Source organism: Cryptomeria japonica, chromosome 9 (assembly GCF_030272615.1).
Source record: "Cryptomeria japonica chromosome 9, Sugi_1.0, whole genome shotgun sequence".
Classification (NCBI taxonomy): Eukaryota; Viridiplantae; Streptophyta; class Pinopsida; order Cupressales; family Cupressaceae; genus Cryptomeria; species Cryptomeria japonica.
In genome coordinates, this window is record NC_081413.1 from 108,485,637 (window position 1) to 108,773,994 (window position 288,358).

A 288,358-nucleotide genomic window follows, 5' to 3' on the forward strand; every position below is an offset into this window, starting at 1 on the left:
GGCAAAGTAAATGATGGCAATCAAACTCAAATTTTGATGGCATGAAAAGCAAAAGACTAGGCTAGTTCACACCTCCTAGTCCCAAGAATTTCTTACAACTTTTTGATAGTAGATTTTGTGTACCATCCTAATCCAAAAAGTATTCATTTTGTCTACATCTAATAGATGGAGGATGTGGCTGATCCGCACCTCCTTGTCCCAACAATTCTACTTGAACACCCTATGAAAGGAGAAGAGATATGACTTCTAGGTCTACTAAGGAGATGCTTACTATTAGTCATATGATAAGAGAAAAGAGAAGAAAAATGAATACTACTAGCTAACAAGTTGTGTAATGTTGGGTGATTCATGCTACATCATGGATTTCATTGGCTAGCAATTTGTGTTATGCTAGGTGATCCATGATAGAGAAGATTAACAAACAAAACCATTTGTTTGCAAGGTAATCCAAAAACTCTACTACAAAATGGTTGTTGTAGTGACACAAAACACAAACAACAATAGTAACCAACACTTGCAAAGGTGTAAACAACAACAATTATCACACTAGAAATCCATGCTATTCCAAGTAACCTTTAAAGAATCTCAAAAAAGTGATAACCATTCCCTAGGGCGCGCTATGTAACACAACACTTCTAGTTTGAGGATACATAAATGAATTAACATGAGGAAAAAGGAGAGCTCATATGCTTCACCTTAAGATGTCAACATACCTATAGGTTTATATCTTAAGGTAGATAGTGATCAAGGTTAAGAACCTTCAACACCAAGAAGATACCCTTAATAAACATACATGCATTCCAAGCTAGGAAGAAAGATCCTTGTACATGCCTCATTGCTATAAGAAAGGAAGAGATAGTTGTAAAAGAGATATTTTTTAACAACTGTAAAGGGATCATTTTAAAGAGGGAGGAAGAGATCCTTTCTTAAAGATGTCTACCTCCAAAAATGGAGGAGATATTTAATAAAGCCATGATTCTGAGTAGAGTAAAGCTAGCATCTTTTAAATTAAGAAATGGGCAGGAGATTAAGAATACAAACCTTCCATATTGCTAGGAAATGGTATCCTTGATGAAGGATTGCACACTTTCTATTATTAAGGATAGATTGTTCATAAAATACATACCATTTCAAGAAAGAAAGAGGTCCTAATCAAGGAACACACACGTCCAAGAAAGGAGAGAATTTGGATTGAGGATAATTGTATGCAAGAAAGGATACCAAGTTATAAAAGATAAAAATCAACAAAGGTAAAGTGGATCCTTAAAAAGGAGGAACAATTGACTACTATTATTCTTGCTCCACAATGTAGAGACAAGAATAACTAGGCTATTACATTTCCTCCCAAGTATGATTGCACATTAAATCGTAGTACCATGAATGACAATGAGCCCCTAATAGGTAATTAAGCTACCATTGTCATATAGCAAGATAAAAACATAATAGGTTATAAATGTCATTTAGAAGGGATATGATGAGTGTATAACTCATTGTTACCTATTATTTAAATGTTACTAGAACAACAATAAGTTGTTGAATTTTAATCTCCAAATCATGACATTCATTAGTGGAATAGTTGATGATGCTTGAAAAAAGGATTGTCCTAATTTTGTTTATGGTTTTTTCTTCAGTTTTTCAAGGGGAGAGTAATAAAGTTGGCTTTAAGAAACTCATACAAAATTATCTCTTGTTGTGATTAAAAGTTGCTGGAAAAGTCATAGATATATTTGAAAATGGGGGAGGGGATATCAACAAAGGAGGAGGATAGAAACCTAAATCTTCTTCAGAAAAATGTAATGTATATTTCTCATGAACCTCCACACTTCATTGCACACATCCTAAATCATGTCCATTGCATCCATGTTGATAATTAAATGTGGTATTTAAATCATGTCTAGAGGAGTGTGTTCATTCATATTTTCAAAGTTTAAAGATCCTCGACCATCATCAAGACATGTGTTGGAAGAAGAGGTTGGAATAGATTTAGAAGAAGCTTGAATAATTGACACATACAAGTCCCTTGAGACTTCATATTTGGTTAGAGGGACCTTATATCAAATTAAGGAAGGCGTGAGAGTGATATATGTATTAGTGTAATTATTATACTTTTTGAATATTTATCCTTAGTATAATATTAGAAATAGTATCTTATACTAATTAGGGAGCCATAATTAGGATATTATTTTCCCATTTTTAGTTGTTGATCTCATTATTTAAGACACAAATGATTTTCATCATTTCTTTTCTTTATGTGGAATATATATCTAATGTAATTATTTATATTTTCAATAAGAAAATAAATTTATTGTAGTAATCATGGGGTTTTTTAATTTTATCTCTTGTCTAAGAGAAAGTATTGAAGATCATAACTCTAACATGGCATCAAAATTCTAGTTCTACAAATGTTTTGTTTAATTTTTCCGGGTTTTACACATAAGGGTATAATCAATGCATACTAGTATAAAAAAGAGCTCACAATCATACTAAATAGATTTCAAACCCCATAATTTTTATAGAGAACAACAAATTTGGACTCAAGAGCTTCTAGAGTAATTTTTGAGGTTAAATGAATCTATGAACATTAGTTTAAACATGAATAGTGTTTATTTACACTATTAATATTATTTGATGTTGTGATTAATGTCTTAGGCATGGACAATGTTTTAGGTGCGAATAATGTTTTCAAGTATGAATAGGTTTTTTTGGTAATGAAGATATTTTCTAGGGGCTATGAATAATAGTTTAAGCCTTGTGTAGTTTTTTTAGGCTTTTTTTGCTTGCCTAAAGGAATAGTTTCATGAAAATAGACATCAGTTGGGAATAGGATATCCAAATTTTAAAAAATAAATAGACATTGGAGTGTTTTTTATTAAGGAAAAAAAAGTTTTTAAGGGACCAGAAACCCTATACAAGATAGGTTTTAGAAGGACCTGCAACCCGAACTGAAAGATAAACTTGAAAGCCCACTCAAAGAAACAGAACACAAAAGAGACTCGACACAACCAATCAAAAGAAGGGGAACAACATTACCCCCACCAAAAACCAATAGGCTACAAAACCAGTAGCCCTTACCCAACCAGGAAGGATCAATAATTTGTCTTACCCTTGTGGGATCGAAGGGTCATATCAAAAGAGGACTGGGACAATTTAAATTTTTTACTTTTAATAGTAATCCATCCCTCCTGAACCCTAGTAGCAGCCTTTTTCCAAGAGAATGGGTCTAGAATAGTGGACCTCCCATCATCAGGAGGAATAGAGCCAGCATCCAGAGAGGCAGGGATAGTAGAAGATCCAGCAACAATCTGGGATGAGGGAGGGTCATCCATCGAAGAAGAAGATCCAACATTTTTCAAATGATCAGTCCAGATGCCACCGCAAGCATCCACACATTTCTGAGGCAAGGCAACAACAGAAACAGAGAGAGGTGCAATACCATCGGCCTAAGGAACATGTGCCACCACTTGGGAGAAGCTTTTCTTTTTAACAAAATAGTGTTCAGAGGATGCACCCTTCCACCAAGAAGCAGATATTTTTTTCTTTTTATCTATTTCACATCGTGCAGCAACATGTCCAGTCTGGAAGCACTTTTAACATCTAAAGGGGATACCTTCAAAGTTGAGTGGTTGGAACCAAGATCCCAAGGAAGATTCAATCTCTAACTCAATTGGAAGCCCTTTAGAGACATCAATGTTAACCAAAATCCGAGCATAAGTAGAATGATAAATTTGGAAAGAATCATTATCAATCATTAGGAATTCGCCTAAAGTCTCCCCCACTTCCTCTAGCAAAGAGTCCATCTATAGATGAAGGGAAAGGTTAGGGAGCCTAACCCAAATAGGAATCTCATTGAATGAATTAGTAGATGGGTTAAAACCTGAGAACCACGGTTTAACCTTCAAAAAAAATTTGTCCTCCCAACTGAAAGGATTAACACCTAGGATTTTCGATCTATCCTCTACATATTCAAATTTAGCAATGAAAAAACCCTTGGCTGAAGGAAAAATATTAACTGAACCTTTTATGATCAGTTCCTAGCTTTGGGAAATCCAAGTGTGCAGCTGAGGAAGGCTTGGCCCAAAACCCCGAAACCTGTGAATTAGACCATGAGCTTCAAACACCAAGGAAGTGTGGATGATCTCCATATCAGTATCAATAGACACCTTGAAAACTAAAGGTTTGCACATAGTAACAGCCACAGGCCCCAAGCCACGGGCATCCTGATCAACAATAGAGGGCACTGAATGCACCATATCACCATCCTTAGAATAAACCCCCGTAGAGCCCCCATTCATAGCACTAGGAAAAGCAGTCTCACTAGCCGCACCAGGGGGAATAGGAGGTTGGACGACATCACGAACCGACCTTAGGGAGGATAGCTTCATAGTAGCAGATGACCTTAGGGCAGTGGTAGTGGTAGACGTAGATGACCTTAGGGCAACGATGATGACACACGCAGACGGAATCGTGCAGTACTTAGGAGGTTCAATATTGTATTTAATAGACATTGGAATGTTGATTCTATGATATAAAACATATTTAAAACATGTACCCTGGCAATTGTAGCTGCAACATATGACAAAATTCCTCTATTATTTATCCTATGATAGATGTTCATACCTTGTTCCAAAACTTCCAATTTCTCTGAGGCAGTCTGTGAAACAGTCGGTGTGACTTATCTCATCTCACACATTTTGCATACATGACTGCCAGGGCAATTGTAGCTACACCAACTAATACAATTCATGAATGTCCACACCCTATTCCAAAGCTCCCATTTTCGCACAGGCTAGGGGATGTTGACAAAGCTTTACACTTGCCCTATTCCATGAGCCGACATTGCTTGGAGGAATTAATTGGTTAAATGGTTCACGTGCCTCATCCAAAAGCTGGAGTATGCTAGAAATAAACATGACTATGTTGATGGAAACCTATTTGTTCCATGGGGTTTGATTCTGGGCAGGAATGTATGTTTAAGCCAAACCCGCCCATTATTACACTGCTGGGGGCGGCAACGTGAGAATGGGAAGAGGCCACGAGAATAATGTTTGAAATGTCTTGGTCTTTCTTTTTTTTTTTAGTAATGCCTGTGGTTGTCGGAATTTCAATGAACGTAGGCACTTTTTGTAAAAGAGCACAAATTTCATTGCCAATTCCTTCTATGTCAAAACCAAATATTGAATTATCATCAGAATTCTGATGAATGCTGGCAATTTAAAAAAAAAAAAAATTTGGTCACAATATACCTTCTCCATTGGAAACCTCTATCAGAATTTTAGGCCAAATGTATTAGTGAGAGATGCTATTGTAGACATTGCATGAAACCCATTCTGGATAGGCAACAGGTCTTATGAAACCCACATCTAATAGTTTCTTTAGCTCGACTTTTACAAGAAGAGAGATGTGTGGATGCATTTTCCTTAGCTTTTTCTTAATTGGTTTTGCTTTTAAATCTACATTGAGATGATGCATTATAAGATCTAGATTAATTCCTAGCATGTGTGCATAGGACCAAGCAAAATTTATTTGTCTTTGTTTGAAGAATTCTATGTATTCTTTCCTCTCTTTATTTGATAATGAGGTAGTAGAATGAAGTATCTTGGGATCCTTTGACATGCCAATGTTTATTGCTTATGTTGGTTCTATTAGAATAGCATATATCTCCTAAAAATATGCAGGGAGAATGTCAAAATTTCCATCTTCTGGCACCTCCAAGAGGTTTTTACCATCAGATACGTCCTTTATTTTCCCTTTTGATTGATCTAGTGTTGCCATGAAATGGTTTTCAACAGTAGGCCTCTTTCCTTGGTTTATTTCAATTTTGTGATTGGAAAGTTTGGCATTCTCTTGACTGTAAGAAACGTTATTTGATTCTGCAATGGAAGATATCTTAGGTGTTAGGGGTTCGACAACATTAAGATATACAACTAAGTCATGATTATTGGAAAAGATATCTAATTCAGGGTTTTCTAGATTATCCCAATCAATTAGTTCAGGATGAAGAAGGGGAAAGTCATAATCATTGTCACCATTAGATGCTTCAAATTTCATGACATAATGGTCATAATTTAGCGTAGAGTAGGTAATGTCATAGATAGAGTGATCTTGAGGATAGTGTCTCCCAAGTATTCTCCAATTAGTTCTAACAAAATTAGTATTAGTATTTTGTAGTTCACACTCAAATGGTTCTTCATCTGACATTTGTCCCTTAAACAAATGGATTATATCAACACACACATCTTTAGTACTACAAGTTCCTTCTTGATTATTTTCAATAAATTCATTTGCATTTTGAAGTTGATATACTTGTATACATGATATAGATAATTCTTTTGCTAGATTTTGCCTTCTTTTGGACTAATAGTCAATCCTACTTGACTATATATTAGTTCTGTTGGCATTATGTGAACCGGTATGAGGACATAATGAAATTGTATGTTGTCATTGATGTCAATATGTGATATGATGTTAATCGGCATATGTGATATGTGAGAAGAGAGAACCGGCATATGTGTGAACCGGTATATATGTGATATGTGAGAAGAGAGAACTGGCATATGTGTGAACTGGTATATATGCCAAAGTGAAGCGGTATATTTGTCAAGGTGAACCAGCATGTAGTTATGGGAACTGGCACATGGAAGCATTGTATGACTACCGGTTGGTAGGTAGTTTCCACTTCAGGATTTCCAGTTGGATTACCTTAAGCCTATGTGACTCAATCGGTGATCTTTGTGTGATGTGTTAGCAGTATAACGGAGAATAGATCATGTTGCCACATAAGCCCTATGCATGTGAAGGATCTTCCATGAAGAAGACTATCCCTATCCACCTTGGGAATGTGTGAAGTTTGTCAAATAGTGATAATGCGTGATGGGTTATCAGCCACCATGAAATCGATGGATAATGGATGATGGAGAATGTCTTGAGATCGATTCAAGATTGTTGCATTTAATGTAGTATGATTCAACGGTCAGGATTGAGCCGTTTGAATTGCTTAACCTAACAGGTTTAGGGTTTAGGGTTTTTTCTATCAACCTGTCTATTTCCTATAAGGTCGATGTTGTGTTTCTTTCTAAAGTTGTTGGAAAACGTTGTATGTGTGTATCCAAGGGAAGTGATTAGTGATTCTTGCCAGACCAAAAGAGAGAAGAGATATCTACCAAGTGAATGTGCAAAAGGTGAAGAGGAGCCAAAATGGATCTGCATTAGCATTGAGTACTATTACTAGATCATTGTAATTCCTATTGATCTTTAACCACTTCAACAGTTGTGAAATCCCTTAATAGGGTAGCCTTAATCGACTTGATACAAATCCTTTAACAGGGTAACTCTAAGTTATTAAGTTTTGGGAAGCTATAGAGCTCTGTAGATCCTTTAGCTATTGAGTTCTTGAAATCCTCTAACAAGGTAACCCTAACTGGGTTTAACCCTTAACCGGGTATTATAGCCATCCCTTAACTGGGTGATCCCTAACAAGATCGGTTCCTAACAGAACCTATTGTAATGTCTTTAACCGGACAAGGCTCCTAACAGAGCGGACTTCTAAAGAGTTCAAAAAGTAGCTTGTGCGTATTCATCCCCACTGTGGTTTTTCCTAGTTGGCCTTCCACGTGAAAAATATGTGTGTCATGTGTGATGCTTTTATCTTGTGATGCTTTGTTATTACCTGTTAAGCATATGATGGTTCTGTGTTTTATGCCTGTCTATAAAACATAGTGAACTAACTATTGTGAAGATCTGATGATAGCTTACCTGTTCATGCATGAGGGTATAATGATACTATAGTATTGAGCTAAGAGGAAAGCTAAGTGAGTAACTGGTTTATGATTGTTTTAGTTGTTCTGGGTCTTACCGATTGCACTCTATTTCAACAAGTGTCACTGCTTGCCATTTATTTAGAGTATTTGTTGTCAAACCAGTTTTGGACTGTATTTTGTCTGTATTGATTCACCCCCCCCCTCTCAGTATCGGTTTCATACTATTCGTTCATCATTGAGTTATCAATTGGTATCAGAGCACTCTAGGTCCTCTATGTTGTAAGATTAACCATTTGAAGTAAAGATCACAGTCAAATGATGAGGAGGGAAGGTCCAAAGTTTAACAGGGAGAATTTTGGTATATGGAAACATAGGATGAGGATATTCATCAGAAGCATGGGTGCTCAACATTGGATTTATGTTGAGAATGTCTATGTTGTCCCTACCGGTGCTCTCACCGATGACCAAAAGAGAGAGACAAGAAAATGGGCAAGTCATGGAAGCCCTTATTAGTAGTCTATCTAACATTGAGTTTATTGATGTTCTGGAAAAGGTAAATCCCAAAGAGGTATGGGATGCTCTTGAAAATATCTATGGTGGTGATGAACATGTAAAATAGGCTAAGGAAGAAAGCTTGAGAGGGAAGTTTGAAGATATGTGGATGGTTGAAGGTGAGACCATCCAACAGTATGGAATAAGAATCAAAATAGTTGTTGGAGAGATCAAGAGTGCAGATGGTAAAATAGAAGATTACACTGTGGTAAGCAAAGTCCTGAGATCCCTATTGTCGGTCTATGCAGTAAAGGTTGCTGCTATTCAGGAGCTGAGATCAATAGACAAGACTAATGTATCCTTGGATTCCATCATAGCTAAGTTGACAGCCTATGAGCTATATAGTTTTGATGGAAGTTTTCAAAAGACTGAATAAGCCTTTAAAGCCTCTGCTATACCATCCAGAAAAGGAAAAGAAGCTAGCACCAGTGGTGAACCTAGACAAAGCAGAGAAATGGATGATGAGGAGATTCTGATGGCATTTGAAGCTCTCCTTGCCAGGAAACTTCCTAAAGGAATCGGTAAATACAAAGGTAAGCTACCTTTGAAATGCATCACTTGTAACTGGATAGGACATATTGCTATAAACTATCCTAATGGCGATAAAAAGGACAAACCAGAAAGGTTCAAGAAATTCAAAGGACGAAACCGAAGAAACTATTTTGTGGCAGTTGATGAAGGTGTCACAAATGAAGAATCAGAGGATGAAGAAAATGAAGATATTGTGTTTGTTACTCTCAAAGAAGATATGTCAAACAAGAAGGCTCTTGTCTCCTGGTTTGATAATTCCAATGAGTGGATCATTGATAGTGGCTACTCTCACCATATCATTGGTGACCGGAGAAAGTTTCTATCCTTGGAGGAGTATGATGGAGGTGTGGTTCACTTTGGCAATGATGCACCATGCATGGTCAAAGGTAGAGGGTCCATCTCTCTAAATGGAAAGAGCAGTGCTAACAATGTGTACCAGGTTGATGGTCTCAGACACAACCTTCTAAGTGTTGCCCAGCTGAATGACAGTGGCCTCACTCTGGAATTCAAGAATGGAGTCTACAGAATCAAAGGAAAAGATGGTGAATTGGTGGCCACTGGCATGCAGACCAAAGGTAACCTATTTCATTTGAATTCAAATATAAGTACATGTCTTATGACTAAGTTTGATGATAGCTAGATATGGCATAGGAGACTCTGCCATGTAAACTTTGATAACATTGTGAAGGCTAGTAAGATCAAGGCAGTTAGAGGGTTGTCGATGCTAAGCAAGCTGGATAATACCTTGTGCAGAGAGTGTCAATTGGGTAAAATGTCTTCCTCAACCTTTAAAGGTAAATCTTTCACTGCTGACAACTTTCTTGATCTTGTGCATACTGATTTGTGTGGTCCTATAAAAACTAGAAGTGTGCAGGGTGATAGGTACTTCATGATTATCACTAATGACTGCTCAAGAATGATGTGGGTCACATTATTGAAAGACAAGTCTAAAGCCTTTGTGAAGTTCAAAGTTTTTAGAGCATTAGTGGAGAAGGAAAGCGATAAAAGGATCAAGTGTCTCAAAACTGATCAAGGAGGGGAATTCACTTCCGGTGAATTCAACAAGTATTATGAAGAATTTGGCATCAAGAGGCAACTATCTGCCCCCCAGACTCCACAACAGAATGGCCTAGCAGAGAGGAATAACCAAACTGTGGTTGAAGTAGCTAGAACCATGTTGATTCAAGGAAAGGTAGCTCACACCTTTTGGAGAGAAGCGGTGAGCACTGCAGTCTACACAATGAACTGGGTACTCATTAAGAAAGGTAAGGACAAAAACTCCTTATGAGCATTGGACTGGTAAGACACCTGTGGTTAGCTACTTTAGGGTATTTGGTAGCAAATGTTACATCAAGAGGAGTGAACATTAGGGTAAATTTGAAGCTAAATGCGATGAGGGAATATTCCTAGGATATTCCACCAAGAGTCAAGCGCTCAAGTGTTACAACAATAGGTCTAAGAGAATTACGGAAAGTATCAATGTAAGAGTTGATGAATCCTCTGAGAAAACTGAAGAAACTGATAGTGAGCAAACTGTAAATGAACCGGTTGCAACCTTCTAGGAACCAGTTGTTAGTCAACCAAGTACCAATAATAGTGTTCCCAAACTAGTGAATGCTGATACTGATGAAGATGAGGATGAAGAGGAAAAGCAAGATGAACTAGTCAAGACCATTCCTCGGTATGTCAAGCTGAATCATGATCCTAAGCAGATCATAGGAGATAAGGATGCAAGAATCCTTACAAGAAGAACGATCAGAGAAAACTCATATATGATCTCTGAATTTGAGCCTAAATCATTCAAAGAGGCTCATAAAGATGAAAACTGGATCAAGGCAATGGAAGAGGAACTTGGCCAAATAGAGAAAAATGGTACATGGTCCTTGGTACCCAGACCAGAGCATAAAAATGTCATTGGCACCAAATGGGTGTTCAGAAACAAGCTGAATGAGGATTGCACAGTGAGTAGGAATAAAGCCAGATTGGTGTGCAAAGGATATGCTCAAGAAGAAGGAGAAGACTATGGAGAAACCTTTGCTCTTGTAGAAAGATTGGAAGGAGTTCATATGCTTCTTGCATATGCATCTTTTAAAGGGTTCAAAGTATATCAAATGGATGTAAAATCTGCATTCCTAAATGGTGTACTTGAAGAGGAGGTGTATATTGAGCAACTAGATGGGTTTGCCCTATCTGAAGACATTGACATGGTATGTAGGCTACATAAAGCCTTATATGGTCTAAAGCAAGCACCTAGGACATGGTATGAGCACCTACATTCCCATCTTGTGAAGATTGGATTTGAGAGAACAAGTGAAGATAGCAATATCTACTTGAAGTCTGAAGGAGATCAAATCCTGATCTGTGAGGTTTTTGTTGATGACATTATCTTTGGTGGAGATGACAAGATGAGTCATGAGTTTGCTGATGAGATGAAGAAAGAGTTTGAGATGTCACTCATAGGGGAGATTAAGTTCTTCATTAGACTACAGATCCAGTAGATGAAAGATGGAATCTTTATCACTTAGTCCAAATATGTCAAAGAGGTGTTGAAGACCTTTGGCATGGAAGATAGCAAACTGGTTGGTACACCGATGGTGACCAGTTGTAAATTGTAAAAAGAGGATGATTCCGCACTGGTTGATGAGAAGGAATACTAATCAATGATTGGTAAGTTGCATTATGTAGTGCATAGTAGACCAGATATTGCACATGTAGTTGGCATTACTGCAAGGTTCCAAAAAAGTCCAAGAGAATCCCACTTGGTTGCAGTTAAGCGGATTCTTAGGTATCTGAAGGGAATAGTTGATTATGGATTGTGGTACCCATATAGCAATGATTTCATTCTAAAAGTATTCACAAATGCTAATTGGGCAGGTAATGTGGATGACTGGAAAAGCACAACCGGTGGTGCATTCTTTCTCAGTGGTAGACTAGTCTCATGGATGAGTAAAAAGCAGAGTTGTATCTATAGATAGGAATTTGGAATTCATCAAAGCAAATATTAAACTAGCTCAACCATAAAAACTAGATTGCAATGATAAGAAATCCTAAAAAACATTCAATAAAGGCATGAAGATGAAATACTAAAATAAAATGCAAACCAAAGCATGTATATCCTTCATTGTTCCTCCATTGTCCTTCTTTCTCCTTCAAATTAGTGTGTTTGTGGATCTCACCTACAAGTGCAAAAGCATAGTATGAAAGCAAGATGACTAGAAAAATGGCAGCATAAGGATACTAGAAGCATGGTTTTCTCTCCTTTGATTGAAGAAACTCATACAATTTATAGACAAATTGGAGAGAGAACAAGATTAGCATGAAATTGATTCGAATGGAAATTCAAATCATGAATGGAAAAATTATGACAAATTATGACAAGATTGACATGCAAGATTGATTGATTGACAAAATTATGACAAGATTAAAATGCCATTCACATGACAAAAGGGAAGAGAGAAAATAGCCTCCATGATTGCAACAAATGGAAGCATAAACATAGGAGAAAATGAGGGAATGAAATTAGGGGGAAAAATTAGAGAAATTGAAGAAAATAGGAGAAATAGAAATTAGGTGAACTAATTAATAGGTTTTCATCCATTAATTAATTCATGAAAGAGACCTAGGACTAAATAAATAGATTTATTTAACCCACCAAGAAGAAGAAAAGGATTTAATGATCAAATCATAAAACCCTAGAAATAAGAGAACAAGGAATTAGGTCAAGACAACAAGAAATTAATGTCGATTCGATCATGATTTTGATTGACAAAGGGCTAATGCTGATAAATGATTGAGATTTATTGACAAATTGACCAAGATTGACAAGGAGATCAAATTGATAGGTGCCAATTGATGAGGAACAATGACTAATCGATCCAAATTGACATGATTGAAAAGGACAAGGATCGATGACGAATCGATCGCAAAATGACAAGATTGACAAGGATGAGGATCGATGACGAATCGATCACAAAATGATGAGATTGACAAGTTGATAATCACAAATGATTACTAACAAACTAAAGATGAATGAAAGATTGAAAAGAGGACAAAACCCTAATTCTATCATCGATTAGGATTGACGATGTCCAAAATGATGATAAATGAGCACGCACCATGATGCGACAGGATAAGATCAACCAAAATCATGACTGAAGATTGCTATCGACAAGACCTAATTCGAAAGCAAGAAAAATGAGGAATGTAGAAGAAGGACTCAATTCTCGCAAACGATAAAGAACAAGTGCGCAACATAGAAGAAATGTTAATGCAACGCAAAAACCTTAAAATAAGGCAATGCGCAAATGTTAAAGTATGACTCCACAAGCATTGACCATTTTTAGATGTCTACATTTTGCCCCTCTTTGAGACAATGCGATTCTAAGTGTTGTTTCAAAGAACAATAATGAAAATGCCCCAGACAATAACAATGACATATGCATGCCCCCTCGAGGAATTGGTCAGAAAAATCTAGAAAAGAGGCCAAGTGATCGATAAGAATGACAGAAGATGATAGGTTCGAATGGATCAAATGGACTGCCAAGACTGACAGAACAAATGTTAGTAAGAAGAAATTAGACAAAGGATAGTTAGAGATGAAGGAAAATTTGCTTTTACAAATGCACATAAGTAGGTGAGAACTTTTATTTATTGTAGCAAAGCGGATGCAGAGCATCATGGCATTGAAGGCCAGAGCTGGAACGTAACCCCTTTTGCAAAAGATAGACACATCGCACACAAGGAATGAGTGAAGCATCCTAGCGTGCATACATCAAGGGTTGAGGTATGTGCAGCGTTCACAAAGCGAACGTACTTATCACAGACAACCAATGATATAGTTGCCCCAGTTTGTGACAAACATTCCACAAACAACAAACAAGGAAAGGGACCATGAACCATCCCAGTCACTCTAAATCACTCAGTGACATCATCGAGCAACATAGGAACATGATCGAAGCCAAAGATAAATCAGTAAAAAGATAAGATGCACAAATTCAACCAAGTCAAACAAACATTTTGATCGTCATTGTCAAAAGTGGAGAACAAGAAGGATCATGCTATCTGGTTTCAAGGAATGTGGTACCCCGTCTAAGACAGGACACAGTCTAGTTTGGAGTATACCACACCCTGTATAAGACCCATGATAATAGTGGCAAGGACAAATGATATTGATGTTGATTGATTGACATGACAATTTTGATTAGTGTGAATGTCTGGTTTGATTGAAAAGTTCATCTGTTAATGCATGATTTCATTAAAGCACAATGTTTGATTGATTGTCATTGGATGTATGCTCAACAATCTGTCTATGCACAAAGGGGACCATTTATTGACAAAATGCAAAATGCCAAAGGAATTGTTTTTGGATTTTGATGCTTTTCACTTTGTAGGAATTTCGAGTTTTTTTAATTTTTTTGTTCATTTTTCAGGACTTTATTTGACTTTTTAGGGATTTTTTCAGGACATTATTTGATTTTTAGGGATTTTTTCAGGACATTATATGATTTTTAGGGATTTTTTCAGGACATTATATGATTTTTAAGGATTTTTCCAGGACATTATATGATTTTTAGGGATTTTTTCTAGGATATTATTGATTTTTAAGGATTATTTCAGGTCATTATTTGATATTTTTGGATTATTTGAGGACATTATTTGATTTTTTTGGATTATTTTAGGACATTATTTGATTTTTTTGGATTATTTCAGGACATTATTTGATTTTTAGAGATTTTGCCCCCAGTGTCTAGCAAGGCAAGGAATATGACAAGTGAATAAATAGGCTTGTTGAAATGATGGTGGATAGAGGGAAGAGAAAGGCCTTTTATTATGGAGACAATGCAGATGCAATTTTCAAGGGCTATTGTGTGATGGGACAAGAGACTGGATATGACAATGTAAAGCAAGAACATGGCATGAGGGACATGTCAAGAGGTTTTTGAAACTATGTTTAAATTTTGCATCCTTATGTCAGATCAAGATCAAGGAATGAAAAAGAGTGTATTGATAGTGATAAGATATGGATAGGATAAGCAAGACCAAGAATGGATAAGGGACATGGAATGAAGGTCGGGGTAGGCTAAGGGATAGTGGCAAAAAGTTGCAATAAGCTAGGGAATATGGATGAAAGGTTATAATAAGCAAATGGATAAAGGCCAAAAGCTATGATGGACTAAAAGCTGTAAACAAGATGCATGATGCTCATAACGATCCTCAGCCTTGTCAAGATCAAAGATGGAAAGGGAAACTGGACATGAGGGACAATAGGATATGAAGGGTATGACATGGTATGATAAGATAATGAAGGGCAATAGGATATGAAGGAGGAAACCTGCCCCCAAGTGTGGTGTGCAAGAAGTTCATAGATTATGCATGATGCCTATTTGCCAGGTTTTCATCATGGTACTTGCCCAAGGCACCTGCTTTCCAGGTTTTCACCAGTGGACGAATTATTTTTGCTTTACTTTTTTTTTTTCTTTTTCTTTTTTTTTTCACTTTTTTTTTTATTTTGACTTTTTCAATAGAAGATGGACACATGATAGGGGATGGAAGAAGGACTCAAACATCTTTTTGTTTGGATAGTAGCCTTGAAAAAAATGGACCATGACCTTTAAAAGTATGCTCAAAGATGTTGGTAGGATAAGGACATGGAAAAAGAGATGAATTTAAGGCAAGGATTTATGCAAAGAATGGGATCAAAGGGATCGAAGGATGGAAAATATGCATTGGATAATGGATAGGGTATTGGAAGAATTGGACTTCAATGGATGGAAATGAAGGCAAGATTAGCATTGGCACACACCTTGAGGGGTGATGGACTAATGGAGGAAAAATATATTTTGGATATTGAGATTTGGATGGAGGAATAGCTTGGGATTTTGGGACATAAGGGCCCAAAATGGATGAAGAAGGTGATGGAGGAACAAATTTGAGAGGGTTGGATGGAGGAATAGAAACTTTGGATGCCAATTTGGATGTTTCTTTAGGCTTTTGTGCTTCAAGGAGCCACTTAGGGATCCACATGGTTTTTGATTTTTCATTCTTTTGTGGTTCCTTGGAGTGCATTGCCAACACAAGGGATTTAGGAACCCATATAGATTTTAACTTTTGTTTTTGAGCAATGGGCCTTTATGACCTTTTGGATTTTTCCTTTTCTTTATAGATCATGTTTTTCTTTTCTTCGACATGTTGATTAGATTGGACATGTTGATCCTTGAATACATGTGGATTTTTAGACTTATGACTTTTATGCTTGACATCCAAATTGCTTCGAGGGGGAAAGGAATGCATGGATGGATATGAATGAAATGGAGTTCTTTTGGATGGATGAAGTTTACTCAAGGATTTGTGCCTTTGCTGACCTTGCATAGAGGATGAAGGGATATAAGGACCTAAGATGGATGGAAAGTATGATGGGGAAGGGATATGTTTTGATTTTGATGGAGGGATACCAACGTCTTGAGAGTGAGTTGTGTAGAAATGACCCTTAAGATCTTCTTTGATGTGCAGGGGTTCTTTCTCATGAAGGTTTACCCCTTGGCCTTTATGAATATCTTGACTTTTAGGATACTCTTTTCTTTGGGAAGAAGACACGAGTCCATTATGAGGTGGATATGAAATGAGAGAAATAATGAGATCTTGAAGTGGATCAGATTGCACCAAAGTGGAAGGACCAATTATGCATGTCGAGGGTTCATGTGTTGGCATATGGACACTCCAATGAGACATTGTGTGTGATTGAAGGTTTTGTCATTGATGGCAACCTTGCAATCCTATGGCACTGGCAAGACATTATACCGGCAAAGCATTACATAGGCAACCTTGCAATCCTATGGCACTGGCAAGACATTATACCGGCAAAGCATTATTCAAGCAAGACAGTTCACCGACATCATCAAAGATCAATCTACACCGGCACCGGCATAGAAGATGTACACCAGCACATAAGAGAACATGTATACCGACACAGAGGCCGACAGGATTTTTGATATGTAATATTTTGTTTATTTTTGTAAGCCGACTTGGCAAATTGTAAAATGACTCTTGTATATAAAAGAGATCATTGTAGACATTTGTAGGATATGGATAGGAAGAAAAAAGAAAATTATAAGGCAGACCTAATGTGTGAATTGTAGGTCAAGGGTATATGTAAAGAACAGAACAAGAACTGGTACTGAATCTGGCATTGAAGATGCTATTGTAAAGCAGTACAGATCATTGGATTTGCATAATCCTCATTGTAAGTCAGTGTGACTTCTTATTGAGCAGTGTGCTCTAGGCAGTTGGCCTTCCTGCATGTGTAGGCCCCTATTGTAAGTAATATTCTCTTATTGGCCAGTAAGTGAATATTGTGGGTCACAAATCCCACTGAACTTTTTCCCACACCGGGTTTCCTCGTTAAACATCTTGTGTTATGGTGTTCTTTTCATGTGGATGTTTTTGATTTTTCTATTTACATTAATTCTTGCATACCGGTATACTATTACTTTATGTTCTGCATATTCAGTTTTAAGAAAATTTAATTACCGGTTAGATACTGATTCACCCCCCCTCTCAGTATCTATGGGAACCATAACATCATGAACATCTTGTACTGACACGTTAGAATCATGAGGGGGATTAGGATCATGAGGGGGACTAGGATTTTGTAGTGGACATGGTTCAATGACAGGCTCTTCAAGAGATGGAATGGGAGAAATAATGGGATTATCAAAAGAAATGCAATCTTGGAGTGTATATGGAGCATTAAGACAAGGAGATGGAGGAACAAAAGGATCTTGTGGAGGATTTAAAGGAGTAATTTGATCTTGACAAGGAGGAAGATCATTGGAATCCTCTTCAAAGGTGCTTTGCTTTGGGCTTTTAATGGGATCATCGGAAAGGATGGAAGGGATATCTTGATCTTTCTTAGGAAGTGGAATGTCAATGGTATTTGAAAGGACATTTTTTTCATGAAATGGAAGGGGATCGTTTGGGATTGGATGGACTGGGATATCTTGATCTTGCTCGGGGAATGGAGTGTCAATAGGACTTTGGATAGGATAGACAAGAATAGGGGAATCATTGTGAGTGTCTGGGAACATGGGGTCCTGGTCAACAATTGGATGGGATGATAAGGTTTCGAGATTGTGATCTTGATCTATTTTAAGACATGTTTCTTCGTGCTCTAAATTTTCCTCTTGACATGGGGTTGGACTTTGGATATGCATGGAGGATTCTGACAAGGGCTCAATGTTTTGGGATGAAGGAAATTCACTTTGAACATTTGTGATGGATTCTGACAAGGAATCAATGCTTGAACATGAGGAAGAGGGACTTCGAATGGGGTCCTCTAAAATAGGTAATGGCAATAAAGTGCATGGTGGCATTGGGTCTAGTATTTCTGAAACATGACAAGGATGTGCATCATGAATTGGATTATATTGGCAATCAATTATGGATAGGCCTTGGATAATTTCATCTTTGGGTGTATTGTTTGATGAGGACAATATGGAAGGTTCTTGTGAAACTTCTAAAGGTGTAGGGATAGATGCCACTGGAGAGTCAATTTGTTTATGGGGGGATGAGGCATTGCTAGACATAAGTGTATTATCTTGATCTTCCTCAAAGAACTCACTTGGTAGTTTCCTTAAGATCCTTGCAATAAAGCCACCTTTCTTTTGAGGTTTTGACATAGTTATATCTGGAATTTGAACTTGTTTGGAAAGGAGTTGTTTCTTGTCTGATGTCATGTTTTGATTTCGAACTAGATGTTGATCAAACTGGTTTGACATGTTCAAAATTTGGCTTGGTGCATGTTGCAAGTTTTGTTTTTGAATGTTTGGTTGTGGTTGTTGACATTGATACGTTGATTGAACTTGTTGATATTCCACCATTGGTTGAACTATTTGTGGATATTGTATAGTTGGTTGGACATATTGTTGAAATTGGACAATTGGTTGTATATGTTGGACCATTGGTTGTGTCTATTGGATATGTTGTTGATTCGAGATTTGATTGAATGAAATTTGACCAAATGAATTTTGATTTGGGACTTGATTGAAATTTGTGCTTGTTTTTTGAAATTGTTTCATCATCTCTATTTGAGAGATGAGAGCTAGTATGCCTGATCGTTCAATGAGAGCTTTTATATCAATTGGCTCAAACTTTGGGTTTGGACCTTGAAATTTTTTAAATGTTTTGGACATTTGTGATCTATTCTTCTCAATGTTTTTCACTTTTTGTTCCAAAATCTCCTTTTCTTGAGCTAGTTTCTCCTCTAGTTTTTGTATTTGGACATTTACATCATCATGATAAGTTTGATCCAAGTTCTGAGACATGTAGAGATTGGATTGACATGATTTATTTCTCAATTGTGATGACATGGCTTCACAAGAAGGTTGAGACCTCATTTCAACAAACATGTCACTATGCAATGCAACTAATGGGATTGACAAATGCAACCTATGTTTTTGTTGTTTTTCAAGGTTTGGACAAAACAATTTTTTTGGAATGCAAACCTAAAGAATCAACCTTGGGAAGTTGAAATGAAGCCAAGACCTTAAAGGACAAAGGACCAAATGACAATAGGACAAATTGACAATGTCTCACCTATATGCTTGGATACTAAGCTAGGTTTGACAAAAAAGATATTAATGAAAGGACAAATTTAAGACAAGGTCAAGACTCCTTAACAACAACTTAGGGTATCATCCAAAGTTTTGATTTTTCAAGTTTGAAAAACCAAATTTTGAGACTAAATGCAAGAAGGCAATGATTATCAAAACAAAATGGAAATCTAGCTTGGGTATGACAATGAAATGCAAACCTAGGGAAATGATTTGTGAACCTAAGTGCAAAATGAGGACACTTGCAATGAAAAGGACTAAAATGAAGGGAGATGACAATATGTCCTAGTACCCAAGTTAGACTATGCAAAAACCTAGCCTAAAGTGACATGAATTTTAAAACAAAGATATTCAATGTTTTGACAAGCCATGTTCACTAGAAAATGTAGATAGGAATTTTGAATTCATCAAAGCAAATATTAAACTAGCTCAACCACAAAAACTAGATTGCAATGATAAAAAATCCTAAAAAACATTCAATAAAGGCATGAAGATGAAATACTAAAATAAAACGCAAACCAAAGCATGTATCTCCTTCATTGTTCCTCCATTGTCCTTCTTTCTCCTTCAAATTAGTGTGTTTGTGGATCTCACCTACAAGTGCAAAAGCATAGTATGAAAGCAAGATGACTAGAAAAATGGCAGCATAAGGATACTAGAAGCGTGGTTTTCTCTCCTTTGATTGAAGAAACTCATCCAATTTATAGACAAATTGGAGAGAGGACAAGATTGGCATGAAATTGATTAGAATGGAAATTCAAATCATGAATGGCAAAATTATGAAAAATTATGACAAGATTGACATGCAAGATTGATTGATTGACACAATTATGACAAATTATGACAAGATTAAAATGCCATTCACATGACAAAAGGGAAGAGAGAAAATAGCCTCCATGATTGCAACAAATGGAAGCATAAACATAGGAGAAAATGAGGGAATGAAATTAGGGGGAAAAATTAGAGAAATTGAAGAAAATAGGAGAAATAGAAATTAGGTGAATTAATTAATAGGTTTTTATCCATTAATTAATTCATGAAAGAGACCTAGGACTAAATAAATAGATTTATTTAACCCACCAAGAAGAAGAAAAGGATTTAATGATCAAATCATAAAACCCTAGGAATAAGAGAACAAGGAATTAGGTCAAGACAACAAGAAATTAATGTCGATTCGATCATGATTTTGATTGACAAAGGACCAATGCTGATAAATGATTGAGATTGATTGACAAATTGACCAAGATTGAAAAGGAGATCAAATTGATAGGTGCCAATTGACGAGGAACAATGACTAATTGATCCAAATTGACATGATTGAAAAGGACAAGGATTGATGACAAATCGATCGCAAAATGACAAGATTGACAAGGACAAGGATCAATGACGAATTGATCACAAAATGACAAGATTGACAAGGACGAGGATCGATGACGAATCGATCGCAAAATGATGAGATTGAAAAGTTGATAATCGCAAATGATTACTAACAAGCTAAAGATGATTAAAAGATTGATAAGAGGACAAAACCCTAATTCTATCATCGATTAGGATTGACGATGTCCAAAATGATGATAAATGAGCACGCACCATGATTCGACAGGATAAGATCAACCAAAATCATGACTGAAGATTCCTATCGACAAGACCTAATTCGAAAGTGAGAAAAATGAGGAATGTAGAAGAAGGACTCGATGCTCGCAAATGATAAAGACCAAGTGCGCAACATAGAAGAAATGTTAATGCAACGTAAAAACTCTAAAATAAGGCAATGCGCAAATGTTAAAGTATTACTCCACAAGCATTGACCATTTTTAGATGTCTACAGTATCTCTCGGTCTACAGTGGAAGCAGAGTATGTTGCAGCTTTCATGAACTGCACTCAAACAATCTGGATGAAGCATGTTTTAAATGGCTTCAAAATCCCTGTATCTGAACCAGTAAGTATATTCTGTGATAACACAAGTGCTATCAATATTTCAAAGAATCCGGTTTTACATTCTAGAACCAAGCATTTTGAGCTTAAGTATCATTTCTTGACGGAAAAGGTTCAGAATAAAGAGATTGCATTGGAACATGTTTCTAGTAAGGAGCAGTTAGCAGACATATTCAACAAGCCTCTCCCAAAGACTACATTTGTGCATTTAAGAGGTGAATTGGGGGTACTGCCCCTTCAGGAGGTGAACTAAAAGTATTTGTTCCACATCAATTAGGTATTGTATAGTCAAATTTTTATTGATTGATGTGTTGAAGGATGCTACTCCTCAGGGGGAGCAGCACAATGGAACAGGGATCCTTGTGCCTCCACTTTGTTATTGTTGTCAAAGGGGGACAAGGAGTGAAGCTAAAAAGATATCTGCAGAAAATGGGGGAGAAAGTGTGAAGAAAAGGAATATCTTTGTATATTGCCATCAATGCCAAAGGGGGAGATTGTTGGCATTATGTGAACTGGTATGAGGACATAATGATATTGTATGTTGTCATTGATGTCAATATGTGAAATGATGTGAACCGGCATATGTGATATGTGAGAAGAGAGAACCGGCATATGTGTGAACCAGTATATATGTGATATGTGAGAAGAGAGAACCAACATATGTGTGAACTGGTATATATGCCAAAGTGAAGTGGTATATTTGTCAAGGTGAATCGGCATGTAGCAATGGGAACCAGCACATGGAAGCATTGTATGACTACCGGTTGGTAGGTAGTTTCCACTTCAGGATTTTCGGTTGGAGTACCTTAAGCCTGTGTGACTCAATCAGTTATCTTTGTGTGATGTGTTAGCAGTATAACGGAGAATAGATCATGTTGCCACGTAAGCCTTGTGCATGTGAAGGATCTTGCATGAAGAAGACACCTTGGGAATGTGAAAAGTTTGTCAAACGGTGATAACGCGTGATGGGTTATCAGCCACCATGGAATCGGTGGATAATGGATGATGGAGAATGTCTTGAGATCGATTCAAGATTGTTGCATTTAATGTAGTATGATTCAACGGTAAGGATTGAACCGTTTGAATTTCTTAACCTAACAGGTTTATGGTTTAGGGTTTTTGCTACCGACCTATCTGTTTCCTATAAGGTCAATGTTGTGTTTCTTTCTAAAGTTGTTGGCAAAATTTGTATGTGTGTATCTGTAAAGCGGAAAATCGCGGTCGAACCCTAGTTGTTCTCCCCTCTTCTGACTCCGAGGAGAGAGAAGGGAGGTTCGCTAGGATTCGATGGGTTTTCACTTAGGGGGAAGACTTTACATTCAAAAGAGGGGTTGAAACTCATAAGATTCAATCCTACACAATGTAAGATTGGATGCTAAATGAATTTCAAGGGTTAGGAAAGCAAGGCTACCCTCTTTTGTAAAGAATGTGCATAGAAGAATTAAGCTAAGCATGCATAGAAAGTGACAAAGACTCGCTTATAAACTGAGTTTAGGTTATAGGATGAAGCTGCGGACCTGGAATTAGCAGTAGAATGTCGATATGGCGCTGTCCTGCAAATTTGAGCAAAAGTTGTCGGGACGATGGCGCCCGGCGCCACAGTCCTCCAAAAAATCCGTCAAACGAAGGGGGATCGGTTCATCTCTGCACAAGGATTCCAGATCTTCAATTTCAGCCACGTACCTACAACCTACACACACAAAAGTGAAGAGGATGGGGGGTTAGGGATTAGGGGTTTGCCTTTAGGTCAAACCCCGGTTTTGGAATTAACCAAGAAATGAGCAAGTGCTGTAAATGTAAATGACTGTAATGTAAAACAAGTACTAATACCTTGTTCTAAGGATGTTGGTATCCTTATGTGCGGAGGTTTAGATGTTGTATGTTGTAGTATGTAGTATGTTGTATGTAGCATGTAGTAAGTGATCTCCTCTTCAATGGTTGAATCCTTGTCTTGAATGCAACACTTAGCCTTGAATGGAGACTTAGAAGGAATGCTTGAATGGTTGAATGCTTGGATGTTTGAATCTTGCTTTCTGCCTTTTTTCCATCTACCCAAATGAGAGAGGAAAATGTAGTTTATATACTTGTCAATTAGGGCTGATAGACTGATTTTCCCGACCTTAGGCCGACCAGGGAAGTATATTCCCAAATTGCAATCAAAAAGACCCGATATCACTTAGGAGACCGGGCCCAAAATAGGACCCAGGGACCAGGGCGCTGGGCGCCATGGTCCTGGAGGACCAGGGCGCTAGGCGCTCTGGTCCCACCTCCGGGACAGCGGGGTGCAAGGAGGTTCAGGCCAATGGTGCTTGAAAAATGCAGTTTTTGGTGTCGTGAGCAAGTTTTGGGGTCTCCATTCAGGTTGCGTGTTGCGTCGCCATCGTGAAGACCAAAATGCAGTTGAAATTGCAAGTGTCGCAATTTTAGGATGCTACATTTAGCCCCCACTTTAGCGGGAGTATGTATGCTCATACTTCCGGTAAAGTACAAGGAAACAACATTAAAAGACTTTCACCACGTCAAGGAGGCAAGATACACCAAGCCCCTAGTGGACTAAGGATCTTACGACTTCGATTGACAAAGTAAAAGGGAAGATCACGAGGGAGAACCATGACTGTCAGTAGTAAGGTTCCCTCACTATGAGTCATGTAAGAGAAATACCGAAAATTTTCAAGGCAAAGCTAAGTTCTCCAAGAAATTTTCAAGTATCGTGAAGGGATAGTCAGGGTGTATGCCCCCCTACGTTAAAGCGATCACACGCGCCTCAACGGGGGTGATTGTTTTAACGTAGTGATACACATAAGAAATGAGAAAGGAAAGGAGCGTGTTATCGCAAGGATTTAGCCCCCAAGTGTGAGATAAACCCAAGGATAATAGACACAAAACACAAAGCACAAGGTGACTTCGCTTTCCTCGGGGTCAGTATGCTGTATGATAAGTCATGTATATATCATATGTATGTATGCATAATTGTTCTTCATTCCCCAATCAAGGAAGGTCACCTAGAAGAAGGGAACACGTGTGTCTTTTGAGTCAACATGAGAGAGACCAAAGAGATCTCAATGCTTTGCATCGTCCTCAAGTAGACAACACTAAGGACGACAAATAGAAGAATGAGAATAACATATAGAAGAAGTAACAAAAGGGAGGGGGAGAGAATCTGCCATGCTAATGTAACTAGTCTAGCATGTCATCTACCCCTCGATCTTGCTGATCAATGTTTTGGGAAGGCAGGGAACACGCTAGAGGAGGAACATCCAACACAGCAGATGGAGCTATCACAAGTTCCAAACAAGGGCTATGTTCATGTTCCAAGCCACGTTGTTCTTGTCTAGGAGCTAGGATAAGTGCTTTAGAAAATTCATTAGATAAATGGTTATCAACATCAACAGGTTCATATTCACTATCAGAAGCAAGAGGAGTAACATTTTCATCATGAATAACATTTTCATCTATATCATCATCAAGATTTATAAAAATAGGATCTTTAACTCGCACAGGATCAAGACCATCATGCATCTTATGTTTAGGAGATTTAGGCTCAATATCCGGCTGAGGAGAAAATGGAATAATGCTTATTGAAGGTGTTTTTGGAGATTGTAAATTTTGAGAAGCGGCTGCTTGAGCCCTAAGATGACATTTTCGTCGGCGTTCACATGCAGAATGATTACGTCTAGTCTTAGTAGGAAGTGGAGAAGATTGAGGAGGAGGAATGTTCTCATCCTTAGCACTTAGGTGTTTAGGTTGTGGTCTCTTAGGCTAGGTAATAGGAGAAGAAGAAGGTCTCTTTTCTCTATAAAAGGCAGGAGGAGGAACTGCTCCATATAAAGGAGGAATTTTTGGTTTAGGGAGAAGACCAAGTCCATCATGATGAGGAGGTATAGGTCTACTCTTAGAAGGTTTATCAGGCATAGACATAGTCACATCCATGGGGACGGGTTGGGAATCTTCTTGAGGAAAGACATTAGTTTTATCTTTCAAAGGAAGAATTTCCTTCTCAAGAATGATAGGAATATCAAGTTTAGGTGTTCTAGGTTCACTTAAAGATAGGATCATATCTGTTTTCCACTTTTGATAAGATTTGAAAAGATGATCACTTCACGGGGGAAGAGATTGGAATTGTTTAGGCCAAAAGTAATCAATAGGAATACTAGAGGTTCTTTCAGCTAGTTTAAAGAGACTATGATTGACAGTAACAACTTCACCATTATGGGGAAATTTCAAACACTTATGTATAGGAGAAGCAATAGCCTTCATGGAAGATAGCCAAGGATAGCCAAGCTTCACACGAAATTGTTCGGAAGAAGGAATAATAGCAAAGTTCACATCAAGAGATTTATTATGGACCTCAATAGGCAATGTAATAGAACCAATTGCAGGAGAAGAAAATGCATCAAATAGTTTCACAATCACATCTGTTTTGTCATAGATCACTTGATTCAATTGCAAAGTAAAAAGAAATTCTTCAGTAATAACATTAATCATGCACGAAGGATCAATAAGCACTCCACGGCAAGGTGTATTTTTGACTTTTGCAACTATGTATAAAGGACCATCAGGTGCTCTAATGGTTTCACTAGAATCAAATGTGATGGAAGGTTCTTTAGGGATTTCTTGCTGCTCTACAAAGTTAATCACATTCGGAGTCATAGACACAAGACCATCAGATGAAAGAGAGGAATCATTAGCCTCAATTGCATTAGAGGTATGAGAGGTATGAGAAGGTAATGGATCAGTGAAAATCTGAAGATTTTGGTTAGGAGGAGCTACAGATGTGTTGCCTTTATCATTCACTCCAGAAACAGAAATAGTATTATTATCAATCAAATCCTGAATTTTACCCTTTAAAGAAAAACATTTTTCAGTATCATGACCAGGCTGACGATGAAAATGACAAAAAGCTTTGTGATCAAAATAAGGTGAAGTAATCTTTGCAGGATCAATTTGTCGTACAGGAGGAAGAGTAAGCACATTTTGTCCCAATAACTTATTCATAATATCATGCAATGATTCATTCAAAGGAGTATACTTTCTTTCTTTCCTGAAAAATTTAGAAATAGGAGGCACACCTGATGCTGCATTCACATTGTTGTTGATGATGTTTTCATTGAATTTGATGGAATCTCTGTTCGGTTTAATCTTCCCAAATGGTTGTTGACTGCTATCACCCTTATCACTCGGAGCCATAGGATGTGATTGTTCCATTTGACTCACAGTCAGTTGATAATTGTGAAGAGTGGCACACAACTGTTGGAAAGAAGTAAACTCAGAAAATAGAAGTTTGTCTCGAATATCTTTTTGTAAATTAGAAATAAAGATTCTTTGAATATCATTATCAGGCACTGGAAAAGAAATTTGAGCATACAAATGCTTATATCTACCAATAAAATCAGTCACTTTTTCTTTAACACCTTGTTTACAATGCATTAAATCAATCAAAGTAACTTTAGGACTTATATTGTTTTGAAATTGTTGAATGAAAGCATTTGCAAGTTGTTCGAAAGAATTAATAGAATAAGAAGGCAACGAGCAATACCATTGTAGGGCTTTGTCTCTTAATGTTCTAGTGAACAGTTTTGCAAGCAACCTTTGATCATAAGCAAAATCGGTACATATTGTTTGAAAAGTCTTAACATGTGTTAGAGGATCTCCTTTACCATTATAAAGCTCCAAATGTGGAATTTCAACATGTTTAGGGGGAATAACTCGAACAATATCAAGAGAAAGTGGGCTCGCAACGTCAAATGTGGGCACACTAAACTTAGATTGATTCATAGAGGCAATTTGTTGCTGTAAAGAAGAGACAGTTTGTGCAAGATTGTTAATGGTCGCTTCAGTCGAAGAGTTCATATTAGGTGTGTTAGACTGAGATGGAAGTGTGATGTTATTGAAAGAAGGTAAAGAGTAAGGTGGTGGGACCCTATGATAGTCAACCATAGGGGATGATTGGATAGGAGGAACACTACAAGGAGGAATGGAATGGTTAAATGAATTGCCCCCTTGCGTCATGTTCATTTGTGAAGATGTAATAGGAACATTCATTGAAGGAATGTACGAAGAAGTTGGATTGAATGAAGGAAGAGGATTAATTGAAGAAGAGGGAGGATTGCCCCCATGATTAGTGATCACAGGAGGAATGTCTTGTATAGAGGTAGCCATGATGTTTGATGTAAAGGTAGGTATACTAGCAATAGGAGTAGTCAAAGGAATAGAATGATTGACTTGTGTAGGAGGTTGTGTATAACCTAAAGATTCAGCACAACTCTTCATAGGCATCATATTCGAATCCACAATATGTGCGATACCACGTAAAACATCAATTCCATTCTTATCACTTTGAAGCATGCGTTTTAGACCCTCAATTAAAGGAAGAGCTTGACTATCGGGATACTCATGAGACATCCATTGGTGAAAATTGTCAAATTGGTTATCCAATTGGGAAAGTTGTTCAACGGAAACTTCATGGGGAGCTTCTTCATCATTAGGAGGATTAGAGGAATTACCCATATCTTCGTTAAAAAGGCTACTCAAATTAGGTTCCATCTCCTCGGTAGTTAAACCTCGGAAGGACTTAATTCTACGGCTTTGTCTAACGGGAATAGTGTAAGTAGGGCTTACTGTTGTAAAACTCATGCACTAGAGAGAGAGAAAAGATTTTGATCTTAGAGGTAGCAATTTTTAGTAAAACTAGCCAATCTTCCAGATTTAAGCTGTTAAATACAATCACAACAGTCTCTCGAAATTTCAGAAAAAATGTCCGGGACCGTGGCCCTCAAAGTGCAACACGGTCCTTGCAACTTTTTTCAAAATTTGCAGGGATGAAAGGTATGATGATTTTAGAGTTAATCTGAAAAAATTGAGGGATTTTACGATCTGTAGATAGGCCAAATTAAAGTTGCAATCTCAAAATTGAACCCTATCAAGATTGTCAAAAAATGCAAAATTTGAATTTTTGAAAAAGAGAGGGAAACTGAAATTTTGAATTTTATGATTTTAGAGGGAATGTCAAAAGCAATGCAAATTTTGAAAATTAAAAATTGACTCAATTTCACGCAAAATTCAATTTTGAAAGCGGAAATCAAAGTTGTTGTAATTAAGCACTTAATTTCAAAAGTCATAAATTGCAAGAATTTGAATAAAGCACTGAAATTTCGAATGAATGTAGACACACTTTTCAGATTTATGATAATAAAAACGCAATTTTGACACAAAATTTTAATTTCGACAATTTTTGAATGATTAGGAGCCTTAGACCAAGCAATCACAAGACCAACTTTGACTGTAATTTTGAAGGTGTTATAATTGATAAAATCAGCCAAAATTCTGGATTTTAACAGAAAAACACAGTAAGATGTCGCTCCCGAAATTTCAGAAAAAATGTCGGGGACGATGGCACTCGGAGTGCAACACGGTCCTCGCAACTTTTTTCCAAATTTTCAGGGATGAAGGATGTTGTGATTTTATTGCGGAATCCAAAGTTACAGCTGATTTGGAGATGTTTTGATCAGTGAAATTGTCGGACAAAGGTTGAATCAAGAAGGTTTCAAAAATTAGGGTTTTGACTTTTAACCACTTAATTTTCAAAATTAAAGTATAGACATGAATTGATAATTTGTAATAGAAAAGCAGATCTGAAGCAAGCATTAACAATTAAACATTTCGCAAGTTCAATGTTCAAAAAGAAAATTTAAGGTTTTTATGCAATCACCTCTAAAATTTTGCAAAAGATCAAACATGGAAATGTAATCAACTTTTCAGATCTAAGCATGAAAAATCAGAAAGGATGTTCACGTCGGGTTCACCAAAATGTAAAGCGGAAAATCGCGGTCGAACCCTAGTTGTTCTCCCCTCTTCTGACTCCGAGGAGAGAGAAGGGAGGTTCGCTAGGATTCGATGGGTTTTCACTTAGGGGGAAGACTTTACATTCAAAAGAGGGGTTGAAACTCATAAGATTCAATCCTACACAATGTAAGATTGGATGCTAAATGAATTTCAAGGGTTAGGAAAGCAAGGCTACCCTCTTTTGTAAAGAATGTGCATAGAAGAATTAAGCTAAGCATGCATAGAAAGTGACAAAGACTCGCTTATAAACTGAGTTTAGGTTATAGGATGAAGCTGCGGACCTGGAATTAGTAGTAGAATGTCGATACGGTGCTGTCCTGCAAATTTGAGCAAAAGTTGTCGGGACGATGGCGCCCGGCGCCACGGTCCTCCGAAAAATCCATCAAACGAAGGGCGATCGGTTCGTCTCTGCACAAGGATTCCAGATCTTCAATTTCAGTCGCGTACCTGCAACCTACACACAGAAAAGCAAAGACGATGGGGGGTTAGGGATTAGGGGTTTGCCTTTAGGTCAAACCCCAGTTTTGGAATTAACCAAGAAATGAGCAAGTGCTGTAAATGTAAATGACTGTAATGTAAAACAAGTACTAATACCTTGTTCTAAGGATGTTGGTATCCTTATGTGCGAAGGTTTAGATGTTGTATGTTGTAGTATGTAGTATGTTGTATGTAGCATGTAGTAAGTGATCTCCTCTTCAATGGTTGAATCCTTGTGTTGAATGCAACACTTAGCCTTGAATGGAGACTTAGAAGGAATGCTTGAATGCTTGAATGCTTGAATGCTTAGATGTTTGAATCTTGCTTTCTGCCTTTTTTCCATCTACCCAAATGAGAGAGGAAAATGTAGTTTATATACTTGTCAATTAGGGCTGATAGACTGATTTTCCCGACCTTAGGCCGACCAGGGAAGTATATTCCCAAATTGCAATCAAAAAGACCCGATATCACTTAGGAGACTGGGCCCAAAATAGGACCCAGGGACCAGGGCGCTGGGCGCCATGGTCCTGGAGGACTAGGGCGCTGGGCGCTCTGGTCCTGAGGGACCAGGGCGCTGGGCGCTCTGGCTCCCACCTCCGGGACAGCGGGGTGCAAAAAGGTTCAGGCCAATGGTGCTTGAAAAATGCAGTTTTTGGTGTCGTGAGCAAGTTTTGGGGTCTCCATTCAGGTTGCGTGTTGCGTCGCCATCGTGAAGACCGAAATGCAGTCGAAATTGCAAGTGTCACAATTTTAGGACGCTACAGTATCCAAGGGAAGTGATACATGATTCTTGCTAGACCAAAAGAGAGAAGAGATACCTACCAAGTAAATGTGCAGAAGGTGAAGAGGAGCCAAAACGGATCTGCATTATCATTGAGTGTTGTTACCAGATCATTGTAATTCCTATTGATCTTTAACCACTTCAACAGTTGTGAAATCCCTTAACAGGGTAACCTTAACCAGCTTGATACAAATCCTTTAATAGGGTAACTCAAAGTTATTGAGTTCTGGGAAGCTATAGAGCTCTAGAGATCCTTTAGCTATTAAGTTCTTGAAATCCTCTAACAAGGTAACCCTAACTGGGTTTAACCCTTAACCGGGTATTATAGCCATCCCTTAACTGGGTGATCCCTAACAGGATCAGTTCCTAGCAGAACCTATTGTAATGTCTTTAACCAGACAAGGCTCCTAACAAAGCAGACTTCTAAAGAGTTCAAAAAGCAGCTTGTGGGTATTCATCCCCACCGTGGTTTTTCCTAGTTGGGTTTCCACATGAAAAATATGTGTGTCATGTGTGATGCTTTTATCTTGTGATGCTTTGTTATTACCTATTAAGCATATGATGGTTTTGCATTTTATGCCTATCTTTAAAACAAAGTGAACTAACTATTGTGAAGATCTGATAATAGTTTACCTGTTCATGCATGAGGGTGTAATGATACTATAGTATTGAGCTAAGAGGAAAGCTAAGTGAGTAACTGATTTATGATTGTTTTAGTTGTTTTGGGTCTTACTGGTTGCACTCTATTTCAACCAGTGTCACTGCTTGCCAGTCATTTGGAGTATTTGTTGTCAAACTAGTTTTGGACTATATTTTGTCTGTACTGATTCAACCCCCCCCCTCTCAGTACCAGTTTGGTACTATTCGTTCATCATTGAGTTATCAAGTTCTTCTATGGTTCTGCCATACCTTGATACATCTTACTCTTTATTTGATAGAAATATGATATTTCCAGATGCTTGATTCATAACTATTTTTACTTCTTGTGGTGTTACTTCTTTGTCTTTGTCATCCCCTTTCTTTTTTTGTCTTGTATATGCCTCTTTTCTCTAGATTCTGAGTTCTTCTTGTCTTCTTTCTAACTCCATCTTTTATTTTGTAATAGACAAGTCTTCCTTTGTGATAGCTTCTTGCTCTTCATTTTTTTCTTCACTTGATATACTAGATGAGACATCTAGATCCCATTCATATTCATTTGAATCTGTCTCTGAACCATTGTCTAGGAGTATACCACTATACCACATAGGAATAATGTATGGTGCAAAAAGTTCCCTAATTTCTCCCATCTCAATTTTCACTGCTTCTGGAATATCTTGTTCAGATTTTGCATTTGCTCGTATTCCTTGAACCCGTTGACAAGATTCTTCTTTTCTTTTGATTGCAATCTCCTCTTCTTGTTTCTCATGTTCTTCTTGTTTCTGTTTATTGGCTACTATTTATGCTGCTTGATGTAGCTTTTCTTGCCATTTTTCTTCTTTAGAGACTGATTTCTTTCTCCACTTTGGTTGTTGATGATTATGTTGCTTTTGATTTGATTTTAGATATCCAAGTCCTAATTTATCTTCTTTATATTGTGAGTGAGGACAAATAGGTTCTGAAATACCTTGATATTTCTTACCAATTGGTCCTTTTCCTTCATATCCCATTTTTTGCAACTATTGCTATAGTTTTATTTTCATCTTTTTACAACCAACCAAGAATGTCCTTATATTCGGTTTCTTCTTCAAGTGTTACATCTCTAACAAATGCTCCATTAAACATGTCTTTTGATTTCTCTAAGGTCTTTGATTGGATATTTGTAGGCTTTCCATATGACTTAGGTGAAAGTGGAAAATTATGCAAAGAATATTTTCCCATTTCTTCATCATTCAATTTGAGCTTTTTCTCAAAGGTTTCCCATAACTTTCCTTGAATCTCTTTGGTAGGATATATTGATTCTCTATTATGTGGAACTTTTGCATCTTGTGTTGGCCTCAGATTATTGCAATTTTGGCTAGAGTCTGCAATTATAGTGACCTCTTGTCCTTCATGAGGAAATTTTACATATTGATGATATGTAGAAGGAACTAGTTGCATGGTGTGAATCCATGGCCTTCCTAGAAGAATGTTGTAAGAGAGGTTCAAATCTAAAACCTGAAATAATGTATTATTTTCCACAGGTCCTATTTTGATTGGTAACACCCTAGTTCCTTTAGAAGAACACTTTGCTTCATCATAAGCCTTAATAGTTATTTTCTTCTTTGGATCTACTGCATTTTTTGAATATCCCACAGCTTTTATTAAACTTAATGCACAAATGTTTAAGCCTGCTCCACCATCTATGAGTACGCATTTGACACAAGTTTTATTATTGGTGACTTCAACATGTAAAGGAGCATTGTGAGGATGTTGCAAGGATGCATCATCATTTTCAGAAAATGATAAGCAATGAGGGGCTATAAGGTGTCCCACCATGTTTTGGAATTGATCCACATCCAACTCTTTTCAAACTATTTTTTCTGCTAAAGCTTTTTCCAAAATTTCTTTATGCATAGGTGAAACTTTTTGAAGTTCCAAAATTGATATTTGAGTGGGTATTCTTTGTAATTTCTCTACTAAATTGTATTGTTGTGAAGTGGATGTTGAGTCTTTTGTTATACCCAAAAAGGTGACCTTCACTTTGCTTCTCGTAATGACATTGATTGGCTCTGAAGGTGGATTATCTTTAACAATGATGACATTTACCATATAATCATATATATAAGTGTAGTTCACTTTGGCTTTTCCTTTGTCATCTTTTAATTGGGATTATTCACCTTTCTCATAATTTGAAAGTGGAGTTTTGAAAGTTAGGTGTGATTCGTTTGTCTTATGGCTATCCATTGTGATAGTTCCATTGTCGATTAGATCTTGGATAAGGTGTTTCAATCTCTGACAATCATTTTTTTGGTGTCCTTTATTTCGATGGTAATTACAAAAATGATTGTCATTCCACCAATTAGGGTTGACTTGTGGTTCATAACTTCTTGCTTCTGGTAAAACAATCAGTTTGTTTGCAAGAAGAGTTTTTAAAGTTGATTCCAATTGTTCTCCAATGTTTGTGAGTTTCCCGTGAGGATTGGAGAAGAAAGACTTGGTTTTATTTCTTTCTTGATTGTTAATGTTTGGGATTTGACTTGATAGATTAAAAATTGGTTGTTGTTTGGTAGCACTATTGTCGTCATTTCCTTCGTTGATGACATTGCTATTCTTTGACCAGAACTTGGGTTTGTCATTGTTTCTATTGTTGTTGTTGTAAGAATTATTGTAAAGTTTTAGCTCTCCTTTCTTTACCATCTCATTTTCTATTTTCAGACCATTCTCAATCATCTTGGTGAAGGAGGGAGGACATTGCATTTTTTTTCGATAATCATTTCACTGATAAGATTATCAATGAATATGTCCATCTTTTCTTGATCACGTACATCTCTTGGATACCTATTAAACATCCATTTCCATCGCTGCAAGAAGATCATAAAAGATTCACCATTCTTTTGTTTAACATTGCATAAATCCAGCATTGTTATCTCATTCCTTACATTGTAAGAGTATTGTAAAATAAATCTATTCACGAGTTATTCAAAAGATTTGATTCCGGATGGTAATCTTGAAAACCATTCCATTGATTGTCTATTTAAAATCCTAGGGAAAAGATGGATCAGGTAAGTTTCATTATGTGCAAATTCCATATTCATAGTACAAAACTCCCTAATGTGATCCTGAGGATCAAATTTTCCATCGTATTTGTCATATTTAGGGATCTTGCAATGCTATGGAAATGGTACCATATTCAATTTTTTATTGAAATGATATGGGTAGATATCTTTCAATGAATAATTCTTGGAGCTTGTTCCATTTTGCATATCTTGTATCTATTGTTGTAGAGTTTTCATTTGTTGAGTAAGGTTTAACAATAGATTATACATATAATTTCTCCTTATTTCTTTGTAAGTTCTTTTATCACCACGCTCTCTTCTTGTGTCATCGTGTTCTTTTCTTGTCTCTTCATGACTTTGTTTGTTTGCATCTTCTTTATTTGGATCATTTGTGTTTTGGGTGTTACTTGCCTCCGTATCTTGTTTCAAGCTTTGTATGTTAAAGTCTTGTGGCAATTTAGCTCTTGATTTTGCCAACATCAAAATATATTTCTCTTTTTGTTTTGCCAATAATTTTTCCATTAGTCTATCAAATTTGAAATCTTTCTCAAGGTCTCTAATGGCATTATTGACCACTTCTTCGTCAACACCGGTATACCCAAAAGTTTGGAATATCGGATTATCTTCTTCCTCCATTTTTTTTTGTTGTTTTCTAAGTTGTTCCTATTGAGCTCTAGTCCAAACTGGCATGTGATTGTTTAAAAAAAAATTAAGTTTCCAAAGGACAACTCAATAAGTGATTATTGGTTTAGGAAGATATGCTTTGTTGATTTTACCATTATTGTTTGTTCGTTGTGATAAACCATCTCTTTGTTGAAAACCACGTCCTTGCAAAATTTCTCCGTCAAACTCTATCTCGCAACCACGTAAATAGTGATGAAAATGGTGTAGGAATGTCCTATGTTTTAATAAGATCTTACAATTGATATACAAGAATATTATTCTTTTCTGAGTAGATTTATAACTGGGTTTTCTTTTCTTAAGGCGATACTTAAAAGTCATATAAGCATTTGATAGTTTACAAGTTTTTTTGATTCCAAAGTTGGTACAATTCTGATTTTGATATGAACTAGGTTCAAAAATAGGAAAGATATATCCAAGATAATGAACACAAGATGAATTGATCAAGCTTTGTGATACAGGATTTGATATATCCTAATGAGAAACTTGACAATGATGTTGATTTTTGCACTTAAAATGTTTGAATCAATAGCTTGTTGAATGTTTATGCTTATGGAAACCTTTCAGAAATCGCCTATTGGATTAGTGACCTAGATATTGAACTAGTTTGAAAATGTGTAATAGTTTAGAGACAAATCTACTCAAGAAGTGTTTTGATACTAATGTTGAAATTTTGGTTCGATATGATTTTTAGATGTGAAAAAGCCTTTGTGCTAACTCTTGTGGCAAAGAGTGTTAACTTATGGGATAAAAGCACTATTTTGTTGCTTGAAAGCACTATTCTGATTATGTTTCAAGGATTTTTCTCAAATCCTTCAGCAAGTTGTTGGATTTTCGCTCATTTTTAGATGATGATTTTCTTCAATTTTTGACAATTTTTAACATGTCATAGACATAGAAGACACAATGTTTTTGAAAAACAAAATGCATGAGAAAGTACAAATCCTATGGCAGGCTGAGACAATAATTGTTGAATTTCACATGGCGTTTCTCTTGAGGCTACGCTATTCAAAGTGGATATTTATATGCTTGACCCCACTAGCTCCACCCTCAACACTCACTTCTCCGAGGCAGCCAAGCACCAGTTTACATAAAAACTCCCCATGGCAAACTTTATATCTTTACTAGGAACCATATGTGTGTGAGCCTCTTCAGAGGTCTGACCTCTCGTGCCAACAATTAGAAGGATTTTGGCAACTAGTACAAGTGGTTTTTAGTAAAGGCTTTCAGTCATGTGGCCATACATGCAACACTTTCAGCTCTGTAAATATAGAAGGTTCCAAGCCTATAGAGGTTACGCTCCATAGGGTTTATGGGGAAACATAGTGTCGGTATGAACTTATCAGCACATGTTGCTTGTGACTTTTGTCACAAACATGATTTATTTAGAGTGGATTGGAAGGACTCGATATTAGCCCGTTTCCACTTTGGGTCATTCCCCTCTCACTCGCCCCCTCAAGGCAGCTCGAGAAGGCTGGCCCTCTAAAGGTTATACATATACGAAAGTAGGTCTGATTTTCTGATCACCGTATGATGGTGAAAGCATACTTACCTACTACTTCAACAAGCATGGAAAAAACAAGTTCATTTTAGCCTTCTAAAATCTATGTGCAACTATTTTAAAGAAGTCACTCAAACTGAAAGTTGCATGTTGTTAATTTATCCCCATTAGTTCAGCTAAATGAGCATGACAAGATGTATTACTTTCCAAAATAGAACTCTTAATTAACTAGGTGAGGAAATGTATGAAATTTGCTTTAAAAATAATCTTGCACATGCATGTCAATAGTTTGAAAAATAATTTAAGTTCTTGGACATTTGGACCTGCAAGAAAATTTTGTCAGTTTCAAATAAAAGCGCTAACCTAAAGAACAAAAGCACTAACCTGAAATAGAAAAATGCTGCTCTACGGATTAAGAAGCAATAATTCTTTGACAAAAGTGTTAACCAAACTAGCAAATGCGCTAACCTGAAGGACAAAAATGCTATTCTGGAGATTAAATGCGTTGATTTACAAACAAAAGTGCTAACCTAAATGACAAATGCCCTAACCTGTAGGACAAAAGTGCTAACCTAACAAATAAAGGTGCTGTCAAAACTCACACAGGCGTGAATCTGTATTACAAATATGTTAAATATTCTTTTTGTGAGAAACAGACAAGATATTAGAAAGAATATGCGAGGCTTTGAGCCCCACGGTTGGTGCCAAAATGTGTCAACTTGAATTTCATCATCAGAATACTACCTGCAACATATTCGTTTTACAAAATACAAAGGAAATGTTATAAGAAATCCAAACTCAACCAATGAAACTACATGAAATTGATATAAAATAAAAACACTATTATTACCTTCATGATTTGTGTCTCATTGTGTCCTAACTCTACTATTCCTGGTTGTAGATGGTTTTCTCTCAAACAAGCACTGATAGCTTCCAAGATGACATATGAAGAATGGACTGATAACTAATAGTTAACTGATACTATGATATGCAATGCTAAATGACTATGCTAAATGATTATGCTATTTTCTTCAAGATTAAAACTCATAGATGCATAAGTTTTCACAAATGATTAGCTTGAAAACTCACTTGAAGACTAACTCTTTCTCAACTCAAACTCTTGATTTTATAGACTTTGAGAGGATAAGTTTTCACAGATGATTGGCCTAGATCAACAATCATAGACTAGGTTGCTAACTGAGGGAATATAGGGATGGTTGGAGAAGATTTAGGCATGAGAGGACAAGTGGACTCAAGTCCTTCCTAAGATGTAGGGGTGTTGCAGAGAATATAGAAGAAAATTTAAGAAATATGTGTACATACAAAATATTTCATTAAATTTGGAGGTTGAAGATAAATGATGAATTAATATTTAATAAATAATAATATCTTTAGCCACATGATTGATGAGTTGGCAAATGAAAGATGAAGTGGAGATGGAGGTGAGTTGGATAAGGGATTAAATAATTTAAATTTTTTTTAATATTTGAGACTATAGGATAGAAGAATAATCATTAAATATTAGATATTTAAATGATTGAAGGAAATAATTAAATATTTAGATATTCAATTAATTGATCACAAGAATAATTAAATATTAGATATTTAATTAATTAGAGGAATAGAATAGATGAATTAATTAATAAAATATTTCAATTAAATTAATTTTTTTTTTTTTTTTTTAATAAAAGTGGTAAACCACTAAATTTTATTAATATTATTAATATTTCAATTAAATTAATTAATAGAGAGACATGAAATGAATTAAATAAATTAATCTTTTTAAATTAACTATTTAATAGAAGAATAAACATTAAAGAAATATTAAATATTTACTTAATCGCTCATAGCCATTTTTATGTGTATATAAGTGGTGATCTAAGTAGTTGCACTTACGTAAGTCTTTGGGCTTACAAGGTTATCTAAATATTGAGGATCTTTGTATCTTTGTCAAGAAGTTCAATTTAGTGGTTAAGTTTATTTAATTGTAAGAAATATCACCAAGTGAAGGTGATAGGGAGAATGAGTGAGAAGTTGCCAATAGCCTAAAACTTGCTAAAATCAACCAATTGGTTAGTTTTTGTGTTCAATGTGTGTTTGCTATATCAATTTTGAGTGTTAACTATTCATCACTTTACTTCTCTTCTTAGACAATCAACCTATCATTTTTAGTTCACTTCCTTTACTCAAGCATTCTCCACCTTGCTCAAATAGGTGCTTTTCCCAATCTTTGACTTCTACTCACTTTGCATATGGATTTACCATTCCTTGGGAGTTTTAAAACTTTCAAACATTTTTTGAGGAAGAATTGCAAGTTTTACCATTTTGTCTTGATTTTAAACCCCTTGTTTGGAGTTAGCTTGTCAATGTTGCTCACATCCCCATACTAGGTCCAAACCTCCAAAGGTCTAAAATAGAGTTCTAAGGGCTTCACAAGGTTTCCAAAGTTGTTTTGCATTGATTTCTAATGGTTTTGCAAGATTCATAATCCTTCCTTCAATCAGGTTCTTAGTTTTCTTCAAAACAGGACTACAAGGAAGGAGCCCTTTTTAGCCCTTCTGAAACACTATTTTTCTCATTACTCACTCCCATCTTGGAATCTCTGAAAAAGGTGAATATTTTTTAGTACCCTTTTGGCCAAATCCATGAATTGGTGCTAAGAGAGGTCTTGGGAAGGTCAATTTATGACTGTCCTATTTTGTAGCCTCAAAACAAGGATTTTTGTGAGGCTTTGGTAACTTAGAGTTAGGTAAATCACTCCATGGCCTTGTACCTTGTCTCCTTGCTCAACACACACCTTTGCAAGAACATTTTAACCTATTCTTCAACCCTTCCCTACAAGAATAATGCCAAATAGATGGCATACAAACTGAAAAATCCAAAATTATGACTATCAAAACCCTTGTGACAGCAGTACACTATGATTTTCAGAATTTTAAGTGCTTGGAACTTCACACAACTTTCAACCTTGCTTCCTAGTCATCAAAACACATTGTCAATACTGAGAAAAAACACTTATATCAGTCCCATTGAACATTAATTCAACCACAATGTGTCTTTGCCTCAAAACCATTAAAAAACCCAAAATAGGGTACTCGCTGCCATGAACAAGAAATTGTTTTCTTAAAGAACTTTGCCACTATTTTGGAACACCAAACATCTTCAAACCATCACAAGGAAGTTTCCATGCATCCTATATTTGTTTGGCATCACCCAAAATGTGTTTTGAGTCCAAACCATGAGCTTTAAGAGCATACTAGCCAAGTTAGGAAAACTTGCCTAGTAAAAGCTTTCAACTACTTTCCAAACAACACCCCTAGAAAAAGTAGAACATATATACACTATACATATATAAATCAACTTGACTAAGTCCATTTTGAGAGCTCAGACCTAGAACTAGTCAAGTGAATGCATTGTTTTATCCCAAAACCCTTGACAGGACAACAGATTCACAAAACTGAAAGGATTGTTTACAAACAACTTCCAAATATCAAATTGTCAAACCAATTACATGGAGAGAATGAAATATGAAAGAAGATCTCTTTTCAAAAATAACAGTACGGAAATGGCAAGATTTTGTATGGACTACTATTGCCAAGGAGGAAAAGCCATGATAAAAACCATAAAAGTTGCTCTTTCAATTGGATTTATTTTGAAAGTACAAAAGCCAACCATTTCAAAGAAGAGGAAGGAATTTAAATAGTATTTAGAAGTAGTTAATAAGTCTTGTATGGACACATAGCAATTTTGTCTTGTTTTTACAAGAAAATGTCCAAAATGACAATTTTGCACAAGCAAACATGACAACTTTTGTTGCTCCAAGTAGCAAAGTGAGAAACCAAACATATGCAGCCTTCCTAAAACATTTAGACATGATAAAAAACACTTCCTAAACATGATCCAACACTTTCCAAATCATAACTAGGCTTATAAGTCAAATTTCCATTTTTTAGCCTTATTGGGCCTAGGAGCACAAAACTGACAACTCAAAAGTTACAAGGAAAAAATTGATCTCTTAAACACAAAATGAGATCAAAAACTCATAAAAACTTAAGACAACATTAGAAACCTATGACAATAGTTAATCAAGAAAAAACTCAAAAAATGGAGAGCATGAGCAAGACTAGGTGCTCCTGCGCCATACTCCCCCAAAGACAAAGAAGTCAATGAATGCTTGAGGTAGAAAAGAAGAAGAAATTCCATCTTTAGAAAACTTAGACTCAGGTATCCAAGTAGCTTCTGAAAGTGGTTTGTCTTTCCACTTGATGAGATTTTTCATATACACTTGATGGCGAGTCTTCTTGTAAACTCTGGAGTCCAACACCTATTCAGCTTGAGGGATGGATAGAGGAGGTAAAGGCAAGTCTAAAAGTGATTGGTACACATCTAAAAATCATTCATTCTCTTGAGGAAGTGGACCCTTGAATGCTACTAAATCTGAAACATTAAAAATAGGAGACAAAGAAAGACTAGTAGGTAAATAAAGTTTGTAAGCATTAGAACCATACTTAGCCAATATTTTGCAAGGACCTATCCTCCTCATTTGGAGTTTTCTAGCAACTCCTTTTTGCAATCTAGACTTGTTCAAATGAACCATGACATAATCACCAACTAAAAACTGAATGTCCCTCTTTGTTGCATCCACTTTTTCCTTAACCTTTTGAGTGGCTTCTTGTAGAGACTTCCTTACTTGGTCATGAACTTCTTTCATGGAATGTGCCATGTCATCTATTGTTCCACTCTTCTGCTGAAAATCACCAAGATCTCTCAACTCTATAACACCCCTTGGGTGCATACCATAAACCACCTGAAAAGGACTCTTGCCAGTTGACCTATTCACACTATCATTGTAAGGAAATTCTACCTATGGAAGGAGCTGATCCCAACTCTGTCCATACTCCTTTGTCAAGCACCTTAAAAGATTTCCAAGAGTCCTATTTACCACCTTAGTTTTACCATCAGTCTAAGGATGATAAGCTAAACCAAATGGAAGATTATTACCCAATCTCTTCCACAATGTTTTCCAGAAATGACCAAGAAATTTGGCATCCCTATCTAAAACAATGCTTGTAGGTAAGCCATGGATTCTAACTACCTCCTTAAAGAAAATTTAAGCAATATGGCTTGAATCATGTGTAGTCTTACAAGGAACAAAGTGTGCCATTTTACTAAATCTATCAACAATAACAAAGATGCTATCAAAACGTGCTTTATTTCTAGGCAATCCTACTACAAAATCCATACTGATGTAATCCCAAGGTCTAGTAGGAATAGGAAGAGGCTGATATAAACTAGCATTGGAAGAGGTACCATTGGCTTTTTGACAAATTATAGACTGCTCCACATACCTCCTGATATCACGCTGCATTTTAGGCCAATAGTAGAAATGTTGCAGCAACTCTAAGGTCTCGATGAGACCAAAATGTCTGATGAATACTAAGAGGGGGGGGTGAATTAGTATACCAATAAAAACTGCACTTAAACACTTAAACAGTCTAAAGATAAACCGATAAAATAGTTTAACAGACAAACCAGTTATCACACATGCAAACAAAAATGCAAATAATGCATTCACCCACAAAAGCAATACAACCATAACACAAGATATTTGACGTGGAAACCCAAATGGGAAAAACCATGGTGAGATGGAACTCACAAGTCACTATCTGCAGAATAGAAACCGGACCAGTTAAGGTTAGATCGGTTAAGGCCTTACAATGTTCTTCACCAGAATAGATCCTGTTAGGAATCTCAATCTCTGTTAGGAGATAAGTCCGATCAAGGACTACCTTGATAGAGGATTTTAGATTCACAGAGGTGAACCACCTTGTTAAAGGATTTTACAAAAGGCTTTTGGGCCTACCCGGTTAAGGGCTATAGACTTGTCAAAGATGTGAGTAATCAACAAGTGTTTGATCTATCTAATAGCACATACTGCTTAGTTAGATCCTTGATAGCTCGTTCTTAATGCACTCATGCATTACTTCAGTCTTCTACACATTCATATTCTTTTCAACTCCTCAACCATCTTAAACCCTAGTCACAACATAAACCCTTTCAGCAACAACCTAAAACCCTAGACATGATGTCCTTTTAAAGGAATTTGATTTCATGTCGGTCCAATAGGATTACATTTAAATTTCCTAGGTTCAATGAATCTAGACATACTCAGTAACACGACACAAGAAGCACCACCAGTGTGTCGGCACCGTCAAACAATCGATGGATTGATAACTCATCACAGAGTATTACCGGTTCATGCAAAATACCGGTTGTCGGTTTGTCAAAAATGAAGACTGGTAAAAATGTGTTATGTCACTTTAATCCCTCATACTGCTTGTGGTCAACATGTCACTTTAGACCAATAAACACATTCTACAAAACATCAATAGTCTAATGACTATAATACAACATACTTGCAACATACCGATTGAAACAAATACCGGTTGTGCTCTAACTCATACATATAAAGAGGATCTTAATGGAAGTGTGTGTCCATCAATGAAAATCACAAAATAAACATAAAAAATGCCAACAATCTCCCCCTTTGGCATTGATGGCAACACTTAGGAAATAAAATTTTGACATCTAAGTGTTTTACAATAAAATCATGCCATTAGCAAAATTGTTCACCCTAAGCATATACACTATCCCTTTAACAATACAATGAATAGAAATTTTGCATACAGAGCATAAACATTGAGATATCAGAGCATATATCAAAGCATATAGTAAAATTTTAAAACCAGATACTTCTCCCCTATACTTCTCCAAAATAGAGTACTTCTCCCCCTTTGCCAACAATGATAAAGTACTGCTGAACAACCCTGTTTCCATTTGATATTAAAATAATAAAAGTTTATGACAATAAGGAGTAGTACTTGTCAAAAATAGATTTATAGTCCTGCAAGAATTGCTTCATTGATAGAGACCAGGACTCAATTAGGGAGATGGCCACTTCTTTCTCTGTTTGCATCTGGGAGACTTGTTCTTCCATGGCATCAACTATGCTCATCTCCTATGTAACTGTCAAGGCATCCAGGTTCAGATAACACTTATGAATAATTTGCAGACGTGGAAGTAAAACCAGATGAAGTTCCTACAAATCTCTAGACCGTGTGTTGATTTCTTGCTCCATTTTGGCTAACTAGATATGAAATCGGTGAACGGTTTTCCCATAAGTTGTGAACAAATCATAGGGCAGCTTGAATGTGCTCAAGTAGGATTGCAAGTACTATTTAATTTTTTTCTTCTGAGCTAGCACATCATCATAGAACAGATGGGGTTGACAGATTTTGCCGAGTAGCATATTCCCCTCATCTAGAGTATCCCTTATATCCTTTTGTTCTTTCTTCAGTTCAAACCAAAGCTCATTCAACTTTTTCACTAGAGCTATTTTAAGAGCCTTTTGATGCTCCTTCTTGACATTAGCCTCTACTACCTCTTCAAGACTCTGCACTTGATCATCTACTATTGTGCATAGGAGCTTTAGTCTAGCTAATGAAGAATTAATGTTTGGAAGATTTGTACAGGGTATCAAACCGGTAAGCATATCCACAGTAGCTTGGATTACATCCTGCTCCTTCTCCCATTGAATGTTTTCAAGGCGCTCTTGAGCTACCTTGATGCTCTACATTAGATCCGATTCACTTGCAGACTGGAGATCGATAGGACTGGTGATATCAACCAGTTTGGCTTGACTCCTGGTTGCCTTCGGAGTCTCCATCTGTGTGCTCTTCTCCGCTTCTCCTGTCTTGTCCTTTTCCGCTTTCTTTTTCTCCGCTTCTCTTCTTTTTTTCCACTTCCTTATCTTCTTCTTTCTTCTACTTTTTCTCTGCTTCCTTCTTCTTTTCCTGTTCCTTGTCTTCCTCTTCCTTCTTCTTCCTCTCAGCTTCCTTCCTCTTCTCCTCTTCTTTCTCTTCCTCTTCCTTCTTTTTCTTTTCTTCTTCCTTCCGCTTTTCCTCTTCTTTATCTTCCTCTTCATTCTTCTTCTTTTCCTCTTCCTTCCACTTCTTCTTTTCCTCTTCCTTCCACTTCTTCTCTTCTTTATCCTCTTCTTCTTTCTTTTTCCTCTCATCTTCTTGCCTCTTCTTCTCTTCACCTTTTCTTTTCTCCTCTTCCTCTTTTCTCTTCTCTTCCTCTTTTCGCTTTTCCTCATCTTCATCCCTCTTCTTCTTCTCTGCCTATTCCCTAGCCGCTTCCTATCTGTCCTCGGCTTGCTCATTGCCCTATTCGGCCTAATGCTCCTATCATGTTCCCTTAGAAGGTATGTCATGAGTGACATCTTCTATGTCCAGGGCATCGACATCAATAGTGTCAATTGGTTCTACAACTAGATTTCCTTCATCATCAAATGCTTCATCTAGTTTGGATATAATTGGTTCTTCTTCTGCTTGTCGGTTGGCCAAACATACTTTGTAAGTCTGGACAACAATTTGCATAAATAGATGGGTGTCCTTTTTGACATCAGCAACTCTACCTTCTAACAGCCAGAGTTTTCTTTTTCTAGTGAAGAAGAGTCCTTTATTTAGATCAATAACATCATATAATTCAGAATTTGACAGGTTGGGAAAGTATTGTGCAAAAACCTTCTCTCTAATTTCCTGTTCTTTCTCTATGGCAATGTGCCATCTATTATCTAATGACATGTATAAAGAATCCGGTGTTTGAGACTTAATCTCTGAGGGTGACTGGTCATTACTACATAGATACTGAATTATTTCCTTCTCAACCGCTTCCTTTTCATCCTCATTGAAGTCATCGAAACACTCAAGTAAATCATTTAACACTTTTCTCCTAATATTCTTTATTGTTCTTTGACAATGTGTCAAAGGTTTATAGGAGGAGATATCTATATTTACCGGTGCTGAAGATGTCGGTTCACTCTGTGTCTTCTTTCTTTTCTATCTTGCCTTTTTGGGCTGCTCCTCAGACACAGTTTCTTCTGAGTCTAGAGAGTTGCTTCTTGTCTTCCTCTTTCTCTAGAACACTTTAGCCGGTACAAATTCTGGTTTCTTCTTAGCTGGTGAACGCTTGGTCACTTTTGGAGTTGTAGTAGTAACTAGTGCTGATGCTACAGGCACTGCCTTTGCCTTCTTCATTGTCGGTCCTTTCTCTTTCACTGCTAGTGGTTCCTCAGCCGGTGCTATCCTCTCTAGGTAGGTGCAGGTTCTCTTTCACCTTAGGATCAAGCGGTGAGGCAATAAGGGTAGAGGCATACCTTTTGAGCATGTCGTACATCACCTCATAGCCCATTGGCTCCACTTCTTCCATTCTAGGCTCAACAGCCTCCATTATACATTTGTCTACTTGGATGGTGAAGTAGATATCATCTTCATATTTCTTAATGATGTCTCTTGATATCCTTACTCTTTGTCTCATCTTCCTTATGAACTCATCAAAATACTTGTTCAGAATATCAGGGTAACCGGTTCCAAGTGCTTCAATGCTTTCCTTGATTTGCTTGGTTACCGGTTGGTCACTAGACCACTGAATGTCTCCTACTCCTGGGAAGTATCCTTGAAAGTAAAAGAACAACCCAACCAATAGTTGTCCAAACTTGAACCTCAGTGCATTATCTTGTTTGATTAATTTCAAGTTCAATAGGAGTTGCCTCTGCATACCGGTGCATAGGTCAAATGATGCATCCTCCTTTATCATTTGGTAAGTGGAATTTACCACTGCAGTAGATACAAAGTTGATTATGCTGGCTGAGAACATCCGGTAGCCTATCACCATGCAGGCATACTTAACTAGATCATCCTTGATTGAATTTACAGTCATTCCCCGTGAGTCACTCACTAAACCGGTGAGCTTGGACATCTTAGTTTTGCTAACTGTCCTTAGGGCTGGTACTTCTCCTGTATTGCAGAAACCGGTGATTGCATGAATTGCCTGTGGCGTGATATCATGTGTCCTCTCCAAGTACATTTTGTCACCATGGACCCTACTCAGAATAATCCTTATATGATCTTCTATGAAATCCTCTAGGAAGTAAACAACATTGTGGAGTTTCTTCTTCTCCAGAATATTATACTCCAGTTTGATCATCTTATCTTGTCCACAAAACAGACCTAGTTGGGTATGAATAGCTAGAGACCCTAGGTCTTCAAGTTTACAATCAATATAATCTAAGATTCCCTCTTCTACTATCACTCCAGCTGGAACTTGTGATAGGGAATTATACTTTGACTTCTATTGAATAAAACTTATAGACTCAATAGATGCACTAGAACTGGTATGAGATGCGGAAGCCATTGTAGAAATTTTAAGAACTCGAGAAATACCTTTCAAAACACGCGAATTTAGGGCTTTCTGATTCTCCTTTACTCCTCACTTTGTCGGTAGCTGAATCACCACTTTGTGTTCTCCACTTGACCATTTTCTATTTGAATTTGAATCTCCTTTGCAGTTTCTCAATTTCTCCAAATCTCTACTCAAATCACCTTTTCGTCGCTTTGCTCTTTGAAAAACATTTCTTCGCTTGAAAACTGATAGTGAGAAATGATTTCAAAAATGCTTTTAAACATAGTCCTCACCTACTGTCATTAATGCTCCTCCATTAGGGCATAAACCCTAATTTGCCTTTTTACCATTTCCGATCTTCTACCAAGCGACAAGTATCATATATCGGTTAAGGTCTTTTGCCAGTATAAACCAGGGGTTCGAAAACATTTTATCATTTTCTCCCCCTAAGCCTTTTGAAGCTTAGTTTGTCGGTTCTGATATTTCCACACTAGGTGCAGAAACTGGTTCCTCTTCCAGGTTTTGTTCATGTCCACTTGAACTATTTCAACATCAATTCCTCCTTCCTGAGTGACCGGTATATCATCAGATATACTCTTTCTGCTTTTGTAGAATCTTGCAATGTGACCCGGTTTGTTGCAGTGATAGCAAACCAATCTAGGTGCTCTCCAAGGTCCATTGTTCATGTTTCCATTCTTCCTTCTATGTGTTGCAGCAGTGTGACCATGACCATGATAGATCATACAATTTTCTCTCTATCCGGTTACCACTTGATAGTCACCACTTCTTGGCTGATGATTGAAGACATTAAACTGGTTGTGATTCTGGTTCACAAAAGGTTCAGGACCAACTCCTTGGGTCCTCTGAGGATATCTTCCAGTGTCATTCATGACACACCTACATTCAAATGCTCGATGCCCATACTTGTTGCATGCATAACAATGACCATTGAACTTATTGAATAAAGTAAGGAAAATTATTGTAGGCTTTGCTCCTACATACATTGGCAGTGTGTCCTTCTTTAAGACAGTTAAAGCAAATAGGTTTGAATTTTTGCTTACCTTTACCTTTGAATGCTGGTTGCTTCTTTGATGCTTCAACATTTGTTCCTGAGGATTCTCCTTCCTTATGTCTAGAGAAACCAAGTCCATTGGTATTCTTTACCAGTCTAGCCGACTCAAGCTTTTGCTCTAGCTTGACAGTACTTTTGCTGAACTTAGCAAGTATTTCCTTTGACTCAGAAAGTTCTTTGGAAATAGCAACATTTGTTTCCAACTAATTTTCATTCTTAGAGATGACAGTGTTCAGTTCTCCTTGCATGTCTTCCTTTTCCACCTTGCTTACATGGAGTTGAGCATTTAGGGCACTCATCTCTTGTTTCAACTTGGAGATCTCACAATCTCTTTCTTTCACTAGGTCTTCAGTTTTTCTTCGGTTCTCAAGCTCTTGACACATCCGGATAGTTAGTCCTTCCAACTCCTTTCTCAGGTTGGAGTTTGATTCATTCAACTTATTTACTTCTGCAATTAAGGCTTCCATGTCTGCTTCATCTGTAGAACTATTTTCAGATAGCTACATCAACTTTTCTGCATGTTCTCTCCTTTTTGCTTGAGATGCCTTGTATTTGACCATAAGATCATCATAGACTTTCTCAGACAGAGTGAGCCATTGAGTAAGTTCCCTCAAGGAGTATTCCTCCATATCTCTTTCCAAGTGGTTAAACTTATAGAAAGGTAGGCTCTAATACCAATTGATGAATGCTATGAGGGGGGGCTGAATTAGTATACCAATAAACACTACACTTAAACACTTAAACAGTCTAAAGATAAACCAGTAAAATAGTTTAACAGACAAACCGGTTATCACACATGCAAACCAAAATGCAAATAATGCATTCACCCACAAAAGAAATACAACCATAACACAAGATATTTGATGTGGAAACCCAAATGGGAAAAACCACGGTGAGATGGAACTCACAAGTCACTATCTATAGAATAGAAACTAGACCGGTTAAGGTCAGACCGATTAAGGTCTTACAATGTTCTTTACCAGAAAAGATCATGTTAGGAATCTCAATCTCTATTAGGAGATAAGTTCGATCAAGGACTACCTTGCTAGAGGATTTTAGATTCACAGAGGTGAACCACCTTGTTAGAGGATTTTACAAAAGGCTTTTGGGCCTACTCGGTTAAGGGCTACAGACTTGTCAAAGATTTGAGTAATCAACAAGTGTTTGATCTATCTAATAGCACGGACTCCTCAGTTAGATCCTTGATAGCTCATTCTTAATGCACTCCTTCATTACTTCAGTCTTCTACACATTCGTATTCTTTTCAACTCCTCAACAACCTTAAACCCTAGTCACAACATAAACCCTTTCAGCAACAACCTAAAACTCTAGACATGATGTCCTTTTACAAGAATCTAATTTCATGTCGGTCCAATAGGATTACATTTCAATTTCCTAGGTTCAATGAATCTAGACATACTCAGTAACATGACACAAGAAGCACCGCCAGTGTGTCGACATTGTCAAACAATTGGTGGATTGATAACTCATCACAAAATGCCAGTTGGTAACTCATCACAGAGTATTACCAGTTCATGCAAAATACCGGTTGTCGGTTCGTAAAAAATGAAGACTGGTAAAAATGTGTTATTCCGCTTTAACCCCTCGTACCGCTTGAGGTCAACATGTTGCTTTAGACGGGTAAACACATTCTGCAAAACATTAATAGTCTAATGACTATAATACAACATACTTGCAAAATACTGGTTGAAACAAATACCGGTTGTGCTCTAACTCATATATATAAATGGGATCTTAATGCAAGTGTGTGTCCATCAATGACAATCACAACATAAACATCAAAAATGCCAACAATGTCCACTCAAACACCCATTGTGTTTTCTTGAATCAATTCTCCCTCATGGAGCTCCTGCGCACACACAACTGTCCACCTTTAAACAACAAACCATTATGCAAAGTATAATTAGTATACTCATGATGGAAATGGTTCTCAAAATCTGAACAAACTTTATATATATCAACAAAGTCATCATCATCAGAATACATAGTCTTAAAGCAATCAATACCAATACTTTGTACCTATACCTCTTGTACTATGAGAATCCTTCTACTCAAAGCATCTTCTACCTTGTTACATTGTCCTTTCTTATTCTTAAGAGTAAAAGTATAAGAATGTAAGTATTCAACCCACTTAACATGCCTATGACTGAGCTTATCCTATGAATTGAAGAAACTTAATACCTGATTGTCTATGTAAACAACAAATTATTTAGGAAGGAGATAGTGTCTCCATTTCCTAAGTGCTTGTACTAATGCATAAAGCTCCAAATCATAAGATGAATACTTTTTCTTAGCTTCATTTAATTTTTCACTAAAGAATGCAACTGGTCTATTTTCTTGACTCAAAACTGCACCTACAACAATATGAGTAGAATCACATTCAATAGTAAAAAGCTTATCAAAACTAGGAAGTATGAGTACTAGTTGTGAAGCAACCTTAGTTTTCAGCATTTCAAACCCCTTATGAGCTGCATCTATCCACTAAAATTTCACCTTAACACCCTCTTTTATGGTATCCAACATTGGAGCACAAATCTCATTGAACCCCTTGATGAACTTTCTATAAAACTGTGCTAGGCCATGGAAGCTTCTGACATCACTTGTTGTTCTTGGAGTTGGCCAGCTTGTTATGGCTGCATCCTTAGATTGATCCATTTCTAGATCTCCATGTGATACAACAAAACCGAGATAGACCAATTCTTTCTTCATAAAATCACACTTTTAAAGATCTATGGTTAGCTACTCATCATATAACTTTTTTAATACAATAGATAAATTATTCAAGTGCACTTCGTTAGTCCTACTAAAAATGAGAATATCATCTAAGTAGACTACAACAAACTTGCCAAGAAATTCATGCAAAAATTCATTCATTAATCTCATGAATGTGCTGGGAGAATTAGAAAGACCAAATGGCATAACTAGCCACTCATAGAGACCCTCATTTGTCTTGAAGATGATTTTCCACTCATCAACCTCCTTTATTTTGATCTGTTGGTAACCACTCTTTAGGTCTATTTTTGTGAAATACTATGCACCCCCTAAATAATCCATCAATTCTTCTATTCGAGGAATGAGAAACCTGTATCTTATAGTGATTATATTTATAGCTCTGGAATCACTACATAGTCTCCATGTACCCCCTTTCTTTGGTGCCAACACTATAGGTACTGCACAAGGACTTATACTCTTTCTTATCAACCCTTGGTCTAACAGTTCTTGAATTTGTCTTGCTACTTCTTTGTTTTGTTCAGGAGTCATCTTATAGGCTGCCTTGTTTGGAAAAAAAGCTCCTGGTATGAAGTCAATTTGATGACTTATGGCTTTAGGAGGTGGTAAAGTTGCTGGTGTACCATCACTTATGATGTCTGTAAAATTGTCAAGAAGTTGTTACACTTCTTGTGGGATTTGAATTTGTTTGTCCTTCTTTTCCTCTCTAGGTGTCACTATGAGTGCATAGACAATTCCTTCACCCTCTTCTAGTGTTTTTTATGAATTCTTTCTCATCCACTAACAAGATGTTAGGCACTTTGTTGCTGATGCTTTCTCCTTCTTCATTAAGGGATTGAATCTGATAAGTTACTCCATCTTTCTGAAATGAGTAGGAGTTTATTTCCCCACCATGTTGTGCTTTCCTGTCAAATTTCCATGGTCTACTCAATAGTAGATGGCAAGCATCCATAGGAAGGATGTCACATAGAATCCTATCCATGTATTTACCTATGTTGAAACCTACCCAGGCTTGCTCATTTACTAACACATGTTGTCCCTTGTTTAACCATGTTACTTTGTATGGTTCCTTGTATTGTATCCTAGGTAGTTTCAATTTGCTTACTACTTATTCTGATATGATGTTATCCATGGATCCTAATCTATGATCACCTTACACACCTTTCCCATGATTTTACACTTAATCCTGAACAATGCTTTTCTCTGTGAGACCTCATTACTATGTGGCTTCTTCATTAACACTCTCACCATCTTCAGAAGCTAGGTTCAATGCTGAAGTTTTGGTATTACTTCCATCTTCTTGAATATAGTTTACCCTCTTTTCGCCACCATAGGATGTATTAGGCTTGTCTGAGAATCTATAGGCAGGGTGGCCCAACTTTTGATAGTTATAACACTTCATGGTTGAGAAGTAGGACCCTCTCCCTGGTCCATTATATCAACCCCCACTTGGGTTTCTTGATCCCCTACCCCTATAGTTGGGTTTTCTCTAAGAATCCCCACTTTGCTCTAAGAGTTTAGACTCTCCTTGGGATCATTTATCTATGCTTCTTCCCCCAAAACTGCCTCTATGGCCTCTACCATCTCTTCCCCTACCTCTAACTCTATTGTTTTTTTCTTGTTTCTTCTTAATCTTCTCTTCCACTATAAGTGCTAGTTGATAACACTTGTGTACTATTTGTGGACATAACAAACTCATCTATTCCTATATGTTCCATCTCAACCCATTCAAATACCTTGCTACTTTTATACTCTCATCTTCTACAACCTTGGACCTATGCATAGTTTTTGAAACTCCTCAGTGTAGCTACTGACATCTAAGTCTTTTTGTCTTAAATTTTGTCTTTTCCTGTGTAGTTGGATCTCATAGTCTTCTAGAAGATAAGTTTCTCTAATTTTTGCTACCATTACTTTCCAGGTGGCTATTGGTTGCTTACCTTCTTTCACCCTTTCCTCTTGGATGAACTTCCACCAATTTTAGGTTGCCTTTCTCAACCTTGATTTTGCTACTTTGACCATTTGTGCTTAAGTTATTCCATCACATTCAAAATGGTTTTCTAGGCCTTCAATCCATTCTATAAGAGCATCTGGATCCATCTTTCCACTAAAAAGAGCCACTTCCTCTAAGGTTTTACCACTCATAGCTCTCAAAGCCTTCAAGAATGGTTCATGCTCAATAATAGGGTCAGGTATGGGAACCTCATCTTCTATTGCCACCATTTTTCCCTTATCTCCAACCTTATCATTGACTTCTTCAGTTTTGACTTCTACTTTAGCTAGTTTCATTGAAACATCTCTCTAAGCACTCTATTTTCTTCTTCTTGGTCTTCTAACTTCTTAGCTAACTCAGCATTAGTCACCATGTTATCTTCTAAGGATTCTACTGATCCTAAGTTAATTTGTTTTCTCTCTTCACTTGAATCTTACTTTGCTCTGATACCACTATGATAGGGAGAATGGGTGAGAAGTTGCCAATATGCCTAAAACTTGCTAAAATCAACCAATTGGTTAGTTTTTGTGTTGAATGTGTGTTTTCTATATCAATTTTGAGTGTTCATTATTCATCACTTCACTTCTCTTCTCAGGAAATCAACCTATCATTTTTAGTTCACTTCCTTTACTCAAGCTTTCTCCACCTTGCTCAAATAGGTGCTTTTCCCAATCTTTGACTTCTACTCACTTTGCATATGGATTTACCATTCCTTGGGATTTTTCAAACTTTCGAACATGTTTTGAGGAAGAATTGCAAGTTTTACCCTTTTGTCTTGATTTTAAACCCCTTGTTTGGAGGTTGCTTGTCAACGTTGCTCACATCCCCATACTAGGTCCAAACCTTTGAAGGTCTAAATTGGAGATCTAAGGGCTTCACAAGGTTTCCAAAGTTGTTTTGAATTGATTTCTAAGGGTTTTGAAAGATCCATAATCCTTCCTTCAATCAGGTTCTTATTTTTCTTCAAAATAGGGCTACAAGGAAGGAGCCCTTTTTAGCCCACCTGGAACACTATTTTGCTCATTACTCACTCCCATCTTGGAATCTCTGAAAAAGGTGAATTGTTTTGAGTACCCTTTTGGCCAAATCCATGAATTAGTGCTAAGAGAGGTCTTGGGAAGGTCAATTTATGAATTTCCTATTTTGTAGCCTCAAAACAAGGATTTGTGTGAGGGTTTGGTAACTTAGAGTTAGGTAAATCACTCCATGGCCTTGTACCTTGTCTCCTTGCTCAACACACACCTCTGCAACAACATTTTTACCTATTCTTCAACCCTACCCTAGAGGCATAATGTCAAATAGATGGAATACAAACTGAAAAACCCAAAATTATGACTTTCAAAACCCTTGTGACAACAGTACACTATGATTTTCAGAATTTTAAGTGCTTGGAACTTCACACAAATTTCAACCTTGCTTCCTAGCCATCCAAACACATTTTCAATACTGAAAAACAAACACTTTTAGTAGTCTCATTGAACATTAATTCAACCACAAGGTGTCTTTGCCTCAAAACCATTAAAAATCCCAAAATAGGGTACTTGTTGTCATGAACAAGAAATTGTTTTCTTAAAGAACTTTGCCACTATTTTGGAACACAAAACATCTTCAAACCATCACAAGGAAGTGTGTAGACATCCTATCTTTTTTTGGCATCACCCAAATTGTGTTTTGAGTCCAAACCATGAGCTTTAAGAGCATACTAGCCAAGTTAGGAAAACTTGCCTAGTAAAAGCTTTCAACTACTTTCCAAACAACGCCCCTGGAAAAAGTGGAACATATATACACTGTACATATGAAAATAAAATTGACTAAGTCCATTTTGAGAGCCCAGACCTGGAACTAGTCAAGTGAATGCATTTTTTTATCCCAAAACCCTTGATAGGGCAACAGATTCACAAAACTGAAAGGATTGTTTACAAACAACTTCCAACTATCAAATTGTCAAACCAATTACATGGAGAGCATGAAATATGAAAGAAGATCTCTTTTGAACAATAACAGTACGGAAATGGCAAGATTATGTACAGACTGCTATTGCCAAGGAGGAAAAGTCATGATAAAAGCCAAAAAAGCTGCTCTTTCAATTGGATTTTTTTTTGAAAGTACAAAAGCCAACCATTTTAAAGAAGAGGAAGGAATTTAAATAGTATTTAGAAGTAGTTACTAAGTCCTATATTGACACATAGCAAGTTTGTCTTATTTTTACAAGAAACTTTCCAAAATGACAATTTTGCCAAACATGACAACTTTTGTTGCTCCAAGTAGCAAAGTGAGCAACCAAACATATGCAACCTTCCTAAAACATTTAGACATGATCAAAAACACTTCCTAAACATGATTCAACACTTTCCAAAGCATAACTAGGCTTATAAGGAAAATTTCCATTTTTTAGCCTTATTGGGCCTAGGAGCACAAAACTGACAACTCAAACCTTACAAGGCAAAACTTGATCTCTCAAACACAAAATGAGATCAAACACTTGTGAAAAGACTCATAACAGCCTAAGACAACATTAGAAACCTATGAAAAGACTTAATCAAGAAAAAACTCAAAAAATGGAGAGCATGAGCAAGACTAGGTGCTCCTGCACCAGAAGGGAGAATACATTAATTCTGGAACTTTTGTTTTGCATAAGTTGTTGTAATACCCAAAATTATAATAGGGAACCTCCCATTGATGGGAGGAAAGACATTGTCTTATCATAGATGTGTGTGAAACACATATTTTATCATTGGTACGCTAATGACAAAATATTCACCTAGCAATTTTTTGGCAAATCCATTGGGGATTCAACGTCCAACCAGTATTTTATCTTTTGGGTTGCAGTGTGATTTTCCATTGTAATATTTTTATTTCTGATTTTCTCAAAATATTAACCTGGCTGAGCCAAGTTATACTCATGGTTGAAAAGCACGAAGAATTTTTGATCCTATGTTTGAGTTTTTGCAGCAACATAGTTTTCCTTTTGTGACTCCTCCACGGATGTGATCTCCTTTGCAGTGGACACAAAGTTTTCCTCCTACTACAGAACGATCTCCTATACTAAATGAGGCATCAAGTTTGCAAGTTGCAATTGTTCCACTTGTAAATCATTTTGTAATACCACCATATAATATGTTAAGGATAGCTGCTCTGAGTCCTTGGGGTACTGCTTTTGGTCCTTTGAGCCTAACAACACCTTTACATGAACTTCCAAAAAGAACAGGAAATAATTTTCCTAAGTTTTTGGGAGATAATGCTCAACATCCTGATGGGCACATCATTGCTTTTTATATTGCATGTGGTTTTCTTGTTGTTGAACATGAATATATTTCTATGAGATTATTTATTGAAATCTTGCAAGGTGTAGCTACTAATTGGTTCTATCATCTTACAAATAATTGTATCACAGATTGGGCAAGTCTTGGTATAAGGTTTGAGGGAAGGTTCAAGCCTGCTGAAGATGATCATGTGCTATTATCATAGTTGACTCAAATGAAGAAATATCCACAAGAGCCTATGCGCAAATTTGTGGCAAAATATAATAAGTCATCCTATCATATTTCAACTATATCTCAACCTACTCCCAGAAATTTAAAATGTTTCTTTATTAATGCTCAATTGCCAGAAGTAAGTTTTGTTTTGTGTAGGGATAATCATATAGATTTAGCTATCACACAATGAATGGCTATATTGGTTGAAGATTATATTATCCTTGCTGGTAAGATAAAAAAGGATCCTAACAAGGTTAGGAATAATCAAATTATTGATTCATCATCTTCCTCAACAAATTTTGTTGATCCTATGATTCAAAAGCTAGCAAATGAGTTGTTAGCACTTAAGAAGAAAATTTCCTCCCAAGGAAATACTTATTATCATGATGTTCCATGAATAACTTATTTGAACAATGCTTGCAATTATGTTGCACACAATCAAAACAAGTTAGCTCCTTCTTCAGAGAGACTTGCATTGGAAGCACCACCTCAAAATTCAGCTATAGGTTATTATGAATCTAAACAAAATGATCTTTCTCCATTTGGTAATGAAGATGTCAATTTGCTTCAAGGAGATGATGCAGAATTGGCTGGTGACTCTAACATCATACATATGTTGTATGAAGAAGATGATGTGTCAGATGCGCATGATGGAGATGTCTTTGCAATTTTCACTCATTTGCAAGAACAAGCAACACAATCACTTGTCAATGCAAAGAGTGATGATTCTACACAAGTCAAGGATTCTCAATGCTTGCTAGTTACTATTGATAAGCGTGGAACTCCTTTACCAAATCCTCCAAAGGACAACTCCATTCCAAAAGACAATGCGAAGGATAAAAATGCAAGTTCTCCTTTGACTGCTACAAATTTTTTGGTACCTATTAATTCTTCTGCACTTGCATCAAAGACCAGTGCACCTAATGTTTCAAGTTTTGAAAATGAGAACCTTAACCAATCTTTGATGAATTATTTTCAGTCATTTGATATTATAGATCATGCTAGGAAAACTAAAGTACAAATGCCTGAGGTAGAATATTTGAGATCTAATCCAGATCAATTTAATCGTTTGGTCAAACTTGTTAAAGAAGAAGATACTTCCCCAAGTAATCCTCCCAAATCCACGACATCTCAAAATAAATTAGTGACTTCTCCTTCTCCTACAGAAAAGATAGAACCATTTTATATCTCCTTGTTGATAAATGGTCCTAAGATAAGTAATTGTGTAATTGATTCTGGAGCATCTGACAATGTTATGCTAGAAAAAGTTGCCAACGCTCTTCATTTGACCTTGACTAAGACGTTTGGTAGATGATTTTCCATGGATAATAAGAAAGTCCCACTTATAGGTCAAATTAAGGATGCACAATTTACTTTTGCCACATTTCTAGACAAGAAGATCAAAATGATAGTATTGGTAGCCGATGTGTCGACTTCCTATGGCATACTATTGGGAAGGAAATTTTGTAGAGATGTTGGAAGAGAATTAAACATGGAAATGATTGAAGCATGTATTCATGTCAAGGGAAAGATATGTTAGGATTAAGGATAGTCCCAAAGATATTGAGAGGGGGGGTGAATCAGTATCTAACCAGTTAGCAGAATATTTAACCTTATTAAGAACTTTGTATTCCAAAACAATGTACTGGTAAATAATAATTAATGCAATAAATATGAACAATAAAGAAAACATAGAAAACACACCATAACACAAGATGTTTAACGAGAAAACCCAGTGTGGAAAAAACCTCAGTGGGATTTGTGACCCAAAATATTCACTCACTGGCCAATGAATAAATATTACTTACAATGAGGGGCCTTCACATGCAGGAAGGCCAACTGCCTAGAGCTCACTGCTCAATAAGAGTCTCACTGACTACAAAAGTGGATTGTGAAATCCAATAAAATGTACTACTTCAAATCAGCATCAACTATGCCAGGTTCAATACCATTTTAAGCTCATTCTATAACCAAAACCTTCGCTGTCAACTTATATCTCCTTATACAAAAGTATCATCCATTCATGCTATCCTTCTACCATACTTCTTTTTCACAAAATGACCTATAAGATCTAATACATATATATGAGTCTTTTACAATATGCCTTGTCAGCTTTACAAAAGATAATTACATTAAATACAATAAACAAAAGTTTATTCCTTGTCGGCTAGAGTGTCAGTGTGCATTGTAGTTACTGCCAATGAAGTGTCTGCCAGTGTATGTAGATGTCTATGCTGGTGTCGATGCCTACTGGTGGCTTTACCAGATGAATTCCAGAAGGTTGCCATCAATGACAACACCATCATTTCTCATTAGAGTGTAGAATGCCAACAAGATCAAAAAGTTGTGTCCAGAAAAGGAATCACAATACATCGTTGTAAAATCTGATGATTAACGGGCTCAAATTATTTTTGAGTCATCAGGTATGGGAAATTATTTCTTATATGCTGATGACGAGTTTGAAATTGTTCTTGAAATTGAGGATGTCATTTCACTTGATGAAATTTCTAGTGATTGTGAAAGTATTTGTGTTGAATCTATGTGATCCTCAAATCCACAAGAGCAATCACTTAATTTTGATACTATCAGTGTTGGTGGTCAAAATGATGTTTGGACATTAGAGTTTGATGTCAGTTGTTCTTTGATGGGATCAAGAGCCAATATTGTTTTGGTGTCTCCTATTGTCTCTTTCAAGTTACAATTTAAAAATACTAATAATACTATTGAGTATGAGTCTCTTCTTTTGGGAATCAATGTTGCTCAAAAGAAAGGAATTAAGAAATTGCATGCTTAGGAAGATGCTGAATTGATTGTTCGTCAAGTCATAAATATCTATTAGACAAGAAGTGATAAGTTAAGGCATTATCAAAATCTTGTGTGGGATTCAATTGAGGAATTTGATGCCTTTGATCTATCTGCCATTTCCCATGAATTTAATGAGAGAGAAAATTCCTTGGCAATCTCTGCAACCTTGTTGGTTCCACACAAGTTTTTTCGGGACCTATTTATACTATTGAAATGATCTTTCGACCAAGTGTTCTGGATAATTCTAACAATTGGCAATTGTTCAATGATGATCAGGATATAATCAATTTTTTGCAGATTGCTCATAATTTTGATGATTTGTATTTTGATGGTAGTCAATATCCTTCAAAAGATGTCATTGAAAGTGTTGATGCAGAAACTGGTGACAAGTTTCTACAACTGAAAGGTAATAAGATTCCTAAGGGTCTTGTTTCTCTTGAAAAATTATTTGACAAGCATGATCGCTATGTCAAAAGAAACAAAAATCAACTACTAGTACAATGGAGTATGAGCAAGTGAATATTGGAACAGATGAGAATCCTAAGATGATCAACATTGGAAAATATTGTTCACATGAAGAAAGGCAGAACTTTGTCGCATTATTGCAGCAATATATTGATGTTTTTGACTACTCTTATGATGACTTGAAGTCTTTTCATCTTGAAGAACTTTGTGATGACATTCCATTGAAGCTAGGTTTTGCTCCTTTCAGTCAAAAGCAAAGGTGGTACAATCCTAAAATTTCTGATACCATTTTTGCTTCAATCCATAAAATGCTAAAGGCAGGGATAATTTTTCCTATTCATCACTCCACATGCATAGCTAATATTGTGCCTGTGCATAAGAAGAATGGTGAGATCCGAATATGTGTTGATAATGAAAATTTAATCAAGCATCTTTGAAAGATAATTACCCATTGCCGGTCATGGATCATGTCTTATAAGCTATCATAGGATCTAAGATGATGTCCATGTTGGATGGATTTTTGGGTTATAATCAAGTGGAGGTTCTTGAGCAAGATCAACACAAGATTGTGTTTACCATGCCTTTGTTAGATGCAATGACAATCCCAAAGACACTGAGAGGGGGAGGTGAATAAGTGTCTAATCGGTTGATGGAATATTTGAACTTATTTATTAATTTGCAACCAAAATTAATGTACAGGTAAACAAGAAATAGTGCTGTAAAGAGAAATAACAGAGACAACATAAATGTACACCATAACACCCAATGTTCTGGTGAGGAAACCCGATAAGGGAAAAACCTCGGTGGGATTTGTGACCCACAATATTTACTCATTGTCCAATATGAATAAATATTACTTACAATAGGGGCCTGCACATGTAGGAAGGCCAACAACCTAGAGCTCACTACTCAATGAAAGAGTCTCACTGACTACAAAATGGATAATTAAATCCAAGACAATGTACTGCTCAAAATAGCATCTGCAATGCTTGATTCAATACCGGTTTAAGCTCAGTTAGAAACCATAACTAAAAACCTTGTCAGTGAATGATATTCACTCACATAACCTATCTTCTATGATCTATTATATAATTGCCTTTCTTCCATTCTATATGTTGTCTCATATCAAAATAACCTATAAGATCTCATACATATGAGTCTTTACAATACATCATGTTGGCTTATAGATAATTAATTACATAAACAAAATTTTGTCTCATGTCGACTTGAGTGCCGGTTTGCTTCATTGTCGATGCTAGTTGGATGTTGATGAATGAACTTTGTTGTGCCTACCGATGCCAGTAGATGATGTCTATGTTGCCAGTGAACCTATAAAATCGTGTTACCAGTTGGTTGCTATCAGTGAAAACATCAACCATTCTCATGTGCATTTAGAATACCAACAATCTCCCCCTTTGGCATCAATGTCAACACTAATGAGAAAAATCCAAAAACTATTGTCCAAAAATGAAGTCCAAAACTAATCCCCAAAAAAAGTGTGCTCCCCTTGAGCAAGTGATTTCTTCTGTGCATTTTTATATACTACTCCCTCTTTGGCATCAATGACAAAGGATGTCAAAAAGAATCAAATAGTACAAAATTCTACCTTATAGCCTATAATTGGTTGTGTACAATTTGAAAGATATCTGCCAAAATTAGATTCAGAGACTACATGAATTTATTACTATCAGAAATAATGGTTTTGGTCTGCTGGATCATGCCTATTAGATAATGCATATGTTACTCTGGTGATCATTCTCCTTGAATTGTTGCTTTAGGTAGCTCAACCCACTAAGTTGTAAGGTTGTCCAATCTAGGACCAAGTTTTTTTTCATCTCCCGGGCCTTCAACCTTATCCATGCTTTTTCTTGCTCCAGTTTCTCTATCTTTTCCTTAAAAACTGCCATCTCTTGATAAAAAATTGAGGTAAGTTCCAAAGAACCTATCATATTATCTATTATATCATCTATCTCCTTTTGTATTTTCTTTATTTCCTCATCAATGTCTCTAGTCAAGTGGTGAGGATTGAAAGCTTCTTTATACAAATCCTTATATTCCAAAATTGTTGAATTAAGTACCGGTAATAAGGAATCAATATGCTTGGTACAATCCTTGATAGTTTTCTCAAAGAATTCACCTTTTCCTTAATGGTTTCTTCATTAACCTTATCTACAATTAGAATATTTGAAGCAATAAATTTGGACAATGCATCCAATTTACCCAAAGAACCATCAATATGATCTATCTTACATGCCAGTGCAATCATTTTCAAAATAGGAAATGTATCATCAATGGCCTTAAATGCTAAGACATTGCAATCTATGATCCTATTAATTGAATCCGAAAGAACATCTGTCACATTTGTAGGTCTGAAATTTGTAGTGTATGTGCTTGGTTCTGCAATAACTTTCTTTTCATCAGAAACTTGACCAATTACCTTAATAATTTCTTCCTTGTTTCCATCATTTGTTACCTCTTTATTCACAGTTGCTATTGGTTTCTCACTCTGTTTTATTACCTCTGCTTTTGTTGGTTTCTTAGTGTTAGGCTTCTTATCTTCTGTCGATATTTCAATGTTGTGAGAGTCAGTAGTGTTAACTGGTGACTCAGAGATTTCAACATTCATAGCATCAGCTGTCTTAACCTCTGCAATCTCTTTATCCATAACAATGTTAAATTCCTGTGTATCTACATTCATAGTAAAAAGAATTTCCAATTCTAGATTAGTATCATCATGAGTTGTTTCTTCAGCCTTCTTATCCGGTTGACTGTCTGTATGTATCGGTGTCCCTAAACTTATTGGTGGGGTGTCCTGTGCCGGTGGAGAAAGGTTATCTATGACCTTTATAATAGGTACACTACCAATTTTGCCTTTACCTTTATCCTTTTGATATACCTTTGTAAAAGACTTATCCATTTTTTGTCTATCCTTTTCTTCTTTCTTTTCCTTTTCAACAAAAAATATGTCCCATTTGTCAACAGTTTCATCAACTATTTCTTTCACTCTCCTAGCCATTAGACTAACCTGTCGGTGACCACTCATAAAAACTGACCGGTTGGCTTCAACAACCAATTCATCAATCTCCTCCCTAGAATTAATAGGGTGAACAACCAATAATGCTTCAACCTTTAACTTTTTATCCAATTCCATTACTGACATTCTTTTAGCCTCTAATCTTATGTATAAGTCATTTGGTAGATCATCTACAACCTCAATCAAAACTTTCTTGTAGATGTCGAGATGCAAAATAATGCTTTCCTCTATTGTCTCCTTGTCAGAATCCTTGAAAGAATGATATGATTTATCCACATTACTAAGATTACCTTCTTGTGTAATTTCATTGATCAATTCCTCTAGTGTAAGGGTATCTAGTACCTTAGGTTGTTGTTTCTTCTTTGCAGTTAATTTCTTCTTAGGCTCTCTTACATCCTGCTGCTTCTTCCTTAATGTTCTTGTCCTTTTAGGAGAAGGAGAAGGTACTGATGAAGTTTTCCTCTTCTTCCTTTCAACTCTTTTGAACTTTGTTTCCTTACCATTGTCTGTATCAGAAGAAGTGACAACTAGTGAAACTTGAGCTACCAGTTCCAGTCCTTCCAGTTCACTAGCAGAAATACCACTTAAGTTCATTACATTTTCCTTAATTTCTTTAGCCATTTTGGATGCATCTCTGATGACTTTTTCTCTTCATTTTCTCTTCTTCTGCATCAAAACAACACTCTCAATAGTGTTAGCACTTCTAAAGATTTCTTCAAAAGGTTCCCTTGGTGCATCAAGAAGTGTCTTTGCATAAGCTTCAAGAATATTCAGATCTACTTCATATCCCATCTCTATTATCCAAATACCATTATCACATATTTCACATTTGCATTAGTTATATCACTAACCCTAAGAGATCTGTTGTCAAATGCAGCTCCTGTTAGGTCCATAACACCCTTGTTTGGTATCTTCTTCCTTTTGTCGGGCCTAGTATCGGTTAATGGTAAAACCATAACTACCTTGATTGCTTCCTTAGTGATTTTAAAAATAGAATCTAGCCACATAAACTCCCCATGAAATCTGCTCAATACAAGACAAACTATTTCATCCAGAAATTTGGGAATGTTCAGAATTTCAACAAATCTTAAATCCTCAACAATCTTATGCTCTAACTTGACTAAACCTTGTTCATCAGTTATAACATCTTTGTACATGTTTTTTAAATCACCAGACCCTAAATTCTCTATGTTGCAGTGAATGTAAATCCTTGGGTCTTCAACAAAAGCAACTCCCTTCAGAATCTTAGAAAAGGCTCCAATGGAATCATCTTGCTTAGCAATCTCAGGAATGATTTTAAACACGGGTCTAGGGTGCTTAATGTTTTCTACCATAGTAGGGTTTGTAATAAATTCAGGTGCAAAAGATGAAGATGTCATTGCGAAAGATAAATACCTTTTAACTTGAAATCCTTGAATGCTTGAAAACACCTTGCCACTTTGCCTTAAAATGCCTTTGCTCTCTCTCTTTGTGCTCTCTGAATGCTTGGATGCTTGGTGGATTGAAATGAGGGTTATCGGGTGCTTTATAGTAAAATGTGTTCTCCAACAACCACATTAAATGCTTGTCGGTTAAGTGAAGTCTTAACATATCTGTCGGTAAAGAAGAAATATAACTTCTCACCATCAACCGAGGGTAGAATGCATGATTTTCAATTTGTTTCCATACCCCCTAAGGATTATTCCTTAGTCAGATGAATAATCTCCTACTAGTGGAGGATTACTCTGTTCTACTGGTGCAGAGACAGATTCATCAATTCTTTGATCTCTCTTCTTGATCCATTGTTTTGAAAATTCTTGCTTTATTTTGTTTACATTTTCCTTTTCCTTCTCATTAGATCCTTTATTATTCTTTGGTATAGTCTTTCTTCTACAAAATTTTGCAATATGTCCAATCATGTTACATGCATAACAAGTTACATTATTTCTTTGAATAGCTTTTCCATATCCTTGACCGGTTTGTGTTTTGCATTGATTAGATAAATGTCCAAATCTACCACAAACATAGCATTTCACATTCATTCTGCAATAATCTTAGTTATGACCAACTTTATTGCATTTGGAGCACTGACTGGTGGGTAAATTTGTATTCTTATTATTTCTAAATCTGCATTGATTTGCTCTATGACCAAATTTGTTGCAATTAAAACATTTCCCATTAAATTTATAAGCATTAGGTTGTCTTATCCGTTTACTAGTGATCTTGATTATTTGCAGTCCTGAAACTTTCTCCATGTTCAAATCCAAGTCCAATTGTATCTCCATTAGGTTTTTGTCTTTTCAGCATGTCATCAAGTCTTTCTGAACTTTTCTTAAATTTGTCTTTGTGTTCATTTGCAATGATCAATTCATTTTCTAGGATCCCAACTTGTCTCCTAAGCTCCTCTTTATCATGTTGCATGTGAATCAGATCTGTCTTTAGCATATCATTTTCATGACAAAGTCTCAGATTTTCATTACCTCCATCATTAAGTCTCCTAGTCAAGTCTTCTTCATTCTTCTTCCTATCTTCAATATCCTTACATAGCCTCATATTTAAATATTGCATTTCATTCCTCATGTTACTGTTCTCTTATCTCAGCTTCTCTACAATATCCCTAAGAGTTTCCTTTTCATCATCATGTTTCTACATTTTCTCATGAAGTTCCTTCCTCTTGTTGTGTGCTATAACCAGGTTCTCCTGAATTCCTTTGATGAATTCCTAGGAAATCCTTAGATCATATTCAAGTTTGATATTCTTCAATTTTCTTGCATCAAAATCTTCAAGAGCTCCTTCCAATTATTTTCTCAAACTCTCCATCGGTATCGGTTTCAGAATTTTCCTCAAGCTGTTAGGCTTTTACAAATAGAAGACCAGGCTTTGATACCAATTGTTAGATGTAATTACAATCTCAAAGACACTGAGAGGGGGGGGGGGGTGTGAATTAGTGTCTAATCGATTGATGGAATATTTGAACTTATTTATAACTTTGCAACCCAAATTAATGTATCGGTAAACAAGAAATAGTGCAATAAAGAGAAATAATAGAGATAGCATAAATGCACACCATAACACAAGATGTTTTGGTGAGGAAACCCGATAAGAGAAAAACCTTTGTGGGATTTGTGACCGATAATATTTACTCACTGGCCAATATGAATAAATATTACTCACAATAGGGGCTTGCACATGCAGGAAGGCCAACAGCCTAGAGCTCACTGCTCAATGAAAGCATCTCACTAACTACAAAATGGATAATTAAATCCAAGACAATGTACTGCTCAAAATAGCATCTGCAATGCTTGATTCAGTATGGGTTTAAGCTCAGTTAAAAACCAAAACCAAAAACCTTTCCGATGAATGATATTCACCCACATAACTTATCTTCTATGATCTATTATATAATCACCTTTCTTCTATTATGTATGTTGTCTCATATCAAAATGACCTATAAGATCTCATACATATATGAGTCTTTACAATACATCATGTCAGCTTATAGATAATTAATTACATAAACAAAAATTTGTCTCATGTCGGTCTGAGTGTCAGTATGCTTCCTTGTCGATGCTAGTTGGATGCCAATGAATGAACTTTGTTGTTCCTGCCAGTGCCAATGGACTTGGATTTCCAATATTTTCTTTGTAAGTTCATTGTAGTCTATTTGGATGATCTGACAGTTTATTCTAAGAAGCGTCAAAGATCATTTCTATCATTTGCAACAAGTGTTGGAGAAATATTGCCAACATGGAATTTCCCTTAATCCCAAGAAATCTATTTTTCGGGTTACTGAAGTAAGTTGCTTGGGCATATTGTCTCAAGAGAAGGTATCAAGATTGATGCCGAAAGGGTAAAGGCCATCCGTAATCTTTCCTTGCTAGCAAGTAAGATTGATGTGCATTATTTTTTTGGTGAAGTAAACTTCTTACAAAGGTTTATTCCAGACTTTGCCTAACAGACTCATCATATAGTTGACATGATAAAAGACAAATCTCTTTTCAAGTGGACTCATGAAGGAAAGAAATATTTTCATGAAATTAAGGAAGCCATGGAAAATGCCCCGGTTTTGGTGTGTCTTGATTACACCAAAGAGTTTATTATGTATAGTTATGTATTTGATCATACCTATTTGACTATATTGATGCAGAAGAACAATGAGGGCGTTGAATCACCCATTGCGTTCATGAGTTACTAATTAAAAGTTCATGAATTGAAATACTTAGAAAGGGAGAAGAATGCCTTTGTCGTGGTTAAAGCGGTAAAATATTTTAGATTTTATATTCTAAATTCACATGTCATTGCACTTGTTCCTGATGTTGTTGTCAAGTGAATTATAACACAATAGGAATTTGAAACTAAAAGGGGCAACTGGTTTGCAAAAATTTAGGAATATGACATGGAAATTAAGCCTACTAAGTTGGTTTGTGGAAAAGGTTTATGTCAATTGATCACCGATAATAAATCGAGTGATGAAGTAGTGCTTAAAAATGAAGGCATGAGTGAAGATCTTTCCAAGGTTCTGTTTGTTAGTACTACTAATGAGTGGAATTTTGACTCAGCATATCTTTTAACATATGGTGAGTGTCCTACACACCTGTCATGTAATGAAAGGCATAATTTGAAGCTCAAATGAACTTTGTCTTATGGCATAATGGTTTGTATAAGAAGTGTTTGGATGGAAATTTCCTGTGTTGCGTTGACAAGCAACAACAAGTAAGGTTACTTAAAGCTTTTCATGATCTTGCTTGTGGTGGACACTTTTATGCTCCTATCACTGCACACAAAATTTTATGTGCAAGATATTATTGACCAACATTGTTTAATGATGCATACCGTTGGGTTCGCAAATGTGATCAATGTCAATAATTTGTTGGTAAGCCTAAGATGGTTGCACTTCCTCTTAAGCCAGTGGTAATTGAAGAGTCGTTTCAACAGTGGGGATTGGATTTTGTTGGACCTGTCAATCCATCATCTAGTGTGGGTCACATGTATATTCTCACTATGACAGATTACTTCACCAAGTGAGTGGAGGCAATTCCAACAAGGTAAGCTACTTTAGCATTGGTTTGTCAATTTTTGAAAGAAAACATAATTTCAAGGTTTGGTGTTCCTCATAAGATAGTAACTAATAATGCTCCTTGTTTTTCATCTTATGAGATCATTGAATTCTATTTAGATTATGGTATTACCCTTTTGCACTCATCCGACTATTATCCACAAGGAAATAGTCAGGCTGAGTCAAGCAATAAGAACCTAGTTACAATTATCAAGAAGCATGTTGATGAGAAACAACGGACTTGGAACAGGGCTCTCTATGATGCGTTGTGGGCAGATTGTATAAATCCTAAGAGAGAAATTGGCATGTTAGTTTTCCAATTGTTGTATGGATTGAATGTCAAGATTCATATCACTTTGGAACTTCTAGCATAGAAGCTTTCCAAGGCCATTGAAGATTAAAATTACCAAGGTTCACTTGATAAGAGAAATATGTTTCTTTCTCAGTTGGATGAAACAAGGGAAGAGGTGGTGGATAGAATTGTTGCACACCAAATCCTAGTGAAGGTGTTATTTGACAAGAAGGCAACATCTTGTGAGTTCACAGTTGGTGATCAAGTCTTGTTATGGGACAAGAGGAGAGAACCAAAGGGTATGCACGAGAAATTTGATTCCTTATGGAGAGGCCCCTTCACTATTCATGAAGTATATGGCGAGCATAGTTACCTACTTGCATATGTTGATGGTACCCCATTCTCATTGCCTCATAGTGGAGAACATTTGAAGCTCTTTACTCAATAAAGAGAAGTGCAAAAATGAAGATGTACATATTGTAAAATATTTGTATAGTGTTTCTTTTATGTCTTTTTGTCGCCTGACTCTATGGCCCAATGGATATAGGCACTTGGAGTTCTGGATTCTACAATCTTCAAGTGGTGAAGGTTGTTCCCTAGTCAGAGCCAATTGTTGTCCTCGCTTTCAACACAGTTCAAATCATGAGGCAACCCTACAAAACTGGTCCATTTCGTACCTCACGTCCTCCGAGAAATGTTAATCGACTTTGTCGGTTACTCACTTTTTAAATTTTGTCGCTTGTTTTTGTCATTTTTTAAGTTGTTAGATTTTGCAATTTTATCTGCAGGTCGGACTTTAAAGTCTGACCTGCAGGTGTTTTTTGGTTTAAACTACACATTGGACATTAAAGTCTGATGTGCAGTGAATTGAAGTCTTGAAACTACAGGTCAGACTTTAAAGTCTGACCTGTAGTTCGTTTGTTTCTTGCACATTGGATTTTAAAGTCCAATGTGCAGTCTTGTCGAGTTGAAGATGCATGTTAGACTTTAAAGTCGGACCTACAAGGGTTTCTTCATGTATGTCAGTCTTTAAAGTCTCACATACATGGTGCAGATTGTAATTAATGCCATCATTAATAACTCTCTTTAAGGGTTATTTAATTGAGTTTAGGTATTTTCTAATTTATTTGTTGATTGATTGCTTCCTTGTGCATTCTCTATGGCTCCCATTTTGTGTTTTTCTCATGATCATGCTTCCATGTGTTTCCTTTCTGTCAATCTGCATTTGTGAGGTTAGTTTTTGTTCTTTTTTTGGGGGGTTTCATTGTTTTTCTTCTTTGTTGCATTGTGCTTGTACATGTCAGTGGTTTAGGGTTTGTGTTTTTGTGTTTTCGGGTTTGTTTTTAGTTTCTGTTTGTTTTATTTCTTTTTTGGATTAGCGAATGTTGAATTTTAAAATATGAATTCCCTAATCCTCTTCCCTGTATTTTTGTCTACGCATGTCGGATCTTAAAGTGCTACATGCTCAGATTGTTCTTCCCCTTACCTTCAAATCAGATTTTAAAGTTTGATATGAAGGGAGATTTTTTCTTTCTTGTTACCTTCACATCTAATGTGAAGGGATTTTCTTTCTCTCCTTCCTAACAGGTCGGACTTTAAAGTCCAACTTGCTAGGATTTAAGATTTTCCTCGGGTTGCAGGTCAAACATTAAAGTTTGACTTGTCAATTGATTAGTCTATTTGATTGCACATTAGACTTTAAAATCCAAAGTGCAGTCACTTTTTTTACCCATGTAAGTCACAGGTCGGACTTTAAAGTTTGACATGCATTTACCTCGCAAGTTTCTAACTCACAGGCTGGACTTTAAAGTTCGACTTGCGAAGATTGTTCTTCCCACTTGCACATCAGACTTTAAAATCCGATATACAATCTATGATGGTTTTTCCTTGCACATCGGACTTTAAAGTTTGATGTGCGAATTTTGGTTTCTAATTAGTAGGTCGGACTTGCAAGTTTTTGTACAGTTTTTCCCTAAGTCCAGTTTAGCTCCGGATTCTTGTTCCAATTGATAAAATTTGCTCTTTTGATGGTGATGATTTTCAAGACACTAATCCTTGGTGTTGAATGCATTACTTTGCAAATGTCAAAGCCTGATCAAGGTAAATCAGAGCTTTCCTCAATTCAGTTAGAGTCCTCACCAAGAAAGCCATTTGTGAAAAAGATGAAGTACAAGTATGATAAATACTTGAACATGTTTCTAGAAATCTCAATTGACTCTAATGTTAAAGAGATAAGGGATACATAAATTGGTCATGTGGACATGCAGGAGTTCATTGACCGAGTTGAGAAATCTCCCTCACATATGTAAAACCTAATTAGGTCAGAGTTGCACAAGTATGCTTCTTTCCCAATAGCAGCCAATGATCTGGATTTTGTACTTACAGTAGCAGATCATTTTGATCCATATACCAAGCAGGTGAAGGATAGTAATTACAATGTCATCATGACTTTAGACAATGTTTTATTCAACAGTGTGTTTAAAGGTTCACTAGTGGAAGAAGTAGTAGATATAACCAAAGATAATGCTCAAGAGTATTACAAGAAGAATGAAGGAAAGTGTAAGAAAATGATCAATACAGTTTTCCTATCTTTAGCTAGAGGTTCCATTCTACAAGATGGCCAACATACTTCATAGAAGTGATTTCAATGAAGAGTACAATGATATGGTTACTATGTTGGCATGAGTGAAAGGTCTGAAAGATTCTCATTACTTTTAGAACTAGTTGTGCTATTACATGAACATGATTAGGAAAGGGAATACCAAGATAGATTGGGGTGAGCAGATTAGTGATGCACTTTGTGCATAATTGAAGGAGGTCAAAACAATGTTGAAGTTCTATATGACCTCATACCTTGTGTATGTAGTCGCCTCTATGTGGCAATATCTAGGTTTGTCTACAAAAGGTGATAGGACGTTAGTTATTGTTTGGAACAATTATGATCAGCTCACAATCAAGAATCAGGGAAGTCATTTCAGATAGGGTCAATGATGCATTCTTTTTTGTATGGAAATGTATGTTTGATAAGGACTTACAAAAGAATATATTTTAAGAAGTAGCATACAATAGGGTTTCTTATTTTGGTTGTGTCTTTCTCCAATATCCTAAATTCACCTACATCCACATAGGATGTTTCACAAGTGAACCTTTCATTTTGCCAAGATATCCAACTGATAAGATTGTATTCATGGAGTTATGTCAAAAATTAATCCATGTGGATGAAAAGTAGTCAGAGGATCATAAGACTGGCTTAAAATTTGCAGAAGCCATTGGCCAATATTCAGTAATGACCAACCCAAAGGACAAAAATATGGAATAAGAAATACAATGGAACATCATGAGGAGGTTCAAGGCTCATAATAATTTTGATTTTCGTAGAATGAAGAAAAAAATTAAGAGGAGCTATACCCATGTATATCGGCTCAAAGATGTTTGGGCAGACTGTGAAAATGATGAAGATGTGAGGATAATGGATTTTAGTCGTCTCACCCTGGAACAAATTCAAAATCTTAATTTGGCTAAAATCTTGATGATAATGGATGATACTAATGATATAGTGGATCTAGTCTATTTTGAAAAGAAAACTGTTGATTCTCCATTGTTTCCCATCCAATGATCAAAAAGGAAAATAAGTCCATTACTCAAAGAATTGCCCCTATTTTGGCCAATACTAATGCATGGTTATTGAAGAATAAGATCATAATGAAGCAAATTCCTACCAGTTCTGGGGATGATGATAACAGTGATGGTTTGATTGGTAAAATAGTAGAATTGAGGACCAAAAGTAAAGAAGATGTGGAAGAACCTCCATCAATCCATTCAACACAATCTAAGAGAAAAGGACTTAAAATCAAATTCACTATCAAAGGGTCTAACAAAGGTGAATCTTCCTCAGTTGTACAAGTGACACAAACAGAGAAGCCTAAGCACCAAGCTATTGAAGAGGTTGAGAAGGAAAAAGAACAAGAAGGAGAAATTTCTCATGAAGAGGAAATGTAGATTGAAGAACCAACTCATCAAGGTGAGAGTGATACCCCCACCACTTCACAAGTATCAACTCTTACATAGGTTATTATTCGTTCTATTGAATCATATTCAGATCAAGAGAAAGAAGAATATGATGATGAAGGGTTGATTACAAAATTACCACACTGGGAGGGTGATCAATAATATGTCACATTGTCTAGTTTTTCAAGTTTTCATGATTTTCCCACATCCTTTATTGAGTCTTCAATTTTGGACTGTACTGAATCTATGGAAGAAGTAATTGCAGAGCAATAGTTGGTAACCCTACCTTCCATAACAATCAAGGTTGAAGCTCCACCTAGTGTGAGTACCATTGTTGCCACTAATGCACCATCCATAATTCCAACCATAGTTGTTTCCAAGGAGGCATCAATAACGGCTACTGCGGCTCCATTAACCGAAACACCATTGGTTACTGCAACCCTAGTACCTATAATTTCATCTTCTGCTTCTGCAAATTCAAGTCAAAATATTCCTCTGATATCGATTGGCATTCAAAAGGATGCCAAAAATCCATCTACTAAAATAGATTTACCACCATGGATGGATATAGTAGCACCTAAAAGGAGAAAACAAGTAATTTCATTAGATGAATTTGATTTCAAACCATTGGCTCCTCCCAAATCCAAAAGCACTAAAATGCCAAACACTATTTCTTGGGTGTTGGTGGATCCTACTACAAAAAGGAAATATGATGAGGTTATGGTGCCATCTTTAGATAAAAACAAGGATAATATTTAGCGTGGGGATTATACTATGTAAACTATAGAACTTGGAGTGGAGACACATGAGAGTGTCAAGTTAGACTCTCAAACTGATTTGAATTCTCTTATGAGAGGGTTTGATCAAGAAAGAGATGAAAAGAATGAATTGAAGTAGAAATGCGAGAAGTTTGTTGTTCATCAAAACTGATTAACCCAAGTACACCTGCAATTGACCTATGAAGTAGCCAATTCAATCTATGAAGTAGCCAATTCAATCTATGAAGAACCTCAAGGCTTGGAAAATATGACAAGGATATGAATCCTTCTACTCTTCAAGCTCTACAAAACCTAGGTAGGTATACCTTTGATGCTTAAAATTAAACCTATTACACACATAGGAAAGCATCAATAAAAGCAGATAGATCTCATGAAAGATTTAGCAACAAGGAGGGTACTGTAGATAGGCTAAATCTACATTGACAACTCAATAATATTTTGAATCATGAGATGGATGGACACTACCATAGAATAGAAAACAAAAGATATTCTGATTTTGGATTTTTAAATGATGTTCTGACAACCCTTCAATGTTACAGAAGACCAGTTCCTTATCCAGACCACAGAGTCATGCATAAAACTAGAAGAGAAATCTCAGATGCAATTTCCTTTCAACATTAAATTTTCATGTATCAATGCCTTACATTATTACAATTTTGTGCTCTATCATAAAATCATGCTTACACATCCAATATATATATTCAACATCATTAATGCTGGGTTTCAGGATTTAAATTCTTCCTTGAAGAATACCCAAAAGACAAACATTACACTCTTAGAGAAGGATAAAAGAGACAAATTCAAATTATCTTTGACAATATGAAATTGTATGAATCTGAATACATTTTGGAGACAATTTCATGGAAAATCACACATGCCTTTCATATGTGTGAACCTGCAAACTGAAACAAGACCTACAACAAAGACAACAATGAAAACCTTGAAGAACACATTGTCATTTACAAAAATAAAAAGATGCCATCACTGGAACCTGCAATTTCGGATTTCTCCCTTGGAGAATATCTCTCAAAAAAACTGGAACCCATACAATTGAGAAGAATTGGGAATAAGAAGGAGAGGGAAAAAGATCAAAATCCATTAGAACATGCCAAGTGTCCCTTTTTCATAACTACAAGAATATCTCCTTGTCTTCCCATGGAAACTTCTCTCAAAATATCTGAGATCTATTAAAACAAACTTTATAACTAGATTCCTTTTTTTGAGGGCTTTCCAACCGTATATAATACTTGCCATTTCGGGCAAAAAACAACCCCTTGGTGAATTAATCCTTTCTAGCAGGCCATCATTTAAATTTTTCAAATTTCTTATATAGTTGAAACTATCTATTTAATTTTGATTTTTCAATCCATTTTTTGGCCTAACGCCTTGCCATGTGGCAGCCTCTGATTCATTGATGGGGTCCACTGGGCACCACCTGGGATGACATCTCATCAATCCACCATGTGTCTGCCTTGTCACTGCCACTTCATTGCCACTGGACTGCTTGCTTGTCGGCCACATCGTCGCCACCTCAGTGACATGTTAGCAGGACCCATGAGTTGGACCTCCACTTGGACCTGCCAGCTATGCACCATGTCATCTTTTGTTGTTTCACAATGGGTAACATGCGTGCATGTTTCCTTTGCGAATCCACGTGCACCGTCGGATCTCACTGAATATGCTCGATCTTTAACCTCCATTTTTCCGCCTGAGCTTTTCACCATTTCGCGAAGGGTAAGCTTCGATCATCTTCCCTTCACAAATCAATGTGCACCATAGATCTTCGAGGAACTTGCTCACCAGTTAAGTCTACCTTTCTTTGCAAAAATCACCTTGGGATCCGTGCTTGTGTAGGGTCCACTTGGTCACCACTTGTTGGCCTCTTTGGTCACCTCAGGAAGTGCGCTTGCATGCATGGGGTCTACCTAGGTGCCCAACCAACACCATCTGTCAAAGGCCTTTTGAGGCTTTGACATTATAAATGGGTGGAGTTTTACTTATAAATACCAAAAAGTCCCCACACCCAACTAATGTGGGATAATGCATTTAGCTTGGCAATGTGCATTTTGAAATTTTCTGTGTTTTTAATGGCTGCCAATGGTTTTGTTAATGCATCCACAGAGAAATGTTGGCAATGCACCTACCAATTTTATTGAACTTTTTGCTTTTTCACATGTTACGTGGGAGGAAGCTTGCCATGTAAACTGACAATGGCATTTGCTACGTTTCAACGCTGCCCTCCAAACACCTACCACAAACAAGATGATATTGCTAATTTCATTAATTTGAGAGTTTCATTGTCTTTTACCTCAAGCCCACATAGGGAGGAGGATTAGTCTTGGCAATACAATCTGCCACTGGCATTCATTTACCAAAAAGTTTCTAAATGCTGCTCTTTGGCCATCCACGTAGAGGGGAATTTACTAAGTTTCATGGGTTTCAACTTTACACCACACAATACACCTTGCATCTTCCTTCAAATTGCCCTCCACCAATGCCACACATAGAGAGAAAGATTTGCACCTACGCAGGGGGACTTTGCTTATTTCATTTGCCAAGTGCACTTGCTGAAAGAACTTGCTTTCTTTAAAAACCCCTTCCAAAGCTACTGCCTATGCAGAAGTAGGATACTGTCTGGGCTTGCTGAAAGAACTTGCTGAAAGTTTTAAATTGTTGAAGGTTTTAATTTGCACTCCCCAGCCATTGTTGAAATCTTTTGAGGGCTGCCAACACATGGGAGAAGGAAAGAGGCTTTGCACCTGTCAATGGCATTGCTAGAGTTTTATTTCCCTTCTCCAAACATTGCACATAAGACTGTGATTTCATTTTGCTAGAAAGCTTTTAAGCTTCCTGTTCAACTGCCACATTGGGGGAAGATGTTGATTCTAAATTCCCAACATACACTTGCTTGGGGTTTAAATGCATTTCCTTCATAGTTAAATCATATAAACATATGATTGCAAAATAACAATTTAAACTTTGCCTGAAAAGATGCCTGAAGCTACAAGTCAGGTCGGGCCCCAAAGTAGGTCCGACTAAAAAAAAAATTGTTTTCATGAAAATGACCTTTGAAATGCCTCATGAACCTTAAACATACCTCTGGAATCGATCGACACTATTTTCGGATCATCAAACTAAGTTTTGCAACTTTCAGGCACTTGTGCCACATTTTCGCATTTAATCGCGAAGACGTAATTTTGAAACAGGTCAGAACACCTTTCTGGACCTTGCCATTTGACAGACGTGTACTTTGATATACAAGCATGAACTCTACCAAGCGTTTTTTCAAGAAGAATCCTGAGTAATGGTAAAAAATTACCAACTGGCTTTGTCGGCACTGCGGACCTGATGAAGTCAATGCACAAGCAACTCATGATGCCTTTCTTAAAAATATCAAACGATCTCTGTAGATCCTCTAATATGAGGCATAGGTAGCTTGTAGTACATATCAAATCTTATAATACTCAGTTTGACCGGGAAGCTAACTGGGTACGAATGGTATGCTCATGAAAATAGCTACTTTAACTGATACGGCAATGAAAGTATGGAACACTGAAACAGATGGCTCAAGAAATCCTTTTGAAAACCGATCAAACGGATTGGCAGGAGCTTGAAATTTGAAACATAGCTTGCCATTTTTACCAAAAATATCCTAGAACAAACATTCTGACATAACACCCACCGAGGCAACTTTTACACTTATGCAAAAACAGGGCTCCAACTAGCTGCTGAAACGCGGACTTGTCAAACAACACAAACTGCAAACGGATTGAACTTGCAAACTGAGCAAATGGATTCACAAAGACTTGAAATTTTGCATGGAGGCTCACATTTATGCATAGATTAAATCCATTTTGAATTTCAATATGACAATCAACAGGGAAAAAGATATAGGAGCTCAAAGCAGGCTACTTAATAAAATCTGCATATGTGCCTAAAATGCACTTTCAGCGCACCCCTTGAAATGGGTACTTGGTAAACTGATCCAAACTAAAAACTAAAAGTTGTAACACACTTTATAGGCCAAATGAAAGGTGTAGGACAAATTTCCTAGGCCTTACCCTTTGAAAATCAACTGGCTCCATTTTACCCTCTCTCTAACTAGGCCATTCAAACTGACTCATTTTATGATCATTTGAAAATGCAGAGCAAAATTTTGAAATGGGCCTCTAAACTTGACTTAAATTTAATGAGTCCCAACAAAGTTGACTAGTGTTCTTCTCAAGGTTACACAAACTTCTTAGGAAATGTAACCAATTGTTTCCTCAATTGATATTGACGCTCTCAAGAAAGTGGAACAAGTGGGCGTCAAGGGCCGAGTAGTGGATGAATGGATTTATCGTTTGAAATCATAAGGTTCCCATCTTCTAGATTCAATAATTAAGCTATGAACTGAATTTGAAGTTGTTCACAGTCAAATGCAAGGTGTAAAAAATCCCTTATCTCAAGAGGTGGAAGATATTGAAAAGATCATAACTCTTTGGGGTAAAATGGAGGATTTCAGTATTGACATCCTTGTGGAAAATAAAGTAATTTCAACAAGAGAGAAATACATCCAGATTCTATCATTATTGTCTCATAAGAGGGAAATAATAAGGTCAATGATTATGGAGCTAGATCGGGAGAAGAAAGAAGGTGACGATGAGATTGATCATATTTCATAAAGGGTAGCTGAAATTCCTTGTTATTTATATGATGATAATCAAAATCTTATGACCAGTGATGCCATTATACAAGAATTTCTTTCCCTGATAGATCACTGTCTAGAACAAGATTTCACATTGAATGCATTTTATAAGTTGCTAGAAATAAAAGTCAGTTTTGAATTTCTTGCATCAATGTTGAAAGATGGAAGGAAGAAATACATGAAAATTAAAGATGCAGTTTCTTATGTTTGCACCATCACCAGTTCTACCAAAATGCTGGACGGAGCCGAGATGGAATCTGTTTTGGTCAAGTTCGAGGAATTCCAAAAATCCAATGAGGAGGAGAAAGATGAATAAAGTGACCCCTTTGTTTACAATTTGGAGGAATTGATTATGTGTTGCATTGATGTTTTGTCATTGATGTCAACACTAGCTGCTTTGGTTGTTTACGGTATTTGGTTGGTCCCGGTAGGATGATTGGTTTCTGGTTGATAAGATCATGTTGATCCGGTATGCTCTGGTATGATTTGGTCTATGGAATTGGTTTGGATTGGTTACTCATGTGTTCTTGATGTGTATCACATTCAGTTGGTTCAGGATTTGATGATCTAGAAGCTATCATTTGTTCTAGTAAGCCTTTTGGTTACTGGTAAGGGTTTTACTGGAAAAGGTTTGTTGAAAATCTTTTGATATTATGCATAAGTGGTGTTGGTGTGGCTTTTAGACAGTTATCCAAATGCTAATGGTTATCATGTTCATGTTCCAGTTATTTGTGGTATTTCAATTGGCTTATGGTGACCTATTATAGGTCCAGTGGTTATTCTGCTATGTTATGGACCAGTTTATGTAACGTGTGGGTTGATGCATTACCGATTGGATTCATTGATTGGACTATGTTGTATTGGTCTTAGGCCGACTTGGTTGATCATTAAATTATGGGTTTGTTATGAAATTATTGTATTATCTTTTAGGTGGCCGACTTAATTGTTTAGGTCTCGGGTTGGTATAAATATGATGTAAGAGCTCTTTGTAGATCATAGGAGATCATGGTATGCAAGCAAATAATGTAATAATCATTCATGTATAGATTTGGTCAGTCATAGGTGATTGAATTGTGCTTTTGGAAAAGGTTTAAGGCCTCCAATATTGACCTTAACCAGAACTGTACTCAGGCATGGGAGATTCTATACTTTTAGTTCAATCTTCACGCCAAATTGTTGTCTGATGTTTTATGTAGTCAGTGAGACCTTTTGTGATGAGCAGTGTGCTCTAGGCTGTTGGCCTTCTTGCATGTGGAGGCCCCTTATTGTAATATTTATTCATCTGATTAGTGAATAGATATTGTGGGTCTCCAATAATCTCTTGAATATTAATGATTCTCCCCTTGTGAATAATATATTTGTAAAGTTCTGAATTTGTTTTTCACATCACTATCATTCCCCCTTTGACATCAATGCTAGAAATTTGACAAATATATCAAAGCAATGATATAAGATTTTGAATCTCAAAGATGACTACTCCCCTTGAGTAGTAGCACCACTCATCAGTGCCATAATGAATAGTATCTCTGATAATGCATGTCGGACTGATGCCAAACTGCATCAATCAAATCTCTATCAGAGGGTCAGAAACCCCTAACCTATCTCTCAAATACTCAAATGATTCCTTAGACAATGATTTAGTGAATATATCTGCAATTTTCTCTTTAGTGTTCACATAAACCAATTTGACTTCCTTTTCTTCTACCTTGTCCTTCAGAAAGTTATATTTTATTGATATATGCTTAGTCTTAGATTGAAATACTAGATTTTTTCTAAGAAAATGATGAACAGTTAGTACCAAGCTGATACTGAGAGGGGGGGTGAATCAGTATAGGCAAAAACACTTTTCCTGAACCAGTTTGATTGGAAATAGTGCACTTTGACTGGCAAGCACTAACACTGGTCTAAACCAGATTATTACCGGTAAAACATAGTAAGAATGTCAAAGACATAAACTGGTAACCCTTAGCTTTCCATATAATCTAATACCTCATTTCCACTTCACCCTTATGCATAAATAGGTAATCTATCATCAAAATATAATGACTGCTAGTTCAACATATTTTACCAGTTTGACATAAAACACTAAACCATCACATGAATGTCATCACACGACACATTGATTTTTCATGTGGAAACCCAACTGGGAAAAACCACAGTGGGAATGAATACCCACAGGTTGTTCTTGAACTCTTTTGAAGTCTGCTCTATTAGGAACCTAGTCCGGTTAGAGACTTTTACAATAGGTTCTACTAGGAACCGATCCTGCTAGGGATCACCTAGTTAAGGGATGGCTAAATACCCGGTTAGAACCTTGTTAAAGGTTACCTTGCAAGAGGATTTGAAGAACTCATTGAATTGAGTCACCCTATTAAAGGATTTACACAAAAGCCTATTAAAGCTACCTGGTTAAGGGATTTTCCAACTGTTGAAATGGTTAGAAGTCAACAGGTAATACACTGATCTGATAAAAGCACTCAAGCCAAGGCAGATCCTCATAAGCTCCTTCTCTTCTGTAATCACACTCTGCAGGTATCAACGCACTTCTCTAGTCTGGAAAGAATCAAGTATCACTCACTGGGATACACACATACCATTTGCCAACAACATCAAAATGAAAAACACCATCAATCTTATAGGAAACAGATAGGTCGATAGCATAAACCCTAAACCCTAAACATTTAGGTTTTACAATCCAGTCGATTCAATCCTGACCGTTAATCACACTGCATCAAATACAATAGCCTTGAGAAGATCTCAAGACATTCTCCAACATTCATTATTTGTTGCTTCAGGAAGCTGATAACTCATCATGCACTCTCCACCGTTTACAGAGACTTCGCACATTCCCGAGGTAGATAGGATCAATCTCCATGCAAGATCCTCAAGGAAATCCTTCACATGCACAAGACTAACATGACAACACTTATCTGGTCTTCATACAATGCTAACTCATCACAAGATGTCATTGGTTGAATCACACAAGCTTGGAATGTATCAATCAAAAACCCTGAAGCTGAGACTACCAACCGGTAATCATGCCAAATGAAACCCCAATACTAACCTTCCATTTACCGGTTCTCATACCAACATGTCAGTTCACCTTGAAAAAACATACCGCTTCACTTTTTCACAAATACCGGTTTACATCATTATACCGGTTCTCTTGCCAATTTGCTTACTACAACATATTGATTCATACTTCAGCATATTGACATCAATGGAAACATATAATATCATCATGTCATCATGCTCTACACATATGCCAACAATCTCCCCCTTTGGCATTGATGGAAATATACAAAGATATCTTTCTTCTTCTACTTCACATCTTCTCCCCAAAACTATAGATATCTTCTCTACTTCACATCTTCTCCCCCTTTGACAACAATGCCAAAGTGGAGGCATACACATCTATGTTCCACTATGCTTCTCCCCCTAAGGAGTAGCATCCTTCAACACACCAATCCTGAAAAAGATATATCAATGTAAGTCCTAACTGATGTGGAGCACATACCTTTAGTTCACCTTTTTAAGGGGAAGCACCCCTAATTCACCTCTCAAATAGGTAAAGGTGGCCTTCGGTAGAGGCTTGGTGAATATGTCTGCTAACTGCTCCTTACTAGAAACATGTTCCAGTACAACCTCTTTGTTTTGAACCTTCTCCCTTAAGAAATAATGGTTGAGCTCGAAGTGCTTGGTTCTAGCATGTAAAACCAGATTCTTGGAGATGTTAGTTGCACTTGTGTTGTCACAAAATATACTTACCGGTTCAAATAAAGGAAGTTTGAAGCCATTTAATACATACTTCATCCAAATTGTTTGGGTGTAGTTCATGAATGCTGCAACATACTCTGCTTTTGCTATAGACTAAGAGATACAACTTTGCTTCTTACTCATCCATGAGACTAGTCTACCACCAAGAAAGAATGCACCACCGGTTGTGCTCTTCCAGTCATCCACATTACCAGCCCAATTAGCATCTGTAAACACTTTCAGGTTTAAATCATTACTGTATGGATACCATAATCCATAGTCAATAGTTCCCTTTAGATATCTAAGAATCTTCTTGATTTCTACCAAGTGGGATTCTCTTGGGCTTTTCTAGAACTGTGCAGTAATGCCCACTGCATGTGCAATGTCTAGTCTGCTATGTACTACACAGTGCAATTTACCCATCATTGATCGATATTCCTTCTCATTTACCAACTCTGAGTTATCCTCTTTTGATAATTTACATCTGGTTACCATCGATGTACGAACTGGTTTACTGTCTTCCATGCCAAACGTATTCAACACCTCTTTGACATACTTGGACTGAGTGATAAAGATTCCATCTTTCATATGTTGAATCTATAGTCCAATGAAGAACTTAAACTCCCCTATAAGTGACATCTCAAATTCCTTTTTCATCTCATCTACAAAATCATGACTCGTCTTGTCATCGCCTCCAAAAATTATGTCATCAACAAATATCTCACAAACTAGAATCTAATCTCCTTTTGATTTCAAGTAGATATTGCTATCTTCACTTATTCTTTCAAATCCAATCTTCACAAGATGGGAGTGCAAGTGTTCATACCATGCTCTAGGTGCCTGCTTTAGTCCATACAAGGCTTTATGTAGCCTACACACCATGTCATTGTTTTCTGATAGGGAAAACCCATTTGGTTGCTCTATATACACCTCCTCTTCTAGTATTCCATTTAGGAATGCATATTTTACATCCATTTGATATACTTTGAATCCCTTGAAGGCTGGATATGCAAGAAGCATACAAACTCCTTCCAATCTGGCTACTGGAGCAAAGGTTTCTCCATAGTCTTCTCCTTCTTCTTGAGCATATGCTTTACACACCATCCTGGCTTTGTTTCTAACCACTGAGCCATCTTCATTTAGCTTATTTCTGTAAACCCATTTGGTGCCTATGACATTTTTATGCTTAGGTCTGGGTACTAAAGACCATGTACCATTCTTTTCTATCTGCTCAAGTTCCTCTTCCATTGCCTTGATCCAGTCTTCATCTTTTATCTACCTCTTTAAATGTTTTAGACTCAAATTCCTTGTCTCCTATGATCTACTTTGGATCATGATTCAGCTTTACATACCTAGGAATGGTCCTAGTTGTTTCCTCTTGCTTTTCTTCTTCATCCTCATCTTCAACAGCATCAACATCTACTAGTGTAGGAGCACTGTTACTAGTGCCAGGTTGTTTTGCAACTAGTTCCTAGAAGGTTACTACCGATTCATCTCCTACTTCCTCACTGTCTGTTTCCTCGAGTTTCTTAGAGGTTTCATGAACTCTAACATTGATGATTTCAACAATTCTCTAAGTCCTGTTGTTGAAATATTTGAGAGCTTTACTCTTGGTGGAATATCTTAGGAATATTCCCTCATCACATTTTGCATCAAACTTGCTCTGATGTTCACTCCTCTTGATATAATATTTGCTACCAAACACTCTAAAGTAGCTTACCACTAGTGTCTTATCGGTCCAATACTCATAAGGTGTTTCATCCTTACCCTTTTTGATGAGTACCCAGTTCATTGTGTAGACTGCAATTCCCACCGCTTCTCTCCAAAAGGTGTGACCAACTTTTCCTTGGATCGGCATTGTTTTGGCTGCTTCAACTATAGTCTAGTTGTTTCTCTCTACTAGACCATTTTGCTATGGAGTTTGGGGGGCAGATAGTTGCCTCTTGATGCCATTCTCTTAATAGTACTTGTTGAATTCACCGGAAGTGAATTCTCCTCCTTGATCAGTTCTCAGGCACTTAATCCTCTTACTGCTTTCTTTTTCAACCAGTGCTCTGAAGGCTTTGAACTTTCCAAAGGCTTCAGACTTGTCCTTCAAGAATGTGACCCACATCATTCTTGAGAAATCATTAGTAAGAATCATAAAATACCTATCTCCCTGCACACTCATAGTTTTCATAGGACCACACAAATCAGTATGCACAAGATCAAGTAAATTGTCTGCAGTGAAAGACTTACCTTTGAAGGTTGAGGAAGACATTTTCCCCAGTTGACACTCTTTGCACAAAGGATTCTCCAGTTTGCTCAGTATAGGCAATCCTCTAACTGCCTTGATCTTACTGGCCTTCACAATACTATCAAAGTTTACATGGCAGAGTCTCCTATGCCATATCCAACTATCATCGAACTTAGTCATTAGACATGTACTAACATTAGCATTCAGCTAAAATAGGTTAGCTTTGGTCTACATACTGGTAGCCATTAGTTCACCACTCTTACCTTTTATTTTACACACTCCATCTCTAAATTCTAGAGTGAGTCCATTATCATTCAGCTGGGCAACACTCAAAAGGTTGGGTCTAAGACCTTCTACCCAAGACACATTATCAGCACTACTTTTTCCATTCAGAGAGATAGACCCTCTGCCTTTTACTATACATGGTGCATCATTACCAAAACTAACCACACCACCATCATACTCTTCCAGAAATAGAAACTTACTCCAGTCATGAGTCATATGGTGAGAGTAGCCACTGTCAATAATCCACTCATTGGAATTATCAAAGTGGGAGACAAGAGCCTTCTTGTCTGACACATCTTCCTTAATGGCTACAAACACAATGTCTTCACTATCTTCATCTTTTGATTCCTCATCAGTGAGACCTTCATCAATTGCTACAAAACAATTTCTCCTGTTTCCTCCTTTGAACTTCTTGAACTTCTCTGGTTTGTCCTTGTTATCACCATTAGGATAGTTTACAGCAATGTGTCCTATCCTATTGCAAGAAAAGTGTTTCAAAGGGAGCTTACCTCTGTATTTACTAGCTCCCTTAGGAAGTCTCTTGGCAAGAAGATCTTCAAATTCTATCAGGATCTCCTCATCATCCATTTCTCTACTTTGTCTTGGTTCACCACTAGTACTGGCTTCTTTTCCCTTTCTAGATGGTGCAGCAGATGCTCTAAAGGTTGATTCAGTCTTCTGAATACTGCCATCATAATTATTTAGCTCATAAGCTGTCAACTTAGCAATGATGGAGTCTAGGGATAACTTTGTCTTGTCTATAGATATTAACTCCTGAATAGCAGCAACCCTTATTGCATAGACCAGTTATAAGGATCTCAAGACTTTGCTAACGACAGTGGAATCATCTATTATACCACCTGCACTCTTTATGTCTCCAACAATAGTTTTGATTCTTATTCCATATTTTTGAATGGTGTGAGGCCCTACCTGACTCGGTCTAGTATTTCAGTGATTTTTATGATGTGACTATTATGGATGCTTTATTTTTTTATGCATTATGGATTTAGAACTTATATGATTCCATGATTTGCATAACATTGCTACATGTTGATGCTTCATTTATATGCTTTATGATATAGAACTCTATATGATTCTAGAATAGGATGAATTTGAGATGATATATGTCATTATTGGATTTGCAGGACTTTACTATGATGATAGAAATAAGATGCATGTTTTATGTGTGGATCAAAATTATGAGAATTATGATAATTGCTTATGTGGATTTATTTTGATATAAGATGTATTGATTTGTTTAAGTGCATATTGTATGCAGAGTGTTTGATGTGTATTCTTATTCATGTGTTTTATATTATATGAGGTTATTTGGAATTACTAATGTTTAATTGAGATGCATAGGAAAATTGTCCATGTGACCATGGAAATATTATGGAGAACCAAACCTAGACCTATGTACATTCGTACAACCAGGGTTTGTCTATTTAGAGAGACAACACCCCATTTGTATAGTATTTTATTTGTGAAAGTGGATGTTGCATGTGTGTTAGATTGAATTTATGTATTTGTATAAATCCAACAAGAGACAAAATTTCATGTATAATTTTGTAAAAGTATTTTTATTGTGTCACTTGACACACGTGTTGATTTATGTTTTGATTTTTGAATTGTCTCTTGGAGGGAGTTGTTTAACCATAGCTTTTTCAAATTAATTAATGTGGTTCTATATTTTTCTAGGGTAGAGAATCTTTTGGGGTGGTCAACTTAGGTTTGACCCAAAAATTAACTTCAGAGGGGTTTAAAAAGGGTTAAATGGACACCTAGGGGTAGTTTTAAAGTGTTTCCTAAAGCCCATAAGGTATACCTAAGGGTTAGGAGTAAATTTAGGCATGTGACAACTCCCATGTGACTGTTTAGTCACTCTAAAAAGTGAGTTTTCTAAGATGTGCAAAAATTGAATTTAGAGGGCTTCATCTAAGTTGTTAACTTTCCTTTTTGATGAGAGATCCCTTCTAATTTTTTTCTAACTTTCCTTTTTTCAATTTTAGAAAACTATGATAACTCTCACTGAGGTCTTCTTAGGCAAGAATGAGAGATTTTTTGGGTAATCACCCACTCTCCATTTTTGGAGACAAAGAATTTTGAAAGAAAAGATAGATTTGGTTTTAGGAAATTGGCTAAGTGTAGAGAAGCAAGAAATTGTGGAATTGGGCTGCTCATCCTCAACTAATTCTAGAATACCTTTGGGCAGTTGAAGGTTGGTTAAATTTCTCTTTATATTGGTTTTATATTGCATGTTATGTTGAAAAGATTTGCTTGTGTGAAAAGGCTAGTTTCTTGTATTTTTCCCTTGTGAAATTTATTCTGTGTGCTACATTTTACTCTTGTGTACATTCTCTGTTTGGGGAGTAACCAAGGCCTCCTACTCTTGGGAGAGAGGATGGTCTTGTGGGTGGTACAAGTTTGACAACCCTCGAGTGAGAGGCTCTCGTTAAGAGAGTGATCTCAAGGGATTCCTATGTGACCCTTGCTGCATGGCTTGTTTATGTATTTGGGGGTCATAAGAAGGGAAATAAGGCATGAATGCCTTGGGGGGCATAAGGATGTGGGGTTGTTATACTTATGATGTATTTGGTTTGCAATGAGGTGGCTTTGTGTTTTACCATACTTGCAGTCTCCTCAGGGTACTTGGTCCACTACCACCCTTGAAAAGACATCACAATGTGTGGTGCAGTGTAGCCTGGGTTGGGAATGTGTATGTGATTGTTTTTCTTGTGTTTTATTGTGTTTGCATGTGTGTAACCTGTCTAGGGCTTGGTTCTACAAGCTCGGGGGTGGTTACTAGTTAGCCTAGGCTGGGAGGTGAGCACTCCATGGTCATAGCTTTGATTATATTGCAGGTTGTTGGAAGAAAAGAATAGGACTAGTGGAAGTTTGGAGTTATGTGATGTAGAAAAATATTTGTAAATGTACTTATTATTCTTTGAAAGTCCTCATTTATTAGAAATGAGAGACCTATTTGTAAAGTGACGATAGTGTCTTTTAAATGTACTTAAAAGAAATGAAATATTTTATTATGCTTTACTATAAAAATGAAATGAATATTTTTGGATTAGTTCCTAAAGTTTTGAAAAAAATAATATCTGATGTGTATATGATAATTCAAAAAGCAAGAAATTTACTTTATTCCTTATGCATTTAAAATGAAATAAAATAGGAAAGGAATGAAATAGCTTTGCATGCATGTAGTAGGCTGGAAATAAAATCTAAAATTTAGATCTGTTTATGGAAGTGCATATTTAGTTTTATTTAAATCTATCATTTGCTTATTTGCAGAAAATAAAAATCTAGAAGTTAAATAGACTATTTGTTTTAAATAATTTCATAATCTATAGTCGCTAATTAAATTTTTTTGGATTTCAGTCCATCATTTATTACAAAAAATATGCATACCTCTATGATTAAATTTCAATACCAACTCATTTACCTAGTTGCTGTTAAATTTATTAAATTTTGTCATTTATATAGTTGCTGTTAGAATTATTAAATTCTGTCATTTGTTTATGTGTGGAAAATAAAAGCTATAGTTGAATAGATTAATTGAAATAAATAATTTCTAGAGTTGTTGTTCTAAGTATATTTAATTCTATTATTTATTTTATTTTTGCAGAAAATAAATCTATATTTAAATATTCTATCTATTTTTTTTAGCAACTAGGTTTTTCATAAAAGGAAATAAATACAATGATTTAAATCTAAAGAATTTATCCAATCTGTTAAATATGTTTCAGAATATATATTTACATACAAAGCCTATGCCCTAGATACAACATATACTTATATATAAACACACACACACACACACACACACACACACACACACACACACACACACAGATACACATAAACAGATTTACATGCCTATATAAATGTTTAAATGAATTCACTTCTTAAAAATAAACAAAATAAACTTAAACTTATTTGTTATATATATATATATATATATATATATATATATATATATATATATATATATATATATATATATATATATATATATATATAACAAATAAGTTTATTTTGTTTATTTTTAAGAAATGAATTCATTTAAACATTTATATATATATATAAATTTAAACCAAAATATATATATATATATATATATATATATATCTTTTGCACCTATTTAATAACAAAACAAAAAAAAAATTAAAACCTTTATTTTTTTATTTTTTAAAAAAATGGTGGTGTAAGGTTCGGGCCGAACCACTGTGAGTAGCACAGTGGACGGCACAACCGGGAGGGAGCTGCCACTATGGGTGCCCATAGTGGTCGGTGCCACTATGGCTTCCGACAGTGGACGACCCAAGGACCGCCACTGTGGGCGGCCACAATGGTCGCCGCCACTATGGAAACCCACAGTGAGCGGCGCCCCCTGGGACGCCTGCCGCCACCGCTGCCCTTGGCACTTCCCCTTCTCCAAACCCCCACCATATTGCCATGGCCGCCACTCCACCATGGTTTCATTCGGCCCCCCTCCATAACACAAAAAAACAAGAAAAGAATAAAACCCTAGCCCAGGTAGGGTTAGGGAAAATAAAAGAAAAGAAGAGTTTTAAAAAAAAAAAAATAGGGTATTTTTAAAGATATATTCTTAATTAGGGTTTGCATGGGTATATTATAAATATGAGAAATTTATTATAATATTTCAATATATATAATTATATATAGAGATTGAAAATATGAATAGATAGGGAAAAATTTAGATTAAATATTTATTTAAGTGTTTATAATTATATATGTTTAAAAACAAATATATGGCAGATATTTGGTTGATAAACATAAGGATATTTAAAAATAAATAAATAAATAAATATATATATATATATATACATATATATATACATATATATATATATATATATATATATATATATATATATATATATATATATATATATATATATATATATGTTTAAATTTAAAATACTTTTGAAATCTAATCTTTTAGAAACTTTATAATAAATTCGGTAAGATTATTTTGGCTATGGGGAGATATTTAAACTTTTAGGAAAATATTCATTTATGAAATTAATTAGCCCTTTAGTCGATTTAATTTAAGCACATTTTAATTATTGATTGGAATGAATTTTAGACATTATATACTTATTGGAGATTAATTATATCTACATCAATTAATTTATTGATTAAAATCAACAAGATGATAAATATATCATTTAAGTGTTCCACATTTGATCTAGATTAAATTCACTTAATTGAGTTAGTGATTTAAGTAACTCAAACGTAGTTAAGACGAAAACTTACTAGACCATTTCATATTTGCAAAATTTAAATGTTTTAAGTTGCGAATTTCAAAAAAAAAATTATCCCGTTCTTGCCCTAAAGTTTGGGCATGACATTTTGGTATCAGAGCAAGGTTTCCAAGACTAGGAACCTTTCTCCATTACGTTTCACTTTAATTGTTTAATTAATTTTATTATATTAATTTTCTAAGATATTTAAATTTAATTAATTAAATATTTTTCCAAAGAAATTAGGTATTTAATTTATTTTATTTTATTTTATCTTAAGGATGCCTCCGACTACGTGACAAGCTCGCAAGCACGGAAGGGGTTCTAGGCATGAACGCATAGCACACAAAGAGGTAGATAGGGAGGATTTGGTTCCGAAAGTGAACCTAGAGGCTCCTCCCGAACAACCAGTTGACCCAAACCGAAACATATTAGAAGCACTCCAGAACCTAATTGGTATAGTCCAGAATAGGTTTCTAGCAGAGGATCATCATGTTGAAAATTAGAACTCAGGGAGTCATAGATCGGTAGATAGGGAATGAAGCAGGAGTCCACCACCTATTCACTTAGAGAGTCAGGGTGGGAATGAGCCAGATTTTGTGCACCTACCAGGATCACCTCTAATGGCAGAGCCAGTATATTATGAGAGATCATGTCGGGATCTAGGAGATCTTATCAGGGAGGTTATGCGCCTCCAACCACCATCTTTTGGGGGATCTACTGACAGGGTAGAAGCTGAGGCTTGGCTTTTGAGCATTGAGAGGAGCTTTGCATTGCGCTCTTAGGAGAGCAATCTAAAGGCACATGTAGCAGTCCATCTGTTGAGAGGAACGGCCTCCACGTGGTGGAGACAGGAGGAATAAAAGTATGGTTTAGTTCCTGATACTCTTACATGGGAGATTTTTACAAAGAGGTTTAGGGAGAGGTACTTGTCAGAACATTGTAGATAGCGTAGGATAGATGAGTTTTATGACCTCCAGCAAAAAGGTCTCTCAGTGACCTAGTACGAGAGAAAATTCTTTGAGCTCTTGCCATACATGGACTATCTAAAGGACAAGAAACTTCTCATTAACCGTTTTATCAGAGGGCTGAATGTCGGCATAGCAGGACCAGTGAGAATGTCCGCTCCAGGGAGCCTTCGGGTTGCCATGGAGAAGGCACTGATAGTAGAGGAGATTCAAGTCAGACCACAGGATACTAGGGATCGGTTCTGTTGTTCACCAAAAGTGATAACCCAAGTATACCTGCAAATCTATCTATGAGATAGCCAATCTCAATCAATGGAACATCTTAGGGCTTGGACAACATGACAAGGATATGAATCCTTCTACTCTTTAGGCTCTGCAAAACTTAGGCGGGTATACCTTTGATGCATTTAATCAGACCAATTACACACAAGACTGCATCAATCAAAAGCAGATGGATCTCAAAAGGTTCAAAACTAAGAGGTAACTGCAGATGGGCTAGATCCACACTTGCAACTCAACATTTTTGAATCATGAGATGGAGGGACACTTCCACATAACATAAAATATAAAAGATATTCTGATTTTGGATTTTTAAATGGTGTTCTGACAACCTTTCAATATTACAAGAGACTAGTGCCTTATCCAGGCCACAGAGTCATACATAAAACTGGATGAGAAATCTCAGATGCAAGTTCTTTTCAACATTAAATTTTCATGTATCAATGCCTTACATTAATACAATGCTCTGCTCTGTCACAAAACCATACTTATATGTAGATATCCAATATGCATTCAAAATCATTAATGCTGGGTTTTAGGATTTAAATTCTTCCTTGAAGAATACCCAAAAGACAACATTACACTCTTAGAGAAATCTAAAAGAGACAACTCAAATTATCCTTGATAATATGAAATTATATGAATCTGAGTACATTTTGGAAACAATTTCATGGAAACTCACACATGCCTTGCATATGTGTGAACCTGCAAACTGAAACTAAACCTATAGTAAAGACAACACTGAAAACATAGACGAACACACTGTCATTTGCATTGATAAAAGGATGTTATCACTGGAACCTGCAATTTCAGATTTCTCCCTTGGATCAAATCTCTCAAAAACTGGAAGCCCTACAACTGAGAAGAATTGGGAATAAAAAGGAGAGGGAACCAAATCAAATCTGCAACTAAATTGCCAAGTGTCTCCTCTCTAACTGAATTTGGTTCCCATGGAAACTGCTTCCAAAATATCCAACATTTGTCAAAATTAACCCCAAAATCAGATTCCTCACTCCGAGAGCTTTCTGAAAACATATAACACTTTATATTTTGGCCAAAATTTGGACCCTGGGCAAATTAAATCCCCAATGTGCTCAATCATTTAAATTTTTCGAATTTTAATATAGTCAGAACTATATCATTTATTCATTTTAAATTTGATTTTTGCCTCCATTTGGTCCTGATGCTTTTGCCACGTGGCAGGGTCTAATTAGCCGATGGGGTCTACAAGGCGCCACTTGGGATGACACCTCATCACTACCATGTCATCTGCTTTGTCACTGCCACTTGGCTGCCACGTGTACACCACCTCAATGCCACGTCATTGGCACTGGACTACCACCTGTGTGCCATGTCACTGCCACCTCACTGGGACCCACTTGCTAGACCATTGACTGTACCCACCACCTCGCTTTCGCAACTTCGCAGGGTGTAACTCGCGTACATCTTCCTTTCGCGAAATAGCGCGCACCGTTGATCCATCTCAAACTTGCTCACTCGTTAAGCCAGTCTTCCTCTACAAAATTTTGCCTGTCTGCCTCGGGAACTGTTCCTGTGTGGGGTCCACCTGGTTGTCGCTCAATCATCTCCTCCATCGCCACGGGATGCATGCCCGCACGTGGGCCCACCTTGGGCGCCCATAGGCATCGTCTGTCAAAAGCCTTTATGGCTTAGACATATTACTACTATAAGGATTTACATTTGAACATTTAAAAATGCTCTCGCCCAACCAATGTGGGACAAAACGTTTTTCCTGGGAATGCATTTTTGAAGCTTTTCCTTAGTTTTTAATGGCGCCTGATTGAATTTGCTTTAAAATTTCAATGTCTCTTTTCACCACCACAGAGAGGAAGCTAGCAATGAACGGTGGGGAGTGGGCTTTACAACAGCCAAGTGCATTTGCTTCAAGTTTTTGCTGCTGCCAAACATCAACATGAGCATTTGCTTTGCTCTTGACTGACATTTATTTGTTTTTGGCAGCCTTCCTCATCTCCACGTCCAGCAGGGAGGTCTTTTGCAGTTAAAGTCTACAACCACACAATGGTCCACCTTCTAGCTCACACGCAACAAAGGAATTTGGCACATACACCTGCCATTGTGCATTCACTAGAGTTTATAAAGTCTTCTCTTTGTCAAACTTCAAGCATGGAGGATGTTGGCAAAGTCATGAAATTTGGCTTACACCTTCCACATTGCATTTATTTGGGAATTCCTTTACCCACGTGACCTACCAATTTGCATTGGACTGTTTGATTTCACACCATTTCCATGCTGAAGGAGGCTGCAGGAGGGAAGTCTTTTACCAGCAGATTGCATTTCACTAAGTTTAAGGTTTATCAAACCTTTCCCAACCATACATTTCTCATTTACCATATGCACTTCAAGAAACAACTCATGTGCAGCAAGGGAGATGATAGCTCTGAGCCTGCCAATGTGCATTTTACAAAATTTAATGTGCCCAATCTGCCATTTCTGTTTGCATTTGTTTGAAAGCTTTTGCCAAAGCCACACACAGCAAGAGAGGATTCATAGCTGCACACTTGCTATTTAAAATTGCCTGAAGTTCATAATAATATCTTGAACTCTTATGACATGCGTCATGATTATAATCCATATTTAGATATTCTGAAAATCTCTTAGTGAACAAAGTCGCCAATAAACTAATACGGCACAAGCATGAGCCAGGTCGGGCCCCAAAGTGGGTCCGACTAAAAAAAATTTCGTTTTCATGCAACTGACCCCTGGAATGCTTCACGGACCTCAAACATACCTCCGGAAATGATCGGCATCACTTTTGGATCATTAATCCGCATTTTACAACCTTCAGGCAATTACGCCACAATTTTCGCATTTAATCGCGAAGATGTAATTTTCAAACCTGTCAAAACATCTTTCTGGAGCTCACCATCTGACAGGCGTGTACTCTGATATACAAGGATGACTTCTACCAAACGGTTTCTCAAGATGAGTCCCGAGAAAAGAGATATTAATTTTTGAAAATACCCAACTGGCTTTGTCGACACTGCGGACCTGATGAAGTCAATGTCGTGGCAACATATGATGCCTTTCTCAAAAATATTAAACGACCTCCGAGGCCCTCAAATTTGAAACATAGGTACCTTAAAGTACATATTAAATCTTTGAATTCTCAGTTCGATCACCAGACTGATAGGATGCAAATGGTACGCTCACCAAAATGGCTACATTAACTGATATAACACTGGAGTGCGGATAACTGAATTTGATGGTAAAATGAGCTCTTTTGAAAACCGATCAAATGGATTGATAAAGGCTTGAAATTTGAAACGTAGCTCATCGTTTATACCAAGATTATCCCGGAACAAACATTATGGCATGACGCTTAGTGACGCAACTTTTACACTTGTGCGAAACAGGGCTCCGACTAGCTGTCGAAACAGGGACTTGCCGAAACATAGAAACTGCAAATGGATTTGGCTTCAAAAACTGAGCAAATGGATTCATTAAGACTTGACAATTTGCGAGCTCACTCAAATTTATGCATAGAATTGAATCCACTTTGAATTTCTTCATGACGATCAACACGGCAAAAGATGTAATCGCCCAAAGTAGGCTACTCAATAAGAACTGCATTTGTGCCTAAAATGCACTTCCAGCTCACCCCTCAAACTGGGTACCTGATAAGCTTATCCAAATTGGATTCTGAAAGTTGCACATTACTTAATAAGTCAAATGAAAGGTGTGGGACATGAATCCCAAGCCTTACCCTCTGAAAAATCAACTGGATCCATTTTACCCCCTTGCAAACTAGGCCATTCAAAATGACTCATTCGGGTACTTTTCTGACATGCAGAGCAAAATTTTGAAATGGGCCTCTAAACTTGATTCAATTTTAATTAGTCCCAATAGTGGCTCTGACTGGGGATGGTTGATTGCGAGATCAACACAAGAATCCAGATATCTTTGGTTAAGCAGACCACCCAAAAATGGATTATTCTTCTCTTCTCATCTCATTTTAAAAAATAGGGCATCCTTATTCTACCCAAACAACAAGGCACTTTATTGAAAACCACACAACTGAAAGCAAAGCAACTATACAAAATATACAACTTATAAATGGCCTCGGGCCATCAAAAATGAAATCAATTCTTACCTCTGTCAAACACTTGATTTTCGTTTCCACTAATTGGAGGTAAGTTGAGATCATCATTCCAATTTGCCTGATCAAAAATACTTCCACTTCTAATTAGTTGGTCATATAAAACATAATCATCAACATGTTTATAATCATGATATCTCTAAAAATCAAACACACGCTGAGAGGGTTGGTCACTAGGTGAGCAAAGAGTGCCATATTTTTTACCATTACTTCTCTGCTGAAATGAGAAGTAATCCAACTCCCTCTGAAAGTTGGGAATATCAGATAGATCCTTATTGCTAGTTTGCTGAAATAATAAACACTCTTTCACAATAATATCCTGCAAACTAGAGAGGAAAACTTCCTCATAACATGATTGCACTTCAACTTGCTGATCACAATTTCTATCAACATTTTGCACACATGAAAATACATGATTTTTACTTGCCAATGGTTCATTTCCTCCTTGCAAATCTGAGAAAAACACCTCAGATCTGTCATGTCTTCTAAAAGGTAGATCCTCATAATGCATATCAAAGCCAGAATTCATATCAACATATGAACCTTCATTATCATACCTATCAACCATATATGCATTATCATTTTTTCTATCAAACATAGGAAGAGAATCAACATCATATGTATCATTTTTTACACCCTCAAAAACATCATCAGAATCAAAACATATACTGAGTGGGTATGAAATATTGGGCACATTTTTGAATCCACATCTCTGAAAATTAGTAGCTAAGAGTTCTGAAATTTGCTCACTACTTAGTGAACCTCCTTCATTTTCATTTTCCTTGGCTTCATCCTCTGAGTTGTAAACATTGTCCCAATCTGATAAAGGTATTGGATCTGCAGTGCTCATGTCCCTATGCACATTTATTTCATCATCACAACAACTTGCATCTGCATCATATCCTTTATCATGCTGCTCATAATGTGTAGCTACATGTTACAACATAGTTTCATAACTGGGGTTGCAAACATCTTGTGGAATGAAATCAACAACAAGGTGATCTACATCATTAGCATCTGAAACCTCAATGGGCTCATGATTAGTTGAACAATCACTGTTCTCACAAATTTCTTCTCGCTCTGAATACACATCTAAACTATCACACTGAGAATAATCACATTCAGCATCATAGGAGGTACATCCACTCAGGGGCTCATCTCCTTCATTATTTTTAATCTTGTGTATACTTTCAGATTGGTTACTTTCAATCATATCTATCCATTCTTTAACAGATTCAACACATTCTTCTCTGAAGGCAGTAGACCAATTAACTGAGTTAGGCTCATAAAGCTCTAAAAATATCTCAATTAAAACAGACTCAGGGGGTCTATTATCAGTTGAAAGCTCGTTCAATGCAGCTAAAAATCTTTCATAGAAGACATATGATGACTCTCCTTTACTTCTTAGCCCTACTTTCCCTTTTAACAACCAAACAAATCTCTCTTGGATCATTTGAAGACATTTTTCAATTTCTCTATTGATCTCTTTCAAATTCGACAAAGGATTCTCGGATCTAGGAACTACATCTGGATCCATCAGGTTTATAGCATTCACTGAAACATTGTCATGCATCTTACTATTTTAAAAAAATCTTTTAAAACCTTGCAGTCATTAACTTTAGAACTACATACTTCTTTGATCATTTAACTGAAATTTATTTCAAAAACATGAAGTATGCATACTGTAAATTTCTTTTCCTTTTAATGATGACTTTTTCACCTCATAAGGAACATGAATTGTCTCATTAATACTTTGAGGAATACCTGGAGTAAATTTGTTGCTGCTCTTCACTGCACTTCTGACTGGAAATTTGAAGAACTCCTCCAAATCTCAGGTTCGTTCTTACAGAGTCGCCACCTCCCTGAAGAGGAATAAAATCTAAACACTAATCTTCACTATGAAACACTTTCAGATTTCTAGATCTCACACACACAGCAGAGTCACATAATATTTTTCAAATGTCTTAGCAACAAGAATTTCCAGGGTAAACACTTCCAAATATGAAAATGACTTTCAGATTTGTACACTTCTAAGACTCTTCCCCAAATGAATTTTAGCTAGACTCATGGGTTTGACTGCAATCAACAAGGTTACTAGAACTTTTCTCAACCTTACTGAATAATGCAATTATAAAACACTATTACATCCCCAGCAGAGTCGCCATTTTTGTTGTTCACCAAAAGTGATAACCCAAGTATACCTGCAAATCTATCTATGAGATAGCCAATCTCAATCAATGAAACACCTCAAGGCTTGGACAACATGACAAGGATATGAATCCTTCTACTCTTCAGGCTCTGCAAAACTTAGGCGAGTATACCTTTGATGCATTTAATCAGACCAATTACACACAAGACTGCATCAATCAAAAGCAGATGGATCTCAAAAGGTTCAAAACTAAGAGGTAACTGCAAATGGGCTAGATCCGCACTTGCAACTCAACATTTTTGAATCATGAGATGGAGGGACACTTCCACATAACATAAAATATAAAAGATATTCTGATTTTGGATTTTTAATTGGTGTTCTGACAACCTTTCAATATTACAAGAGACCAGTGCCTTATCCAGGCTACAAAGTCATGCATAAAACTGGATGAGAAATCTGAGATGTAAGTTCTTTTCAACATTAAATTTTCATGTATCAATGCCTTACATTAATACAATCCTCTGCTCTATCACAAAACCATACTTATATGTAGATATCCAATATGCATTCAAAATCATTAATGCTGGGTTTTAGGATTTAAATCCTTCCTTGAAGAATACCCAAAAGACAACATTACACTCTTAGAGGAATCTAAAAGAGACAACTCAAATTATCCTTGATAATATGAAATTATATGAATCTGAGTACATTTTGGAGACAATTTCATGGAAACTCACACATGCCTTGCATATGTGTGAACCTGCAAATTGAAACTAAACCTATAGTAAAGACAACACTAAAAACATAGACGAACACACTATCATTTGCATTGATAAAAGGATGTCATCACTAGAACCTACAATTTCAGATTTCTCCCTTGGATCAAATCTCTCAAAAACTAGAACTCCTACAACTAAGAAGAATTGGGAATAAAAAGGAGAGGGAACCAAATCAAATCTGCAACTGAATTGCCAAGTGTCTCCTCTCTAACTGAATTTTGTTCCCATGAAAATTGCTTCCAAAATATCCCACATTTGTCAAAATTAACCCCATAATCAGTTTCCTCACTCCGAGAGCTTTCTGAAAACATATAACACTTTATATTTTGGCCAAAATTTGGACCCTGGGCGAATTAATTCCCCAATGTGCTCAATCATTTAAATTTTTTGAATTTTAATATAGTCAGAACTATATCATTTATTCATTTTAAATTTGATTTTTGCCTCCATTTGGTCTTGATGCTTTTGCCATGTGGCAGGGTCTGATTGGCTGATGGGGTCTACTGGGTGCCACTTGGGATGACACCTCATCACTACCACGTCATCTGCTTTGTCACTACCACTTGGCCGCCACGTGTACACCACCTTAGTGCCACGTCATCGCCACTGGACTACCACCTATGTGCCAACTATGTGCTACGTCACTGCCACCTCACCGGGACTAGCCTACTGGACCATTGACTGTACCCACCACCTCGCTTTCGCAACTTCGCAGGGTGTAACTCGCGTGCATCTTCCTTTCACGAAATAGTGCGCACCGTTGATCCATCTCGAACTTGCTCACTCGTTAAGCCGGTCTTCCTCTGCAAAATTTTGCCTGTCTGCCTCAGGAACCATTCCTGTGTGGGGTCCACCTGGTTGTCGCTATGTCATCTCCTCCATCGCCTCGGGATGCATGCTCGCGCGTGGGCCCAGCTTGGGCGCCCATAGGCACCGTCCGACAAAAGCCTTTATGGCTTAGACATATTACTACTATAAGGATTTACAATTAAACATTTAAAAATGCTCTCGCCCAACCAATGTGGGACAAAACGTTTTGCCTAGGAATGCCTTTTTGAAGCTTTTCCTTAGTTTTTAACGGCGCCTGATTGCATTTGCTTTAAAATTTCAATGTCTCTTTTCACCACCACAGAGAGGAAGCTAGCAAAGAACGGTGGGGAGTGGGCTTTACAATAGCCAAGTGCATTTGCTTCAAGTTTTTGCTGCTGCCAAACATCAACATGAGCATTTGCTTTGCTCTTGACTGGCATTTATTTGTTTTTGGTAGCCTTCCTCATCTCCACGTCCACCAGAGAGGTCTTTTGCAATTAAAGTCTACAACCACACAATGGTCCACCTTCTAGCTCACACACAACAGAGGAATTTGGCACATACACCTGCCATTGTGCATTCACTGGAGTTTATAAAGTCTTCTCTTTGTCAAACTTCAAGCATGGAGGATGTTGGCAAAGTCATGAAATTTGGCTTACACCTTCCACATTGCATTTATTTGGGAATTCCTTTACCCATGTGACCTACCAATTTGCATTGGACTGTTTGATTTCACACCATTTCCATGCTGAAGGAGGCTGCAGGAGGGAAGTCTTTTACCAGCAGATTGCATTTCACTAAGTTTAAGGTTTATCAAACCTTTCCCAGCCATACATTTCTCATTTACCATATGCACTTCAAGAAACAACTCATGTACAGCAAGGGAGATGATAGCTCTGAGCCTGCCAATGTGCATTTTACAAAATTTAATGTGCCCAATCTGCCATTTTTGTTTGCATTTGTTTGAAAGCTTTTGCCAAAGCCACACACAGCAAGGGAGGATTCATAGCTGCACACTTGCTATTTAAAATTGCCTGGAGTTCATAATAATAGCTTGAACTCTTATGACATGCCTCGTGATTATAATCCATATTTAGATATTCTGAAAATCTCTTAGTGAACAAAGTCACCAATAAACTAATACGACACAAGCATGAGCCAGGTCGGGCCCCAAAGTGGGTCCGACTAAAAAATTTTTCGTTTTCATGCAACTGACCCCTGGAATGCTTCACGGACCTCAAACATACCTCCGGAAATGATCGGCATCATTTTCGGATCATTTATCCGCATTTTACAACCTTCAGGCAATTACGCCACAATTTTCGCATTTAATCGCGAAGACGTAATTTTCAAACCTGTCAAAACATCTTTCTGGAACTCGCCATCCGACAGGCGTGTACTCTGATATACAAGGATGAATTCTACCAAACGGTTTCTCAAGACGATTCCCGAGAAAAGAGATATTAATTTTTGAAAATGCCCAACTGGCTTTATCGACACTGCGGACCTGATGAAGTCAATGTCCTGGTAACACATGATGCATTTCGCAAAAATATTAAACGACCTCCGTAGGCCCTCAAATTTGAAACATAGGTACCTTAAAGTACATATTAAATCTTTGAATTCTTAGTTCGATCACCATACTGATAGGATGCAAATGGCGCGCTCACCAAAATGGCTACATTAACTGATATAACACTGGAGTGCGGATAACTGAATTTGATGGTAAAATGAGCTCTTTTGAAAACCGATCAAACGGATTGATAAAGGCTTGAAATTTGAAACGTAGCTCATCATTTATACCAACATTATCCCAGAACAAACATTATGGCATGATGCTTACTGAGGCAAATTTTACACTTGTGCGAAACAGGGCTCCAACTAGCTGTCGAAACAGGGACTTGCCGAAACATAGAAACTGCAAATGGATTTGGCTTCAAAAAATGAGCAAATGGATTCATTAAGACTTTAAAATTTGTGAGCTCACTCAAATTTATGCATAGAATTGAATCCACTTTGAATTTCTTCATGACGATCAACTGGGCAAAAGATGTAATCGCCCAAAGTAGGCTACTCAATAAAAACTGCATTTGTGCCTAAAATGCACTTCCAGCTCACCCCTCAAACTGGGTACCTCATAAGCTTATCCAAATTGGATTCTGAAAGTTGCACATCACTTAATAAGTCAAATGAAAGGTGTGGGACATGAATCTCGAGCCTTACCCTCTGGAAATCAACTGGATCCATTTTACCCCCTTGCAAACTAGGCCATTCAAACTGACTCATTCGGGTACTTTTCTGACATGCAGGGCAAAATTTTGAAATGGGCCTCTAAACTTGATTCAATTTTAATCAGTCCCAACAGGTTCCAGAACCAAAACCCTACACCCCAGAAATACGGATTTAAGAAACCCCATTGGAAGGGAAATACCAGAAACTCATAGGGGTTCTCGAAACCCCCTCCTCCGGAATAGTCACAACAAAAATAGAGGCAGAAGCCTCCATAGTATCAGCAAGGCGCAAAGCCCAAGCAGTGGTAGTCTCAAGGTCAGAGGCGAGATCAGAGAGCTCAGGTTCCATACACACCTCTGGCGAGGACTCAGTAGTCCTCCAGGGGTGGGTACAATGGATCTAGCAGGATAGGGGGACAGGCTTTCTCTAGGCCTTAGGGTGCCCAGTTTCAGGCACGCGGTGCTTGCTTTACATGTGGAGCCATGGGGCATATGGAGAGGGATTGTCCTCAAGGTCAGATGGCAGGGAATCAGCGGATGGCTGCATCAAAGCCTACAGTTGGAGATATGGGTAGGTCCCATAGAGTCTTCGCAGTGGTGGACAATCACCCGGCTGAGCACCAGGCCACGGTCATTGAGGCTGCATGTATGATCAAAGGTAACAATGTATCTATATTATTTGATTCAAGAGCTATTGACTCCTTTATATCTCCATTGGTTGTGGAGCATTGCGGGCTAGTGGCAACTAGACAGGGTGTCAGTTGGGAAGTGGAATTAGCTTCAGGGGCTAGAGTGTCAGTGGAATTAGAGGTTAGGGCATGTCAGCTGTAGATTGGCAATACCACCACCTTAGTAGACCTTAGAGTTACACAACTTGGATCTTATGGTATCATACTTGGCATGGATTGGCTTTATGCCCATAGGGCCAAGATGGATTGCCACCGGAAAGAAATTGAGTGTGAGGATGATCATGGTTTGCCCATAGTAATCACTAGGATTCAGAGACCCGTGTCTATTTGTATGATCTCTGCAATGCAACTTAAGTGGAGCATGTGAAAGGGATGTCAGTTTTTTGCCATCACCATCAGTGACAGGGAGGAAGAGGATGAAAAGGAAATATCAATTGATGACCATCCTATCCTTAAGGGATATTCAGACGCGTTTCCCTCAGAGATACCTGGAATGCCACCTCGTAGAGAGATTGACTTTCATATAGACCTTGTACCAGGATTTGAGCTAGTTTCCAGAGCACCTTATAGGATGATCACAAATGAGCTTAATGAGCTCAAGATGCAGCTCGAGGAACTCCTAGAGAAGGGTCACATTCATCCTAGCGTATCCCCTTGGGGTGCACCAATCATCTTCATGAAGAAAAAGGATGGATCTCTCTGATTATGCATTGATTATCATCAATTGAACAAAGTAACCATCAAGAACTGATATTCTTTGCCCAGAATTGATGATTTATTCGACCAACTTCAGGGTGCCAAAGTATTTTCCAAAATTGATCTGAAGTCAGGATACCATCAGTTGAGGATAGTGGAAAGCGATATCCACAAGACCATATTTCACACTAGATATGGCCACTATGAGTTCACCGTGGTCCCATTTGGTCTTACGAATGCTCCAACTATTTTCATGAGCCTCATGAATGGGGTATTCCACACATTTCTGGACCGCTTTGTGATTGTGTTCCTCGATGATATATTGATATATTCTTGGAATGAGAAAGAACATGAGGAGCACCTGAGACAGGCTTTGCAGTGTTTGAGGGACAATTAGTTGTTTGGCAATTTGTCAAAGTGTGCTTTCTTTTGATCACAGGTCAAGTACCTTGGGCACATTATTTTTGGGGATGGGATCTCAGTAGACCCATCCAAGTGTTGGCATATGGACACTCCAATGAGACATTGTGTGTGATTGAAGGTTTTGTCATTGATGGCAACCTTGCAATCCTATGGCACCAGCAAAGCATTACTCAGGCAACCTTGCAATCCTATGGCACCGGCAAGACATTATACTGGCAAAGCATTACTCAAACAAAACAGTGCACCGACATCAACAAAATCAATCTAGACCGGCACGGGCACAGAAGATGTACACTGGCATAGAAGGAAATATGTATACTGGCACATAGGCCGACAGGATTTTTGATATGTAATATTTTGTTTATCATTGTAAGCCAACTTGGCAAATTGTAAAATGACTCTTGTATATAAAAGAGATCATTGTAGGCATTTGTAGGATATGGATAGGAAGCAAAAAATAAATTATAAGGTAGACCTAATGTGCGAATTGTAGGTCAAGGGTATATGTAAAGAATAGAGCAAAAACCGGTACTGAATCTGGCATTGAAGATGTTATTGTAAAGTAGTACAGAATATTGGATTCGTGTAAATCCTCATTGTAAGTCAGTGTGACTTCTTATTGAGCAGTGAGCTCTAGGCAGTTGGCCTTCCTGCATGTGCAGGCCCCTATTGTAAGTAATAATCTCTTATTGGCCAGTAAGTGAATATTGTGGGTCACAAATCCCACCAAGGTTTTTCACACACCGGGTTTCCTCATTAAACATCTTGTGTTATGGTGTTCTTTTCATATGGATGCTTTTGATTATGTTATTTGCATTAATTCTTGCATACCGGTATACTGTTACTTTATATTCTGCATATTCAATTTTAAGAAAATTTCATTACCGGTCAGATACTGAATCACGCCCCCCTCTCAGTATCTATGGGAACCCTAACAATTGGTATCAGAGCTTGGTCCTCTATTTTCAGAAGCCTAACAGCTTGAGGAAGATCTTGACACTGGTAAAGATGGAAAATCTGATGAAGCAACTTGAAGGAGCTCTTACTAACTATGATGCAGAGAAGTTGAAAAATATCAAATTTGAAGATGATTTAAAAGGAGCTCAGGACATTATTCGGGCACTTCAAGAAAATCTTACTGTTACAAGAAACAAGAGAAGAGAACTTTGTGAAAAATTGCAAAATGAAAATGATGAAAAGGAATCACTAAATGATATGATAAGCAAATTGAAACAAGAGATCATGACAACAAAAAATGAAATGCAGGATATGACTATGAGATTCTGCAAAGAGATTGAGGATAGAAAGAAGAATGAAGAAGAATTGACCAGAAGACTAAGTGATGCAGCAAATGAGAACACAAGACTTAGCTATGAAAATGACATGTTGAAGATAGATCTGATGCATACTCAAAATGACTCGAATGAACTAATGAGACAAAAAGAGATCTTGGAAAGGGAATTGGAAACTGCAAATCAACACAAAGAAAAATTCAAGAAAAGCTCAGAAGAACTTGGTACCTTATTGAAGAATCAAAAACCCAAAGGTGACACTTCTGGAGTTGGATTTGAAGTTCGAGAAAGCTCCGGTACTGCAAATACCCAGGATCAAAGCAAACTGGTAAGACCCTCTAATACTTACAAATTCAATGGAAAATGCTTTAATTGTAATAAATATGGTCATAGGGAAAATGAATGTAGATCTAGGAATTATCAAAACATCAATCCTCCCACCGATCAATGCACCAAATGCAACAAAATTGGTCATAACTCTGAAAATTGCAGAATGAATGTAAGATGTTATGTTTGTGGAAGATTTGGTCATTTATCAAATAAATGCAGAACACAAACCAACATAGGTTATGGGAAAGCTATTCAGAAAAATAATGTAACTTGTTATGCATGTAACAAGATTAGTCATATTGCTAAATTCTGTAGAAGTAAAGGTACACTGGTAGATAACAAAAGTACTAGCTTGAAAGGTAAAGAAAAGGTTGAAGAGTTTAAGCAAGAATTTTCAAAGCAATGGATTAGAAAAGGTGATCTAAATATTGGGGTTACTCCTCCACCGGTAGAACCAACAAATGCTTCACCGGTAGGACAATATGATGCTCCACTGGCAGGACAGAGCAATGCTCCACCGGTAGGATGTTCTTCATCAAATTGAAGAAAATTATCTTGAGGGTTTCACAATTTAATGACACATGTGCTATTATTCCCTCGGTTAGAGAAAAGAAGTTGAAAATCCTTCATTACCAGCAAATAAAGTTGAGTTAATACATTGCCGGCAAACAATTAATGTGGTAGGTAGCAGAAAAGACTTTATAAATTAAGGTTTTTGGCTCCATTTCATTTCACCATGAATTCAAACTTTTAGAGAGCGTGAAGATTTCTGAGCTAAGGCATTCCGAGCAAAGACGCAAAGCACTTCAGCAATCAATCCATCCAAAGGCAGAAAAATGTATTTATCATCATGGTATCCTCCTCAACACCTGAATTCATAGCAAACCCTATAGTAGTCAAGGTTATAAGACGACCTAGGCCCATGTTTCAGTTAGTTCCCGAGGTAGCTAAGAAAGATGACAACACAAGTTCTTTTTCCCAAATTCCAAAGGGTGTTGTTTATGCAGAAGACCCTAGAATGTATATTCATTGCAACGTAGAGGAATTAGGTGATGAAGAAATCAAAAACATGTATAAATCTGTTAAATGTGACAATGCCGGAAATGTGAAACCTGAACATAAAATTGTTGAAACCCTAGGATTCACTGAAATCCTCTGCATTCCTGAATTTCCCAAGGAAGTGGTTAGGATAGTTCTAAGCAGGGTACATGGCTCATTCTTTTGGCTTGACTCAGTGCATAAAATTACAAAGGTAGCTGTGAAAGCAGTAATAGGGTTACCTTCCACCGGTACCAGACCCAACAAAACCAAGAAGGTCTCCAATGACCTAGTAATGAAATTAACTGGTGCAACATCCGACAAAAGATCATTAAGGGTTAATGATGTGACCGATACAAATGTGAGATTCATTAGCATGATTCTAGGTTACAAAGCAACTCATGCTAATAGGCTTAACTCTATTTCCAGTTTATGCATAAAAAGTGCTTATGACATGGTTAAGGACAATGTGAAAATTGATATCTATGAATGGTTAAAAGATGAGTTAATTGACAATTTGGCAAAAATCAAGAAGGATAAGAAAGGAACCTTTAGATTTGGAAATTTGCTTGTATGCTTAATTTTACATATAACCAAATAGGCTCCCGGTATAGGCTATAAGGATTTTGGATTCGACATACCAGTAGGAAGACAATTGTCTGACTTATTCAACAACATGGGTGAAAACAGGGAAAAGAATATCAATGAGTATTTTCAAGCACTAAAGGTCAGAATCAATAAAAGAATCAGACTATCACAAGAAATTGTCAACAAATATAAGGATGATATATGATTTGTAATAAAAAAGGATGAGATCTGGATGGAAGCAGTCATCCCAAGAACAATCTAGGTTATAGAGATGGGGTATGAAACAGATGACCACATAGTGGAAACTTATGCCAAAGCACTTCTGGAAGCCCCCAATGAACCAAAGGAAGAAGTATTTGGTAGTGCTAAGACCATGGAAGGTCAAATTCAATCTAACAAGAGAGTAAAGAAAGTTGAGGAATTTGTGAGGAAAGGAACCAGGCAAGCAAAAGCCATAAAAGAAGATGTATTAAAGAAAACCAACATAACAAAAGAAGAGTTGGTAGCCCAATAGCCTGAAACTCATCTATCACCGGTAGATACCTCCTCAGAAGGAGATATGCCAGCAACTTTCAAAAGAGTTGTTAGGAAAAGAGACCCCTCACCAGTATCCACTCCTTCACCTAGAAGGACAAGGCAGAAGCAACAAGCTGTGAGGTCTCCGGTCAAGAAAGCCACACCTAAGAAAAAGTTGACCCCCAAAAAGAAGAAGAAGACAAACACTGACTTGGCCCCTTTTGACATATTACTGAATGAGATCATAGAGTAAGGTAAATTGAAAAACATAGGGAAAATCTATGACACCCTATCAGATGATGAGAAAGGACAAGTCGAGGAAAGTGTTATATTACACATGGACATGTATAAAAAGTTTTTGATGCAAGTCCTAAATGAAATTCCTGATGAATTATATAAAAGACTTGAGGCCAGAAGGCAAGGAATAGTTGAGTTGGATAAGAAAATTAAAATAGAAAAATTACTTGCAGTATACCCAGTCAACTCACCTAAGGAAATTGATGATTTGATAGCTCAGGCCAACCGGACAGTTTTTTCCACTGCACACCAACAAATATCACTAATGGTAGGTAGAGTTATTGAAGTTTCAAATGAAACAAAAGATGGTTGGGATACATTCTTGGTCGAAAAAGAAAAACAAGAAGAATATAGGAATCCCAAGCCCATTCTGGTATATCAAAAGGACAAAGGGAAAGGTAAAGTTGGTGGACCACCAAGTATCAAAATTAGAGACAACTTACCCCCACCTCCTTTAAATACTCCACTGGTAAAAACAACAACTACAGAAGATCAACCGACAGCTGAGAGCATGGACACAGAGGATAATAATCCTAATCCTGAAGTCCTATATACTGTGAATGTTGATACTCAAAAAATCAACATAGTGGTAGATAAGGATACCACAGATAAATCTGATAACAAAGAGCAACCAGCAATAGGAAACAAAGAGCAACTGGCAACAGGAAACAAAGAGCAACCGACAACAGATTCAAAGAAAAAGATGGAATCTGGAACACAAACAGAGGAACCACTAGAGCTAAAGGCTCTAGAACAGATGCCACCGGTAAGAAATGATGCAGGAAAAACTATGCTTAAAGAGATGGAGACACAAACAGACCTGCCAGAGGTCAATACCAGCATGGTCACTTCCACCGGCACTCAGTTTATTGGGTCACCATCAAATGTAATAGAGGTATTGCTCGAATCTATCAAGAAAATAACTGATTATAGCTCACAAGCCTATAAAGTGATAGATGATTCAATTCCAGTTTTGAAATCAATAGCTCCCAATTGTAATATAGGCAACAAAGATTCTTTAGGCTAGTTGGATTCACTTTGTAAATATATTTCTGGAAATTTTGAGCAAACAAAGGTAGAAATTGTAAAGGAAAATGTAGAAAAAGAGAAACATAAATTCTTTGAGGAAGGAATAAAGAAGTGTAATAGGGAATTTGACACACTTCTACCGGAAATGTGCAATTTATTGAAAGAGTACAAAACTTTGTACAAAGACACCTGTAAGATAAAATTTTTGACCACGGATGTAGACAAAAAGATGAGCAAGGTACAGGAAGAGATCAATAAACTTGCTGATAATTTTGTTAACTCACCTGATACATTATCAGTTTTTGAGGAAAAGATAACAAATTTTGAGGAAGAATTGCTCAAATTAGAAAGAGAGAAAGAAAAAATAATAAACAAGGCAAAATTCTTGAGATCTAAACTAAGTCCAAGATTGGACTATTTAGCATCTCTGCGAAAGGAAATCTCAGAGGCACTAACACAGGGTAGCAAAACACCAGCAGAGCACTTGCAGCATCTCACTGGTACAGTATACAGAACTAAGATAGCAATAAAGGAGAGAAAGAAGTTTATGGATGGCATAAACCTAATTTTAGGAGATATTCTTCAGATAATAACCACCCAACTACAAGGTTGAGGTTATGAATTGGTACAACTACAAAATCTACTAACGTCATTGATGCCAAAGGGGGAGTAGTAGATGAGATAATTAAAAACACAGGGATCACATGCTCAGGGGGAGCTCTCACATTTTTGGTAACATTTTTGGTCTACAAATTTTTGGATATCTTTTTGAAATTTCTCATGGGTGTTGCCATCAATGCCAAAGGGGGAGATTGTTGGCATATGGACACTCCAATGAGACATTGTGTGTGATTGAAGGTTTTGTCATTGATGGCAACCTTACAATCCTATGGCACCGGCAAAGCATTACTCAGGCAATCTTGCAATCCTATGGCATCGGCAAGACATTATACCGACAAAGCATTACTCAAACAAAACAGTGCACCGACATCAACAAAATCAATCTACACCAGCACTAGCACAGAAGATGTACATCGGCACAGAAGGAAATATGTATACCGGCACAGAGGTCGATAGGATTTTTGATATGTAATATTTTGTTTATCATTGTAAGCCGACTTGGAAAATTGTAAAATGACTCTTGTATATAAAAGAGATCATTGTAGGCATTTGTAGGATATGGATAGGAAGCAAAAAATAAATTATAAGGCATACCTAATGTGTGAATTGTAGGTCAAGGGTATATGTAAAGAACAGAGCAAGATCCGGTACTGAATCTGGCATTGAAGATGCTATTGTAAAGCAGTACAGAATATTGGATTTGTGTAAATCCTCATTGTAAGTCAGTGTGACTTCTTATTGAGTAGTGAGCTCTAGGCAGTTGGCCTTTCTGAATGTGCAGGCCCCTATTGTAAGTAATACTCTCTTATTGGCTAGTAAGTGAATATTGTGGGTCACAAATCCCACCGAGGTTTTTCCCACACCGGGTTTCCTCATTAAACATCTTGTGTTATGGTGTTGTTTTCATGTGGATGCTTTTGATTCTGTTATTTGCATTAATTCTTGCATACTGGTATACTGTTACTTTATATTCTGCATATTTAGTTTTAAGAAAATTTCATTACCGGTCAGATACTGATTCACCCCCCCTTCTCAGTATCTGTGGGAACCCTAACACCAAGATCAGAGCTATTATGGATTGGCCAGCACCAACCAGTGTGATAGAGGTCAAGAGCTTCATGGGTTGAGTAGGTTATTACCGATGCTTTGTAGAGGGATTCTCCAGAGTCGCACATCCTATTACTTCTCTTTAGCGTAAAGGGAAGAAATTTGAGTGGACAGAGAAGTGTGAGAGGGCCTTTCAGGAACTCAAAAAGGCACTTACTAGTGCACCTATCCTTGTAGTACTAGATCCCTTAGTTGACTTCATGGTTTGCACAGATGCTTCCCTAGAGGGTTTAGGAGCAGTTCTTATGCAAGATGGTAGGGCTATAGCTTTTGAGTCTAGGAAACTTAAAACTCATGAGCTTAACTACCCTACTCATGACCTTAAGCTTGTAGCAGTAGTGCATGCACTTGTGAGGTGGAGACATTTCCTTTTGGCTCATCATTTTGAGCTTCATTCAGACCATCAGAGTCTTCAGTACATATTCACTCAGCCAAACCTTAATGCACAATAGAGGAGATGGATGGAGTTCTTGTGCGAGTATGATTTTGACATTCACTACATCAAAGGGAAAGAAAATATAGTTACTGATGCTTTGAGTAGGAGACGTCATGAGGTATACACCATATCTATGGGCAATGATTTGAGAGACCATATACTGCAGTAATTGCTAGGGGATGGATGGTATTTAGAGGTTTGTCAGGTGATACGATCTCAGGTTATTCTAGAAGGGAAATATGTGGATTATTGCTTGGAGTCCGATGGACTATTACACCATAGAGGGTGCATCTATGTACCTTCTTCTAGGGGATTACGAGAGTTCATTGTCACAAAGGCTCATAGAGCTCCTTATGCAACACATCCTAGAGTTAAGAAGATGCATACTGACTTGAGATAGTTATATCATTGGCCAGGAATGTGGTAGCTCATTGCTAAGTTAGTAGCCCGATGCCTTGAGTGTCAGAGAGTCAAGGCAGAGCATCTCCATCCAAGTGGGTTGCTCCAGTCTCATACTATACCAGAGTGGAAGTGGGATACTATATCCATGGATTTAATTATTGGTTTACCTATGTCATCTCGTCGCCATGATGCCATCTTGGTGATAGTTGACAAGTTGACCAAAGTGGCCCACTTTTCACCAGTTTGGACTACCTTCACGACACTAGAAGTAGCATAGGTGTTCTTGCGAGACATTGTCAGACTTCATGGCATACCATGCAAGATTATTTCTGACAGGGATTCCCTCTTCACTTCTTCCTTTTGGAAGGCATTATAGGCTGCTATGGGCACTAAGCTCAACTTCAGTACAACATATCATCTGAAAACAAATGGTCAGATAGAGAGGCTTAACCAGGTGCTAGAGGATATGCTTCACATGTACGTCATGGATCATCAGACCAGATGGGAAGAGTACCTTCCCTTAGTGGAGTTTTCTTATAACAATGGGCATCACACTTTGTTGGGGATGCCACCCTATCAGGCATTATACAATAGGCCTTGCAGGACACCGTTGAGTTGGGACCACATAGAGGACAGAGTTACTATAGGTCTTGAGATAGTTTAGGATATGGAGCAGCAAGTGGATTTGATTAGGCAACATCTTAGAGAGGCACAGGATAGACAGAAGAAATATGCAGATGCGAAGAGGATAGACCGTAGCGACTTGGTTGGAGATAGAGTCTTCTTGAGAGTGTGACTGCATAAGAGTCCAATCCATTATGGAAAGGGTTCTAAGCTTGCACCTCGCTTTGTAAGACCATTTGAGATCCTTGAGAGGATAGGACCAGTTGCCTACCATTTAGCATTGCCACCTAGCCTGTCACACATCCACGATGTGTTTCATGTATCAGTTTTGAGGAAGTATATCTATGATGAGTCTCATATTTTGGATTAGGATACCCTGTAGGTGGAGTGGGATGGGCGGCTAGCTTTGGAGCCCATTCACATTTTGGCATGCCAGACGCTATCCCTTCGAGGTCGAGAGCTAGACAAGGTTAGGGTCCAGTGGGATTGCTATGATGAGGTTACAGCTTCATGGGAGGAAGCAACACGTATGAGATTTGACTACCCCCATCTTTTCGATGAACTCCAGGAGGAAGTTCATGCCTAGAGTGGAGGGTGTGAGGCCCTACCCTAACTCAGTCTAGCATTTCAGTGATTTTTATGATGAGACTATTATGGATGCTTTATTTTTTATGCATTATGGATTGAGAACTTAAATGATTCCATGATTTGGATAACATTGCTACATGTTGATGCTTCATTTATATGCTTTATGATATAGAAATCTATATGATTCTAGAATAGGATGAATTTGAGATGATATATGTCATTATTGGATTTGCAGGACTTTACTATGATGATAGAAATAGGATGCATGTTTTATGTGTGGATCAAAATTATGAGAATTATGATAATTGCTTATGTGGATTTATTTGGATATAAGATGTATTGATTTGTTTAAGTGTATATTGTATGCAGAGTGTTTGATGTGTATTCTTATTTGTGTGTTTTATATTATATGAGGTTATTTGGAATTACTAATGTGTAATTGAGATGCGCAGGAAAATTATCCATGTGACCATGGAAATATTATGGAGAACCAAACCTAGACCTATGTATGTTCGTAAAACCAGGGTTTGTCTATTTGGAGAGACAACAACCCATTTGTATAGTATTTTATTTGTGAAAGTGGATGTTGCATGTGTGTTAGATTGAATTTAGTATTTGTATAAATCAAACAAGAGACAAAATTTCATGTATAATTTTGTAAAAGTATTTTTATTGTGTCACTTGACACACGTGTTGATTTATGTTTTGATTTTTGAATTGTCTCTTGGAGGGAGTTGTTTAACCATAGCTTTTTCAAATTAATTAATGTGGTTCTATATTTTTCTAGGGTAGAGAATCTTTGGGGGTGGTCAACTTAGGTTTGACCCAAAAATTAACTTCAGAGGGGTTTAAAAAGGGTTAAATGGACACCTAGGGGTAGTTTTAAAGTGTTTCCTAAAGCCCTTTAGGTATACCTAAGGGTTAGGAGTAGTTTTAGACATGTGACAACTCCCATGTGACTATTTAGTCACTCTAAAAAGTGAGTTTTCTAAGATGTGTGAAAATTGAATTTAGAGGGCTTCATCTAAGTTGTTAACTTTCCTTTTTGATGAGAGATCCCTTCTGATCTTTTTTTCTGACTTTCCTTTTTTCAATTTTAGAAACCTGTGAGAACTCTCACTAAGGTATTCTTAGGAAAGAATGAGAGATTTTTCAAGTAATCACCCACTCTCCATTTTTGGAGGCAAGGAATTTTGAAAGAAAAGATAGATTTGGTTTTAGGAAATCGGCTAAGTGTAGAGAAGCAAGGAATTGTGGAATTGGGCTGCTCATCCTCAACTAATTATAGCATACCTTTGGGAAATTGAAGGTTGGTTAAATTTCTCTTTGTATTAGTTTTATATTGCATTTTATGTTGAAAATATTTGCTTGTGTGAAAAGGCTAGTTTCTTGTATTTTTCTCTTGTGAAATTTTATTTTGTGTGCTACATTTTACCCTTGTGTACATTTTGTGTTTGGGGACTAACCAAGGCCTCCTACTCTTGGGAGAGAGGATGGTCTTGTGGGTGGTAGAAGTTTGACAGCCCTCGAGTGAGAGGCTCTCATTAAGAGAGTGATCTCAAGGGATTACTATGTGACCCTTGCTGCATGGCTTGTTTATGCATTTGGGGGTCATAAGGAGGGAAATAAGGCATGAATGCCTTGGGGGGCATAAGGATGTGGGGTTGTTATACCTATGATGTATTCGGTTTTCCATGAGGTGGCTTTATGTTTTACCATAGTTGCAGTCTCCTCGGGGTACTTGGTCCACTACCACCCTTGAAAAGACATCACAATGTGTGGTGTAGTGTAGCCTAGGTTGGGAATGTGTATGTGATTGTTTTTCCCGTGTTTTATTGTGTTTTCATGTGTGTAACCTATCTAGGGCTTGGTTCTCCAAGCTCGGGGGTGGTTACTAGTTAGCCTAGGCTAGGAGGTGTGCACTCCATGGTCATAGCTTTGATTATATTGTAGGTTGTCGGATGAAAAGAATAGGACTAGTGGAAGTTTGTTGGAGTTATTTGATGCAGAAAAATATTTGTAAATGTAATTATTATTCTTTGAAAGTCCTCATTTATTAGAAATGAGAGACCTATTTGTAAAGTGACGATAGTGTCTTTTAAATGTACTTAAAAGAAATGAAATATTTTATTATGCTTTACTGTAAAAATGAAATGAATATTTCTGGATTAGTTCCTAAAGTTCTGAAAAAAATAATATCTGATGTGTATATGATAATTCAAAAAGCAAGAAATTTACTTTATTCCTTATGCATTTAAAATGAAATAAAATAGGAAAGGAATGAAATAGCTTCACATGCATGTAGTAGGCTGGAAATAAAATCTAAAATTTAGATCTGTTTATGGAAGTGCATATTTAGTTTTATTTAAATCTGTCATTTGCTTATTTGCAGAAAATAAAAATCTAGAAGTTAAATAGACTATTTGTTTTAAATAATTTCATAATCTATAGTTGCTACTTAAATTTATTTGGATTTCAGTCCATCTTTTATTATAGAATATATGCATACCTCTATGATTAAATTTAAATACCAACTCATTTACCTAGTTGCTGTTAAATTTATTAAATTTTGGCATTTATATAGTTGCTGTTAGAATTATTAAATTCTGTCATTTGTTTATGTGCAGAAAATAAAATCTATAGTTGAACAGATTAATTGAAATAAATAATTTCTAGAGTTGTTGTTCTAAGTATATTTAATTCTGTTATTTATTTTATTTTTGCAGGAAATAAATCTATATTTAAATATTCTATCTATTTTTTTTAGCAACTAGGTTTTTGATAAAAGGAAATAAATACAATGATTTAAATATGAAGAATTTATCCAATCTATTAAATATGTTTTAGAATATATATTTACATAGAAAGCCTATGCCCTAGATACAACATATACTTATATATAAATACACACACACACACACACACACACACACACACACACACACACACACACACACACACACATATAGATAAACATAAACAAATTTACATGCCTATATAAATGTTTAAATGAATTCATTTTTTAAAAATAAATAAAATAAACTTATTTGTTTAATATATATATATATATATATATTTATGTATATATATAAATTTAAACCAATATATATATATATATATATATATATATATATATATATATATATATATATATACATATATATATCTTTTGCACCTATTTAATAACAAACAAAAAAATATTTTCAAACCTTTATTTTTTGATTTTAAAAAAAATGGTGGGGTAAGGTTCGGGCTGAACCACTGTGAATAGGATAGTGGACGGCATGGTCGAGAGGGAGCCGCCACTGTGGGCGCTCACTGTGGCTTCCCATAGTGGACGGCCTAAGGGCCACCACTGTGGAAACCCATAGTGAGAGGCGCCCCTAGGGACGCCCGCCGCCGCCGTTGCCCTTGGCACTTCCCCTTCCCCAAACCCCTGCCATATTGCCATGGTCGTTGCTCCACCATGGTTTCATTCGGTCACCCTGCATAACACAAAGAAACAAGAAAATAATAAAACCCTAGCCTAGGTAGGGTTAGGGAAAATAAAAGAAAAGAAGAGTTTTTTTTTTGAAAAAAAAATAGGGTATTTTTATAGATATATTCCTAATTAGGGTTTGCATGGGTATATTATAAATATGAGAAAGTTATAATAATATTTCAATATATATAAATATATAGAGAGATTGAAAATATGAATAGATAGGGAAAACTTTATATTAAATATTTATTTAAGTGTTTATAATTATATATGTTTAAAAAAAACATATGGCAGATATTTGGTTGATAAAAATAAGGATATTTAAATATATATATATATATATATATATATATATATATATATATATATATATATATATATATATATATATATATATATATATATGTTTAAATTTAAAATACTTTTGAAATGTAATCTTTTAGAAACTTTATAATAAATTGGGTAAGATTATTTTGGCTATGGGGAGATATTTAAACTTATAGGAAAATATTCATTTATGGAATTAATTGGCCCTTTAGTTGATTTATTTTAAGCATATTTTAATTATTGATTGGAATGAATTTTAGACATTATATACTTATTGGAGTTTAATTTTATCTACGTCAATTAATTAACTAAATTAATTTATTGATTAAAATCAACGAGATGATAAATATATCGTTTAAGTGTTCTGCATTTAATCTAAATTAAATTCACTTACTTGAGTTAGTGATTTAAGTAACTCAAACGTAGTTAAGACAAAAACTTACTAGAGCATTTCATATTTGCAAAATTTAAATGTTTTAAGTTACGAATTTTTTTTAAAAAATTATCCCGTTCTTTCCATAAAGTTTAGGCATGACAAATGGTCTCTCCTTCAACCATCTGCATGTCTTCAAACTTTCCCCTAAGGCTCTCTTCCTTATCTTTTTTCACATGCTCATCACCACCATAGATATTCTCAAGAGTATTCCATACTTCTTTGGGATTGTCTTTATCCTAAACATGAATAAACTCAATGTCAGATAGACTGTTGATTAGGGCTTCCATGACTTGTCCATTCTCCTGAATCTCTCTCTTTTAATCATCAGTGAGAGTACCAGTAGGGATAACATAAGCATTCTCAACATAGCTCGAGTGTTGAGCACCCATGCTTTTAATGTATATCTTCATTTTGTCCTTCCATATTATAAAGTTGTCTCTGTTGAAATTTGGACCTTCCCTCTTCATCATTAGAGTAGGATCTTTTCCTCAAGCAGTTAAGCTTACAACAAAGAGGACCTGGATGATGCTCTGATAGCAATTGATGAGAAAATGATGAATAGTTAGTACCAAACGACTACTGACAGGGGGGGTGAATCAGTATAGACAAAAACACTTTTGCTGCACCAGTTTGACTACAAATAGTTCACTTTGACTTGCAAGCACTAACATCGGTCTAAACCAGATTACTACTGATAAAACACAGTAAGAATGTCAAAGACATAAACCGGTAACCCCTAGCTTTCCATACATTCTAATACCTCATTTCCACTTGACCCTTATGTATAAATAGGTAATCTATCATCAAAATATAATGACTACTAGTTCAACATATTTTACCAGTTTGACATAAAACACTAAACCATCACATGAAAGGCATCACACATGACACACTGATTTTTCAGGTGGAAACCCAACTGGGAAAAACCACAGTGGGGATGAATACCCACAAGTTGTTCTTGAACTCTTTTGAAGTCTACTTTGTTAGGAGCCTAGTCTGGTTAGAGACTTTTACAATAGGTTCTACTAGGAACCAATCCTGCTAGGGATCACCTGATTAAGGGATGGCTAAATACCCGGTTAAAGGTTAGAACCCTGTTAAAGGTTACCTCGCAAGAGGATTTGAAGAACTCATTGAATTGAGTCACCCTGTTAAAGGATTTACATAAAAGCCTATTAAAGCTACCCAGTTAAGGGATTTTCCAACTGTTGAAATGGTTAGAAGTCAACAGGTAATACACTGATATGATAACAACACTCAATGCCAAGGTAGATCCACTTAAGCTCCTTCTCTTCTGCAATCACACTCTGTAGGTATCAACACACTTCTCCGATCTTGCAAGAATCAAGTATCACTCACTGGGATACACACATACCATTTGCCAAAAACTTCAAAATGAAAAACTTCGTTGACCTTATAGGAAAGAGGTAGGTTGGTAGCATAAACCCTAAACCCTAAACATTTAGGTTTTACAATCTAGTTGGTTCAATCTTGACCGTTAATCACACTGCATCGAATACAACAGTCTTGAGCAAATCTCAAGACGTTCTCCAACGTTCATTCTTTGTCACTTCAGGAAGCTGATAACTTATCACGCACTCTCCACTGTTTACAGAGACTTCACACATTCCCGAGGTAGATAGGATCAATCTCCATTTAAGATCCTCAAGGAAATCCTTCACGCGCACAAGACTGATGCGGCAACACTTATCTGGTCTTCATACAATGCTAACTCATGACAAGATGTCATTGGTTAAATCACACAAGCTTGGAATGCATCAATCGAAAACCCTGAAGCTAAGACTACCAATCGATAGTCATGTCAAATGAAACCCCAATACTAAACTTCCATTTACCGGTTCTATACCAACATGCAGGTTCACCTTGAACAAACATACCGCTTCACTTTTTCACAATACCAGTTTACATCATTATACCGGTTCTCTTGCCATTTTTCTTAATACAACATACCGGTTCATACTTCAACATATTGACATCAATGACAACATACAATATCATCATGTCATCATGCTCTGCACATATGCCAACAATTTTTAGACAGGTCAATAGTTGTAGAGTTATCACAATAGGTAACTACCGACTCACTACAATTTACCTTGATATTCTTCAACATTTTCTTCATCCACAAGACTTGAGTGCAATTAGTTGTTGCTGCAACATACTCAGCTTCTGTAGTAGATAAAGAAATGCATGACTATTTTTTGTTGATCCATGAAACCAGTTTCTTTCCAAGAAAGAAAGATCCACCAGAAGTGCTCTTCCTATCATTAGTATCTCCTGCCCAATTTGAATTTGTATATGCACATTAAGTGAAGTCATCATCTCTAGAATACCATAAGCCATATTTTGTTGTTCCTTGCAAATACCGAAATATCCTCTTTACTGGACATGCATGATTTTCTTTAGGATTACTTTGATATCTTGAAACAATACTCACTACATTCATAATATCCGATCTAGTCTGAGTTAGATATAACAAGCCACCAATCATAGACATATACCTTGTCAAATTTACTAGTGTAGATGTATCTTTGATAGATAATTTCTCACTTGTCACTATAGGAGTACTTACTGGTTTGGAATTATTGATACCAAACTTCTTCAACAATTCCCTTAGATACTTAGTTTGACAGATAAAGATGCCTTTGTCATTTTGAGTAATCTACAAACCTAAGAAAATTCTCATCTCACCAATCATGGACATTTCAAATTTATTCTTCATATTATTAGTGAATTTCATGCACAATTTATATTGTCCTCCAAAAATGATATCATCAACAAATACTTCAATAATCAAAATATCATCATCAATGATCTTATAATATAAATTACTATCAGCACTGCCTTTAGTAAAACCAAGCTTCAAAAGATATTTATCAAACCTTGCATACCAAGCTATAGGAGCTTGTTTCAATCCATATAAAGCTTTCCTCAATCTACAAACCATATCTTTATCATCTGTCAGCAAAAGTCCATCAAGTTGTTCAATTCTTCCTCAAGTTCACCATTAAAACATGCACATTTAATATCCATTTGATAGACCTTATAGTTCTTATAAGCTGCATAGGCAAGAAATAGTCCAACAACTTTAATTCTAGCTACAGGTGCAAATGTTCACCATAATCAATTCCTTCCATTTGAGAATATCCTTTACAAACCAATCTAGCCTTGTTTATTGCAACTTTACCATCCTCATTCAATTTATTCCTAAAAACCCATTTAGTTCCAATAACATTCTTATTTTTAGGTCGGGGAAGTAAAGTCCAAGTCTCATTTTTCTCTATCTGATCTAATTCATCTTCCATGGCCTTTAGCCAATGTTTATCTTTACAAGCTTCAATAATAGATGTTGGTTCAATTTGAGAAATAAGACATACCTCTTCATTTTCCAGTCTTCTTCTTGTCATAACTCCCTTGTTCCTATCTTCAATGATTTGATCTTTAGAATGATTTAACCTTACATACCTTGGTGTGTTCTGAACTTCAGGTTTACTATTCTGATCATCAGTCACAATTGAATTTTTTGATTGTGCTGGTGTAACTATCTCAGTTTCCTGTACCAGTTGAAGCATTGTCAGTTTAGTTAATGATCATTTCCACTGTCAATTCCCTTTCATATGAAATAGATTGATTTTTGTATTGCTCATCCACTTTCACATTAGCGCTCTCCACAATTTTCTGCAATCTTTTGTTATAACATCTATATGCTTTGCTTTGAATTGAATATCCAAGAAATATTCCTTCATCACATCTAGGATCAAACTTCCCAATTGAATCATCCCTTTTGATATAGCATTTACTTCCAAAAATTCTGAAATACTTAACAGTAGGTGTATATCTAAACCATAATTCATAAGGGGTCTTACCGGTTTCACCTTTGATGTGAACTCTATTGAATGTGTAGACTGTTGTACTCATTGCTTCTCTCCAGTAGATGTGAGGTAATTTGGCTTCCATCATCATGGATCTTTCTGCATCCAAAATGGTTATATTCTTCTTTTCCACTACTTCATTTAGCTGAGGAGTCCTAGGTGTAGATAACTATCTCCTAATTCCATTTGTCTCACAATAATAGTTAAATTCATGAAAAGTGAACTCACCACCTTGATCTGATCTTAGACATTTTTCTTTCAATCCAGATTCTGTTTCTACCTTAGCTTTGAATATCTTGAATTTCTCAAAATCTTCAGACTTCTCCCTTAGAAAATTCACCCACATCATTCTAGAATAATCATTAATTATTAGCATGAAATACCTATCACCTTGAAAGATTGTAGTCCTTGATGGACCACATAAGTTAGTATGAATCAAATCAAACACATCATGAGATTTATCATGTATGCTCTTAAAAGAAGTTCTAACTTTCTTTCCTAATTGACATTCCTTACATACCGGATTATGAGGCTTCATAATCGTAGGTATATCTCTAACTGCCTTAGTTGAACTGATCTTATCAATACAATCAAATTTAACATGACACAACCTCTTATGCCATAGCCAAATCTCATCAATATGATCAATTAAATATGTCTTATTACCAGTGTTCAAGTGAAAGATATTACCTCCAGTCTGAATACCGGTTGCAATCTTCAAACCAGTTTTGTTAATGATTTTGCATTTTCTATCTTTGAATTGAAGTTTGAATCCCTTTTCCACCAATTGACCAACACTCAAAAGTTTACGCTTTAAACCTTCTACATAATAGACATTATCAGTATTGTGCTTACCATCCAGAGAAATAGTACCTATACCTTTGATCATACATGATTTGTCATCTCCAAATTTGACTTGACCACCATTGTATTCTTGTAGGGATAGAAATTTCCTTTTATCTCCAACCATATTATGCAAGCATCCACTATCAATTACCCATTCATCCTTATCTTCAACTTTTGCTACCAGGGCTTTTTCTTCATTCTTGATAGCCAGTTCTGGTTCATCTTCCTTTAAAGAATAGAATACCCATCCTTTCCATTGTCAAATACACTAGAAGAGTCTACTATTGGTTCATCCTCAGAGTCATCACTTACTCCTTCCTCATCCACTATGTAGCATTGTTTACTTTTCTTGAATCTATATCCGTTCTGATTAGGTTTAAATGATATCTTAAGTCTCTCTTCAAATCTTGCATTCCTTTCAGGATATCTAGACGCAAAATGACCAATCTTATTACATGAAAAACATTTAAAAGGTGATTTTCCTTCATACTTACTTCCTATTGGTCCTTTAGGTACTCTTCTAGCAAATAAGGCTTCAAGTTGCTCAAATTCTTCATCCTCTTTCCTCATATCTTCCAATTCTTTTGCATATAAGGCTTGTTAGGACACGGGAGGAAATTGAGAGGGGGGGTGAATCAATTGTCTATTAATTTCAACCCAATTTTAACTTAATCAAACATGATACTTAAAATTGGTAAACCAAACTTAATGTCAGTTAACATATTAACAGTCAATATCAATATTGGTGAAACTTAATGCATGAAACAAAAAGAGAAACAACATCCACAACACATAACACAAATATTTTAATGTGGAAACCCTATAAGGGGAAAAATCATGGTGGGAAATCTTACCCACAATCAGATGATACTACTATAGATAGTATGTGTATAAATATGGGGTCTACACATATAGAAAGGCCAACCACCTAGATCACACTGCTCAAATGGGAGTTGCAATGACTACAGTAGGATGGTTAAATCCTAGAATAATGTACTACTCAAAATAGCATCTCTAATGTTGGATTCAGTATTGGTTAAGCTCTGATAATCACCTTCAAACATTCCTTGAACCTTCTCTATGGTCTGCTCATATGATCTTCAATATTCACACATACCATGTTACAATACCATAACCTTACATACCATATATCATCACATGTCATCTCACAAATGAGATCTTACATATATACCAAAACCTAAGACAAAATGTGTATGTCAGCTCACTAAGAATATTACAATTAAATAAATTACAAATAAGTCAAGATGCGATGCATCATGTCAGCTCAATACATTTACAACAATATCCAATCAATAAGTCATCTCCATAACATGTCGTGCTGATCCGGAATAGATAATGCATACCGGTCCATAACTTAGACCAATTCGTCAGTAACAACAAATATGTCAACCTGATTAGACCAATAACCAAAACACCAAAATCAAGTATCCAAACCATGTCTTCGACATAAACAAGTGATCTCCAAATGATAACAAGTCATCCTTAGTGCCGATGAACAATATATCAGTGATTGTGCATAAGTAACTGAACATGCCGATGAACACAATGTGCTAGTTCAACATAATCATAGATCTCCAGAAGGCTAAGTGTTGAAATCAATGACAAAACTAATGCAACACATCCATAGTACCAACAATCTCCCCCTTTGGCATTGATGGAAACACTAGATGGAAAAACATCTAAGTGCCAAAAACCAAAAAACAACAATATCCAGAATAGATCAATACCAAAATGCAGAGAGTATATATCTCTCCCCCAATGAATAGTCTCTCTTCCTAGGATAATGTTTCATAAATACAAAGTTTTTTCATAGATATCTCTCCCCCTTTGACATCAAATGCTAGAACATATAAGCAACTCATATAACCAATTGTTATAAGAAACCACTCCCCCTAAGAAGTAGCTCTCCTCCATCAAAGCCGGAAAAAGAATTTCTCTATTAATTTCTGTTAGTTTGATGTCAATCTTCAACTGTCTAAGTCTCTACTGGTGAGAGTATTACCCCAAGCTTCTCTCTGAGATATTCAAAGGTTTCATTAGGAAAAGGCTTACTAAAGATATCTGCAATTTGTTCTTTAGTATTCACATTAACCAATCTCACTTGTTTTGCTTCAACATTCTCTTTCAAAAAATTATATTTGATAGAAACATATTTAGTCTTAGAGTGAAATACTAGATTATTTGATATATCAATTGTTGTTGAATTATCACAATAGATTATTAGAGGTTCTTTGCATTTTACCTTTATATCCTTCAACATTTGCTTAATCCATAATGCCTGAGTACAATTAGTTGCTGCTACAACATACTATGATTATGTTGTTGATAATGATGTACAACTCTATTTCTTACTTAACCATGAAATCAATCTGCTACCAAGAAAAAATGCTCCGCCAATGGTGCTCTTTTTTTCATCTACATCTCCTGCCTAATTTGCATCGGTGTATGCACATAAATCAAATTTTTCATCTTTAGGATACCATAAACCAAGATTTGTTGTGCCTTGTAGATCCTGGAAAATCCTTTTCATTGTTGATTCATGATTTTCTTCAGGATTACTCTGAAATATTGAAACAATACATACTGCATTCATTATATCAGGTCTTGTTTGTGTCAAATATAGTAAACCTCCAATCATATATTTATATCTTGTCATATTAATAGGAGATGAATCATCCTTCAATGTCAATTTATCAGTTTTAGTCATAGGAGTACTTACCGGTTTAGAGTTTTCCATACCAAATTTCTTCAGTAGTTCCTTCAAGTATTTTGTTTGACATATGAATATACCTTTATTAGTCTGTGAAATTTGCAATCCTAAAAATAATTTTATCTCCCTAATCATAGACATATCAAATTCTCCTTGCATCTTATTAGCAAAGTCTTTACACAATCCATCTTCTACTCCAAAAATGATATCATCAACAAAAACTTCAATAACCAAGATGTCATCATTAGTCACTTTGAAATATAAGTTGATGTCAGCATTACCTTTAGTGTAACCAAGCTTTAAAAGATATTTGTCCAATCTAGCATACCAAGCTCTAGGAGCTTGCTTCAATCCAAACAAAGATTTCCTTAATCTGCAAACCACATCTTTATCATTTGTCAATGAAAATCCATTGGGTTGTTCAATACAAACTTCCTCTTCAAGATCACCATTCATAAATGCACATTTTACATCCATTTGATATACTTTATAGTTCTTATGAGTTGCAAATGCAAGAAATAACGTGACTGCCTCAATTCTAGCTACCGGTGCAAAGGTTTCATTGTAATCAATTCCTTCTTTTTGTGAATATCCTTTACATACTAATCTTGCTATGTTTCTGATTACCTTACCATCTTCATTAATTTTATTTCTGAATACCCATTTAATTCCAATTACATTTTTGTCTTTAGGCTGGGGAACTAATGCCCATGTTTTATTCTTTTCAATTTGTTCTAATTCATCTTCCATAGCTTTTATCTAAAGTTTATCTTTACATTCCTCAATTACAAATCCTGGTTCAATTTGATAAATTAAGCATACCTCTTCATTTGCCAATCTTCCTCTTGACATAAAACCTTGATACTTATTCCCAATTATCTAACTTTCAGAGTGATTTAGTCTTACATACATGGGTTTATTCACATGATATAGTTCTTCAATCACTATGGAATTCTCTGATGATGTCAGTGTGACTAGATAGTACCAATAAGACTTTCCAATCACTTTTGTCAGTAGATGATGATGCATGAAAAGCAATTTCAGACTTTACAGCTCCAGAAGATCCAAATTCTTCAAGCTCAAAAGCAGATAATTCCTAATCAGAATGTCTCTATTAACTGAAGTGTTTGCCATTGTTCTCAGCTCATTAATTGTAGTTACCTTCATCTTGTAAGTTGGCGGAAGGGCTCTCAAGAATTTCGAAACTATTTCATCTTCGCTCAAAGATCCTCCACAACATTGAATTCCCATAACAATCTCATTTACTCTTTCCATAAATACAACAATTCTTTCATTATCTTCCATCTTCAAGTTTTCATATGTTACCCGGTAACCATCAAGTTTAGCAATTTTGATAGTAGGGTCACCTTCATTCAAAGTTTTTGATTTATCCCACATAACATTTTCTGATGATTTATCAGTCAATCCCATGATTTGTTGATCAGTAAGTGCACATAGGAGGGCTTCTCTAGCTCTATAATCATTTTCAATATTTTTGTCCAAGTCTCCAAAAGTAGGATTTCTAGATGCCGGATCATAAGGTGTGTATTCTTTCTCTGTGATCTCCCAAATATCCTTGCCAAGAGAACTAAGATATTACACCATGTCGGCTTGAGACCAAAACAATAATAACCAATCCATAAATCATCTCAGTAATGTGTAGAGAACACGTTAACATGATACCAGTCCATAACCTGGATAGGTACCGGACCTAATCTAGGTCTACAATGCCAAAGCGATGTCTTCAATCAGTTGAGGCATGATCAAATAATATCTTCAGCATCCTGAAATCCATCTAGAAGCTGCACCAACACCACTTATGCATCTTGTCCAAGATTCTCAATAAAAGCTCTGCCGGTAAAACCTTAAAACCATGTCGGTAAGGATTTAGAAGAGTGTATGATAGAATCTGATTACCAAGTCAATAGCAACTAACTGAAACCTATCTATCGGTAACCAACCATAACAGCTACTATTGACATCAATGATAAAATGTCAATGCAACACATAATCAATTCATCCATAACGCCAATAGTTTATTGGGATCATGGTTTGGTGTATGGAGTATTTATAGTATCACTTTATTCTTCTATATTGATTTTGGTGATCTGGGAAGATTAATTGATCATATCATATGATCCAGTTTTGTATTTTGTTTTCTGATGAGTGCTTTGCAGAGTTCAATATTTCCTCTGATATATTCTATTGTGATCAGATCTTGATCTGAGTTTTTGGGAGATCTTTTGAGATGGTCTTTTGTATATTCATTTCAGATGGTTTTGTTAGATAATGGGTTAGTCCCAAAGACACTGAGAGGGGGGATGATTCGGTGTATAAGTGGTGGGTGAAATATTTAAACTTATTTAAAACTTTACAACCCAAATTAATATACCAGTAGGCAAATAATAATGCAGTAAAGAGAAACAAAAGAATCAACATCAATGCACACCATAAAACTGATATTTTTGGTGTGGAAACCCGGTAAGGGAAAAAACTTAGTGGGATTTGTGACCCACAATATTTACTCACTGGCCAATATGAATAAATATTACTTAGTACAATAGGGGCCTGCACATGTAGGAAGGCCAACTGCCTAGAGCTCACTGCTCAACAACAAAAATGGAGTCTCACTGACTACACAATTGGATGGCTAAATCCAATAACAATCTTCTACTCAAAATAGCATTTGCAATGCTGGATTCAGTATTGGTTTAAATTTGTCTGATACATCTGCCAAAACCTTGTTTTACTCTGCTCTTCTTCTTATTCACTCTCAAGATAAATACATCAAAATGCATATACAATTATTTGATATCATAACCTATCACATATTACCGCTTCCTTACATTGCATATCATATGTTCAAATGACCTACAAGATCTCATACATATATGAGTCTTTACAATACATCATATCGGTCATACAAATATTGTTGGCATTTTTTATGATTATGTTGTGATTGTCATTGATGGACACGCACTTGCATTGAGATCACTTTTATATGTATGAGTTATGCTCAACCGACAATTGTTCCCAACCGGTATGATGCATTATAGTCTTTAGACTATCGGTCTTTTGCAGAATTTGTTTACCGGTCTGAAGTGGTATGTTGACCCCAAGCGGTTTGAGGATCTCAAACGGTACGAAGGATCAAAGAGGCAAAACACATATTTTCCAGTCTTCATTTTTGTCAAACTGACAATCAGTATTTTGTATGAACTGGTAATACTCTGTGATGAGTTACCAACTGACATTTTGTGATGAGTTACCATCCACTGATTGTTTGATGGTGTCGACACTTTAATGGTGCTTTTTGTGTCATGTTACAGAATATGTCTAGATGCATTGAACCTAAGAAATTGTACTGTAATCCTATTGGATCGACATGAAATTAGATTCCTTTATAAGGACATCATGTCTAGGGTTTTAAGTTGTTGCTAGGGTTTAAGGTGGTTGATGAGTTAGAGAGAGTGTGAATGTGTTGAAGACTGAATAATGCTGGAATGCATTGGGAACGAGCTATCAAGGATCTAACCAAGCAATCTGTTCTATTTACTAGATCACTCACTTGTTGATTAGTCACATCTTCGACAAGTCTGAAGCCCTTAACCAGGTAGGCCCAAAAGCCTTTTGTAAATCCTCTAACAAGGTGGTACACATTTGTGGATCTAAAATCCTCTAGCAAGGTAGTCTTTAATTGGACTTATCTCCTAACAAAGATTGAGATTCCCAACAGGATCTGTTCTGGTAAAGAACATTGTATGACCTTAACCGGTCTGGTTCCTATTCTGTAGATAGTTATTTGTGAGTTCCATCTCACCGTGGTTTTTACCATTTGGGTTTCCATGTCAAAATCTCTTGTGTTATTGTGTTTGTGCTTATGTGGGTTAATTCATTATTTGCTATTTGGTTTGCATATGTGCTAACTTGTTTTTCTGCTAAACTGTTTTACCAGTTTAGTGGTAGTCTAGTAAAGTGTTTAAGTAAAGTGATTTTTGGCATACTAGTTCACCCCCCCTCTTAGTATTCATCAATTGGTATCAGAGCCAACCTTTCTATAAGTCTAACCACTTGGAAAGATATATGGGGGAATACACTATGAGGGAACTTACTCATCGACTCACTCAGTCTGAGAAAGCCTATGATGATCTTATGGTCAAATATAAGGCCTCTCAGGCAAAAAGGAGAGAACATGCTGAAAAACTGATGGAACTATCTGAAAATAGTTCTTCTAATGAAGCAGACATGGAAGCCCCGATTCAAGAAGTAGAAAAGCTAAATGAATCCAATTCCAACCTAAGAAAAGAGTTGGAAGGACTGACTATTCGAATGTGCCAAGAGCTTGAGAACCGGAGAAAAGTTGAAGATCTGGTAAAAGACAAGGATCATGAAACCTCCAAGATGAAGCAAGAGATCAGTGCCCTAACTGCTCAACTCCATGCGAGAAAAGTGGAAAAGGAAGACATGCAAGGAGAACTAAACATGGCCATCTCCGATAATGCAAACTTGATGGAAACAAATGCTACTATTTCCAAAGAACTCTCTGAGTCAAAGGAAATACTTGCTACATTAAACAAGAGTACTATTAAGCTAGAGGAAAAGCTTGAATCTGCTGAACCTGTTAAGAATACTGATGGACTTGGTTATTCTAGTCATGAGGAAGGTGAGACCTCTGGTACAAATGTTGGAGCATTGAAGAAACAACCAACATCAAAGGATAAAGGTAGGCAAAAGTTCAAACTTGTTTTCTTTAACTATCTTAAAGAAGGACATATTGCCAATGTGTGTAGGAGAAAAGCCTACAATAATTTTCCTTACTTTATAAACAATGTACCTAGATCCAATAAGTTCAATGGTAATTGTTATGCATGCAACAAGTTTGGGCATAGAGCATCTGAATGTAGGTCTGTTATGAACAACACTAGAAGATATCCTTAGAGGACTCAAGGAGTTGGTCCGGAACCTTTTGTAAATTGGAATCACAATCGGATTAATGCCTTTAATCATCAGTCAGGAAGCGGTAGCTATCAAGCGACAACCGGATGGAGAGAAAACTGTTTGATCTGTCATTGTCATGGTCATACTGCTACAACATGCAGGAGGAAGAATGGTAACATGAATAATCGACCTTGGAGAGCACCTGGAATGGTCTGCTATCATTGCAACAAACCGGGTCACATTGCCAGATTATGCAGAACAAGAAAGAACATATCGGATATCCTCCTGGTCACTCCGAAAGGAAGGATTGATGTATAAAATTTTCAAGTGGATATGAACAAAACCTGGAAAAAGAAACCAACAATGTTGCAAGAAGAACCAGTTTTTGCACCTAGTGTGGAAATCATGAAACCGACAAACTAAGCATCAGAAAAGCTTAGGGGGAGCAAACGGTGAAATGTTTTGAACCCCCAGTTTATACCGGTAAAAGACCTTAATCGATATGTGATACCTATCATTTGGCAGAAGACTAGAAATGGTAATAGGTAAATTAGGGTTTATGCCCTAATGGTGGAGCATTTATTATGGTAGGTGAGGAATATGTTTAAAAGGAATTTTTAAATCATTTCTCACTATCATTTTTCGAGCGAAGAAGTTTTTCAAGTGTAGAGCGAAGAAAAAGTGATTTGTGTTGTGATTCAAAGAAATTCTGAAACCTTGAAGAAGATTCAAAAGCAAATATCAAATGGTCAAGAGAAGAACTCAAAGCGGTGATTCAACAACAGATGAAGTGTGAGGTGAAGTGGAATTTGCAAGCCCTAAATTCTCGATTTCTGAAAGGTATTTCTCAAGTTTTTTGTTTTATCATGGCTTCCGCATCACATGCTAGCTCTAGTGCACCTGTTGATTCTCTGAACTTCATTCAATGCAAGTCCAAATACAATGCCCTGTCACAAGTACCTGATGGCGTAATAGTGGAAGAAGGCATTTCTGATTATATAGATTGTAAAATTGAAGACCTAGGGTCTCTCATAATCCATTCTCAGCTAGGTCTATTCTGTGGGAAGGATAAAAAGATCAAACCAGAGTATAGCATCTTGGAGAAGAAGAAGCTTCACAATGTAGTTTACTTCCTAGAGGATTTCATAGATGACCACATTCGAATCATTCTGAGCAGAGTTCATGGTGACAAGATGTATCTTGAGAGAACACATGATATCACACTGCAAGCTATTCATGTCATCACCGGTTTCTACAATGTCAGTGAAGTGTTTGCCCTAAGGAAGGTCATCAAGACCAAAATGACCAAGCTCACCGGTTCAGTGAGCGACTCATGAGGAATGAATGTCAATTCCATCAAGGATGACCTGGTGAAATATGCGTGTATGGTGATAGGATCCTGGACATTTCATGCCAGTAGAATTAACTATGTATCTGCTACAGTGGTAAATGTCGCTTACAGGATGATCAAGGAAGATGCATCATTTGATCTGTGCACCTTCATGCAAAGACAACTTTTGTTAAATCTCAAATCAATCAAACATGATAATGCATTGAAACTTAAGTTTGGACAACTATTGGTAGGGTTATTCTTCTACTTCCAAGGTTATTTCCCAGGAGTTAGAGATATTCAGTGGTCTGCAAACCAACCGGTTACCAAGCAGATCAAAGAGAGCCTGCAAGCAGTTGGAACTAGTTACCCTGAAGTTGTGAACAAGTACTTTGATGAGTTCAGAAGCAAGATGAGCCTAAGGATGAGGATATCCAGTGACATTGTCAATAAATATGAAGAGGACATCTGCTTTATCATCAAAGTGGATGAATTCTTAATGGAGGCCATTGAGCCTAGGCAGGAAGAATTAGAGCCTATGGGCTATGAGGTGATGTATGATATGCTGGATGGGTATGCCTCTACCCTACTTGCCTTGCCTCTTGATCTGAAGGAAAAGAGAATAGGCACCTATTTGGAAAGGGTGACACCAGTTAAAGAACCCTCAACAAAGAAAGGGAAGGCAATGCCTTCAGCATCAACATCGGTTACTCCATCAAGTCCCAAAGTGACCAAGTGGTCACCTGCAAAGAAGAAACCAGAAGCGGCACTTGCTAAAGTCTTCGAGAGGAAGAGGAAGACAAAGAATAATTCACTGGACTCAAAAGAAACTGTGTCTAAAGAAAAACCCAAGAAGACAAGACAAACAAGGAAAAAGACAAAGAATGAACCAACATCATCGACATCAATAAATATTGACATTTCTTCCTACAAACCTTTGACACATTGTCAAAGAACTATTAAAAATATTAGGAGAAAGTTATTGAATGATTTATTAGATCATTTTGATGATTTCAATGATGAAGAAAAGGAAGAAGTTGGGCAGGAAATTATTAAGTATTTGTGTGCTAATGACTAGTCGCCTTCAGAAATTAGATTTGAGACACCGGATTCTTTATATAAGTCTTTAGACAATAAATGGTGCATTTCCATAGAGAAGAAATAGGAAATAAGGGAGAAAGTTTTTGCCCAACACTTTCCTGACCTATCCAATTTTGAGCTATTTGAAGTCATCAATCAAAATAAAGGACTCTTCTTCACTAGAAGGAGAAGACTCTTGTTATAAGAAGGGAGAATTGATGATGTTGAAAAGGACACTCATCTACATATGACAACTGTTGTACATATGCACAAAGTGCTTCAAGAAAACAAGAACGCTGAGCAAGAACTAGCAATAAAAAAACTAGATGAAGTGTTTGATAATGAAGGAAACCTGGTTACTAAACCTATAGACATTATTGATGTCGATGCTCTGGATGTAGAGGATGTTGGTCAAGGTACACCATCAGAAGCAACATGATAGGAGAATCAGGAAGAATAGATAGAAAAGAAAAAGGAAGCAAAGGACAAAAAGGAGGAAGCAAAGAAGCAAGCGGAGGAGAAGAAAAAGGAAGAAGATGAGGAGAAAAGGAAAGAGGAGGAAAAGAGAAAAGAGGATGAGAAGAAGAGAAAAGAGGAAGAAGAGAAAAAGAAACAAGAAGAGGATAAAGAAGAGGAGAAGAGAAAGGAACTGGAGAAGAGAAAGGAAGCGGAGAAGAAGAAAGAAGAGGAGGATAAGGAAGAGTAGAAAAGAAAGGAAGTGGAGAAGAAGAAAGTAGAGGAGGATAGAGAAGAGAAGAAGAGAAAGGAAGTGGAGAAGAAGAAAGCAGATGAGGAAAAGGAAGAGGAGTGGCAAAAAGAAGTGGAGAAGAAAAAGAAGGAAGATGAGAAAGAAGAAGCGGCAAAAAGCACTCAGATGGAGACTCCAAAGGTAATCGGTAGTCAAGCCAGACTGGCTGACCTCACCAGTCCTATTGACCTCCAGTTTGTAAATGAAATGGAGCTGCTACAGAGCATTAAGGTTGCTCAAGAATGCCTTGAAGTGATAAGGAGGAAGAAGGAGCAAGATGTGATCCAAGCTATGGTGGACACTCTTACCGGTTTGTTACCTAGCACAAACCTCCCCAATACTGATTCATCACTGGCACAATTGAAGCTCCTATGCACCGTAGTGGATGATCAGGTGCAAAGCCTAGAAGAGGTAGCAAAGGCAAATGACAAGAAAGAGCATCAAAAGGCTCTCAGCATTGCCCTAGTGAAGAAGCTAAATGAGCTCCAGTCCAATCTGCAAAAAGCTCAAAAAGATATAAAGGATGCTCTAGATGAGGGGAATCTACTACTGAGTAAGATTTGCCAACCCCATCTCTTCTATGATGATGTCCTTGTACAGAAGCAAAAGATATAATCTGGCTTGCAGTTATACATGAGCACTTTCAAGCCACCATATGACTCTTTTATAGCTTATGGGCAAACCATTCACCGATTTCATATCCAGTCTGCCAAAATAGAGTTGGAAATCAGCAACTGGACTCGATATTTGCAGGAACTACAACTGGTTCTACTCCCACACCTGCAAATACTTCAGAAATGTTATCTCAATCTGGATGCCTTAACGGTGACTCAAGAGATGAGCACAATAGACGCCATGGAAGAACAGGTCTCCCAGATGTAGACAGAGAAAGAAGTGGCTACCTCCCTACTTGAGTCCTAGTCCTTATCTATGAAACAATTTTTGCAGGACTTTAAATCAGTTTTTGACAAGTTTTATTCTTTATTGTCATAAACTCTTATTACTTTAATACCAAATGAAAATAGGGGTTGTATAGCTGTACTTTGTCATTGTTGGCAAAGGGGGAGAAGTATGCTCTGACATTGTTTTGTTTGCAAAAGGGATAGTGTATATGCTTAGGTGGAGTAATTTTGCTTATGCAATGATTTTTGCTATAAAACACTTAGAGGTCAAAAAAAATTTTCCTCTTTGTCCTTTGGATTGGATATGGCAATCTCTCTGGGAATTAAGGACTTAATAATTGAAGGTGATTGTATGGTGATTATTCAATGTGTTATGAAAAAGAAATTGAATTGTTGGAATTTGCAGTATATACTTGATCCCATTTTACAAAAATTAGAATTGTTTGAATCTTTCTTGGTATCCCATTGTTACAGAGAAGTTAATAAGATTGCAGATTATTTGGCAAATTTAGCCATTGATAGCAATGCTAATTAGCAAGAGGTGGGTTTTGAGGAAATTCCTTCTAGGGTATGGGAAGGTTTGCAGCAATAGTCATATGATTTTCTTGAGTAACATCAATGTAAAATTTTATGATGATAATTCTTCACGCTTTCCCCTTTCATTTCAAGTATTCATGTTCGTTGTCTACAGAAGAGTTCGAGGTCATGGTATTTGATATAATAGTGTTTTTCCAAAGGTTTTTTGATACTTTCTTTTTTGGCAGGAAGGTTTTTGGCTCATGGGATTTGGCACAGGGCTTTGGAAAATTTTGTCTTCTTCCATTGATAGCAGCTATGGAGTCTACATTTGAAAATTATCCGATGTGTTTTTTTGGCAAATTGTCATATGGGCTCTATGCAAAACTGATATTATATGTGTTGTGCCCGCATTTTGTATGTGGTTTTGGATGGGGTGTATAAATTGATCCATTAGATACTATAGGTTTATTTTATGAGCTGTGACCAGAGGTTTTCTTCCCAGGGTTCTTTCCTCTGGTATGCTCTTTGAATCCTGTGTAAAAAATAAAAAATATTAATAAAAAAAGTTTAGTGGAATAATCCACTTTTATTGAAAAAAAAAAAGAAAAAAATTTCCTAAGTGTTGCCATCAATGCCAAAGGGGGATATTGTTGGCATTTTTTATGATTATGTTGTGATTGTCATTGATGGACACACACTTGCATTGAGATCACTTTTATATGTATGAGTTATGCTCAACCAACAATTGTTCCCAACCGGTATGATGCATTATAGTCTTTGGACTATCGGTGTTTTGCAGAATGTGTTTACCGGTCTGAAGTGGTATATTGACCCCGAGCGGTTCACGGATTTCAAGCGGTATGAAGGATCAAAGTGGCAAAACACATATTTCCTAGTCTTCATTTTTGTCAAACCGGCAACTAGTATTTTGTATGAACCGATAATACTCTATGATGAGTTACCAACCAACATTTTGTGATGAGTTACCATCCATTGATTGTTTGATGGTGCCAACACTTTAACGGTACTTTTTGTGTCATGTTACATAATATGTCTAGATGCATTGAGCCTAGGAAATTGTATTGTAATCCTATTGGATTGACATGAAATCAGATTCCTTTATAAGGACATCATGTCTAGGGTTTTAAGTTGTTGCTAGGGTTTAAGGTGGTTGATGAGTTAGAGAGAGTGTGAATGTGTTGAAGATTGAAGTAATGCTGGAATGCATTAGGAACGAGCTATCAAGGATCTAACCAGGCAATCTGTACTATTTACTAGATCACTCACTTGTTGATTACTCACATCTTCAACAAGCCTGAAGCCCTTAACCAAGTAGGGCCAAAAGCCTTTTGTAAATCCTCTAACAAGGTGGTTCACATCTGTGGATCTAAAATCCTCTAGCAAGGTAGTTTTTAATCGGACTTATCTCCTAACAAAGATTGAGATTCCTAACAGGATTTGTTCTGGTAAAGAACATTGTATGACCTTAACCGGTCTGGTTCCTATTCTGCGGATAGTTACTTGTGAGTTCCATCTCACCATGGTTTTTCCCATTTGGATTTCCACATAAAAATCTCTTGTGTTATGGTCTTTGTGCTTCTGTGGGTGAATGCATTATTTTCTATTTGGTTTGCATATGTGCTAACCGGTTTGTCTGCTAAACTGTTTTACTGGTTTACTGGTAGTCTAGTAAAGTGTTTAAGTACAGTGTTTTTTGGCATACTAATTCACACCCTGCTCTTAGTATTCATCAAATATAATATTACATTACAATACATTTTGCATAAACAATATTATTTCCAGGTCGGCTTGGATTGTCGGTGTGAATAACCCTTGTAGTGACTGTCAGTGCTGATAGGTGAAGTCTATTGCCGGTAGAACCTTTGAACCCTATTACCAGTTGGGTGCCATCAATGACAAAATAAACAACTCTCATCTAAGTGTATAATACCAACAATCTCTCCCTTTGGCATTGATGGCAACACTCATGAGAAAAATCAAAACTGATATCCAAAATTTGAAGTCCAAAAACTGAGAGTGCTGCCCCCTAAGAAAGTGATGTCCTTCTGTATATTTTTCTCATTACACCACTCCCCCTTTGAAATCAATGACAAAGGATGTCAAAAGAATAAAAAATTCAAAAATTACTTAGATACATGTAGCTGGTTATGTACAATATGAAAAATGTTTGTCAAAACCAAGTTAAGAGTTTGCAAAAACTTTGTATTGTCAGAAATTACAGTCTTTGTCTGTCGGATCATCCTGGTGAGATAATGCATCTGTTGCTCCGATGATCTATCCCCTTGAATTGCCTTAGATAGCTCATTCCAGTGTGTTAACAAATTATCCAATATAGGACCAAGTTTTTTCTTTAACTCCTGGGTTTTCGTCTTCAATCTTGCTTTCTCCCTTTCTAGTTTATCAATCTTCTCTTCATAAATAGCCATCTCTTGATCCAAAACTCATGTGAGTTCTGAAGAACCAATCATATTGTCAGCAATGTCATCAATTTCTTTCCGTGTTTTCCTTATTTTCTCATCAATATCTTATGTTAGATGGTGAGGTTTGCAGGCTTCCCTGTACAATTCCTTGTATTCCAGAATGGTGTAATTTAGTGCCAATAACAATGAATCAATCTGTCCTATACAATCCTTTATTGTTTTATCAATGAAATTTTCCTTTTCCTTATTTTCACTTTTATTCTCATTCTTATTTTATGTCGGTTCTGATTTTGTCTATTCTGGTTCTTTTTCTACTTCTGTTGGTATCTCAATATTCTATTGAGTGTCAATAGTCTTGACCGATGATTCAGAGATCTCAACATTTATAGCTTCAGATTTCTTTTCCTCTATAATTTCTTTGTCCAATACAATATTGATGTCCTAAGTGTCAACATTCATTGTGAATAGAATGTTTGACTCGGGATCAATATCATCTTCTCTCACTTCCTCTGATATCTTTTCAGGCTCATTTTGAATTTATGTCAGTGCCTCTGCTACTACCGGTGAGGTTTCCTATGCCAGTGGCACTAAGTTGTCCTTAACTATGATGTCAGGTACACTGCCAACCTTACTCTTACCCTTCTCTACTTTCTGATATACATTAGTAAATGATTTATCAATTTTGTATCTGTCTTTCTCTTCTCTTTTCTCTTTCTCAACAAAGAATATATCCCACTTATCAGTTGTTTCATCTGCAATCTCTTTTACTCTACCATCCATAAGACTAACTTGTCGGTGACCACTCACAAAAATAGTCATGTTAGCTTCATATATTAAATCATTTATTTCTTGCTTAAAATTAATAGGATGAACTGCTAATAGAGCCTCAACCTCTAATTTCTTATCTAACTCCATAATAGACATTCTTTTTGCTTCAAGTCTCAAGTATAGATCATTAGGAAGGACATCTATAACCTCAATAAGAACCTTCTTATATATATCTAGATACAAAATAATGCTCTCCTCAATGGTATCCTTGTTAGAATCAATAAAAGAATGATAGAACTTACTAACATTACTAAGATTTCCTTCTTGAGTTATTTCATTTATTAGCTCTGTTGGTGAAAGAGTGTCCGGTTCCTTTTGTCTTGGTTGCTTCTTTGGTGTGACTTTCTTCTTTTGACCACTAGGCTCTCTCATAGCTTGTTTTTCTTTCTAAGTGTTCTAGATTTCTTCGGTGATGGAGTAGGTGTCGGTGAGGATTTTCTTTTCTTTCTGTCCACCCTTTTGAATTTTGTACCTTGTCATTGTCAAAATCAGATGAGGTAGCCACAAGAGAAATATGTTCTACTGGTTGTTGTTCTGATTTTCTTTCTTGTTCAACAACACCTCTCATCAGATCAAGTTTCAACAAGCCCTTCTTAACAACTTCAACAAACTTCAAAGCATCTTTTATTACTTTGTCTATTTTCTTCCTTTGCTTCTACAGAGTAACATCACTCTCTATAGTTTTAGCATTACCAAAGATCTTCTCAGTGGGTTCCGGTGGAACATCTAGGAGTATCTTGGCATAAGATTCCAAGATGTGTGAGTCCACTTTATAACTCATCTCTGTTATCTAGACAGTTCTATGTCTAACTGCCTCCATCCATACTTCATCTCTTTTAATCACAAAGTATATCTGTTTGTCAAATTTGTCAACAATTCTTTGGGGAATCCTTTCCCTTTGTCTCATTTTTACTTGAAAGTCCTTGAAATACTCTTTTACCTATTTGTCACCATCTGAACCTATGTCGGTAATTCCCTCCTTAATCTATTTTCCAACAGAAATATCATAGGAAAAGTCCTTGTGTCCAATACCGGGAATCTCCTTTGAGAAATATAGCATTAAGCAGACAATAAAATTCCCAAACTTGAATGTTCCCTTCTTATCACCTTTAATTTTATCCAAATTTTCTAACAGTTCATCTTTCAACCATTCACAAATGTCTATTTTAGCATTATTCATAATCATCTCATAGGCACTATGAATTCATAAACTTGAAACAAAATTCAGCCTATTAGTATTAGCTATCTTAGGGATTATCTTGAAGACTAGTCTAGGTCACTCGATATTTTCCACAATAGTAGGGTTTGCAATGAATTCAGGAATGGAGGATGAAAAAGCCATTTCGTAAGATAAATACCTTTGATTGTCGAATGCAAGTGAAAAACCTTGGATGCCCTGAAAAAAATTTGCTACTCCACTTCTTGAATGTTGGTGCTCAACTTCTATGCTCTTCAAATGCTTGAATGCTTGGTAAGTCGAAATGAGAAATTCAAGTTCTTTATAACCAAAAATTTAACTTACAACCGCACTAAATGCTTTGCTGGTTAAGCGAATACTCAACATATGTGTCGGTAAAGAAGAATTATGACTTCCTACCACCATCTAAGGGTAAATGCATGATCTTCAATTTGTTGGCTTACCCCTAAGGATTATTCCTTAGTTAGATGAAGAATCTCCTATAGGTGCAGGATTGCTCTGTTCTATCAGTGCAGAGATAGATTCATCATTTCTCTTATATCTCTTCTTGATCCATTGTTTAGTAAATTCTTGCTTGATTTCATTCACTTTTTCTTTGCCTTTGTCATTAGATCCTTTGTTGTTCGCTGGTACAATCTTACTTCTGCAAAATATTTCAATATGCCCAATCTTGTTGCATGCATAACAGGTTACATTGTTTCTTTGAATAGCTTTTCCATAACCTTGACCGGTTTGAGTTCTACATTGATTAGATAGATGTCCAAATCTACCACAAATATAGCATTTCATATTTATTCTACAATTGTCTAAGTTATAACCATTTTTATTGCATTTGGAACATTGATCAGTGGGTAAGTTTGTATTCAGATTATTCCTAAATCTTCACTGATTTTCTCTATGACCAAATTTGTTGCAATTAAAGCATTTTCCATTGAATTTATAATCATTAGGTTGCCTTACCAGTTTGTTATGATCATGATTGTTTGTATTTCTGAAACTTTCTCCATGTTCAAATCCAAGTCCAATTGTTTCTCCATCAGGTTTTTGACTTTTTCAACATATCATCAAGCTTTTCTGAACTCTTCTTGAATTTGTCTTTGTATTCATTTGCAATGACCAACTCACTTTACAAACTACTAACTTGTCTCATAACTTCCTCTTTGTCATGTTGCATGTGAATCAAATCTATTTTAAGCATATCATTTTAATAACTAAGCCTTAAAGATTCATCTGATCTTTCATTAAGTCTTCTGGCCAAATCTTCCTCATTCTTCTTTCTATCTTCAATATCCTTACATAGTCTCATGGTTAAATCTTGCATCTCATTCCTCATGTTACTGTTCTCTTATCTTAGTTTCTCTGCAATATCTCTGAGAGTTTCCTTTTCTTCATCATCTTGGTTTTGTAGTTGCACATGTAAGTGTTTTCTCTTATTCTTTGCTATGACCAGGTTTTCTTGAAGTGCTTTGATGAATTCCTGAGTAGTTCTGAGTTCATCTTCTAGTTTGATATTCCTCAATTTTTATGCATCAAAATCTTCAAGAGCTCCTTCCAACAGTTGTCTCAAACTTTCCATCGATACCGGTTTTAGAATCTTCCTTAAGTTGTTAGGCTTCTGCAAATAGAGGACTAGGCTTTGATACCAGTTGTTAGATACCTGGTTAGTTCGAAAGACACTGAGAGGGGGGGGTAAATCAGTGTCTAACCAATGGATGAAAGATTTAAACTTATTTGCAACTTTACAACCCAAATTAATAAACTGGTAAACAAATAATAATGCAATAAAGAGAAACAAAATAATAAGAATCAATGCACACCATAACACTGATATTTTTGGCAAGGAAACCCGATAAGGGAAAAACCTCGGTGGGATTTGTGACCCACAATATTTACTCACTGACCAATATGAATAAATATTACTGAGTACAATAGGGGCCTGCACATGCAGGGAGGCCAACTGCCTAGAGCTCACTGCTCAACAACAAAAATGGAGTCTCACTGACTACACAATTGGATGGTTAAATCCAATAACAATGTACTACTCAAAATAGTATCTGCAATGTTGGATTCAATACCAGTTTAAGATATGTCTGATACCTCTACTAAAACCTAGCTTTGCTCTTCTATTTCTTATTCGCTCTCAAGATAAATACATAAAAATGCATATAGAATTATTCACTATCATAACCTATCACATATTACTGCTTCCTTACATTACATATCATATGTTCAAATGACCTACAAGATCTCATACATATATAAGTCTTTACAATACATTATGTCGGCCATACATATATAATATTACATTAGAATACATTTCACATAAACAATATTATTTCCAAGTCAGCTTGGACTGCCAGTATAATCTACTGCCAGTGTGAATAACCCTTGTAGTGACTGTCGGTGCTAGTAGGTGAAGTCTATTTTTGGTAGAACCTTTGAACCTTGTTACCAATGGGTTTCCATCAATGACAACATCAACCATTCTCATCTAAGTGTATAATGCCAATAGGTTCATGATTTGGTGCTCCATAATTTATCTTTCTTTGTGAGAGTTGTTACTATTTGAGTGTTCTTGAGTTTCAAAAATTGATAGATGAAGATTTGATAAGTGGTGTTGGTGCAGTTGTTGTTTACGATTCTAACATGCTTTTTTGTGTTTCCTAATTGTGTCCTATCTTTTTTTATTAGCCGCATTGATCGTTGTGTGATTTTTTGATGATTTTGTTGAACCAATGATGTTATTCATGTTAAGTAGTTTTTCTGGTGGTGTAGCGTGTTGCGGTTGATCTTGGCATGATTTTCGATGGTGTTGCATGTTTGGAGATTTGATTTAGGTCCATGTTATGTCATGTATATCATTATATTGGTCCAGTGGTTGATCTTTGTATCATGTGATGTAATTTTGTAAATGTGAGTTGAGAGTTTAGCTGACCCTGTTATCAAGGTTGATGAGTTGTATAAGTAGGTGATGTTGTCATGTAATTTGGGTATCAAGGTTGTGTCTACATTATGAGAGAGTGGTGTATGTGTGAACACGTGACTCATCTTTCGACATTGTGATTGAACAAAGATTGGTGTTGCAGAGTAGACAATTGTGTTTAACAGGAACTGGCATCAGGTATTTGAAGATGATATCATTGCAGTTCATTTCTTCCAGATTGTAGTCTGAATCTAGTTGTAATTTAGTTAAACTTTCTTGAGGGTTGTAGCCTTTTGGGTCATTATCTTTTGAGCAGTGATCTCTAGGCAGTGTGCTTGGATGCATGTGCATTCCCCATTGTAATATTTACACATACTAATGTAGAGTCATCTTATTCTGGGTAGGTTCCCACCGTGGTTTTTCCCTTAACCAAGTTTTCCATGTCAAAATCTTAGTGTTGTGTGTTGTGATATCAACTTTCTTATCTTTTTTATTGTTGTAGTTTATTAGATCTTTTTTTCTAGTTAAGAATGTAGATCCGGTGAAAATTGATACACCCCCCCTCTCAATTTTCCTCCATTATTGTTGCTAACAATTGGTATAAGAGCTAGATCCTTCAAAAGATGCCTAACCACTTGAGGAGATCTAGGATGGCAACTAGAACTGGAGGTGTTATCTTTAAGAAGGAGAGTCTAAGATTTGATCGAAGTAACTATGGTATATGGAAGAACCGAATGAAAGTGCACTTGAGATGTCTTGGAGAAGATTAATGGAAGATTACAAATAATTCCTATTATGCTCCTCTAAATGGACCAGTTACTGCTAATGAGATCAAGGAAGCTGAACATAACATTAGAGCAAAGCAAGCCATGTTGAGTGCCCTGACTGATTCAGAGATGACAAATGTAATGGGACTTCAGACCATACTTGAGATCTGGGAGAAGCTTGACACCCTGTATGAAAGAGATAAACAAGTCAAAGTTGCTAAGTTGCAGAGCTTGAAATAGAAATATGTGATGATAAAGATGGGAGAATATGAGAATATAAATACCTTTATGGCTAAGGTGAATGACCTCGTCTTAGGTATTAGATGTGCTGGTGGAATACTTGAAGAAGATGAAATTATTGCTAAGGTGCCAAGATCTTTTCCTCCTGCTTATAAACATAAGGTAGCTGCTATTGATGAGATCTAGAGTGTGACCATAATGACAAGAGATATGTTAGTTGGAAAGATTGTTGCATTTGAGTTGACAAAATTTGCTGAATCACATGGAAAGTATGACACAACATTTAGAGCATTTATATCTGGAAAGTAGAAGTATGATCCTAAAGAATGTAGGATATCTAGATATAAAAGAGAAAGGAGAGAGATGGAAGAGAAAGAAGGAGAACTCGATGAGCTTGAATCATTCATTGCCCAGAGATTGCCTAAGGGAGTTGATAAGTATGATGGAAAATTACCATTGAAATTGTTATCACTGTTTAAGAAATGGGTTTTCTTTTCCCATAATTGGCTAAGTTTTTGAAATTTTGAGTCAAGCACACTATCAACTGCTTCAAATCTGTGTTAAGTCTTTAAAGGTTTAGGGTTTTTGGTTTTAAATCGCTCAAATGTCTGATTAAAACCCTCTGGTTTCTATTCTTGTGTTACTTTAATTCACTTAAGTAATGGGTCTTGGGGCCGTATGAACTGTCCCCCCTTATTATTTACCTAGGCGGTCATTAAATAATTGTTAAAAATCTATGCCTTATGCCCTTTTCCTTCTAATGTTGTCGGGCCTAGTAAGTGTCACGCAACTTTCAGATGAATCTACAGCTTTCACTATTTCATTAGGTGACGTAGCGGGTGTGCTAAGCTATGGGAAATAGCGAAAGGGAAAAGCATGTTCAAATGTGTGCATTTGGTCCGGTTTAACAAGACTCCATCTCGCTCAAGATCTAATGGCTGGCGTTGACTTGCAGTTGAAATAAGCAAGTGAATTACCTTTTGCGAAATGGCAAAAAGGCTTGGTAGGACCCGGTGGTGAAGACTTTTCAAACGGCTAAAAGGTGATCAAGTTCAAGAGAAATTGATGGTCTGTGCTATTTCATGGCTGATAGATGCTCAGGTGTTATGCCCTGCGAAGCAGTGAAAGGTTTTTTGGTCGAGGAAAAGAGGTTCATAAGGGGCATAACAGATGCACAGGTTCCCAAAGATCTAATGGTCCACATGTGTTCACAAGGGTTAGATGCTTATGATTTAAAGCTCGTGAAATGGCGAAAGGAAAAGGTGGGCCCGAAGATTACATAAAGCATAAAGGTAAAAAATGATCAACTCTATTTTGATCCAAGGGTTCTCACCATTTCGTGGATACAAGTCAAACGAATGTTAAGGCCTGTGAAATGGCGAAAGAGAAAAATAGATTCTTCTTCGCATGATGTGGAGCGACAGCTATTACTTCTTGTAAAGCTTGATGGTGATGTGTCGATTGACACATAATTTCAAAAGATGATTCAGGGCCCACCAAGGTGTAACCGGCGGTTGTGTAGCAAATAATGGCACATGGTTGGCTCTGAACTAAACCCGAAGAGTTTCCCAGAGCTAATGGCTGAATACCATGTGCCATTTGTTAACCAGTAAGTAAGAGGGGTAAGTAATGAAGGTCTCACTTAAAAGATGGTCATCTCAAGATTGATCCAACGCTTCTCGCTGTTTCGTAGCCCGGAGATGCAAGCGGATTAACCCCTACGAAATAGTGAAAAACCGTTAGCCGTCAAGATAAGGTGCAATTAGTGAAAAGGTTGACGGCCCCGGTAAGGGTTAAAGGCCAAGCAGTTAGAATTCCATCTAATGCTTGGCGTAGCTTCACAAAAGGAAAGTGCTCATGGGATAAAGCTTGCAAAATGGTGAAAAAGAGGAAGGGCCCGATGCAAAGGCGGAGATGTTAAGACAGTGTAAAGGCTGATCATGTCTCCTCTGATCGGACGGTTGGTGTGATTTCATTTGGAAAAATTGATAGAAGTTTATGCTCTACAAAATGGCAAAAGAGTGAAAAGGAAAATACACAGGCATGTTATGACCTGTTGGAGCGAAATTTTTGAATTCTTCTATGAATTCAATTCTGAAGGGATGGCAGAAGCATGCAGTATCAATCTCGCAGTTAAGAGCCCGACTACCATAGATGATCTTGTATCAATTGAATGAAGGTATCATTCTAAAGAGTAGTTGCAGAGAAGCGGTTGTAGAGCAAATTTCTTCAGTTGCAGAGCTAATTTCTTCAAGCAAAAAATAGGTTCTCTTATACTCTTGTTTGGCAATTACTTAATAGTGTGTTTTAATTGAGGTCTTGATTTGTCACAGAACAGTTGGGGTTAGTAATTAAATTGTTTGCATAGTCTTTAAGATGGCACCTAAAAGAGAATTCTCAAGAAAGGTTAATTATCAGGAGAGGGCTATCTATGATGACTTCCTTAAACAGTTGACGCTGTCAACTAATGTGGCCGCAAAGGTAAAAGAACTCATTCCAAGAGCTCCTCACCTAAAAATAGGAGAGGGATTATATGATAAGGGTAACTAGCTAAGAGACCCTCAAATTGAGTTGTCTAGGTTGGGATTATTTAAAGTTGGATTTGGCATGAGAAACTATTCAACCCCACATAACAGTATCTAGGAGTTGGATGTAGGAAAATTAGTAGTCCCTGGAGTATTCATGGATGTGGATCTCCTAACCCAGATTGCACACAACTATGACCCAATTACAAGATGTGTCAAGGATATAAGTGGGAAAACCGCTCATTGAAATAAATAATGAGGAATTCAGAAATGCTTTTGGGCTTAGTGAATTTACCAATTTTCTAGAGCCTATTAATTTTAAATCATTAGCTCAGGTATACAGTGTGCAGAGGAACCACGTTAGAAATGGACATGTTAAAGAATTCTATGTTAAGATAGGCAGGTTAACAGTTGTATGACCTAACACTGAGGAGCCTTTTTCTTTAAATCTGTTTACCCTTAGCGCCAAAGGATTATATTGGTCACTCAGCCAAATTCTAGGAGAAGATGCTGAAGCTAATATGCCAACCCATTACATGCTAATGGTTGCTCAAATTTTAAATCCCTCTTTGGCAGTGACCTTTGATTATGCTTCCTTTATCACTGATGCTATCCATGAAGGATTGATAAGAATAAAGAATGGGAAAGTGGATAGGCCTTTTGGGTGGCACTCCCTCCTCATGCATTTGTTTTTATTCAAGGGTGGTGACTATTTTGCAAGTGGATGGATATTGTGAAAGAGAAAGATGGAGAGAAGATTCCAGTGTAGTTATGGAGTACAGTGATGTCATGGGATAAGGAAGATGCAAGCTTCTTAAAGTTTGATAAATGTTTTGCATCTAAGATTAGGACTCTTATCTATTCAGAGAATCCAAGAGTCCCTAAGGTTCTTTTGTAATTCATTAAGCCAAAAGAGTTTGTTGAGAATGTTAAGATTGTCCACAATTGGGGTGATATTTACTTATATCCTATCTCCATAGTTTTTAGAGTATATGGTTTCAAAGGAACTTCATTTTCGTTACCCTATTAGGTCCCTCTTAAATTGGGAATTGTAGAGATCCTTAGGCAGATTGGTGGTGTGTAGGAGGCAAAGTTAACAGGAAGAGGTAAAGGGACCATTTTTCCTATAGTTACCATAGCACACCAATTTGTGATAACTAAAGGAGGTTGGAAGAGTTTTGAAGATTTCCTTCAACCGTATCATTTGTCAACTGCAGTATCCCGATGTGCTAACCCTGAAGACTTCTTCAACGACATGTTCAGAAAGAGGGCAATATGTAGAGGTAGACCCCACCAATTCCAGTTTCCTGAGGACTTCATTAGAAATGAGTTTGATTTAGATGAGCAAGAGCTAAGGAAGGAAAAGTGGGTAGCGTACAAAAGGGCTTTAGAATTTGTACACCAATTTGACACTAGCTATGACCCTTTGTCTAGCTTTCACCCTTTTGAGGAGAAGATAAATTTCTTGATTCTTTGCTTTGAGGATGTGATGCAAACATTGAAAGAAAAGAGGGAGGTTGTAATTAAGAACAACCCTGAGAAAGCAAGACTTGTTCTGAGTAGGTCTGCATCTACCAGAGTAATCCCTCCTGGTGATTATATATTGCATAAGAAGTCCAACTAGAGTGTGTTGATGTCTACAATAGGGGAGCCCTCTACCTCTAAAGGAAAGAGGAAGATACAGGATGTCATTGACGTTCAAGATAGTCCAAAGAAACAAAGAGTGGGAAAAGAAGTACAATCTGATGAACATTTGTACTCTCCATCCCAATCCCCTATTCATATAGGAGATGAACGGGCAGTAGCTGAGCAACTATTACAGTTAGACAGCCTTGGAGAGATAGCATACACATATGATGAAGTGGAAGAGGGAATGCCAAAAGAGCCCCTTACTACTGAAATGAACATCACTACTAATCAGTTCAAAGGCTAGGAGTGGGATCCTGAGATCAAGCAAGCCAGTGAAGACTTCTTGGCTAATAATAACTTTTTCACATCAGGAGCTTTCATGTAGCTTGTGTGGAAGTAGAACATTGATAAATTTAATGCTAGGTGTGAAAAGATGAAAGGTGAATAGCCTCACAGAGATCCAGCTGTGGTAGAGGAAGAGATAAAGCAAGAAATGGCTGATGAGTTTAAGACCATCACTCCTGAGCAGGGAAGGGAGATGGTAGAACAGGCTGGGGTACTCATTCTCCCCGAATGGGACATAGCAAATGCCTTGGTTTTAGAGGCAGTAAGAAAAGAGACCAAACCTATGGAGGGAGTCACTTTCACGAAAGATAATGTTGCATTGGTCATGTGGTCTCTTAAGAGAGATGAGAATCAGAGTAATAAGGACACCTCAGGGTCAAGTTACCTTGGAGGAATTATAGTGAAGAGAGTGCAGAGTACTGGGGTAGTGGAAGCCACTAGCACTATGCTAGAGAATGCAATGTTTAGTGTTGTAGTAGTAGAAAAAGAGGCTAAGGAAAAGGTAGATCTCCAAGTTAAGTTGGAGATAGTTTTAAAAGCCTACAACAATGCCAAGGAAGAGGTAAGAGGTAAATATAGCATCATTGTCAAGCTACAAAGCCAGTTGGTAGGACAATACCATCAAGGTGAGTCCTCAACATTGATGATCTCCTCTTCTCCTGCAAGACCTCCACCTACCAGCCCCATTATTGAGTTCCCACCATCTCTAGCACCTTCTAGTTCTAAGTTGATCGAGATCACTCCCCATGAGTTGGAGAATTTAAAATAGGCTCAAGCCTTATATGCAAAGAAATATGAAGAAAGGGTAAAGGCTACAATTTTAAGTTTTGCTGACACTATAGGGTCTTCAGTAATGTATAATAACATGAGTAAAATCTTGGAATTGTGGAATGAGCTAAATGGGGACAGGGCTGTCCTAATGCCTATTTTTGATAAATGGAGACTGAGAGAGCAGGGTATAGAATTGATTTGTGTATCCTATGATGAGGCAAGGGCTGACCCTATTATTAAGTCTACAAATGATATGACTAAGGATTTAGTAAAGTTGGCAGAAGGAGTAGATAATGCAGATAGAAAGATCAACTTGTACAAAAAAGAGTACACTGATCAGGTTTTTGAATTACTCCTAGGAGGTTTTGTCAGCCCAGACCAATTAAAGGACAAACAAATATGGCTTAAGGAATTAGAAGCCAAATTGTCATTAAGGATAAAAGGAAATTTCAAATCAGGGGATGCCTCCATATTTGTTAAGACAATTGAAGAGGTTGAGAAAATCAAATCTCATTATGGTTTCCTGAATTTAGAGGTCAATAAAATGTGAAATTCTTGGTAAAGATTAGCCAAGCCAAAAGCAAAAGTAATTAAATTCTCATGGCCTTTTGATGAAGTGTATCAAGAGTGGACAATAAAATATGTCATGCTTGATGTGGAGCAGTTAGAAGGTGTTGTAACAGAACAACAAGAAGAAGAAGCCATGGATGTTGAAAGAGACTTGTAACCGCATTTGTAAACGATTTTGTAACTTCTTCTTGAGAAGTAATGATTGTAACAAACTCTCCTAGAAAAGTCCGAAGCTTTGTATGCATCCATATTGTTATAAATGGATACCAGGACTAGTAGAAAAATGATCGCAAAGAATTGTAATAAAACACTACAGAAATTTATCTGGGCTTTTCCAAGTTTTAATGGAGAATATTCAAAGGTTTTTGTAATACTTTTTTGAAGAAAATATCAATATACAGACCATTGGTTTTGAGTTTTAACTTTGTGTTGTCTTCAAATATGTTTTCAAGTGTTTACTGTTTCATTCTGAATAATTTAGGGTTATTTCGTTTGAATAGGGGTTGTAAGGCAACTTTCAGTAGATATGTTTCTTAGCTTTTCTCTTCAGGAGGGGAATTAAATATGCAGGAGTCATTTCTACTAGTAAATTGTTTGTAGGATACTTTGAATCTTGATGAGTGCAGTTTAATTTGGTATGAATAAATTCTTATGTGTGTTAGGCATATATAGGGATCTGTAGAAGCCAAACTAGTGGGATAGATGGAGATATTTGATTGCAGGAGTATTGTTTGAACCTAGATGACTCTGTGACCTTGGATAAGGCATTGGTATAGATCAAAGTTGTCCATTACATATTTTTTAGGTCAATACTAAACATGAGTACAATTTTCATTCCTTTATTTAAGTTAGTTTTAAGGTGATTAGATCCACTGGTTTTTTTTGGACTGGTTTGCTGTGGATTTATCTTTTAAAAGTGTGAATTTAGTTCACAAAGGTATACCCGCCTAGACTTTGAATAAGTCCAAAGTGTAGAAGGTTAATCAAACCTTGTCATATATTGTCCTAGAAGTTTCCTTCTCTTTAATATCTCTTTTGCATACAGAGTTATCATGTCACTATAAGGATGTTAAAGTGCATGAGATTTTGAGAACAACAAAAGTGGCGACTCTTCTGGGGAGAGTCACAATAAGGATCTAGATGCAGATTTGTGCTTAAATTTATAAAGAAAATCATTGTGTGTTTGTGGATTAGATTGGTACATTAGTGAATATAGCAGTGGTGCTTGGAGGTCTCTATCTAGAATTTCCTTCTATTTTCCTTGTCCATGATTTTGGTTTGAAGAATTGCGACATTCTTTCAAAGCTTGTTTTCATAATTCCCATAGTCTTGTGGGTGGCAACTCTATTATCTTGGAACCAGTCCTTGTGAAGTACAAAAAGAAAGGAAGACAAGCATAACGCAAGGTGGAAATAACACTAGATCATTGATGAAGAAGCACCCTCATGAAACTTTGCAAGAAGGTTTGCTTGAACAGTCACAAAGAGGTCAGAAGAGATCAGTGCTTCATGAACCATAAAATGTTGTTTGGCTGCAAAAGAATAACAATACTAGTAAGATACCTGATCGATCTGTTTATGCAAAGTCTAATTCTTCTTCTAGAGATTCTAAACATGACATATTAGGTTTCCATTCTAGATTGTTTGGAAATATAGATAATGCTCATGCTTTAAATCAAGATATATCTCATGCTAGTGTGTTTGTGAGAGATAGGACTAGTTCAAATGCAATTAGACACTCTATTCCTAGAACAATTGATGGAAATATTAGCTTGATTGATATAGATCAAGTCAATATATCTAACTCTGAGGAGAATTTCCCTGATGAAGATAAAGTCTCACAAGAAATAGAAAATTTAAATAGGAGGGTTCACCACTTAATCTCCTTAAGAGCCCAAAAGGAAGCAAATAAGGAGGAGGTTGAAGCAAAATTATTGGATAGAGATAGGCTTCTAAGATAGATAGCTGATCTTGAGGTATTGGCCAAGGAAAAAGAGAAGAGTGATGAGGAAGGCCCTGTGATCAGAGAGATTCTGATCCCTAAGGCCAAGACAACATATAGGTCAGTAGTCCAGCCAAACAAGGAAATGTTCAGTGATTCACAGCCTCCTAGGAATAATGTTGATAAAGAAAAGCAGAAATGGGTGGATGATGGAACTGGATCTAAAAATATAGAAGAGATTTCTCATAGGCCGTCAGCACATGAGAGAGAGATGGAAAGAATGAGGAAGGAAAAAGAGAATCTCCAAATGGAACTAGAGAAAGCCGAGTTGGAAGCAGCTAATCAGGAAGTGAAAAGAAAAATTAGCTACTTAAAAGCTCCCCCTATTATTTTCCCATCAAAAGGTCTTACTAAGCCTGACCCTCAACAAATTCCCCTTCCCTGAGTTAAAATTTAGCCTGTTGTGCCTACTAATATAACAACAGTTAGTCAAATCCCTATGAGCAATCATCATAGCCAAATAACTCAGTCCCCAATTCCAAAAGTCAGAATGAACATGAGAAACAATAATGTTGCTAACCCTTTTCAAAGGAGACCTATCAATTTGGAGCAGTATAGACAACTGTTCTTTGATGGGGTCCTAGGGTATCCCAACCATGTTCCCACAGAGTTAAGGGACAGACTCCATAAGTTTGCTGGAAACAATGCAATTAGTGCTGAAGAACATTTGAAATCTTTTGGGGACCTAATAAATGACTATGAGATAGGGGATTAAGATGTTATAATGAAACTGTTTGTTCATTCCCTAGTTGATGATGCAAGAGATTGGTATAGAGGTCTTCCAGTTAATAGCATCCGGTCATGGGAGGACTTTAAGAATTGTTTTCAAGAACAATACGGTGATAAAAAAAATGTGAGCTTCATGCTCAATGAATTTAACAACATCAGAAAATCTGATAATGAAATGGTCACCAATTTCAATGCCAGATTTCAAAAGGCCATGCATAGATTATATCAAGTGATAAGGTTAGATGATAACATGTGTTTGAACACCTACTATAATGTATTTTATTCTAAGATGGCCTCTATCTTGAGGGATAAAAAAAAAACATAACTTGAGGGATGCATTTAGGATTGCCATTAATGTGGAAAGCAATAGAAAAGCATCTGGGAAGTTAGGAAGGAGAACAGATGGTAGGTTATGGCAAGAAACAAAATAGCAACCTAGCAAAGTTGCTAAGGAGGAAGATAAGATAGAGAAGTTGGTCATTGCTATGAAGGATCTAACTGCCAAGGTAAACAAAAATGACTAGCCTCATTATAACTGGCAAGATAGACACCCTAGACTGCATGACATGCCTTATAATACCAACTGGAAAGATGGTAAACCTCATAATGGCAAGCCTAAAATTGCTCAAAATCAGGACACTCCAGATCCCTTAAAAGTGAAAAATGTCCATAATATAGAAAATACTCCCTGGTGTATTGCTTGTGATGGGCCACATTCTCCTCATTAGTGTGTAGTAGCTCAAGCTCTTGAAGAATCCATGAGGCAAGAAGCTGAGCCTAACATTAACATGTTTGAGACTATTATAGAAAGTGATGAGGAATCTATACAAAGCAAATACAGTGATGTGTTGGATAATGAAAGGTTTGTTCAAGGACAACTAACCTTCGACTGGCACCCTACCTTGAATGTGGTAACAATTGAGGATGAAGAAGTTCATCTTAGAAGGCCTACTGAGGAAGAAGTTAAAAGTCTCACCAAAGATGCTATTGCTAAAGCAAAACACAATTATAACTTAAGGAGCACCAAGAAGGACACTGATCAGGGTGAACCTAGTTCCATGTTCATAAAAGAGATTACCCAAAAGGGGGCAACAAGTAGTGCTACTATTGTTCCTAAAATTGGTCAGGAAAAGAAGGAATAGGTCAAAGATGTACCCAAGAGTACAGATGATAAAAATACCAGTGATATACAAGGAGTTGCCACAGCAAAAAGGGCAAGTCAGCTCAAGGCAGAAAGAGTTAGAGCTAATACTGATTTAAGTAGTAGTTCCACATTTGACATGGCTCAAGCTCTTACACAAATGAAGGTCAATGTCCCATTAGTAGAATTACTGAAAATAAAAGAGCATAGGGATGTAGCTTTGTCTTTGTTTTCTAACATATCTAATAGTGACACAGTCCTACCCACGGGTTCAGCTAAAATTGGAAAGGGTCAAGAATTCCAAACCCCAGAGGTTTATGTTGGAACCACTATCACTCAAGAGCCTTCACAAGTAGACCCTTTCTATGTTACTTTGTTGGTAAATAACTGGTTGATAAAAAAACTACATGATAGATTCAGGAGTTGCTACTAATGTGATGCCTATGGTGTCATGAAAGAACTAGGACTATCAGTGACCACTGTATATGGAAAATGTTATGCTATGGATAATAGGGAAGTACCTGTGATAGGTACAATGAGAGATGTTGAAGTAAAAATAGCAACATTCCCTGAGGCAACTTATAAAATGGATGTTATTGTTACTAACACTAAACCCCATTATGGTATGTTGTTGTCCAGGCAGTGGGCAGTAGCAGTAGGAGGAAATGTCCAATTGGATTTATCTTATGCCACCATTCCAATAAATGGGAATCAGGTCAAGTTGTATAGAGAACCATGTGCTCCCAAAGTAATTGAAAGTGTAGATCCTAATATGCTCAAATGTATGATTGATGTGGATCTTGATAATTTCATATTACAACCAATTTTACCCCAGTTGAAGAATATTGACCCCATTGTGGTCAAATTAGAATCACAACAGTATGGTTTATGGTAGATGTATTTTGATGGAGCTTGTTCCAAAGAAGGATCTGGAGCAGGGGTTCTTTTTGTATCCCCATCAGGTATAACTTTTAAGTATTCTTTCTTATTGGTTTTCCAGTGCACAAATAATACTGTAGAGTATGAAGCCCTGTTATTGGGACTTGAAGTTGCAAAAAGGCATGGAATCCAGCTGTTGAAAGTGTTGGGGGATTCAGAATTGGTTGTCTCTCAGGTAAGATCCAAATATACATCCAAAAATGATAGATTAAAGAGATATAAACATGCAGTTTGGGATGTCATTGAGCATTTTAGTGGATTTTCTATTAATTGGATAGAGTGATCAAAGAATATTATGGCAGATTTTCTAGCTAATGTTGCATTGAAAAATGATGATACAACACTAATTGGCATCTCTACTATGGAGATAAAATCTAGGCCTGCCATCCCTGATAATGTGTATAATTGGAAAGTTTTTGCTGATGATGAAGATATTCTTAGGTTCATCCAATGTGTTGATGATTATGATGGACAGAAGATTGATTGTAATGCACTGGTGGAGGTGGTTGACAATAAGGAAACAATGTTTGGAAATGACTTGGTTCAGTTGGAAACAAATGAGATACCTAAAGGGTTAGTAGAGCTAGAAAGCATGTTCAGTTATAATGACAGTCACTTACATTAGTAGTCTACCACCAAGTTGGAAGAACTGGAGGAGGTAAACCTGGGGACTCAGTCATCCCCTAAGTTAGTATACATTGGAAAGAAATTACCCCCTCATGTCCAAACTAATCTTATTAATTTATTAAAAAGATATAAGCATGTTTTTGCTTGGTCTTATGAAGACCTAAAGGCATATAGAAAAGACCTTTTTCAGCATGAAGTTCCTTTACTTCTAGATGCTAAGCCTTTTAGGAAGAAGAAGAGACCTATTAATCCCCTGTTAGAAACTAAGATGCAACAAGAATTGACTAAGTTAAGAGAAGGGGGGATTATCAAACCTATAAGACATTCCTCATGGGTCTCCAATCTAGTTCCAATAAGAAAGAAAAATGGGGACATTAGATTGTGTGTGGATTTTAGAAATTTGAATGTTGCTTCTTTAAAAGATAACTACTCTTCCCCAAATATGGAATCTATGCTGCAGAGAGTAACAGGTTGTGATCTTTTGTCCATGATGGATGGTTTTTCAGGATACAATCAAGTGTTAGTAAGAGAATCTGAATAGTTTAAAAATGCTTTCACTACTCCATGGGGAACATATGTCTGTGTAAGAATGCCATTCGGATTGAAAAATGCAGGAGCTACATTTTAGAGAGCCATGGATGTAGCTTTCAAAGAATTCATTAATATCATCATGGTGGTTTATCAAGATGATCTAACTTGCTTCTCCAAAAGGGCTGATGATCACTGTGGACATTTGGAAAAGGTGTTCAATAAAGCCTTGGAATTTGGTGTGTCATTAAATCCCAAGAAATGTCATTTTGGGGTCACTGAAGGAAAATTATTGGGGCACATTGTTTCCAAGGAAGGGGTAAGAATTGACCCTGAAAGAATTGAAGCAATAAATAATGTGCCTATACCAAAAAATGTCAAAGTTATTCAATCTTTTTTGGGCAAGGTTAATTGTGTTAGAAGATTCATTGCAAACTTTGCAGAGATAGTGAAACCCATTATCAAGTTGCTCAAGAAGGATACCAAGTTTTGTTGGGATCAAGAAGCCTTTAAGGCTTTTGTTGAAATTAAAAGGGCCATTCAGGAAGCACCAGTGCTGAAATCTCCTAATTACAGTAAGCCCTTCTCTCTATTCTCTTTTGCTTCATACCATACAGTAGCTGCAGTGTTGTTACAAAAGGATAATGAGGGATATGAACATCCCATAGCTTTCTATAGCAAGTCTTTGCAAGCAGCAGAATTAAAATATGAAACCATGGAGAAACAGGCTTATGCTTTAGTTAAACTTGTTAAGGCTTTCAGGCCATACCTGGTAAATGCAAATATCACTGCTTATGTCCCACATGTTGCAGTTAAAGATATTCTATCCCAGTCTGAGGTTACAGGAAAAAGATGCAGATGGATCAATAGAATCCAAGAATTTGACTTGGAAATAAAGATCACCAAATTGGTGAGAGGCTTAGGTCTGGCCAAGCTCATGACTGAATCTAATCTTCTGAATGTTGAAATGAAAAGTACTTTAGTCACTAGTATTGAAAGGCAACCTTGGTATTCAGAGATAGTCCGATTTTTAAAAGATGCTACATTTTCAAAAGGAATGACACATAATCAGAGAAGAACTCTAAAATTGAAGTCTCAGAAGTATGTTCTCATTCAAGGTGACTTGTTTTGGAGAAATAGAGATGGAAGGTTACTCATGTGTTTAGATGAATTCCAAGAAAATAAAATGCTGATTGAAATGCATGATGGAATGTGCGGAGGTCATTATTCTGCTAAGACAACTGCTGGGAAGATAGTCCAAGATGGGTATTATTGGCCTACCCTGTTCAAGGATGCTCATGAATATGTCAGGAGATGTGACCCATGTCAAAGGTTTTCATCCAAACTAGAATATGAAGGAGCTCTGCCCTTGAACTCAGTTATAGTGGAAGCACCTTTTGTCCAATGGGGGATAGACTTCATTGGAGAGATTGTTGAGAGATCAGGAAGAGGTCATAGATGGATCATAGTAGCCACTGATTATTTTACTAAATGGATTGAAGCCATTCCCACCAGAAGAGCTACAAGTAAAATTGTTATTGATTTCTTGATGGATTGTATCATAACTAGATTTGGAGTTCCTATGAAACTAGTAATGGACAATGCTATGAGTTTCAGGTCAGAAGAGTTTGTCAATTTTTGTACTAGTCATGGCATACTTATGTCTTACTCTTCACCTTATCATCCTCAAGGAAATGGGCAAGCAGAATCCAGCAATAAAAGCCTCTTGAATATTATCAAGAAAATTTTAGAAGAAAACAAGAGGTCATGGGATCAAAAGTTGAAATTAGCTTTGTGGGCAAATAGAATCACTGTCAAGAAGGCCATTGGGATGTCACCATTTGAATTGGTATATGGTACACTGGCCAGAGTGCCTATAAACAATCTTCTTCCAGTGTACAGGTTCTTGCAAGCTGAGGACATGGATTTATCAGAGCCTATGGAGGACCGAATGATCCAGATGGTAGAAGTGGAAGAGATCAGAGCTCTAGCTCATAAGAGAAATTTGAAGATCCAACTACAATCCAAGTACCTTTTTGATAAAAGGACATCCTTAAGGAAATTTCAAATTGATGATATTGTTCTTCAGTGGAATGCAAGAGGACAGAACAAGGGAAAGCACAAGAAATTTGAATAATTATGGATTGGCCCTTTTGTGGTCTGTGATCTAAATGGAAAGGATTCTTATTTTGTGAAAAATATGAATTATGAAGTACAGGAATTTCCAGTGCATGGACAATTCCTGAAACATTATTTCTCCTGAAGTCCATGCACAGTGGGTCCTTTGTTTGTATATATTTTGTTTGTCTCCTATTGTTTTGTTTGGGTCTATGTTTTGGTTTGTTCTCCAAAGTTTTCTAAGTTTCTTGTGCTGACCTTGTGATCAACCATCCCCAGTCAGAGCTGCTATTATCACTGTTTAAGAAATGGGTTTTCTTTTCTCATAATTGGCTAAGTTTTTGAAATTTTGAGTCAGGCACACTATCAACTGCTTCAAATCTGTGTTAAGTCTTTAAGGGTTTAGGGTTTTTGGTTTTAAATCACTCAAATGTTTGATTAAAACCCTCTAGTTTCTATTCTTGCATTACTTTAATTCACTTAAGTAATGGGTCTTGGGGTCGTATGAAGTGTCCCCCCTTGTTATTTACCTAGGTGGTTGTTAAATAATTGTTAAAAATCTATGCCTTATGCCCTTTTCCTTCTAATGTTGTCAGGCCCAATAAGTGTCACGCAACTTCCAGATGAATCTACAGCTTTCACTATTTTGTTAGGCAAAGTAGCGGATGTGTTAAGCTATGGGAAATAGCGAAAGGGAAAAGCATGTTCAAATGTGTGCATTTGGTCTAGTTTAACGAGACTCCATCTTGCTCAAGATCTAATGGTTGGTGTTGATTCGCAGTTGAAATAAGCAAGTGAATTACCTTTCGTGAAATGGCGAAAAGGCTTGGCGGGACCCGATGGTGAAGACTTTTCAAACGGCTAAAAGGTGATCAAGTTCAAGAGAAATCGATGGTCTACATTGTTTCATGGCTAATAGATGCTCATGTGTTATGCCCTGCAAAGCAGCAAAAGGTTTTTTAGCCCGGCCAAAAGAGGTTCATAAGGGGCATAATAGATGCGTAGCTTCCTAAAGATCTAATGGTCCATGTGTGTTCGCAAGGGTAAGATGCTTATGTTTTAAAGCCCACGAAATGGTGAAAGGAAAAGGTGGGCCCAAAGAGTACATAAAGCATAAAGGTAAAAAAGGATCAACTCTGTTTTGATCCAAGGGTTCTCGCCGTTTCATGGCTACAAGTCAAACAAATGTTAAGGCCTGTGAAATGGCAAAAGAGAAAAAGAGATTCTTCTCAGCATGACGTGGTGCGACAACTATTACTTCTTGTAAAGCTTGATGGTGATGTGTCGATTGACATGTAATTTCAAAAGATGATTTAGGGCCTACCAAGGTGTAACCGGCAGTTGTGTAGCAAATAATGACATGTGGTTGGCTCTGAACTAAACCCGAAGAGTTTCCCAGAGCTAATGGCCAACTGCCACATGCCATTTGTTAACCGATAAGTAAGTAGGGTAAGTAATGAAGGTCTCACTTACAAGATGGTCATCTCAAGATTGATCCAATGCTTCTCGTTATTTCGTAGCCTAGAGATGCAAGTGGATTAACCCCTGTAAAATAGCAAAAAACCATTAGCCGTCAAGATAAGGCATGGTTAGTGAAAAGGTTGATGGTCCCGGAAAGGGTTAAAGGCCGAGTGGTTAGAGTTCCATCTAACGCTTGGCATAGCTTCGCGAAAGGAAAGTGCTCATGGGATAAAGCTTGTGAAATGGCAAAAAAGAGGTAGGGCCTGATGCAAAGCCAGATATGTTAAGATAGTGTAAAGGCCTATCATGTCTCATCTGATCAAACGGCTGGCATGATTTCGTTCGGCGAAATTCCTAGAAGGTTATTCTCTACAAAATGGTGAATGAGTGAAAAGGAAAATACACAGGCATGTTATGACCTGTTGGAGTGAAATTTTTGAATTCTTCTATGAATTCAATTATGAAGGGATGGCCGAAGCATGCGGTATCAATGTCGCAGTTAAGAGCTTGACTACTGTATATGATCTCGTATCAATTAAATGAAGGTATCATTCTAAAGAGTAGTTGTAGAGAAGCGGTTGTAGAGAAAATTTCTTCAGTTGCAGAGCTAATTTCTTCAAGCAAAAAATAGGTTCTCTTATACTCTTGTTTGGCAATTGCTTAACAATGAGTTTTAATTGAGGTCTTGATTTGTCACAGAATAGTCGGGGTTAGTAATTAAATTGTTTGCATAGTCTTTAAGATGGCACCTAAAAGAGAATTCTCAGGAAAGGTTAATTATCAGGAGAGGGCTATCTGTGATGACTTCCTTGAATAGTTGACGTTGTCAACTAATGTGGCCGCAAAGGTAAAAGAACTCATTCTGAGAGCTCTTCACCTAAAAATAGGAGAGGGATTATATGATAAGGGTAACTGGCTAAGAGACCCTCAAATTGGGTTGTCTGGGTTGGGATTATTTAAAGTTGGATTTGGCATGAGAAACTCCTCAGCCCCACAGAATAGTATCTGGGAGTTGGATGTAGGAAAATTAGTAGTCTCTGGAGTATTCATGGATCTCGATCTCCTAACCCAGATTGTACACAACTATGACCCAATTACAAAAAGTGTCAAGGATAGAAGTGGGAAAACCGCTCATTGAAATAAATAATGAGGAATTCAAAAATGCTTTTGGGCTTTGTGAATTTACCAATTTTCTAGAGCCTATTAATTTTAAATCATTAGCTTAGGTATACAGTGTGCAGAGGAACCACCTTAGAAATGGACCTAGTAAAGAATTCTTTGTTAAGATAGGTAGGTTAACGGTTGTAGGACCTAACATTGAGGAGCCTTTTTCTTTAAATTTGTTTACCCTTAGGGCCAAAGGATTATGTTGGTCACTCAGCCAAATTCTAGGAGAAGATGCTGAAGCTAATATGCCAACCCATTACATGCTGATGGTTGCTCAAATTTTGAATCCCTCTTTGGCAGTGACCTTTGATTATGCTTCCTTTATCACTGATGCTATCCATGAAGGATTGATAGGAATAAAGAATGGGAAAGTGGATAGGCCTTTTGGGTGGTACTCCCTCCTCATGCATTTGTTTTTATTCAAGTTTGGTGACCATTTTGCAAGTGGGATGGATATTGTGAAAGAGAAAGATGGAGAGAAGATGCCAGTATAGTTATGGAGTACAGTGATGTCATGGGATAGGGAAGATGCAAGCTTCTTAAAGTTTGATAAATGTTTTGCATCTAAGATTAGGACTCTTATCTATTTAGAGAATCCAAGAGTCCCTAAGGTTCTTTTGGAATTCATTAGGCCAAAAGAGTTTGCTAAGAATGTTAAGATTGTCCACAATTGGGGTGATATTTACTTATACCATGTCTCCATAGTTTTCAGAGTATATGGTTTCAAAGGCACTCCATTTTTTGTTACCCTATCATGTCCCTCTTAAAGTGGGAATTGTAGAGATCCTCAGGCAGATTGGTGGTGTGTAGGAGGCAGAGTTAACAGGCAGAGGTATAGGGACCATTTTCCCTACAATTACCATAACACACCAATTTGTGATAACTAAAGGAGGTTGGAAGTGTTTTGAAGATTTCCTTCAACCGTATCATTTGTCAACTGCAGTATCCCGATGTGCTGACCTTGAAGACTTCTTCAACGACATGTTCAGAAAGCGGGCAATATGCAGAGGTAGACCCCACCAATTCCAGTTTCTTGAGGACCTCATTAGAAATGAGTTTGATTTAGATGAGCAAGAGCTAAGGAAGGAAAAGTGAGTAGCTTACAAAAGGGTTTTAGACTTTGTACACCAATTTCACACTAGCTATGACCCTTTGTCTAGATTTCACCCTTTTGAGGAAAAGATAAAGTTCTTGATTCTTTGTTTTGAGGATGTGATGCAAACATTGAAAGAAAAGAGGGAGGTTGTAATTAAGAACAACCTTGAGAAAGCAAGACTAGTTCTGAGTAGGTCTGCATATGCCAGAGTAATCCCTCCTAGTGATTACATGTTGCATAAGAAGTCCAACTAGAGTGTGTTGATGCCTACAACAAGGGAGCCCTCTACCTCTAAAGGAAAGAGGAAGATACAGGATGTCATTGACATTCAAGGTATCCCAAAGAAACAAAGAGTGGAAAAAGAAGTACAATCCGATGAACCTTTGTACTCTCCATCTCAATCCCCTATTCATATAGGAGATGAACAGGCCGCAGCTGAGCAACTGTTACAGTTAGGTAGCTTTGTAGAGATAGCATACACATATGATGAAGTGGAAGAAGGAATGCTAGAAGAGCCCCTTATTGCTGAAATGAACATCACTGCTAATGAGTTCAAAGGCCAGGAGTGGAATCCTAAGATCAAGCAAGCTAGAGAAGACTTCTTGGCTAATAATAACTTTGTCACATCAGGAGCTTTCATGCAGTTTCTGTGGAATTAGAACATTGATAAATTTAATGCTAGGTGTGAAAAGACGAAAGGTGAATAGCCTCACAAAGATCCAGCTATGGTAGAGGAAGAGATAAAGCGAGAAATGGCTGATGAGTTTAATACCATCACTCCTGAGTAGGGAAGGGACTTGGTAGCATAGGCTAGGGTACTCATTATCCCTGAATGGGACATAGCAGATGCCTTGGTTTTAGAGGCAGTAAGAAAAGAGACCAAACCTATGGAGGGAGTCACTTTCAGTAAAGATAATGCTACATTGGTCATGTGGTCTCCTAAGAGAGATGAGAATAAGAGGACTAAGGACACCTTAGGGTCAAGTTACCTTAGAGGAATGATAGTGAAGAAAGTTCAGAGTACTAGGGTAGTGGAAGCTACTAACACTGTGCTAGAGACTGCAAGGTTTAGTGTTGCAGTAGCAGAAAAAGAGGCTAAGGAAAAGGCAGATCTCCATGTTAAGTTGGAGACAGTTTTAAAAGCCTACAACAATGCCAAGGAAGAGGTAAGAGGTAAAGATAACATCATCACCAAGCTACAAAGCTAGTTGGCAGGACAATACCATCAAGGTGAGTCCTCAACATTGATGATCTCCTCTTCTCTTGCAAGACCTCCACCTACCAGCCCCATTATTGAGTTCCCACCATCTCCAGCACCTTCTAGTTCTTAGTTGGTCGAGATCACTCCCCATGAGTTGGAGAATTTAAAACAGGCTCAAGCCTTATATGCAAAGAAATATGAAGAAAGGGTAAAGGCTATAATTTTAAGTTTTGCTGACACTATAGGGTCTTCACTAATGTACAATAACATGAGTAAAATCTTTGAAATGTGGAATGAGCTAAATGGGGACAAGGCTATACTAATGCCTATTTTTGATAAATGGAGACCTAGAGAGCAGGATATAGAATTGATTTATGTATCCTATGATGAGGCAGGGGCTGACCCTATTATTAAATCTACAAATGATATGACTAAGGATTTAGTAAAGCTAGTAGAAGGAGTAGATAATGCAGAAAAAAAGATCAACTTGTACAAGAAAGAGTACGCTGATCAGGTTTTTGAATTTCTCCCAAGAGGTTTTGTCAGCACAGACCAATTAAAGGACAAACAAATATGGCTTAAGGAATTAGAAGCCAAATTTTCATTAAGGATAAAAGGAATTGTCAAATCAGAGGATGCCTCCATATTTGTTAAAACAATTGAAGAGATTGAGAAAATCAAATCTCATTATGGTTTCCTGAATTCAGAGGTCAATAAAATGAGAAATTCTTGGAAAAGATTAGCCAAGCCAAAAGAAAAAGTTATTAACTTATCATGGCCTACTGATAAAGTGTATTAGGAGTGGACAATAAAATATGTCTTGCTTGATGTGGAGCAGTTAGAAGGTGTTGCAATAGAACAACAAGAATAAGAAGTCGCAGATGTTGAAAGAGACTTGTAACCGCATTTGTAAAAGATTTTGTAACTTCTTCTTGAGAAGTAATGATTGTAACAAACTCTCCTAGGAAATTCCGAAGCTTTGTATGTATCCATATTGTTATAAATGTATACCAGGACTAGTAGAAAAATGATCGCAAAGAATTGTAAGAAAATGCTACAGAATTTTATCTGGGCTTTTCCAAGTTTTAATGGAGAATATTGGAAGGTTTTTGTAATACTTTTTTGAAGAAAATATCAATATACAGACCATTGGTTTTGAGTTTAAACTTTGTGTTGTCTTCAAATATGTTTGCAAGTGTTTATTGTTTCATTCTGAATAATCTAGGGTTATTTCGTTTGAATAGGGGTTGTAAGGCAACTTTTAGTAGATATGTTTCTTAGCTTTTCTCTTCAGGAGGGGAATTAAATATGCAGGAATCATTTCTACCAGTAAATTCTTTGTGGGATACTTTGAATCTTGATGAGTGCAATTTAATTTGGTATGAATAAATTCTTATGTGTGTCAGGCATATATAGGGATTTGTAGAAGCCAAACTAGTGGGATATGTGGAGATATTTGATTGCAGGAGTATTGGTTGAACTTAGAGACTCTGTGACCTTGGATAAGGCACTGGTATAGATCAAGGTTGTCTATTACATATTTTGTAGGTCAATACTGAACATGAGTACAATTTTCATTCCTTTGTTTCAATTAGTTTTATGGTGATTAGATCCACTAGTTTTTTTTGGACTAGTTTGTTGTGGATTTATCTTTTAAAAGTGTGAATTTAGTTCACAAAGGTATACCCACCTGGACTTTGAATAAGTCCGAAGTGTAGAAGGTTAATCAAACCTTGTCATATGTTGTCCTGGAAGTTTCCTTCTCTTTAATATCTCTTCTGCATACAGAGTTATCATGTCACTATAAGGATGTTAAAGTGAATTAGATTTTGAGAACAATAGAAATGTTTCTCTTGCATTAAGGTAGGGCATTTTTCTTCTATGTGCCCGAAGAGAATGGCTAAGTATGATAGGCATGATAAATTTGGTAAGCATGCTAGAAATGATAGATATGAGAAGCATGAGAAGTATGATAAGCCTTACAAGTCTAACCGAAAGTATAAGCATCAGAAGAACTGCTACTATGCTGCTGATGAAGGTGTTATAGATTAAGAAACAAAAGGAGATGAAGTTGTGTTTCCTGCCATTAAAGAATATGGACTAATACCTATTGTTTCCACTAGCTATACTATTTAGGAGAAAGCTTTAGCTACTAAAGTTGAAGAAAATGATAAATGGGTAATTGACAGTGGTTGTTCACACCATATGACCAGTGATAAAATCAAATTTGTGAGTATGGAAAGATATGATGGTGGGATAGTGAGATTTAGAGATGACAAAGCCCCTCTGATCCGTGGTAGAGTTTATATTTCTTTTGATGGTAAACATAATACTGATGATGTTCTATATGTTAAAGGTTTGAAGCATAATCTTTTAAGCATTGGACAGATGGTTGACAAAGGTTATGATTTAGAATTCAAGAATGGTAAATGTAAGATCCTAAATTCCTTCAATACATGGATTGCATTTGGAACTAAGACTGAAGGTAATATTTTTTATTTGAATGTTGGTGAGAAAAGTTGTTTGATTTTTCAGATTGATGAAAGTTGGTTATGACATAGGAGAATGTGCCATGTTAATTTTGATTCAATGATTAAGATCTGTTCTATTCAAGTTGTTAGAGATTTGCCTAAGATTGTTAAGGCTACTAATTTGGTATGTAAGGAATTTCAATTGGGTAAGAAAACAAGAATTTCTTTCAAGAGCAAGTAGTATACACTTGATGGATTGCTAGATCTTGTGCATATTGACCTGTGTGGACCTACAAATGTTAGAAGTGTGTAGGATGATAGATATTTTATGTTGCTAATTGATTATTATTCCAAGATGATGTGGGTTATCTTTTTGAAGGAGAAATCTAAAGCATTAGACAAGTTCAAGATATTCAAAGAAAAGGTTGAGACTGAGTCAGGTTGAAGGTGAAATGTCTGAGATCTGACAAAGGTGGAGACTTTTGTTCTAGTGAGCTTGATTCATTCTGTGAGAAGCATGTGATTAAAAGACAATTATTTGCTCCTAGAACCCCTCAGCAAAATGAAGTTGTTGAAAAGAAGAATATGACTGTTTTGGATGCTGCAAGGACTATGTTGATTGAAGGGAATATTCTAAAGATCTATTGGAAATAAGCTATTAGCACTATTTTTTACACATTCAACTGAGTTTATATTAAAGGTGATACCGGTAAGACTCTTTGTGAGATATGGTTTGGCCATGTTCCTACTATGAGATATTTGAGAGTATTTGGTAGCAAATGTTACATCAAGAGAGATGACGACATAGGAAAATTTGACACAAGAAGTGAAGAGGGAATTTTCTTGGGATATTCAACAAAGAGAAAATCCTATCGGTGCTACAATAAGAGACTGAGATATATAGTGGAAAGTGAAAATGTGAAGGTGGATGAGAACCTTGGAAAATAGATCAAAGCTTGTGGATATGATGATGTTCAACACATTGTTCTAAATCCTATTTAGATTGAAGAATCAAAGAAGAATGATCTGGTAGAGACAGTTAATCCAGATGTTGCTGCTACCAGTGAGAGGTGCAAGAACCTGAAAAATCAGAACAATTAGAAGACTCCTAGGTATGTAAGATTTAATCATCCTTAAAATCAGATTATTGGAGATAAAAATAAAGGTGTGATGACTAGAAGAAGGCTAGTTGCTAAAGAGGAATGTTTGATTTCTTTAGTTGAACCCAAAGATGTTGTTGAACCTTGCAAAGATAAAAATTAGATGAGAGCTATGGAAGAAGAATTAGATTAGATTGAAAAGAATAACATATGGGAGCTTGTGCCTAGACCTAAAGATAAGAATGTGATTGGTACTAAATGGGTATTTAGGAATAAATTGAATGAAGCTGGTGAAGTTTTGAGAAATAAATAAAGACTAGTATGCAAAGGATATTCAGAAAAAGAAGGGATTGATTGTGAGGAGACTTTTGCTATGGTAGCCAGACTTGAAGTTGTTAGATTGTTGCTTTCATATGCTTCCTATAAATATTTCAAGGTATATCAAATGGATGTCAAATCTACCTTTTAGAATGGTGATCTTGAGGAAGAAGTTTGCATTGAGAAAACTGATGGATTTTCATTATCAGATGATGGTGACATGGTATGTAAACTGAAGAAAGCTCTTTATGGATTGAAACAAGCTTGTAGAGCTTGGTATGCTAGATTCAATAAGTATTTGTTGAAATTGAGATTTAATAAGGGGACTATTGATAGTAATTTGTATTTTAAGATTGATAATGACAACATCTTGATTTTTGAAGTCTTTGTTGATGATATTATCTTTGGAGGAGATGATGACTTGAGAATGAATTTTGTCAGTGATATGTAGAAAGAATTTGAGATGTCTATGATAGGTGAAATGAAATTCTTCTTAGGTTTGCAGATTTCACATACTAGAAAAGGTATTTTTATATCTCAAACTAAATATGTGAAGGAATTGTTGAAGAAGTTTGGGTTAGATGACTCCAAACCAGTTGGAACTCCTATGGTGATTGGCTGCAAATTGTCTAAGAATGATGAATCTATGAAAGCTAATCAGAGTTTGTATAGATCTATGGCTGGTGGACTGCTATATCTTACTTAGACTAGGCCAGTCATTATGCATGTTTTGTGCATGCCTACTAGATATCAAGTTGATCTGAAAGAGAGTCATGTCACTATCATGCAGTGAATATTCAGATACTTGAAGGGAACTGTGGATTATGGTTTGTGGTATCTGAGGAATGATGATTTCATGTTATGTGCTTACACTGATACTAATTGGGTTGGTGATGTTGATGATTGAAAGAGTACTTATGGTGGTGCTTTCTTTTTGGGTAAGAAATTGGTTTCATGGGCTAGCAAGAAATAGGATTTAGTGTACTTATCTATTGCTGAAGTTGAGTACATTTGTGTTGTTGGTAGCTACACTTAGGTAGTTTAGATGAAGCAAATGTTGAAGGATATCGGAGTTATCTATGATAATCTTGCTATCATATACTATGATAATTCTAGTGCTATTTGTTGCAAGGTGTGTTCCCTTGGTCTCCTTGTGTCATGCAGTGCAATGCTTAAGTTTGTGACATAGCTTAACCACCACCTATGGATTCTATAAGGCTAGTGGTTGTATCGAGCATTAAAAGGTTGATCTTTTGGTGTAACGACAACCATACTTGTAACAAGTGTTATTAGAGTTTGGCCATAGGTTCAAACCCCTTATTTGCACTAGGGGGATTATTGCAAGGTGTGTGCCCCTTGTCTCCTTGTGTTGTACAACACAATGCTTGGGTTTATGACATGGATTTACCACCTCTTGCGGATTCTATAAGTCTAGTGCCTATATCAAGCATTAACAGGTCAATCTTTTGGTGCAACGAAAACTGCACATGTAACACTATTAACATGCCAAAGAATCTGGTGCAACATTCAAAGATAAAATGTGACAATCAAATATAATTACTTGAGAGAAAAAGTCAGTGAAGAAGAGGTAAAATTAGAATATGTGTCTACAAAGGAATAGATTGCTGATATTTTCACTAAGCCTTTGCCTGCAAATACATTTGTCTACTTAAGAGACAAGTTAGGGGTTTCCACCCCTCTTGATGAGAACTATATGCATTGAGTATCATCAATCCAGGGGACTTCATAGTCTTATTCCTTTTGTTGGCATTTTTTATGATTAATGCTGTGATTGTCATTGATGGACACACACTTGATTTGAGATCACTTTTTGTATGTATAAGTTAAAGATCAATCGGTATTTGTTCCAACTGGTATGATGTATTATAGTTTTTAGACTATCGGTGTTTTGTAGAAAGTGTGTACCAATTTGAAGCGGTATGAAGACCCCAGGGGGTTCAAGGATCTCAAGCAGTATGAAGGAACGAAGCGGCACAACTCATATTTCCTAGTCTTCATTTTGTCAAACCGGTAACTGGTATTTTACTTAAATCGGTATTTTGTATGAACCGGTAATACTCTGTGATGAGTTACCAACCGACATTTTGTGATGAGTTACCATCCACCGATTGTTTGGTGGTGCCGACACTTTAACGATGCTTTTTGTGTCATGTTACATAATATGTCTAGATGCATTGAACCTAGGAAATTGTAATGTAATCCTATTGGACCAACATGAAATCATATTCCTTGATAAGGACATCATGTCTAGGGTTTTAGGTTGTTGCTAGGGTTTTAAGGTGGTTGAAGAGTTTTTGTGAGTGTGGAGAAAGAAGAGAAGTTCAGGTCTGTGAGAAGAGGTAGAGAGTGAATGTGTTGAAGAATGAAGTAATGCTGGAATGCATTAGGAATGAGCTATCAAGGATCTAACCAAGTAATCTATGTTATTTACTAGATCACTCACTTGTTGATTACTCACATCTTTGACAAGTCTGAAGCCCTTAACCAGGTAGGCCCAAAAGCCTTTTGTAAATCCTTTAACATGGTGGTTCATATCTGTGAATCTAAAATCCTCTAGAAAGGTAGTCTTTAATCAAACTTATCTCCTAATAGAGATTGACATTCCTAACAAGATCTATTCTAGTAAAGAACATTGTATGACCTTAACCAGTTTGGTTCCTATTCTACAGATAGTTACTTGTGAGTTCTATTTCACCGTGGTTTTTCCCATTTGGGTTTCCACGTCAAAATCTCTCATGTTATGGTGTTTGTGCTTTTGTGGGTGAATGCATTATTTGCTATTTGGTTTGCATGTGTGCTAACTAGTTTGTCTACTAAACTGTTTTAGCGATTTACTGGTAGTCTAGTAAAGTGTTTAAGTACAGTATTTTTTGGCATACTAATTCACCCCCCCTCTTAGTATTCATCACCTTTTATCCGGATTTATGAGTTGGTGTTTCTCCTTTGGTGGCGAAGTCTGGTTATGTGTTTTAAAGGGGAGAGTTTGGGTTTTTTTTTTTTGAGATCTTTGGCATTGATGTGAAAGGGGGAGAGAAGCATGTGAAAAAAAGTTTCATTTGCTTGATCCTAGGGGGAGTTTGTTGGAGTTATTTTCTATCTTCGAATTGATTTTTTTTCACATTCATATGTTGCCATCAATGCCAAAGGGGGACATTGTTGGACATTGTTGTTGCTAGGATATGTTATTGTCATTGATGTCAACATATTCCTGCTCCAGTGATTGCAGATTGGCTTATTGGAATCATGGACTGGTGTATGGAGTATTTATAGTATCACTATATTCTTTTGTATTGGTTTTGGTGATCCAGGAAGCTTAATTGATCATATCATATGATTCGGTTTTGTAGTTTATTTTTTGATCAGTTCTTTGTAGAGTTCAATATTTCCTCTGGTATATTCTGGTGTGATCAGATCTTGATCTGATTTTTTTGGAGATCGTTTGAGATGGTCTTTTGTATCTTCATTTTAGATGGTTCATGATTTGGTGCTCCACAAGTTATCTTTCTTCATGACAGTTGCTATTATTTGAGTGTTCTTGAGTTTCATACATTGACAGATGAAGATTTGATAAGTGGTGTTGGTGAAACTATTTCTAATGATTATAATGTGCTTGCTGGTGTTTCCTAATTATGTCCTATTTGTTTTTTATGATCTCCATTGATCATTGTGTGAGTTTTTGATGATTTATTTGAACCAGTGATGTTCTTTGTGTTATGTAGTTTTCCTGGTGGTGTAGTGTGTTGTGGTTTATCTTGGCATGATTTCTAGTGGTGTTGCATGTTTGGAGATTTGATTTAGGTCCATATTATGTCATTTATATCAATATATTGGTTCGGTGGTCGATCTTTGTATCGTGTGATGCAATTTTTTAATTGTGAGTTGAGAATTTAGTTGACCTTGTTATCAAGGTTGATGAATTGTATAAATAGGTGATGTTGTCATGTAATTTGGGTATCAAGGTTGTGTCTGCATTATCAGAGAGTGGGTTGTGCAAAATAGTGATTCATCTTTCAGCATTGTGATTGAACAAAGATTGATGTTGTAGAGAAGACAATTGTGCTTAACCATAAATATCATCAAGAATTTGAAGATGTTATCATTGCAGTTTTTTTCTTCTAGATTGTAGTTTGAATCTTGTTGTATGTCAGTGAGACTTCCTTGAGGGTTGTAGCCTTCTAGTTCATTATCTTTTGAGCAGTGAGCTCTAGGCAGTTTGCCTAGATGAATGTACATTCCCTATTGTAATAAATATACATACTGCTATAGAGTATCATCTTATTGTGGGTATGTTCCCACCATGGTTTTTCCCTTAACCAGGTTTTCCATGTCAAAATCTTGGTGTTGTGTGCTATGACATCAACTTGCTTATCTTTGTTATTTCTGCAATTTATCAGATCTATTTTTGTGGTTAAGATTGTAGATTCGATGAAAACTTATTCACTTGCCCCTCTTAGTTTTCCTCCATTGTTTCTACTAACACAACTCATTAAATTTAATGACAAGAAGAAATTTCACTTGTACTTTGTGCTCTTGTATGTGATAGTCATTGGGAGGATTTCCTGGCGATGTATGAGAAAAGTTGGGAACCCTTCCCATGGTGCCCCTATTTACAATTGTTTTCTCCAGTTGCAGAAGGGAGAAGGTATGAGGAATTTCTCTCGCATCCATGATGCTTTTCTCATGGTAGTCATTAAGGATATCAAACAAAATCCTGAGAGAAGAATATCAAAGAAATTCATGGCCCTAATTCAAACTTATGGTAGTTTCTATGTTCAATTCAAGAGTTTCTCTTATTTGAGGGTCAGAGGTTATGAAAAAGCCCCACTGAAACTATCTAGGCATGCCATTTATTATCTTGTGTTCTTAGAATTGTGTTGGTAGATGACTTTGTGAATATCAAATATATTCAAATCAGAAAGAAGGGGTATTCTTTTCCTTTGAGCCTACCCATTTTTCTTGTCAAAATATTGAATTTGCAAGGTTCTCAGACAAGCTCCTATATGAGTTAAGTGTCCCTTCTTTTCCAATGAGAACCCATTTTGATAGTAAAGGTTATGTTAGAAAAAAAATTCTACAGAGTAGCCCACTATATTCATGTGCCCAAATTGGAGGATTTTTGGGAAGTTTTCATCGATGAGAATGAGGTTTTCAGGAGAAAATTGATATGGATAACCCTCAACCAGATGCTTAATTTCAATGTTATTTCCTCTATTCTAGAAAATATTGTTGATGATGATTCAAAACTGGTTGATAGTTTGTACCAGAATGCCAGCTTACCCCCTCTTCACTAGCTAGAAAAATGAACAAAAAATGGCTATCAAAGTAGGACTTCATAAGTCCTAGATAGGTCACAAGCATGGTTGGAGTTTGTAGTTAGAATTCACTTTAGTTCCTCATCACAAAATGGAACACCCAAGGAAATCAGTACAGTTTCTCAAGCTTCCCAAAGGATGGTAGGGAAATCAACATGGGAGGATAGTACGCCTTGGGAAGACTCGCATTCTGGTGGACATGATGACCCACCTAAGAAGAGCCAAAAATTGGAATTTATGTATGAAATAGGTGTTGTAACACCACCTAAGAAGAAGATGACAACTTTGCAAATGAGTTCAAGTGAGGAAGACACTAAGTGTCTTCACCAATTGGTAGAGAAAAACCCACTCATTTCTCTAGTTGATGATGTAGATTCTCAAACTCCTTCTAATTCTTCCTTGTTGGTGCCTACTACCACCATCAATACTTTGTCTGGCAAAAGTCTACAAAACTCTTCATTCACCTCATGGCTTTAAAAGATGATTAAGAAACAAAAGAAACAATATTTACCAGCCACTGAAATTAGGATTGACATAGTAACATGTCTGCTAGGAGAAACAACAAACCCTAAAAAGGCAAGGCATATGGCCTAGATGATTGTGGATCCATAGAAAGAGCACCATTTATTAGAAATTTCTGATCCTAATGTGGATAAAACTAAGTAGGAAATCATTGAAGAGGAGTTTAATATAAGCATAATTGACATGGGACTTGCAACAATAGAAGGAGATATTAATCATGCTAAACATTCTATTGTTGTTCTATCTAGGAGAACTAAAGTTGCAGAAAGGAAGAACCAAGAGCTCTCTTAATATCTAGATGCTCTTACTTCCTTCATCTGGTCTACTTGGTCAACTAAAAAACTCTCCACCAGCTCATCTTATGTGGTATCCATCACTGAACTTATCAATTTGGATAGGTTGGAGACTGTCAAGAGAACACAGGCCATAACAAAAGTAGTTGATGGTTGGGCCAACCAGGTAATTTTAAAAGTGTCATCATTCATAGAACATGGTCTAGGGAACTATGACACTCTGAATCAAATGATCAGTGTACATCAGGTCAAGCTACAAAGGACAAAGAATGAAACTCGTAGATTACCTTTTGCCCTCCTGGAAATGCAAGAAGTTACCAAAATGCTCCAAAATATTCTATTTTTAGAACATTGATAATTTTGATGTAGAAAATGCCACCATTTGGATAGTGATGCTAGAATGGAAACACTATGTTACAAAGGAACTCCAATTTCATATTACTACCTCTGTAGTTCAAAACACAAACCTTCGGTGAGACTTGAAAAGAACCTTTGATACTATTGGTGTGAATATACTTAGTACTGACGGGAACGAGTTGCTAGTAGGAGAAATAGTAAGGATAGAATTTCACCAGAAGGTGGAAGATAGTATTTCCATAGCTAATGTTGGATCTAATTCTCTTGAATGTTTGAAGGATGTGATGGTAGTCCTGAATCCCGTTAGCAAATAAACTCAAGACTTTCTTGGAAAAATTGTTGAAGCAAGCTAGAAAATTGCTAAGTGGAGAATCAAGGTAGAAGCCATGAGTGAACCTGCAAACGAAAATATATCATAAATCCTTTCCAACTTTAGATCATACAGAAAAAGGTTGAACCCACAGATGGCACAACAACAATAGGGAAATATAATAGATACAAGAGTGGTAGGTCAAGAAAAAATAGAAGATTATGTAGAGCTGGAAGACAAAGAAATAGATGGGGATATGGCAATTTAATTCTTGGCTTTAGTTATTTGTTTTATTTCCAATCTTGGCTCATAAATTATTGGTCCTGGTGGACCATTTATCTAATCGTTATGTTTAAGAATTTCTTGAAATGATTGTCTCCAGGAAGCCATTATGTTTGGTTATCTTAAGTTAAACTATTTAATGATGGATGGAACCATAGTTATGTTGGAATTATGGATGAATTGATTATGTGTTGCATTGATGTTTTGTCATTAATGTCAACACTAGCTGATATGGATAGTTACTGGTAGAAGATCTAGTGTTACCGGCAGAAGAGATTATTTGTTGGACATTTCCGACATGTTTGGATCAGTAAAGTATATTGGATTTCATGAGTTATATGATCCATGAGAATGCTTTGGTTAGTTGGTATTGGATTGTTAATTGGATGTTATCATACACTCTGGTAAACCCTTACCAACACTAGTTTAAGGCTTTACTAGCAAAGCTTTCATTAAGGAATCATGATAGGATGCACAATTGGTGTTGGTGTAGCTTCTTCAAGAATTTCAAGATGTTGAAGATGTTCGTTGATCATGCTTCAAATGCTTGAAGATATTGCTTTGGCATGGTGCACCCTGAATAGGTCTGGTACCTATCTAGGTTATGGACCGGTATCATGCTAGCATGTACTCTAAACGTTACCTGGATGATTCAAGATGATTTATGGATTTTTTATTATTGTTTTGGTCTTAAGCCGACATGGCATATCATTGTAAATGGAATTATGTAATGATATTATGGCAATATCTTTAGGTGGCCAACCTAATTGGTTTAGACCTTAGGGTTTGTATAAATAAGAGATAGAAACTCTTTGTAAAGTACCATGGTTATTGGAAAGGTCATGGTCAAGGAATGTAATGTGCGAATATTGTAATATCATTCAGGCAGAGGAGTTGATCGATCATTAGTGATGGAATTGGATTAAGAAGAGGATTTAGTCCTCCGGCATTGAGCTTAACCAGGCTGTAATCAAGCATGGTAGATTTTATTTCCAGCAGTTCACATTATTAGATTATTGTCCATTTATCTTGAGAAGGTTGTAGCCTCTTTGTAGTCAGTGAGACTCTTTTTGTAATGAGCAGTATGCTCTAGGCAATGTGCCTTCTTGTAAGTGCAAGCCCCTCATTGTAAAACATACTTTCTATAGAAGTATCATCTGACTATGGGTAGGCTTCTCATCATGTTTTTTCCCTTTCCGAGTTTTCTGATAACTCAATGATGAAAACTGAGTACCAAAGCAGTACTGAGAGGGGGGGTGAATCAGTGTAGACACAAAAACTTTTCCTTTACCAATTTTATTGCAGACTAAAAACTACTGGCAATCCTTAACACCGGTCCAAACCAGATTACTACTGGTTAAACACAATGCAACTATGAAAGACATGAACCGGTCAATCTTCTTAACTTTTCATTAAACCTACTCCCTCATTTCCACTTTGTCCTTATGTATAAACAGATAATCTATCATCAGAGATACAATAAATAGCTAGATCAACATGATTCACCGCTTGATAGAAAACAACAAAGCATCACATGAAAAAGACATCACATATGACACACATATTTTTCACGTGGAAACCCAACTGGGAAAAACCATAGTGGGGATGAATACCCACAAGCTATTTTGAACTCTTTAGAAGTCCGCTCTGTTAGAAGTCTAGTCCGGTTAAAGACTGTTACAACATGTTCTGTTAGGAACCAATCCTGTTAGGAATCACCTAGTTAAGGGATGGCTAGAGCACCCGGTTAAGGGGTAAACCCTGTTAGAGGTTACCTTGTTAGAGGATTTTATGAATTCAATGGCTTTGAGTCACCCTGTTAAAGGATTTACAACAAGCTAGTTAAAGCTACCTTGTTAAGGGATTTTTCAACTATTGAAGTGATTACAATGATCTCGTAATAGCACTCAATGCCAAAGTAGATCCGTTTTAGTTCCTTCCTTCTGCACACACACAATGCATTTATCAATCCTCTCAACTAGTCTATCAAGAATCATGTATCTTTGCACATAGATACACACATAACATTTTCCAACAACCTCAGCATGAAACATCACATCGACCTTATAGGAAATAGATAGGTCGGTAGAATAAACCCTAAACCCTAAACACTTAGGTTGAGAAATTTGGTCAATTCAATCTTGACCATTGAACACTATTCATTTGAATACAACGGTCTTAAATAGATCTCAAGACATTCTCCATCATTCGTTCTTCACCGCTCCTTGGAGGTGATAACCCATCACACGTTCTCCACCGTTTGCAGGGACTTTGCACATTTCCAAGGTAGATAGGATCAATCTCCTTCATGCAAGATCCTTCATGTGCATGAGGCTGACGTGGCAATCATGATCTGATCTCTATTACAATGCTAACTCATCACACAATGCCATCGGTTGAAACATGCAGGCTCAAAACACTTGAACCGGAAACCCTGAAGCTGAGTCTACCAACTATAGTTATACCATATGAACCCTAGATACAAAACATTCCTTATACCAGTTCTCAGTCTGACTTTCTGGTTCTGGTTCACAACATCATACCAAATCACTTGAACAAGCACACCACTTCACTTTTTCACATATGTCGGTTCACAACATCATACCGGTTCTCTTTGAGCATATTGACATTAATGACAACACAATATCATCATGTCAACATATTATAGACATATGCCAACAATCTCCCCCTTTGGCATTGATGGTAATATACAAAGATATCTCTCTTTCTGCATCACATCTTCTCCTTAATACCAGAGATATCTTTTCCATACCGCTTCACATCTTCTCCCCCTTTGACAACAATGCCAAAGTGGAGGCACAAGCTTCCCTATTCTACTATGCTGCTCCCCCTGAGGAGTAGCATCCTTCAACACATCAATCCTAAAAAGGTATAGCAAAGTAAGATCTGACTAATGTGGAGCACAAGCCTTTATATTACCTCTTGAAGGGGCAACACCCCTAGCTCACCTCTTAGATAGGTAAAAGTAGCCTTTGGTAGAGGCTTGGTGAATATGTCTGCTAACTGTTCCTTACTGAAAACATGTTCCAATACCACCTCTTTGTTCTAAACCTTTTCCCTCAAGAAATGATACTTGAGTTCAAAGTTCTTAGTTCTAGCATGTAAAACCGGATTCTTGGATATGTTAATTACACTTGTATTGTCATAGAATATACTTACCGGTTCAGATACAAGAACTTTGAAGCCATTCAATACATGCTTCATCCAAATAGTCTAGGTGTAGTTCATAAAAGTTGCAACATACTCTGCTTCTGTTGTAGACTAAGAGATACAACTCCACTTTTTACTCATCCATGAGACCAGTCTTCCACCGAGAAAGAATGCACCACCAGTTGCACTCTTCTAGTCATCTACATTACCGGCCCAATCGGCATTTGTGAAAACTTTCAGATTGAAATCATTATTGTATGGATACCATAACCCATAGACAATAGTTCCTTTCAGATATCTAAGAATCCGTTTGATTGCTACCAAGTGGGATTCTCTTGGGCTTTGTTGAAACTGAGTGGTAATACCCACTGCATGTGCAATGTATGGTTTGCTATGCACTACATAATGCAACTTACCAATCATTGACCGATATTCCTTCTCATTTACCAATGCTGAGTCATCCTCTTTTGATAGTTTACAACCGGTCACAATTGGTGTACCAACCAGTTTACTATCTTCCATGCTAAAGGTCTTCAACACCTCTTTGACATACTTGGACTGAGTAATAAAGATTCCATTATTCATTTGCTGAATCTGTAGTCCAATAAAGAACTTAATTTCCCCTATGAGTGACATTTCAAACTCCTTTTTCATCTCATCTGCAAAGTCATGACTCATCTTGTCATCTCCACCAAAGATTATGTCATCAATAGATACTTCGCAGATCAAAATTTGATCTCCTTCTGATTTCAAATAGATATTGCTATCTTCACTTGTTCTTTCAAATCCTATCTTCACAAGATGAGAATGCAAGTGTTCATACCATGCTCTCGGTGCCTACTTCAGTCCATATAAGGCTTTATGTAGCCTACACACCATGTCACTGTCTTCTGATAGGGCAAACCCATCTGGTTGCTCTATATACACTTCCTCTTCAAGTATTCCATTATAAAATGTAGATTTTATAGCCATTTAGTATACCTTGAATCCTTTAAAAGTTGCATATGCAAGAAGCATACAAACTCCTTCCAATCTTGGTATAGGAGCAAAGGTTTCACCATAGTCTTCTCCTTCTTCTTGGGCACATCCTTTACATACTAGTCTAGCTTTGTTCTTTACCACTGTGCCATCCTCATTTAGCTTATTTCTGATAACCCATTTGGTTCCAATGACATTTTTATGCTCTGGTCTGGGTACCAAAGACCATGTACCATTATTTTCTATCTGGTCAAGTTCCTCCTCCATTGCCTTGATCCAGTCTTCATCTTTATGTGCCTCTTTGAATGATTTAGGCTCAAATTCAGAGATCATACATGAGCTTTCTCTGACCTTTCTTCTTGTAAGAATTCCTGCATCTTTGTCTCCTATGATCTGTTTTGGATCATGATTGAGTTTGACATACCTGGGTATGTTCTTAACAACTTCCTCTTTCTTTTCTCCATCATCCTCATCTTCATCAGCATCAACATCTATCGATGTAGGAGCACAATTACTGGTACTGGGCTGATTAGCAATCGGTTCCCAGAAGGTTACTACCGATTCATTTCCTGCATGCTCTCTATCGGTTTCCTTTGATTTTTTAGGGTTTTCATCAACCCTAACATTGATGCTTTCAACAATTCTTTGAGTCCTATTGTTGAAACATTTGAGAGATTTTCTCTTAGTGGAATACCCTAGGAAGATTCCATCATCACATTTAGCATCAAACTTGCTCTGATGTTCATTCCTCTCGATATAACATTTACCACCAAACACTCTGAAGTAGCTTACCATTGGCATCTTACCAATCCAGTACTCATAAGGAGTCTTATCCTTTCCTTTCTTGATGAGTACCTGGTTCACTGGGTAGATTGTAGTGCTCATCGCTTCTCTCCAAAAGGTGTGAGCGACCTTTCCTTAGATCAACATAGTTCTAGCCGCTTCAACTAGAGTCTGGTTGTTTCTCTCTGCTAGGCCATTCTATTGTGGAGTTCAAGGGGCAAACAGTTGCCTCTTGATGCCATTCTCTTCACAATATTTGTTGAATTCACCGGAAGTGAATTCCCCTCCTTGATCAGTTCTAAGGCATTTGATTCTTCTACCACGTTCCTTTTCTACCAGTGCTCTGAAATCTTTGAACTTTCCAAAGGCTTCAGACTTTTCCTTCAAGAATGTGACCCACATCATTCTTGAGAAATCATCTGTGAGAATCATAAAATACCTATCTCCCTACACACTCCTATTTTTCATAGAACCACACAAATCAGTATGCACAAGATCAAGTAAGTTGTCAGAAGTGAAAGACTTACCTTTGAAGGTTGAGGAAGATATTTTCCCCAGTTGACATTCTCTGCACAAAGGATTTTCCAGTTTGCTCAACATCGACAGTCCTCTAACTACCTTGATCTTACTGGCTTTTACTATGTTATCAAATTTTACATGGCAGAGGCTCCTATGCCATATCGAGCTATCATCAAACTTATCCATAAGACATGTACTTATATTTGCATTCAGCTGAAATAAGTTACCTTTGTTCTGTATACCGATGGCCATCAGTTCACCATTCTTTCCTTTGATTTTTCAGACTCCATTTTTGAATTCTAGAGTGAGTCCACTGTCATTCAGCTGGGCAATACTCAATAGATTGTGTCTAAGACCTTCCACCCAATACACATTGTCAGCACTGCTCTTTCCATTTAGAGAGATGGACCCTTTATCTTTGACCATACATGGTGCATCCTTACCAAAACGAACCACCCCACCATCATACTCTTCCAGAGATATACAATTTCTCTGATCACCAGTCATATGGTGAGAACAACCACTATCGATAATCCACTCATTGGAATTATCAAAGTGGGAGACAAGAGACTTTTTGTCTGACACATCCTCTTTGAGTGCAACAAACACAATATCTTCATTTTCTTCATCTTTGGATTCCTCATCTGTGACACCTTCATCAACTACTACAAAACAGTTTCTCCGATTTCCTCCTTTGAATTTCTTGAAAATTTTTGATTTGTCCTTGCTATCACCATTAGGACAGTTTATAGCGATGTGTCCTATCTGGTTAGAAGAGAAGCATTTTAAAGGAAGCTTACCTCTGTATTTGTCGGTTCCCTTAGGAAGTCTCTTGGCAAGAAGAGCTTCAAATTCCATCAGAATCTCCTCATCATCCATTTCTCTACTCTGTCTTGGATCACCTCTGGTGCTTGCTTCTTTTCCTTTTCTGGATGGTGTTGCAGATGATCTAAAAGTTGATTCGGTCTTTTGAACACTGCCATCAAAACTATTTATCTCATAGGCTATCAACTTTGCAATGATAGAGTCTAGGGATACCTTAGTCTTGTCTATTGATCTCAACTCCTGAATAGCAACAACCCTTATTGCATAGACTGGTAATAAGGATCTCAAAACTTTGCTGACAATAGTGGAATCTTCCATTATACCACCTACACTATTGATATCTCCAACAATGGTTTTGATTTGTATTCCATATTGTTGAATGGTCTCACCTTCAACCATCCACATGTCTTCAAACTTCCCTCTAAGGCTTTCTTCCTTAGCTTGTTTTACATGCTCATCACCACCATAGATATTCTCAAGAGTATCCCATACTTCTTTGGGATTGTCTTTATCCTGGACATCAATAAACTCAATGTCAAATAAGCTACTGATCAGGGCTTCCATGACTTGCCCATTCTCCTAAATCTCTCTCTTTTGGTCATCGGTGAGAGTACTGGTAGGGATAGCATAAACATTCTTAGCATATGTCCAATGTTGAGCACCCATGCTTCTGATGTATATCTTCATTATGTCCTTCCATATTTTAAAGTTATCTTTGTTGAACTTTGGACCTTCCCTCTTCATCATTACAATAGGATCTTTCCCTCAAGCGGTTAATCTTACAACATAGAGGACCTAGAGGATGCTCTAATACCAATTGATAACTCAATGATGAAAAGTGAGTAAAAACCGGTACTGAGAGGGGTGGTGAATTAGTATAGACACAAAAACTTTTCCTTTATCAGTTTGATTGTAGACTAAAAACTACCAGCAATCCTTAACACTGGTCTAAACTAGATTACTACCAGTTAAACATAATACAATTGTGAAAGACATGAACCGGTCAATCTTCTTAAATTTTCATACAACCTACTCCCTCATTTCTACTTTGTCCTTATGTATAAACAGATAATCTATCATCAGAGATACAATAACTAGCTAGATCAACATGATTCACCGCTTGATAGAAAACAACAAAGCATCACATGAAAAAGACATCACATATGACACACATATTTTTCACATGGAAACCCAACTAGGAAAAACCACGGTTGGGATGAATACCCACAAGCTATTTTGAACTCTTTAGAAGTACACTATGTTAGAAGCCTAGTCCAGTTAAAGACTGTTACAATAGGTTCTATTAGGAACCGATCCTATTAGGGATCACCCAGTTAAGGGATGGCTAGAATGCCCGGTTAAGGGTTAAACCCTATTAGAGGTTACCTTGTTAGAGGATTTTATGAACTCAATGGATTTGAGTCACCCTATTAAAGGATTTACAACAAGCTGGTTAAAGCTACCCTATTAAGGGATTTTTCAACTGTTGAAGTGATTAGAGATCAACAGGTATTACAATGATCTGGTAATAGCACTCAATGCCAAAGTAGATCCACTTTAGTTCCTTCCTTCTACACACACACTATGTAGGTATCAATCCTCTCAATTGGTCTGGCAAGAATCATGTATCTCTGCACATAGATACACATATAACTTTTGCCAACAACCTCAACATGAAACATCACATTGACCTTATTAGAAACAGATAGGTTGGTAGCATAAACCCTAAACACCTAGGTTGAGAAATTTGGTCGGTTCAATCCTGACCATTGAACACTATTCATTTGAATACAACAGTCTTGAATAGATCTCAAGACATTCTCCATTGTTCGTTCTTCGCCGCTCCTTGGAGGTGATAAATCATCATGCATTCTCTACCGTTTGTAGAGACTTCACACATTCCTGAGGTAGATAGGATCAATCTCCTTCATGCAAGACCCTTCATGTGCATGAGGCTGATGTGGCAATCATGATCTGATCTCTATTACAATTCTAACTCATCACACAATGCCATCAATTGAAACACACAGGCTCAAAACACTTGAACCGGAAACCCTAAAGTTGAGACTACCAACCAGTAGTTATGCCATATGAACCCTAGATACAAATAATTCCTTATACTAGTTCTCGGTCTGACATACCGGTTCTGGTTCACAACATCATACTGGTTCACTTGAACAAGCATACCACTTCACTTTTTCACATATGTCAGTTCACAACATCATATCGGTTCACTTGAACAAGCATATTGCTTCACTTTTTCACATATGTCGGTTCACAACATCATACCGGTTCTCTTTGAGCATATTGACATCAATGACAACACAATATCATCATGTCAACATATTCTGCACATATGCCAACATTTTCCATGTACAAATCATGGTGTTATGTGGTATGGTTACTTTGAATTGATTATCTGGTTAATTGTTAACTTGTATTGTTTACTGGTATCTGTTCCTACCTGCATCTATCTGTTGGCATTGTACACTTAGATGAGAATGGTTGATGGTGTCATTGATGGCAACCAGCTAGTAATAAGGTTCAAAGTCTCTACCAGCAATAGACTTCACCTACCGACACCAGTAGTCACTACAAGGTTTATTCACACTGGCATCCAGTTACACCGGTAGAAGATTATACTAGTAGTCCAACCTGACTTGGAAATAATATTATTTATGCAAAATGTATTGTAATGTAATATTATATTTGTATTGTCGATATGATGTATTGTAAAGACTCGTATATGTATGAGATCTTGTAGGTCATTTGAATATATGATATGTAATGTAAGGAAGCGGTAATATGTGATAGGTTATGTTAGCGAATAATTGTATATGCATTTTGATGTGTTTATCTTGTGAGCAAATAAGAGCAGAGAAGAGTGAAGACTATTCTATGTAAGTAGAATCATTTACCAGCAAGGTTTTGGAAGAGGTATCAGACAAAGCTTAAACTAGTACTAAATCTAGCATTGCAGATGCTATTTTGAAGCAGTACATTATTATTGGATTTAACCATCCAATTGTAGTCAGTGGGACTCCATTTTGTTGTTGAGCAGTGAGCTCTAGGCAGTTGGCCTTCCTGCATGTGCAAACCCCTATTGTACTAAGTAATATTTATTCATATTGGCCAGTGAGTAAATATTGTGGGTCACAAATCCCACCGAGGTTTTTCCCTTATTGGGTTTCCTTGCCAAAAATATTTGTGTTATGGTGTGCATTGATACTGATTCTTTTGTTTCTCTTTACTGCATTATTATTTGCTTACTAGTATATTAATTTCAGTTATAAAGTTGCAAATAAGTTTAAATATTTCATCAATCGGTTAGACACAGAGTCACCCTGCCTTTGAGTGTCTTTGGGATTAACCAAATATCTAACAATTGGTATCAGAGCCTCGTCGTCTATTTGCAGAAGCCTAACAGCCTGAGGAAGATTTTGAAAATAGTACCAATGGAAAGTTTTAGACAACAATTGGAAGGAGCTCTTGAAGAATTTGATGTGAAAAAATTAAATAATATCAAACTAGAAGATGAACTCAGAACTACTTGGGAATTCATCAAAGCACTTCAAGAAAACTTGGCTAGGGCACACAACAAGAGAAAATAATTACATGAGCAACTGCAAAAATAAGATGATAAAGAATAAGAAACTCTCAGAGATATTGCAGAGAAACTAAGACAAGAGAATAGTAACATGAAGAATAAGATGCAAGATTTAACCATGAGATTATGTAAGGATATTGAAGATAGAAAGAGGAATGAGGAAGATTTGACCAGAAGACTTAATGAAAGATCAGATGAATCCATAAGGCTTAGTTATGAAAATGATATAATCAAAACAAATTTGATTCACATGCAACATGGCAAAGAGGAACTAATGAGAGAATTTGGCACTTTGGAAGGTGAGTTGGTCGCTACAAATGTATACAAAGACAATTTCAAAAAGAGTTCAGACAAGCTTGATGATATGTTGAAAGGGCAAAAACCTGATGGAGAAACAGTTGGACTTGGATTTGAACATGGAGAAAGTTTTGGAACTACAAACAATCATGATCACAACAAACCGATAAGGCAACCTAATGCTTATAAATTGAATGGGAAATGTTTTAATTGCAACAAATTTGGTCATAGAGAAAATCAGTGTAGATACAGAAATAATCAAAATACAAACTCATCTACTAGTCAATGTTCCAATTGCAATAAACATGGTCATAACCCAGAAAATTGTAGAGAATGTAAATGCTATGTTTGTGTTAGATTTGGACATCTATCTAATCAATGCAGAACTCAAATTGGTCAAGGTTATGGAAAAGTTATTCAAAGAAACAATGTAACATGTTATGCATGCAACAAGATTGGGCATATTGCAAGATTCTACAGAAGCCAGAATGTACCAACAAACAATAGAGGATCTAATGAAAAAGGAAAGGAAAAGGTGAATGAAATCAAGAAAAAATTCACTAAAGAATGGGTCAGGAAGATAGATCAGAGGAATGATGAATCTATCTCTGCACTGGCAAAAAAGAATAATCCTGCACCAACAGGAGATTCTTCATCTAACTAAGGAATAATCCTTAGGGGTAAGGAAACTAATTGAAGATCATGCATTTTACCCTCAGATGGTGGTAAGAAGTCACAATTCTTCTTTATCGATAGATATGTTGAATATTCACTTAACTGACGAAGCATTTATTGTAGTTGTAAGTTAACATTTTGGTTATAAAGCACTTGAATTTATCATTTCAACTTACCAAAGAATTCAAGCATTCGAAGAGTACAGAAGTTGAGCACCAGCATCCAAGAAGCGAAGCAGCAAGATTTTCAGTGCAACCAAGGTTTTTAGTAAAAAGGTATTTATCTTACGACATGGCTTCTTCATCTTCCATTCCTGAATTAATTGCAAACCCTACTATTGTGGAAAATATCAAGCATCCTAGACCAGTCTTTAAGATCATCCCTAAGATATCTAAGTTGGATGACTCCATTGGTGAATTTTCAAAAATCCCAAAGGGAGTTGCATTTGTTGAAGACCCTAGGACATACATTCATTGTAACATTGAAGATTTAGGATCCGAGGATATAAGGAACATGTTCATGAATGTTATCTTAGACAACCAAGGTATAGTCAAACTGGAACACAATATTGTGGAAGATTTAGGATTCATAGATATCCTTCACATTCTTGAATTTTCAGATGAGATTGTCTATTATGTTCTTAGCAGAGTTCACGATGCGTTTTTATCGCTAGAATTAGTTTTCAAAATCATTAAGGAAGCAATTAAGGTTGTTACTGGCTTACCTTCTACTGGCACTAGGCCTGAGAAGAAAAAGAAAATTCCAAACAAAAAGGTTATGAACTTAACCAACGCAACATCAGATAACAAATCACTTAGGGTTAGTGATATAGCTAATAACAATGTCAAATATGCTAGTATGGTTATTGGATATAAGGTGGCACATACTAATAGGATGAATTGTGTTTCCAGTCTATGCATTCATAGTGCCTAGGAGATGATAATAAACAATGCTAAAATTGATTTGTGTAAATGGTTGAAAGATGAACTGATAGAAAATTTGGATAAGATTAAAGGTGACAAGAAGGAAACTTTCAAATTTGGCAATTTACTTGTATGTTTAATTCTATATTTCTCAAAGGTGATTCTTGGTATAGGCCACAAAGACTTTGCCTATGATATTTCTGTTGGAAAACAGATAAAGGAGGCAATCAATGACATGGGATTTGATGGTGACAAGCAGGTAAAAGTATATTTCAAAGATTTTCAAGCAAAAATGACACAAAGGGAAAGAATCCCTCAAAGCGTTGTTGATAAATATGACAAACAGATATGCTTTGTTGTAAAAAAATATGAAGTATGGATGGAGGAAGTTAGACCTAGAACTGTTTGGATAACTGAGATGGGTTATGAAGTTGATTCAAACATTATGGAATCTTATGCCAAGATACTCCTAGATGATCCACTGGAACCAACAAAAAAGATCTTTGGAAATGTTGATACTATTGAAAAAGGTGTTGAAATGCAGAAGCAAATGAAGAAAGGAGACAAAGTAATAAAAGATGCTTCAAAGTTTGTTGAAGTTGTTAAAAAGGGATTGTTGAAACTTGATCCGATGAAAGGTGTTGTTGAACAAGAAAGAAAATCAGAGCAACAAGCGGTAGCACATATTTCTCATGTGGCTACCTCATCTGACTTTGATAATGACAAGGCTGCTTAATTCAAAAGGGTGGAAAGGAAGCAGAGAAAACCCTCATGGACACCTTCTCCATCACCAAAGAAAACAAGGATACTTAGAAAGAAACAATAGGATGTGAGAGATCCCAGTGGTTGCAAGAAGAAAGTCACACCAAAGAAACAATCGGAACTAAAGGAACCAGATACTCTTTCACTAGAAGAGTTGGTTAATGAAATAACTCGAGAAGGAAATCTTGGTAATGTTAATAAGGTTTATCATTTTTTTAAAGATTCAAATAAGGATACTATTGAGGAAAGTATAACTTTGTATCTGGATATATATAAGAAGGCTCTTATTGAGGTTATAGATGTTCTTCCAAATGATTTATACTTGAGACTTGAAGCCAAAAGAATGTCTATTGTGGAGTTAGATAAGAGAATTAAAGGTTGAGACTCTGTTAGCAGTTCATCCTGTTAAGTCTAAGCAAGAAATTGATGATTTGATATCTGAAGCTAACATGACTATTTTTGTGAATGGTCACCGACAAGTTAGTCTTATGGCCAGTAGAGTAAAAGAGATTACAGATAAAACATCTGATAAGTGGGATATATTCTTTGTTTAGAAAGAGAAGTGAGAAGAGAAAGATAGATAGAAAGTTGATAAATCTTTTACTAAAGTATATCAGAAAGAAGATAAAGGTAAGGGTAAGGTTGGTAGTGTATCTGACATCATAGTTAAGGACAACTTACCGCCACCGGCATAGGACACCCCACTGGTAGTAGTAGAGGCACTGACAGAAATGGAAAATCAGTCGGAAGAAGAGAAGTAAGAGGAAGTGAAAGAATATGATAGTGATCTCAAGTCAAGCATTCTATTCACAATGAATTTTGACACTCAGGATGTTAGAGTAATCAGGTCTTTACTTCATTAATTAAACGACATTTGTTTAATTAATTAAGTTCCCCTTTATCTCTTTTACACTTAAGTTAACATTAGGTGCATAATAATTAATTTTTTTATTAATTATTATGTGCAAGCCTAGGTTTTTCTCTTTTAGGGTTTTTTGACCTATTAGAGGTTGAATTCTTTTCTTTGTATTATGATTCTATTACACATTTTTGTGAATACAGAGCTCTCATATTCTTGAGCATTTTCCCGTGTTTTATGTTTTTCTCTGTTACTTCCTTGGTTCTCCTTGTAACAAGTTTATTCAGCTTGTAGAGATCATTTGGACTCCTGTGGTTTTGTATTTCTCAACTCTCACATGGTATCAGAGCTTTAGATCTGCAACTACCTATTTATGTTTTGAGTTTTATTTGCATTGGAAGCAGATCCGGGGTTTCAGAAGTTTTTTTTGTTCACCTAGGGATAGGCCTTTTTCTGAGCACTTTGTGCCTAAACAGACCTCACCATCATTCTTAGAAGGCCCAAAAACCCCTATGGTCATATGAAGCTTGATTATTTTCGACACCTGAGCCTCTAGGGGTATTTTTGTTTTGTACTAGGTCGTACGACCCTGGCATGCAGTTCGCTAAAATTTTTTTTTGCCTTTTTACGTCATGCAGGGTAAAAAATTTGGCAAAGTTTTGTTAAAAAAAATCATTTTGGGGGATTTAACCCATGGTACGCAGGGTACTGTGGCCCCCCTAGCCTACAGTAGGCCTCGCCGCCACCGACCCTGACAAAGCGGGCCCCATCGCCATCGACCCTCGCCCGTCGGCCACTTCCCCATCGGCCTCCACCCCGGCTGCCACCACTGCACCGCTCGCCCGCTATCACAGCCTAACCACCGCCCCTGCTTTGCCGCTTCACCACCGGAGCACTGCCCCTGAGCCACCACTGCCCGACCCTACCATGAGATAGCCTCTCTCTTGCCTTTGAAGGGGGGGTTGGTTTTTTCTTCATATATTGAGCATATAAAGTCATTTCTTCAAAAATGAATAGGCATCGGAAAGTTGGTTCTGAGCTGGACCTCATGGTATTGGAATTTTTTTCCAATTTTTCTATTTGACTATACTTTTTTCTAGTCACAGTGGGGTCACTTTTCTGCACTTCTGGGACCATAGAATGAGCATCCAAACTCCATTTTTTGAAAACTTTATATTGTTGGAAATTTTGTTATGTGTACTTTCTAGTCATATGAGGTTTCTTTCCAGAGTCTTCTCCAAGAGTATTTCATTCATTTTTTTGCTTTTCAACACTCTGGTAAATATCTTGGATGTTTCATGTCTCGAGATCTCTTTCTCTTAGTAGAATGTCTCATTTTTTGTTGTTCTTTATGTTTCTAGTCTTCTTATCAATGTAGCTTTTTATTTATGCAAATGCACTGAGATAAAGTGCCATAATGCATTGTTTAGTTGGGATCTTGCACATCTTGTGCCTTATTGTACATGCACTACTTATAAAGTGCCATGGGGGGGTTGATGTTTGCCTTTGTTTGCCATCTACCTTTGTCCAGTGATTGTTCCTTCCACGACATTCACCTCATGATGTATGTCAAGTGAGTGTTCCTTCCATGAGACTATGTACTTTCTCAGCATATTTGATGTTCCTAGTTCTGCATCATGCAGTTCTCGTTGGTCATTCTTTTCATTGTTCTTGTCCCTCTCCCTTTTCAACATTATGGGGAGGTTTGTCCTGTTGGTTCTAATGCTTTTGTGGTTCAATTGATCAACTCTTCAGGCTTTGGTTTCTCATGCCATCTGTATCTTCGAGTTCAGTTGTTTGCCTTTTTTTTCCATCTGATTCGAGTAGTGTCATTTGAGGGCACTCATGCAGATTACAGTCTTCTCTACCTGGTCATGTTCTATTTCAGTGGAGGTTCTTTAGATCAGTAGTTACTCTTTTACAATGTTTGCAGCTATTTCATGCTTTAGTGGTGTTCTTCTTGCTTTTCCATCTCTGTTTGGAGTAGAGTTTTTTCCCACATGGTTTTCTCTATTTCTCCGGTTCATAGAGATTTGGTTGTATTTGGGTAACTAATCAGGCCTTGTTGTCGGGACCCATCTTTCCTACTTTCAGTAGTTGTTCTAGGTTTTAGCTTCTCCCTAAGTCTATCTTAAGGGGGGTGTTAGAGTAATCGGGTCTTAAATTGATTAATTAAATGGCATTTGTTTAATTAATTAAGTTCCCCTTTTATCTCTTTTACACTTAAGCTAACATTAGGTGCATAATAATTAATTTTTTTATTAATTATTATGTGCAAGCCTAGGGTTTTCCCTTTTAGGGTTTTTTGACCTATTAGAGGTTGGATTATTTTCTTTGTATTATGATTCTATTACACATTTTTGTGAATACAGAGCTCTCATATTCTTGAGCATTTTCCTGTGTTTTATGTTTTTCTCCGTTGCTTCCTTGCTTCTCCTTATAACAGGTTTATTCAACTTGCAAAGATCATTTGGGCTCCTGTGGTGTTGTATTTGTCAACTCTCACACATGATATCAATATTTTAATGGATAAGGAAATTGTTGAGGAAAAGAAATTTGAAGCTATAAATGTTGAGATCTCTTAATCACTAGTCAAGACTGTTAACACTTAGTATAATGTTGAGATACCGGTAGAAACAAAAAAATAACAAGAACATACACAATCAGAACCGACAGAGAATAAGAATGAAAATGTGAATAAGAGTGAAAATAAGGAAGAGAAAGTGGATAAAGAAGAGGTTAAGGTAACTGAACAGGTATCTAGAGAAGAGAAGAAAATTATTGCAGAACCTAGAACTCCTCCCAGTACTTCTACTATGGATTACAGATCGACAAATGTTACTGATGTATTATTAGATTCCATAAAGAAGATAACTGAATGCAATGCCTTAGCATTTAAGGCTATTGATGACACTGCCAATTTTGCAAATCATTGCACCGATGTGCAAGGTAGATCACATTGTTGGCTCACTAAGTAAATTGGACACATTGTCCAAAATCATTTATTCTAAAATTCAGTCTGTAGATAAGATAAATGAGGAGAGCATTCAGGAAATAGTTAATAAAGAAAAGGAATATTTCTTTGACAAGACAATAAAGGATTATATAGAATAGATTGATTCATTGCTATTGACATTGAATTCCACTATTTTGGAATACAAGGAATTGTACAGGGAACCATGCAATTCTCATCATCTAACAGAAGATATTGATGAGCAAATAAGGAAAACGCAGAAAGAGATTGATGGCATTACTGACAATATGATTGGTTCTTCAGAACTAACATCAGTTTTGGATCAGGAGATGGCTATTTGTGAAGAGAATATTAAGAAATTAGAAAGAGAGAAAGAAAGGTTGAAGATGAAAACCCGAGAGTTAAAGAACAAACTTGGTCCTCACTGGGATGATCCAGAAGATAGAGACTACAATTTCTGATAGTACAAAGTTTTTGTAGAGTCTTAACTTAGTTTTGGCAGACATTTTTCAGATTGTACATAACCGGCTACATGTTTCTAGGTAAATTTTGAATTTTTGATTCTTTTGACATCCTTTGTCATTGATGTCAAAGGGGGAGTGGTATGAGAAAAAAAAATTAAGAGTAAGGTATGGTGACAAGTGAATAGAAGGAGATCATTTTCTCAGGGGGAGCACTTTCAGTTTTGGATATCAGTTTTGATTTTTCTCATGAGTGTTGCCATCAATGCCAAAGGGGGAGATTATTGGCATTATACACTCAAATGAGAATGGTTGATGTTTTCATTGATGACAACTAGCTAGTAACAGGGTTCAAAGGTTCTACCGGCAATAGACTTCACCTACCATCACTGGCAGTCACTACAAGGTTTACTCACACTGACATCTAGTTACACCGACAACAAATTATACCGGCAATCCAAGCCGACTTGGAAATAATATTGTTTATGCAAAATGTATTGTAATGTAATATTATATTTGTATGGCTGACATGATGTATTGTAAAGACTCATATATGTATGAGATCTTGTAGGTCATTTGAACATAAGATATGTAATGTAAGGAAGCGGTAATATGTGATAGGTTATGTTAGCGAATAATTGTATATGCATTGTGATGTGTTTATTTTGTGAGTGAATAAGAGAATAGTAGAGAAAAGACTATTTTGTGTAAGCAGAATCATTTACCAGCAAGGTTTTGGCAGAGGTATCAAACAGAGCTTAAATCGGTACTAAATCCAACATTGTACATGTTATTTAGAAGTAATACATTATTATTGGATTTAACCATCCAATTGTAGTCAGTGGGACTCCATTTTTTTTTTGAGCAGTGAGCCTAGGTAGTTGGCCTTCCTACATGTGCAAGCCCCTATTGTACTAAGTAATATTTATTCATATTGGCCAGTGAGTAAATATTGTGGGTCACAAATCCCACTGAGGTTTTTCCCTTACCGGGTTTCCTTGGCAAAAATATCTGTGTTATGGTGTGCATTGATGTTGATTATTTTGTTTGTCTTTACTGCATTATTATTTTCTTATAAGTATATTAATTGTAGTTATAAATTTGTAAATAAGTTTAAATCTTTCACCAACTAGTTAGATACTAATTAACCCCCCCCCTCTCGGTGTCTTTGGGATTAACCAAATATCTAACATTGTTTATGATTTATCGGTACTTGATTTGTTTAAGGTTGTATTGTGGATTAAAAGTCATAATTTGTTAACAACTGATTCACCCCCCCCCCCCCCCCCCCTCTCAGTTGTTCACTGGTTATCCTAACAAGTTAGGGGTTCCAATTTTGGGCTAAATGCATAACTTATAGTATATAGTAATTTTGCAGATTTTAAGAGAAAGAAAATATAATTTTATGTGGAGAAGACTTTGTGTTGTTTCAGTTAGGATTCTAATCTATGTTTGATGTTGTCATCAATGATTATATCTGAATGTTTCATTGGATGTTGTTAAATCAGTTATTGATCTAGACTTTGAGATGTGTTGAAGGATTGTTTTCTACATTATTGTGAATTTGCATCGGATATATTGCATATTGTTGTTACTATTTCTTTTATATGGAAATAGTTCATTAATAAAAAATTATGTATCAATGTTGGTGGATGATTCAAATTTGAAGTTGTAATGATTGATCTTTATACATTGTTGTGGAGATCATGAGTAGTTGATTTTATCCAGTCTTTCCTTTATTTTTTAATTCTTGTCTTTCCTACTTTCTAGTTAAAAGCACACCATGAAAAACCCCAACCTTACATAATAAGAGGGAGTTGTACCTCTTAAATTCTAAGGAAAATTATAGAAAATCAAGCAACTTCTCCAACTATTGATTAATGGTTTGTTCCCTAGTCCGGAGATAGGAGTCATATTGTTATAGTTTAAAGGGAACAAAATATTGGCATAACTGATGAAGATAATGATTAGGAGATTGTTGGCATATGGAGATGTTGATGAGATGAAGATGACCGGTAAATTTTATGGAGATTGTTGGATAGATGATGATGATTTAGTTTTAAGTTGTTTGATGAATTTATTTGTGTTTTTATTGATGGCGACCATGTTTGTTGAGTCATCTAAGTCATATAGATCTACCAATATAGCCTAATCAATGGAGGAATGTGATAGACAACAAAATGGCTAAGTTGTTGTAAATGGGTAAACAAGAACAAAGTGATGATCAAGAGACTGGTACAGAGGATCGGTGAAGATTTAGGTGTTGCGGTTTGGAGCATATGTTTATGACATTGGCATGAGTTTGTGATTGAAACTGCATTAGCAGATTCCATATATTAAGTGAGTTATGATTGACTGTCATGAACTCTGTGAAGGAGAATGTATACCAATAATAGATCTTTAACTGGTAATGATTTAAGGTTTGGTGGTGAATCTTATCATATTCATGACTTAGTGATGATAGATCAGAATCCATGTGTAATGATAAGATAGTGTTTGAGCATGTACAAGGATCTGATTCCTTGGGAAACAACAAAGTTCTTAGTAGAATGTTACAAGGGTTTGATTGCTCATCAAATTGATGTGCGGTGACGTGCAACAATCATTCAATGATGGAAATTGTCTAGAAATTTGTTGTAATGATCTGTAATGTAAATTCATTGTATTTTGAATGTAGTTATGGTTATTTAGCTGACCTAATTGAAAAGTGTATTTAGGGGTAGTTGGAGAAGGATTGTGTTTCAGTTATTTAAGAGGAAGGTGTTGTCGAACCAGATTGAAGTGTCTACATGTGTGTAGCAGAGTTGTACTGAAAAGGATCTATACTAGCAAGGAAGGAAGTGTTGTGATTAGATCATTTTTCCTATTGTTCCCTAACAATTACAATAGTTTGAAATCCCTTAACCGGGTAGATCCTAATAGGTCTTATTTGTAAATCTATTCACTGAGTGGCTCATTAACTTGGGTTTAAAATCCTATAACAAGGTTACTCCTAACAGGGTAGAGCTCCTAACAGGGCTAAGGTAAAATCCCTTAATCAGGTGACTCCTAATAGGGTCTTCTCTTAATCGAGCATATTGTAAGCTCCTAACTAGGATAGGCCTTTAACTAAGTGCATTGCGAAAAAGTGCAAATATTTTAAGATTTTTAATTCCCACTATGGTTTTTCCCATTTCGGTTTCCACGTGAAAAATCTCTCTATTCATATGGTGGTTGCATTATTGATGTGTGCATTTGATATCTTTACTATGTTTGCATAATGTTGAACACTTGAGTGAATGGTTTGGTAAATCTGGTAACCGGATTGATTTGAGTAGTTACCAGTACAATTTTTGAAGTATTGAAAAATTCTTTTACTACTGATTCACCTCTCACTCTCAGTAGTAACCAGATTATTATAATAACAATTGGTATCAAAGCACTAGGTCCTCTTTGTATATAATTTTAACTACTTGTGGTAAAGATATAAGATGATGAAAGAGGGTCTTAAGTTCACAAAGGATAACTACATAATCCGGAGCGACAAAATGAAGATATATATCCAAGGTATGGGGCCACAGTTCTTGGAGCATGTGGTTAATCAGTACTCACCTCCTACCGGTACTCTAACTATAGATCAATTTAAGGAACAACAAGAGAATATTCAAGCATTGGAATCCATTGTAAGTACACTTTATGATTCTGAGTATATTGATGTTCATGGTTTAGAAAATGCTTATGAAGTTTGGGAAAAGTTGAAGATTTATGCTAGAGATGATCATGTACAAAAAGATAAAGAAGAAAGCCTACGAGGCAAGTTTGATGACATGAAGATGATGGAAGGTGAGGACATCACCCAGTATGGACAAATAATAAAAGATGTAGTTGGAGGAATCAAAAGTGTTGGTGGAACCATAAGAGAAGACATAGTTGTAAGTAAAATGCTTAGAACCTTATTGACTACTTAAGTTATTAGAGTATCTGCTATCCAAGAATTGAGGTTAGTTAACAAAGATAAGGTTACAGTTGATTCATTGATAAGAAATCTTACTACTTTTGAATTGAATAGCTTTGACAATAGTGTATCTAAAGTATAATTTGCTTTCAAAGCATCAATATCTAATGCATCGGTAAGAAAAGAAAATAATGAATATAGGTCAATTCATCATGGTAGTGGTAATGAAGAAGTGGATGGTGAACATAACCTGATGAAAATTGAAGCTTTATTGGCAAACAAACTTCCTAGAGGCACTGGTACGTACAAAGGCAAGCTCCCTCTTAAGTGTTTCTCATGTAACAAAATAGGACATATTGCTGCTAATTGTCCTAATAGTGATTAGAAGGAAAAGTTTGGAAGGTTTAAGAGAAAAGGTAATAAACAATATTATGTTGCAGTTGATGAAGGTGTAATGGATGAGGACTCAGAGGATGAAGATAATGAGTAAATTGTTTTTGTAGCAGTTAAGTAGGATCTCTCTAACAAGAAAGATTTAGTGTCCCATATTGACAACAATGATGAGTGGTTCATTGATAGTGGTTTCTCACATCACATGACCGATGACAAGAACAAGTTCATCTCACTTAAAGAATTTGATGGCGGAGTAGTGAGATTTGCAACAATACACCATGCTTGGTAAAAGGTAAAGGTTCAATTTCTTTAAATGTAAAAATTAATGTTGATGATGTGTATTGGGTTGAAGGATTGAAGTATAACTTGTTGAGTGTTGGTCAACTAAATGATAAAGGTTATCATCTTGAGTTCAAGAATGGAGTGTGCAGGATTCTAGAAAGAAAAGGAGATCTGATTGCTACCAGTAAATAGACAAAAGGTAACTTATTTCATCTGAATACTAATGTTAACAATTGTTTGGTTGCAAAAGTTGAGGATAGTTGGTTATGGCATAAAAGATTTTGTCATGTAATTTTTGATAATTTGGTTAAGGTCAATAAATCAAGTATGGTTAGAGGTATGCCACAACTAGTCAAACTAGACAATGTGATTTGTAAAGAGTATTAGTTGGGTAAGATGACTACTTCCTCTTTCAAAACAAAATCATTTTCTTTTGAAAATATTTTAGATTTGGTGCACACCAATTTATGTGGTTCTATGAGGACTAGGAGTTTTTATGATGATAAATATTTTCAGGATATTTACTTATGATCATTCAAGAATAATGTGGGTTACATTTTTTAAGGAGAAGTCTAATTATTTTAGCAAGTTTAAGGCATTCAAAGCCTTAGTGGAGAAAGAAACCGGTAAGAATATGAAGTGCCTAAGATCTAACCGGGGTGGAGAATTCAAATCAGATGAATTTATGAAATATTGTGATGAGAATGGAATCAAGAGACAACTATCTGCACCAAGGACACCACAACAGAATGGGATTGTAGAAAGGAGGAACCAGACCATAGTTGAAGCAGCTAGAACAATTTTGATACAAGGGGATGTACCTAAAATATTTTAGAGAGAAGCAATTAGCACTACAGTATACATAATGATCCATGTATTGGTCAAGAAAGGTAGTGACAAAACTCCCTATGGATTATGGTATGGTCGTACTCCTAATGTTAGTTATTTCAAAGTCTTTGGCAACAAGTGTCACATAAAGAGAGATGAGTATATCAAAAAGTTTGATCCTAAGAGTAATGAAAGAACTTTCCTTGGCTATTCAACTAAGAGAAAAGCATTCAAGTGCTTTAAAAAAAGAACCAAGAAGATTGTGGAAAGTGTTAATGTGAAAGTTGATGATTATTCTTACAAGTCTGATGATACCAACAAATTTGATGTAGTAGATGAACAAAAGATAGTGATTATTGAACTGGAAGTTCAAAATAATGTCGAGAAGAACAGTGTGGAGGATACTGCTCAACCAGAAGATGAAGATGAAGACCAAGAACAAGAAAAATATTCTATACCAAAACCAGTTATACCTAGATATTTAAAGTTGAATCACTCTGCAGATCAGATAATTGGAGACATCAATGCTGGAGTACAAACAAGAAGAAAGATCAGAGAAAGTGCTTGTCTTATTTCCATAGTTGAATAGAAGATAATGAGGGAATCTCTCAAGGATGATGATTGGATAAAGGCTATGAATGAGGAGCTTGATCAAATAGAGAAGAACAACACTTGGTCACTTGTCCTCAGACTAGCTGATAAAATTGTGATTGGTACTAAGTGGGTGTTTAGGAACAAATTGAATGAAGATGGTTAAGTGATTAGGAACAAGGCTAGACTAGTCTGCAAAGGATATCCACAAGAAGAAGGTGAGTATTATGGAGAAAACTTTGCACCGGTTTCTAGAATCGAAGGAGTAAGAATGCTACTTGTATTTGCTGCATTCAAAGGATTCAAGGTTTACCAAATGGATATTAAGTCTATAGTTTTTAATGGAATTCTAGAAGAAGAGGTTTACATTGAACAACCAGATGGGTTTGCATTGACTGAAATAAAGATTTATATGGATTAAAGAAACCTCCAAGAACATGGTATAAGAGACTCCATTCACACCTGATAAAGATTAGATTTGAAAGAATTGGTGAGGACAACAACATTTACTTGAAGATAGAAGAAGACAAGTTATTGATTGCAGAAGTATTTGTAGATGATATCATATTTTGAGGAGATGATGACATGAGTTTACCTTTTGTAGAAGAAATGAAAAAGGAATTTGAAATGTCTTTGATAGGAGAAATCAAATTTTTCATTGGTTTGTAGGTCCAATAGATGAAAGGAGGAATCTTTATCAGCCAGTCCAAGTATGTGAAGGAGGTATTGAAAACCTTTTGAATGGAAGACTGTAAACCATTTGGAACCCCTATGGTGATTGGTTGTGGATTATCCAAGGAAGATGATTTAGATCCAGTGAGTAAAACTAAGTATAGATCCATGATTGGGAAACTACACTATGTTGTTCATAGTAGATCAGACATTGCTCATACAGTTGGTATAGTGGCTAGATTTTAGTGAAGAGAATTTTCAAGTATCTTAGAGAAACTATTGATTGTGAATTATGGTATCTATACAAAGGAAACTTCTCTTTGAAGGTTTTCATAGATATTGATTGGGTAGGTAATATAGATGATCGAAAGAGCACAACCGGTAAGGCATTCTTTCTAGGAGGAAGACTAGTATCTTGTACTAGTAAGAAACAAAGTTGCATTTCTCAATCTACAGTAGAAGCAGAGTATGTGGCTACATCTATGAATTGTACTCAAGCAATATGGATGAGACATGTGTTAGAAGGATTGAAGGAGACTATGACAGAACTGGTGATCATATATTGTGATAATACAAGTGCAATAAGTATTTCAAAGAACCTAATATTGCATGCTAGAACATAATATATTGAACTGAAGTATCATTTTCTTAGAGAGAAAGTGCAGAAAAAGTAAATCAGGATGGATCATGTGTCAAGTAAGCAAAAATTGGCTGATATTTTCATTAAGTCATTACCTAAAGTGACATTTGAATATCTCAGAGGCAAGCTAGGAGTTATACCCCTACCGAAGGTTAACTAAGATGTTTTTGCATCATCAATCCAATAGACTAATTGAAGATCTTTCATTGTGGATTGATGAGAAGAGGGCTACTCCTCAGGGGTAGAAGTAGAGATGAAGAAAATACTAGCAGCAGAAGGTGAGTTTGACACTTTGCACCTTTGGCATTGTTGTCTAAGGGGGAGAATAAAAGTGATAGGGGGAGAAGTAAAGAAAAGGAGGACAAGAAAAGTAAAGGAGGAGAAGAACAATGAAGAGCAGAAAGAGAAGAATTGATAAGGGAGAAGGAAGATCAAGTACAACACTCATAATAGTTACTGTTCTAGTTTTGCATGATGAGATTTTGATGAGATTTTGGTATTGCTATTTTGGCCATCAATGCCAAAGGGGGAGATTATTTATATAACTGATGAAGACAATGACGAGGATATTCTTGGCACATGGAGATGTTGATGAGATGAAGATGACCGGTAAAGTTGATCGAGACTATTGGATCGATGGTGATGGTATAGTTGTAAGATGTTTGATGACTTTATTTGTGTTGTCATTGATGGAAACCATGTTTTTTGAGTCATCTAAGTCATCTAGACCTATCGGTATAGCCTAACTAGTAGAGGAATGTGTTACACAACAAAACTGCTAAGTTGTTGTAAATCGGTAAACAAGAATAGAGTGATGATCAAGAGATTGGTATGAATGACTGGTGAAGAGTTAGGTGTTGTGGTTTGGAACATATGTTTATAACATTGGCGTGAGTTTGTGATTGAAACCAGATCAGTAGATTCAATGTACTGAGTGAGTTATGATTGAATGTCGTGAACTCTATGAAGGAGAATGTATAATGGTAACAGACTTTTAACCGGTAATGATTTAAGGTTTGGCGGTGAATCTTATCATGTTCATAACTTAGTGATGACGTGTTAGAATCCATGTGTAATTATAAGATGGTGTTTGAGCATGTAAAAGGATCAGATTTCTTGAGAAATAGAAAAGTGCTTAGTAGAATGTGACAAGGGTTTGATTGCTTATCAAAACAATGTGCAGTGATGTGCGGTGATCATTCAATGGTGGAAATTGTCTAGAAATTTGTTGTAATGATTAGTAATGTAAATTAATTATATTTTGAATGTAGTTAGGGATATGTACATGACCTAACTAAAAAGTGTATTTAGGACTAGTTGGAGAAGAGATTGTGTGTTGGTCATTTGAGAAGAATGTGTTTTCAAACCAAATTGAAGTGTCTACATGTGTGTAGCAGAGTTGTGTTAAAAAGGATCTATACTAGCAAGCAAGGAAGTGCTATGGTCAGATCATTTTCCTTGTTGTTCCCTAATAGTTAAAGGAGTTTGAAATCCCTTAACCAGGTAGATCCTAACAGGTCTTATTTGTAAATCCCTTCATCGGGTGGCTCATTAACTTGTGTTTAAAATCCTCTAACAAGGTTACTCCTAATAGGGTGGAGCTCCTAATAGGGCTAAGGTAAAATACCTTAATCAGGTGACTCCTAATAGGGTCTACTCTTAACCATGCTAGGCCTTTAACTGGGTGCATTTCGAAAGAGTGCAAATATTTTGTGGGTGCTAATTCCCACTGTGGTTTTTCCCATTTGGGTTTCCACATGTAAAATCTTTGTGTTCATATGGTGGTTGCATTGTTGATGTGTGCATTTGATATCTTTACCATGTTTTCATAATGATGAACACTTGAGTGAATGGATTGGTAAATCTGCTAACTAGATTGGTTTGAGTAGTTATCGGTACATTTTTTTGAAGTATTGTAGAATTGTTTTACTATTGATTCACCCCCCCTCTCAATAGTAACCGGATCCTCATAATAACACAAAATCTGTTAACCAACAAATTTTTTGACATCTCTGTCGAGGAAAGAGAAATTTCAAATAAGTGTATTAATGTCGCCTTATCTTGAGATTCATAGTTTTGCCTCATGAAAATGTTATTCCTATTGTGCAACCACGAATAGACTAGCAAAACCCACATGATCATATACTTTAAGGATTACATAATTAGTCTTGGGAGTGCAGACATAGGGAAGAAGATTTTTAGCACACCTGACCAACCTTGGATGAAGAAGAATGAATAGTTGAGAATCCCGAATTTGTTTATATTAGAGTTGTAGAGCCTTTTTGTCCTGTTATTGTTGCTCTGCCAAGCCCCTTGAGAATAGAACTAGTCAGAAGAGTTGTGAATCCTCAAAATTATCATTAACTTTGGTGACTCTATTTACTTATCCTTTCACACTCCTAAACTGGCTTCCAAGAGTTATACAAGAAGCGCTAGAAAGCAAGGCATTCAAGACCCATATTTTGACTTCCTACAATCAGTGAATTTCTCTATTTTTCCTTCAACCTAAAAACCAAATCATTAAGTACGCCACCTTCTCCCCCTTGTTCTAAACCTCCATCATCGAGTAATTCTTGTAATCTTAACTTTAGCAGGAACAGTTTTACCTACGCAAGCCCATTTTCCTATTATTCAATTTGTTAACATGACAGTTCCATGGGAAGCAGTAATTGGTCCATTCAATTTGATAGGACACTTGCATGAACTTCCTAAAGGTTCTGGAAAATTAATACACAAGTTTATAGGTGATGGGAAAGTTGTTATCACTGTTTGAAAAATTGGGTATTCTTGTCCCATGGTCGGCTAAAAATCTACGAAAAAAATGTGTTTGGCATGACCTTGCCTCTGTATTTCTTGGGTCAAAAGAGGGTTTAAGGTTTATGAATTCTATCCCTTTCCTATGTTTTGAAAAAATCCTTGTGTTCTATTATTGCATTACCTTTTTCCACTTAAGGAAGGGTCAGTTTATCATGAGAAGTGTCCCCCCATTAGTTTTTTTCCCTAGGTGGTCTTTAAAATATTCTCAATCTTTACGCCTTTACTTATTGTTGGGTTTTAACCTTTGTTGGGAACCTTAATAATTGTGCAAGTCCATGTTAATCCTACAGTTGTCTTTGTTTCATTGGGAAAAGATGCCTAAGATTTAGTGTTCACAAAATGGCAAAAAGGGGTAAGCGGGCCCGACTGAAGGATTGTCCGTCAGGTTAAAAGACTGCATCTTGTATTGGATCCAATAGATCGTGTTGCTTCACTAGCCTAAGATGCACGTGATCTACCCTCTACAAAATAGCGAAAGACTTGATGGGTCCTAGAGGCGAGCGACTCCTTTGGTTAAAGAACGATCAATTCAAAGAAGATCAATGGCTCACATTGATTCACAGCTGAAAGATGCCCGTAGTTTACCTTTTGCGAAGTAGCAAAAAGGTGGAGGTCCCGGGCGAGATGGTCATGGTAGGGGTAACAGACGAGAAAGTTTTCGAGATCCAACAGTTGTCGTTGCTTCGCAAAGGAAAGGTACCTAATATTTAAGGTTTGCGAAGTAGCAAAAAGGTCACTGGGCCCAAAGGACAAGCAGGTCATAATTTTAAAGACCGATTAAGTATGAGTTAATTGGACGGCTCATGTGGATTCACAGCTTCAATTCAAATGAAGATTAATGTTCGCGAAGTAGAGAAATGATGTGGCAGTTACACGGTGGGTGACATGGCAAGACATATGGGTTGCTCCATGGAGAGAATTGGTGACTTGTTAGATGCACATGACTCCAAAGGGTAGTTGAGGGCCCACCTTGATTCAACCAGAGGTTATGTTGAAAATAGTAAATTAAAACACGTGGTGGCCTTAGAATGGAACCTAATGGAATTACCTGAGCAAATAGTTGACTGCCGCGTGACATTTGTTAGCCATTAATGAGACAAAGCAAGTGATCTCCGAGTTAGGGGCTCACTTTAAAGGTTTGAGTGCGTTAAAGGGTGTACATCTCGAGGTGGATCCAATGGTTATTGTTGTTTCGCAGCCCGAAGATGCTGGCAGTTTAAACTCTGCAAAGTGGAAAAAACCATTAACTGTCATGGTTGAGCACGGTTAGTTAAGAAGAGTGGCGGCCATTGTAAGAAGTAAAGATCGAGCAAGTAGATGATGATCTAATGGCCAGTGTTGTTTCGTGTGGTGAAAGTGTGCAAGGTTTAGTGTTTGTAAAATAACGAAAAGAAGGTAGGGCCTGTCACTAATGCAGAGGGACCGAAAGGAATAAAGGTAGTGCAAGTTCCAAGGATCCGACGATCATCATTTCTTCACGAAATAAAAGTGCAGGGGTTTTAAACACTGTGAAATGGTGAAACAATGAAACAGAGAAAGACTCAGAGAACTTGTGGTCCGTTGGAGCCTGTTTTTTAATTTGATTTACGAATTCAATTATGAGGTGATGGCCGAAGCATGCAGGATTAATTTCTCAATTCAATGCCAAATTTACGTATTAAGGTCCACATTAATTTAATATTGGTACCATTTCGACAAGTTTGTTGTAGAGGAGCTGGTGCAGAGTGAGTTTTTTCAAGTGAATAACCAGGTTTTTTCTGTGTTTTCCTTGCTAGTTGCAGTCTGAGAATCGGTGTTGCTATGTGAATTGTTTCATTAGAATTTTGTGCAAATCTCAATTGATATAATTGCATTAATGGGATGGTGCCAAGAAGGGAGTTAATAGGAAAGGTAAACTACCAAGATAGGAATATATGTGATGACTTTCTAGAACAACTAACTATGTCTACCAATGTCAGGGCCAAAGAAAAAGAATTGGTTCTGAAGAACCCTCGTTTAAGAATTGGGGATGGCCTATATGACAACGGTAATTGGTTAAGGGATCCACAAATAGGGATGTCAAGTTTAGGACTGTTCAAGGTAGGTTTTGGTCAAAGACATTCCCTTGCACCTTTAAATAGTATATGGGAATTGGATGTGGGGAAGCTTATAGTCCCTGGGCTCTTCATGGATGTAGATTTGTTGACTTTGATTGCACAAAATTATGACCCTTTAGCAAGATGTATTAGGAATGTGAAGAGATCAGCCCTGATTGAAATTAATGATGATGAATTCAGAAGTGTGTTTAAGCTCAGTGAGGCTTCAAATTTGTTAGAGTCTATTGATTTTGAATCATTGGCCTAGGTTTATAATGCACAAAAGGATCACCTTAGGAGTGGCCCACTGAAAGAGTTTTTTTTTAAGATAGGAGAGCTGACTATTACAGGCCCCAACACCATGGAACCTTTCTCTCTGAATTTGTTTACTTTAAGAGCTAAGGGCATGTATTGGGTACCTTGTCAGATTTTTGGAGAAGATGCTGAGAAAAACATGCCAACCCATTATATGTTGATGATTGCACAGATTCTAAACCCCTCTCTGGTAATAACACTTGACTATGTGCCTTACCTCACTGATGCAATTCATACAGGGTTGGTAGGGATAAAAAATGGTAAGGTGGACAGACCATTTGGATGGTATTCTCTTCTAATGCACATGTTTTTGTTCAAGGGTGCTGATTATTTTGCAAAAGAAATGGATTTGGTCAAGGTGAAAGATAAGGAAGAGATGCCTGTTCAAATTTGGAGTACTGTTTTGTCCTGGGACAGAGAGGATGCTAGTTATTTAAAGTTTGATAGATGCTTTGCATCTAAGATTAGGATTCTTTGGTGCACAAAAAACCCTAGGATCCCTAAGGTTCTCTTAGAATTCCTCAGACCCAAAGAGTTTGCTAAGGGTATTAAGATTGTTCATAATTGGGGAGATATGTATTTGTACCTTGTTTCTATAGTTTTCAAAGTATATGGTTTCAGGGACACTCCATATTTATTGCCTTATCAAGTCCCAGTGAAGATAGGAATTGCAGAAGTCTTAAGCCATATTGGAGGTGTGCAAGAGGCAGAGCTGACAAATAGAGGTAAAGGGACTATTTTCCCAACTATTACCATGGCCCATCATTTTGTGATCACAAAAGGTGGCTGGAAGTATCTTGAAGAATTCTTTAAACCATATAAATTGTTAACTACAGTTTCAAGATTTGCAGACCCTGAAGACTTTTTCAACGACATATTTAGAAAAAGAGCAGTTTGTAAAGGTAGGCCTCACCAATTTCAATTCCCTGAAGATTTAATTAGGAATGAATTCAATTTGGATAAGCAAGAATTGAGGAAAGAGAAGTGGGTTGCATACAAAAGGGCTCTTGATTTCATTCATCAATTTGATAGTAGTTATGACCCTCTTTATAGTTTCAATCCCTTTGAGGAGAAAATCAAATTCTTAATTCTTTATTTTGAAGATCTCATGCAAACTTTGAAGGAAAAGAGGGAGGTTATAATGAGAAATGACCCTGACAGGGTTAAATTGGTTCTGGTTAAGCCTACCTTTGCTAAGGCTATCCCACCAAGTGATTATGTAGTGCACAAGAAGTCAAAATACAATGTGATGATGCCAGTGACTGGTGAGCCTTCTACTTCAAGAGGGAAAAGAGAAATTGAAGATGTCATTGACATCCAAGACTCCCCTAAAAGGAAAAGAGTGGGGAAGGAAGTGCAAACCAATGAGCCTCTGTATTCTCCATCTCAATCCCCCATCCACATAGGAGATGAGCAGGCGGTGGCTGAAAAATTGTTATAGTTAGGGAGTCTCGGGGAGATTGCCTACACATATGAGGAAACCCAAGAAGGGATGCCAGAAGAGCCACCTAGTGCTGAGATGAACTTTACTGAAGGTGAGCTTAAAGGTAAAGAGCTAGACTAAACTATCAAGCAAGCCAGTGAGGAGTTCCTAGCCAATAGTAACTTTGTTACAACAGGGGCCTTCATGCAATTTGTATGGAAACAAAACATGGAAAAATTTAAGGCCAGATGTGAAAAAAGGAAGAGTGAGCAGCCTCATAAAGATGTAACTCAGGTGGAGAAAGAGGTAAAACAAGAAATGATTGAAGAATTCAAGACCATTACTCCTAAAAAGGGAAGAGAGATGGTATCAAAGGCTGGTGTTTTGATCCTCCCTAAGTGGGATATAGTTGATGCTCTGGTACTTGAAGTGGTCTGAAAGGATACTAAACCCACAGAAGGAGTGACCTTCAGCAAAGATAACACTGCTTTAGTTATGTGGTCATTGAAAAGGATGAAAATAGAAGGAAGAAAGATGCCTTAGATTCTAGTTTCCTAGGAGGTATGATTGTAAAAAGAGTTCAAGATACAAGGATGGTGGAAGCTGCAAGCACAGTCTTAGAAATAGCAAAGTTTAGTGTAGCAGTGGCAGAAAAGGAGGCAAAAGAAAAGGCTAATCTCCAGTTGAAATTGGAAACAATCTTGAAGGGTTATAATGAAGCCAAAGAAGGAATAGCCAATCAAGATAGCATTATTGCTAGGCTTCAGAGTCAGTTGGCAGGTCAGCACCATCAAGATGAATCCTCTACTCTTATGATAGCTTATTCTCCAGCCTACAAGTCCTATCATAGAATATCCCCCTTCTCCTATGCCTTCTTGTTTCCAACCAACTAAAACTGTTCAACATGAGTTGGAAAAGTTGAAACAAGCTCAAGCCCTCTTTGCAAGAAAATATGAGGAAAAGGTAAAAGCCACAATTTTGAAGTTTGTTGATTCAGTTAGGGCCTCTGTCGTTCATATTTCAATGAAGAGGATTATGAATATTTTGACTGAATTAAGAGAAGATGAGACCACTTTGCAACCAATTTTAAATAAGTGGGTGCCTAGGGAAAAGAGTTAGAGCTTAGGTGTTCATCCCATGTAGATGCAGAGGCAAATGACAATCTTAGATCCACCTATGAATTCATAAAAGAAATGAATATACTCTCAGAAGAAAGGGTAGGTGTGAAAAGAAAAGCCCAACTATATAGGAAAGAATATTCTGATCACAAATATGAGTTGTTTCTAGGGGTTTTTGTTGGTTTGACTCAGTTAAAAGAGGAGAAGGCATGGTTGGAAGAGCTAGACCACAAATTGTCCCAAAGGGTTAATGAAATCATCAACACTGATTACACGTCCTTATTTGTCAAGACAATTGAGGAGATTGAAAAGGTAAAGTCACACTATGGTTTCATAGAAATAGAAATTGGGCAGTTAAGGGTCACTTGGAAAAGGCTAGAAGGGATGAAGAAAAGGATTGTTAGCTTCTCTTGGCCGAGTGATGACATGTTCCAGGAGTGGAAGGACAAGTATGCTAGACAAATAGAAGATATTCCAAAATAGTTATAAGATGTTGCAGTTGAACAACAAATTGAAGAGGCCGATGATACTAAAAAGGACTTGTAATTGTTTCTTGGAGAATATTACGGTCTGTAACAAACTTTTCTTAGAAATTGTCTGAAGTTTGTAAGCATCCATGATATTATAAATGGATACCAGGACTAGTAAAAAAGGGGATCACAAGAATTTTGTAAAGAAGCTTTGGTAAAATATATTTAGGGCTTTTTTCTAGTTTTAAGTAGGTTACTCTGAGTTATGTAATATTTTCAAGAATGAATATGAATATACAAATCAAAGTTCCAGGCCTAAAATTTCTTTGTCTTCTGGTGTGCATTATTTAGTTTGCAGGTTTCATTTGGATAATCTAGGGTTGTTCGAATGAGCATGGATTATAAGGCAATCTTATAGACGTTATTTATGGTTTTTCTCTTCAGGAGAGGGATTAAATGTGCATGAAATATTTCTGTCAGAAAATCTATTGTTTGTTGCTATGAATCTAATGAATTGTTTTAGTTAAATGGGAGAGGACCCATGTATATGTTAGGCATGTATGGGGTTCATGAAAGCTGAAGTGATGAAATGTATAAGAATGTTCAGTTTTGAAAACTCTTGCTTGATTTAGGTGACTCTGTGGCTCAGATAAGGCACTGGTATCCAATTGTAGGATTTCTTTCTATCTTTTCTTGAAGATCAATACTGAAAATGAATAAAAAAATTTCTTTTAGTGTTTCAGTTTCATTAAGGTGATGAAATCCATGGGTTTTTAGATCTGGTTTATTGTGGATCTCAATTTTAAAGTGTGAAAATATTCACAAAAGGTATACCCACCTAAACTTTGGATAAGTTCAAAGTGTAGAAGGTCTCAAAACCTTGTTATATGTTACTCTTGAGTTCTATTTCCCTGATCTTTTCATATGCATGCCTTCTTCAGAGCTTTCTCAATCTTAGGAGTTTAACATGAAGACATTGTAGTCAGGATTTTTGTTGAACCTTTGACAAATGATACAACAAGCTAGTTTTATCACCTACCTAATGGTGCAATTGATAACTGGAATACCATAAAAAAATAAGTTTGAAGAAAGGTTTAAAACTACTGAAAATAAATATATATTGGTAGCCCAATTATCTTCTATGAAGAAAGAAATGCATGAATCTATGAGAGATTTTGTCACCAAATTCAATAAGTTGATGGGTAGAATACCAACTAATGCAGCACCAAAATGACACCTTGCTGAAGTCTTTCTTCACTAATAGCTTTCCCTATGAAGTTATCTTTCTCCTCGAGAGGAATCCACAAACTAACTTGGTAGTGATCTAGCGTATGGCCATCTCAATAGAAGATGACCTAATCACCTCTAGGAAGTGGAAAAGAGAAGTGAAAATTGGTAAACCACAAGAGGTCAATTCTACTTATCCAGTAATTCAGAGGCTAGATAATGATATTATTACCTTAAAGAGACAGATGCCTAAGAGACCTCAACAACCCTTTTACCAAGATGTACCAAGATTGTCTACCAAGTCATTGAGTATAGTTGGCCCATCTTAGAGGCTAGCTATAGAAGGTCCTCCTTCCTTAAGTAAAGGGAATCAAATGGTGTGAAAATTTCACTTGACCACCAACAATGAGAGTGCATCCTGGCCAAAGATGAGTAGGTCCATATAAATGATTACCACAAATAAACAAGAGGAGTATCAAGTTGAAGAACCCACCCCTTCAGGAGATGCTAATATTAATTTCCTAGAATATGAATCCAATGTTGGAGGAGATGACTTATTCATGGAAATAGATAATCCAAATTATGCAGTGCTCAACAAGAGTCAATATGATCAGAAGAAATATTTGAAAGACAAGTCTAATGATGACAATGTTACCTCACATCCTAAATGCATCTTGACTAGGGAGGTCTTCGTCCAACTTCAAGAGGTCAGAGACAAGCCAAAATAAGAAGTCTGCTGAGGTATCTTCTACTGTTGCAAATGAATTTTTTCTTAATTCCTTTGATATAATTGAATCATGCAAAAACACAAAGATACAAATTACTCAAGTTGAATATCTCATACTAAATCCTTCTAAACTAGATCGACTTGTTAAATTCATCATACCTAAATCCTCAATACAATCTATTACCACTCAGGTTACTAAGGACAATCCTTTGACTCACATTGAGCCCAGTTGCCTCAAATATTCTTAAGAATTGAAACCACAATACCCAACAATTTCTCTCTTGGAACCCAAATCTTTCTATGTCCTTATTTATTGTTGGATTCAAACTAAGCAATTGTGTGATTGACTCTAGAGCCTCTGACAATGTGATACCACCTCAAGTAGCCAAAGATTTAGACATGACCCTCACTTTTACTAGTGGCAGATATTTTTCAATGGATTCCTCTCAATTTAATATACTAGGTCAAGTAAAAAATGCTCAGGTGGCTCTAGAGTCATATCTCTATAAGAGACTTAAACTTACTATTTTAGTTGTTGATATCCCAACAAGTTATGGAATTCTCCCAAGTCAAAGTTTCTATAAAGATCTAGGAGGGTAAATTAAGATGGATTGGTATTTTAATACTATCCTAGTAAATACTAAGAAAGTCAGACTAGAACCTGAGCCTAAGGCCAAATTTACTGAAATGAAGTTTGATGATCCAAGGTCAAAAAATTTATATGTAGAAACAGGTCCAGGGACCTACATGTGTAGTTCATTTGAAGGCTCGGGCAATTGTCTTATCTCTAATGAATCAAAGGAGGAGCTTTGGATTATCATTGATCCAAATGGTTTCCAATTTCCTCTTGCTTATAAGCTAGAATTTGAAAATACTAATAATACTGCTGAGTATGAGTCTCTTCAGCTAGGCCTAACTGCTAAAGAGAAATGGGAGTTAAGAAATTGAGAGTGAAAGGAGATGATCAATTGGTGGTAAGGAAAATCCAAGGATAATATGCTATCAAAAATTGAAGATTAAAGCATTATTGGAATAGAGTCTAGGATTGCATTGAAGACTTCGAAGCCTTCACTATAAAATATATCTCTAGGATGCAAAACACCAGAGTTGATTCCCTAGTTGTGTCTGCATCTCTTATACTACCTCATCCAGACTTCAGGATAAAAAATATAATATTGAGGTTGTCTATAGACAAAATATCCCAGACAATGTAAACCACTGGCAAGTATTCAACAATGACAAGAGAATCATCAATTTTTAAGAGAATACCAGTGCCTTCTTTCACACCATTTTTGAAGGTAGTGATGGGGGTGCTCCCGATATCCTTGAAGGAGAAGAATAGTTTGAGGAACATAGAATGAAAGGTGTGGTAAAGATAAAGGGCAATAAAATTCCTTGGGGGCTTGTGTCTTTGGACCATATTTTCAATAGACATGATCAATATATTAAGTAGAGGAAACCCGATACTGAGTTGGCATTGGCTGAATATGAATAGGTGAATATAGGTATAGAAGAATATCCAAAAATGGTTTATATAGGCAAGTGTTGCACCCCTGAAGAAAAAAGGAAACTAATCTCCCTACTCATAAGATATAAAGATGTTTTTGCATGGTGTTATGTTGATCTCAAAAGATTCAGGGATGGGAAAATACAACACCATATCCCCCTTAAACTAGGAGTCATACCATTTAGGTAAAAACAAAGGACCTTCAATCCAAAAGTTGTTGATTCTATTCTGAGTAAAATTGACAAGATGATTAAAGCAAGGATAATTTATCCTATCCATCACACTACATGGGTTGTTAATATTGTGCTAGTAAGGAAGAAAAATGGAGATAAGAATTTGTGTAGTCTTTCAAAACTTGAATCAGACCTCTCTAAAGGATAATTATCCATTGCCTGTGATGGACCATATTCTGAAAATGGTGTCAGGGTCAGAGATGATGTATATGTTGAATGGATTCTCTAGATACAACCGGACAGAAGTAGCTCTGAAAGCCCAACACAAGACTACTTTCACTACCCCTGTGGGTGTCTTCACTTACAATAGGATACCTTTTAGTCTCATTAATGTTGGAGCCACTTTCCAAAGGGAAATGAATTTCACCTTTGGATATTTAAAGAATAAAATCATTTTTGATTACCTTGATGATTTAACTATTTTCTCAAAGATGAGAATAAATCACTTCCAAGATCTAGAGAAAGTGCTACAAAGATGTAGAGATTTCAACATTTCTCTAAACCCTAAGAATTTTGTATTTGTAGTAATAGAGGGAAAACTTTAGGGGCATATAGTTTCAAAAGATGGCATCAAAATTTATCCCAAGAGAGTCAAAGCAATTCAGCAGTCAAGCCTTCCTTATTCCCTAGATGCGACCAAATACTTTTTTGGCCAGGCAAATTTTTGAGGAGGTTCATGCTAGATTTCGCTGAGTTGACGAGGCATATGGTGGAAATGTTGTAGAGTCAGACAACCTTTAAATGGAACCCTGAAGGGAGGAAATATTTGGAGAACTTTAGGTTCTATAATATGCATCTACATTCAAAGGTTTTTGTTCCTAACTCTGATGTGAAGAGCATCCTAACTCAACAGGATATTGATGGGAATAAGAGGGGTGGTTGGATTGAAAAAGTTTAGGAGTATGATGTTGATATAAAACCAACCAACTTGGTGTAACATCATAAAATTGTGACCCTACAATTTTCGACCATATTTGGGTCTTCACATTGGTGAAACAAATCCTTAAGCCTGATTGGAGACTCGAGACATGCTCGCACCTCTCAAAACATGCATTTCCTTGCATCCTGCACTGCTTGTTCCTACTTTCTATCCTAGATTAGGGCAGAATAGGGGCATGATGCCCTTATCCTTGCCCTATTTTGGTCCCCCTCCAGTCAAATCTTGCATTGGGATTGCCAAATGAGAAGTAAGAAAAGGTTTTCTATGTCGTCCTAAGATAGAAAATCAATTACAAACCCTAATTGGAAAGTATAAAAGATATTTTTACCCTCCTATTTGCATAAGAGAAAGTAAGGTGAACAAGCATTATCCTCATTCAAGAAATCAAGTATTCAAGCATTCCTTTCAAGAATTGAGCATCTCAAGTCTCCTTTCAAGGCTAGGTGTTGCATTCAAGTCAAGGATTAAACCATTGAAGAGGAGATCCCTACCAACATTAAAAGCCTTCAACTTCACATATCCTTTCAAACAACTCTATCAATATTTCAATTGCATCCTCTCTTGAGGTTAATTCTACTTAAATCATTTATTTTCATTTACTTGCAAGTAATTTTCATCATTTGGTTAATTCCAAAACTGGGGTTTGACCTAAAGGCAAACCCCAATCCCAATATCATTTCCTCTCTTTTCTATGTGTAGGTTGTAGGTGTGCAACTATATTTGCAGATCTAGGATTGATTTTCATAGACAAAAATACCCTTTTTGATGCTCAGATTTTTTGGAGGACCAAGTACACTTTCAACACGGTCCTGACAACTTTCACTAAAATTTACAAGAGAGCTTCGTCTAGCCATTTTACTAATAATTCCAGGTGCATAGCTTCATCCAGAATTTCTATCTCAAGTAATAATAATTTCTTTGCCATATTTACACTTAGTCTCAATTCACTTAATTCATCCTATCCATTCTAAAAGAGGGGTTACTTTTACTTTCCAAATTCATTGTCAATTCACTTAGCATTCAATCTCTGTCTCCATTGATATTGGATCTAGTGAATTCAACCCCCCTCTTTTAAATGTAATGTGTGAAAGAGGTTGAAGAGGATCCTTGTGAAACTTTCACTCCTTTCTTGAGGAGGTTAAAGCTTTCTACTTGATCTCCTCATCACCCCTTTTTCATCATTACATTTTGGTGAACTTGGTGTCTTACATACTTGACATTTCACATTATTGCACATTTTTCATTTACAAGTTTAATTTTCTTGCAAAACTTAGTGGTTAATTAATTCAAAACCCTAGTTGTTAAAATTTGAATTGAACTTGTGTCTTGCAAAAAATTATATCTATTGTTTTAGATCTGAAAATTGTATTACATTACATTTCTTATTTGTCTTGTTCAATTTGCAAATCAATTTTCCAAATTAAGTGGATAATTGTCAAAACCCTAATTTTCAAAAATCAACTTGAATTTGTGCAAACATTGGATTTACATTTAATTTTCAGATTTAGAACTATTTTTAGTTTTGTCTTCTTACCTAATATTGAAATTTTCAATTTCCCTCCTTTTTCCAAAATTCAAAATTTAAAAATTTAGTGGTTAGGTCCTAAAACCCTAATTTTCAAATTCACTTGGATTTTGTGTAAATTTCAATTAATTTCAACCAATTTAAGTTTTCCAAACATTATCCAAGGTGGCCTTATCCATTAGGTTTGACCTTTTTCAAATTTGCAATTCAATTTCTTATCTGTTTTGACACCCTAATAGGGTCATGTTTTCACATTCAAACCTTAATTGCATCTATCTAAACTTCGTAAAATCAACCAATTTTTTGAGGGTAGCTCTAAAATCATCATAGCTTTCATCCCTAAAAACTTCCAAAAAAGTTGGGAGGATCATGTGAAACTTCAAAATGGTCCCTGGCTTTTTTCCCAAAATTTTGGGAGATTGTTATGACTTATTTAATTGCTTAGATCCAGAAATTGGCTGATTTTGTCAAATTTTGATTCCTCTTAAATAAAAAATACTTCACAATTTCAACATCACAACTTTCAAGAAAATATTTAAAATTTAGTGGTTAATTGTAATCTACCCTGATTTTAAAAACACAAATTTTGTCAATTTTAATTTTAAAGTTAAGTGGCATCCCATTGGCCCTAATTTTAAAATTTCAATTTCTTTTCACCATAGCAATTAATTTGGAAATTGTGTCATTTCTTCTTTCAATAAAGTTCAAATTATATAATCATCATATGCACATTATTCAATTTTGCAAACTTTGTTCCCCAAATTCAAAACTCAAATTCAAATTTTCTCTCTAGTGCATGAGTTTTACCACTATTTGTCCTACATATACTATCCCCGTTAGACAAAACATTAGAATTAATGCTTCCCAAGGTTTAATTCCTATCGAGATGGAGCCTAATTTGGGTGACTTCTTCAATGAGGATAATGCTAATTCTTCCCATCCTAATAACATTCCTATCTACCCAATTGATTATTCCAATGATGAAGAAGAAGCTTTGACTAGAGTCTCCATAGATCAACTTTCAAAATTGGACAATCAATTTGACAACTTTCAACAATGGATGTCCCAAGAATATCCTAATAGTGAAGGTCTTCCATTAATTCAAGTTCTAAAATGCATGATTCAAAGTGATAAGAATGGAATTGATATATTGCATGGCATTGCCCATATTGTTGATTCTAATGTCATGTCTATAAAGAGTTTTGTTGAGAACTTGGGTTATTCACAACCTCCCACACAAATCAATAAGTCTATTCCTTTGATCACTTCAATGACTAGCATTCCTACTTTCACTTCAAATATCATGGCTACATCAACTTAAAATTTCATACCTACAACCATTTGTCATGGGGGAAATCCCTCTTCTTCATTCAATCCTCCATCTTTATCTATGCCTTCAATGAATATTCCTATTGTCTCTCAACCAATCAATGTGACACAAGGGGGCAATTCATCCAATCATTCTATGCCTCCTTTTAGTGTCCCATTTCCTACTCAATCATCACCTATGCCTACTTACCATAGTGTTCCACCACCCTATTCTAAATCAATGCCTTATTTCAATAACATCACACCACCTTCTCAATCAAACATGTCAAACATATATTCTTAAACTGAAGCAACCATTAATAATCTTGCTCAAACTGTGTCATCATTGCAACAAAAAATTTCTTCTATGAGTCAATCCAAGTTTAGTGTGCCCACATTTGATGTTTTGAGCCCAAATGTTTCGAGCCCACTTTATCTTAATATTGTTAGATTTGTCCCTCCTGGAACTCTATAATGGAAAAGGTGATCCTTTAACACATGTCAAGACATTCCAAACTATTTATTCGAACACTAAGAGAGAAGGATTTACAATGGTATTGCTCTTTGCCTTCCAATTCTATTACTTCTTTTCAACAATTAGCAAATTCTTTTATTCAACAATTTCAAAACAATGTAGGTCCTAAAATTGTTCGCAAATTGGAGGAATTTATTATGTGTTGAATTGATGTTTTCTCATTGATGGCAACACCGACTTTTTTGATTGTTTACCGGTTTTCAGTAGGATCCGGTAAAGTGGTTGGATTATGATATTGAACCGGTATGCTCTGGTATGCTTCAGTTTGTGGAATTGGTTTGGATCTAGCATTCATGCTATTTAGATGTCTATCATGATCAGTTGGTTTGGGATTTGATGACTCTGGAGCTATCATTTGTTCTAGTAAGCCTTTTGGTCACCGGTAAGGGTTTTACCAAAAGAGATTTGTTGAAGATATTTTGATGCACTTGATATGTGGTGTTGGTGCTGCTTCTAGATGGATTTTAAGATGTTGTTGGTTATCTTGTTTGTGCTCTTGTTGATCAGTGGTGTTGCATTTCAGACCAAACCTAATGCTATCTCATTCTGCTACATTATGGACCGGTTTATGTAACGTGTTGGCGGATGATCCCGATGCATTTACAGTTGGATCTATTAATTAGATTATGTTGTTTTGGTCTTAGGCCAACTTGGTTGATCATTGGATTGCGGGTTTATGTTATGAATTTATTGTATTATATTTTAGGTGGCCAACCTAATTGTTTAGGTCCCGAGTTGGTATAAATATGATGTAAGATCTCTTTGTAGATTGTGGGTTTTTTGGATATAGGATTATTTATGTGAGAATAAGGTTATAATAATATGTAGAGGTTTTGCTCGATCATAGGTGATCAAATTGGGTTGGTGAAAGAGGTTTAAGACCTCTGGTACTAAGCTTAACCAAAATTGTATTCAAGCATAGGAGATACTATTCTTGCAGTTCACTCTTCTTTCTAGATTGTAGTCTGGATTTATTTTGTAGTTAGTGGGGCTACTTTTATGATGAGCAGTGCGCTCTAGGCTATTGGCCTTTCTGCATGTGCAAGGCCCTCTTTTTGTAATCACATACTTCTATAGAAATATTATCTAACTGTGGGTAGGCTTCCCACCGTGGTTTTTCCCTTTACTGGGTTTTCCGCATCCAAATATTGGTGTTATATTTTGTGGATGATTGGTATATGTTCCATGGTTTATATTTGCATTTTGCTGTTATATCTGTTATTCTGGTAATATGGTTTTAATGCTTAAAGTTCTATAGTCTATTAACAACTTATTCATCCCCCTCCCTCTCAGTTTTTCACTAATTATCTAAGTTGTCTAACAATCGGTAAAAGAGTCTGGTCCTCTCTACAAAAGCTTAACCGCTTGAGGAAGATCCTATGGCATCTAAGAGTTCGAGGTCATCAAGTTCATTTGTAGCTATTTTTTAGAGAGAAATTCCTAGGCTTGATGGAACAAATTATAGAGTATGGAAGATTCAGATGGAGACTCATATGAGATGTCTTGGTAAGGAGATTTGGGAGATCACTGAGAAAGGATATCTACCTCATAATCCGGCATCTAGCAATCCTCCTCTGACGGGCTTGGATAAGGATATTGAAAATGATTGTAGACCTAGAGAAGCCCTTTTGTGTGCACTTTTTGATCAGCAAGTTATGGGACTAACCGACAAATCAACTGCAAAGTCTATATGGGATATATTGGAGACACTGAATGAAGGTGATCCTACTATTAAAATTTCTAAACTTTATGCTTACCGGGTGAGATATGAGAACCTGAAGATGGAAGAAGATGAAAGTATTACTACTTTTATGGAAAGAGTTAATGAAATTGTTCTAGGAATCATGTGTTGTGGTGGATCTTTGAGCAAAGATGAAATAGTTTCTAAAGTATTGGGAGCTTTGCCACCAGATTATAAGATGAAGGCTACTTCAATTAATGAGTTCAGAACAACGGCAAACACAATTGTTAATAGGGATACCTTGGTCAGGAAGTTATCTAATTTTGAGCTTGATGAATTTGGTCCTTCTAGAGTTGCAAAATCTAAACCTGTTTTTCATGCATCTACATCATCTACTGGCAAGAGTGATTTGAAAGGCTTATCTGCTAAGGAACTGGAGGAAATGAAGAAAGAATGTGAAGAGTTTGATCAACTTGAAGCCCTATTTGCTAGAAGAGTACCTAAAGGTCCGACATGAAGTAAGTATGAAGGAAAATCACCTTTTAAATGTTTCGCATGTAATAAGATAAGTCAATTTGCATCTAGATGTCCTAAAAGGAATTCAAGATTTGAGGAAAGAGATAGAAGATATTTTAGGCCTAACCATGATTATCAGAACAAGCATAAGTACAAGACGAACAAAGACAAATCATGCAAATATGCGGATGAGGAAGGTGTGACTGATTCTGATGATAAACCGACACAAGATTTGGCTAGTGGATCCAACAATGGAAATGAGTGGGTATTCTTGGCTATCAAGGAAGACGATCCGATACCTGAATAAAATGCCCTTGCTACTAAAGTTGAAGACAAGGATGAATGGGTGATAGATAATGGATTTACACATCATATGACTAGAGATAAAAGGAAGTTTCTATCTTTGCAAGAACTTGATGGTGGTCTGGTCATATTTGGAGATGACAAAGCATGCATGATCAAGGGAAGAGGAACTATATCATTGAATGGTAAGAATGATACTGATAATTTTTATAATGTTGAAGGTTTAAGGCATAATCGTTTGAGTGTAGGACAGTTGGTGGATAAGGGATTTCAGTTACAGTTCAAGGATGGAAAATACAAGATTATCAATAGATTTGGATTGGAGATTGCAACTAGTACTCTAACTAAAGGTAACATCTTTCATTTTGTGGAGGCGAGAGAAGAGAGATCGGGTGACTAGGACCTAATCCCACTTTTCCCAGCACATTAGGAATACGAAAGAGCCTAGGGAGATAGATCAACTCTTCAAATATTCATCTTTAGAACATGGGAGAGTTTTGAAGGGATTGGTAAAAAATATTTTAGGCACTAAAATATTCTCATAGATAGGAGGAGGTTCTTTAAGAGATGAAAAATTTAAACAAGGGAAGCTAACCCATTATCACATTTATGAAATGAATGCATCATGACAAAAAAATTCCTCTTTCAAATGATAACACATGTAAAATAGAAGGAAATGTTCAATTTTAACCAATGCAAGAAATCTAAATGTTAATTTAGAAAATTAAATTTATAAGTGAAATGAGTTCCTAAATCATATCTAAAATTAATGTTCCATATCAAGCTATCCACAAGTTCAATTTTGAATTGAAAAATTAGGGTTTTAACAAAATTAACCTCTAAATTTTGAAATTTGCAAGGAATTGAAACTTGTAAATGTAAAATTTGAATTTTAAATAGAAAAAATTCTCAGATCTAAGAATATAAATCATAAATAAAGAAGGTTGAATTCACGTCGGGTTCACCAAAATGTTGAGGCAGAAAAAGCGAGATCAGGTGACTAGGACCTAATCCCACTTTTGCCAATAGATTGTGGATATGAAAGAGACTAGGGAGATAGATCAATTTTGCTACTTCTTGTGGGAAAGAGAGATCCAAGGATTACCTCTTAGGGTTTATATTCCTCTTGTTGCAAGTGATGAGAAAAACTAGGTTTTTAATGATTAACTAGGTTAGGAGATAAATAATGAAGAATAAATGAACTCATAATTGAACAAACCTGTAGACTTGAAATTGAGATACTAAAAGAATGAAAGAGGAAAGATTCTAGATGTGTACCTAATTATACAAATTGAACAAAACTAACCAGGACTAGGGTGTCACACCACTATCCTATTTATGTAGACAGGAGGCTGCAACTGAGACACTACAAACTAGAGGTCCTGAGTCTGCAACCTATCAAATTTCACTACAAAGTGGAGGGATTAGGGTGCCATGCCCATATTATTGGTAGGACTAGGGCACCACACCCCTATCCTTGATAGATTTATTCACTTCTGAGACTTTTGGGTGGTTCTGATGCCTGTTTCTGCACCTGCAGAAACCCCTATTTTGGTGATTTCCACCTCCACAAATAGTCGATAATGTACTGAAAATGTGTGTGCTAGAACCTTGTGTTGAAATGTGGTGACTGATCAGCAAAGTACTGTACACTGGCAGGGGTTTGGGGGCGGCAGCCCCCGAGAAAGCGGGGGTTCAGGGGCGGCAGCCCTCGAGAAAAAAAAAAATTTGCCATTTTTTTGTTGATGAAAACCGACATTGTAATAAAACCCTAAAAATGGCTGACTTTGTTTGTTGCCCTAAAAATGCATGTTATAAGCGGCTGGGATGCTTAAGGCATTGTAAGGTTGATATACTATTTTTGCTGGATAATAAGAAAGATTGGACGGCTGTGTATGGTGGATGTAACCCATTCTGGGTGAACCATGTTAAATCTCTGTGTTATCTGTGTCCTGTTTTATTTCTTTATCTTTTGTATCTAAATCTGCATATAATTGTTAGTTCATATTTGCTTCGGATCTGCTTGAAACCCTAACAATTGGTATCAGAGCGAGGTTTTCTGTAAATTGGCAGGACTTTCAGATTTGAGTGGGAGCAATGGAGGATTCCAAATTCAAGGTCAAAAAGTTTAACGGCCAGAATTATCAGTTATGGAAAATGCAGATGCAGGATTACCTATATCAAAAGGATTTGTGGCGGCCATTGGAAGGAAAGGCAAAGAAACCGACCACAATATCAGATGAAGAGTGGGACATTTTAGATAGAAAGGCACTGGGATCCATTCGATTATGCCTTGCGTCGTCTGTAGCATTCAATATAACAGAAGCAAAAACGACTGTAGATTTGATGGCAACATTGGCTAAGCTGTATGAAAAACCCTCGGCTTCGAATAAGGTATTTCTTATGAAGTGTTTGTTTAATTTGAAAATGAGGGAGGGAGGATCTGTAGCGGAGCACTTAAATGAATTTAATACAATTACCAGTCAATTGTCTTCGGTAAAAATTACCTTTGCAGAAGAGGTTAGGGCTCTCTTGATTTTATGTTCTTTGCCAGAAAGTTGGAATAGCTTGGTTATGGCTGTAAGTAACTCTGTCTCTGGTAAAAATACTTTGGTATTTGATGATATTGTTGGTGTTATCCTAAGCGAGGAAATGCAAAGGAAAAGCACAGGTGAGACTCCAACATCATCGGGTAGTGTTTTGAATGTGGAGAACAGAGGAAGATCAAAGGAAAGAGGAAAAGGCCCTGGGAATGAGAAGTCATGAGGGAAGTCAAAGAAAGGACGCTCTCAATCTAGAGGAAAGAAAGATTGCTAGTACTGCGGAAAGCCTAGTCATCTAAAGAAAGATTGTTGGTCTCAGAAAAACAAAGAAGGAGACAAAAATGAAAATGACAGTAAGGAAGATAATATTGCAAGTAATACTTTACAAGATGCTTTAATCTTATGTTTGGATAATGTTAATGATTCCTGGGTAATAGATTCTGGGGCTTCATTTCATGCTACACCCCATAGAAAATATTTTCTAGATTATGTTCAAGGTGATTTTGGACAGGTATATTTGGGTGATGATGAGCTCTGTCAAATTGTTGGAAAAGGAAAGATAAAGATCAAGTTGCAGAATGGTAATGACTGGTTTCTGCAGGAGGTAAGACATGTTCCTAATTTAAGAAGAAATTTAATTTCTGCAGGGCAACTAGGTAGTGAAGGTTGCATAGTTACCTTCTCAGACAGTATGTGGAAGGTCACTAAAGGATCATTAGTAGTAGCTAAAGGTGTGAAGGTAGGCACATTATATCTATGTACTGGTAACACTTACTCTACCTTAGCTGCTACAGATAAAGTTACTGCAGGGACAACAACAATAAATGTTGCAAGAACAGATTCGATAATGTGGCACCATAGGCTTGGGCACATGAGTGAGAAAGGGATGAAAATCCTTCACTCCAAAAATCTATTGCCAGGACTAAAGAAGATTGATTTAGAGTTCTGTGAAAATTGTGTTTATGGTAAACAGAAAAGAGTCAGATTTCTCAAGGTTGGGAAAGAGAAGAAGAGTGAGAAGTTAGAGCTTGTACATTCAGATGTATGGGGACCGGCTCAGGTATCATCTCTTGGTGGCTCTTGTTATTATGTTATTTTTATTGATGACTCAACCAGAAAAACATGGGTATATTTCCTAAAACAAAAATCAGATGTTTTTGAAACTTTTAAGAAATGGAAAGCTTTGGTTGAGAATGAGACAGGAAAAAAGTTGAAGTGTCTCAGATCGGATAATGGAGGTGAGTATTGCAGCAAAGCATTTGAAGATTATTGTTCCTTAAATGGGATTCGAAAGTAGAAGATAGTTCCAAGAACTCCACAGGAAAATGGTGTGTCAGAGAGAATGAATAGGACCATCATGGAACGTGCGAGGAGCATGAGATTACATGTTGGATTGCCCTTACATTTTTGGGCAGATGCTGTACATACTGCTGTCTATTTGATAAATAGAGGACCTTCAACCCCTTTGGATGGTGGTATTCCAGAGGAGGCATGGACTGGTAAAAAGGTAAATTATTCTTTTCTAAAAAATTTTGGTTGCGAAGCTTTTGTCCATGTTGATAAAGAAAACAGAACCAAGCTTGATGCTAAATCTCAGAAATGTACCTTCATTGGATATGGGATAGATGAATATGGCTATCGGTTATGGGATTTTGAAAATAAGAAAATAATTAGAAGTAGAGATGTTATATTCAATGAGAAGGTTATGTATAAAGAACAGATGCAGGAAAAGAAGCATGAACAGGACAAACAAGAATATGTGGTGTTGGATGAGATTCCTGAAAATGAAATGCCACAGGTACCTGATGCTCAGCAACAACAGATTGTCCCACAAACTCCTGCAAGTGTTAGACATTCTACGAGGACAAGTAGACCCCCTGAAAGATTTTCTCCTTCTTTGTATTCTATTTTATTAACGGATTCTGGTGAACTAGAAGAATATGAAGAAGCAATGCAGGTGGATGCCAAACAACAGTGGTAGCTAGGCATGAAAGAGGAGATGGACTCCTTGATGAAAAATAAGACTTGGGAATTAGTCCCTTTACCTGCAAAAAAAAGAGCCTTGCCTAACAAATGGGTTTATCGGCTGAAGGAGGAGGAAGGAGGTCAGAAAAGATATAAGGCCAGACTTGTGGTAAAAGGTTTTGCACAAAAAAAGGGTATAGATTATGATGAAATATTTTCTCCAGTTGTAAAAATGACTTCAATTAGAACTGTACTTAGTCTTGTAGCTGCAGATGATTTACATCTTGAACAATTAGATGTCAAAACGGCTTTTCTCCATGGAGATTTGGAGGAGTAAATTTACATTTTGCAACCACAGGGATATGAGGTCAAAGGTAAGGAGAACTTGGTGTGCAGGTTGAAGAAAAGTCTGTATGGCCTAAAGCAAGCACCCCGACAATGGTATTTAAAATTTGATAGTTTCATGGCTGAACACAGTTATCATAGATGTCATTCTGATCATTGTGTATATTTTAAGAGATTTGATAATGGCAGTTATATTATCCTGTTGCTTTATGTTGATGACATGCTTGTTGCTGGGTCTAACATGCAACATATAAATGATCTTAAACAGAAATTAGCCAGGTCATTTGCTATGAAGGATTTGGGTGCGGCTAAGCAAATTCTTGGTATGAGGATTACACGAGACAGGAAAAATAAAACCTTGAATTTGTCCCAAAGTGAGTATATAAAGAAGGTGTTGAAAAGATTTAACATGCAGGATGCAAAAGTAGTTAGTACACCTTTGGCTAGTCATTTCAAATTGACTAAGGAGATGTGCCCAAAGGCACAGGAAGAGGTTAATAAAATGTCTAACATCCCGTATTCATCAACTGTTGGTAGTCTGATGTATGCAATGGTATGCACAAGGCCAGATATTGCACATCCAGTGGGAGTTGTGAGCAGGTTTATGAGTAATCCAAGTATGGAACATTGGAATGCTGTGAAACAGATTCTTCGATATTTGAAAGGAACTACTACGAAGGCATTATGTTTCAAAGGATCTAATGCTGCTCTAAGTGGATTTGTTGACTCTAATCTGGCAGGTGATATTGATTCATGGAGGAGTACTACAAGGTATGTTTTTACTATAGGGGGAACTGCAGTCAGTTGGATTTCTAGGCTGCAAAAGGTTGTTACACTTTCAACCACTGAAGCTGAGTATGTTGCTGCTACAAAAGCCAGCAAAGAGATGATTTGGTTGCAATGTTTTTTGAAGGAATTGGGTCAGACACAAGAGGATAGCCCATTGTATACTGATAGCCAGAGTGCCATTCATCTTGTGAAGAACTCTGCTTTTCATTCAAGGACAAAGCACATTCATCTCAGGTACCACTTCATCCGGACTATTTTGGAGGAGGGTCAGTTACGGCTTGAGAAGATTCACACAAGTGAGAATCCTGCCGATATGTTCACAAAGGTAGTTCCACAGGAGAAGATGATTTCTTCATCAGTTTCTATTGGTCTTCTTGATTGATAATTGTGGAATTTATACTAGTCAAGTCCTAGTGTTTTATCCAGCGGATGTTGCATGTACAGTGGTGTCGTGTAGTATCAGTCTCCAAGTGGGAGATTGTTTGGTGTGGAGCCTGATCAGTCACCAAGTGGGAGATTGTTGAAATGTGGCGACTGATCAGCAAAGTACTATACACTCAGCACATAACCTCGCCGGGGTCCGGGGCCGGGCCGGGCCCCGGGCAGGGGTTCGGGGGCGGCAGCCCCCGAGAAAAAAAAAATTTTGCCATTTTTTGTTGATGAAAACCGACATTGTAATAAAACCCTAAAAATGGCCGACTTTGTTTGTTGCCCTAAAAATGCATGTTATAAGCGGCTGGGATGCTTAAGGCATTGTAAGGTTGATGTACTATTTTTGCTGGATAATAAGAAAGATTGGACGGCTTTGTATGGTGGACGTAACCCATTCTGGGTGAACCACGTTAAATCTCTGTGTTATCTGTGTCCTGTTTTATTTCTTTATCTTTTGTATCTAAATCTACATATAATTGTTAGTTCATATTTGCTTCGGATCTGCTTGAAACCCTAACACCTTGTGTGTATGCAAGATCATAAATGATAAGAAACTAGAGCTACCCTACGCATGAGATTAAGCCTAAATGTAAATGTGAATGTAGATAACAATGATTCAAACCAAATATGCTAAATGATCTAAATCATGAATGTAAATGTGCAAATTGATCTAAAGAAGCTCATACAAAGATGTGAAAATAACATGAAATCATACCAATCCCCAAGGGAGAGATATTTCCACTAGATCTCCTATTACTCTTGAATGTCTTCAAGGCTCCTAATTGATGGTGAATGGTTGATGGAATGTTGTTGAATGTTGTTCAAGACTCTACATAGGCTTCTCTTTCACTACATAGAAGTCTCCTTATGCTTTCTTTGCTAAAAAATCCCTTAGATTAGATAGATCTTAGTTATTCATTTCCTTCAAATGAAGAAAGAGAGCTCTTATGTATGAAACCCTATATCTTAATTTTGACTTAATTCTACCTTTAGGTTGACCTAGGAATTTAATTTCATGGTAATATTTTGGGGTCAAGCATTATAATATCATAGAATTGTGCTCCCAAAATTTTGGAAAAAAGGTCAAGGACCATGTGCACTCCCGCCTTGGTCCGACCAAATTTTCACCAAATTTTCAGCACCATTAGATATGATGATATTAGAGTGAATCCCAAAGTTACAGCTAATTTTGAGGTATTTTCATATGCAAAATTGGGCCTTAAAGGTCAAAATAGGACATAATTAGGGTTTATGATTAAATGTTATATTGGAAGAATAAAATAAAAAGGGGCACACTTAGGGTAAAGGGCCCAATTTATGATGTGGGGAGTGATGAAATATTACTTTAGATTTAATTAAATTGATTAATTAAATTGATTAATTAAATGCTTAAACAAAAATAATAATGCAAGATGCAAACACACTAAGGTGGGTGCTAACCTAAGTGTGAAATTGTACCACCCTTGCAAGGGTGTACAATTTATGACACTACATTGAGCCCCCACTTTAGCGATCATATGACACTATGTGCATATGCAAGATAAAGTAAAGAAAATTAAACATTCATGAAAAAGGATATATCCACAAGTTGTAAGATAAAGACCCCATCAGTATCTACAGTACACAGTTAGGATCCGCACCCTACAAAACAACATGTTAGATAAAATCACAAAACTATCTAAATGCTTACTAAGGAAGGTGATGAAAATTTGAGGGTAGCTATATGCCCCCCTGTTTTGGCTTGCTAATTTTAGTGAGTTGAAATAGGGTATCGTGTTTACCACATTAAATTGTGAAAGAAGATTGATGACAAATGCTCAAAAGAATATTTGATACAAGATCAAAAAATAATGGAGAATCATTTGGTAAGAAAGAGAACTAAACCTCAATTCCAACACAACAAAGAGTGTGAGGATTTGAGATCTCTCTAACACAAGATGAAATATTTAAATGGAAACAAATGCAAAGAGAAGGAAGAAGAGATAGAAAATAATGAATACACACTTTGGTGATCCATTAGAAGAGAAAATGAACCATGGACATCTTGCCCCTCAAACTAGGTGATCCATGGAGAGAAGGACATGGAAAACTAGCCCCCAGAGTCTGTCTAGGTGATTCATGTAAGGGAGGAGAGTGAGAACACTGTTAGTTCCACTCAACCTCATGCATGTGTGTGCAAGTAGAATAAGGATACCTAGCTTTGACACCAGGAAGATCTCCATCATGCAAGAATTTCATAAATCCAAGTGAGAGAGGGAATACTCTTCAAGCAAGGATAAGATATTTGAAAAGAGATATCTTGCTATATAAGTGTAAAGGAGATCCTTGGAGGAGAAGAGATATTTGTTCAAAAGACATTTACCTTCAAGAGGAGTTATCTTAGACAAATATGACATCTTCTATAATGAATGAATGGAAGATATTTGAAAAGAGCAGAGGATTGAGATGAAATCATAGAGAGATTATTTATAACAACCCTCTTCTAAAATAAGGCAAGAGATCCTCATCAGGGAAATGCACGTGGACAAAATAGAAGGGTTTATTATAAAAGATATTAATTAATGAAGAAAAGGAATCTATGAATGACTAAAGACTTCCAACACCAAGGAGGAGGTCCCAATTAAGGATATGTACTTACGATCCCCATTAGAGATTCTTGTTCCAATATGAGAGAAGGAATTCAAGTATGAATACACCTCTACAATCAATAAGAAATCCTTATAGAAGACACTACTTCAAAAAGGGGAAATTTTAATCTTAAGAAGGAGATATGTTTGAAATCACTCTTTCCCCCTATATATATAGGGAGAAAAGATGGGATACAAATAGGCTATTATGTTACTTCCTAAAGTATGATTGCGCATGAAATTGTACCATCACGAATGACAATGAGCCCCCAGTAAGTGAGCTACCAATGCCACATAATGATGAGAAACATAATAGCCATTAATGTTATTTGAAGGCATGATAGATTGAATGAGGTATTTGAATATGACATGTTAAATGCTCTACTATAAGTGAGATTAAAAACATGTATAGGATGATGAAAAGAGAGAATTTTATAGGAGAAGAATAGACCACTAAGTCACACTTCTCTTGCACATAAGAGATCTTAGGAGAGGGATAAGTATAATTCATTAGACCCTTATTCCTAGAAGAGGGTATTTTGTAATGAGAAGAAGATAAATCCTCATAAGTGGGATTATAAATCTCTTTAGGAGATTCATAAGGAGATTTGTTCATCATCAAGATTTCCTTATGAGGGGGATGAGTCTTGAAAGAAGTAAAATATTATTTAATTGTGGTCAGGTTATTATCACTACTAAATATAGCATTCACATTGAGAGATGATCTTTTAGATGCTTTGGTGGGCTTAGAGGGATTATATCCAAGTCCAAATGAAGCTTCATGTGTATTATGTTCTAAAGGAACTTTAATTCCTTTTTCATTTGCGCCACAACCATTGCCATCATAGCCACTCTTAGCTAAAATGTGAAAACTAGGACCATAAAGGGATGCAAAATTAGAAAGAGATGGTGATTCCCCATAGGTCTTGGTGGTATATGAATTAGAGGAAGGATTTGAAGAATTATTTGAATTAGAAGAAGCCACAAAGTGGTTACCTAGCTATTTAGACAAAGTAGGTTTCTCTTTAGGTTGCTCCTTAGATTTCTCCTTCTTAGTCTTAGATCATTTTGAAGTTCTATATTCTCCTACAACTGTAGGGTTAAAGTCTAGAGATCCCAAATTATCATTTAAGAGAACTACTTTGGGAGAAAAGATATCCTCAGGAGGAGATTGTGATTGAGTAGAAGAATCAGGAGTACTAGAAGGAACAACATTATTAAAGGAAATAGATGTATTTGAAGAAGTAGAAGGATTAGAAGAAGAATAGGAAGTAGTTGAACAATAAGATCTATATTTTAATGGTTCTTGAGGTTTGGCAACAAACAAGGTGTATGTGGTATTGTTATAAATGAATTTGATTTGCCTATGCAAGGTTGAGGGGACAACTTGTATGTTATGAATCCAAGGTCTCCCTAATAGAAGATTATATATCAAATTACTAGGCATAACATGAATAGGTGTAGGTAACACAATAGGACCTACCCTAATAGGAAAGGTTATGACACCCAGATATTGTTTAGCAACATTATCAAAGCTGCAAATAGTAAGAGAAGAAGGTTCAATGAGAGAATGATCAACATTAATCTTATCCAATAAGTCCACACCACAAACATTAAGGCCAAATCCAATGTCCACAAGTGTTCATCTTGTAGCACTATCATGGATAATAACCACAATCATAAGAGGATAATATTGATTTTGGATTTCAAGAGAAGGTAACTCATCTTGTGTGAATACAATTTGAGCTTTGGATTTGTTTGTAGGTTCAATCAAAGTGGACATGTTATTAGGTGGATTTGTTTGTAGGTTCAATCAAAGTGAAGTTTGAACCAAATCCCAAATATAAATCTTATCAAGAGTGGCCTTAATTTGTTCAATAAGATCATACTCCTTACTAAGGGTTGATGTATGAGGTGCTTGTGGAAGAATAGGTTGAGAGGGAGGAAGTGAAGTTGGGGTAATGGGAGGAGGAATAGGTTGCCTATTGTTTCTTGTGTTGTAGGTATGAGTAACTATATTATAACTCTCTGTAGTTATTTACTTAGCATACTCATAAGGGCTCTTAGTAGGATAACCTCCTTGTACAATAATAATAGGTTTCTTAGGAGTGCAAAAAGAGTAATTAGCATAACCACCTTTAACCACTAAGATAGGCTTATGTTGAGAACTTTGAGAAGGAGAAGCACCTTGAACTATTAAGAGGGGTTTATTGGGTGTTTCATTCACATGTATCAAATTTATTGAAGATGGTTTAGGAATATCAAAGGTGTCCTTAGAAGAAGAATGAACAAGATTGTTGGAAGAATTATTGATAGTATCTCCTTGCACTTAAATGTTATTATGCATAAGACCAAATTTAGGAGGAAGACTAGGGGTAGGAATTTATGTTTTAGGAATGGTCATATCATCCTCTATCACCAAAGGATATACATGGGGAATAAAATCTCTATGAGAAGGATCAACATTAATCTTTAAAGTATCACCTTTGAGAGGGAGATCTTTGAAAAAAGATGTTAACCAAATTATCTTGAAATAGGGTATCCTTATGAGTAGAGCCAAGTTGAGGAGATAGAGATGCTTTATTTTTAGAGGGAGAATGATTGAGATTCATGGAAGGTGATATTCTATCAAGGGAGTTATCAATCATGATTTCATCCCCTTTAGCTAGGGTTCTCTCATGGGGCAGAGAATAATCAACACCTTCTTCTAATGGTTCATCCCAAATAGTGAGGTCATTGAAAAAAGTATTAGAAATATGTTACACAAAGATGTCCTTATTGTTATTGCCAATTTTGGGAGAAGGGATAACTGTTCATTAATTATTCATCCTTAGGAGGGAGAGAATCAATACATGTGTTTAAATCATACTCTTTCCTCAAAATGTCTTCAATAGGATCTTTAGGGGAGAGAGAATTAAGGAAATTGATTTTGATTTCATATTCTTTCTCTAAGGCATCTTTAGGGGTAAGACAAACTTTAGGAGAAGGGAAAGCTTTACTCATTAACATATCATCTCTAATGGGAATTTTGTTGGAATCAAAAGAGGAAATACCATCACTAGGAAAAGAAGGGAAAATAGAATATTCTTGCACAAAATGAACCTCATGAGGGGAGTATTATTTAGGAGGTAAATGAACATCTTTCTCCAAAGATTCATGCTTAGGAAGGAGATCTTTGGAAGAAGTGCTCATAAGCTCTTGTTGTACTAACATGCCCCCATTGGCAAGACCAAATTTAGTAGAAGATAAGTCAATGTCCATCAATACCTTTTCACTTAGAGAGGAATCATGTAAGTAAGGTAAGGTAACATTAAGAAAAGTGTTTATGATATCATCCTCTTCCTCTAGGATAGCTAGACGGGAAGGGCACTTTTTAGGAGAATTGTCAAGATCACTCTTCAAATATACATCTTTAGAACATGAGAGAGTTTTGAAGGGATTGGTAAAAAATATTTAGGCACTAAAATATTATCATAGATATGAGGAGGTTCTTTAAGAGATGAAAAAATTGAAATAAGGGAAGATAACCCTTTATCACATTTCCAAAATGAATGCATCATGACAGAAAGTTTCCTCTTTCAAATGATAACATATGAAAAATAGATGGAAATGTTCAATTTTAATCAATGCAAGAACTCTAAATGTTAATTTAGAAAATGAAATTTATAAGTGAAATGAGTTCCTAAATCTGATCTAAAATTAATGATCCAAATCAAGTTATCCACAAGTTCAATTTTGAATTGAAAAATTAGGGGTTTAACAGAATTAACCTCTAAATTTTGAAATTTGCAAGGAATTGAAACTTGTAAATGTAAATTTGAATTTGAAATAGAAAAAACACTAAAATCTAAGAACATAAATCAAAAATAAAGAAGGCGGGATTCAGGTCCGATTCACCAGAATGTGGAGGCAGGAAAAGCGAGATCGGGTGACTAGGACCTAATCCCACTTTTGCCAACACATTTTGGATACAAAAGAGCCTAGGGAGATAGATCATATTGGCTACTTCTTGTGGGAAAGAGGGAGCCAAGGATTACCTCTTAGGGTTTATATTCCTCTTGTTGCAAATGATGAGAAAAACTAGGGTTTGAATGATCTACTAGGCTAGGAGATAAATAATGAAGTATAAATGAACTTAGAATTGAACAAACCTGTAGATCTGAAATTGAGATACTGAAAGAATGAAAGGGGAAGGATTCTGGATGTGTACCTGATGCTGCAAATTGAACAAAACTGATCAAGACTAGGGTGCCACACCACTGTCTTGTTTCTCTAGACAAGAGGCTACAACTGAGACACTGCAAACTACAGGTTTTGAATCTACAACCTATCAAATTTCACTACAATGTGGAGGGAATAGGGAACCACACCCCTATGTTGGGGAGGACTAGGGCACAATGCCCCTTTCCTTGATAGATTTTTGCACTTCTGAGTGGTTCTTATACCTTTTCCAGATTAGAAATTGCCTCGAGATTCCTATTTCTACACCTACAACTAAAAAGGGAGGGTTTGGGTGGCTATATAGGGTTTTGCCTTAGTCAAAACCCTGTATTGGTGACTTCCACCTCCACAAATAGCCAATAATGTATTGAAAATGTGTGTATGCAAGATCCTAAGTGATAAGAAACTAGAGCTACCCTACGCATGAGAGTAAATCCTAAATGTAAATGTGAATGTAAATAACAATGCTTCAAACCAAATATGCTAAATGATCTAAAGAATGAATGTAAATATGCAAATTGATGTAAAGAAGCTCATAAAAAGACATTAAAATAACATGAAATCATACAAATCCCCAAGGGAGACATATTCCCACTAGATCTCCTATTACTCTTCAATATCTTCAAGGCTCCTAATTGATGATGAATGCTTGATGGAATGTTGTTGAATGTTGTTGAATACTCCACATAGGCTTCACTTTCACTACATAGAAGGCCCCTTATGCTTTCTTTGCTGAAAACTCCCTTAGATTAGACATATATTAGTTCTTCGTTTCCTTGAAATGAAGAAAGAGAGCTCTTATGTATGAAATCCTAGATCTTAATGTCTAATTAATTCTGCCTTTAGTCCAACCTAGGAATTGAATTTACTACCAATCTTTTGGGGTTAAGCATTATAATATCATATAATTGTGCTCCCAAAATTTTGGGAAAAGAGCCGAGGAGCATGTGCACTCCCACCACGGTCCAACCAACTTTTCAGCAAATTTTTCAGGACCGTTAGATATGATGATATTAGAGCGAATCCCAATGTTACAGCTGATTTTGAGGTGTTTTGATATGCAAAATTGGGCCTTAAAGGTCGAAATAGGACATAATTAGGGTTTATGATTAAATTTTTTATTAGAGGAATAAAATAAAAAGGGGCACACTTAGGGTAAAGGGCCCAATTTTATGATTGGAGAGTGATGAAATGTGACTTTAGATTTAATTAAATTAATTAATTAAATTCTTAAAGGGAAAAAATATTTCAAGATGCAAATACAGTAAGGCGGGTGCTAACCTAAGTGTGAAATTGTACCACCCTAGCAATAGTGTACAATTTACGATACTACACATTTGAACTTCGGTGAGAAGACATGTTTGATTGCACAAATTGATGAGAGTTGCATATGGCATAAGAGGTTGTGTCATGTGAAATTTGATTACATTGTAAAGATCAGTTCTACTAAGGCAGCTAGAGATATACCTAATATTGTGAAGCTCTATAGTCTGGTATGTAAGGAATGTCAAATGGGAAAGAAAGTTAGAACTTCTTTTAAGAGTATACAAGACAAATCTAATGATATTCTTCATCTTATTCATACTGATTTGTGTGGTCCTGCTAGAATCAAAAGTTTTCAGGGTGATAAATATTTTATCCTAATCATTGATTACTATTCTAGAATGATGTGGTTTTTTTTCTAAGGGAGAAATTTGAAGCATTCAAAAATTTTAAAATCTTTAAAGCTAAAGTTGAGATAGAGACATGATTGAAGATTAAATGCTTAAGGTCTAATCAGGGTGGAGAATTCACATCCGATGAATTTAATAGTTATAGTGAAAATAAAGGGATAAGGAGATAGTTATCTACACCCTGAACACCTCAGTAGAATGGAGTTGTAGAAAGGATGAACATAACTATCTTGGATGTGGCTAGAACTATGACGATGAAAGCTAATCTGCCTCATATCTACTAGAGAGAAGTTGTGAGCACAATGATATACACATTCAATAGAGTTCATATCAAAGGAGACATTGGTAAGACACCTTATGAGTTATGGTTTGGTCATACACCTACAATTAAGTATTTCAAAATCTTTGGTAGTAAATACTATATCAAAAGAGATGATTCCATTGGAAAGTCTGATCCTAGATGTGATGAAGGGATATTTCTTGGTTATTCTAATGAAAGGAAAGCATATAGATGTTATAACAAAATATTGAAGAGAATTGTGGAGAGCACTAATGTCAAGGTGGATGAAATTAACAGAAGTCAAATCAGAACTTATGAGAGAGAACTGAGAGTAGAAATGATCATAACTGAACGACTAGCACCTACATTGGAACAAAATGTTGAACCCGTTACTCCAACAGTATCAAAAAATTCAACAATAACTGAAGATCAGAGCAGAGGAACAAAAAATTAGAAGACTCCTAAATATGTTAGGTTAAATCATTCAAAAGATCGGATCATTGAAGACAATAATAAAGGAGTGATGAAAAGAAGGTTGGCAACTGATGAGGTATATTTACTTTTTAAAATTGAACTAGCATCAATAATTGAAGCATGTAAAGATGAATGTTGGATAAAAGCTATGGAAGAGCAAATCAATCAGATAGAAAAGAATAATGCATGGACTTTAGTTCCCCAGCCTAAAAATAAGAATGTTATTGGGACTAAATAGATTTTAGGAATAAATTGACTGAACATGGACAAGTTGTGATGAATAAGGCTAGATTGGTTTGTAAAGGATGTTCTCAGAAGGAAGGAATTGATTATGATGAGACTTTTACTCTGGTAGCTAGGATTGAAGTTGTGAGATTATTTCTTGCTTATGCTACCCCTAAGAACTACAAGGTTTATCGGATGGATGTTAAGTGTGCATTTCTGAATGGAGATCTTGAAGAGGAAGTTTACATTGAGCAGCCTGATGGATTTTCACTTTCAGATGGCAAAAACATGGTTTGCACGTTAAGGAAAGATTTATATGGATTGAAATAAGCCCCTAGAAGTTGGTATGCAAGATTGGATCAATATATTTTGAAGCTTGGTTTCACTAAAGGTAATGCTGATAGTAATTTATATTATAAGATCACTGATGATGACATATTGATTGTTGAAGTCTTTGTTGATGATACCATTTTTGGAGTTAAGGATAAGTTATGTATGGAATTCTTTGATAATATGAAGAATGAATTTGAGATGTCTATGATTGGGGAAATGAAATTTTTCTTAGGTTTGCAAATTACTCAAACTAATAAAGGTATTTTCATCTATCAAACTAAGTACACTAGGGAGTTGTTGACGAAATTTAGTATGGAAAATTCTTAATCGGTTGGTACTCCTATGGCTACAAGTGAGAAATTGACTAAGATACATGCATCAACACTGGTAAATCCTACAAGGTACAAGTCTATGACTGGAGGTTTGTTATATCTAACTCAAACTAGACCAGATATAATGAATGTAGTTTGTATTTTATCAAAATATCAGAGTGATCCTAGAGAGAATCATGAGAGTACGATGAAAAGGATTTTCAGGTATCTGCAAGGAACAACTGAATATGGTTTGTGGTATCCTAAAAATGATGATTTTAAACTATATGCATATACAAATGCAGAATGGGATAGAGATGTTAATGTTTGGAAGAGCACATCCAGTGGAGCTTTCTTTCTTGGAAAGAAGCTTGTTTCATGGATCGACAAGAAGCATTCATGTACCTATTTATCTACTATTGAAGCTGAGTATGTTGTTGTTGCTACTAACTGTACACAAGTTCTATGGATGAAGAAAATGTTGAAGGATATAAGGTTGGATTGCAATGAAATGGTAGTTATTCACTATGATAACTCTACTGCTATTGACATATTAAAGAATCTGGTATTTCATTCTAAGACAAAGCATATATCTATCAAGTACAACTTTTTGAAGGAGAAGGTGGAAGTAAATGAATTCAGACTGATTTATGTGAACACTAAAGAGCAGATTGCAGGTATCTTCACTAAACCTTTGCCTAAGGAATCATTTGAGTACTTCAAAGATAGATTGTTTGTTTCTGCCCCTCTGGTAGAGAACTAAGTGATAATGATTGGCATCAGTCTGGTATGCATTTATAGATCTACTATTCATTCTGGATTGATGTGTTGGTGCTACTACTCAGGGGGAGTAGTCAGCTATGTGGTTCAGTGGATTTATGATTTTTCTGTGATATTTTGATGTCAAAGGGGGAGAGATATATGTGAAAAATGGAGCTTAATAGAATATTGATCAAAATGAGATCAGAGCTTAACATGTATATCATTCACAGGGGGAGTTTGTTAAGTTCATTGTAATATCACCTTATGGAATATTGTTGGTTGTCTTCCTTTGGGGGAGACTTATTTGGCATTTCTTGGCACTTGGATGTTTTTCACATCTAGTGTTGCTATCAATGCCAAAGGAGGAGATTGTTAGAAAATTGGAGGAATTGATTATGTGTTACATTGATGTTGTCATTGATGGAAACACTGACTATTTTGGTTGTTTACCGGTTTTTGGTAGGTTCTGGTAGAGCAATTGGATTATGATATTGATTTGATATGCTCTGGTATACTTCGGTTTGTGGAATTGGTTTGGATATATCATTCATAATATTTAGATGTGTATCATGATCAGTTGGTTTAGGATTTGATGACTCAGGAGCTACCATTTGTTCTAGTAAGCCTTTGGGTCATTGGTAAGGGTTTTACCATCAGAGATTTGTTGAAGATCTTTTGATGCACTTGATAAGTGGTGTTGGTGCAGCTTCTAGATGGCTTTCAAGATTTTGTTGATTATATTGTTCATATTCATATTGATTGGTGGTGTTGCATTTCAAATTGGACCTAATGCTATCTTATTCTGCTAGGTTATGGACCGGTTTTTGTAATGTGTTGGCGGATGATCCCGGTGCGTTTCTGGTTGGATCTATTGATTGGATTGTTGTTTTGGTCTTAGGCCAACTTTGTTGATCATTTTATTGTGGATTTATGTTATGAATTTATTGTATTATCTTTTAGGTGGATGACCTAATTATTTAGGTCCCAAGTTGGTATAAAAATGATGTAAGATCTCTTTATAGATCGTGGGTTTTTGGGATATAGGATTATATGTGTGCAAATAAGGTTCTAATCATATGCAGAGATTTTGGTCGATCATAGGTGATTGAATTGGGTTGGTGAAAGAGGTTTAAGACCTCTGGTACTAAGCTTAACTAGAACTATATTCAGGCATAGGAGATGCTATTCTTGTAGTTCACTCTTCTTTCTGGATTGTAGTTTGGGTTTATTTTGTATTCAGTGAGGCTCCTTTTGTGATGAGAATTGCACTCTAGGATATTGGCCTTCCTGCATGTGCAGGCCCCTCTTTTGGTAATCACACACTTACGACAAAAGAATTATCTGACTATGGGTAGGCTTCCCACCATGGTTTTTCCCTTTACAGGGTTTTCCATGTACAAATCTTGGTGTTATCTTTTGTGGATGGCTAGTAAATGTTATGTGATTTATAATTGTGTTTAATTGTTATATATGCTATTTCGGTACTAAGGTTTTAATGCTTAAAGTTCTATAATCTGTTAACAACTGATTCAACCCCCCCTCTCAGTTGTTCACCAATTATTTAAACTATCTAACAAAAATTACTTTGACTAATTTAATGTATTGTAATCAAGGTGTTAAAGAAAAAGTGACTGATTTCATTGGTAGATATAAGAATTTGTATTCTCAAATTTCTTTTCCAGTTCTTGATAATAATATTGAAAGAATTTTCATTTCTAATTTGCAAAAAGACATTAGGGACAAACTTCTCCTTTCTGAGTTTACTTCCTTTCTACAGTTGTGCACAACACTTCACAATTATCAATTGACTATGAGTCAACTACAAAATCTACTCCTATGGCTCTGAGTGATAAGGGTGAAAGTTCTCAACAACCATTTATGAAGTTCAAACCGAATAAAGGCTTCATTAAATTCAATGACACCATCAACAACAATAATGTGAATGCTACAACAGGCGTGCCTCCTATTTCTAATTTTTTTAGAAGAGAAAGACAATTTAATCCTTTGAATGAATCTTTATATATCATTATATCTCAGTTGTTACAAAGAAATGTTAGCAACCTTCTTCCAATAAAACTACTTGACCCTTCTAAGGAAGCATCACCTTACTTTAATAAGAATTCTTTTTTATCAATTTCATTGTCAACCTAGTCATGATAATGAGAAATGTTTTGCATTAAAAAGTACGATTCAAGACCTGATTGATAATAATATTATATATGCAGTAGGTATGAACCATAACGGAAAAAAATCAGTAGCTCCTCCTAATAAAATCCTTAAGATTTTTGCTGGTCCTTTACCCTCTCATATCTCTAACATGATTGAGACTGAACATAGCTCTTTCTCTCCCTCTGATCTTACTACCACAACTCCAAATTTGGTGAATATGGTACAAAAACAAGAAACACCTAAGGATTCATGTATCACATTTGACCATAGTGATACTTGTAGAGTACCTGATGGACCTTTATACATAGTTTTGAAGATTCAAGATAAACCTTGTCATGGTCTACTTATCGATCCCTCTTGCATGGCTAATGTCATCACTGGGGAGTATCTTTTCACTTTACATTTGCATAAACCAATCTATGATGATACTAATGTGGCTGTCAAGTTACTTGATGAATTTTCTTGTCCTACCATTGATTGAGGTTCACACTAAATCTATATATGTCAAATTTATTCTCATTCCTTCATCTAAACAACTCTGTGCAAAGCTAGGCTACCCTTGGATATTTCCTCTCCAATCTATAAGTGTTTGAAATTTACCCACAATGGAGAAATCATAACTATTAACCATAGCTTATTTCAACCAACCAAAAGAAGCCCAGGTGTTCCTATTGATTACTTTTGGCCTCAACAATTTCAATCTCTTCCACCAAAAAGTGAGGGTCTCTTTCAATCTTATAAAAAAGTGAAGAAAGATATGATCTTGTCCTTAAGCCAACCTTACACTCCAACACTTGATATTCCCATCATTCTTGAAGATGAAGTTCTTTCTATAATAGATAGAACTAATCTTCCTCCTAAGGAAGATTCTCAACCTATTCCTATGGATTAAATTATGCCTTCTCCTAAGAAGAACAATAATATTCCTCCAACGGTTAGACCTGTACCTCCTCATAATGGACTTGGTCTACTTCCTACACCGAACATTCCTCCTTTATATGGTGTAGTTCCACCTCCTTACTCTTATAGATAGAAGATACATGCCTCTCCTTTTTTTCAACCTTAAAGACCTCAACCTAAACCTCCAACTACCAAACATGAGATTATTTTGATAATACAATGATGAACAGTTAGTACCAAACTGGTACTAAGAGGGGGGTGAATCAGTACTGATATAAAAAATTTTCTTGAACCGGTTTGACTATAAACAGTGAACTTGACTGGCAATCACTAACACCAGTCATAAACCAAATTACTACTGGTTAAACATAATGAGATTGTGAAAGATACAAACCAAAAACACTTATCTTACCACACAACCTACACCCTCATTTCCAATTTATCCTTGTGCATAAATAGGTAATCTATCATAAAAAATATAATAACATGCTAGATCAACATGATTCACTGCTTGACAGAAAACAAAAAAGCATCACATTAAAAGGACATCACACATGACACACATATTTTTCACGTGGAAACCCAACTAAGAAAAACCATGGTGGGGATGAATACCCACAAGTTGTCTTTGAACTCTTTAGAAGTCTGCTCTATTAGGAGCCTTGTCCGGTTAAAGACTATTACAATAGGTTTTGTTAAGAACCAATCTTGTTAGGGATCACTCGATTAAGGGATGGCTAGAGTACCCAGTTAAGGGTTAAACCCTATTAGAGGTTACCTTGTTAGGGGATTTCATGAACCCAATGGCTTTGAGTCACCCTGTTAAAGGATTTACAGCAAGCTAGTTAAAGCTACCCTGTTAAGGGATTTTCCAACTGTTGAAGTGGTTAGAAATCAATAGGTATTACAATGATCTGGTAATAGCACTTCAATGCCAATGCAGCTCTTCTTTAGTTCCCTTTTTCTGCATACACACTCTACACATATCAACCCTCTTATATGGTCTCGCAAGAATCACATATCTTTGCACTTAGATACACACACAACATTTGCCAACAACTTCAACATGAAACACAACATCGACCTTATAGGAAACAGTTAGGTCGGTAACATAAACCCTAAACCCTAAACATTTAGGTTGAACAATTCAGTCAGTTCAATCCTGACCATTGAACACTTTGCATTTGAATACAATGGTCTTGAATAGATCTCAAAACATTCTCCATCGTTCGTTCTTCACCGCTTCTTGGAGGTGATAACCCATCATGCATTCTCCACCATTTGCATAGACTTCGCACATTCCCGAGGTAGATAGGATCAATCTCCTTCATGCAGGATCCTTCATTTGCATGAGGCTGATGTGGCAACATGATCTGATCTCCATTACAATGCTAACTCATCACACAATGCCATCGGTTGAATCACATAGGCTCGAAACACTTCAACTGGAAACCCTGAAGCTTCAACTAGAAACCCTAAAGCTGAGACTACCAACTAATAGTCATACCATATGAAACCTTGATAGAAAACATTTCATATACCGGTTCACTTGGACAAACATACTGCTTCACCTTTTGCACATATATCGGTTCTCATAATTATATCGGTTCACTTTTCTAGTTGCTTAACTTCAATAAACCTGTTCACTCTTCATCATATTACCGGTTCACTCTTCAGCATATTACCGGTTCTCTCTTTCAACATATTGACATCAATGACAACATAATATCATCATTTCAACATATTCTACACATATGCCAACATATTTTTCCTTCAATATATATTTCCTCCTTTCATAAATATTCCTCCTTCTTCTTAGCCTTATGCTAAGACTTGACAGAATCATTGTGCAAGAAATCGTTGATGAAAACGTCATGCTAGAGCTTGTGAATTTGTTTCTCAGACTATTCAATCTCCCAAAACACCAACAGTTAACATGATTCCCTTTTCTCATAAGCAAGATGTTGAACCTAAATCTCCAAATCATAAGTTGTAGAAAACATGTGATGGTTTTACTTCTATTCATGTTAGAGATCCTCTTTCTATAAATCTTGATGAAGAAATAGGTGAAAATGTTATTCATAATGGAAATACAACTCCTAATTCTTCTAATAGTGAATATGAATATGTTAATATTCACAAACATTTATCTACAGAATTTTCAAAAGCCTTAATCCTAGCTCCTAGAATCGAACAAAGTGACTTAGCACATGAGACTAGTCCTTGTTTAGATCTTGTGATAGCTCCATCTATTGTGCTCTTCTTTTCTCTAGCGTTTTTTCCACCTTCCCAAAATAGTAATCAGCAAAATCGGGAGGTGGATGTCATGCTAGACTAGCTGCATTAGCACCATAGATCCTCTATCTATCTCTCTCTCTATCTCTCTCTTTTCTCTTTTGTGACCATTCTTCTATGTGTATCCCTATTCTTCTATTTGTTGTCCCTAGTAATGTCTACTTGAGGATGATGCAAAGCATTGAGATCTCTTTTGGTCTCTTTCATGTTGACTCAAAAGACACATGTGTTCCCTTTCTTCAAAGGCAATTTCCTTTCTTTGGGGAATGACGACTATTCTATGCATATATATACATGATATACATGAGTTATCATATAGCATACTAACACCGAGGAAAGCAAAACTACCTCATGCTTTGTGTTTTGTGCTCATTATCCTTGGATTTATTCCTCAATTGGGGGATAAATCCTTGTGTTAACATGATCCATCTCTCTCTCTCTTGGGTGTATCCTACCTTAAAGCTATCACTCCCGATAAGGGGTGAGTGATCAATTTAACATGGGGGAATACACGTCACTCATATTTTCCTTCTTAATACCTAGAGTTACTTAGTGAAATTGACCTTACTTTATAATTTTTTGGTATCCTTTCTTTTTCATGACTCATAGTGAGGGGAACCTTACTACTTGTAGTCATGGTTCTTCCCTTTTGATCTTCCCTTTTACTTTGTCAATCAAAGTCGTAAGATCCTTAGTCAACTAGGGGCTTGGTGTATCTTGCCTCCTTGATGTGGTGAAATTATTTCAATCTTGTTTCTTTGTACTTTACCAGAAGTATTGGCATACACTTATACTCCTGCTAAAGTGGGACCTAAATCTAATATCATAAAATTGCGACCCTGCAATTTTTGACCGCATTTGGGCCTTCACATTGGAAAAACAAATCCTTAAGCCTGATTGAAGACCTGAGACATGGTCACACCTCTTGAAACATGTATTTCCTCACATCCTGCACTGCCTGTTCCTGCTTTTTGTCTTGGATTATGATAGGATAGGGGCATGATGCCCTTGTCCCCCCTAGGATAGGAGCATGACACCCCTATCCTCCTAGGAAAGGGGTGTGGCACCCTTGTCCTATCTCTATTTTGTGCCCCCTCCACTCAAATCCTGCATTGGGCTTGTCAAATGAGAAGTGAGAAAAGGTTTTCTATGTCGGCCTAAGACAGAAAATCAGTTACGAACCCTAATTGGCAAGTATATAAGACATTTTTCCTTTCCTATTTGCATAAGTGAAAGTAAGGTGAACAAGCATTATCAATAGACACAACCTTTTCTCAGTACTTGCCACAAGTAGTAGAATAAAATAACAATTCACAGTCGATGCCCTTCTAATACATCGAGCATATCAAGTCTCCTTTCAAGGCTAGGTATTGCATTCAAGTCAAGGATTCAACCATTGAAGAGGAGATCCCTATCAACATTCAAAGCCTTCAACTTCACATATCCTTTCAAACAATTCTATCAACAATTTAATTGCATCCTCTCTTGAGGTTAATTCTACTTAAGTCATTTACTTTCATTTATTTGCAAGTATTTTTCATCATTTGGTTAATTCCAAAACTAGGGTTTGACCTAAAGGCAAACCCCCAATCCCAACTAAATTTCCTCTCTTTTTTTTGTGTAGGTTGCAGGTGCGCAATTGTATTTGTAGATCTAGGCTTCATTTCCAGCGATGAAAAAACCCTTTTCAGCATGTGGATTTTTCGGAGGACCAAGTACACTTTCAACATGGTCCTGACAACTTTCGCTCAAATTTACAGGGGAGCTTTGTCTTGGCATTTTACTACTAATTCCAAGTGCACAACTTCATCCTGCATTTCTATCTCAAGTTATAATCATTTCTTTGTCATCTTTACACTTAGTCTCAATTCACTTAATTCATCCTATCCATTCTAAAAGAGGGGTTACTTTTACTTTCCAAATTCATTATCAATTCACTTAGCATTCAATCTCTCTCTCAATTGATATTGGATCTAGTGAATTCAATCCCCCTCTTTTAAATGTAATGTGTGAAAGAGGTTGAAGAGGATCCTTTTTGAAACTTTCACTCCTTTCTTGAGGGTAAAGCTTTCCAATTGATCTCCTCATCACCCCTTTTTCACCATTACACTTGGTTAGAGGGAAGGGTTTGTGCAGTATGATTGTTAAGAATAAGCTAGAGTAGAAAGATGATCTCCCATTAGTGTTGTTCAATAGTACTCTTGATTATTGGTTTAAAGATGTTTTGTATTTCTTAACCTATAGAGAATTTCCTGCTATGATGTCACCGAAGCATAAGAGAAATATGAAGTTGAGAGAAACTAAGTATGTCATATGGGAAGTAAATCTATACAAAAAGAGTGTGGATTGTACCTTTTTGAGGTGTGTGGATAATGAACAATAGAAGAAGTTGCTAGAAGCTCTTCATGGAGAAATTTGTGGCAGACACCTCTCGACCTTTGTTATTGCCTACATAATTATGAGACAGGGTTTCTATTACCCTTGTATTTTTAAGGATGCATATGCTTGGGTAGAAAAATGTGAAAAGTTTCTCAAATTCACTGATAGACTTTAGTTGGTCACTCTACCTCTAAGACAAATGATTATTGAAGAACCTTTTCAGCAGTGGGGTTTGGATTTCATAGAGCCAATCAACCCAAACTGGAGCACCCAACATACTCATATTCTCATAGCTACAAATTACTTCACTAAGTGGGTTGAAGCTATTCCTATTAAACATACCACTTTTTAAGTAGTAATTAAGTTCCTCAAGGAAAATATCTTGTCTAGATTTGGTGTTCCTATGAAAATTGTAGCTGATAATACCAGTAGTTTCTCATCTTCTGAGTTAACTATGTTCTATTAAAGTAATGGAATTAACCTTTCCCGCTCTTCAAATTACTACCCACAAGGAAATGGAAAAGCCAAGTCAAGCTACAAGAACCTCATCACCATCATGAAAAAATTGGTAGAACAGAATCAAAGGAAGTGGCACAAAATCTTATATCATGCTCTATAAGCTGATAGGAATTTGTACAAGCAAGATATAGGAATGTCTCCTTTTCAATTAGTTTATGGAACGAAAAGTGAGCTACCTCTCCCACTAGAAATATTAGCATCAAAGCTTTAGAAAAGTGTTGAAGATGAATACTTTCAGTCTTCTTTCGAAAAGAGAAATATGTATTTGAGTAAGCTAGTGTTGGCAAGTTGGAAGAATTGATTATGTGTTGCATTGATGTTTCTCATTGATGTCAACACTAGTTGTTTTTATGTCTACTGAGTTCCAATAGAGTGGCTGGATTATGATGTTGATTTGGAGATATTCTTTGGTATGTTCTAGCTATTGAAATTGGTTTGGACTGGTTATTCATGTGTTGCTGATGCGTGTCACATTTAGTTGGTTTGGGATTTGATGATCTGGATGCTATCGTTTGTTCTAGTAAGCCTTTTGGTTACCGGTAAGGGTTTTACCAATAGAGCTTTGTTGAAGATATTTTGGTGAATCTGATAAGTCATGTTAGTGCAGTGTGTAGAAGGTTATTAGGATGTTGATGGTTGTCATGTTTATGTTCTAGTTGATCATGTTGTTCTCCATTTTAAAAACTTATGATTCTTCTCTTTAAAATTGAAAATTACTACCTTTGTGCTTACAATGGAAGAGAACAACAAAAGTTGAAATAAAGACAACAATATGAGGTTCTAGAATTAGGAAACCTCCTACACTTTAATATTATAAAAGCTTGGGTAGGTGAACCCTTTTAAAGACTATTTTCTCACAAAAATAGTAAATTGTTTGCAGAAAACCAGTGTAAATTCCTACAAACTTTCCTTACTGAGCAGTACAACTAAATTTAAATGGAAAGTTGATTTGACTTTTGAGAAAAGGATCACAAAACCCAATAGATAAACCAGTGCCTTATCCAAGCAAAAGAGTCATCTACAACAGACTGCAACCTAACAAGAGAAATTAGTACATAAATCACAAGTTCCTGATCTATCAACTCTGAATATGCCTAACATGCATAGGGTCCTAATCTGCACTAGATTTCATCATCAAATCCACACCAAAAATACTGATATCAATGACTTTGTTCAAAGTATATTTATATTTTTCTCCTTAAGAAAAAGACTCAAAAAACTTCATTAGATGCCTAGAAAATCATTCAGATAAGCAATCCTTGATTACTTAAATGGAATAAACACAAGTACAATGACATAGAGACAATACAAATCTAAATTTAAATTCTCTAGATTGTATATTTCATTCCTCTGTCAGAAGGTTGCAAGTACTTCATATTTGACTCATATTTTGCTAAGACAAAGGCCTGTATTCATTTTGCTAGAGTTTAGCTACAAATATTTGTGTCTCTTTTCTAGGTACCCTTGGTATCCTTTTATAGAAATCAGGATGCAACAAGCTTCGGACTACCTAGAAGAAAAATATTATTGTAACAATCATTTATTGCAAAAGTTATATTTCTGTGCCATTGCAGTTGAGGGAGAAATCTAACATTCTTCCTGGGATGCATGCTTCATTAATTGACTAGGCATTCATCTAGAAATTGGCTAAAAGGGTGGGCCCCTATTACCCAAAATCAGATACAACCATCGTCAGCTTCATAATGCCGTTGGATCATCTTGTGCCAGAGCATTGATGAGTTCTTATTTAAGAAAACACAGAGTTGCACACCATTATGTTCTGTACACATTTCCTTGAATACCTCTCTCTAGCATTTCACTTCGAACAAAATTTGATGGGATTCACACATCTCTGTCACTATTTCTTTTGAATATTTAAAACTTTTGGCGCCAATGAATCAGGAGGTCTTCTTTCTAAGCACCTTTCCTTTTGTCGCCATGTTGCAGCCTTTAAAGTTCAGATGTGTTTCCATTGTGGTATAGTGACAGCCATCTGATCGTGGGAAACTAACACGCCCTTTAACTTTCTTGAGTAATCCACTTAGAAATGGGCCCCACCACTTGGTCTCTAGCTATTCAAAACTTAACTGCTACCACTAGTTTGTCGTCGTAACCGCTTACCTCAAGTGTTGGCATTAACTGTTGTCGCACTTGGCTTGCAGAAAACCATCACCTTCTGTCTGAGAAATAACATTTGAGATCCCAAGGTCACTGCCCCAAAAATAGTTTCTGTGGGCTACACTTGACTATAGAATCAAATTCCTCAGATCGATAGATTTCCAATGATATATGACAAATCCATATTTGGGCAAAAATTCAACCCTCAACCATCAATCCCTCTACAGGTCGGTCATTTAAGATTCTGCCTTTTCACCACATTTTGAAACTATATTTTAACCTAACTCTCCCATGCAGGTTTCTCCCACGTCACCTCCTAGTTTTCTTGTGAGTCCCTCTAGACTCCACCTATCTTGCCACCTCACCAGTTGCCAAATCATGGCCATTAACATTAGAGAACCTTCATCTTGTGATATGGCGACAACCGTAGATCTTCCTTGAACTTGCATATTCTTTACTTCCTCTGAACTGTTCTACCTATGGGTTCCACTGCTTAGTCGCCAAGTCACACCTCTTATCCATCGAGCATCTTTCCATCACAACATGGTGACCACCATCAGATCATCTATTGAACCGTCAGATCCCTCTTGACATGCCCACAGATTAATTCATTGGGGCTACTCTCTCCTCTGGTGGGCTTGCCATGTGTCACTTCCAATTTTTCTCTGAGCCCACCTAGACTGCCACCACAACTGCCACATCATCAATCACCATGTTGTAGGGGATAACCATCAAGCACCTTCGCATAGCGGTATAGCAACAACCGTTAGATCGGCACAAACCTAATTGATCTTTACCTCTTCATCCATATGTGTTATGTGTCAATCTATGACTGGCCACTAGATCCACCTGAGAACGACCTTATTCGCCACATTAGTGCCACTAGACCCACCACTTGTTCTAGTTTGTTAGGACTCAGTCTTTTGGCCAAACCTCCCCTTTGGCAGGCCGCTTTCATGTTTTATTGAAACCCTAGTTTCATCGACACCTTTCATGTCAATAAAATTGATGCCTTCGATGAGTTTATTTAGAGGTCCATCGAAGCCAAGGTCTGCTCAATGTTCATTTTGATGATACACAATGTGTCTTCCTCATGTCACCACATGGGCCTTCATGATTTTCTCAGAGTTTACCTTGGCACCACCTATCTACCACGTGGCACCCCTCGATTAGTTTCGGGGTCTCCATCCTAACACCTTAGCATGACCTCCACTAACCACCAGAATGAACCACCTCATAACTATTTTCCCTAACCGCTTGTATTAACTACCGACCATAATTTACCGCTAGTGGTTTGTCGCCAAGTTGTAGATGATACTCGGTGATCATCTTCCCATCGCGACATGATGACAACCATTGGATCTTCCTTGAACTACTTGACCCTTAGCCTCTCTGAGCGACTATCTCTTATGCCACAGTGTCACCACGTGTCTGCCACTTCATCAGTTGCCAATTTCTGGCTATTAACAGTCGAGCATCTTTATGTCATGATATAACAACAACTGTTGGATCATTTGCGATCACCATTGATTTGTCTGACTTGCTTGCAAAATTTGGGTGCTTTGAGATGTGCGTGGGGGGCCCACCACTTCTGAGCTGCTACTTGCCAAAACCCCATAAGCTTTGACACTTAATATGTATGAGGCTTTGCCTTTAAATACTGAAATGCTCCTCCCTACGACCAATGTAGGATAAATGAACCATACCCGAGCCTTTCCATCGGGTCATCGGGTAGCATTACAAAGCCTCTATCGATACTTGATGGCATTGGCAACTAAAATTGCTTCCTTGGACTATGCAGAGAGGATGGTTTTGGTCTGGGCCTAGACTATACACTTGCCATTGTATTATTTATAAAACTTCGATGCCTCCCCAAATGCCTGCAGATCTTTATTTTCTTGAACTTCTTGCATTAACTGTCGGCCATGGTTCACTGCTAGTAGTTTGTCACCATGTCAAAGGGGATAGTGTTGGCAATTCAAAAAGGATATTGAGAAGGTTGTTGATGATTATGGATAAAACTGATTAAGGATTTTTAACTGTCTTAATATTATTATTTTGTCATTGATGTCAAGAAATTGATTTTCTAATTCAATATGATGTTGCCATATCTTAAGAAGTATGATTTGATGAGTATAAAGATGTCAGTAAAAGACATAGAAAGAATATGATGAATAAGGGGAGGAATAAGTTATTCAATGGGCAACTATTACCGAGTTAGACAATGATGAGATCATGATGTTTAGATTGTTTTGATATCGTACATATGTTATTGATTGTAAGGTTAATACTATACTATGTTACCAAGAAAAGAACCTAGTCGGTAAACCCTAAGGTTATTGCTATCGGTTAATGAAGGCAGAATGTCTACCGAGTGAAGTTTAGTATTTACTAAGTTGCAACCGAGTAATAACAGAATGCATTGAATGAATAAAAGCATTATTTAAGGAAGGAAGCTGATGAGCTGGCTATGATTAAATGATTGGTATGTTGTGAATGAAGTTTGTTAAAGAATCTATGGCAAAGGAAAATCGACAGGAAGATCTACAGCTTAGATTGAACCACAATACCCTAGCACAAGTTCCAAGATATGTATGCAAGTTCTTAGGTGGGGTAAAACATTTTCAAATTGAAGGATACATTGAACCTAGTCAAGTTTGAAGATCCGATGGCTATGATTGATCATGGGAAATGTGATCAAGGAGATTAAGTGATTAGCTATTGTTTATAAATAAGGAACTATTGATAAACAATGCATGCGGGCAAGTGTATGCATAGGGATGCTACATAGTGATTACTGAGCACAAAAGCTTGAAGACCTATTTTGAATAACAGAGTATAGAGCCCAGCAGATGGACAAGATTAGTTCTATGTCTATATTGTATTGAGAAAATAAGAATCTGCTTTAGCATTTTAGATGTGAAGTTGCAGATAGATTTTTATTACTGTTATTTTGTAAAGTGACAGAAAATCTCTTAACCGAGTGGACTTAACAGTCTTATTTGTAAAACCCTCTAGCAAGGTGACATTCTGATTAAGTGTTTAAAATCCTTTAACAAGGTCACTTCTAACAAGGTGAAGATCCTAACAAATATGAGGGAAATCCCTTAACCGGGTCACATCTAGCAATGTGTTTGTAATCTTTAACAGAATTTGCTTTTAAGCAAGCATACTCTAGAAGAGTATATTTCTTAGTGGGTCCAAAATCCCATAGTGGTTTTTCCCTATTTGGGTTTCCACGTTAAATCTAGTGTTATGAGTGTTATGATGTTTATATGCTTTTGAGTTTGCATGTTTAGCAGTTTTGGTTATATTACTGATTTATAGGTTATCAAGGTTGAATCTGATGTTTTTATGGAAGATTAAATTTGTATGATTCACCCCCCCTCATCTTATTAGTTTGGCATCTGTACTTAACATTAAGTATCAGAACTATCAATTGGTATCAGAGCTCTAGACTCCAGAAGAAAAAGTTTAAAAGTACTTGAGGAAAAGATCCAAAGATGTATAAGAGGGATGCACCAAAGCTGAACAAGTCAAGTTTCTGTACATGGTAGAAAAGGATGAAGTTGCACCTATCAGGAGTTGGAGAATATGTTGTATATTATCTGGAGAATGATTTCATCACACCGAGCACCTATCCATTGACAATGGAAGAGATAAAGGCAAAGCAAGAACATATTCAAGCAATGATTGAAATAACATCTACATTGACCAATTCAAAGTTTAATGATCTAGAAGGCTACAATGATTCAAAGGCAATGTGGGACAAGCTCATATCTGTGTATGGAGGTGATGAACATGATCAAAGAGAAAAAGTAGACAATCTAAGAGGACAACTTGAATCTATGAGGATGAATGAAGGTGAGAACATAACCCAGTACAGTACAAGACTAAAGGAGATTGTCAATCAAATCAAAGGAGTAGGTGGAACCATTGAAGAAAAGGATATAACAAGTAAGTTGTTAAGAACCCTTCTACTAGCTTATGCAATCCGAGTCTTTGCAATCAATGAATTGAGATTTGTACCCAATATGCTAGTCTCTTTAGATGCTACTATTGGTAAGCTACATGCATTTGAGTTGAGTAATTTTGATAACAGTGGGTCATCGGTAAATAAATTTGAATCTACATTTAGTTCTTTTCATATTGATGAATCTAATGATTACAATGAAAGAAAGTATAAGTACTCTGAAGGAGATCAAAGTGGAGAAAGTGAAAGATTTCACAAGAACATGGAGGAAGTACACAAACTATATGAGGAAATCAGAAAGCAAGAAGAGTTTGAAGCACTATTAGCCAGAAGGTTACCGAGAGGCAAAGGTAAGTATAAAGGAAAACTACCTTTGAAATGTTTCAATTGTGATAAGATAGGACATATGGCTTCTAACTATCCTGACAAAGATTCTACTAAAAAGAGAGATTACCGAGATGACAGATAGAAAGATAATCATTACAGAGGACACCGAGACATTAGAAGAAGAGATAGAAAGCCATTCTTAATAGCCGATGAAGAATCCAATGATGATAAATCAGATGACACTGATACAGAGGAAGTAGTTTATGTGGCTATCAAAGATGGATCAGATGAAGAAATGTATGAAGAAAAATCCCTAATATCTCACATAAATACTAATGATTCTTGGATCATAGACAGTGGATGTTCACATCACATGACAAGTGATAAACACAAGTTTGTTATGTTAGAAGACTATGATGGAGGCTATGTAAGATTTGGTAATGATGCACCATGTCTAGTAAAAGGTAAAGGATCCATAACACTTCTTGACAATGCAAGATGCAATGTTGTTTATTGGGTTGAAGGTTTGAAATATAATTTGTTGAGTGTAGCACAACTAAACAATATAGGATACTAAATAGAATTTCATAAAGGAATTGTCAAAGTTCACAACAAGCATGGAAAGTTAGCTGCTACCGAGACACAAACAATAGGTAACACATTTCACCTTGACTCAACTCAGAATAAATGTTTGTATGCAAAGATAGATGATACTTGGTTATGGCATAAAAGGTTTTGTGATGTAAATTTTGATAATCTGATCAAAATAAGCAAGAAGCACCGAGTAAGAGGTCTACCGAGTTTGGAAAAACCTAAGAATGCTATGTGTCGAGGATGCCAGATGGGTAAAATGATAAGATCAAGCTTTACAAGTAAGTCTTACACTACTAAGGGAATTTTAGATCTTGTACACACTGATCTTTGTGGTCCTATGAAAGTTCAAAGTTATTATGGTGATAAATATTTCATATTATTTGTGGATGATTATTCAAGGATGATGTCAACTATGTTTTTAAAAGAAAAATCAAAAGCTTTTCAAATGTTTAAATGGTACAAGGCAAGAGTCAAAAATGAAACAGGAAAACAACTGAAATGTCTTAGATCAGATAGAGGAGGAGAGTTCACATCTGATGAGTTCAACTTATTTTGCAATGATCATGGTATAAAAAGACAAGTCTCTACACCGAGAACTCCACAACAAAATGGAATTGCTGAGAGAAGAAACAGATCTATTGTGGATTGTACCAAAACCCTGATGATTGAAAATAAAGTGCCACAAACATTTTGGAGAGAAGCAATAAGCATAGCAGTTTACACCCTGAACCGAGTATAATTGAAGAAAGGTACTTTGAAGACACCATATGAAATCTGGTATGACAAGAAACCTAATGTAAGTTACTTTAAAATCTTTGGAAGTAGATGCTATGTACACAAAGATGATAGAAATGACAAGTTTGATCAGAAAAGTGAAGAAGGAACATTTCTTGGTTATTCTTCTAGAAGTAAAGCATTTAAATGTTTGATCAAATCATCTAACAAAATAGTAGAAAGTGAAAATGTGAAAATTGATGAATTTGCAGAAAGAAATGATGAAGGAAATTCCAAAGAACCAGAAGATTATGATGAATTTGTCTATGTTCAACCAACAAGTCCTATCGAGAAAACTGTAGAAGGAAATGAAGAGAATATCCAGTTACCAAGTGATCAAGAAGATCATACAGAGCTTACCAAGCCTATATTAGCCAAGTATGTTAAAAGACATCATGCATCAAGTCAGATTATAGGAGATAAGGATGATCCAATGATGACAAGGAACAAACTGAAATAGAACACATGTCTGATATCTGAATTTGAACTGAGAATAGTGAAAGAGGCATTTAACAGTGAAGATTTGATAAATGCTATGACAGAAGAGATTGATCAAATCAAGAAAAGTGACAAATAGACATTGGTCCCAAGACCGAAGGGCAAATATGTAATCAGTACAAAGTGGATTTTCAAAAACAAGCTGAATGAAAAAGGTGAGGTCATTCAAAATAAAACAAGACTAGTTTGCAAAGGTTATGCTCAAGAAGAAGGAACTGATTATGGTGAAACTTTTGCACCTGTGTCTAGACTTGAAGGAGTAAGAACATTGTTGGCATATGCTACTTTCAAAAATTTCAAGGTATATCAAATGGATGTCAAATCTGCATTTCTGAATGGTATATTAGAAGAAGAAGTTTTTATTGAACAACCTGAAGGATTTGTTGAAGACAAGAATAAAGATCAGGTATGTAAATTGAACAAAGCTTTATATGGTCTGAAACAAGCACCTAGAGCATGGTATGAAAGATTGCACTCTTATTTAATCAAGATTGGTTTTATAATGACAAGTGAAAATAACAATATGTACATGAAGAATGATGAAAATGGAATACTGATCTCAGCCATATTTGTTGATGATATTATATTTTGTGAAAATGACTCTTTATGTAAGAACTTTGGAAATGAAATGAGCAAAGAATTTGAGATGTCATTAATTTGTGAGATAAAGTATTTTATAGGTTTACAGATATTGCAAATGAAAAATGAGATTTTCATTACTCAATCCAAGTACATAAAGGAAATCTTGAAGAAATATGGAATGGAGGATTCAAAACCAGTAAGTACTCCTATGACTACCAACTGCAAATTATCAAAGAATGATGAATCTGCATCTGGTAATGAGACACTTTACTGATCCATGATTGGAAAGTTGCAATATGTTGTTCATAGCAGGCTAGATATAGCACATGCAGTAGGTATAGTTGCAAGATTCTCTGCAGATCCTAAGGAAACACACATGACAACAATCAAGAGAATTTTTAGATACTTGAAAGGCACTGAGGATTATGGCTTAGTATATCAGAAAAGAAATTATTTTTATTTAAAAGTTTATACTGATGTTGATTGGGCAGTCAACATTGATGACAGGAAAAGCACAAGTGGAGGAGCTTTCTTTTTAGGAGAAAGACTAGTGAGTTGGCTTAGCAAGAAACAAGGATGTGTTTCATAGTCAATAGCAGAAGCTGAATACGTTGTTGCATCATTGAATTGTACCAACATAGCATGTATCAAACAACTATTGGAAGGTATAAATGATAAAGTTACCGAGCCAATAACTATATTCTGTGACAATACTAGTGCCATTAACATTTCAAAGAATCCTATTATGCACTCTAAGACAAAGTACATCTCTATCAAATATCATTATATTAGAGAAGAAGCTTAAGAGAAGAAAGTGGTGTTGGAGTATGTTAGCACAAAGGAACAAATAGCAGATATCTTCACCAAGCCACTACCAAGGGACACTTTTGAGTATCTCAGAAGTAAGTTAGGGTTCCTAGCCCTATCTTCTACTCATTGGCCGAGTTCGGTGAAAGCATCAATTCGATGACTCTACAGAATATCTTTTAGGAGTTGATGTTGATTTACACACTTTAGGATGTTTTCTAAAGGTGTGTAGGAAACAATACAAGAAACAATACAGGGAACAAGAATTGAAGACAAAATGCTCTGACCGAGACTAAATTGACACATAACAGCAGGAATTCACTTCTCAACGGAAGAAATTATGTTTTAGTTCTTTACTTTTTGGCATTGTTGTCAAAGGGGGAGAAGACTGAAGAAAAGCAAGACTGAAGAGAAAAGAGGAGAAGACTAATGTATGGGGGAGAATTCTGATGACAAGGGGAGAGCATTTCAACATTTTAGAATCTCACAACAATCCAAATCAATTAGGTCAAATCAATTGGTTTTGCCATCAATTCCAAAGGGGGAGATTATTTTCATTTGGCATTATAACGGACAAGGAGAGATTGTTGGCATTTCAATAAGGATATTGAGAAGGTTGTTGATGATTATAGATAAAACTGATTAAGGATGTTTTACAGTCTTAATATTATTATTTTGCAATTGATGTCAAGAAATTGATTTTCTAATTCAATATGATGTTGCCATATCTGGAGAAGTATGATTTGATGAGTATAAAGATGTCGGTAAAAGACATAGAAAGAATATTATGAATAAGGGGAGGAATAAGCAATTCAATGAGCAACTATTACCGAGTTAGACAATGATGAGATCATGATGTTTAGATTGTTTTGATATCGTACATATGTTATTGATTGTAAGGTTAATACTATACTATGTTATTGAGCAAAGAACCTAGTCGGTAAACCCTAAGATTATTGCTATCGGTTAATGAAGGTAGAATGTCTACCGAGTGAAGTTTAGTATTTACCAAGTTGCAACTGAGTAATAACAGAATGCATTGAATGAATAAAAGCATTATTTAATGAAGGAAGTTGATGAGCTAGCTATGATTAAATGATTGGTATGCCATGAATGAAGTTTGTTAAAGAATCTATGGCAAAGAAAAATCGACAGGAAGATCTATAGCTCAGATTGAACCGCAATACCCTAGCAAAAGTTCCAAGAAATCTATGCAAGTTCCTAGGTGGGGTAAAACATTTTCAGATCGAAGGATACATTGAACCTGGTCAAGTTTGAAGATCTGATGGCTATGATTGATCATGGGAAATGTGGTCAAGGAGATTAAGTGGTTAGCTATTGTTTATAAATAAGGAACTATTGATAAACAATGCATGCGGGCAAGTGCATGCACAAGGATGCTACATAGTGATTACCGAGCACAGAAGCTTGAAGACCTATTTTGAATAACAGAGTATAGAGCCCAGTAGATGGACAAGACTAGTTCTATGTCTATATTGTATTGAGAAAATAAGAATCTACTTTAGCATTTTAGATGTGAAGTTGCAAATAGATTTTTATTACTGTTATTTTGTAAAGTGACAGAAAATCTCTTAACCGAGTGGACTTAAGTCTTATTTGTAAAACCCTCTAGCAAGGTGACATTCTAATTGAGTGTTTGAAATCCTTTAACAAGGTCACTTCTAACAAGGTGAAGATCCTAATAGATCTGAGGGAAATCCCTTAACTGGATCACATCTAGCAATGTGTTTGTAATCTTTAACAGGATTTGCTTTTAACTGAGCATACTCTAGAAGACTATATTTCTTAGTGGGTCCAAAATCCCACAGTGTTTTTTCCCTATTTGGGTTTCCATGTTAAATGTGGTGTTATGAGTGCTATGATGTTTATATGCTTTTGAGTTTGCATGTTTAGCAGTTTTGGTTATATTACCGATGTATAGGTTATCGAGGTTGAATCTGATGTTTTTATGGAGGATTAAGTTTGTATGATTCACCCCCCCTCTCATCTTATTAGTTTGGCATTTGTACTTAACATTAAGTATCAGAACTATCAGATAGTTGCTGAGCACTTTTATGTTTTGGTATAGCGATAGCCGCAAGATCTAAAGAAACTTGCTCAATCTTTAGGAAAACTAGACAAAGACATAGGAAAAGACACAGGCTTTAGGAAAAATTAAAAACTTATAAGAATCCGCCCAGGCCTAGACTTTGAAAGGGGGGCCCTCTTGATGATGCACAAACCCTTCCACTTAAGTGGAAAAAGTAATGAGAAAAGACCATGGATAAAAAGGACATTTTGAACCTTGAACCTTGAACCAATTTGCAAATGGTTCAAAACTGACATAACACATTCTCACTTGCTTATTAAAAAACATTACAAAGCCATGACTCAAGAAAGAGAAATAGTTGAACCTTGAACCTTGAACCAACAAGGTTTAAGGGTTCAAGTTCAATATGAATTACAATAATGCACTAAAAAGGTTTAATTTTTCTAAATGTTTTCATTGAAAAAGAAAAAACCCTAAACCCTCAAGATTTTATAGGTCCCAATAGTGGCTTTGATTGGGGATGGTTGGACGGAAGACCAACACAAGAATTTGGCAAAACTCTGGAATGGAGACCAACAAAACCCTAACGGAAAAAAACTTAAAATATATACAGCTTACTGCTACTGTGCATGGACTGAAATAGATCAAGAGAAGTAATATTTCAGGAATTGTCCATGCACTGGAAATTTCTGTACTTCGCCATTCATTCTTTTCAAGAAGTATGAATCCTTTCTATTGATATCACAAAAAAATTAAAGGGCCTATTCATAGTGATTCAAATTTATTATGCTTGCCTTTGTCTTGTTCTTTTACATTCCACTGCAATACCATGTCACCACTTTGGAACTTTCTTGCACTAGTCCTTTTATCAAAAAGGTACTTTGACTCTAATTGAAGTTTCATATTCCTTTTATGGTCTACAATCCTCATTTCCTCCCAACTCTACCAATTCAATCATTCTTTCTTCTATGGGTTCAGACATTTATAGTTCTTCAATCTGCAAAAATTGATAAACTAGAAGAAAATTACTCACAAGTAACCTGGCTTTTACTCCATAAACTATCTCAAAAGGGGATATACCAATGGCCTTTTTTATAGTCACCCTATCAGCCCATAAAGCTAATTTGAGCTTTTGATCCTAGGACCTTTTATTTCCTCTAGGATCTTCTTGATGATGTTGAGGAGACTTTTATTACTTGATTATGCCTGGTCATTTCCCCATGGGTGGCAGGGTGAAGAGTATGACATAATAATCCCATAATTAGCACAGAACTCTGCAAACTTCTCAGACCTGAAGCACATAGCATTGTGCATGACTATTTTAGCTGGCACACCAAACTTTGTCACTATATTATCCATCAAAAAATTAATGCCTACCTTACTAGTGGCATGTTTGGTAGGTATGGCTTCAATCGACTTGGTGAAATAGTTTGTAGCCACCAGAATCCATCTGTGACCTCTACTTGATTTTTCTATTACCTCTCAAATATAATCAATGCCCCAATGAACAAAAGGGGCTTCAACTATAACAAAATTCAAAGGCAAAGCACCAACATACCTTAGTTTAGAAGAAAACCTTTGACAAGGATCACATTTTTGAACATATTTATGAGCATCCTTGAACAAAGTTGGTCAATAATACCCTACTTTGATTATCCTACTAGCAGTAGTCTTAGCTAAATAGTGGCCTCCACACACCCCACTGTGCATCTCTTTCAAAACCTTCTCACTTTGGAATTCATCCAGGCAAATTAGTAGCATCCCATCATTGTTCCTCCAATATAGGTCTCCCTAAATAAGAACATATTTTTGTGATTTTAACTTTAATGATCTCCTCTGGTTGTGTGTTATACCCTCTGGACATGAGGCATTCTTCAAGAAGTATACCACATCTGAATAATGTGGCCGCCTCTCAATGCTAGTTACAAAAGCTTGTTCAATATCAACATTATTTATGTCAATATCCTTAAAGTTTGTCTCAGTCATTAACTTGGCTAAGCCTAGACCTCTTACCAGCTTTGTGATTTTGATCCCAAGATAAAATTCTTGTATTCTTCTTATCCATCTACATCTTTTTCTAGTTACTTCAAACTGGGACAAGATATCCTTGACAGCTGCAAGTGGTACATAGGCTACAATTTGGGCATTTACCAGATAAGGATGAAACACTTTAATAGTCTTGACTAGAGCATACACCTGTTTTTCCATGATTTCATACTTTAACTCAGTAGACTGTAAGGATTTTCTATAGAAAGCGATTGGATGTTCGTATCCTTCATCATCCTTTTGAAGTAGAACAATTGCTACTGTGTGATAAGAAGAAAAAGAAAATAATGAGAAAGGCTTACTGTAATCAGGTGATTTTAGCACTGGTGCTTCCTGAATGGCCTTCTTAATTTTGTCAAAAGCCTGTCCAGCTTCTTCATCCCAAAAAAACTTTGCATCTTTTTTAAGTAATTGAACAATAGGCTTAATGATTTCAACAAAGTTAGCTATAAATCTCCTAACAAAATTCACCTTGCCCAAGAAAGACTGAATCCCTTTAACATTCTTTGGCCAAGGTACATTATTTATAGCTTTAATCCTTTCAGGGTCTATCCTAACCCCTTCATTGGAGACAATATTCCCTAATAATTTTCCTTCAGTCACTACAAAATGACATTTTTGGGGGTTCAAGGATACACCAAACTCTAGAGCCTTGCAAAAAACCTTTTCCAAGTGACTGCAATGATCAATTGCCTTCTTTGAGAAACATGTCAAATCATCCTGGTAAACAACCATTATGATGTTGATAAACTCCTTAAAAGCTACATCCATTGTTCTCTAAAAAGTAGCTCCAACATTCTTTAGACCAAATGGCATTCTCACATACACATAAGTCCCCCAAGGGGTAGTAAAATAAGTCTTAAATTGCTCAGACTCCTTGACTAATACCTGATTATAACTTGATAACCCATCCATCATTGATAATAAATCACAACCAGTTACGCTTTGTAACATAGCCTCCATATTTGGGGAAGAATAATTGTCTTTCACAGAAGCAAAATTCAAATTTCTAAAACCCACACAAAGCCTTATATACCCATTCTTCTTTCTGATATGGACCAAGTTGGATACCCATGAAGAATGTCTTATGGGTTTGATGATCCCCCCTTCCCTTAACTTGGTTAAATCTTGTTTCATTTTGGTCTCCAAAAGGGTGTTAATAGGTCTTTGCTTCTATCGAAAAGGATTAGCATCAAAATGCAAAGGAATTTCATGTTGAAATAAGTCTTGTCTATATGCCTTTAGGTCCTCATAGGACCAAGCAAAAACATGTTTATATCCTCTTAATAAGTTAATGAGATTAGTACTAATATGGGGAGATAGGTTCTTCCCAATATACACCAACTTAGGGGATGCTTATGTCCCTAAGTTCACCTCATCCAATTCCTCCAACTTTGTAGATGATTCTTGATGTAAGTGACCATCATTGTAACTAAACATACCCTCTAGCTCAACTAGTCCCCTAGGCATTTCATTTGTCTCTAATTGCACTATGTCACTCCCAAAAATTGTTTCGTGTCCATCTACTATCTCCACCAATGCATTGCAATCAATCTTTTGACCTTCATAGTCATCTATACATTGTACAAATCTAAGGATGTCTCCATCATCCTCAAAAACTTGCCAATTGGACACATTATCTAGGATGGCCGATATGGCTTTTGTCTCAATTATTGAAACTTCAGTCAATGTTACATCATCATTCTTTAATGCAACATTATTAAAAAAATCAGCCATAATGTTCTTAGACCTTTCAATCCAATAAATGGAAAATGCATCAAAGTGTTCAATGACATCCCAAACAACATGCTTGTACCTTTTTAACTTGTCATTTTTAGATGCATATCTTGAGCTTATCTGAGACACTACAAGTTCAAAGTCTCCATAAAACCTTAACAGCTTGATCCCATGTCTTTTAGCAATTTCTAAGCCTAATAACAGAGCTTCATACTCAGTTGTATTGTTTATACATTAGAACGCTAACAAAAAAGAATACTTGAAGGTAATACCTAATGGGGAAACAAATAGCACTCCCACTCTAGACCCTTCCTTAGAGAAAGCTCCATCAAAGTACATCTACCACTGGCCTTCTTGTTGGGATTCCATCTCATCAATAATTGGATCAGTATTCTTCAACTGAGGCTGAATGGGTTCAATCCCGAAGTTATCAAGATCCACATCAATCATGCAATTAAGCATGTTTGGGTCTATTTTTTCAATAACCACTGGGGCACATGGTTCTCTATATAATTTTATAGAATTCTCATTTACTGGGATAGTTGCATATGATAAATCCAACTAAAGATGTCCTCCAACAGTAGCGGCCCACTATCTAGATAGAAGCATGCCATAATGGGTCTTGGTGTTTGTAACTATTACATCGATTTTATAAGTAGCTTTAGGAAATGGTGCTATTTCATAGTACCCACAATAAGCACTTCTCTATTATCCATAGCATAACACCTCCCATATTAAGTGTGTACTGACAAACCTAGCTCTTTCATAACCCCATAAGGCATCACATTAGCAGTTGCACCAAAATCTATCATGCATTTTTTTATCAATCTATTATTTACTAACAGTGTGACATAAAAGGGATCTATCTGAGATGGTTCCTAATTAATAGTGGTGCCCACACAAACTTCTAGGACCCCTTGTTCTTGATCCTTCTCATCTTTTGCATTTCCCTTTCTAGAAGAAGCATCTCCATCTGATATACTTGAAATCAAAGAAAAGGCAGCCTCCCTATGTTCTTTTATTTTCAGCAGCTCTATCAAAGGTACTGAAACCTTCATATGTGTTAAAGCTTGAGTCATATCAAAAGAAGTGTTAACATTAGACTCAACATGAGTTTTAACCTTTTCTGCATTCTGGTGACTTGTTCTCTTGTCACCAACGGTCTCTGCCTTATTTCCAGTTGTATCAGTAATATCAAATTTCACTGAACTACCTGACTGATCACCTTTAGCCTAACTATCTTTGACATAAGTTTTGTTCTTATTGGACCTCTTAGAATAAGTTTCTTTAAAAAATAGAGAACTGGGCATACCTTGACTTCTATCATCTTTGATGCTTCTCAGATTATAATTATGCTTAGCTTTAGCTATTGCAGCCTTAGTGAGATTCTTGACTTCCTTGTCACTAGGCCTTCTAAGATGAATCTCTTGATCTTCTATTGTGACTACATTCAAAGTTGGATACCAATCAATTATCAATTACTCTTGGCAATTTGCATTGCCTTTTGAGACATCATATTCACTTGCTTCATCCTTTGAAGATTCACATTTAGTTTCCATAGTATACTCAAACATATTAACTGGAGATTTATCCTCACTTCTCATGGATTCATTTAGAGCTTGAGCCACAACACACTGATAGGGGGAATGTGGCCCATCACATGCCATACACCACAGGGTATTTTCCACATAATGTACATTTCCTCCCTTCAAAGGATTAGGGGTATTCTGATTTTGTGTGCCTTTTGATTTACCTTGCATAGGTTTTCCATCTTTCCATGCAGTGTTATATGGCATATCATGCAATCTAACAGGTCTATCTTGCCAGTTGTAGTGAGGCCTCTCAGGTTTACTTACTTTAGCAGTAAGATCCTTGACAACATCCATTAATTTCTCTATCTTATCCTCTTCTTTAGAGGATTTATTTTGTTGTGGTTTTTGTTCTTGCCACAATCTTCCATCATTCCTTCTTCCCACTTTACCCGATGCTTTTCTATTACTCTCTACATTGATTGCAATTCTGAAAGCATCCCTCAAGCTATGTGGGTTCTTATCTCTAAGGATGTAAGCCATTTTGGGGTTGAATGCATTGTAATAGGTAGTCAAACACACATTTTCATTGAGCCTCATTACTTGAAAAATTCTATGCATTGCCTTTTGAAACCTTGCATTAAAATCTGTGATGACTTCATTATCAGATTTCCTGATGTTAAATTCATTGAGCATGAAGCTCACATTTGTCTTATCTCCATATTGCTCTTGAAAGTAATTTTTTAATTCCTCCCAAGAGCTAATGATGTCTATAGGTAACCCTCTGTACCAATCTGTATCATCCTCAATCAAAGATTGCACAAATAGCTTCATGATGACATCCTCATGTGCAATTTCATAGTCATTAACCATGTCACCAAAAGATTTCCGATGTTCTTCAACACTGATAGCATTGTTCCCAGCAAACTTTTGGAGTTTATCCCTCATTCCAATAGGGACATGGTTTGGATATCTGGGAATTCCATCAAAATACAATGGCCTATACATCTCAACATTTATTGGTCTCCTTTGAAATTAATTTCCAATAAAGTTGTTACCAGTATTCACCCTTGGGCCTGATCCGCCAACTCTAGGATTTTGATGGCTTTTATTATGGGGTAATCCATGACTGGTTTGATTTGTTGGAATTGTACTTGGAGGAATAGTAGAATTATTTGGGGCAGCAATTTGAGATTGGTTAACGGGTGGGATAGCATTTGTTTGCATCATTGGTTGAGTGTTCAATAGAGAGGCAAAATAATGTTGGGATGTAGGATTACTATGATCTATAGGTGGGAAAGTTATAGGAGGAGATTTCAAGCATCGTATCTTTCTCTTGAACTCGGCATTAAGTGCTTCTATTTCAGACTTTTCTAACTTCCTTTGTAGCTCTTCATTTTCTTTCCTTATCCTTTCTACCTCAATCTCATGCAACATCATTCCCTGGGGTCCTTCTGCACTTCCTGACACTAGACCCCTAGATCTATTCTCCACTACTTTCTGCTTCCCTTTTTCAATAACAGGTCTGGGAGGTTGGGGATCACTGTGGACCTCCCTACTAGGTTGTGATGCAACTTCAAGTGTAGAAACAATTTTGGGATCAAGGATTTCCCTAATAAAAGGACCTTGCTCTTTACTCCTAGGTTCTTCTTGAGCAAACAACTCAAGATCTGCAATCTGTCTTAATAACCTATCTCTTTTAATGAGTTTGGCTTTGGTTTCATTCTCCTTTTCCTTTTCTTTCTTTTTTCTTATGGCAATCAATTGGTGTATTCTCTGATCTAGTACCTCAATCTCCTGAGACACTTCATCTTGGTCTAGCAGAGTTTCCTCTGAATTAGACACATTTAATTGGTCCATATCAATCAGACTAACATTTCCTTCCATAGTTTTGTGAATGGAACTAGCTCTATTACTTGTACTATGCCTATCTCTCCTAGAAATGCTGGTATTAGACAATCTTTGGTGAAAGGTTTGGATATCATTATTAGTGCCAAATAGGACAACATGAAAACCCATAATATCATTATCAGAGTCATGAGAAGAGGCATTGGACCTTGCATATACAGGACGGTCAGCAAACTTACCTGTTTGATTACTGTTTTGTTTCCATGACTGATTTGATTGCTTAGGAATAACAGTTCCCCTCTATCCCTTCTTGACTGGTTCAAGTAACCCTTCATGCAACTTCTCCTAAGGGTTTTTCTTCATATAAGATCTAGTATTCATTCTCCTATTCATCTTGCTAACCTTGTGAAGTGATTGTGATTTCTTCTAAAAGAACACTGGTTTTTTTTACTTCAGAGTCACCACCCAATATCTTGGGAATAAAATATATAGTTTAACATAGTGAATCACTTACAAGACACTTAAGAATGAAACTATTGATCTTTAGAAAAAAACTGAATAGTATTCTAAGATGCTATGAGATAGATCAAGGATTTTCTTTAGAAAGATAAACTCAATAATTTTCAGACTGAAACCAAGGGAACCAGATCTCAACACTTTCATGCAATAAAGACACAGATCTATTGTATAAGACTTATCTTATTTGACTTTTCCCAGCAGAGTCACGAATATTATTGTGGTGACTCGGATGGGAAAACTCACTTACAATCTGATTCAACAATCTATACCAGAGATCTTTAGATTTCTCTCCCTACTAGAGTCACCAATTTTGTTGTTCTCCATTTTGAAAACTTTTGTTTCTTCTCTTTAAAAGTGAAAATTACTGCCTTTGTGCTTCAAATGGAAGAGAACAACAAAAGTTGAAATAAAGACAACAATATGAGGTTCCAAAATTAGGAAACCTCCTACAGTTTAAGCTTATAAAATCTTAGGCAGGTGAACCCTTTTAAAGACTATTTTCTCACAAAAATAGTAAATGGTTTGCAAAAAACCAATGTAAATTCCTACAAACTTTCCTTATTGACCAGTACAACTAAACCTAAATGGAAAGTTGACTCAACTTTTGAAAAAAGGATCACAAAATGCAACAAAAACCAACAGATAAACCAGTGCCTTATCCTGGAAACAGATTCATCTACAATAGACTGCAACCTAACAAGAGAAATTAGTACACAAATCACAAGTTCCTGATCTATCAACTCTTAATATGCCTAACATACACAAAGTCCTAATCTGCACCAAATTTCATCATCAAATCCACGCTAGAAATACTGATATCAATGACTTTGTTCAAAGTATATTTATATTTTTCTCCTTAAGAAAAAGACTCAAAACACTTCATTAGATGCCTAGCAAATCATTCAAATAAGCAATCCTTGATTACTTAAATGGAATGAACACTAGTATAGTGGCATAGAGACAATACAAATCTGAATTTAAATTCTGCAGACTATATATTTCATTCCTCTATCAGAAGGTTGCAAGTACTTCATATTTGACTCAGATATTGCTAAGACAAAGGCCTGTATTAATTTTGCCAAAGTATAGCTGCAAACATTTGTGTCCCTTTTCTAGGTAGCCTTGGTATCCTTTTATAGAAATCAGGATGCAACAAGCTTTGGACTACCTACCTTGGTATCCTTTTATAGAAATTAGGATGCAACAAGCTTCGGACTACCTAGAAGAAAAATCTTACCCTAACAATCATTTATTGCAAAAGTTATATTTTTGTGCCATTGTAGTTGAGGGAGAAATCTAACATTCTTCTTGGGATGCGTGCTTCATTAATTGACTAGGCATTCATTTGGAAAATGGTCGAAAGGGCGGGCCCCTATTACCCAAAATTGGATACAACCATCGTCAGCTTCATAATGACAATGGATCATCTTGTGCCAGAGCATTGATTAGTTCTTATTTAAGAAAACACATAGCTGCGCAACATTATGCTCTCTGCACATCACCTTGAATACCTCTCACCAGCTTTTCACTTTGAACAAAATCTGATGGAATTTGCACATCTATGCTGCTATTTCTTTTGAATATTTAAAAATTTTGGCGCCAATGGATCAGGAGGTCTTCTTTCTAAGCACCTTTCCTTTTGTCACCATGTCGTGACCTTTTAAGTTTGGACATGTTGCCATTGCGGTATAGTGACAACCATCTGATCATGGGAAACTAACACGCCATTTAACTTTCTTGAGTAATCCTCTTAGAAACGGGCCCCACCACTTGGTCTCTAGTAGTTAAAAACTTAACCGCTACCAATAGTTTGCCATTGTAACCACTTTCCTCAATTGCTAGCATTAACCGATGCCACATTTGGCTTGCAGAAAATCGTCATCTTCTATCTGAGAAATAACTTGTGAGATCCCGATGTCACTGCCCCAAAACTACTTGCCATGGGCTACACTTGACTGCAGAATTAGATTCCTCAAATCAAGAGCTTTCCAACGATATATGACAAATCCATATTTGGACAAAAATTCAACCCTCGGCCATCAATCCCTTTGCAAGTTGGTCATTTAAGATTTTGCCTTTTCACCATAGTCTAAAACTATATTTTAACCTAACTTTCCTGCATAGGTTTTAGCCACTTGTCACCTCCTAGTTCACTCATGAGTTCCTCTGGACTCCACTTGTCTTGCCACCTCACCAGTCACAAAATTGTGGCCATTAACATTCGATTACCTCCATCTTGCAGTATGATGACAACCGTAGCTCTTCCTTGAACTTGCTTATCCTTTACTTCCTTTGAACTATTCTTCCTACAGGTCCCACTGCTCAGTCGCCAAGTCATGCCTCTTAGCCATTGAGCATCTTTCCATCGTGACATGGCGACCACCATCAGATCATCCATCCAACCGTCAGATCCCTCTTGAGATGCCCACCGATTAATTCACCTGGGCTACTCTCTCCTCTGGCGGGCCCGCCATGTGTCACTTCCTGGTTTTCTCCAAGCCCACCTAGACCACCACCACAATTCCCACATCATTAGTCACCATGTCGCAGGGGATAACCATCAGGCACCTTCGCATAGCGATATAGCAACAACTGTTAGATCGGCAAAAACCTACTTAGTCTTTACCTCTTCATCCATCTATGCTACATGTCAATCTATGATTGGCCACCGGATGCACCTGAGCACGGCCTCATTCACCACCTTAGTGCCACTAGACCCACCACTTGTTCTAGTTTTTTAGGCCTCAATCTTTTGGCCAAACCTCTCCTTTGGCAAGCTGCTTTCATGTTTTATAGAAACCCTAGTTTCATCGACACCTTTCATGTTGATGAAACTGATGCCTTCAGTGAGTTCATTTAGAGGTCCATCGAAGCCAAGGTCTCCTCGATGTTCATTTTGATGACACGCCACCTATCTTCCTCATGTCACCATGTGGCCCCTCATGATTTGCTCAAAGTTTACCTCGGTGCCACCTGTTTGCCACATAGCACCCCTTGATTGGTTCTGGGGTGTCCATCCTGACACCTTATCATGACCTCCACTAACCGTCGGAATGAACCACCTCATAACTATCTTCCTTAACCGCTCGTATTAACTGTCAGCCATAATTCACCGCTAGTGGTTTGTTGCCAAGTCGCAGGTGATACTCGGCGATCATCTTCCCATCGTGACATGGAGACAACCATTGGATCTTCCTTGAACTACTCGACCCTTAGCCTCTATGAGTGGCTCTCTCTTATACCATGATGTCACCATTTGTCTGCCACTTATCTACCACTTCATCAGTCACCAAGTCATGGTTATTAACAGTCGAGCATCTTTATATCGCGACATAGCGACAACCATTATATCATTTGCAATCACCATTGATCTACCTAACTCGCTCGCTGGTTATTTTTCCTTTCCGCTGCAAAATTTGGGTGCTTTGAGATGTGTGCAGGGGGCCACCACTTTTGAGCTGCTACTTGCCAAAAGCCCATAAGCTTTGACACTTAATATGTATGGGGCTTTTCCTTTAAATACTAAAATGCTCCTCCCCGCGGCCAATGTGGGATAAATGGAACATGCTTGAGCCTTTCCATTGGGTCATTGGGTAGCATTACAAAGCCTTTGTCGATACCTGATGGCATTGGCATTTGAAATTTCTTCCTTAGACTATGCAGAGAGGATGGTTCTGGTCTGAGCCTGGACTATACACCTGCCATTGCATATTTTATAAAACTTTGATGCTTCTCCAAATGCCTGCAGATATTTATTTGCTTGAACTACTTGCATTAACTATTGGCCATGGTTCACCGGTAGTGGTTTTTCGCCATGTCGTAGGGGATAGCTTGCGAGCACTTTTATGTTGCGGTATAGTGACAGCCACCAGATCTAAAGAAACTTTCTCGATCTTTAGGAAAACTTGACATTGACATAGGAAAAGACATAGGACTTAGGAAAAATTAAAAACTTATCAGAATCCACCCAGGCCTAGACTTTAAAAGGGGCCCCCTCTTGACGATGCACAAAGCCTTCCACTTAAGTAGAAAAAGTAACAAGCAAAGACCTTGGATAAAAAGAAAGGGACATTTTGAACCTTAAACCTTGAATCGATTTGCAAATGGTTCAAAACTGACATAACGCATTCTCATTTGCTTATTAAAAAACATTACAAAGCCATGACTCACACAAGAGAAATGGTTGAACCTTGAACCTTGAACCAAAAAGGTTCAAGGGTTCAAGTTCAATATGAATTACAATAATGCGCTACAAAGGTTTAATTTTTCTAAATGTTTTCATTGAAAAAGGAAAAACCCTAAACCCTCAAGATTTTATAGGTCCCAATAGATCGATGGTGTTTCATTTGGCTTATGGTGACCTATTGTAGGTTTAGTTTTATTCTATTAGGTTATGGACCAGTTTATGAATGTGTTGGTTGATGCTCCTGATGCATTAGTGGTTGGATTTATTGTTTGGTTTATGTTGTTTCATTCTTAGGCCGACTTGGTTTATCATTGGTTTACAAGATTTTGTAAAAAATTTATTATATTATCTTTTTGGTGGCCAACCTAATTGTTTAGGTCCCGGGTTGGTATAAATATGATGTAAGATCTCTTTGTAGATCATGGGATTAAGGTTATAGGATTATCTGTATGTGAATAAAGTTGTAATCATATGCATAGGTGATTGAATTGGATTTGTGTAAGAGTTTTAAGACCTTTGGTATTGAGCTTAACCAAAACTATACTCAGGCATAGGAGATGCTATTCTTGTAGCTCATTTATCTTTCTAGATTGTAGTATGGATTTCTTTTGTACCCAGTGAGGCTCCTTTTGTGATGAGTACTGCACTCTAGGTTGTTGGCCTTCCTGCATGTGTAGGCCCCTCTTATTGTAATCACATACTTACTGTAAAAGTATTATCTGACTATGGGTAGACTTCCCACTATGGTTTTTCCCCTTACTGAGTTTTCCACGTACAAATCATGGTGTTCTGTGTGGTGGATGGATGGTAATTGTTCTGTGATTTATGTTTGTGCTTAATTGCTATATTTGCTATTCTAGTATTTGGTTTATGCATTCCAGTAAAAGGTTTTGGCTTAAATTTTATAATCTATTGATAAATGATTCACCCCCCTCTTAGTTGTCCATCGGTTATCCTAACATTTGGTATCAAAGCTTGGTCCTCTCTGCAAAAGAATCTACATCTAGTTTTCATAGAGACACCCCTAAGCTTGATTCAACAAATTACAGAGTATGGAAGATTTGGCTGGAGACTCTGAATGTAGGTGACCCTAATATTAAAATTGATAAAATTTATGGTTACCGAGTGAGGTATGAGAACCTAAAGATGGAAGAAGATGAAAGGATTACTAGTTTTATGGAAAGAGTTAATGAAATTGTTATGGGAATTCAGTGTTGTGGTCGGTCTTTGAGCGAAGATGAGATTTTTTCTAAAGTATTGAGAGCTTTTCCACCGGCTTACAAGATGAAGACTACTACAACTAATGAGTCGAGAACATTGTCTAACACCTCTGTCAATAGGGATACTTTGGTTGGAAAGTTATCTTCTTTTGAGCTTGAAGAATTTGGTCCTCAAGGAGCTGCAAAGACTGAATCTACTTTTCATAGATTTACATCATCAATCGGCAAGAGTGATTGGAAAGCTTTATATTTGAAGGAACTAGAGGAAATGAAGAAAGAAGATGATGAGTTTTAGCAACTTGAAGCCCTATTTTCTAGAAGAGTACCTAAAGATCTATCAAGAAGTAAGTATGAAGGAAAATCACATTTTAAATGTTTTGCATGTAATAAGATAGGTCATTTTCCATCTAGATGTCTTGAGAGGAATTCAATATTTGAGGAGAAAGCTAGAAGATATTTTAGGCCTAACCATGATTATCAAAACAAGCATAAGTACAAGAGAAAAAAGATAAATCATGCTACTATGTGGATGAGGAAGGTGTGACTGATTCTGATGATGAACCGGAACAAGATTCAGCTAGTGGATTTGGCAGTGGAAAGGAATGGGTATTTTTGGCTATCAAGGAAGATACTTTGGAGCCTTTCATTTAAAATGAGGAAAAGACCATTGCTGCTATATTGGATTTTCACATCATCTGACTGGAGATAAAAAGAAGTTTCTATCCTTGCAAGAATTTGATGGTGGTCTGGTTAGATTTGGAGATGACAAAGAATGCATGATAAGAGGAAGATGAACTATATCATTGGATGGTAAGCATAACACTGATAATGTTTCTTATGTTGAATGTTTAAGGCATAATATTTTGAGTGTATGATAGCTGGTGGATAAGGGATTTCAATTACAGTTCAAAAATGGAAAATACAAAATCATCAACAAATCTAGTTTGGAAATTGCAATCGGTACTCAGACTAAAGGCAACATCTTTCATTTAAACTCTGGTGAGAAGACATGTTTGATTGCACAAATTGATGAGAGTTGGCTATGGCATAAGAGGGTGTGTCATGTGAATTTTGATTGCATTGTAAAGATTGGTTTAACTAAGGTTGTTAGAGATATACCTAAGATTGTGAAGCCCTATCATCCGGTATGTAAGGAATGTCAAATGGGAAAGCGATTCAAAAATTATTTTAAGAGTATAAAAGACAAATCTAATGATGTTATTGATCATATTCATACTGATTTGTGTGGTCCTTCTAGAATAAATTTTTTTGAGGGTGATAGATATTTCATGTTTGTCATTGATGACTATTCTACAATGACGTGGGTTACTTTTCTAAGGGAGAAATCTGAAGCTTTTGAAACGTTCAAGATATTTAAAGCTAAAGTTGAGACAAAGACAAGGTTGAAGATTAAATGCTTAAGGTTTGATCAGGGTGGTTAATTCACATCCGATGAATTTAACAGTTATTGTGAGAAGTATGGGATAAGGAGACAGTTGTCTGCACCCCAGACACCTCACTAGAATGGTGTTGTGGAAAGAAAGAACAAAACTATCTTGGATGAAGTTAGAACTATGATGATTGAAGCTAATATGACACATATCTATTGGAGAGAAGTTGTGAGCATGGTGGTATATACATTCAATAGAGTTCATATCAAAGGAGACATCGGTAAGACACCTTATGAGCTATGGTTTGGTCATACACCTACAATTAAGTATTTTAGAATGTTTGGTAGTAAATGCTATATTAAAAGAGATGATTCCATTGGAAATTTTGATCCTAGATGTGATGAAGAGATATTTACTGGTTATTATAATGAAAGCAAATTATATAGATGTTATAAAAAATATTGTAGAGAATTGTGGGGAGTGTTAATGTCAAGGTGGATGAGCAGTACAAAGGTGAAATCAGAACTTATGAGAGAGATCTGGAAGTGGAGATGATCATAACTAAACTAGTAGAACCTATACCGGAACAAAATTTTGAGCCAGTTACCCCAGCAGTATCAAAAAATTCAACAATAACCGAAGATCAGAGTAGAGAAATAAAAAGTTAGAATACTCCTAGGTATGTAAGGTTAAATCATTCAGAAGATCAAATCATTGGAGACAAGAACAAAGGAGTAATGACAAGAAGAAGGTTGGCAGCTGATGAGGTATGTTTAATTTCTCAAGTTGAATCAACATCAATTATTGAAGCTTGTAAAGATGAATGTTGGATGAGAGCTATGGAGGAGGAATTAGATCTGATAGAAAAGAACAACACGTGGACTTTAGTTCCCTGACCTAAAAATAAGAATGTTATTGGAACTAAATGGGCCTTTAGGAATAAATTGAATGATGATGGACAAGTTCTGAGGAATAAGGCTAGATTGGTATGCAAAGGATATTCTCAAAAGGAAGGAATTGATTATGATGAGACTTTTGCTTCGGCAGCTAGGATTGAAGTTATGAGACTATTTGTTTCTTATGTTGTCCATAAGAAATACAAGTTTTATCAGATGGATGTTAAGTGTGCATTTTTGAATGGAGATCTTGAAGAGGAATTTTAGATTGAGCAACATGATGGATTTTCACTTTCAAATGACGAAAACATGGTTTGCAGGTTAAGAAAAGATTTATATGGATTGAAACAAGCCCCTAGAGCTTGGTATGCTAGATTGGAAAAATATCTTTTGAAGCTTGGTTTCACTAAAGGTAATGTTGATAGTAACTTATATTGTAGGATTACTAATGATGACATATTGATTGTTGAAGTCTTTGTTGATGATATCATATTTGGAGGTGAGGATAAGTTATGTATGGAAATCTCTGAAAATATGAAGAATGAATTTGAGATGTCTATGATTGGGGAGATGAAATTTTTCTTAGGTTTGCAGATTACTCAAAATGATAAAGGTGTCCTCATCTGTCAAACTAAGTATGCTAGAGAGTTGTTGAAGAAATTTGGTATGGAAAATTCCCAATTAGTTAGTACCCATATAGTTACAAGTGAGAAATTGACAAAGAATGATGCAACAACTCCGATAAATCCTAGAAGGTATAAATCTATGATTGGTGGTTTGTTATATCTGACTCAGACTAGACCATATATAATGAATGTAGTTTGTATTGTATCAATATATCAGTGTGATCCTAGAGAGAATCATAAGAGTGCAGTGAAAATGATTTTCAGGTATTTGGAAGGAACAATTGAGTATGGTTTATGGTATCCTAAAAATGATGACTTTACACTATGTGCATACATAGATGCAGATTGGGCTAGAGATGTTGATGACCCAAAGAGCACATTTGGTGGAGCTTTCTTTCTTGGAAAGAAACTTGTTTCATGGACCAGCAAGAAATAGTCATGTACTTTTTTATCTACTGTTGAAGATAAGTATGTTGCTGCTGCTACTAACTGTACACAAGTTTTGTGGATGAAGCAAATGTTGAAGGACATAAGGGTAGATTGCAATGAACCAATAGTTATTCACTATAATAACTCTGTTGATATTGACATATCAAAGAATCTAGTATTTCATTCTAAGACAAAGCACATTTCTATGGGTCTTTAGGAATAAATTGAATGATGGTAGAAAAGTTGTGAGGAATAAGGCTAGATTAGTATGAAAAAGATATTCACGGAAGGAAAGAATTGATTATGATGAGACTTTTGCTTTGATAGCTAGGATTGAAGCTATGAGACTATTTGTTGCTTATGTTGCCCATAAGAAATACAAGGTTTATCAGATGGATGTCAAGTGTGCATTTTTTAATGGAGATCTTGAAGAGAAAGTTTATATTGAGAAACCTAATGTATTTTCACTTACAGATGACAAAAGCATGGTTTACAAGTTAAGGAAAGATTTATATGGATTGAAATAAGTCCCTAGAGCTTGGTATGCTAGATTGGAAAAATATCTTTTGAAGTTTGGTTTCACTAAAGGTAATGCTGACAATAACTTATATTATAAGATCACTGATGATGACATTGTAAGATAGGAATTTGGAAATCATCAAAGCAAGTAGCAAATTAGACTAGCTCAACCACGAAAACTAAATTGCAATGATAAGAAATCATAAAAACATTCAATAGAGATATGAAAAACAAGACATTCAAATCAAATGCAAACCATTACAAACACGAATATCTCCTTCATGATTCTCCATTGTCCTTCTTTCTCCTTCAAATTGCTTTGTTTGTGGATCTCACCTACAAATGCAAAGGCATAGCATGAAAGCAAGATGAAATGGCAGTGTAAGGATCCTAGAAGTGTGATTGATTCTCTGAAAATGTGATTAGCTCGATAATGTGATTAATTGATCCTTTGATTGAAGAAATTCATCCAATTTATAGACAAATTGGAGAGATGACAAGATTAGCATGAAGAGATTTGAAAGGAAATTTCAAATCAAGAATGACAAATATGAAAAAATATGACAAAATTGACACTTTCTATGCAAGATTGATTGATTGACAAATTATGACAAAATTGACAAGGTTGCTATGCAAAATTGATTGATTGACAAATTATGAGAAATTATGACAAGATTGCTATGTCATTCCCATGAAATTAGGAGAAATATTAGAAAAAAAGGAGAAAATAGAAAATTAGATGAATTGGAAATTAGTAAATTGGAAAATTAGGTAAATTAATTAATAATTTTTCATTCATTAATTAATTCACAAAAAGAGAAGGAATTAATTAGCCAATTAAATAAATTTTAATTGTGACAAGAAGACTTAGGATAAATAAATAAATTATTTAAACTAGAGGGAAAATGACAAACAAGATTAAATGAATAAATCATAAAACCTTAGAAGATGAATTAGAAATGCAAGGATGACAATTAGGTCTTGACAAAAGATAATTGATGTAGGTTCGATCATGATTCTAATTGACAAAGGACCAATGCTGATAAATGATTTGATTGATAAATTGATCAAGATTGATAAAGAGACCAAATTGATAGGCACCAATTGACGAGAAATAATGACTAATTGATCCAAATTGACATGATTGAAAAGGACAACGATCAATGACAAATCGATTGCAAAATTGACGAGATTAAAAAGAGGACAAGGATTGATGATGAATCGATCACAAAATGACAAGATTGAAAAGGACAACGATCGATGACAAATCAATCGCAAAATGACAAGATTGACAAGAGGACAAAACCCTAATTCTATCATCAATTAGGATTGACGATGTCCAAAATGAAATCGAATTGACGATGTCAAAATATGCCAAATTGACACGCACATTGATGCGACGGGATAAGATCGACCAAAATCATGACTGAAGATAATTATCGACAAGACCAAATTCAAAAGCAAGAAAAATGAGGAATGCAGAAGAAGGACTCGATGCTCGTAAATGATAAAGACCAAGTGCGCAACATAGAAGAAATGTTAATGCGACGCAAAAAACCTAAAATAAGGTAATGCGCAAATGTTAAAGTATGACTCCGCAAGCATTGACCATTTTTAGACATCTACAGACATATTGATTATTGAAGTCTTTGTTGATGATATCATTTTTGGAGGTGAGGATAAGTTATGTATGGAATTCTCTAATAATATCAAGAATGAATTTGAGATGTCTATGATTGCGGAGATAAAAAATTTCTTAGGTTTGCAGATTACTCAGACTAATAAAGGCACTTTCATTTGCCAAACTAAGTATGCTAGAGAGTTGTTGAATACAATTGGATACCAAATATTCTAAATTTATTGGTACTCCTATGGTTACAAGTAAGAAATTGACAAAGAATGATGCATCAACTCTGATAAATCCTAGAATTTATAAATCTATGATTGGTGGTTTGTTTTATCTGAATTAGACCAGACCAGATATAATGAATGCAGTTTGTATTGTATAAAGATATCAAAGTGATCCTAGAGAGAATGATGAGAGTGCTGTGAAAATGATTTTTAGGTATTTGGAAGGAACAACTGAGTATGGTTTATGGTATCCTAAAAATGATGACTTTACATTGTGTATACACAGATGCAGATTGGGATGGAGATGTTGATGACCCAAAGGGAACATCCAATAGAGCTTTATTTCTTGGAAAGAAACTTGTTTCATGGATCAGCAAGAAACAGTCATGTACTTTTTTATCTACTACTAAAGATGAGTATGTTGTTGCTACTATTAACTGTACACAAGTTTTGTGGATGAAGAAAATCTTGAAGGACATTAGGGTAGATTGCAATGAACCAATAGTTATTTACTATGATAACTCTATTGCTATTGACATGTCAAAGAATCTGGTATTTCATTCTAAGACAGAGTGCAATTCTATCAAGTATAATTTTCTGAAGGAGAAGGTGGAATCAAATGAAGTCAATCTAGTTTATGTGAACACTAAAGAGAAGATTGGAAATATCTTCACTAAACCTTTGCCTAAGGAATCATTTGAGTACTTCAAAGACAAATTGGAAGTTTTTTCCCCTCCGGTAGAGACTTGGGTGATATTGATTGGCAGCAGTCTAGCATGCATTATCAAAACTATCATTCATTCTAGATTGATGAGTTGGTGCTACTACTCAGGGGGAGTAGTTAGTTGTGTGGTTCAAAGGATTTATGGTTTTTCTTTGATGTTTATGTCATATTTTTGGAATTGAAATTTCAAAGGGGGAGATATATTTATGTGAAAAACAATAAAAATAGAGCTTAACAAGGATATCATTCACAGGGGGAGTTTGTTCCATTGGTTCAGAACTTTATTGTTATATCATTTTGGGGAGATTGTTGGATGTCTTCCTTTGGGGGAGATTTGTTCGACATTTCTTGGAACTTGGATGTTTTTCACATCTAGTGTTGCCTTCAATGCCAAAGGGGGAGATTGTTGGAAATTTGGAGGAATTGATGTTTGTCATTGATGTCAACTCTAGCTATATTTCTATCTACTGGGTTTCAGTAGAGTGGTTGGATTATGATTTTTTGATTAATTAAAAACATGTTTTTGAAAGGAACCCAAAACCTTGTTACATAGCAGGAGAAAGCTAAAGCATAAAAGAGGTAAGAAACAACAGTGCCTGGTCACCCATGCATAGAACAGATCCCAATCAAAATAAAAAGGGAGCACAAGACAAAGAGATCAGCACTAGATAGCCAAAGGAAAGCACAAAGACAACACCGAGATAGCACAAGGACAACTAAATGTTTCTCATGAATTAGTTGGATTATGATGTTGTTCTAGAGATCTTATTCGGTATGTTCAGGCTATTGAAATTGGTTTGGATTGGTTATTCATGTGTTCCTGATACATATCAAATTTAGTTGGTTTCAAGATTTAATGATCCAGATGCTATGATTTGTTCTACTAAGTCTTTTGGTTACGAGTAAGGGTTTTACCGGAAGAGCTTTGTTGAATATCTTTTGGTGAATCTGATAAGTCATGTTGGTGGAGCTTCTAGAAGGTTATCAAGATGCTGACGGTTATCATGTTCATGTTCTAGTTGATCAGTGGTGTTTCATTTGGCTTATGGTGACCTATTATAGGTCCAATATTATTCTGTTAGGTTATGGACCAATTTATGTAATGTGTTGATTGATGCTCCCGATGCATTACAAGTTGGATTTATTGTTTGTTTTATGTTGTTTTGGTCTTAGGCTGACTTGGTTTATCATTGGTTTATGGGATTATGTAATGGATTTATTCTATTATCTTATAGGTGGTCGACCTAATTGTTTAGGTCCTAGATTGGTATAAATATGATGTAAGATCTCTTTGTAGATCATGGGATTAAGGTTATGGGATTATTTGTGTGTGAATAAAGTTGTAATCATATGTATAGGTTTTTGTCAATAATAGGTGATCAAATTGGGTTTGTGTAAGAGGTTTAAGACCTATGGTATTGAGCCTAATCAGAACTACACTCAGGCATAGGAGATGTTATTCTTGTAGTTCATTCATCTTTCTAGATTGTAGTCTGGATTTCTTTTGTAGTCAGTGAGGCTCCTCTCATGATGAGCAGTGTGCTCTAGAATGTTGGCCTTCTTGCATGTGTAGGCCCCTCTTATTGTAATCACATACTTACTACAGAAGTATTATATAACTATGGGAGGCTTCCCACCATTGTTTTCCCCTTTACCGGGTTTCCACATACAAATCATGGGCATGGATGGTAATTTTTCTATGATTTATGTTTGTGCTTGATTTTTATATCTGCTATTTTAGTATTTGGTTTGTGCATTCTAGTAAAAGGTTTTGTGTGCTTAAAGTTTTATAATCTTTTGACAATTGATTCAACCCCCCTCTTAGTTGTCCACTAGTTATCCCAATAGCTATAAGAATAGAGATATGACATTGTTGGCAAGATAGCCTAACATAAAGAGTTGGTGAAGAAAGTATTTGACCTGAAGGCCAAAAGGAGAGAATTTGTGGTTAATGATTCAATCTTCCTGTGAGACCGTCAGAGAGAACCTAAGGGTTTACATAAGAATTTTAACTCTCTGTGGGTATGGCTAGTTGTGATTAGAAATATTGTCAAAGAAAATACATTCTACCTATAATACCTAGATGGAATACAGTTTCCCCTTGCCTATAATGGGTAAGATTTAAAACACTATAATTGATTTTGGAAATTATAGCCCTTGTATTATAGGGTCTACTTTTTGGGTAATTTGGGTTCCATTTTGGTGTGATTCTATAGCCCTTAGGAATAAGGTTGGATGCCATGTTAAGTCTAGGTTCTCAGCGTCCCCTTGGTCCTCGTCCCCAGTCAAAGCTAGTTCTTGCCTACCCTACACATTTAATCCCTAATTGGACTTTTATTTCATGAATTTCACATCATCATGAGATTCTTTTATCTATTGTAGCTCTTGAAAACCCCAATTGGCTGATAAGACTTTAGGTGTTGAGTCTTGTGTATGTCCTAAAAGGGGCCCAACCCCACATTATCGGGATCTCACTATGTTTACCAATTTGTATTTTTCTTCCTTAGTACCAGTAGTGTGCATGATATCTTCATGCCAACTATCTCCATCCATTATGTATCTGTGGAAATACCACTTTCATTCTGCATACCGGTAACTCCATGTGTGCAACTGCAAAGCCTCATTTTCATTTCACTAGTTCTTTTCTCAACCAGTTTGCCAAGAAGGAAAACTCACCATCTTAACTCTTCCTTCTCTACCTTGGTAGCACATCACATCTTCACACATTGATCTAGTGTTCATCTCTGACATCACACTCTGGAGGCTTTCTCATCTTCTACTTGTTCATCCAGTCTATGCATCCAATCACCTTCCTTGGCCTACTCTAGTAGTCTTATCTCGGGGAATTATTCTACCAGTATAAATATGAATTCACCAAGGGGAGGAAACATCTTCACCTTGACATATGTCATCCTTTGTCACAGAAGCATCACATTCTCATTCAGCCTTTCACTTAATCTTGTGATAACTTCTTCATTCAATGGGAAACCTGCTAGTATGACTTTACACTGCACACTAGTGGTCTGCACATACTTCACCTCTAGTGTTGATGTGATTCAAATAGAATTGTGCCTCTTTATCACCATCAACAAAGAGCAACTTTTTTCACTTATAGATGTCACCATGTTGCATCTTCATCAATTTGGATGCCATGTCTTCATACCAGTTTTATACATTTTTATTTGCATCACTATGCCTTCAACCATTAACTTGTCACTTCACTAGTCTCCAATACTTGTCTTCAATACAAGTTAGCACTAGTTTGTGTACCGATGATCATCGATGACATCACAATGCTAACATCAATGATAGTAATGTCAACACTCTCCCATATTGGTTGTATTCTTCTATACCGGTTGCCATCAATGACAATACAATGCCAACAATCTCCCCCTTTGGGATTGATGCCAACACATGTAGTATCTGGCATACTACATATTCTCTCTTCCCCTTTGTGTGATTCATGGATTCTCACATATGTAGTATGCGGCATACTACAAAATATCTCTCTCCCTTGGACAACAATGGCAAAGGGCACTGTCAGGATTTCACTCCTTGTGTCTACCAGGTATTGATAGATTGGTCTAGCCCCTTTTTCTCTACCAGATGCTCCTCCTCCTTCAACCGTCATTTGTTATATTTTCTCAAGTCACAACACTTGAGATGGAGGGCACAACCACAATCTGACACCAATTTCCCAACAACCAAGTGTATATGCAAACTGGAGATATATGCATTTACAATACTGAAACCAATTGAAGACCCATGTGTTAGTGAATACACCATACCTATCAGTCAAACTACATCATCTCCCCTTGATATATAGAAGTCATTCTGACCCCAAAATGCTAATACCAAGTGTTGAAGCTAACATTGATACCAATTTTATCTCCTTTGATACCAAATGCATGTTCTCTTATGCAGGAAACTTACATCTCTCTATATACCAGTCCAAGGTGTAGCAGCAATGACACTTGATTTCCTCATGTGTCAAGTGTATCGGGAACCAATCACAAGATATGACTGTCAACCCCCCTAGAATCATAGCCCTCTAGTCTTCATTTTTTGTCAAGTCCTAAATCGATACCCAAATTGTACTTTGTACTAGTGGAAGTGAGAATCCATACATGTTGATGGTCTTTCACTTCCATGACATTCATCTCATCTTTGTGACATAAACATACCTGACCACAATGCCAAGTCACATTGACACATGTCAACACTCACACTAGTTGACATCATGATGTCTCATACGCATGGATCGGCTACTAGTCCAACACATTATCATTTAGGACAACTTTTGATATCATCAGAGACATAAACTCATCTGACCAGGCCACCGAAGCCACTACAACATGACTGTAATATATTGATCGGCATATTCTTCAATACCGGTAACTATCCCTACCGGTAACACACTCCACCTATCAGTTTGTTGTACCAATTCAATATCTCTACCAGTATACATTATCCACTGACTCTCCTTCAGGTGTTACATCCAACTTTAACACTTGTAGTAGTGATCCATCTCACCCATGTGAATGTGTAGCCAAGATATCAATTGCACACATTCTTTTATCTCAACTTTTTCATCATGTTAGTGTTTGCCCATCCTTTTCTTTGTCCTTCTCAACATATGGGGGGTGAGTGATCTGATCAACATATAGATCCCCGTAAGGATCTACATCTCCTCTAAACTTTAGGAGATATCACCTATGCATTGAGTGCATAGTGTCGGTCCATGGTCATGTTCTCTTCCTTCTTCCTCCGTACTTGTTTGGACTCCCTCCTCTTCTCATTTGCAGCCTTTGGAGTAGTTCTCATCTTCTTTTGCTAATAGGTCTTTGCATTACCAGATTCTACAGTATGATAGGTTACATTGCCATAGAATCATACTACACTCATCCCAACTGGATGATTGGAAGACCTTCTATCAATCTGGTTTGATCTTCTTCTCAGGGACATGCCATTGTAGCTTGCTATCAGATTCAAATGACTTCTTGATCTTGCAGGAGAATCTCTCCTTTGGGCATAGTTGTTATGTCAGCTGCCATGTGCATAAAACTTCTTCTTCCTACATACATTACTTCTATGGCCAAATCCATTCCAATTATAACATATATAATTTATGTTTCTTGAGGTAGTAAATGGTCACAATCAAGATACTGGCACAAAAGAAAGCACCTAAAGCTACACCTACAACTACATCTGATGCTGCCAAGAGGAAAAAGAAGAGTGACATTAACTTAGCACTTGAAACTGGTAATGTAACTATCATACCACCCAAAACATATGCATAAATTGTAGATGAAATTACAAAAGATGGCATGTTGAAGAATGTTAAATTTTATTATGAAAACTTAGAGGATGATGAACATAGAGAGGTAGAAGAAGCAGTCCTATTATACTTGGATATCTATAAGAAAATCTTAATAAAAATAGAAAATCAAATACTGGCTGAGTTATATAACATGTTGGATGTTAGAAGATTATCTACTATGCAAGAGGATAATGTTGGCATTTGCATGAAGATTGCATTAATGATATGTTGTTGTCATTTATGTCAATTAACTGGTAATGATGTTTTGTAACCGGTAGAAATAACTAGTGAAGGAAACTATAACCAGTAGGAAGAATTTGTGGAGTGAACCGGTATTGCTATGTATTGGAGAGTTGAACCGGTAAACCCTACCTATTGATTTGATAAACCCTAACTGATTAAGTTTGGTGAATTGGTTATATTGGTTTATGACATGATGATGAGTGCTAATGATTATGACATGTATGATTATTGTATGAAGAGAGTTTCAAAGTGATTTTGGCGCATTGATGAAATGGTTTTTGTCTAGGGAATGAGCAAGTATATTGCAAGTAATGCAAAGTGCGTGATGAGTTATTAAGTTTGATGAAGTGGTGATCAAGGAGTGGTCAAGGTTTTCTTGATTGATGTGCAGAGATTGCTATTTAATCTAATGGTCATACTTGAACCAGCTTGTTTGTAATCTCTATGAGAGAATTAGGTTTTTGTTGTGTTACTGACCAAATTGATTTGTTTATAAGGTCGATGAGTTTTTTAGTTTCATAGTTGGAAAAGTTTTAGTTGAGTGTGTGGTTGTCAAATTGGATGATGTATCTGCAGTTTGAGTAAAGGTAGATAGGAGCATGAAAAGGATTTGAACAAGAAAGTGTAGTGCTATTCAAATAGCTCAACAAACTCTTATTGTTTTCTAACAATTACAGCAAATTGAAATCCCCTAACCGGGTAAGCTCTAACAAGCTTGGTGCTAGTCAAATCCTCTAACCAGGTGATCCATTTGCTTGGATTTCAAATCCTCTACCGAGGCTACTCCTTATAGGGTATTGCTTCTAACTAGGCATTATAGTCAATCCCTTAACCAGGTGGTCCCTAACAGGATATGTTCTTAACAGGACTTTTGTAAAGCTTTAACATGCTAGGCTCTTAACAGGGCAAACTTCAGAAGAGTTCAGATAGTTATCTTGTGAGTCTCATCTCATTGTGGCTTTTCCAATTTGGGTTTCCATGTCAAAAATATTGTGTCAAGTGGTGAATTTTTTTGTGGTTATGTTCTTAAGGTTCATTTTCTTAACTACTTAATCCACTTTGATAAATTGATAACCGAAAGCATTGTGAAATGAAGTTTTTACTTATGTTAGTAAAAGCATTTGGATGTTTATGAGATTGAAGTTGTTTACTATTAGTTTGTTGTAACAGTCAACCAGTTTATCTTGAGGGTTTTTATCTTGACAGTGATATTGCATTGATAGTTCTAAGTTTACTTTGAGATATTGATTTTGAGATTGGTGAAGTTAGTATTAGTTTTTCTATCAACTTATTCACCCCCCCTCCCTCTTTGTAGTTGATTGGATTCTTATTCTTTCATCATACCATCAATTGGTATCAGAGCTAATCAGGTCCTCTAAGGTCTAAGCCTAACAACTTGAGGTAAAGATCTTGTAGATCATGATAAAGAAGTAAGGTCCAAAGTTTAATGGAGAGAACTATAGGATATGGAGTGATAGAATGAAAATTTATATCATGAGTCTAGTAAATCAATACTAGGAACATGTTGTTACTCAATATGTTGCACCTAGTGGGACTATGACTGATGATTAGAAGAAAGAGAAACAAGAAAATAATCAAGCATTAGAGGCTATTATCAGTTCTTTGTTTGATGCAAAGTATGTACATGTTCATGGTCTAGAGACTGCATATGATGTATGGAAAAAAATTGAAGATTTTTATAGTAGTGATGAACATGTTAAGATTTCTAAAGAAGAGAGTCTAAGAGGAAAGTTTCATGACATGTAGATGGATGAAGGTGAGAATATCCAGCAGTATGGTCAAAGGATAAAAGAGATAGTCGATGAAATTAAGAGTGCGGGAGGTAAAGTGGAAGATGCCACAGTGATCAGTAAGATACTGACAACCCTGCAACTGGTCTATGCTATCCGAGTTGCAGCCATTAAGGAGCTAAAGTCTATTGACAAAACTAAGGTAACCCATGACTCCATCATTGGCAAGCTTACTACTTTTGAATTAAATGGTTATGATGGTAGTGTACAAAAATCTGAGCCTGCATTTAGAGATTTTTTTTCTAACCCATCCATGAGGAAAAGTAGAGATATCAGTCATAGTTATGAATTTAGATCCAATAGAGAAGATGCTGATGAAGATAGTTTAGTTGAGCTTGAATCATTGTTGGCCAAGTGGTTTCCTAGAGGTACTCGTAAATATAGAGGTAAATTACCTTTGAAATGTTATGCATGCAACAAGATTGGACACATAGTTGCTAACTGTCCTAATGGTGATAATGAGCACAAAGAAGAGAAATTCAAGAAGTATAAGGGTAAAGGCAAAATAGATTGTCGTATTGCTATTGATGGTGGTATCACTGATGAGGAATATGATGGTGATGCTAATGAAGATATTTGTGTTTGTAGCCATTAAAGAGGTGATATCTAATCAGAAGGCATTAGTATCTCGAATGGATAGCTCTGATAATTGGATCATTGATAGTGGTTGTTCACATTACATGACCGATGATCGGAGCAAATTTATTTCTTTGAAGGAATTTGATGGCCGAGTTGTAAGATTTGATAATGACTCACCCTGCATGGTTAAAGGTAAGGAAACTATTTCTCTTAATGGAAAGAGCAGTGCAGATGATGTCTACTAGGTTGAAGGTTTAAAGCATAACATTTTGAGTGTGGCACAAATCAATGATAGAGGATACACATTGGAGTTTAGGAACGATATGTGCAAATTCTATGGGAGAAAAGGTGAACTAATTGCAACCGGGAAGAAAACTAAAGGTAACCTATTTCACCTTAATCCTAAAGTCAGCAATTGTTTAATTGAAAAGATAGATGATAGTTGGCTTTGGCATAGGAAATTTTGTCATATAAACTTTGATAACATTGTTAAAGTGAGTAAGTCCAAGATAGTGAGAGGTTTACCTTAGTTGGACAAACCGGTTAATGCTCTATGTAAGGAATGTTAGTTGGGAAAGATGACATCCTCAACTTTCAAGAGAAAATCTTTTTTAGCAGAACATATGTTTTTGATTAAGGAAAATTAGGTTTTAAGGGACTTGAAACCCGATTACATAATGAGAAGATAAGCATAAAAGAAACTAGAAAGAACATGACAAAGAAAAAAAGGTAGCAAAAGAACAATAGAGAAAATAATAGCCAAGAAAAAGAACAGCAAATGGCCAGCGAGAAACTGGCAACCCAAAAATAGATTGCATGTCAGATGAAAATATTTATAGACTCTTTCACATCCTTAACCAGCATCATCATAGCATTACCTACCTCTTTTAGGTCTTTGTTTTCCTACATCTAATGGGTGTCTTTGGTCTTCAACTCCAGCTCACTGGTAGTTTGCCTAGTTCAGCGTCTGGAGGAGTGAAGAACAGAACTAGTGGTCGGCATGTCATCAATGATCACCATCTCCTTATTTTGCTTGTTCTTCTCCAGACAAGAAACCAAAGCGTTCATGTTTTGAGAAGACGCCTTCAAAACCTCAAGACTATGCTCCATGAATTTCTTCAAGGCCTTCTCAGTTTTTGTAATCTGGTTGATAATAAGTTCATTATCAACCTATCCCTTTTCTTTAATGATTCTAACCACATCTTCAAGATTCTTCAAATCTCCCTTAATCATATCTTATTCTGACCAGTCCTGAATTTCTTCTTTGTCTTCTGCATCACTGGTATCCTCCATAGCATCCTCTTTACCTTTAGTGTTGGTATCCTTAATCAAGTTATCAATTTTATAATCCAAATCTCTTTGTTTATTCTAAATACTGGAGATGTTTTCAATCACCCATTTCTAGAAATTGAACATTTCCAGGGTACTATTTCTGGCAGCATTTAGAATGGAGTCTTTGTTCTCCATAACTGGAGTAGAGCCCACAAACCTAGGGTTTCCCTCCTCCATGTTGTGTTGAACATCATTCCTACTATCTGAGACATAAAGGTTATTCTTCGCTTCTAGCTCTTCAACATACTCTTTTCTCTACACATTCTCTTCCTCACCTTCAACCTCTTTCTTCTTCTCACTCTCTGTCTCATCATCTACCTCCTTCCCCTATTCCTCCTCTGAACTAGCATTCTCTTCCATGTCTTCTTTAGCTTCATCACCAACCCTCAATTTCTTATGCAGAGGAAGATTAGAAGAGTCTTCATCAAAATTAGAGCCATCATGACCCTCAGAAATGTGGGCATTTTCCATCAAAGGATCTTCCCTATTAGCCCTAGCTTTACCCTTCAAATGCTCATAAATTAATAATATAAAGCCTTGGTGAGCAATGGGATAGGATTTAGGTTTTTTGGCATGGTCGGCCAGGTTATCATCAAGGGAAGAAGCTAAATAGAAGGGCAACAAAATCTTCAAGCCATGGCAAAAATGGTTTAGGATAACAAAATGGTAATCGTAAACCTTCAAAAACCTACCATCAACTGTTAGGTATTCCATTAAAACTCTTAACATTTTCTGCTAGAAATATTTTACCTAGTGAGGGAGGTAGTAGGACACATTGTCCTTCTTAGCGAGTCGAGCCCTTTCTTCATCAACTTTAGGGAAATTCTTGGTAGCTTCCACCGAGAACTTTCGATCTCTATAAAATTTGGTGCCTTCCTTCTGCAATCCTATAATCTGAACCACCAAATCTTCATCCATCTTCCATGTCTATCCGAACAGAGTGACTTTACTATTGCTCCAGCCCTTGGCAAAACCATCTATTAGATTTGGTTCATACAGATCTTTGTTCACCAATAAGGACAACAAGTATTCAAGGTGATAGATATTTTATGATCTTCATTGATGATTGCTCAAGGATGATGTGGGTCACTTTCTTGAAGGATAAGACTGAATCTTTTAGGAAGTTCAAGGCATTCAGGGCCTTAGCTAAGAAGGAGAGTGGTCAAAAGATAAAGTGTCTAAGGACAAATCCAGGTGGTGAATTTACTTCTAAGGAATTCACTAGATATTGTGAAGAAAATGGTATCAAATGACAACTTTCTGCACTGAGGACATCACAATAGAATGGTATCACAAAGAGAAACAATCGGTCAATTGTTGAATCTGCTAGGATGATGTTGATATAAGGAAGTGTAGCAAAAACATTTTGGAGGGAAGCTATCAGCACAGTTGTCTACACTATGAACCAGATTCTAGTAAAGAGAGGTAAAGACAAGACTCCTTATGAATACTAGTATGGAAGATCACCTAATGTTAGCAAATTTGAGGCTAAAAGTGATGAAGGTATATTTCTTGGTTATTCTTTCAAGAGTAAGTCCTACAAGTGTTTTAACAACCAGACATAGAGAATTATTGAGAGTGTTGATGTTCGAGTGGATGAATATCCTGAACTCTCAGAGGAAACCAGTTTGGAGAAAAAGGATGAAGATCCTTGCATTTTGTTTTTGGAACCAAAAACTGTGAAACCTGAAACCGGTAAAGAAAATACTAATGTACTAGTTCAATCAGAAAAGATAAATTTAGAAGAAGATGATGATAATGAAGAAGATGAACCTAAAGATGATGATCCTTTAATTCTGAGATATGTGAGACAATCACAAACCTGAGAATATTATTGGAGATAAGGATGCTGGAGTAGTAACCAGAAGAAGAATCAAAGAGAATTCCTATATGATCTCCACTATTGAACTAGGAATTGCTAAGGAAACATTTGGTAATGATCATGGGGTTAAAGCTATGGAGGAGGAACTAGATCAAATTGAGAAGAACAACACATGGAACCTAGTACCTTGACTGGTAAATAAAAATGTCATAGGTACTAAGTGGGTATTCAGGAACAAGTTGAATGAAGATAGCGTTATAGTTCGCAACAAAGCTAGGTTGGTTTGCAAAGGTTATGTACAAGAGGAAGGAGAATATTATGGTGACACTTTTACACTAGTGGGAAGAATGGAAGGTGTCATAACTTTTCTTTCATTTGCAGCACATAAGAAATTCAAGGTATACCAAATCGATGTTAAGTCAGGATTTTTGAATGGGATACTAGAAGAAGAAGTATACATTGAGCAGCCAGATGGTTATGCTTTGACTAATGAGAAAGACATGGTATGCAGATTGCATAAGGCTTTATATGGATTAAAGCATGCAATAAGAGCATGGTATGAAAGGCTTCATACACATCTGATGAAGATAGGTTTTTTGAGAACTGGTGAAGATAGAAACATATATCCCAAATTTGAAGAAGATAAAATACTAGTCAGTGAAGTATTTGTAGATGATATCATATTTGGAGGTAATGATGACATGAGCAATGATTTTGTAGATGAAATGAAAAATGAGTTTGAAATGTCTCTAGTGGGAGAAATAAAAAATTTCATAGGCTTGCAAATACAACAAATGAAGAATGGTATTTTCATGACACGGTCTAAGTATGTGAAAGAGGTCTTGAAGACATTTGGTATGAGTGACTGTAAACCAATTGGGATACCAATAGTTACAGGTTGTAAGTTATATAAGAAAGATGAATCCACATCTATTGATGAGAAGGAATACAGGTCAATGATTGGAAAATTGCACTATGTTGTTCACAACAGACTAGATATAGCTCATGCAGCTGGCCTAGTTGGTAGATTCCAGAAGAATCCTAAGGAAACACATTTGATAGCAACCAAGAGTATTTTTAGATATTTGAAAGGTACTGTTGACTATGGATTATGGTATCCATATGGAGGAAATTTTGACTTGAAGGTGTACACAGATGTAGATTGGGCAGGAAATGTTCATGACAAGAAAAGCACAACCAGTGGAGCATTTTTTCTTGGAGGAAGACTTGTTTCATGGAGTAGTAAGAAGCAGAGTTGTACATCACAATCTACTACTAAAGCCGAGTATGTTGCAACTTACATGAATTGTACCCAGGCTATTTGGATGAGGCACATTTTGGAAGGTTTTAAGATGAAAATTTCAGAACCTGTAAAGATATTTTGCGATAATACAAGTGCCATAAATATTTCCAAGAACCTTGTTTTGCATGCACTAACTAAGCATATTGAATTGAAGTATCATTTCTTAAGGGAAAAAGTGCAGAGTAAAGATGTGATCTTGGAGCATGTTTCTACCAAGGAGTAGCTTGCAGATATCTTTACTAAACCTCTACCTAAGACTACTTATGAGTATCTTAGAATTAAGCTAGGGGTTGTACCCCTTCATGAGGTCAGTTGAGCATGATGTAGATTACATCAATCCCAGAGCTACTTGTAGAATTTTATAGAAAGATTGGTGTAGAAGTGGAGTTATTCCATAATGGGAGCATCAAGTTGTAGGTTGTTGATGCTGAACAATGAAATTTGACATTGCATGTTTTAATTTCAATTTGGCATTTCTCTCAAAGGGGGAGAAGAATTATATGATTTGTATGATTGATAAAGAGAAGGAAGACAAGTTGAAGACAAGGTGAATACTTGGTAATGTAAACCGGGATTCCTATTCACAATCACAACAATCAATGGTATTGATATTTGTATTGCCATCAATGCCAAAGGGGGAGATTGTTGGCATTTGCATTAAGATTGCATTAATGATATGTTGTTGTCATTGATGTCAATTAATCGGTAATGATATTATTGATATTGTTGTAATGATGTTTTGTAACCGGTACGAAGAACTAGTGAAGGAAACTATAACTGGTAGGAAGAATTTGTGGAGTGAACTGGTATTTCTATGTATTGGAGAGTTGAACTGGTAAACCCTACCTGTTGATTTGATAAACCCTAACTGATTATGTTTGGTGAATTGGTTATATTGGTTTATGATCTAATGATAAGTTCTAATGATTATGACACATATGATTATTGTATGAAGAGAGTTTCAAAGTGATTTTGGCGCATTGATGAAACAGTTTTCGTCTAGGGAATGAGCAAGTATATTGCATGTAATGCAAAGCACATGATGAGTTACTGAGTTCGATGAAGCGATGATCAAGGAGCGGTAGAGGTTTTTTTGATTGATGTGTAGAGATTGCTATGTAATCCAATGGTCATACTTGAACTGACTTGTTTGTAATCTCTATGAAAGATTTAGGTTTTTGTTGTGTTACTGACCTAATTGATTTGTTTATAAGTTTGATGAATTGTTTAATTTCAAAGTTGTCAAAGTTTTAGTTGAGTTTGTGGTTGCCGAACTGGATGATGTATCTACAGTTTGAGTAAAGGCAGATAGGAGCATGAAAAGGATCTGAACAAGAAAGTGTAGTGCTATTCAAACAAATCAACAAACTCCTACTATTTTCTAACAATTACAGCAAATTGAAATCCCCTAATTGGGTAAGCTCTAACAATCTTGGTGATAGTCAAATCCTCTACTAAGGTTACTCCTTATAGGGTATTTCTTCTAACAAGGCATTATAGTCAATCCCTTAACCAGGTGGTCCCTAACAGGATTTGTTCTTAACAAGACTTTTGTAAAGTTTTAACAGGCTAGGCTCCTAACAAGGAAAAATTTAGAAGAGTTCAGATAGTTATCTTGTGAGTCTCATCTCACCATGGTTTTTCCCATTTTGGTTTCCATCTCAAAAATATTGTGTCAAGTGGTGAATGTTTTTGTGGTTATGTTCTTATGGTTGATTTGCTTAACTACTTAATTCACTTTGATAAATCATGATAATTGGAAGCATTGTGAAATGAAGTTTTACTTATGTCAATAAAAGAATTTGGATGTTTATGAATTTGAAGTTGTTTACTGTTAGTTTGTTGTAACAGTCAACCGGTTTACCTTGACAGTAATATTGCATTGATAGTTCTAAGTTTACTTTGAGAGATTGATTTTGAGATTGGTGAAGTTAGTATTAGTTTTTGTATCTACTGATTCACCCCCCCCCCCTCAGTAGTTCACTGGATTCTTATTCTTTCATCATACCATCAGATAAACACATTAAAATGCAATAAATATTAGCTATCTGTGTTACTATAACTCTAGATGAAATGGATAAGATAATTGAGGTGGCAGACAGAAAAATTTTCAATAGCAAACATAGGATAACTAGCCTAATGATAGGGAGAGTGAATGAAGTAATAAAGGAAAATCAAAAGACATGGATTAAATTTTTGGGAGAACATGGGGGATTATTTACTTCACCGGAGACCAAAATAGATACTTTAGATACCCCTATTGAAGGAAAATGAAAGGGGATCATGGGCACTTCACCCTCAGTTTTGAAAAATATTAAGATAGTGTAAATTGAGCCACCGGTAAATACAAATGTATAGACAAATACAGAGATACCGGTTAATACAGAGAATGAACAAGATAACATTGTACTCGATACTAGTATTGAGGACACTTTTCCTCTGGATACAAATGTATAGGTTGAGGATATTGTTTGTATAGAGGAACCAACAGTTACATAGACTTCACCAAGTAGCGAAGCCACCAATGCAAGTGAGGAGGTTATAAAGGATAAAACATTAGAGGAGAAAATAGGGGAATCCGATAGGGAACCAATTGTCGGCCCATCATTATTGTCAATTAACACTTCTCAAGTAGAAAAGAAAACCATCACAGAGATGAGTCCCACTGAATTGATGATGATGGCTACTAAAAAACTGATGGAGGGAACCACAAACAAGGGAATTATAGATCAATCAATCACTATTCTACACAGATTGGTCTCAGAGTGTAAGATTGAAAATGAAGTGAGCCATTCTGGCAAGCTTAAGGTAATCATTGAGCACATATCAAAAGACTTTCAATCCTTACAGCAAATATCCAACCAACAAGCACTAGAAAGATTCACTCAAGCTAAGAGAGCCGCTTTTGATTAGGTAATTGAGACATAGAAGAAAAAGATTGAGGAGAAGCTAATTCTAATAGAAAATTATTTGAAACAATGTACAAATATATATAGGGTATGTTGCAATACCAAAATACTTACAACAAATGTAGATAAAAAAGATAAAAGAGATTCAAGAGAAAATTGCAAGTTTTGCTCTCTTTTGATGGATTACTTTCATTGACTACATCAATTGATGATCAAATTTTGATTTTGGAGAACCAAATTTCTTCTCTTGAGAAGGAAAGAGACAAAATAATTTGTAGAGATAGAAGTCTGAGAGGCTTGGTGAGTCCATGGTTAGATACACTTTGTGTACAGAAGAAGGAATGCATGGATATGTTGGGAAATCCCACACCGACAGAGGTAAATGAGATATAATATTTTGCACATTTATTGAGTGGACTTGTATCTATTTCTGGCACATTCAAAACTGGTTGGGATACTTATGTGGAGTTACTGGAGAAAGCTTATCCAAAAATTTTGAAATTGGTCAAGCTCTAGTAAGACATTTTTGGAGGTATTCAATGTACAGTTCTTATTCTTTGACATTCTTTTTACAATTATTTCTTAGAATTGATGTCAAAGGGGGAGTAGTATAGATGTGAAAAAGAATAAACTAAATAAAAGAGTTGCATACATTAGGGGGGCTTACAAAGTTTTTGGATTTTTTGGAGATATGGAGTATTTTGCATATTTTGCTCAGGGGAAGTAGGGTAGGATGAAACCAGTAGATGAAACCATGACAATTTTTCATATGAGTGTTGCCATCAATGCCAAAGGGGGAGATTGTTGGCAATTGAGACTCTATTGGTTGGTTTCACTATGTTTTCATTATGGAAACATGATTTTGTGTTCCGGATTCATATGGTGTACTGGCAGACACTTCACAGATTCTACACTGGCACCGACACCAGCACCAGTAGGACAAAGAGATTTCTTTGATCACTGACAATGTAGGCCGACATGGTATAGTAAAGGTCATCAGTATTGGAGGCCGACATATCTTGGATCTGGCATCGACATTCTATTTTAATGAGTATACATTTATGTTATCTGGCCGACATGTAATCTAATAGTGTATATATCTTTGTAAGATGACATAAGGCATAAAAGTTATATAGGGTATATAGGTCAGTTTGATTAGATCATTATACATAGATGTAATGGATTATGTGCAAATGTAATATGATGTGAAATGTATCAAAGAGATTATGTATGCGAGGAATTCATTGTAAAGGTTATTCTGGTAAAGGGGTTTAGGGTTTCAACCAAAACAGATAGAGCTTAAACCGGAATTGTATTCTGGCATAGAAGATGCTATCTTAGTAGTTCACACTTCTCTAGATTGTTATCTAGAATTTTATATAGTCAATGAGGCTCCTATTGTGATTGAGCAATGTACTCTAAGATATAAACCTTTGTGCAAGTGCAGGGCCCTCATATATTGTAATATCTCTTCATGTGGCCAGTGGATTGATATTGTAGGTCACAAATCACACTGTGGTTTTTCCTTGTTGATGTTTTCCATGTATAAATATATGTGTTATGGTTCTCATTTATGTGTTTGGATTATTGGTTGCTTTACTTCTTTCAATTCTATTTGTACCAGTATACCGGTTGGTGTATGAATGTTTTGTTAAGGCTAAAATCTACTATTCCGATATAACACTGATTCACCCCCCCTCTCAGTGTTATTGGTTTCCAACAATACTTTCTCACCAAAAGAAACATTCAAACTTGGCACCTTAGGGTTTCTTCCACTGATCATGAGGCACATCGAATCCAATCAGATCTCCTTCTAGAGATCAATCACCTACAACAAATCAATCAAGCTCCGCCAATCTTGTAGCTTCCAATACACATTTGCTAAGTTTAGATAACATAACCTGTATGTCAACTTGCATCTATCAAACACCATAAATGGTTCTATTATTTTCTACACCAACTTCAATCTATATCTAGCCATCCTGCATCAATCAATGCACTCCATGAATCTAATCTGATACATCCTGCCTCGAGACACAACCCCTCCACAACTTGACCCACAACAGTCACAGTCAACATTAAATGTGGACCAACTCTGCAACAACTTCACCATCATGGATCTTCACCAACCTCTGCAATCCTGCCACTAAAACTCCATGTAGAATCCTTGTCACTATCCATCTTAGCTTAGACCTCTCTATCAGTTCAAACAGGATCACCAACCAAACACTCAACTGGTGCACACCTACCAAACATCTAACCCTACTAGTTCTCTAGTAACCCTACTGGTATGTCTTCTCTTAAAACCTTTGTTGACATCCACCTTAGCTCACTATGTCGAACCAACATAGTCACCGACCAATATCACACAATCGGTGCATGCTTCATACTACTGGTCACTCTTTGCCTATCGGTTAACCTTCTTGCCTTCTCCTTCCTTGTGTCAATGGATCTTGTCAGCCCGGCCATCAATCATGTTGGTCTTCAACAACACACTTGGAGGACACATCATGTGCATCTTCATCAAACTAAGAGCACATCGCCTTTGTCTCTCTGCCCACTTGGTTGTATGTCAGTATTCTCCTTGTTTACCAATTTGCATTTTTCTGCCTTCATACTAGTAGTGTGTATGACATCTTCATGCCAACTATCTCCACCTGTTATGCATCTATGGCAACACCAATTTCCATCTGCATATTGGTAACTCCATGTGTGCAACTTCACAGCCTCATTTTCATTTGACTGGTTCTATTCTCAACTAGTTTGCCAAGAAGGCAAACTCGCCATCTTAACTCTTCTTTCTCTACCCTGGTAGCACATCATGCCTTCACACACTCATCCAATGTTCATCTTTGATCTCACACATTAGAGGATTTCTCATCTTCCACTTGGTCATCCGGTTTGTGCAACCATTCACCCACCTTGGCCTGCTCAAGAAGTCTTATCTCAGAGAATTATTCTACTGGTATAAATGTGACTTCACCGAGGGGAGGAAACATCTTCACCTTGACATATGTCATCCTTACTCACAAAAACATCACATTCTTAGTCAACCTTTCACTTAATCTTGTGATAGCTTCTTCATTTGGGGGGAGTCCTGCTAGTATGACTTTACACTACACACCGATGGTCTACACATACTTCACCTCTAGTGTTGATGTGATTCAAATAACATTCAGACTCTTTATCACCATCAACAACCAACAAATTTTCTCACTTACAGATGTCATCATGTTGCATCTTCATCAATTTTGATGCAATGTCTTCATATCGGTTTCACAAATTTTTGTTTGCATCACTATGCCTTCAACTATTAACTTGTCACTTCACCGGTCTCCAATACTTGTCTTCAACACAAGTCAACACTAATTTGTGTATCGATGATCATCAATGACATCATGATGCAGATATCAATGACAGTAATGTCAACACTCTCACATAGTGGCTATATTCTTCTTTACCGGTTGACATCAATGACAACACAATATCAGCATACAATACATTAAATCAGTCAAAGTGATTTTAGGACCTATGATGTTTTGAAATTTTTGAATAAAAGCATTTACTAATTGCTGAAAAAGAGGTATTAGAATAGGAAGGCAAAGAGAAATACAATTGTAGAGCCTTATCTCTTAGTGT